This window comes from Chiroxiphia lanceolata, chromosome 4, assembly GCF_009829145.1.
Source record: "Chiroxiphia lanceolata isolate bChiLan1 chromosome 4, bChiLan1.pri, whole genome shotgun sequence".
NCBI classification, from domain to species: domain Eukaryota; kingdom Metazoa; phylum Chordata; class Aves; order Passeriformes; family Pipridae; genus Chiroxiphia; species Chiroxiphia lanceolata.
In genome coordinates, this window is record NC_045640.1 from 40,309,215 (window position 1) to 40,565,718 (window position 256,504).

The 256,504-nt window shown below is 35.4% G+C and overlaps 1 protein-coding gene across 1 annotated transcript; it reads left to right on the top strand.

Moving 5' to 3' along the window:
• The first annotated feature begins 30,626 nt into the window (after nt 1-30,626).
• On the top strand, nt 30,627-200,946 carry SPOCK3 (SPARC (osteonectin), cwcv and kazal like domains proteoglycan 3). Its single transcript, XM_032686576.1, is given in 15 exon segments — nt 30,627-30,677; nt 30,834-31,010; nt 97,671-97,679; nt 97,779-97,824; nt 112,680-112,794; nt 131,799-131,925; nt 149,565-149,679; nt 180,609-180,728; nt 190,210-190,431; nt 196,929-196,991; nt 198,126-198,263; nt 199,232-199,281; nt 199,283-199,311; nt 199,313-199,349; nt 199,351-200,946. Coding segments are annotated over 14 exon segments (1,302 nt in total). The 5' UTR covers nt 30,627-30,677; the 3' UTR covers nt 199,405-200,946.
• Nucleotides 200,947-256,504: the final 55,558 nt, after the last annotated feature.

A 256,504-nucleotide genomic window follows, 5' to 3' on the forward strand; every position in this document is an offset into this window, starting at 1 on the left:
AACATATTTGACCCATCCTATCCCTCCTACTTTTCAGATTTAGGTCAGAATATCAAAGCAAGTTCAAGATCTCTGTCTTCATCTTCAGGGAACTCCAAAGCATAAGTCTTCAGATATCTAAAAGATCTTAAGAAATTCCAGCATAAAGCCCGTTTTGGAAAACTGGCATGATGCACCTTCCTATTTAGGACTAAATCTCATTTCTGATGACAATAAAATTCTTAAGGTTGTGCTTGAGACCATGGACTAAACTGGAAATTTTAACAAATGGAAATCTCGCAAGCTTCTCCTATCTTTAAACTATGCGTTTGCTAGAATAAATACATAGCAATAGATAGAAAATAAAAAACCTCCCCAAACCAAATACTTTTAAAATCAAACTAGAAAACCTACTAAATCAAGACATTGATTGCCTGGGGTCCTGAGGAACTCTTAATAAACGAAAACATGTGGCTGATATTTAGTTATTTTACCTAAATCCATACCAAGGAAATATTAAAAGCAACCTCTGTAGAGGACTTCCGTAGAACTACCAAAATGTACTGCTGCTTGCTACTATTGCAGTCTACAATCAAAATTCAGGAGCAATATAGAATCCCTCATTTATTTTGAATTGAGTGCCAAAGCAAGAGGAATAAGCATGTATGACACACAGCTCCAGTCTCAGGCTTTAGGGAACCTAGGAGCCTTTATTTCTGGGGGAGTAGAGGTACATAAGGGAGTATACAGTGGAAGAACTACTGCTTTAACATTTAAATTTTCAAAATAATGGGAAAAAATAAAAAGAGAAAAGCTTTTCTGGTTTAGCTGTACAAATATTTTTTCATGGAATCTGCTAGTGTAATTTTTTTTCAGACATTAAGTGGACCAATAGTAAGTATGTGACGTGAATCAGGCTTCCTGTGGTGTGTGGTCCAACACAAGCTGCATACAAGCGGGGAGACTGTCTCAGTCTTTAAAAAAATATGTTTTAATGTTGACAAGCAAGCACAGCAAGAGACAGAAATGTAGTCTGTACAGAGCAAAGAGAGATTCTAAGACTGTAGATGTTAAAAAGTAGTTACAAGAACACTTAATCCAGACTCTTGATACAATTCCTGCTTGAAAGGTGGGATAGCCACATCCATTTAATTTACTGTCTTTTAGAGAACTAGATACGCAAATTATAATCAAAGATCTTACTGCAGTGAGACTGCTGTGTGTGAATATCTCTCTTTTCTCCTTTCCTGGAATGGAAGAACAGTGTCTTTCTTACTCTTCAGTTCGCTTCTGATTCACCTAGGAATCTCAAATTCCTTTCAGTTTTTCAGAGCATTCAATATTTAAAACTATTCTTATTGCTTCTATTGTTCTTGACTATTCAATCTTACTTGATAAAATTGGTCTTTGCTGCCCTATTTTCTTTTAGTTTCACCTTGGATGAATTTCAGTTATCTCCTATTCTTCTTGTACTCTCCTTGTGAATTTTGATCATGTTTTCTTGGAGTATTTTACATTCTTTAAAAGTTACTTATATTAAAAAATAGCTTTATTTTTGTTGCAGTACTTTCATTCTTGGGTGTTTATATTGAATTACAGTGTTTTATCAAAGTGTTCTCTAAAATCAAATTCATCTGCTTTACTTTTTCTCATTTGGCATATGAGTTCACGGGCAGCCTTTTTTCATGTTGCCTTGTGAGGAAACCAAAAGGATCAATCCCACTCCCTTATAAAGCCAATGGCAGAAATCAGTCCGATTTATCTAGGAGGAAGATCGAGGCTTCTTGTAAATGTCCCTAGAAATGTCTCCCATGTTTCAGAAAACAATACCTCTGCCCTTTTTCACAGGTCTCATAAAACCTTTCCTGCTGTTCTACAGATGTACAGCAGCATACGTTATTCATCTAACAGGCAAAATGAACACCTAGGTAACTTCCATGTATTTCTTACCATCTATAATTCTTTACCATTACAACTGACCTTCTTCCTGCACTGGTTTCCACTACACATTTGGTAAAATATGCATTCTGGTGGTTTTTGGTCCATATGAGGTTTGTCCTTCAGTCAACCTTCAATTTATTTTATTTAAGTTATCAGTGTTTTCTAAATATCTTCATGGAGGTAAAAAGGCAAACCTGCCTTTGCTGTTGGTGTAGCAGTTGCATATCAAGGCTTATACCTGTAAACTAGTAAATATCTGAACTACAGATCACTTCACTAAATAAAATCTCTGAGGTCTATTTTAAAAGGCTATGCTTCTACAATGATGATTGCAGTAAAGCCTGGAACTGCAATGAATTAAACAAATATAAATTGGTTTGTTTCTTTTCTGTCTTGTAACAAAAAGCTATTTCTGGGAAAAAGAAACTTAAAATTGCTTTATGACAACAACGTATATGAAGTTGGCTTCCATGTTCAGGAGTAGAAAAAAGACTAGAGGCAGAAGGCAAGATAATCAAGTAGTATTTTGAATTACTTTTCTACATGGCAGGTCTATGAGCCACTTAATACTGTGTGGGGATTAAAAAAACCACAAACCATTACGTAACAGAAACAAACCAATGAGCCAACTTAACACTTGAATCATAAATTGATTCAGAGATTTCTACAGAAATTACAGAAATTATATATGTGAGAATACCATTGTGCAGCATCTATCCTCCTCTAGCTTGCTTCGACTGATCAGCTACACAAGTGCAAAATGTTTCAAGTAGAAGCTTAGAAGCTCAATGGGTAGAAAAGTTGTGATCCTAGCAAAGTGCTAAACTTTTACTGATTTCAACAGAGCCAGGGTTTCACCTGAGGAGCCAGGTGCCATTCCTAATTGTCCTGGGTGCATTCATGGAGCTGAGAGTGGGGGAAGTTGATATGAACTGTACTAAGAAACTGCAATTAATGACACATAGTGATCACAAAAATCATTCAAGAAAATGGTTTATTCTATGGGAAAGAAATGCAGCAGTGAATGCATATTATATTTATATATACATATATATACAAACTGTCTATTGTAGTGACCATAGGGATACTATACTGATAAGTAAACTTAAATTCTGAGTTTAAAATTAACTGTTTACCCGGTGGCCTCAGAAATTTTATTCCTTGTTACCACTCTTATTGTTGGAGTAATAAGTTCATTTCTAAGGCATCAGGAAAGCAAGACATTTAGTATGAAGGTTCTCTGAAGGTCCAGGAACACCATTTCTCCAAGAAGGTAAGATCCACTTGCTAATGAACTGCTCAGTGTCATCCCTGCAAAGTTTTTGCTTCTTGACAAGCAGCAACAGCAGGAGGGTTCAGATCAGAAAACAGGATCCTTAGGTCATGAGTGATTTAAAAGGCTGACATATATGGTGTGCCACATAAATAAAACATCTATTAGTTGCCCAAGGTAGACAGGATGTGACCACAGTGCACAGTGCATGTCACAGCTATGTATGAACTGAAGAAACGAATATGACAGAATAATGATGGTGTCCTTGTGTACTCCAGACAAAACATAGCATGGACTCGGCTGTTGTGAGCTGAACAATATGGATGTGGGCTAGTCCTTACCATTTAACCATAACCAAAGCCTGAACCACACAAGACAATGTGTGAAGTCAAATATACCAGGCAAAGAATAGAATAGGACAACCATGGATCATATGTTGGTTTTGAACTGTCTTGCAAAACTAACATTGATATAAAATACTCTATCCTATAATGATACAGAATATATATAGATATAATGTCAATTATGGACCAAAACATCCATCTGGAGGATCCTTTTTTTGTTTAGGCTGTTTCCAGTTCAGACACATGGGAGTCTGGAAATCACTTTATCCTTTGCCTAGGTTTCTGGGTTTTATTGTTCACTGTTTCTGGCTTTTATTGTATTTCCTTTACAGCTGTGATTTGCGGCCATTTGCCTTTTTGCTGACATGTACTAAGTCAATATTTATAAAGTACTTTTTTCTATGCCTTCCTTTTACTAGAGACTTTCCTAATTGAAATGAGCTCCTTTTTCAGAAAGCAAAATACAATTTGGGTGCATATGCCAACAATAATTGTACTTGTCGAAAGAAATAGATAACATTATAACTGCCCAAAAATTTAATCACAAGAAATGTGATAATTCATACGGGAAATCATGTTTTACAATTTCTTTCTTTCCATGGGGTTTATAGTAGTTCAGGGAAAAAAATTACACTGTTTAGCCTAAGCATGCAGAATGGTATAGAAAGGCAATTTAATGCAAAGAGTTTAAAATGTATTGGTGTTTCCTGCCAACAGAAACATATCTGAGACTACAACAATAAAAATACCATATGAGAACTTGGAAAAAAGGGATTTTATATTTAACTGTTGTATAATATACTGTCTTTGATTTCATTTGGAATTTCAAGATTTTTCCGGCAGTTCTTCTGGGAGCAAGTATAATGTAGCATATAAAATAACTTCTCAGCTGTGAAGTGTGAGATTCAGTTCTCTCATTTGTGTAACATTGGGCTAATTTATTACATCAGTTTTCCATATTGGTAACCATATAAGTGAAGGTGGAATCTTTACCAGATCTTGTATACTAAAATCCACCACAATTTTAAATTCTGCTTTACTCAAATTACTTTTTAACAGTATCATCTCATTGCTCTAAAAAAAACCAACAACAACAACAAAAAGATCACAAACTCAACAAAACCAATCAACTCATAAAAATCAGCTAATCAATCAAAAAGTTACTAACACAGGATTTTTTCACTTTCACATTTTTTTTTCATTTTCATACTAACCAAGTTGTGCTCTTACTACGTTGCTTGGGGAAACTGATAACCTACATGAAGCTAGACCTTTAAAGACAGACTTCAGACATATGAGCCTGGCTGGAGGAAAGTGCAGAGAGCTTCTGTGCTTGGTTACCTTACAGAAAGCCTGACTAGAGTCCCAGCCATGGTTGGCACAATGGCTTAGCTCTGAGCCTTAACTGCATGCAAGCTCTTCCCAGGAAACATCTCTGCCATCCATCATATTCTGGTGGTATCTTGATACCTTCTATTTACTGAAGGCATCTTGATTAGTGACGGGGAGGGGCTGATTCACTTGAGATACATATAAAAACTTCAGAAAGAGTGTGTAAATGCACATTCATTACTCAGGTATGTATCCAGCCTTTGCAAGAATACAATCAGGATAAGGATTTATAGTCTGTTTTTATTACTTGTGTGTGTTGTGTGTGCGTGTTTTTGTTTTGGTTTGATTTTTGTCAGTTTTCTGCAAAGCAATACTCTCTTCGTACAATCTAAATTAAATATAGGGGAGAGTCAGTAAGTTATTTGTTGTACTGCTCCTCTCAGAAATACAAAGAAAATTAATAGGTTGTTTTTTTAATTAGGACAATGCATAATAGGGGTAGTACATGTAGCTTGGAACTGAGAAGAGACTCTGCTCACTCTACTTTATACATACTAATTTGCTCTGGAAAGGGGGGAACTTAGCAATTCAACAGTCACTTGAGGTTTTTATAACTGTGATGTTGTTCCCTTCCTAGAAATGGAGTTCTGCAGCAGAGTGAGGAAATGAGCAGCAACAGGAGGCTTTAAAGAAAACAGGCCACAGCAAAGAAAAGCAGGAAGCTTAAAATGAAGATGATAGATGCAGTTCAGAATAATGACTATACACTTTTCATCAAGTTGATAGAGATTTCTTTGCCCAGCAAGGAAACTAATCAACAGTGCAATGTAACAATTGTGACAGGAGATTCTTAGTACTCAATATCTCTTAATGTCTAAAGAAAAAAAATAACAGCTTGTAGGTTAAGTCTTGCCATACTCTGATATAAACTCTTAATTTTGTTCAACACTATAAAAACACAGAAGATGCAAAATGAGATTTTTTTTTTTATACTTTCATTTTTATTGTCGGATATAAAATTTGAGCAGTTATACAGGAACACAGTTCTATGAACTGATGTATTTAAATGTTAATATGACCATAATAACCCAGCATAGTTTATATTTCAAGGGAACCTTTTTAAGAACAGAGTAAGTTTCTGCTTCAGAAAGAAGTCCACCAGCAGTATACAGTGACTTAGAGCTGATATGATAATATATCTCTAAAGAATCTAGCAAATAATTCTGAACAAACCAGCTATTTATACTGTACTTTCACACAGCAAGACCTCTGGAGATGTAATCTAAGAGTTTTGAGCTCTGTTCAAGTACTAATCATCAGAAGAGCTTGCCAGCTTTGTAATTTTTATCTCTGTGCATTCCCATGGCATAGTAGTAAGGTGATTCATAAAACAAGTCAACTACAGCATTAGGATTATAAATATGCAAACTAGGAGAAAATATTTTAATAATTTTTTTTCTATATTTACATGTAGTAAGATTTACTATTGGATTTCATTCTTTCTTCGGTTGGTGACTCCTGCAGAAGTTGTAAGTGATGCCTTTGATGTTGTCACACTGTTGGCAGTGTTCATCTCCCATCATGTTGGGTATAGACACCAAAGGTGTAATAACAGCTTGTAAGAGAAAAGAAGTTGAGAAGAGTGTGTGTGTGTGTGTGTGTGCGCGCATGTGTGCGATTTCTGAAGGCATTATTCATGCCCTGAACCATGCCCTATGCTTTTTAAATGGTGACACTTATTTCTAGCCAGATGCTACAGGAAATAAAGAAGAAATCCACAAATGAAAGAATTTTGATTAGAAATTTCTCCCTCCGTATTGAGATTAGAGAAGGCTTGCCATCCCACCTGTTTCCCAGCTGGTTTGGGAGGGCAAATAGGAACTTCTAGAGCTTAAGGAGATATCAAAATTGATTTTTAAGCTATCTTGACAGTTTGAAAATACATTTAGCTGGATCACTAGGAGACTAAATAAATTTGAGACATCATCAGTAAGTCCATTAAAATTTCCCCATCTATTACATAAAGCAACAGGGAGCAAGAGCAGCTCATTTAGAACCACATCTTCCAAATTCAGCAATAAAAAGTGAAAGGCCATCTTTTTCCATTTCTAATGCCTGCTGGAAGTAGATAAGGGAGAGCTTCATGTGTTTTCCATCCATTTGTATTCCTTCCTCTTATTACCTCTTAGTTGCTTCAGGATATTGTGTTGCATTAAACAGTAGGTCTTTCCACTGTATAACCTTCAGAAGGGTTATACAGTGTTTTCCAGGCTCTTTTGTAGGTGGACCGGAATAAATGAGAAGGGGTCTTTCTCTGGAGAATAACATACTGCTAAATAAGAATAAATGTTGTAAGAACTGCTCCCCAAGGAACTGAAGTACATAAGAGGAGTGTAGTGTTTGACATGAACAATTGGCATGTGGAAGCTGGAAAAGTGAGAAGACTTGAAGGCAGTTGGTTTTGTGTATGAGGGTCAATGGACTTAACTTACTTGACAAATAAAAATACATTTTTTTTCACCTCCATGCAATCACGATTATTCAGCTCCTTCAGAGAAAGTGGGGAACAAAGTAAGGTGGGTATTTTAAGCATATAAGAGATATATATGTAAGGTCAGTAGTTGGTTGTGTGTGTATGCAGGAAGGTGAGGGAGACATTCGTGTTTCCCTTCAGCATTTAGGAGGTGGTGATTATAACTTAAAGAAACTTTGCAACCTGCATATCTCATAGATAACCTTTCATGTCTTTAAATTACAAATATTTAGAATAAAACAAGAGGTCCAAATATCCTTGAACAATTTAGAAATTCAGAACAGAATCTAATCAAATCTAGCATTAAGACTTTCATCTTTCCATGACTGCCCAATTAGCCCTAATAAAGATTTTGGTTGGTGCTTGGATAAGTATAGAAATATTTTAACATTCAACTGGAAGTGTGGAACTACCAGAAATTCACTTTTGTAACTTTGGCTCATCTTTCTTTCCAATGACTCTTACATATTATTCACATATGTGAATCTATTTATTTTTCCTTTTGATGCAGAAGGGGTGGTAAAAGTCTATCTGATTATTTCAAAGAGCTGTTTTTCTTAGTTCCCCTTATCTATATTAACAGTTACATCTTCAAAGAACTTGAAGAGGCATGTATTACCTGTTCATTCTGAACTCACCTTTGGACATGCTAGTTTTTTCAGTTTCCATTCATTACCACAGCCATAGTGTCATTTCTAAGAAATTCTTTAAAATTCATTGAAAACCCATAGGTTTATGGATTAATTTGTCTCTAAACAGTCTGGTGCAATTGCATTGCATTTTCTGCCTCATCTGCAATCCCTTTGCTGCAAAAGAGTCTTGCTAAAGGAAATACAAAAGATGAAATTACTCAAATATAAAGAAGTGTTGTGAATGATCTTTCAGATAATCTGTTGGTCTGGATTTAGTATCTCTGAAACCTCTCAAACTATTCTAATACAATATACTCTACTCTCTAAAGCGTATTTCTGTGCTTAAACTGTGCTGCTTTAGAACTTTTGTTGCCATAGAGTAGAAATCTTTTTCAGCATTACTACCCCCTGGTATGATGACAGTCTGAGAACAGCCTAAGCTAAAATTTAGAGTTATATTTTCAGAGTGAACTTCCTGTTCATATTTTTTTCCCCTCTAACAAACTTGTCTTTTCAGTAGTTGATGAGTATTTATTGGGAATCAGACACATCTCAGAAATGGCACCACTAGACTGGTGCCTTTAGCAATGAGTATGTACATATACACCATCCCCAGCACCACCCACTAGCCTGAAAATTTGGATGGGAACATATAAACTCTTTTATTTTAATATCTACCAATTATTATGGTCTGCGCACAAATTTCTTATGTTTTCCATTCAAACACAGAGTTTCAGAACAGTCAGGACTATAATTCTGACATTATTGTGATGGTGATCAGTGCTCAGGGCCAGTGCTCCAGGTGACATCATCATTGTAATATCTGTGAGACAGAAGGTATTTTGTGTAGGTTCATATACATCCTTCTTGTTCCTTTCAGTTTATTCTAGTTTCATAGAATAAAGGAAAAGGCTTCCTTCCATGTTATCAGTAGTGATAGTTAAGTCAGGCTTCAGGTTTCAAATTGGATTATTTTTCCTAATCATGGCATAATCTAATGGGTAAAATGTTCAATTTTTTTCCTTTTAAAGTATCTTTTAATTAAATATATGACATTTACTCAGGAATCATTCAGATACACATGATAACTTTAAAACTCTTTCTCTTTTCTCTGATTCCCTTGACACCTCCAGAAGCATCTGACAACAGTAAAACCTGCCGTATCTTGTCTCCAAATCATCTAAAAGTCCCTTATCTCTTTCTAACATGTACAATAGCAAGAAATTATTCTCTTGGAGTGGCAGACTAAATAGGATTGTCGGTGCCTTAGGCACACTCTCATCTGTGGAAAGGCTCAGTTAACACAAGTTTGTCACAGACACAGCAGAGAAGAGAAAAAGCCAATTTTGCCATGAAAAGAGGATGTAAAAACCAAACCACCAAGGAATCTGATCTAACACCAGACAAGGGAAATATCAGCACAGCACAGGAACAGTTCTGGTGTTTGAATGCTCTGTGCTGCTTTTGCTGATATATCAGATCTGCCTGTGATTCCTACAATCATGCTTGCTTCCAGACATGTTTAAAGTATTCAATTGTTAAATAAATGGGGAATATGATTTCTCCTAATTCTCTTTGCAAACAGCGAAGGACCTCCCCCCCCTCCTCAAAAAAAAGAAAAAGTGACAAAAAAATTGCACTAAAGAAAAAAACCTGGGAAACCAATTTTCCTTGTCAAAAGGTAGAACAAACTGAATTAAACCTAACAAGTGTTGTAATTTTTCACTTTCAACATTGGATCTTCAGTTTCAGTCCTGATTCACTATACGTAACATGAAATTCAGGACAATTTCATTTGTATACAGCTGTCTACTAAAGTTAGAGAAGGGATTTAGAGACTTTAGATAAAATCTATATGAATTTAATTTTAGAAATATCAGTGTCTTAAGAACTTTTAAAAATACAGAATGCATTAAATTTTCAGGTCTATCTACTTGGCTATGCTTGAGCTTATGAATAGTTATTTAGAAGCTTAATTTCACCATCTTGAATATAAATTTCTTTTTTTTTTTTTCTTTCTTGAAGTAACCTTCCCCTTCCCCCCCCCCTCCTCGCCCCCTGCCTCAGTGTAGCCTTCCACTGAAGATTTGTAAGAAAAAGATGTTTTACTGGCTGAAAAATGGATATTAACTGTGTATGGGTAAATGATGATTGTAGACCTTTATCATCTGTGCTGTGTGTTAGACACTTAGATCATGGGTTAAAAGAGGGATTTGCTTATTTTAGGCACTTAAAATGGAAAGGTAGGACCAGAATGGGGTGGAACAATAGATGTGATTTGTCTTTCAAGTAGATCAGTCTAAAGCATGTGTAGGCTCACTGATTCAGTTAGACAGTTCAATGTAGATTTACAGTAGTGTATGGAAATTAGGATCTGGAGTCAAATGTCTTTTACACTCTTGGGACGGTTTCTTATTTTTTAAGTGAAGGAAGAAAAGTCATGAGTAGAGCAAGATAGAATAAAAGAGAAGACATAAATAAAAGATAAAATCTTATTAAACACTCCATGTACTATTATCTTCTAATGCTCTGTTGTAAGAAAGGAACTAAAGGAAAGAATAATGAGCTGTAAAAAAGGGAGAAAGAAAATAAAGTCAGAACATAATGGCTTAAAAAGAGATGGTGCACATAGGCAGGTAACTGTCCATATTGGAAAGTGCTCAACAATATCTCTTTTCATTTACTATATTTTCAAACTTTGTGATCAACATCCCTGTATAGAACATCATTCCACAGCTATTTAATAAACAAAACCTTTAGGATCAAATTGTTAGCTTAAATTCTATTATGAATGTAGAAAGATGGGATTATTTACTCTGCAAATCATAGTTATTTCCCTAGCTGCCTTCTAGTTCCTGGAAGGAAAGTAAATTGCTTTGGATCTAGCCCGCCTCCATGTCTTGAGTGGACCAATTCAGAGTGATTTACTGATCTATCTGCTAGTTTGTTCTGTTTGGCTAAACATGATGTTTGCTTGCCTTGGTGAAGAATTCCAAATGCTTTCTTCATCAGATTTTCAGGGACTATAACCTACTCACCAGGTATTCCAAGAACTATCTCAAAATGAATTTTCCAGTTGTGCATCAGATAACAGTATTCATTGTTTGCCATGCACAGCCTCTTCTCTGAGAAATCCATTTTGAGTTGAGCTAATGGCCATTCAGCTGCATAAAGAAATACAGCATAGAGCAATGCTAGAATTGATTGGACCACGGGATACCATCACAACCTGCACAACAAAACAAAACGTTCAACAAGCAGCACGACTTAAAATCTGACCTATATTCACCACAACTTGGGGGAAAAAATCTGAGATCATATGTTCTTGCTAGAAGACAATATACTGAAGAGTTTTTTTTTAACTTTCTCCAAATATTTTGATTTTCTCCAAAGTGGTGCTATTTCTTTAAACAGCTGTCCCATTTTTCATTTTAAGAGTTCATTTGCACAAAAATATTTTCACTTCTCTCTCTGATTTGTTTTGCTGTAGGGAAGGCTTCTTCCTTTGGTGTTCTGCACATTCTGAACATTTTATTAGGTATTTCAAATACACAACACGCAATAAACTTTTTCAAGGACTGTATTGCAGAGATAAAAATATTGATTAAAATTCTGTTTATTTTGTTTTGAATTCTGAATAATGCATTTTCTGCTTACTTTGTGATTCTCTTGCAGTATTATAGATTCACTGCTGCTAACAAATCATACGGTAAGACTGACAAAGTACTTGCTTTCTCTTAGTAGTTCTTGTGACTGCTTGGAATCCATTCAGATGATCTTATGCTGGTGGCTGGGTTTTTTGTCATTCTAATTGGGTTTCTGTCATTTTAATGACTGAAATAAGTTTTAACTCTGAATTATGTCCTGCCTTGGTCCTTCATCATCTCTTTTGAGTTTATACAGGATCCTAGAATAAATCATAATCTGGCTTTCACAAGCTTTCATAAGTCCCTTTTGTTATGTATACATATGGAGTATATGAATACGTGCTGTTTAATAACATATATATCTTATGAAAAAGTACAGGTGAATTAAAGGCTAAATATATATTTCATTTTGGAACTGAGTCTATTAGTTTTAGAAATATCTTTTATAGGAATGCAAGGTCATAGCCAGAGACAATTGAAGTCAGTGGAAAAGATTGTCATTTAGGGACTAATATTTTTCTACAATTTTTAAGGGAAATTTTTTTTTTTTACATTAAAATGCTTTTACCAGACCATAGTCCAAAAGACATTGAAAATTAAATTTTGCTTTTAAAAGTGTACTTTTAAAAATTATAGGATTTACAAAGTATATGAAATGCAGGAGGTTGTTGGCAACTCTAATCCATTGTACAATTACTGAAAAACTGCAAGGCTTAAATAAAAGTATTGAATGCAATTTAAAGAATCAGCTGAATAGATCACGTGCCTTGGATGAACATCCATTAATGGGCAGTTGATCAGTTTACAAATGGTGCCCGCTAAAGTCACAATGAAAAGTCAAAACGTAAAAAGGAAAGAAGATGTGTATGCAGTGGATAGAGAAATGAAACTCATAACTTAGCTTCACTTGGTCTGTGTGTCAAGGAAGGGACACTGTGTTGCCCATTGCCAGCTCCTGCCTGTGTAAAACTTCAAATAAAAGGACAGAGAAGGAAGTGAAACACTATGGTTCATAAGAAAATATGGCATAAAAGAAAATAGAATGTTCTACTAAAAATAGGAGCCTTGTACCAGAGTTAATACACATTTGGAGATTAATATAGTCTTTATAAGTATTTTATAAGGGATTTTTAATCTTAAAACCTAGATTCTAAAGAAACTAAATAAAAGTGCAAATAAAATACATTATTCTGGTAGGTTGTACATGAATTTTCCATCAATATATCCCCACAAATTGGATAAATATTTGGTTCATTTTTCCAATATTAAATAATCTAATGAACTAATCTTTTTAGAAGAAAAAATCACAAAGAATATTGACTTGAAAACATCCTTTAGTAAAAATTATCTTAGTCAGTCAGAAATTAAATAGCTTTAGTAATAGGATTTAGATTTAAATTACTGCTACTCTCGCTTACCAATTGTCTTTCAAAATATCATAGTATATTAGTTCCACAGGACTTTAATATTGCCCTACATTTTAATAAAATGATATTACCTGCTTTCATATCTCCATCTTAATTACATATATGTGGAAAATTGCCACAAAGAGAAAAAATATCTTTTCAAACTAACTGATATTTCCAGCAAAAAGGTGGTTGTTACTGTGGAGATGAACTCTTGAGTTTTCCAGCTGCTATATTTCTAAAAGTAACTACTCACATAAACAACCCACTAGAAGCGGAACAACAAGAAAATCCCAGAGTATAACTGACCTAGCAGTGTTCATGAAGTGTTCGTTAATCATACCACAGGTTGGACGAATGGCAAAACCATATAATTACATTTTCCAGCTTTTATCAGATATTATGTTTACCAGTTTGTGAATAAGAACACATTTACATAGTTCTCAACTGTAAGTTATACTTCTTTTTTTAAGTTCTACCTGATGTGATAAACTTCTCTCTGAAACAGAGATGCAATTACTAGATTAAAACATATTAAGAGACATTATGACGTTATGAAAAATATGAAAAACATTAATTTGTATATTGTGAGATCTCACTGATTTTATGGTCAAAACAATTGGATTCGTTTAAGGTCTATTTTGACAGGGAAAAGCACACAGCATGGGTTTTAGTAACACTGCTATCTGGAAAACCTGAACCTCTCTTTAATAATATGCATATTTTGTATGTACATTATTGACTTCACAGTGAGTTACAAATTTGAAACATCTAAGCCTGTACTCTGACTATGGGACAAGTTTACATTGTTAATATAGATGTCATAACATGTTTTGAAATATACAATACTGACAATGAAGGAGGAAATTTGACTGAACTAGGAAATAGAAACAGTTAACCACATTTATATTAGCTTTAAGCCGTTTCCAAATGCTGTACAGAAAAATACCGATAATGAACATTGTCATTAAATTAAATAACAGTCATTGTAGAGTGTAATGCTATTTAAATTTCTCTCACCATTTGACTGAGTAAAATTTTTCCAGTTACACTGAATAAAAGAAGAATAAAATGTCTTATTTCTGCTGACAGCTTTCAGACTTCCCTTCTTCTATCTGTGTCTTTTAAAGAAGACAACTTATGAAGTCCTTGCCTTACAAATGACTCTGTTATCTCAAGAAATGATATGCATGGCACTGTCTATGAAAGGAAAGACCACTCCTTCTTAATTGGATGGTAGAACTGGAATTCTTTCATCTTAAAATCAGAGTTTTTCAGAGGAAGGAAAAAGTAATCGAACCAATAGCAAAGAATAGAGAGAATGACAAAAGATGAAATTATGAGTAATCATTAAAAATAAAATAGTGTAACCTTCCTAAGTTTGCAAAGTATCTTTTTTCCTCTTTTTACAGTCCTGGTATGTCACACCTTAGTTGAGGGAGGAAGAAACTACTGAAGGCCAAGTCTTTGGGTTCTGAAAATGATCTTACAGAGAGGGTAATGGAAAGAAGGCCAAACGATCTTGTGGTGGATGAGTACTTCTGAAGATTTACAGCTTTTTAGTTCTGCTAGGTCACATCTGGAACCCTCAGTTAAACCATAAGTCTTGATTAATGGAAAGTCTTGATGATCTGGTACTTTGGCACAAACATAGCTTAATATTTCTTCAAAAGTCTTAAATTCACCTACTTTTGCTTAAAGAAAGCTGTCTGAGAGAAGGTCTTACTGCTCACAAATGATTACGCCCTTCACAGTTTTGTTGTTGTTCATTTGCAATGAGTGTTCATAAAGCTAAATCAATGAAGACTGCATTAGGTGGGACTCTGAAGGGATTAAGGGAACAGAGAGAAGTATGTATAGCACAGCTTATCTGGGAGACAAAAAGCAGCTTAGTAGGGCTGATGTACTTTTTCCACTCTCCAGAAGTTGCTTGAGACCAATAGCTGAGGACAGAAGTTCAACAAGAGGCCAACATTTTGCTGTGCCTCAGTGGAAAAAACCCAGGTCCACTCAATCTGATTGCATTACAAGTGGCTTTCAACAAGGTAAGCTGAGTCTGCTATGGACTGTTTCCAGCAGCTGTATTGTGTTCTGGGAGGATGGGGCTTGTTATTTAAGTGCTTAATACTGCATCAAGAATATGCAGAAGCTAAATTTAGCACTGCCAATTTGAATTCTTGGGTTTGGCTTGTTTGATGTGTTTTACTGGCAAGAAACAAAAACATATAGGGTTAAAAATATGTACCTTAAAAATAATATTGTGTGTTTAGGATCAGAGTCTATTTTATAAACAATTTAATGGACCTTCTTGAAAATGTTATATACATCTCCAAAGGCAAAATTTAGAATACTTTCTGCAGCAAAAATAAATTGCAGACTTGTAGAATGTTTTGCATTTTGTGATTGCTTTGAAGAAAAAACTGTTCTGTGAGGACTATTCAAACTTTTTAGATGTCTTATTATAATCTTAGGGGCTCTGTGAAGCATGCTATTCAGTCAAAGAATGGGGTGGCGGAGGGAGGATGTTGCCTCTTTTGGACCTATACTAGTGTCCAATGGCACTTGGGAGTAGTGTGGACTGATAATAAAGCCACTGAATAGCTGGAAGAGGTATGACTTCAGTGTAAGGAAGCTGATGGACAGGTAGATTCTTTCTGTCATTAAGATACCCTTTTAAAAGTCACCTACTCTTCCAGCAGCCCAGAGGACAGAGTAAAGTGCTAATGCAAGGAGAAAGAATAGCAAGTGCTTGAGACTGCCATTTCACCTTTAAGCAAAATCTATGTTATACTAACTGTTTTTGTGATAAAAGTCTACATAGTTTAAAAAAAAGAACACAAAACACGTATGCAGTACAACAGAACATAGTACATATAAATTTGCTATTAATTCTGTCAAAACTTATGCCCTTCAGCCAGGGAAAGACAAACAGGAATATGGAAAGATCCCCAAGGTTCTAAAAATTCTCCTTTTACAGTCACATCTATACTAAAGAATTCTGCCAGTAAACAGGTAACAACAGGATGTGCTAATCTAGACATTATATTTGATTTCTCTTCTGTCAGCAGATTTCTATGCCTCCCGTACCTTCACCTAGCTCACTGTGGGGTAGAAACACTTCACCTGAAGAACTCAGGGCACTCCAATCCAAGAAGCCATAGTTCCTTTCTTGTTATGATCATATTCCATATCATCTAGGTCTTTCCCCACAACCACATGGTCTCCCACGGCTGCTCTTTGCCCTCACTTTTCTCTCTGTGCAGCTAAAAGTATTCCCATCTCCATTTTAGAATCAACAGGCATGGTTCCTACAGCATTTCAGTCACTAAACCACTATGTGTTAGCTTGAAAATGAGAAACTTGAAAATAATGAAAACACACAGGTTCTATCAGACACTTGGCAACTAGTTCTGCACCCTGTGAACTGATGCTTCTAAATTTCCAAAACCCAGCTTGGCTGTATTATGATACCGATACAATATAATTAACTGTGTATGTGCAAATCTTTCAAACAGGGAGGAGAGCTTCTTTGAAAGTATAAAGGAAACATGCAAATCTGTACTGATACATTTCAGCACATAAGTAGTTTACAGCAGGGATGATAGTTATGCAGATGGAGACATTGAATCTTACAGAAAGCTGTTTCTAAACAACGTAGAAAACAAGAGCTAACATATCCCAAGATACCAGAACCGTGTTGATGGATAACTTCAACATGTCATTCCCTAATGCTGTTTGTGTGTACAAAGTATTTTTGTGAGTACAAGTGAATCACTAGGAGATCTGGCTGATAGTAGTACTGTTTCTATGATCTATATCTGTTGTTCCCCAATTCTGAAACATGACACTGTTTTTGTTTTTTTTTTAAAAAGTTAAATGGAAAGAATAAATATAAAGTGGAAAACAGAAAGTTGAAAGCAAGCTACTTCTTCAACAGCTAGACAGAAGGCTTTCATTTAGTGTCCTTGGCTGAGGGAGACTGAAAAGAATGCCTTAGAGTGCCAGGCATTCAACATATATTGTGATGCAGCTCTCACAGAGTCAAAAATGGGTAATCAGTGTAATTGTTCACTATAGCCAGCTCAAGTACACAGTAAATGATTTATAAAGCCCATTTTAAATTAGCATTCTGATGCAGTATGTCATTAGACACGAGTTAAAACATTTGAACATACCTGAGCACATTAACAATATCAGTCAAAGCTTATAGAAAGTACTCTTACTTAAATTTTGTATTTTAAAAAATTGAGTGTGAGCTTTCTGCTTAACCTTATACTCTATCTGAACTCAACACAGTTTTCTAAGTGGCAGAGCTAGCAAGTCTGGCTGAATGGCTTTGCTGCTTTGAAATATATTTCCGAGGTAGCTCAAGTGTAAACATTTCCACAGATGTGAAGGTTTTGTGGGTATTTTTGCAGCATTTGTGTTTGCTGCCTGAAAATGACATACTATCCTGTTGCACTTCTCACTACATCTCTGGGCTTGGCTATTTTCTCCAGGAAGCATTTCTGGTGATCGTGCTTGCTTTGCTATGTCAGAATTATGACCTGAATATAAATTTTTCTTTTGTATTCCTGAAAGTGGACTTGTGATTAACAATGAATTTGTTTTGCTTAAATCTTTTCCACAAATATTATCTGTAGGAAATAGTAGTAAAAAATGTTCAGTCATTTTGCACGAAATTGCCAACATTAATAGTAGCACCTGATTATATGACCCACATATTTTCTCAATTAACAAGAGGCGGCCTTCCTCTTGCCAAATAATCTGGTTTACTGCACACACGTACATAGATCTATTAATTTGTGACAGGCTTACACTTTGAAAAATTGTTACATTTCTTTGGTATCCACGGAACAATTGCAGATGTTTTTCAAGCACCTTAAGAGGAAGACAAGCTACTCATGTCACACTACTTTAATTCCAGCTTCTATTGTCTTCTAAGGAAGCACAGATTTGCAAGGAAGACTATGGGACTTGGAGCTGGCATCATGCTCTGTGACAGCACTACTTTGCTTGCTGCTGTGCTGTAGCAGGAAAATGACACGCTGAGGGGAAACACAACTGATTCTGAAGACAGATCTACACAACTGACTCCTATTGACATTAAAATGTTAGTCACTGTAAGAATCTTAAGGGTGCATGGCTCTTACTGATGTTCTTGCATAGCTTCTCAAAGAGCAGCAGTCCTGAAAGGCATATGCAATCACATTGGGGTGCTAGAAAAACTTAGGATAACTGTAAATGCATAAGTTCTAGTATCTCCAAGTAAAGTTTCCAGGATCAAGGAATTTTACAGGTGTTAATAGTTACGGTGTAAGGGACAAACAGAAACACATCCATTGTCAAATAATGTCCAATTTATCTAAATAAATAATTAATAAGGGAAATAAAATATTTTATTTTTAAAATAAGGAATGAAAAAAATTATTGCTAGGACGATGTGCAAGTAGAAGAATTGTAATAACTCATCTCTAAAAGCCATCTTGACTGATGTTCAATAAAGTAAATGTGATTCCCAGTCATCACTAGGGGGTGCTCCTCTCCTAAGTACATTAGGAAAAGGTACAAACTGTACATTCCTATAAACGAGTTTTCTTGGTGAGATGTTAACATGCACATGGTCTATTTAAAGAGTTTCCTATGTTTCTAAAAGTAAATTTTAAAAGGTAAGAATATTTTGATAACTAACCTTTTGTCACGTTCCTTGAAGTTGTGAATCTTTGACTAAATTGAATGTTAAAATTAGTTTGAGAAATTAGTATTGAGAAACTGGGATGTTTTATGTATTCTCCTTAATTTGAGTCAGTTAACGAAGATTATTATTGAATATCTTATTCCTTCTTGGAATTCACAGATACTCTCATAAGACTATCATGTTCTTAATTTTCATTGTCAGTTTGTAATCATTAACATTAATTAATACTTCCCTATTTATTATCCATATACTTTCAAAGAAATTTATAATTTAATACTCTTTGACTTAAAGGAACAAAAGATAAAAGCTTTCCAAATGTTCAGAGTATGTAAATTAACTGTTATTATTCTTCTGACCTTTAACCCAAATGTGTTTTTAATTCCCTGTGAGTGCATTGGCACTGTATGAAGTACAAAACAACTTCATTTCCAGCTGCATAAAGCAGTTTGCAAGTGAGTATATCTGAATAGAAAATGAGAAATTAAAAAGAAGGGAAATAGCTGCCATTCAAAAAATAAAAAATATATAAAACAGGAGAGTAGTGGTACTATATAACATGACTTGTATTATAAATCAAACCTCATAGATTTAAGCATTTAGCTTTCAGTTTCATTTTACTGTAACCTTCTAAAAAACATTGCTCCAAAATATAATAAAGCATTAGAACAAGGGGCATTTTAATTAATATGTACCTATGCTTTTTCATAATTGGAAATCATGTTGAACAAGTTATGGAAAGGACTATTACATTTTGAATACAAAGTTTATTTTTAAAAGAAAAGCATTAATTGCATGCTTTATAGTTGCATGGCTTTTTATATTATCTGTGTACATGGCCTGGGATCAGGAATAATCAGATTCAGACATAATTTTAAGTCTAATGATTATACAGACTTCTGGCATACATAATGTGACTTGCTATATATCAAGCAATACAGTCTATTCATTTAATGTGCTATGTGAAAAAATATAATTTGCTTCTGTTGTTCTAATTCTATGCTTCACTTTAAGAACAATTTCTGAGAGAAGGTATCAAGAGGAAGGTTTTATATGCACAAGTTCTATGATACTGTCTAAAAATGTCTGTTTCATGTCTATCAAAATATTACCTATCACCATAGCTTCTGTTTTGGTCTGAGAACTATGGTCTATCAAAAAATCTTGGAGCTAATTTGCATACTACTGATATAGTTACAAGTTGATGTCAAATATCAGAAAGCTCCATGTCATTCACTCATCACTGGTTTTCAAGCTTCTCTTGGTGAATGATTCCCTCCCTCTTCCAGGGGTACTTTAGGTGAAAATGTAATTGCTTATTGTGAGTCTCTCTCAAAAAGAAATGATTAAGTCAGCCCAGCATTATGGCTCTGATATGTGGTCACCAATATAAAAAGTTACAAAGTGATGAATAATGTGGACATTCCTCTGCCTTGATTAAAAGGAGGTTTTCTGTCATATGGCTAAAACTGTTCCTGTTCTGTAACTCTGAATCTCTGAGAGAGATCCTGTTATTAGGAACAGGTGATTCTTTATTAGAGTTCTGATAAAAATGAGGCTGGATGCTATGTAGTGTTTTAGAAAAACTTGGACATTGATTTCTTAAAATTTATCTGAATTTTTATCCTTTAATGAATGTAATGTCTGTATGAACATAATGAATGTAATGAATGTAATGTTGATAGTTTGGGATTTGGATTCTCAAAGATGCTGGTAAATAGCAGCTCCTATGTTCTTGACTCTCCCTTTTGCTATTGAGTCTATCAATCAGAGATACATGAAAACTAAATTCCTATATGGAGTCCAGAACTGAATTTGTACCAAAAAAGTAAAAAATCCTGAAAGGATTCCATATTTTCATATTTAAAAATTGGACAGAAATGTGCAGAGCCTTTTCTGAGCTATATCCTAAAATTCTACCTTATTTTTTCAAGATTTATGACACATTTAACTTACTGTTAAAATCTAAGGAAAGTTTATATGATTACAGCACATTCATTAAAAAAAAAAAAAAAAGAATTTCAGAGACCTAGACTTCATTTTAAAGTTATTTGTAAAGAAATTGTACATAATTGTGTAGCCTCCTCTCCCTTTTAAATGAACCGGTAACAAAGTAAGATATACAGCATGTGTAATAATGCCTACAGGCCCCAAACAAATTAATATAATGGGCACAAAGGTATACTCTTGTCAAATTATGTATTTGATTAGAAATGGACCTGGCTTCAACAGAAAATGGGGTTTTGAAGAAGATAAATAAACCAGTAAAGTAAACTGATGTAATTCTGAAATGTCTTACACAAGGATAGAAACAGAGCAAAAGAATAGATGTGGTTTGTGATTTAACTGTGGAAGTGACCAAGTGTACAAGTTTCGAGCTGGCTTCCCGCCAAGTCCCCCCGAAACTCGACAACAAGGACCCACCTCCAAGAGAGGGAAAAAGGGAAAAAAAAAAAACAACCAAGCAGCCAAAGCTATAGCTCGATGGAAGGCCTAGAGTGAAACCACCACACCAAGATTCCTCTTCTGTTGTAATACAAATTCCTTTAATGCTTACACTTTGCTTCAAAATGTAACATGATAAGTAAGCAAAGCTTGACCTTCATAGCAAAATTCTTTTGAATATGCGCAGTCCCCCAGATTTACATCAAATTGGGTGGGAGTGTTGATCTGCTGGAGGGTTGGAAGGCTCTACAAAGGGATCTGGATAGGCTGGATCAATGAGCTGAGGCCAGTTTTGAGGCTCAACAAGGCCAAGTGAGGGGTTCTGCACCTGGGTTACAATAACACCAGTACTACTGGTTTGAGGAAGAGCAGCTGGAAAGCGGCTCAGTGGAAAATGACCTGTGAGTGCTGATTGACAGCCATCTGAACTTGAACCAGCAGTGTGCCTAGGTGGCCAAGAAGGCCAGTGGCATCCTGGGTTGTATCAGAGCATCAGATTGTATCAGCAGGACCAGGGCGGTGATCATCCTCCCTGTACTTGGCACTGGTGAGGCCTCACCTCCAATCCTGTGCTGTTTTGGGTCCCTTACAACAGGAAAGACAATGAGGTGCTGGAGCATGTCCAGAGCAGGGCAACGAAGCTGGGGAAAGGTCTGGAGTGCAAGTCCTATGAGGAGCTGCTGAGGGAGTTGGAGTTGGGGAGAAAAGGAGGATCTGGGCAGACCTTATCATTCTCTACAACTACCTGAAAGAACGGTGTGAGATGAGATGGGGGTCAGTCTCTTCTCCCAAATTACAAGGAAAAGTACAAGATGAAACAGCCTCAAGCTGCATCAGGAGAGGTTTAGATTGGATATTAGGAAAAACTTCTACAGTTTCCAACAAATGGTTAATAAGCACTGGAACAGGCTGCCCAGGAAAGGGGTTGAGTCACCATCGCTGAAGTTATTTAAAAGATGTGTAGATGTGGCACTTAGGGCCATGGTTTGGGGTGGGATTGGCAGTGCTCAGTTAATGGCTGGACGTGATCTTGAATGTCTTCTCTAACCTAAAAAATTCTATGATTCTATAGTAAAGAGTTATTTCAGGTGGATGATGCATGGTGGGTTCAATGAAACTCTAAAAATAACAGTACTGTCACTAACTAGTTATATAGGTTAATTAATCAGCCTAAAGCTAGTCAACAAAGTATTGCAAGTAAACCTGTCACCACTACAAAATACAGGATACTTGTGTGGGAAAGCCTTTGTCCAGCTGCTGACAGAAGAAAGGGGCAAGATGGTTCTATTTTGATCAGCTTAGCTTTTGCTTTCATGAAGACTTTAGTTCCTTTTTAAGGTGGAAATACTTCCATATTTCAGAAACATGAGATTACACCAAATTTGTAGCTACCTATCTTTGATCTCCAAAAACATATGCCTAGTTTCTATTTCTCATGGAAAACATTTTTATAAAAGACAGCTGTCTTCATAAATGACAACTTATTATGAACATTTTTACACATTATTAGAATTAATATAAAATCCTCTGTAACAGTCACAATCTCAATGAATACATTAGAAGTGTGTCATAATCTGTGCTCTATTCAGAAGATAAAGCTTGATAGGATAGCAGTGTCCAATATAGAATAACCAAATAAGTTATATTGTATCCAGTGCTTTGGATATCATGCATAAAACATTTTACAGGAAAGCATTCATTTCTCAATAAATGAGATACAAAAAAGCCTAAAATATGAACTAATATAAAGCAGAATGTTTCTATATTTTATAAATTGGATTAAAAATTGTTTTAAGTATTTGAGTAAACCTTGCAATTTTGATAAGTGTTTTGATAAAACAGAAAAAAACTAAACGCAGTTTTGCACAAAAAAAAAAAAAAAAGAAAAGCAGAGCCATGTAAAATGTTAAAAAAACATGAAAAATGTCTCAAGGTTAGAAATTTGTCATTAAATAATTTTCTTACTTGCTACATTATGTATAGGCTAGAGCTATTGTTAAGAGAGACATTCAAGAATTTCAAGAACCCTGTCTTCAAAATAAGATGTAAGAGCAGACAATGGCTTGTGGTCAGGGAGAGTAAATATTAGGAAGGAGATTAATTAGCATGCCAAAAGAACTCTACTAAGATGAGGAGGCTACAATGGGGCTGAAAATCTCCAGCTGTGCAGAACTCTCAGAAAGGAGGAAAAAAGTGGTAAATGAAGAATCAAAAAGGGACCCCTACCTGTTTAATCATCCACAATGATTAGAATAATTAATGTTTTTTCAAACTGGATGTTGCAGAGACTTTTCTTAAAAGTCAGGAAAAACAGGAGACAAAATGTTTCAGAGACAAAATGAAAAAAAAACCAAAATTCTGCTGACAAGTAATATGCTTTTTTTTCATGTTGTTTTCATTCTTATTTGAAATAATGAAAATATAACAGTTTTATTACATACTTCAACTTTTAGTTTTGTCTGCACTAGAAATACTTGGTCAGGTAAGTTAAACAAGTGGATTTGCAAAATTATTCTTATATCTTATTTCAGGCCTGAAAATCCATAATGAAATAAGGTCATCCAAACCAAATATACTTTTCACATCATACTATCACCCACACTACCTTTGTCTGAGCATAACTCAAATCGTATGTCTGTATTTCTGACCCATATATTTGAGCAAACAGGAAACTTTCAATGGGTAAAAATAGCAGAAGTACCTCATTCTCTTTGTTTATTCCTATTTCTCATTTTTGCCTGAGAATGAAAAACGTATGTGGAAGATCTTTAGTCACATACTTCAGAAAACATAAACTATAGGGGTTATGAATTAGAAAACTGCTGACCTACTCCTCAAACTTCTAGTATATCTAATTATAGAAAATTGTGAAGTAAACAGTTTTTCTCCCCTTGGGATCAGAAGGAACAAAATCACAGATCTGAACAAAACCATCATATAGCTTGTAATATATACACTACTAATGATATAGTTCATTAAAGCCAAAATTCTTAATTTCCAAAGCATATCTAGAATGATAAGTAACAACAGAATCAGGGACATATAGTGATATTTGAGTCCACTCTGCTGATACGGGAACCTGAACTCAAGAATGTTCCTATATTATTAATAAGAAAGAAATTTAGAGAATTCAAAGCTCACAACCTACCTGACTTCTGAACTGCTTCTATTGAGATTTTATGGTATGAGATGATTAAAAAGCTCACCGTCCAACACACAAAACTCAGCTAGATGCCCAAAGTTTTTTGGTGCTTAAATAAAGCCAAGTCTGAAATTCCAGCCACAGCTCTTGAAGATGAATACTTCTGTATAAGACACATATCAAACAGCTAGAGATGCTTAAATTAGGAAGGTGTTTTTTCAAGGAGATTGTGAATAACACATGAAGGTCTTAACAGGCATTGTTTCAAGTGGTCCATCTATCTTACAGTGCTATGACTGTTTTGTTCACAGAAAATCTACTGCATAAAATGTTTGCTTTGAAAGGTGTGTCTGGGACTAGGGCATAGAGAGATGTTCGCCTTTCTCTGGAAATTGTGCTGTGTGCCAGATGAAACTCCCATATAGGAAAAGATTCAGATTTTTTATGGAACTACTGAGAACAGGCAAATGAGAAGACTTTTCAATTTATAATGAATAAGCTTCCTCTAAAAGAACTGCCATGTAGACATAGAAGATTCTCCTTGGCATCAAGACACTGCTTATTGTGTTCTAAATTTTAATGTACAGTTAAAAATTGTTCACTGGACACGAAAAGAGTTTTTAATTTTTGAACATCAAGAAATACAAAATTTCATTGCTTGCTTTCCTAGAGACATAGACTTAACTTTGATAATGACAACTTAAAACATTCAGTAGTCAAAGTGAAAAATTAAGATTTCTTATCTAAACAAGGTATTTTTCTTGAATAGGCTTGGTCAAGTATGAGTTGCTGAGGTTGGTTGGGGAAATTTCTGCAGTTTGTATTATATAAAAAGACAGATCCTTCTGTGTTTAACATCTTTGGATGAAGAAACCCCATGAAATTCTCCTATTTTTGAAGGCCTGAGTTCCAGGATTGATCTACGTGAACACCTGTTGTATCTGCTGTGAATTTTGGGGCTATATAGAATGTCAGAAAGAGTAGATGAGATGTCAGGCAGAGATGTTGCACCATTAAGATGTTTTCTGTTTCAGTCGTAAGCTTCTGAGGAGGACTTTGCTTTGACCTGTCTTGAGATGATCTTCTGCCCCTGATGTTAGACAGGTCCATACATCAATGCCTTATTCTGAAGGCTGTCAATAAGAACAGATGGATGAGTGCTTAATGCTCACCATCTCAGCTCCCATGCTTTCTGGATCTTTGTGGTTTCCAGCTTTTTGACATTACTTGTGTTAGCAGAGACCCACAGGTGTTTAGCAAGCTAATCATATTCATGAAGAATGAGAAATATGGGCACTTTGGAGCATTTACCCTACAGGAAAAATATTAAGGATTAAATTGCAGCAACAGCGAAAGAATAGGGAAAGACAGAGAAAACCAAATATACTAAAACTTGAGGTCTGCAGTGGCCTGAGGTAGAAGATGAAAGTCAAAGAAGAGTGAGAGATGAATACTTCAAAGCAGTTCAAGACACAAGTAGCAAAAGTTAAGGGGAAGCTAAGATGCAGCTAACAAAAGACATCAAGGTTAATAAGAGATCATTGCAAACGCAGTATGTATTAGTGTAAAGAAGGTAAAAGAAAAGGAATTGTCCTACCGTGGAGGAAGAATGTACTAAGAAGAGAAATGGAAGAAGCAATACTTTTAAAACCTATGTACCAATCATTAATGGCATATAGGTGGTTAGCTCAGTTATCACAGCAATGACAAGAAAAAAGAAAGTGCTTAGATAAGACTTTGTCTGTAATGACTCTATTTTGTAAATTTTGTAAAAATTTGATTGTTGTAATCATCCTATGAACTCTGCCCCTGAATATTCACAGAATTGTTTGAAAGGATCTCAGAATTGTTAGCCATTGCTTTTGAGAAACTGTACAGAACAAGTGGCTACCAGATGACTGTAAAAAAAAAAAGCAAATGAAAATGTCTCTTTTAAAAAGGGGCCTTCAAAAAAGTGTGTTGAAAAAGGATCAGAAAATGAAACTCGTTTTGTTCTACTCTCAATTTCTAGAAAACACAGTGACAGGGAATTCAGCACACTATGTCTAAGTATCTGGAAGGTACCAAAAAGATGCAATTCCTATCAAGCCAAAATCCTTTGTGTTGATGAAGTAATTCTTCTGCTCTGTTCAGTGGTATTCTAGTGTTCTACACATTGACAGCAAAAAACCATGTAGCAAGATTTGAAAGATTCAATGGGATAATAAGAGATCTCAAAACCATGGTATAAGATTAAAAGACCAAGGTAATATGGTAATAAACAAATCACAGGAAGGAGATATAGAGTGGGATTACAAGTTTCCAATATAGAAAAAACTGCAGAATGGAGGAAGATAGTAATTTGTTCTTCATGCTTTTGGTGAATAGGATTCACCATAAATTACAAGCTTAAATTGCAGCAAGATTAGCTTTTTTCAGGTATTGGAAACCTCTTCTGAGGTTAGACTAGCTAAACTCGCTGACATAGATTAGTGTGGAATTTCTGCCACTGACAGACCCCACCAACGGTGACTCTGTGGTCTAAAAATAGATTTAGATCGACAAGTGCCAGCAGTGACAAGGTATATCTGGTTTTGCTTGTGGGCAATGGGATATCTAGATGTTCCTATGGGATTCCCTTCAACATAAATTTTTAAAACTATTTTAACTGCAAGGACTGTGTTATTATATTTGAATAAACTTAACTCCATGCTTTAATGCCTTAAGTGAACACATTCTTCATTTGCAGGAGGTGAGTAAAGCACTTTTGCAGACACAACGTTCAGGGAATAAATTTCTTTCTATTTCCTAGTAATTTCTCAGCATGTTTCTTCTGTTTCATCATTAACCTATACATACAAACTTTTCTTTCAATATATCTCTTGGTGCTTATTTTACATAATTCCAACACCTTTTCATATAACATACAGATGTGTACACAAAATACATATCTAAATGTATACTGCCTCTTTTTTCATCTCTCCATCCTTTTCCTTGTGCAACATCCATATTGCCTACACCAATCTTGTAACCTACAAGTATATTACCAGCTACATCATCTTCCTTGCTACCTCCCTGTAGGATCCATCAGCCAGTCAGAGGTAAAGCAATGTGAATATTTATGATTCTAAATTATTAAGTCCTAATATTTGAAATTTTTATATTACTAAAAACTAAAAAAAAAAAAAAAAAAAGATAATATTTTAAAATCAAGAAGAAAGACATTTTTATTAATAACAGCAGTGCTTCCTGACTGGACAGTGATGAAAAGAGCTATGAGGCAGTTTCTAAACTCTAAGTTTAAAATTATGTACCTGTTACCATTAGTATTATTCTCTTATCACTGTTGCACTAACTGATTCCCTGTCACATCTTAAAGATGCTACTGTAAGGCACATAAGGATGTAAGAATACAGATATATTTTCTGTGAGAAATGTATGTATTTAAAGTAAAGGAAAGAATATTTCTCAAGATATACATGTCTAATCTTTGAAGAGAAGTGAAATTATCAGGGAAAAAAAGAATACTTCTTAGTTTTGTATCTTCAAAATGCCATTTCAATCAAGTATCATTTTTTGTGTGCTTGAATAAATGGAATTACCAACTTGTGTAAAGTCCTTGATCAGAATGAGGCTCTTAAACCAATTATGTGGAGATCAGAGTGCTTAAAATTATAAGGAATACATTTAGAATTATTAAAGGCTTCAAATAGCTTGGTTCAGGCAAAATTACATATAATTGATCATTAGTATATGTTGTCAGTGGAAACTGCAGTCATAGGTGTTGAAGATCACTTTTTAGACAAATTGCAGTGAAACTTTTGTAAAACCCAAACCACAGCAGAGCATCCTTTTCTAAGGATTTTTACTGAATGCAAATCCTAGCCACTTCTATTCCTCTTCTAAGTATGGAAAGATGCATCATGAGTTAAAAGTACTAACTAATATTATCTGGATGAAAATGTCAAACACAGATGAAGCAAAACCAAAATAAATTACCTTGATTGCTGGGTAAGTGAAAACACAAATTCAGGATTGGGATTCTGTTAAAAAAGCTTAAATAAGTAATTCTTAAAAAAAGTAAATTATTAGCTTTATAGAGAAATTTCTTCTTTGCCAAAGGCCAATGCAATTTGCAAAAAATTAAGACTGACAAATACAAACTGGATTGTCAGAGAATGATTGTATAAAGGACTGACTCTATAACCCACTCTGAGAATAACATGACTGTTTTATTGATTCTTATTTAGCCTCTGTACAGTTCCTCTATCCCTTTGCTTTGTATTTTATGATTCTTTTATTACAGAATATAATATCATTCTGGATAGGTAGCATTTTCAGAGATAGGCACATAAATTCTAATCTGGCAATCATCCTCTGTATCTGTCAGACTGGTGACAGGATTTTCATTGATTTTAGTGATACAGGTTTAGAAAAAAAATGGCATGTATTATGTACTGTATGATGCAGATTAGTGGATTTAATTAATCCTTTACTACATGTGTGTAGTTACAGTTTACGACCAAAATCAAAACTTTCTGCAATCAGTCACAGTCTCATAATCACATCTCTTTTTGCATGAAGTGTCATTTTTCTGCTTATTGGATCTGAGAATCTCTTGATGGACTTTTCCTTAGTTCCTAGTCTGAAAGTAAATAACTTTTTTTACCACAGAAAACACTTTCAGCTACTACACTAGGAGTGTTCTCTTAACATACTTGGCAACCTCGTGGTGGGTTAGTTTTGGCTAACAGCCAAATGTTCACCCGTATGCTCACAGCTCTTTCCCTTGTAAGACAAGTATAGGAAGAACTGGAATGAGAAAGCTCATGGGTTAACATGAAAGCAGGAATACTGTTTACCAATTACTGTTGCTGACAAAACAAACTTGACTGGGAGGTTAATTTCTTGCCAATTAAAATAAAAGTGTAATGGCTAATTTGAGTAATGGGAAACAAGATGCACGTTAAAACAACTTTTCTCCCCCATTTCCCCAGGCTCAAGCTCATTCCACACTCTTCTTCCTGACCAGCACAGGGGGAATTGAGGGAGCGTACAGTCAGTATGTAACAGTTTCTGCTCACTGCTCACTCCTTCTCACACGTTTACTCTGCTCAGGCATGGCTTTTCCACGGGCTGCAGTCCTTCATGAAAACGTGCTCTGGTGTGGGCTTGCCACAGTTCCTTTGGGTCTCTCCATTTGCCCTGGCACGGGTCTTCCATGGTCTGCAGTGCTCTTGCCATGGAGAGCACCACCTCCTCTCTCTCTGACCTTGGTGTTCCCTGGTTTTTCTTACCTTTTCTGTTCCCACCTTCTCTCTCCACACAGCATTTCCTGCCCTTTCTAAGCTATGCTTTCACAGAGGCACCACTAGCGCTGCTGAAGGGCTTAGCTGTGGCCGGCAGTGTCTCCACTGTGGAGCCGGCAGGAATCAGCTGTTCCCAAGCCGGGGGAGCCCCACACCTCTTCCCACCCTTCAGTCCCTGTCCCGCTCCCTCTACCGAAACCTTGCAACGAGCAGCTAATACAAACCTAAAAAGCAGAGTGTTACTCAAGTCTAGGGAACAAAGCTAACGTTACAAAATTAGATGAATTAGGTCAACAGGATAGCAGATGGAACTCAAAATTAAATATGGAGTCAGCTATGCTGAAAAGGTAATTGAACTATTTATGCACCTTGCTCATTCCTAAATTAAATTTAATTCGGGAAAGCAACCAGATGCCAGTGAAGGCTTTCAGTTAACATATAGCTGCTGTTTAAAAGACAGAAGCCAGAAAGAGAGCAGAGTACACGACCCATACAAAATGGGTAACACGGGCAGGCGGCACCGCATGTACCCCCAGCAGCGCTCAGAGACGACCTGCGAGCTTGCGTCTCTACTTGCCCCGAAGGCGCGGGAAGTTCTGTCTTAACGTGACTGCGAGTTTTGAAAGATCATGTCCATCTAAGGATTGGCGCAGACCCAACTCGGGGTACGAGGTGCCAACGCAGCTGTACAGAAGTGCCGGCGGCTTCCACCCCCACCCGGAGATGGTCAGGAGGGGCCAGGAGGGGCGCAGCAAGGCTCGGACCCCGCCTCGGCTCCCGGCTGCCCGGAACGCTCCGCTCCGCTCCGGACGGGGCTCGGCGGGGGCGCGCCCGTCCCGGTGCGGCGGCGGCGCGCGGGGCAGGGGCGGGGCGAGGGGCGGGCGGCGCGCGCGGCGCGCGAGCAGGAGCGGGGCGGCCGAGCGGCCGCAGACGGTGGCGCGTGCGGGGAGGGAGCGGGAGAGCGCGCGGGGCCGCCTTTCCGGCCGCGGCGAGGAGCGCGGGTGCGGGGCGCGCAGCAAGGTGACGGGCCGGGCAGCCTCCCCTCCATCCACTCCCATCCCCTCCCCGCCCTCAGGTGGGCCAGGGGGCCTGCGGCGGGCGGCTGTCCGGGCAGCTCCCGGCTGGGGCTCGGCTCCCCAGTGGGTAACCCCCGTGCCCGTGTCTCCTCTCGCCCAGATGCTCTCGGCGGCAGCCTTGGTGTGCGTGTGTGCGGCAGCCTGGTGCAGCCCGGCGGCGGCGGCGGCGGCGGCCGGGGGCAGACCGGACAGCGGCAATTTTCTGGACGATAAACAATGGCTCACGACCATCTCCCAGTACGACAAGGAGGTCGGGCAGTGGAACAAATTCCGAGACGTAAGTTGAGCCCTTCCACCCTGCCAGCCGGCTGCCGCGCCCGGCCCGCTCCCGCTGGTTCCGTTCGGGGAGGGCATCTCTTGGGCAGCGGGGGCTGGGGTGCAGCCTCAACTTGCCCCGTTCTCCCCGAGTCTTAATTCTTATTTTAATTCCCGGCGGCGGCTCGGCAGGGAGGAGGGAGGTCCCGGCGGGCAGTTCCCGGTGCGCTGCCGCCGCTGAGCGTCGCGGACCGCGCGGTGTGCCCCGGGCCGTGCGGGGCGCGCAGCCCGCACCTCCGGGCCCATTGGGTCGGGCCGCGGGAGCACCTTTCCGCCCTGCGGGTCACCAGGTGGCGGAGGGGGAGCCGCGTTTGTCCTCTCTCCTCCCCGTTTCCCGCCCCGCTGCGGGAGCGGCGGGGGCTGCGGAGAGGGCTGCGGTGGGGGCGCCGGGCCGGGCCGGGGGCAGGGGCTCTCCCCGCCGCCACTCCGCCAGTGCCGCCCGGGGCAGAGTCCCCTTCTCTCTCTCCCCGGGCACCTGGAGCGGGCGCCGGGCGGCACTGCCGCGTCTCCGCGCTGCTGTCAAAGTATCGGCAGGGCGGGCGGGGGAGAAGGGACAGCGCTCACAGCCGGGGGTGTGCGGGGAGCGCGGCCCGTGTCCGAGAGGTGCGGGCGTCAGGCGGGGAGAGTGTACGCGGAGCGTCCGGAGCGCCTTCCTCGGAGCCCCTGAACACCAGCCCCAGCCTGACCCGAATCCCATCAGTTACGAAACCTGCCGCTCTAAGGTGGCTCTGTCCTCCAGCGTGCTTCGACTGTGCTTCTAGTCCGGTCTCTGTTTGCTGCAAGTTCAGTGAAAGACAGTCAATTTTCACAATTCTTTAAGTGGAAAAGATTTTCCTTTGATCATCCAGTATCCTGCATCCTTTGGTGTCGCTTTTAAAAATTTGAATTCCAACCTTGCAAAATAATTTTCAGTTTTATTTACTGTTTTGCCTACTGAATTTCTTTGATATGGAGTAAAACCTTGATTTGGTTTGCAGCTTAAAAGGCAACAGGTTTCTCCTTGTGCTGCAGCTTGCTCTTGACTGTGATTTGCAGTAGTGAACCGAAGTAAATCTCTCCAAGAAGTCTCTTATTTTCTGAGACCTGGAGTGACTTGTGATGCATTAATTTTCTAGTTTTATGTCTGTGTTGTATGTCGGATGCAAAGTTGGCTGTTTATGTTAAGCAACTAGGAAGGAAGAGCTTCTGTTAGCATTGTGGGAGAACTAATTTTCCTAATAGTTTTTATTAAACAGCATAATTTTAGTGTCAGATATTTTTGGTTCCCTTGAATATCTTAAAAGAACTTATGTTCATGTGAAAAATAGCTGTTTAGTGTGCTGTGAATTGGTACCTGTGATTTTGGAAAAAAACCCCAAACCAACATGCAGGGCTATATAAATGTTTTAGGATTAAAGGCTACTGCTAGAAAGCTCCAAACTAAGTGCATCAGTTATGTTTTATAGTCGGGCAAAGTCATTTATGTAAGGACTACCCTGCAAGGCTGAGGAAGCTAAGTGCTCTCTAATGCCTGTCTCCTGGGTGCCTGCTGACATGTACTGTAATATTGGATATTAGCCAGATAATTTATTCTGTGACAAGTAGGTGTCCTCAAGGGTTTTAAGAGTGACTGCTTTGAGGAAGTACTGCATACTGATTCTTCTGAGGTGATTTACAAATATGCTGGCTTATTTATTTTTACACTGTTTAAGTTTTATAAGGCTGGTACTTCAGTGATGAATATGCTTTTATTTTTTGTGCAGAATGTTTATGTCCTATTCACTGGTACTTGTTTATGTACCTATTCATTGGTACTTGATCTGGAATATTTATGGATGGTCCTGGTACTTCACTGTAATTTGTTGGTTTTGAGTTTGTGATTAGCAAATTAGTGATTCAAATGTAGTCTTCTGTTAAGGAACAGGACAACAGCATTTTAAACATATGTAGGGGTAACTGTCTTGAAGAGTTAAAATCAAAATAAAGGTGTGCAAGGCCTGTGTTTGTAATTTAATTCTCTGATCAGAGTAGGGTATTTTTTGCGGTCTTTAAATACCCTACAGATGTAAGGGTAAGATGGAATTCTGGTGTGAAAAGAAGTATTTAAAGGCTTAACTTAAGACTTAACTGACAGGACTGATTAATGTGAAAGATAATGACCCTGACTTCTGGCTCATTGGCTCAGTTTCTTAAGAGTTTTAGATCACAGTGAGAAAGAACACAGTTATTCAGAATGAGAGCCCTCACAGAACCGAATAAACCAGCATGTGATGTTTTATTTATAAAAACCCAAAAACCAAGCCAAACCTCAAACCTAGCTCTCTTAACAATCGTCTAAAATGTCAGTTTTGTCAATGTGTTATTAACGTGAGAATATTAGCTAAGATCTTTTCAGTACTTTTTATAGGCAGAACTGTAACTGACTCTTCAATTCTCTTTAAAGGTCTTGATCATTCTGAAAATCTGTTGAAAATAATGAAATGGGTCTAGGCAAGAACTGTGCCTTAACGTGTAACAGTGGGAATGTTAGAGACTACTTCCTCACATCTTTTTCCTGTGCAAAAATCGAGAATGATCTAATTTTTAAATATGAGACTTTCCATCTTAAAGATGGAGGGAGGAAAGTGTATTCTTGATATGTCAAATATCAACTCCCTGAAGATATATGTACAAGTCAAACATTTGGAGTTGTATATGTGCAAGCGTATGTTTACTTTTTGCCAGAAGTAGCTGGGGAGGAAGAGTTTTTAACCCAGTCTTAGTGCTGCTGTAGTCCAGTTGCTGAGTAGCTGCAGCTATTAACATCTGTCACTAAAATAAGTCTCAGGGTTGATGTGTTTATTAGGGTTTTCCAAGCTGCTTGGTTAGGCTGCTTCAGCAGCCAGTGGTGTCACAGTGTTGGGAGGTCCTGTCCCATGTGTATGTATCTTATGTTTATTTTTGACTTGGGAACTGAGGCTTTTCAGTAGATGCTGTTAAGGGAATCCTCTTCATTCATATTTTGTTATATTTATAATACTTTGTGCTAATGGTCTGATCTATTATGATTGCACTAAACATTTGGTAAAATTATATATATATATACATATATATATATATAAACTGCAGTTTGTCTGAAATACAGATTATTCTTTTAAAAAATGTGATCGGGTAATGGCATTGCCTTTATACTTTCCTACTTAGAACATCCTGAGTCTTATCTGGGAAACCTTCATTACTCATAATGCTGTAAATCTGTGGAGCAGAACAAAATATAGGAATAATTCTTTATTGTCTTTCTGACTTGTTTCCAAATAGCGGTGGTATTTTTAATCCTAGAGCAAAACACAATATCTTTGTCATTTATAATCACTTTGTCTATTTATGTGGTCATTACAGTCAGTCGGACAAAATTGCATACGACTGTCTGTTGTATGGCTATTTGAAAGTCTTTCAGACTTCTCAGAAATTTTAATTTTTATTTCTTCAAAATTCCATGGAGCAACATTCAATAGAATAATTCATTTTAGTAACTGGTATTTGTAAGCAGTGTCTCGTGCATTTGTGTTCATGAAAAAGGCTGTATTTTATATGGTAAATTTTACTTGCTGCTTTAAGAGTTATTTAGGATTTAACTTGCCTCTTAGTGGTTTGTACTTTTTCTTCTCAAAGAGATAATAATTTAAGTGATTCCTGTATTTGCAAATTTAAAATGATAAATAAACTCCTCATCTCAACTATGGCATAGTGTTTTTATGAAATAATATGATCGGTTGATCATTGTAATAATTTGCATTGTAGCAGTGTTTTAACTATCATCCTACCATGTTAATACACTTATCAAAGGTAAAGATGGTAGAAAAAGATTTAAGCAGCAGACCTTAAACCGATCATCTCTGAAGAGAAAGTTTACACTGATAATACTCCCTTTTAATCTACTTCGCTGTGAAGTGTTCTCACATTGACCATGAAATGCATTGCCTTCTACAACATATGACAAGTTTGGGCAGCTCATGTTGGCTCCTCAGATGAGTCTTTTGTAAATATGTAAAGAATAGGTTTTTTCAACATTAGCGAAAACCTCTGTGTTTAGAAAAGAGATGAATCAAATACTACGTCCAATTCAGTAATATCCAGCATTCATTATTCTTTTATCTGTTTTGGAGGTTTAAGGCTTCTCAAAAGTACCGCCCCTCAACTAAGCTCCCTGCCAACTGTACATTATTGTTGTGAGCAGAACATCTCTGCCCTGCTGTGGATCACGACTACATTTCTGTACAACTTAGAGAGCCAAAGGCGGTTTTAAAAAGGATTCATCACAAGTTCTTTGCACTTCGCTGTGTGATTACCTTGTAAATATTTGGAAGGTGTTCATGTTTCCATGTTTTCATTTCCAGAGTGGAAACATGAATATGTTATAAATTATATATATATATATATACACATATATATAAAATGTATAAAAGTTATGTAAATAACTTTATTTGAAGAGGAGAAGGACTTCAGCAAGAATAGAAGAGGGCAAGAAGCCCTCCTCATTTATGGAGAATCCTGAATGTACTTTAGAGGATATTGACAATTTTGGATTGGATAGTGCAGCACTCATCATCTTTCCTCACTCATGTTAACATTTCATTAAGTTAATGAAAATAAGTCTGGTAGGCTTATTTGTCCTGTACGTTTTGTGGTTCAGGGTAAGAAAAAAACCTATACCTTTTTCCTTTTTAGTGCCTACAACAGCTCTAGCAGCTCTTTTACTACATACATATGTTATGATTATGAAAACAGGGAAAAGTAGAATTTCAAGACATGAAAGATTAACTTCTTTATGTTGTCTTAGGCCTAAGTTAAAGCAAAAACTTGTAATAAATTAGTTACTTCTTCAAATAGGGTATTGAATCTTTTCTGTATGCCAGTGTGGTAGTTGAAACTTATTGGCACCTCTAATGTGGTATCAGTCATTTTTGTTCATGACTTATTTTGTGGAAAAAATTAGAAGCCTAGGAGATCTGACAGAAAGAATAAGTATTTTGTATCTACACCTGTAATTACTACCTTTGAAATGAGACTAATAAGGACTTGACCACTCTGATTTAAACTGTAAAATGTGAGAAAATGTTGGGAATTTGTATTAATTTTAATTAGGAAATTTAAGAAACTATTGAATTGTTCTTAACTTCTGAATTAATTGTGGCAAATTATAATGGGAAGAAATAATGGAAATCTTAAATTTTCTTATCTTCTGTATTGTAGACAAAGGCTTCTGATTTTTATATGTGCTTTTAATTCCTTCTGAAGTAGAGAGTCCTTTTTTCTTTCACATGATTACTTTCCCTATGGTCTGTTTTTGCTGCCTGTTTCTATTGACAAATTTTTTTTGTCTGAAAAGGCAGTCTACTAATCTCAAACTATTGTTAACATTGAACTCTTAATGTCTCTTGGAAGGCATTAACTTGGAAGCTCTTTATACAGCTAACGTTTAGAAGTTAAGTAAATGGTAATGTGCTTTTCCTTAGATTGCCCTCATAATCTAAAGTAAAGCTGATAACATTGTTTCATCTTATCTTTATCTCCTTTCTCCAAAGAATAATCTTTATTTTATTTGCTGTAGGTTATTTAGTGGGTATGGATACCCAGTCTTCTCTTGTCTTTCCATTAAATCTTATTGGAATTGACTCTAGCCATCTGTGCTTATTATAGTATGGTATAAATAGCTTTGTAATACACAAATAGATGGTAACAGTAACAGAAACTACATAGGCTGTCTTACTTTTACAATCAGAAACTAAAGATGTTTAAGAGATATATTGTAATGGGAGGCTGAAGGTAGAAAACAGTGGAACGTGGGCAGAATTGGAAATACCTTAGTTAGAATAAAAGTTTCCTTATGCTTGAATACCTGGGAGTTACTCTGAAGCTAGGTTCCAAAAAAATAACCAGCTGCTCAAAGATTTCCTTATTTCATTCAGTGTATCTTGGGGCAGGGGTGGGGGGATGTGCAGGGGCAGCATGGATACACCAGGAGTCATGACACAACAGGGACGTGGCACTCGCCAAGACTTGCAGACATACTAATCCAAGCTGTTATTTCTCTTTTCTGCAGCTAGTTACATCAAATGCTTCAATTACTATGAAGTAATAGAAATGGAAAAGATGGAAAAAAGAATTGATGGTGTTGGTTGAAAATATTCTATGTTTTTCCCATCAGTACATAAAAAGTACTTGTTAGTAAAATAGCTGCAGTTTTGCTTTGTGGTTATTTTTCTAATGTATTTTTAAATTTTTAAATGTATTTTGTAATTTTTAAAATTTGTGACATTGATTTTACAGTCATGTTTTTCCTATTGTCTGTTTTCATTTTGTCCTATCTGTCTTAACCTGACGTATTTCCATGTATTAGTAACCATAGATAAACAGCTTCTTTTTCTGCATCTGGTGTCATGTCTCACTAGGACTATGCTTAATACTAAAAATCTTGCTTGTTTGCTTTAGATATAAATTTTATGGAGGCAATGGTAGTAAATACTAACATACTGTATTAAAAGTTCTAGTAATTTTCATATTTCTTGAAATTTAATTTCTGAGGAAGAAAGGTTTGTGATTAGTAATATCAGTGTCCAGAGCTTCACTGGGCATTCTTACCTAATGTGAACAATCTTTAATTATTTGTTAGATTTTTTAAATGGTTTTTCACTTTTACTTTCCCATTTTACCTCATTTCACACTGGTAGACAATAGAGAAGATTACATAGGAACTAATGATTTACCGAAATAAGGTGGTGGAGTATAAGGTAGCAGCCTTAGACAGGACACAAGGAGAGCCAGTATGAAATTAGCCCATGACAAAGCTTTCACATTTCAATAAAGATGTAATTTCTGAGCTTTGTTATTATCTTTGCAAGTGGATGCTTTAACAGAACACAGTAAAAGAATGGATTAAAAAGATTTAAGTCATTCAAACTTTTTTGTATTTTACCACTTCAGGAAAGTATTATCTTAATATATTGTTAAAGACTATCCAGTGCTTGACACTGTGCTCAGAAAAGTCTTATGAACTAATTTTCTTATTTTCTCATGTGATATGATCATTGGCTTGAAAGAGACTGTCCGTTTGCAGTTTGTTCAGGATCTCCCTAAAAAATTCTGCAATTCATCAAATAATTCAATGTAGTACACTTATACTGGGACCTGCATAAAGCTGAAAACAAACTCTTTTGACTTTTTGAGCCTGCACTTGATGATGAAGTTCATTCCAGTTGTTAAATCTATGTAACATAGTAGTGAGAGGTACAGAATTTACTCGTCGTTACATACTACTGCATATGAAAAATGACTTGTGTTTTAACAGCTTTATTAAAACAGAGGGAAGTTATTAATATGAAGAGTGTGGAATATATATTTAATGATACATATATCTTTAAGGATTTGGTAGGGCTTATGTTGGTGACTGAAACACCACTTCAGGAGAAAACCCAAACAGTGATTCTTATAAGCAGAATCAGTTGATTGGCACATAAAGCAGCAATGTCAAGAATCCATTGTATGAAGTGCCCTACAAGCCTTTTGCAAGAGTAAGTTACCAATTTGGTCAGATTTAGGAAGCCCACATCAAACCGTGAGAACTCCCTGTATTCATAAAGTTTAGGGCCAGAGTAGACCATGGGATTTGATGATACACTTGCCTGTATATAGTGCCTTACTTTTATCCTGACAGAGTATATTACATCCAAAAATTCTAGTTTGGCAAAAGCATTTCAGGTTTATCGAGTCTTTACTCTGTTCTACTGGCATAGATTAAGATTTGATCTCTAAGGCCTGCAGTGTGAGGGAATTAATTAGCTGCAGTATTCCCAGATGATCTAGGTAGAAAATTTATGCTGTTTTGCAGAAGGAACGAGGAAGAATACTATTTAAGTTCATACTGATCTGTCTGGAAGTGTTTCCTTCTTTGGCTCAAATTTGACAATAACTAGGACGGGTGCTTGATTTTTCTTATACTAATTTGCTATTGAAAAGAAATTGTGTTGTACCATCTTCATAGCATTTTTTTGTGTGCGTTGTCAGTAATTGTGGCCAGTTACTTTTATGCTTAAAATCACAAATGATGTTGGGATACAAGCTGATTCAAATCCTAAGGAAGATGGAGAAATGGCTTCAGGATTTTCATTAAGTTAATCACCAAGATGGATATTTGTTGTCTTAATCTGGTGTTCAAGTCTTTAAGCATACTAAGGATTAGGTAGGGAGTCTTGTTTCCAACATCCAGGAATGAAAAGCGTGAATGTGAAGAGCTCATGCATTTCCAAGCCAGCAAAGGCTGTCAGATTGGTCAGTGTACTGCAAATGCTGCACAGTATTTCATATGTGAACTGGATTAAAGCACATGAAGTGTATATCTATTTTTCTAAATCTTAGTAAATAAAGAGTTACCTAAACTGTTAAGATGCTTAATTTTTCACCCATGTGCTTATTTTATCTTACAGTTGAATGTACCTAACTTTACTCAGGAATTCATAGTAGGCAGTTACAAAGTCCTGTTTTGATGAACTCTGGTCTTGCATGAATGGACAGAATTTCTTTACCCTATTAAGTAACAGACTTAATTATGTTAGGAGGCAGTTGGTTACACCTGTGTTATCCACTGATCTTCATGGGGTCCTCAAAAGAAAATATCCTCTTATGGGATGCAGGGATATATGATCAAAACTTCCTTGGAGTTGCTGTTACTAACATCTTAGACAAATTAAGTGTAACATGATGGTGAATCGTGGGATTTCACTCTGAGATCAGCAGATGTAGTCTCATAAAGATGGAGAGGGAGAGATATGCAGGAGTAGAATTAACTATGTAGTTTTGTACTGCAGATTGAACTATTAAAGGCACATAAAATCTCAAAACATTTCAATGTTCTTCGCTAGGACTGAAGGTCCTGTTTATAAACTGAACTCTACACAGCCTTATGGTTTGCACAAAAACTACCATGCCTTTCTGTCTTGGTGTACTTTTTACATATGCTGAATGTTTACAATTCCTCTCTTTTTTTCTTTTTCCCCCTTTGTTCCTGCATAAATATTATAGTTTTTTAGGGCATATGAAACTATCACTTTTTTCCCTCCAAATTTTCTAAGTTTGGATTGTAGTATAACCTTTGTAAGTTGAAAACATTTTTGAGTAACATAACTAGTCTGAAGAAAATAAGTGACATTTTTCCAGAAGGTTCTGAAGTACTAATGTTGGAGTGTATTTGATGTTCAGCACATGGCAAAGTTGAGCTGTTTGATTTTTTTTTTTTTAATTTAGTTTTTTTTATAATAATGAATGCATGTCGTGTGTGTGTGAGAGAGCACACACACACAAGCATATGATAACTGGTACCTTAAATCAGTAAAAATTTAAAGAGATTTTACTCAGTCTATCCCTCATTCTGAGGAGCAAAATACCTCACAGAATATTAGAAGTATTTTATAAGTCCAACCTTATCATGTCTGCAGGTTTACCTCGCTATTTGATATCCCACTGATTGCAGATAATTTTTGGGTATATAGTGAGAGTGACATGGGTTTAACAATGTTTGTGGTATGCAGAATAAAATAATAATTCTGAGCTTATATCTCAGATTTGTGAGGCAGTTGTCTGCAATAGTTTCAGTTCATTGACTGGAAGAATTACCTCTGTTTTTACATGCCTACAAGTATCATATAAGAACAAGACAAGTATTACTAGAAACGTCAAGAGATTTTCAAGAAAATGGGTGTTTGAACTCCCAATTCCTCCAAGAAAGGAAGGAGAAGGTATCAAAAATACTTTAATAAAATTTGTGAAGTTACTCTATGAAGAAAAACTGATGCAGGATTCTAACAGTGCTTATCTCGCTGTAGTTGGAAAGTAAGGGAATCTTGAATTTTTTACGAGTTGGACTATGACTTTCTAGCCCAGTTTGAGTGTAGTTAGACTATTCAACAGCATGAATATTAGGAAAGCTTTTCCCTAAAATATTGCAAATTTCTGTCCGATATTATTAATAGTAAAACGTTCATCTTGTTAAAAATATCTATATAATACTGCTTTTTCCACAGATATTTGTGCTTTTTATTCTAATGCAGATAAAGGTTAGTAATTTGCACATGCTTAATTTCCACATACACAGGTCCTACTCTTGCTTAATTTCATCAAAAAGCATTTTTTTAATTGAAAAAATGTATTAGTTGAAGCTAGAACTTCTATAGCTGTAAAATTATTATCTATACAACTGAGTTAAAAGATATCAATGTGCATCATTTATTTATATTTAAATAAAACAAATTTAAGCTTGTAAATAAAGTAGATGTATTTTCAGATTTGACAACTGAGTTTGTCAGTTGTTTAACTTTGGTAGCTTTAGCCAAACAGTTTGCTCATTAGACCAAAAAAACTGCCAAGAGTAATCAAGCATAGGGATGAAACAAAAGACATCATGCTTTATTATTTTATGCCTGATGTTTATCAAGAGAAGTGGTTGGTTGAAGGAAAATGAAGGAAAAAAAGAAAAGCATCTTCATACTGCTTAATTAATTATAATTTGAAAAACATCAGTGATGTGTAGTCAGCTAACCCTATAGTGTCTGACTTCTTACCGGAAGTCATTCAAATAATGTATTTCAAAGAAGTTTTGTTGGAAGTTAAACACTTCATCTTGAAGGTTTAGAGTTGCTTCTTTCCCCAGCTTTATTAAATCTTCATCCTGGAGACGTGCCCTCCCAATGCAGCTGTGTTCTCAGCAACATGGCCTCAATACTTGTGACTGCTGCTTGTTCTGGAACAGATGTATTGGTCACAAAATCTGACCAGTGGATGTTAAGGATTGTACGGAGGCAGCGTTGATGGAAGCGTTCTAGGAGACGCAGGTGGTGGCGGTAGATGACCCATGATTCAGATCCGTATAAGAGAGTAGACAACACAATGGCTCTGTAAACACTGATCTTCGTACTTTTCTTCAGTGTTTGTTTTGCCAAACTCTTTTATGAAGCTTTCTGAAAGCACTATATGCCTTTGCTAACCTGTTGTCTATATATATATATATATGTCTGTAACATATACCATAGTATAATTGTAACTAAGTTTTTGAAAGTCTGTAGTTTATTCTCTGTTCTTATTATGGTATATCCTGGTTTTTTTTGTTTTTGTGGTTTTTTTGTTTTTGTTTTTGTTTTTTTTTTTTGCTCAGATGAAGTTCTCTTACACCTGTCTCAACTTTATTTTCTTACAAACTTACTGGATCACTTGATGTTTCCACCATTTTTATTTTTCCTCATCTTTATTCAGAAATCTGTTAAATGTTCGTTATTTCCCTCCTCTGCCTAGTCAACAAAAAAGTTGGGTTGTATATGTTTAAATATTTTCTGTAGAATCAAAATATTTTACATCACCTTCCTTTTATGAGGTTCACTAGAAAATTAGAAATGAGGGTAGGGTGAGATGAAAGTCACAATTCTACTGCTGTTGCATCAACTGTAGGGATTTTCAGCATGTATTTTCTCCATAGGTGGAGTTCTTTGACATTGGTCACAGTGATAAATATCCCTGTCGATTCAAACTTTACAGCACGGTCAAGTCCCTGGTCATTCCCATAAACATCTTAATTGGTAGTGTTCTTTCTTGGAGGCTTTAGGCAAGAACGAGTGATTTTATGCCCTCTTTATACGAGTTTAAGTTATTTTTATGTATCTAGTATGAGGGAACTGGAAAAACTATAAACTCTGAAACTGAAGGTCAACAGCCCCAGCCATTGAACACCTTGGGGGGTAGTGTTAGTAAACATGTAAACTCCCTGTCCTCTTTGAACCTAGGTTAGTGGAAAACTGTACAGTACAGTTGCATTGTATCAGAAATAGAACTTCTTATCTAAAAAAATTGGGTATCAGTTCAGATCTTATCATCACTTAGATAATTTCGATTTTCTGTTTGCGATTTAAACTTTAAATGAAAGTTCAGAGTTGAAACATTTTGGTACTTTCTGACAATGGACTGTATGAATCTGGAAGTCTTCCTTCTTGCCTCCTGCAAGATTAAGTGTCTTAATGAAGGATTTGAGTGAATGGTGTGCTTGTTTAAGTATATGTAACAAGAATCTGTTTTATTTGAATGTGTATTCTATGGAATTTGACTGTGACTCTTAGGTAATGCTTTCTGCTTTTCGAAATATACAGGTACTTTTGTATTTTTTTTCTTTTTTTTCATTTAAGAGATATGATGTACTTAATTTCTATTATATACCATGGCAATTTGGTGGAGAAAACATCCTGTAAACTATATAGGTTGTTCACTGGGAAAAGGGTTTAAGAAATAATCCATTTATATGCGATTAAGAGGAAGTTAAGGGCTTCACTCCAACAGCATAAAATTATTTAAGGACCTGATACTGTTACTTAGCTGTGCATTGCTGTTCTGAGTGATTTTTGGCTTGAGCTGTTAGGAGCAGGTATTTGTAATGATTGCCTGGTATCTCTGCTGCCAAGTAAATTTCTAGGGCAGGGAAGAATCCTGAAATCTTCTTCAGACACTTACATGTTAGCTTTCTAAGAAAAGTTTAAGAAAATATGTGAAGGCTTATGGAACAACAGAATATTCTTAATGCATTTTGCTAAATACAAAATAGTACCCAGAGTTCTTCTCTCACTGATGTCTAGTTACCCTAGATAGGCAGCCTACTATATGTGCTTATTTGGAGGAGTGGAATTTATCTGATTCTTTATCTAGATTGGATTCCTAGTTAATTTCTAGGAGTCTTTATTTTACTACACTAAAAAAATAATTTACTTATTTCCTTATATCTCTCAGTAATGCAGTGAAAATAAGACTGACTGCCAAATCTTAGTTTTCACAATAATCATTAGTGTTTGAACATACAAGTTTATTGCATCCTTAAGTATGAATGATGAGATAATCTGGTATACTGATCTTTTAATGCAGCATTTAACTATAAAGATTCATTTTTAGTCCACTACCATTGACCAATATGATGGATATCAATCTTAGAGGGGTTCTGACACTGAATTTCTAAGGTGAACCAAACTGATAGTGTAGTCATCGTGTTTACTTGCTACTGGGATTGATTTCTGCACGTTGAATTTGAAATGCTGATGTTCTGTACTCTGTTCAGCAAAGAGTTTAGGCCTGTGCTTAATGTAAGCCTTAGGAGTAGGCTTCCTTTGAAATCACTTGCTGTGATTCCATTAAGTGAGATTATTAATTTGCGTTAAACTTGTCCTTATCTGGCCAGTTTCTTTTTTTTTGTTGTTCATTCCAATAGTATGGGGTTGTTTTTTTTAATAGATATAATTGTTGTTTGCTTTTGGTATAAGTAATACTTTATTGGTGGGTTTGCAATTTACTTCTCATAAAATATTTTCCCTATAAAGCTTTTTAATTAGATGGACTTGTTTAAGAATTCCTGTGAATCATTGTATATCTTACTGGAGGAAGTCATGCTACAGTGTTATTATGGACTTTGTTCCTTTGCTAAACCCTTTTCATACAACCTTGATTGCAAAACCTGAAATTGGAAGTAGGAATGAAGGTAATAGTGCATAGGCTAGCAGGGATGAAACTTAATTTTCCTGTTTGTAATTTTATGTTTTTGTTGCTTGTCCCTGAGTTTAGGTGGTATTCTCTCCTTACAGCTAAAGGTCCTTTTATTATGTATTTTATTAACTACTGAAAATGGGTTTTGGTGCCACTGTCATTTAAAGTAAGATATGTAAAGTTTTTTTTTATTCTGTATTGACTAAAATACAATTTTTAAGAATTTAGGTTAAAACTGTATTCCTTACTTTAACTACTGATTAGTAGACCTCTCTGTAACATGTAATGACTTACATAAATTAAGTTCAGGAAGACCTAAGTGGAGAATTAAATATTCTATTTAATTATTCTACGTTACTTTAAATTTCAAAAATTGAGGAATTTGGTTGGAGGATTCATATTTTGTTTGATAAAATCCTTAAATAGTAACCCACAATTCTCAGTATTTCTTAATTTTAGAACAGAAAGAAAACAAAAGCTGCTGGCATGGTGAAACAAGCTGCACCATTATGTTTTGGTGGAAGAAAAGGTGGGTGTATTGCTCCCCCTGTCCAATTATGCTATTGTGTTATGATGTGATCTATGTGATTTTTGATTCACTTTTCTAAGATCAGTTTCTTGTAACTAGCATTTAAAAGAAATATTTGCCTTTTTTCTTTTGACTTTTAACAGATGTGTCTCTATTGAAAAAAAAAATTTTTATTCATAAATGTTAGTTGCATGGGAAATCAGATGTTAAATTTAATTGAACCAACGCCAGTATTAAAAATTTTTTTTCTGATTCTGCAGTGACTTAAGTTTTTCTACTGTGTAAAACTGTCTTGATACAACAAGATTACTTTGACATTTCTGAAAGTAAAACTACTACTGTGGAAAGATTAATTGTAGCAGCAGTTACTTTGACAGTCTAGTTCACTTTTTGTACACTAAAAGGAAATACTATAAACTGTTGAACTATTTTGGTGACTGAAATTTTTTGGTTCTTTGTTTAGAAAATGTTATAATGGTTGGTTTTGTGGACCACTGAAACTTGAAAACTTCTTTTAAACTAAGTTTCTCATAACTGATGCAGTATAAATATCCAAGACATAAAAATTGTGAAGGGATCTGCTGTGCAGGAGCAAATAATACTGCTGCCAGTTAATGTCAGATCAGATGTGTACAAATGTAGATTAATTTCTGGATTGTTACTTGCAGGTATCACTATTGTGAGTAAACACTATTCCTTTCAAGATTTTAAACTTTATTTCAGGGGAATATACATCAGGAAATCCAAAATCTTTTTCAGTAGTTTGCATAGTTTATCTTACTTGGACACATTTGAAATTCTTATGTTAAATATAAAAACTGAAAGTAAGATTGTGTTCGAATTTAAGATGTCACTCAGTTTCTGCAACTTCAGCTGTGTATCACATCTTTTTAGCGTACTTTTCTGTGCCTGAAAATTTTATGATATTTCTTTTATGTCTGGATACACAAACACCACCCACCCCTGCGCATGACTTGCCTCTTTTAAAGTTAAACATTTCTGTAATACACAAATCAACTGTTGATTTTGAACCCTGGCTTGCAGGATATAGATTGTAGAAACTTGCCTTATTTGTAAACCTACTTGTTCTTCTACAAATGTGTTTTTGTTGTAGATCTTTCACAATAACTTACTGAAGAATAAGCAATAACTAATCAAAAAGAGCAGAAAGCAAGAGTTATGACCTCAATTTTTTGTATCCTAGGGGAGCACTTACTATATGAAGTGTAATATGACTATCATGAACTATGCACCGGGTTTATTTTAGCAGCCAGATCCTGGTTTTTTGTGCTTTCATTCAGCTAGAGCTGATACTCTGAACACAATATTCTGAGTTAGATTTGTATGTTTTTTGACTTCTCTGAGAAAGTTTTGTATTGGTAACAAATGGTTTCTGGTTCTGTACAACTGTTGATGGATTCAGCAGAAGATGAAAGTAGCTTTTAAGTTGAACATGTAGAAGCAATCAGTTTTTAGATGGAAAATAGCCTTATCCAGTGGGATTTCTGTATAGTTTTCTTATTAAAAAAAGAAAAAACAAATTTGGACTTTTTGATGTAAATCATTTTCATCAGATCTGATGATCTGCATTGAACTGTTTGAAACTGTAAACAGTCAGTTTGTCTTCATTAAGACTTTTTTTGGTAGGATATGAAGTGACATTTATTTGAGAAACTTGGTATGGAAAATTAGTTGCATGGTCATGAATTTGTAGTATTAAGTGTTACACACTACCATCTAGGGGAAAAAAATCACCAGAAGTACTGTTCATATGTGAAAGGTTCTCGTGGGTCGTGATGAATTCAAGGTAAAACTCTGATCCCACTATTGAAACCCCCCCCTGTAAAATACATGATGAAAACTCTTGAATGAAAAACCAGATGTGCGATATATTGCTATGTATGACATTTCCAATTCTCGCAATTGTTTAGCAGTCCTAAAATTTATTTGTAGTCTGTGCATTTCTTGGTTGTTTGTGTCAGTACCTCGCTGCCCCACATGCAGAGTGAAAGCCTGATGCTGTGGTGTGGTTTCACAATAGGCATCATATTCTTTGATGGATTTTGTTGATTGATTATGTATGGAGATATATGTAGTTCTTATGCTTGTATGTAAAACAAACAAACAAACCAACCCAAATGACTAAAAAACCAAAGAAGAAACAAATTGCTGCACATAATTAAATTTTCTTGTTATTAAGTTAGTATTCTATATCTTTAGCATATGTAGTCTATTTAAAGTACGCTTAATATTTGCTTTCCAGTTTTAAGGAGTAATTTCATATACTTTACATTTTCATGTAGTTTCCTGTTTGTTTTTATTGCTCTACTACCATGTTTTTCATATTGTTATGTCTTTTGATTACTTTTCTGTTGCTTTATTAGATAACTAATGGAACAAAGGAAGCTGAATGCTTCTCTAGGGGAAACAAGAAAAAATGTTGATAGATATACAACATAAGCACTAGAAGGAGATTCTCACTGATGTAAAAAATTATAGCAACAGTATAGTAGTTTCTTCATAGTGGAATTTTTAAAGCCAGCATTATGTTATAGATTTATTAAGGAGCAAAACAGCAGGGCAAAAATGTAGCTGTTTGCAGCAAGAGAAGTTTTTTTTAATGTGCATGTATGCACATGGTGGAATATTTTTTTTGGAGTAAAAGTCCTTTGACTGTAAAAAAAACCTAGATGAGGTCAAATGTTCATTTTACTTTTTCTTTAGTTCTAATTACAGAGCTAAGCTTGAGGAAAACATTTTAGATTTTCTTATTGAATACCTTGTGATAACATATATGGTGTGGCATAGATTACAGTTACAGGAAAATTAAAAGTTTTTTATTTGTTTGGTTTTGTTATTTTTTTCTTTCTAATGCAGATAAAATTATATTGTAAGTTTTCATTTGCTTTAAAAACTCTTGCAAAAATACTGACTTATTAAATTTTTCATGTGCACAATTAAACCTGTGGTCTCATATGTAAGTTTTTCATTTTAGTTGGGAGTGTTAGGAAGACTTTAAATCTGTTTGTGATAAAGGGACAGTATGTCATCCTTTCTGTATCAATTTCAGTGGCTGTAGAGAGAAGCTTGGAATTACTGTTCTCCCCAAATGAAAATGGAAGATCTTTTTTGTCGTCAGGGCATCAGTCACTCCTGGGGGTATTAATTTTTACTGACCTCTTTTTCTATCATGAAAACGATAGAAATGTGATGGAAATACATCTCTGAGATTTATATTGAAGAGTTACATAAACAGGTAATATTTTTCTGAAGTCATGAGTAATCTGCTGAATTGAGTCCTGATTACAAAATTGCTATCAACAACTGATACGTGTATATGAAGATTAATGTAGAATAAGTAGGGATAGAGAGCAAATGCTTTACCTGTTCTTTCTGATATCTCCCTGTGGAGACACTAAAGGTGCATCTACATGCCAGAATGTTCTCAAGAGATGTGTAACTAGTCAGGGTATGGAAGTAATAATAATAATACAGAAACAGGATAGCTTAAGTAATGTAGGATGTTAAGCAAGCAAACTTACCCTGTTTCTGAGCAATGCCTGCAAAAAGCAATATATGCTCGCAGTTTTAGTGATTTTGGTATTTGAATTTGGTGTGCAGGGATGATGTGGATATACCTATGTTGTACTATGAACAAAATATGTACGTAATGAAGTGCCTAAGTGCCTTTGTATGAACTAGCTTAACATAAGCCTCATTTTCGCTAACTCCAAGTGAAAAGTTAGTGCAGAACAGTTAGTTGGCTTGTTTGTACACAGCGGCTAGTTCATTGAGATTATTTTTGACAAACAGCCACTAAAAACATGTATGTGTTGTGGCTAGCAGGACTATTACTTTCTGAAACAAAAAAAAGTTCAGTGGCAATGTTGTAAAAGTAGATTGCTTGTGTACAAGTATTTTGAAGCAACTGAAATCACTGCTGTTATCAGAAGGGTCCCAAATATACTTAGCTTATTTGTTGTTAAACCTGGAACTTTAACAAGTAATTTTAATTCAAATGAAGAAGAAAAATAAATTTTTGTTTAAGAACATATTTGGCACATTTCAGAAATTTTGCTTTCTCTTTCAATAATACTTCAGAGCTGTCCAAATGCTTACGAGCATCAGAGAAAGACTGCATGGAGGTCAGTGGCTTTGTTTACTAATGTTATTCATAAATCAACTATACTGGTACAACATGTTTGATATTTCAGCTATGACTTAATTCAGGAACCCAAGGTTTAAAAGTGACTGTTTTTTTGATTTTAAGAGTACATGTTTTCTTTAATTCCTTTGGTTGTAGCAACTGTGGTAGGTATGAGAGGAGGAGAGAGTCTTAATCTGTGGGGGAAATTGTTTAGGTATTTTTTCAGCCATCGTTAACCTCACTTTTAAGTAAAAGAGGAAAAGCAAAGAGAAGGATTAAATTGAGAGAGGAAAATAAGAGTGTGCACACTAAAAATTCTATAATAGAAGGGAGAAATGGGTTTTTCCTTGTCTGTTTCTGATAGAGATTGGAGAGAGGAGAAAACTTCAAATTAACTGAGTGAAAGCACTGTGTGAGATGTTTATATCCTTTGCTGTGTATGCACATAATATTTAAGTAATTTGCCCATTGAGCTTCAAAGTGAGAGCAGCCTCTTCCTATTGATGTGTTGCTTCAGGATTCTCAAAGATAAAGCAGCCTCTGGGAAGTAGATATGTCTTCAATTACCTTTTGGAGGTATAATTTAATTTGCTTTAGGCTATTATATCTTCCCTTTTCCTGTAAGGACAGATTAGGAGCCCCACCCTAAAGTACTAAAATAAAAGATCAGTCATGGAAAAGCACGTGATTGAGATAGGATATTGTTATCACTGTTCCATGACAGCTTTATGATTATGAGAGTATTTAAAACAAGCTTAAGACTCTTCAAGTGTGTGTGTAATAGTCTTGACAGAATTGATATTAGGAATTACTAGTTAATATTACAGTAACCTTTTTACTTTGTTGACTGTGTTCCTGTACATTAGACTCTATTTTCTGTTTTTCATTGTGAGACTGTCTGAAAATGGATGAATCAGTAAGACATTTATGTTTTAAGCCTTTCAGCAATGATTAGTGTGACGGTTGGAGAGGGAGAAATTTTGCAGAAGTTTCTATCTCCTGGAAGGTCATCTCTTTTCCACATAATGTGGGTTATAATTAAAAGCAAGAGTTGTTTAAATGGGGCATGAGCTTAATGGATACTATACTTGTTTGAAAGGGCAAATCTGCTATGAGTACAAATCCTGGTTTCCAAGTGCCTGAATTTCCTTCTCAAGAGACCTTTCTCCATTTTTCCTCCTTGTATGAGCCTTTTAAAACTATATATAAGTTTCTTTTTGACTCCATCCTAATCATTAAGAATACAGTCCAGGCAGAGGTAAATTGCTAACGTTATCCTCAGAGGAATGAAAAACCTTCATGCTCTAGATGATGATGTTGGTTTTGCTGATTGGCTGTTACCATCTCTACCTTAAATAAGAATGCGTGGTGTGTACAAGGTCTGTGCTCTGTACTGGTACATCTCTAACCCCAGTATCGTGTCTGATCACATCAATTGTAGTTGCAAATAGTAATTATGTGACTTACATCCACTATACAAAGATACAAAATTTCCTAGGGAAAGACTGGACCAATATTTCTGTCTTTTCTGCTTTTGTACTTCTTTTCTGTTTCCCTTCCCATCTCTTACATGCTGAGTTTTTCTTGTCATTTACTTGATCACATATGGCAGCATCAGTTGGCAGAAATATGTCATGCGTGAATAATTCTTGGTAGGATGCTCAGGATCAGTTCCACTGGAGGTAGTTACTGCACTACAAGTGTTGTTTTTCTTCATAGTTATGAATGTTACCTCAAAGCTTCACTGCATTTCTTTGTACTAGAAGGGAAAAAGAGTCCTGTGGTAAGGCAAGAAGAAATTTTAATTGTTATTTCAGAAAAGTTTTGGTAGCAGAAATAGAAATGAACAAAAAAGCTAGTGTTTTCTGCAACCCATCATCTCTTCTTTTAAGTTCTAGAAAATCCACTTCCGTCATAATTTTTATTTTTACCATTGGGACACAGATTCTTAGAATCTGAGAAAATGGAAAGAATCAGGTCAAGAAAGGTTTTTGATCACAAGAATGCTATTTCTCAATGATGTCAAGATACTATGCAGTTCTTCATGGATATATACATGTATCACCCTAGCAGTGGGGAAAAAGTTGAGAAACCTACTTTTTACAGTTCACGTATCTTTATGTATTTGTTTTTCTGTTAAAATTGTAACTGGGCAAGAAATAAAATCAGGATATGATTTTCATGGCTTGTGTTGAACTAGGAAGGCTGTTCAATGCCAGGACACTTACCATAGTCCCTTAAACAACCAGAAATTTCTTTCCCCTTATTTTCCTTACCTGATTTCTGTCATTACATTTCAGCTGTTTCTCTTCTTCAGGTCTTCCAAATGATGAATATTATTTTCACCACCACCTGAGGCTAGATATGTAATTTGTCTTTCCTTAGGAGTAGAATGTAAATTAGATATTGCTGTATTATACGTGGAGATAATGAATCGTTTTGCCTAGAAAAATACCAGCATTAAAATTTTTTTTTAAACATTTTTGTTTCAGGGTAAAAAGAACAAATGTAAATGAACTATTTTTACTACCTTACAGAAAGAGGATTCTGATGGAGGTTGAATTAATTGCGATAAAAATATATTGTTTCTTTTTGTTTGGAGTTGCTTAATGTTACAGCCTAAAACTGCCATGTAGATTTAAAATGTGATAATACTGCATTGGGAAGAGAAAAAAAAGGTGGTAATGAACAGAATTTTAGTCCTCCCATTTCTTCAGAAATAGCCATATTTGGAAAAGTTCGGCTATCTTTGAGTCAATTTTGCTAAACAAAGAAAACTTACTCATTTTCCAGGTAAAGCACTACTCGGTTTGTGCGTTGGGTGATAATCAGAGTGACAATTGCTTGACCAAGTAACTACTGGGAAGTGAAGCTGAAGTATTCAGAAGGTGAAGCTGAGACCCATCTTGCCAACAGTAATAGTGTAGAGGCTTGACATAAGCATATTTTCTGCAGACTTAACTCTATAGTAAATGGAGACAGATGTCTGCTTTAAACAGTTTTTGTTGTGATTTTGTGTATGATGTATCACCCCTTCAAAGTGGTCACCTTTTTCTGTCAGGAAGGGTAGTTGTCCTAGGCGCTTTGTACTGTTTTTTAAATGCTAAAATCCGATACAGTTAGTCTGTATTAGACCAAAACCCAAATTACAGGTGTTTTGTACAAGTGAATGGAAAGACAATTCTTTGTTCTTCTGTAAATTCAATTTTTAAAGAACAAAGTGTTGAACCTGTATGTTAAAGAATTATTTTATTTATAGATTATATTATTTTTTCAGCATAGCATTATACTGCAAAAAAAAATTTAAAACCTTTATCCCTGACGTGTATAGTTATTATGTATCTATCTGACCTTTCTCTAAAACCTGTTATTAAAAACATTTACTGAAGCGTAAAAATTAGTTATTTTATTTCAGCATTCTTCTACTTCCAGCCACGTTCCTTAAGTATAATTAGACTTTCAGAGTTGCTACCTACAGGTACTTTTCGGGATTTTTATTTTTCTATTGTTTAATTTCAGTAAAATTGTTGATTAATAGATACCCTTTTATGAACAATTAGGACCCCTTTATGATCACACCTGTGTTAGAGAAGATGCATTATATACTTTTAATTAATTTTTTCTTTTTTTTTTTTTTTTCACGGAAGTGGCTGATTTTCAGGTTATCTTATTTAAGTGTGAAATATTGCAGTGTATCAGTCCTGCACCATACAGAAAATCAAGAGCATGACCTGAAGCTCTTGGAAATCTTTAGAGTACTTAAATGCACTGTGGGTTGGACCTTGAAGGCAGTGCAGATTAATGCACTCCGGATATGAATGTCTTGTAACAAACACACTCTTCCCCTGTCCCACTGATCTATTACAGTACTTTCTCTAAAGAAGGTGTAGGCTTATACATTGTCAAGAATTCTTCTTTTGCAGTACTGCTGCAGCCTGCAGAATGAATGTTGCTTTCTCCAGGGAGATCCAGAAAGAACATTCTTAGGTGTAGTATAGTTTGTTGAGGAAGTGTAGCTTTATAGCTTTGAATTGCTCTTTGTCACTCAGCTAACCAAATCCATTTATTTTCAGTAGTTTCAGGGAGAACCTTCAAAAGTTGCTGATCAGAATGATGAATTTAAGGGTCAGTAGTAAATTCTGTACTACAAGAGGAAATTTAAGCAGGTGAGGCCAGTGTTTAAAAAAGACCCAGCTTCATAAATGATGTGAAAAGAGCACAAATATGAGGTCAAATATGCATATATATCCATGCACAGGAAAAATATTTTCAACCAAAAGGAGAAAAATCTGAAAATGAGAAGTAAACAAAACAATTTTGTATATTCTAGATGTCATACTCTGGGTATCTAGTGATACATTATATAGTATTTATATAAAGTTCCTACTGTACCTGTAAAGAAAAACTATGAAACCTGTAAGCTTTGCACTACAACTTTTTGAGCCTGGAGTTAAAAAAAAAAAGAGAGAGAATTGCACAATGTATTAAATTACTTATGCAGAGATAAAAGTGTGGGACTTAACCCAAAATTGCCCAAAACATTGAAAAAAAAAAATGAGATGACTATCTTCAGCTTGTTTTCTGATATAAAAAAAACTTTCATTGTAAACATCTTTTTCTTGTCCTAGCCTTGGCTTGAGAGGCAATGAGAGTTCAAGGTACAAGTTTTCTGAATGTAGGGTCTTAAGTACAGACTTTGTTTTAGAAGGAGGGGATGGGATGAAAGCAGGGGCATTGGGCTAAGGATGGCTTTTGGTGGCTTATTAACACCTGAAACATCCTGACTAAAAGCATTCTTTCTCTTTCAGCCAAAATAGGAGTTTGCAAATAGTTCTTTCAGCAAACTTTCCATGATTGAATTTGTTTTTCTAACTAGTCAAAAAGTATTTTATTATGGACTATGAGAACTCTTGTCTGTAGCTTATAAAATTAAAGTGATTTTGGGCAGCAGGATATACTCAGGAAAATATTCTGGGTAGAAGAATTCAAAGTAAACTGTTGTATATGAATGGGCAATATAATATAATTTTAAAAACTCATTTGAGTGCATTAAATGGAAGCTTTATGTAGGGGAGTGAAGCGAGCAAAGAAATTTTGAGCAGCTGGGAGTAATTGCTGTTTTAAATACAGTATAGTGCTTTTAAAAATTCTTGTAAATTAAAATTGCTGTTCTGTATTGTGCAAAGGAATTAAGATATTAATATGATCATATTGATTTTGTATTTAAAAGTGAAGGATAACTGGTACTGTACACTGCAAGAAAATCTTAGAGTTTACTTTTTATTTCTTCACTGTTTCTTTCAGATAAGCTAGAAATGGAAAAGCACCTTTGGTCATAGGCTTGCTTAACTGGTGAAGAGAGCTTTTAAACTAAAGTTGCTGGGAAGGGAACCTCAGTCCTCCCACTCTGATACCAGAGCCAGCAAGAGATGCCCAGAGACTTTAGAGGGTATGCAGGGCTACCAGGGGAGGACCTCAAGGGCACCACAAAGGAATTCTAGCCAGTGAGTTGACTTCATGGGGGCCCAGCTTAAATGCCTATGTGCTAATGCGTGTAGCATGAGTAGACGACAAGAAGGGTCGTGCGCACACTGTCAGGGCTGTGATTTTGGCATGTTGTGGGATGGCTCCTGTGACTGGAGTGTTGAAATGGAAGGATACAGGCACTTTAGGAAGGACAACCAGGGGAGATGAGGAGGGGGTGTCATGGACCATGGACCATGTGGAGTGCATGGAGCTCCACTTGGGGATGGATGAGGAGCTGACTGAGAGCTTGTGGGTCAGCATTAAAGAGACAGGTAACATAATAATGAGGGCTTGCTACAGGCCACCTCACCAGGAAGACCAAGAGGGTGAGGCCTTTTATAGACAGATAGAAGCAGCTTCACATTCACAAACCCTTGTTCTGATGGGGAACTTCAGCCACTCTGGTATAGGCATAGGCATTCCAGGAGGTCAGTGGAATGTGTCGATAACTTCGATGATAGAGGAGTCAATGAGGAGAGGTGTTATGCTTGATCCTGTTCTCAGAAACAGGATGGATCTGATGGGGAATGTAAAGCTCAAGGGCAGCCTTGGCTGCAGTGACCATGACGTGGTGGGGTTCAAGATCCTTAGGACAGTGAGGATGCACAACAGTCTCACCTGAGTACCTAGCAAGATCATGGAGCAGATCCTCCTGAAAACTGTGCTAAGTCATGGAAAAGATGGAGGTTATTGTTGACAGCTAGCATGGCTTCAGTAATGGCAAATCGTACCTGACAAACTTGGTGTACTCTTGGGATGGGATTACAGTGTTGGTGGATAAGGGAAGAGCATGTGACACTGTCCTGCATGACATCATAGTCTCTAAACTGGAGAGACATGGATTTGATGGGTAGACCACTTAGTGGATAAGGAATTGGCTGGATACCTGCACTCATAGGGTTGTGGTCAACATCTTGATGTCCAAATGGACATGGAGTGGCATTCCTCAGGGGTTGGTATTGGGGCTGGTGCTGTTTAACATCATTGTTCTTGACATGGACAGGGGATTGAGTACGCCCTCAAAAAGTTTGCCAACGACATGAAGCTTTGCAGTGTGGTTGATGTGCTGGAGGGAAGGTATGCCATCCAGAGGGACACTGACAGGCTTGAGAACCTGTGTGAACCTCATGAAGTTCAACAAGACCAAGTGCAAGGTCCTACACCTGGGTTGGGGCAGTCCCAAGAACAAATCCAGGCTGGGCAAAACATGGATTCAGAGCAGCCCTGGGGAGAAGGACTTGAGTGTGTTGGTGGACGAGCTCAACATGAGCCATCGATGTGTGCTTGCAGTTGTATCCTGGGCTGCATCAAAAGTGTGGCCAGTAGGTCGGGGGAGGTGATTCTGCCCCTGTACTCCATTCTCATGAGACCCCACTTGGATTACTGCATCCAGGTCTGGGGTCCCCAGCATAAAAAGGATGTGGATGAGATGGAGCAAGTCCAGAGGAGGGCTGTGAAGATGATCAGAGAGCTGGAGCACCTCTCCTATGAAGACAGGCTGAGAGAGCTGGAGTTGTTCAGCCTGGGGAACAGAAGACTCTGACAGAGAAACCTTCCAGTAGCCAAAGGGGGCCTACAAGAAAACGAGAGAAGGACTTTTTACAAGGGCGTGTAGAGACAGGATAAGGGGGAATGACTTCAAACTGACAGAGGGTAGGTTTACATTAGGTGATAGGAAGAAATTCATTACTATGAGGGTGGTGAGGAACTGGAAAAGGTTGCTCAGAGCGTTTGTGGATGCCCCATGCCTGGAAGTGTACAAGGCCAGGCTGGACAGGGCTTTGAGTAACCTGGTCTAGTGGAAGTTTCCCTACCCATGGCAGGAGGGTTGGTACCAGATGATTAAGGTCTCTTCCAACCCAAAACATTCTGCAGTTCTATATCTTCTAATTCCTGAGTGTTACAGCAATCTTTTTAAATAGTCTTACTAGGATAGGAAGTGTTAACTATAGTTCCTGATGCCTTAGTCTATATGAGGTTCATTTAACATTGATACTCTTGCCAGTTTGCTTTTTGATGCTCTTGGAACTTTACTTTTTGTGAACAAGTGTAGGTTTAGTCCCGTCTTCCCATTTTCTCCAGTGAAACTAGAAAAAAAATATGTTTTTTGTATGGAGTATTTCTTTCAGAAATTGTTTAAAATCTCCAGTGCAGTTTCACAGCGGTGATTTAAAATAATTAAACTACAGTTATGCTTACAGAGAATGGTTAATTTTTATATTATATTTTGAAGTCCGTCACAAAGTCCTATAGCATGGATGGAAAAAAATGCCAATTTTCTCCTGAAAGGAGAGAAATGGAGAATTTCAGAAGGTAGTTTATTAAAAGAAGAAAAGTATTTTGATGCTAAAATTAGGGTGGCTGGTGAAGAAACCTTGGATCAGGACTAACAAAATGACTCCTCCATCTATTTCTTTCAGTAGCTTATATTGCTAGCAAGTATCTAGGTTGCAGTTTTGTTTGCATGTAATAAAAGATACATCTAGAAAAGGAAGACTTTGTATAGCTTTTATGTATATGAAAATCTGTTCTTCTGTAACAAAGAGACTGTCCATTTACTCCACGATGTACTCAAGTATCAAAACTACTTAAGATAAAGATGCAAAAGCCACAAAGGCATAATGCTGTCATTTCAAAATGATACAAAGGCAGCCAATAATATTACAGGCTTTATCAGCATTGCATTAGTTCTTTCTTCTGTAAAATCCTTTACTATACAAATCAAATTGTCAGGTATTTAACAAAAGTGATATAAGGGAAAAGATGCTACATAATCTCCAGTACAGTTAAAATGATTGTAACTAAGGAAGATAATTATTTCATCACTCCATACACAGTTCACCAATTCATCTATAAAATGTATTCAGAAAGACTTTATAATTTTGATGCTATGTATTGTAAGCAGTTTTAAATTAAGTAGTTGGCTCACATGCAATAATGTGTCTTACCATACATAAGTCACTGGAAATCTTGATGTGTGGGGTTTTTTTGTTTGTTTGTTTGTTTTTTAACTGTGTTGTACATAAAGGTGCCTTTCCTTGGCGGTATCATACAGAATACAAGAAGAAAATAGTTAGAATTTTTGCTTTAGCTGGTAGGCAGTCATTAGAGGGTAACAGATATTCTCATCTCGTTTTTGGTCTTTCCAAAACCTCAGGCAGCTGCCTCTCTGCATTTATTTAGTGTGTGAGGCAGAAATGGCAGCTTATTGAATGTTTGCAATCAGAATACTTTTGTTGGACATTGCAATAATGGGGCTGCAGGATTGCCTGGAATCTTCATTGGGATAAACCATTAATGTCAATGTTGTTGGCAAATCCTGTATTTTCAGCAACTCTTGGATTATTGAGTCCTTCTAAATTTTACTGGACATGAAACTCTTTGTGGAAAAGAAAGCCCCATTGAGAATCTACCAGGCTAATTGCTTTCAAAAAAGGATGACATTAGTCCTTTCTCATTGAGGAGAAGTATACAGTTGGTATATATATGCAGCTGTTGCATATATTTGTTTCTGACTATTGCAATTTGAGGAGAAGAAAATGGAAAGGAGTTGTGAGGTTTTTTTTAACTTGGTCTCCTGTTGCATACTGGTCCACTTGATGTATTGCTGTTCAGAATCACAGAGATATGATCACTTATTCTCAAATAATACTTACCAGACTAAGTGTCTGTCTAGAACTGGAAATTGTGAAATTTTTAACGTGATATTTCTATTCAGCACAGTCAGATCTGATCCTCTGCAGTATCTGAAAGGGCTTCTTATCTCATTTGACAACGTAGTAGCTACAGATTATTTCAGATTTGTTCTGTTCTACTCTGAGTTTCTTCATCAGACTCTACCAAGAAATGTTGTCAAAGATTCTACTGAATCAAATTCTCTACACTTGGAGGGGTATAGTGGTAACAATCTGCTTGTGGTAGTTGTCACCTATACAGGCAAATTCACAAGTGCATTTGAGAAACTCCAGTAATTTTCTCTAGAGTTCTCTGTTTTATCCTCTGATTTGCTAAATTCTAGTTTCATCCAAAACTGTCTGTCCTTTTGCCCTTTTCTCTTTCCAGGAGATTAAAAAAGTTACATTCTTTTAGGTTTTAAAATACTTTAAACCTAGCCAATGACTGGATCTGTACAGGTGGTTTGGTAGACAGTCAAAGGTATGTAGCCAGAAACTGTAGGAAGACTACGAAGTTAACAGCTGCATTTGTGTACTAAAAATATATGAGGGGTTAGAGGAAGAATTGTAAAGGTAATTGTAATATATCTACTGCCTTCTAATCATACTGATCCCGAAGTGATCTCCACCTGAACATAGCCAGGGTTGGGATTGGCCACCAGAGGGCAAACTAAACGTACATCCCTGTTCTATATGTTCTTGAAAATCAGCTACAGTTGTTCATGTCAGTATAATTTGTGTTTTGTTTTGTTTTGTTTTTTAAGGAAATAGTGTTTTTCACTGAAGAGGTCATATTGTCTTGGTTCATTGTGTGGGAACAATAACCTGAAAGACCAACTCTGAAACAGCAAGTGGCTGTTCAATAAGAGTGATATAAAATATGAACAAGTTAGTAATACCTCTTACTGCTGGATGAGTTTTGATGGCATGTATAAGCAGATGATCGTGATTGAGTCTTGCTTCTTTTGGTGATCTGAAAGAGCATTAATCAGTATGAGGCTATCAAAGAGGCTACGCTGTATACAATAAGAAGTCTTTAGTCCTGTAAGATAGGGATTAACTATTCTGCAGTCCATTTCCCTGATACTGCGAGTGCTGACATTCAAAGAGAAGTCCCCATATGTTTGAAATTAGGTACAGATTTTGTTGTTCTGTTATTCAGAGTAGTTCCAGGAGTTTCCTTTTGCACTTGCATACAACTTTGTTATTTACATTCCCTTCGAAGCAAACCACTTCACTAGACAAAATTCTAGGAAAGTTTTAGATGAAGAATATACTGAATTTGTTCTCAGTTTACATATGAAAGATGACACATCTCAATGATTGTATATTTTCACACCATAGAAATAGACACAGGATAGTAGAAATAGAGACAGGATAGATTTCTTTAAAGAATTATGTACAAAATTAAAATATAGTAAGAATAAATAAAAAATCCACTCTAAACCTTTCAACTGTTTCAGAAGCAGTCACTAAATTCAGTAGCTTAAATTGATATGATCTTCTGTCTTTGTGTACTGATGATATATCTTAATTTTAATGTGACTTTCTATTAAAAAGTATTTTTCCTATTTGACATTATGGTTGTCAAATCTAATAGTATATGTAATGAAATGCCTATCTTGTTGGAAAAGAATGTTGCAGTGACTCAATTTGATGTTTTCACGCCGCTTTTAGAATGTAGGTGAGTGCACTTTCTTCCCAGTATTTAGCAATACCAAGCTATGATGTGATATGTTCCTGTTTGAATTTTAGGCTTCTTGGCCTAATTTCATCAAAATTTCAATATGGCCCCTATTGAACCAGTGTGAAGCTAGGTGAGGTATTGCAGGATAGAAAGAAAGCCTTTGACAGGTTCTGTATTGAGTAACTTTCATTGGTAGGAATTTTGGATTTATGAACCCTCTGTGCAAGACAATAACATGGATAATGTGTCTATTATAAAATTTATCTGTCATTCTTTGTAAACATTTATAAGTATATTTCTTGCATTTGTTTTTTGGGATTCATGGGATCTTGTAGAAATTTTGAATTTGGTTCATTTAGAATTGCTCATTTTATAATTAGAGAACTTAACAGTTGGAAAATGATCCTGACAGAGTAAATTAAGTATTTGACAAGTGTTCAGTGGGTGTGTTTTGTAGACAGTATGTTGTAACAACCTTATGTCTGGTAGAGGGAGAATTTGAACCTCTACATCTGTATACACCTATCTACTAAAATGAATTATAGTAGAGGACTGTTTTCTTTAGTGGCAGTTTGACATATATTTTCCACATCTTGACCATATCTGTTACATTTCTCAAAGCTTTTCTTTTGAAAGAGTAAGTGGGTAAGATGAACATGTTATTGTGTGGAGGCATGTCCCTGAGTCATTGAAAAAATCCAAGAAAACAAAAAAAAGACTGCAAACTGTCTAAAACCAGAAAAGTGGCAAGCTTCACACATTTTTTCATAAATGAAATATGTACATTCTCCTACATAGAAAATTGATTCTAAGGATGTTTCAGACACAGGGTTTTTTCATTTCCTTTTTATCATGTAACTCGAGAATTGGACGCTATTCTGAAGCAATGCAGTTCAATGCTGAAAGAAGGAACCATCTCTCAGAAATATGTAGAAGAGAAGTCAGCAAGTACAGAAAAAAGTAATCTTAATGGCAGATATTTTTTATAAATTGTATGGTAGCTTATAAGGTGGAAATCAAAATATCCAGTGTTGTTGTTATTCAGGATTTAGTTATTGTGTTAGAAATATGGGTTGTTCACCTATTTTTATTCCACTTAACAGCTCTAGAGAAAGTGTGTGTGTTAAACTGCAAGTGAGAAAGTGTGACTAGGACTGTTCTTAAAGGAAAGAACCGTCTATAAGCAGAATGGCCTGTCTTTTATTGGTGGCTCCAGTTTTACAGCAGGTGGATTTGGAAGCTGGAAAGGTCAATGAAGGGAATTTTTCCTTGGAAATGTGAACTTTTCAAGAACAATTTCTACATAAGTACATTTCCCTACCGTTTACTTTCCTAAGACTCTTGTAAAATATTTGGTTGTGCTTCCTCCCTATGGTGGATCAAACAGCTTAAAGACTCATTTGATAACATTTATTGCTTTTTTTTCTTTTTTTTTTTTTAATTATCTCAAAACAAAATTTGGTTGGATTTGAAGGAGACTCACTTGAAGGGAAATGAGATTTAACCAACTTATATTCTTAGGTTCTTATTCTGTCTAATTTAAAAAAAAAACAACCAAACAACAGCAAAACAAAACAACACACCAAAAGAAGGAAACAAATCAAAAAACCCCAAAATGAAAAAAAAACAAACCAAAACCAAACTAATAAATGCTCCTAAGTAAATAAGAAATAGAAATCGTTTCAAGTTATTGATATGCAGTAACCCCTAATGGCTGCTATTTGTACAGCTTCTCTTCTTCTTTTGAATTAAAATACAGTTAGTATGAGAAGAGTCAAAAACTTGTCTGTTACTTTGACAAATTTGTATTATAACAATGTATATTTTGTTACTTTTATTCAAAGCAGATGAACACATGAAAATACACTGTATTCAATATATTTTTTTAAACTTTGAGCATCTTATTTTAATGCAAATTTTTGGCAGAGTTGTTTCAGAATTTCTTAGAAATTGCTTTTAAGATCCCCAGAGCTGTTGTGTAGGAGGCAGCCTTGCAGTATAGAAAAGAATTGATGACGTTACAATTGGAATAATAGTCTGCATTGATTTTCATAACTTCATAATAGTAACATGAGAGATAATTTTATAATGCCTTAATACAAATTTGATTATTTAAGCAAAAAAATATTAAGTATTATTATATTACAATTTCATTTTCTAAAACTAAAATGGTGGTTTTGGTGTATTGTGGTGTTACATAAGATTCTTTCCTGAAGAATATTGAAGCATGTTTTAGAATTAATTTCAAAATTGTATTTATGGCATTGCTACCAACTCCTGTCTTGCTTGAACTCCCATCTGAGTTAATAATAAACATTTCTTTTCCCTCAAACAGACTTGACCTACCTGGTCATGTTCTTCTTGAATGTATGTAGAGATATCTACCCCAAATGAGTCCTAGAGAGGAGAAATATTTTGAAAGGTAACTGCAAAAATAGGAACTTGATGTTTTTTATTAATATATTACTTATGTTTCATCCACAGAGTATACTGAGTAACTCTAAGGGAGGTGGTTCATAACATATCAACTGAATTATTGAGATAAATGAATTCCCTGTAAATGTTCTGTTCACACAGTAACAAAGGGTTTTCCAGATGCATCAGAAAAACTGACATAGGTGGCTTTCCTCTCTTTGCCTTTTCTGTTACAAATAAAAGTTCTTGCTGCCTCTGCATGAGGTAAGTGACAGTTCAAGGATGGAACACAGGAGAGAAAAACTGACTTTCCAGTAACTGTATTCTTTATGACTGCTTCAAAAGTACCCTGGATAATTTGTTGAAAACTTGAACCTTAATGACATAGAATGCATGGTTTCTCTCTGGGGTAGAGTTCTTTTTAAAACCTGATATTTTCAGCTAATCTTATTCTTCTATCATTATGAACATATGTTGTATATTTAACTATGTGATCTCACATTTTTTAAGGTAATTTTACTTGTTTGTTTAACAAACTGTCTTACTTTCAAGGTTTTTTTATTATTATTGTTTTACTAATGTGCACTTAGTGAGTTATAGACTGCACCTTAATTAAGTAATTATCAAGGGAAGAAGAGTCTGCATCCACTGTATAATTGTCTTTTGCTGGTAATTACACTCATTCAGCTTTTTGTGTCTCTTCTCTAGGGTCTTTTAAGTGGATTGTTCTAAAAATAAACCTCTTGATCTATTTGATATTGTAAATACTGTAGGGATTTAAGGCTTAGATGTTTTAAAGGAAAAATACCCAATGTCTTCATTGATAGACAAACTCGCATGTGTGCAAGGTTGCCTATTGCTTTCCACAATGCTGGCTATTAGCAGTCCTTTTTGTAGTTCTTCCATATTTGAATTAAATCTGGAGTTTTTCAGGAGTCACTTAGCAATGATCTCAGCTTCTAATAAAACATAATTGGACCTTATCTTTCTGCAGAATAGTGTCTGAAGTAACTATGCCAGTGTCTCGGGAATATTTTCTACAAATATAGCAGAGTCAAAAGAAGAAATAAGATCAATTTGTCCTTAAGTTATGCAGGAATAAGGCTGTTTGGAACCAAGGTGTTCAATCCATATATCAAACATTAGATATATACATAACATTTAGATTCTGATAGGATTCTGTGCAAATTTCTATATTTTACTTCTCTCCTTCGGTATTTCTCTCATAATCAAATAAGCTTTAAAGAGTAGGTAAAGTGTATGACTAGTGTGATACTGTTTTGAGGATAGCTATACTATTTGAATTGACCTGTACATCTTTCTCATAGGTTTACAGACTGCTTGCAGAAGCAAACCAGTGATGCACAGCTATAGAGATGTTAAGCTAGCTTTTGGCTTGCCTTTTGTGTTCTTTCTTGTTTGGCTATATTCTTTTTTTTTTTTTGGTGTAAAAATATGGAAAAGATAAAAATTGTACATGGTCAGGAACTTAATGATCATAAAAAGAAATAAATCTCATACGTAGTAATAAGTTTTTTGTATGAAATACATCTGAGAAAATGACACAAGTCGAGCTCAATTTCCATCGAGCCCAGTGGCCTATGTCTGATAGTTGCCAATAACAGGCAACTAAAAGAGCAGCTAAAAGAAGTGAAGCAGTTAAAGATCCTTCCTCAAATTGCTTTTCCAGCCTCTTAAAAAAATTATTTTCTGGAAATCCGAATTGCAATGGTATCTTTCTTATTTCTGTAGTGTGATATAGCTGCTTCCCTTTTTTTGTGTTTGGTTTTGCCTTTTATGACTGTAGTTGCAACCTTGAATGCAATTGACTATTTTTGGATGGGATAATAGTTTTATTTCATATTCCAGACCTTGTCCTATGCAGATATTTCAAAATTAGGAACAGCATTCCACTTAATTACATGAACCATATGTAATCTGTAGCTCCATGAGATTTAACCAGGAGCTGACTTGGTCTTCTGGTTAAAATAGATCTTAAGATACTTTTGAATAGAAGAGATTTCACCAGCTATGATTGCTTGATTTGGCTTCTACCTAAACAAGGAACAAAAAATATATTGGATATTTTTTACTTTTATTTTCAGAAGTTAATCAGCAAATGTTTCCATCCAGTAATGAAAGAAAAAAAATATTTAGGTTTATATTTTGGTCTTAAATTACTGTGAAGTTACTCCTGCTTTCCTTAGGTTTCCTATCTTTATCTTTTTTATTCCCCACCCCCCATCAGTTATTTTTGGGTTTCCTAGCACTTGATTTGTATGTGTCTGTCAGTGATCCCTTCTACTTTTGAAAAGTTAAGAAAAGATTAGTCTTCTTTTCCTCTTTTACCTAAGGGGTTTTTAACTATTATGAATGGCTGTGGGATCACTGCTATTTGGAGATCAGTGATGTTCTTAAGAAATCTCAGTTGTCACTTACATTGCTTGTTTGGGTTTTGTTGTGTACCAGTAAAACAATTCTAATGCTTCTGATCAGGCTACAATCAATTCTGCATTTCTTTTTTTTCCTTATCTCAGGTTAGCAGCTGCTTAAGTTTGTTAGGTGCAGTGTGTACAAGGTAGGAAGTTATCATCTACAATACTTAAAAATTCTGAGGTGTTTGAATTTTAACAGTGCTGTTCTTTCATCAGATTATCAGATAAGAAAAAGGATAAAATAGCAATTTACCAGAGAATTTGTTCACTGAATACCAAAGCTTTTCATATCCTACCTTCCTATCATTCGCATGTAATCTGTCCTCTAGTCTTTGGCCTTCACTGATGAATAATATGGTACATGTTTTCATGGTGACTTTGATAGTTATATTGAACTTAGCTCTCATTAGGTACTATTGTGGTACTTTAGTTGCCTCCTTGTTTTGTGTGGAAATTTCTCTTAAACAAAAAACTGGACTGTGGTAGTCATGGCTGAATTTACAGTTTGTGGGCTATATTTAGGCATTTTTTTATAAGGTAGGCTCTTCTGTACTTTCTCTTGACATCAAATTTAACTAGAGTGAACTGATGTATTGCTGCTACAAAGAACAGGAGAGACATGCAGCAATTCAGCTTAGAAAGACGAATGAGTATCTCCAGAAATACGTTCTGACATGAGTTGGTCCATTTTATTCAAAGGTAAATTGCACTGTTTCATCACAAGTATTTGAGATGGAATAATTTTATACAGTGGTCTATATTTTTAAGCAGCTACACATTGTTTGTTCTCTTCAGAGATCTCTGATCTTCAAAAATTAACATCAGGTAAAGTGAAATTTTCTGAGAATTTAGGCAACAGTCAGTAAAGGAGAAAAAATTCAAAATAACTTTAATGAGCTACGAAAGTAAGAGTTAAATGGCCTATTAAATTCACCACAGAAGAATCTAAAATAATGAGACCATTGACAAATATTATGAGCTCTCAGTGGCCATATAGTACAAAAGTAGGTTTTTAAAGTGTTATGGAAAAGTTGTGGATAGAAGTCTTAAGCTTTGTAATGGTGCCTTGTGTGTCCAATATTGGAACACACAGGCTTCAAACAGGAGACAAGAAATATTTTAACATTGTGCAGATCACCTGTAAAGTTGCAAAATTAGTATTGTACACTTTTACTCTTTAGTTTTTCTTCCTCAGTAAGAGAATTTATATAAATGAAGTGAAACTATGACACATAGTTTTCAGTAACTCTAGTGTAGTGTAGAGGATGAGTATGTGAAGTATATTTTTGGAATGTGGTGGTCAAGAATTTTTGATTTATACCTCACTGAGGTTTACTGCGGACTTAAGTGAAGCTGATATTATGGAACTTTCTCATAGATAAAAAAGTAGATATCATTTGGCAATTGGTGATGGCAAAACAGAATGTGTAGCCACATACTATAGCTTTGCCACTTTTCAGTAAGCGTGTGGATGCTTTTAGATTAATAATATTCTCATAAATTATATTTATATTGAAATCCATAAAGTTCCATTAATTGTAAGGAGTGAGGTAATCTTAAAGTTCGGTCATTGAAGTAAATGTCCTTGTATACTTTGATATCAAGTGGGGCAAATGTGTCATCTTTAATACTATGGAGTTTCTTTGAGGTCTTCAGAGCTTATGTGGGTCTCTTGTCAGTGCAGAATCTCTAAAGGAAACATAAAGTATTTTTTCATTACTTGAACTTTATACCCCTAAAAGTTCACTTAGAGCCAGTTTCTCTCTTTCTGATTGAATGTTGCAACTAGCTGCTGTATCTTTCAATTTCAAAGTTTCTGTGTGGTCATAAACTGAAGATCATTGTGTTTTCTCTCAACTGTAGGAGTAGGTATTCTTTACCTCTGACAAACCTGTGTGATTTATGGTATCTTCTGTCTTTCTCCCTCCCCACTTTTACCTCTCACTATATAGGAGACAAATGATAGTAGAACAAAGGTTTTTTTCATATGTGAATTGTCTTTTTCTTTATCTGAGCTCCATGAGTTTGTCTGTCATGAAGACTGTGTAGATAATAACCTATGTATAATATCACTGTAACATCAAAAAAAGATTTAAAACAGGAAGATTGAGTTAATGATCCCTTTTTGTTTAGGATGTATGCTACATTTGGGATTGCAGATATTTTAATTTAGATGCAGTCTGTAGTTTAAAGAAGTGTATGATTTAGGTTTAACAATACTGTTTGGAAGAAAATGCATACTGTACCTACCTGTGTAATAATTACCTATGTTTGAAATGGGCAGGCTGATGATGTATACTGATAGCAGTACATATATACTTTACTTTTTTTTTTACTTGCAACTTCCAGACATTGACTTGGTGAATGGAACAATACATGCCAGTAACTTTAAGCTTTAAGTGTCAATTTAGATAATGCCAAAAAATAAGCAAACAGTAATAGCTTAAACATTAGTGTGTTGCCAACAGTGTTTAAGTTGCAAATGTAAACATCATACTGCTATGATGAGAATGAACTCCATCCCAGCCAGACTTAGTATTCCATGCTGCCAGTTCCTATTTGCATGGCTTCTATCTTTGAGTACTTTTATTCTGTCTTGCCAGAGTTCTGCCACCTCCTTGCTTCTCATGTTTGTTTTCACTATTATCCTGCTATGAAGCCTGTAGTTTAAACTTTTAAAATTATTATTGTCCTTTCCCTAATGCAAAATGAGTACTTTGATTTGGCAAACAGACAAAACAAAGGATGACTCAGATATTTGAGAGTCCTAATGAGACAAACTATCAAAGAAACACTATGAAATATGTTATTTCTGTATGGAAACTTGCTGAATTCTTGAAATTGTTGAATTGAGAATGGTTGGCTTAACTCTTCAAGGGGTTTTGAAATTACATGTTGGGTAAGGTATGCATGAAGACTTTAGTAAGTTTTAATGGGTTTGGTTTTCTAAAAAATAATATATATCAGTATATAGCATGGGTACTGTCAGATGTTCATGCTCATTACTGCACATCAGGGAGGAGGAGGGGACTTTTGGTTTTTGGTGCACTTGGCAGATTCTTGCTTTAGGTAAACTTTGGTGTTACAGAAATTGTACTATGAAACTTCTGCTGTAATGAATAACATGTTGCAGAGCTGTGTGCCTGAACAGCTTCAGGAACTGATCTTTACCAAGTATTTATGTATTAAGGGTATTGTGCACCCTGGTTCTTTGCCAAGGATCCTTTTAAGATTGCAGTATTGAAGACTTTATCCTTTTTCATTGTTAGCTGTGTTTCTTGTGTCACTATTGATTAATTTGGTTTTTAGTTGCTGAAAACACTGGAGACCTCTAAGTCATTACATCACAGTGCTGTTGAAATTAAGTTTCAGTATTCTCTTGCGTTGACTCTCTCCTTTAATTTGGTTGTAACCTTGTGGGACAATTCCACTGAATAAGGGAGAGAGTGCTAAACAGTGGAAACACTCCTATGAATTAAGTTTCTAATTAGTTTTGTTGAGTAGTGTTTCTTCTGTAAGTAGTCCAGTTAGTATACATTCAAAATTCAGGTGATGAGTTGCACATTATCATTACTAACACGAGCCAGCTGACAATAAATAAGGTCAAATTGTATGTTAGCAACTGTTGGAAAATCATAGGAAACAAATTAGAAGATATTGTTAAGTTCCTATATAATTCTCTGGGGCTCATTGTCATTCCCCCTCTGCTCACCCCTAAAAATATATTAGAATTAGAAGAAATATTAAAAATAGCAAATATGTGATATACAGTATGAAAAAGAGCAGATTTTCATAAAAATTTACTTAAAATTTTAGGACTCTGCTATTGAGAAGGAATGATGATGAAGGGATGTTGCTTTGCTTGCTTTCTCTAAAGACCTCTATCTTTGTCTATGTGTCAGTCTGTATCTGTTCAATAACAGACCGTAGCTATCTGTTCTTGATTCCAGTTGGAGATGAAACTGGGGTAGTTGGTTTCATGGGACAGAGTTAGTTGCCTAAATACAATGGCATATATTTTAAAACCAGTGGAAGTATTTAAATGCACAGGAAATCTAATGGAATGAATACAAAATGGATTCACTTGAAATTTAAAATCAAAGAGAGTAGCATAGTTTTGACAAAGAAAATGGACAGGTCTGTGTACTGTAAGTAATGGAAACATTTGGGAGTTCTCAGTCTTATGGATGACCGTGCATTTTGACACAAGAAAAGAGGTACTTTTCATTGAATTTGCCCTCAGTTTCACAAGAAGAATCCTTAGAGTGACAAGGACACTGAAAAATTTATTTTCCATGGTATATGCCAGCCCTTGCAAACATACAAGCTGGGTGAATTTTCTATTTAATTCCAAAGCCATTACTAGTGATCAAAAAGAATTCTGAAAAACGGGTGGTGATATCATGACACATTTTTGAAATATATTGCTAAATCCATTATTTTATAATAACAGTAATGTTCTGGGGAAATATGATCTGTTTCCAGTGCATTAAAGCTAAAATTCATGGGTAGTTCATTATGTAATTTTCCTTGCTACTTGAAAATCAAGATGGCAATTAAAAAAAAACCAACAAAAAAACCAACAAACAAAACTAAGAAAAACAATACTTGTGATTTTTGCTTTACATTTTATTATCTTCACTTCCTCTCATTCTGGTTTTCCTATTTTTGTTTGAGTTAAAAAAAAAAGATCTACAGATCAGTAAGCACAACCATCACCTCCATTAATGAACTGGAATTTGTCATCCCTGTTCTCAGAAGTTCCAGTCTCCCATATTTATCATTGTACCTTCTATAAATAGAACTGTTGTGGTAGGTTTTATTAATTGAGAAAGGCTGGAATCATAAGTATGGAATATCACTGCTGCAACACTGAACTCACTGTTCTTTGGGGAACTGCTGAAAAAACCACCAGCTTGTGACTGATATGGATAAGGAGGACTCAGTTCAGACACTTTGCTTTATCTTTACCACTGAGATCTCTGTATCTTTCAGGAATTTCATAATATGGCACAAGTAGGGTTTGACATAAGTTAATTTTTTTCTTTTGCTAAGTGAGTTTTTACCATTTTGTTTTTCTGGTATTTATTTCTCTTAGTTTCTTACCATGATTATCTTTTTTTTTTTTTTTTTTTCTGGTAAGGGATGACTGCAGGAGTGGACATTGCATTTTGGAAAGGCAAGCAGTGATGGCTTTAAAATGTGGTCCTTGATATCCTGTTGCTATTACCGATTATACAAGATATTCAAGAAAGACCAAACCAGAATATCCTGGAGAAAAAGTCTTCTGGGTTACATTGTGCACTGTCAAAAACTGCTTCTGAACAATGTGCATTGAAGCTTAATGCAGACAGATGGAAGGACTGGTACTTGGCATAAATTATATAAGTTGCTTAAAGAATTAATTTCTTCCTGGTATACTTGTTTGAATTAGATGCAGTAACCAAATAAGTAATTGGCTTTGTCAGTCAAAGCATGCACATTTTGTCCTTGTACAAAATATTCAGAGGAAATTTCACCCAAGCCCTAAAATGCTTGAAACTTTCAGATTTACGGTAAGCTGAATTTGCAAAAGAGAAGTTGTCTGGCAGAGAGGAGCTGAGCACGTGAAGTGTAAGACTGCTTTGTTTGGGAGTCATTTCAGTGATACTGCTTTTAAAAGTACTTTTTTTTCCTTTTGACTTAGTGTTCCTTTTAATTTGAATGAACTTGGGCCATGTGTGGTATAGTTTCTCCTTTCTTTCTCAAATACTCGTGGAGGATTTTGTGGAAATAATAAGCAGCAAATCTTGTAATATTTTGTCATGTTGATTAATATCTGCATCATCATGTGTGTAGGAGAGCTCTTGCTCTTTTATTGACATAAAAGAAATATGTCAAGCCAGCCTCTTCATTCTGTTGAAACTGAACAAAAATTCCTTCTCCATGTATTTAGCAAGGATTTGATTGGCTAATATGACAGGAGCTGGGCGTGATATATAAAGGAATTTTACAGTGAGCTCTGCAGTAGTAGCACCCTAATCAATATTAGTTTGACTACTTTGAGTTCAAGGATTGATACTGCTGATTTTTTAAAAATCTACTGTAACTGAACATTTTCATCCAGAGATATGTCTAACTCTTCAAATGTTTTAGCTTTAGTTCTTTGCAGTGAATATGGGTAAGTGGTAACTTTCTTTGGAACATCTGTCCAAATATTGCTTTGCCAAGTATTTCTAATAATGTGACTTTTTTTTTAACTTCGTGATCTCCAATTTTCCATATATTGTTCCTGAAGTATGACAGGTAGAGCCACAGAGAATGTTCAAAGAAGCAAAGGTTCTTGATTTATAATTTTAAGGCTGGATAAAAAACAGTATTTAGTTACTCCAACCTTCTGTGTTATGTAGGCCTAGTAATTTCACTACTAAGCCCTGGAAAAAAACCCTCATTAATACTCTCAACCTGATTACAGATACCAGGCTGATCCTTAGTAAATGTAAGAAATTTTAAAATACTTAAACTTTCTACGTGATGCCTGTACTGGTCCTGTTGTTGATAGCAGTATGATACAGACTTGTACCTGCATACTCATATCTTGCATGTTTTAACTGGAAGGGATTTTCTGTGAACTGTGAGCCATGCTTGACTTTGAGGGCAAAGGACTTAAGAGTCGTTATACTTGTGTTTCAGTCATGTTCCAAAGTGCAGAATGGGTAGTGAGGGCACAGAACTACAGGAAGAAAAAGTAAGAACTTCTGGTGGAGGTAGTTTATACTTTAAGTCATGTGTACTGAAATGTAGTCTCTTGTTTCTGTGTTTATTTTTAAATATTCAAGTTTTCTAACTTGAAGGAAGTAGTAAATTCTGAGTGTAGCATAAAAAAAAGAGTTAATAGAAGTAAATGTTTTGCACAAAAGCAGCTATTAAATGTGTAAGGAAATAGAAGTTGTGCATCAGTACTGTAGCACTGTCATGTCTAATGGAACATGCACTTGGTTCTTATACCTAAAGAGAATGTTACACTTCGAATCCTGACCAGTTTCATTCAAAAATTTTTTTGAGGGAGGTCCCAAATGGGCTTTCTGTCCGTGAAACTCAGAGAAATGTTGCATAATGCCGGAGTGAGCATACCTGTATATTGGTTTAAATTCTTAAACCCGATGCTACTTTAAAATAGAAGTCCATTGATTAATCTGTAATGTTTTGCTGCAGAATAAACTGCAGTGACTAAAGTTTCAATAAAGTTTCATCCAAGCTGTCATAGTGAATTACGGAATTGAAAACCTAACTGAACATGACTTAGAGCAACCTGCTCTGGTTGACCCTGCTTTGAAGCATGAGTGAAATTAAAACAGTCTCCAGATGTTCAACTTGAACTTCTCTTTTCCTCATCCAGTAAAACGCAGATTCTCAGAGTTCCCTGAATTAACAAATGAAGCTACTGGTCATTATTTTCGAGTTTACATTTTACAGTAGACTGTTGATAAACCCTTAAATGTCTTCTGTGTTTAGGGTTTTGGTAGTTCTTGAGGTTTCTCTTTCTTTTTATTTTTTTCAAGGCATTTTGATTTGTCCTGGTTACGAGCATAGCATGCAGCTCTTGTTTTGTTAAAGTGAGGTTCTTTTGCAGTTCCAGTGACAGCACTGCAAGTGTGTGTTACATGTACACACACACACACATATAAAAATATTATACAACTCTTTAAAATTGTTTTTTATTCTCCTAAATTATTTTTGTTTGTAAAGAATAAGAAAATAGGTGTTCAGGTTCTTTTTATTGTCCTTCTTGTAGGCTTGAATATTGTGCTTCTTCATTGTCTGTATATTTCTTGTGATCATTCTGTTTCTGTGTTTAATAGAATCTTTCTTTTAGGTGGAAAATATGTAATGTATATGTTCTGTAACAATGCAATTCAAGTTGTGGCAACCACAGAGTAGTTTTCTAATATGTCTTGCTATCTGTGTAGCATCAATTTATACTTCCCGAAAAACAGCACGAAATGTAATCTATTTTGAATAAACTTCGCATTATTATATGGCTAGAAATACCTATTCGGTCGTAGAAGTGCACCCGTTTAAAGATATATTGAGTTTCAAGTACAAATGTGGTGTCTTTTTCTCAGGAGAGGTTATAAAATAGCTGATTAACCTTACAAAGTAGGATTTGCTCTTTATGCTTAAAATTTCTTGCTTATGATTTAATGCAAACAGTTGCTTATGATTCAATGCAAGCCTTAACTTGTTTAGTCTACTTAGTTTTTCAGGAATTTTTTTTTTTTTTAAATATAATGTTTACAAACTAAAATGCAGATTATTAAAAAAGAATAAAACATAACCTGATCTATGTAGAGGCACATATTCGTGCTAGCAGTGTTGCTCACACACACGTGTGTATCTGTGTACCTCATAACAAAACTGTCCAATCTGTTGTATTTTGCTGTGGAATTAAGTAAACAGTTTGAAAGAAAACCTTATTTGTGTAAATGCAATAAAGATGTGTGTGGAGGCTGAGCATGAGCCAGCAGTGTGTCCAGGTGGCCAAGAAGGCCAGTGGCATCCTGGCCTGTATCAGGAACACTGTGGCCAGCAGGACCAGGGAAATGATTCTTTCCCTGTACTGGGCACTGATTAGGCTGCACCCGGAGTACTGTGTCCAGTTCTGGGCCCCTCAGTTGAGGAAGGGTGTTGAGGTGCTGGAGCAGGTCCAGAGAAGGGCAGCAGAGCTGGTGAAGGGACTGGAACACAAGTCCTGTGAAGAGCAGTTGAGAGAGCTGGGGTTGTTTAGCCTGGAGAAAAGGAGGCTCAGCGGGGACTTCATCACTCTCTACAACTCCCTGAAAGGAGGTTGTAGCCAGGTGGGTGTCAGTCTCTTCTCCCAGGCAACCAGCAAGAGGGCACAGTCCTAAACTACACCAGGGGAGGTTTAGATTAGACATTAGGAAGAAGTTCTTCACAGGGAGAATGATTGGTCACTGGAATGAGCTGCCCAGGGAGGTGGCGGAGTCACCTGGCACTTAATGCCACGGTCTAGCTGACAATGTGGTATTGGGTCATAGGTTGGACTCAATGATCTCAGAGGTCTTTTCCAACCTAGTTGATTCTTTGACTTCAGTACATAATTCTGAAACAGGATTTAAGTGGTCTCAGTATACTTTTGGAAAATAACTGGCTTGATATCTTATAAGCAAGTAGGTAAGAAAGTAATGTCTTAAATTTGTGTGCACATAAATGCTAACCCATCAAACTGCTTAGTAAACTAGTAGTTTTCACTAGTAGTTTTTTAGGTACAGTCTCTACTTCCTAGTAAAAAAACAAAACAAAGCAATTCCATTATGAAATTGATACATTATTCAAAGAATGCACTGCTTATTTATAATGTAAGTACTACAGTGCTTTAGTGAAGATTTGTTTCTTGCTGTGGAATTCTTCTATATTCGAGGTTTTTGGATGAATTTGGAGAACTCTCTGAAAAGTACTTGTCCACATTCATATGTCTCTAAATATTCCAGAAGTAGTCTTAATTATATAGAATTTCTGTATAAGTAGGAAAGCTACAATGAGGCTAATGTTATGTGTAGTAGGAGGATGGGAACTGAGAAGCTCTTTTCCCCTCTGTGTTCTTCAAAATATGGAACTGAACGCTCTAGCTCTGAGATAATATATATTCCTTAATATCAGCCACAGCTGTTCAAATAGTAAATCTGCGTGCAGATATTCATACAAATTGAAGGGGCAGTATTGTTTCTTCCTCTTCGTTCACTGTAAGGCAAAGCAAGTAAGGTCCTGTCTTCCTCATTCGTCTGTGTTATCTGAAAAACTGGTGATGACTTAGGCTTGGGGTAAAATGCCAAAGGAATTTTAACAATATTGTAATCTCCTCAATGGGATATTATGGTTAAGTTCAAATATGTTGCTTGTCACTGTTAGGGATGCACAGAATTGGGATCTGGAAGGTGACGAGAGCTGAAGTTTGCAAATGTATACAGCCATTGATCCTGACTTGGCTGCAAGCAGTACTGGCAAACCAGAAGAGACATAGAAATACATGGTGTACTGAATAAATTTCACCATAAAAGGCAATCAAGACCTTTCCATATATTGAGTAGAAATCTGAAATAAAGCTGTGGTTAGCATCATAGAACAGTTCTCCTCTTAGTATTATCATACTTAAAAGTATAGTTTGTAGTATTATATGTAAAAATATATAGTTCTTATAATAAACAAAGGCATTAATATGTTTGAATTTATTTCATAGAATCATAGAATACTTTGGGTTGAAACAGTCCCTTTAAAGGTTCTCTAGTCCAGCCGCCCTGCTGTGAGTATGGACATCTTCAACTAGACCAGGTCGCTCAGAGTCCCATCCAACCTGACCTTTTCCAGAGATGAGGCATCTGCCACCCCTCTAGGCAGCCTGTTTCGGTGTCTCACCACCCTCATCGTAAAAAAATTCCTTCCTTATATCTGGTCTGAATCTGCCTTCTTTCAGTGAAAACCCATTAACCCTTGTCCTGTTGCTACAGATATATTTGTTGTGTTTCTGTTATTTCATAGGTAATTTTATTATTATCTAAGCAGGAGCGATCAGCATGATTGGGCATGATTCTGTGCCACCTTTTGTTGTTGGACATACTTTAAGCAGTGATTAGAGTGGATGACCTTCAGAGGTTGTTTACAACCTAGGTTTATTTAATGATTATAAGGAGAATTATTATCAAAGAAGAGACTTTACTATACTTAGGAAATATAAGGAACCTACTAAAACCTCGTTCACCAAACAGTTTGTGATAAGATTTTGTGTAATTTGTGAATGTAAATTGGAAGCTTTAGGTATTAGATCTGGTTCTGTTGAGGAAGTTTACAAGATGTTTCCTAACTTAGAATGTGCAATTATCCATTACTTCCTAGCTTATTTAATAAGGAGACTATAGGAAATATTTGAGGGAGAATGATAAAATAAATAGCTCATTTTCTTTTTAGATATAGCACAAATGATACATAATTACAGAAGTTAAATTGCAGAACATGTTTTAGAAAAATTATGCATATTTATGTGTAGTTTACCACACACATAGATATGTGCACTGGTTTACAAATTCAGAAACCATTGATAAGTGCCACTATCAAACTCGGAAGCTTGCTTTCCAGTCTAGTTGAAAAGAATATAGAGCAGAGGATAGAGAAATGTTTATGTCTTGCAGAAGTTTTTTCTGTTATGTCATGTCTTTCTGTCTCCCTTTATCTGTGTACACAGTGGTTTTGGTGTAGTAATTTCCCTCTCTCATGAGAGTAAAGATATCTCTGTGTGTTGGTCATAATAGGCAAGAGTAGACTAATTCTACCCGCTTTCTTATATCAATGGGTTTTTGTTAGGATTTCTCAGCAGGGCAGCTTAGAGGCATATTTTTCCTCTGAGCCTTTTAACTGTGTTATCACTGATTTTGATGAGGCAACTACTTTTATTTTTTTATTGTTTTTTTTTTTTTTTTAAATTTCACTACATAGTAACATGGGAGGGGGTGGGAGGAAAACACAGTCTCAGGCCCAGCATTTTTTTTGAGGGGGGCTGGTGCAGTATTATTCACTTTTGGATCTAGCAGTATTGTTGAAGCATCCCTCCTGACACATGAGACAGATGCTATGGTAGAGGAGTTGGGGCAAAATATATTATGTTCACAGACACCATAATTTTTCCATGGTATTTTAAGGTCTGTTGAGAAAACTGGAGACTAAATGCAGAGGCTTGGCATGAGGTGTCAGATCCCAATTGACCTTGTAGTCCAAAGCAGACAGGTTCTCTGAAGTATTTAATGGAGAAGATTGTTGTTTCAATGCAGTAGATTGAAGCAGTTGACCTGTGAAATATTTTCCTTTTTTTCGTCTATCACCATAGTGAACTACAGCTGATCTTTACAAAATATGACTGGATGAGGATGGGAACTCAATCTGGCTTTAAAGTATTACTGAGAAGAAATGAACTCAAATGTTAATGTACTCAAGTGCCCTTTCAGGCCGTTGTTTTTCTTTTCAGCAGAAGAAAGGCAGCACATATAGGTCATTAGAAATAATAAATGACAGTCTTCGGCTATGATTGCAATTCATATATATATAAAGTGTGTTATTATTGAACCTTTGCAGTAGACTGAAGAAGGGAGTTGGCATCTAGTCTGAAATGTTAACTCTGTAGTTCTTGTTAGTGTTGAATTCACTGCAAAGATTTGCAGATTTGATACGTTGGCTTTGGTTTCATTCTGTAACTAGCACATTGACAGTCATGACATGCTGCTACTGCTTGTTTGTCATCATAACTAAGACAACCTGACATAGAGAGCTTGTAGGTAAACACACAGTAAAGGATTTGATCCCCAGTCTTGATATGTAACTGGTTATTATTGCAAAACTTCCGTGACAGAAGGAGGAAATGATACGTGCAGTATTTCAGAGATTAGCTTTATGGGAGATCAGGATTGTCTAAATTACCCTTAGCTGCTGCATTGAACCATCATTCTCTACAAGTATAGCTGTTTAGGCTACAGAGTCCTTCTGGTTTTAGTTATGTTCTTTCAATCTGCTTGAGAGCTGCAAAACCTGTACTCTTTACATGATGACTTGGAATGAACTATTAATGTCAACGTTTCAAGGAATTGTCAGGCAAAGAGGACATACAGACTGACAAAGTCTTATTCTCCTTCTACTTATTTAATGTACCTCCTTTAGAATCAACATAGCATTAAATTAATATAATAGTTATCCATGATGTTTTCTTTGTAATCTTCAGTTTCCCTGTTTGGAAATGGAAGGTTACAGCTGATTTCTTCCCTGTGCCAAACTTTCCTTGGGTGGGAAATCTACTGGCAGACACTTACAATACCTTGGGGAACTTGATATGCCATATTTAATAAACCTTGTTTAGAAAAAAACTTCATTTCTGTAGTTGCACCACTGTAAAATAGAAACAAGAGAATGTGTTTAATTAGTGATGGAAGTATAATTTAATGCCAGTCGTCTTTTAATAAGACAGAATATGCTACTTGGTATTCTCTAATGAAGTAACCTCTGGATATAGATAATCTGTGTTAAATAAAAAGTAGTGGCAAATAGTACCGACTCTCTTTCTGCTATTAAAAGATCAGTAATTATTGTTTGTGTTAGAGTTTGGGATAGTATGAAAAATGCAACTAGATATAGGCTGAATGTGTTCAGCAACTAGTTATAATTAATTGTACTTTCAAAGTCTTTTTTCCTGCATATATCGTGTGACTTTTTTTTATCTTTGTTTTTTTTTTTTTTTTTTTCCTTATAGTCATTAAAATAATGGTGGAGCCTGGTCCCAAGGTGAGAAGAATATTTGGAAAAGCCTTAATTGGCTTGTGGATTTTGGGTCGAGTCTATGGGGAAATGTTCCTGAAATCTAGGCTTAGAAACCTGCTATAGTAAAATGAGAAATGAGTTGAGGTGATTTTCAACAGAATTTTTTTTTTTGACAGCATAAGGCTATGGAGGTTCTTACAGGAATGTAGACTGGGGTTTAGAGGCACTATAAAAAGAATGTTTAATTTGATTTTATATAATTTTATCTCACTTTAGGGTTTTAACAAATATAAGTCTCCATAAAGTACTGCAGAAAATTTCTGAACAGAAAAGACAACACTTTTTAGTGAGAAGGAGTAGACAGTTGTGTGTTTTTTCGTCCTCAGTGTAGAGTGCTGCTTCAGGGCTTAACTCAGAAACTAAGAGAGCAAAAGAAAAGTAGGAAGAGGCTGAAGTCCGCAAAGCGTCCCCTATTTGGGAAGATCCCAAAATAAATTGCACTGTATGCTGTATAAACGATTAACTTTTGGCAACATTAAAATTAATCTCATTCTGGGGCAGGATGTAGCAGATTTTAGTGCTCAGCAATATAATTCTATTTTAAGGCAAGTTGAAGGCTCTTACTGTTCTTGAAGCATAGGGAAATCTCAAGAATACAGAGTGTAATTTCCTAATTGAATACTAAGAAGGCTAATCTTCTCTTCTTGTGTGTGTGTGTGTGTGTGTGTGTGTGTGTGTGTGTGTGTGTGTAAAGAGTCGGTTCAGTTGTAACTATAGCTGCCAAGAATTTATCCAAAGTAAAACAGTCACATCATTATTAAGTAAAAATGCTTCTAGCAACATAGTTCTTTCTAATACACTGCGTCTCTAAGAGTTCAGCGTGGACTTTGTGTGTCATGTACTGAAGCATCAACAGGGTTTCCTGCAGCAAGTGAGATTATCCTTTGTCAATCATCCTGGCAAGGTCAGAATGTGCTAGGTTTGAGATTAAAGGCTGTAACCTGACATAAGACCTGAGGGACTGAGATAACAGAGTGCTCTTGTGGATGGGAAAGGAAGATGCTATGATGATGATACAATGATGGGGTGCAGTAAGGTTGTGAAAGTAGCATGTTAAATAATCATTTGTGTTGATTCTGGTATTTTATTGTAATAGTTCAAAGTTGTTAGAAGAAATTCGGTATTGGCAGTTTGCAGGTAAGAACCAAGCACTTTGATACACACAGCTTCTTAGTTTTCATGTGTATAAACTAATTCTTTAGTAGAGTCAATGAATGGGAGTTAGCGTTGAAGCATTTACCTTGTCTCACTTAAGTCACTGAAAATATTCCTGCTGTTGTCCTTGAGATTTGGAGAAACCCTGAAGACTGAAATAAGCAAAATGTAATTTTGAAAGAAAAAATGGTGAAAAATTTCAGGGAAAAATTCAGAAGATATAGACTAAGGTTGGAGAGTAGGTGATTAGTAAATGAAATTTGGAGACTATGATGGAGTCCATTAGTGCACATTGTGATGCTGCAGCAGGGATACCAGCCAATAGACTTTTCTCTTTCAGAAGATTCTCGTCTCATATTTAGGGTAGTTTTTCCTCCATCAGTTCCCAGCATAGGCAGTGAGATTTTCTTTAATCATCCTTGGCCTTTACTGACAGTTCTTACTAAGGAACTTTGTCCTGTTTTACATTTAGGATGTCTTTCATCAGAGGATCTATACCAGTGTTCTTCAAAGCATTTTGGAATAGGTTACTTCTTGATTCTTGTTTTGCTGTTCTTCAATGGATGCATTGTGAAGCATCTTACAGCACCCCAGGCCAAAGTTGATTGGAGATTTCTGTATAAACAGGACCTTCAGAAAACGTTATATATTATTTCAGAATAATGCAATCACTAATGATGTACAAGAAGTGGGTCAATTACTTTGAGTTAAATTTAAGTCACTTGTCAGAATAATTCCTTTAAAAAATTCAACACTTGATGATGTACATATTTGTTATCCTAAGTGAGTTTAGTAAAAGAATAATGCAGGTATTTCAAACTTTCATTTGTGCTTAAAATTTTGAGGATTCCTTTAGTGATCTGCCTTTGAATGCTTTTATTTGTTTTTTTCTTTAAGCTTCATCAGTAAAAGGTACTGCTTTAGGGTCTGACATATAATGTTCTCTTATGGAGCCCTGCATATTGAATTACTCTTTCTCTGAATAGCTGCTGTTATTAAAAATGGCAGTGAAGCCAGTCTTTGCTCTTAAAAAAATGACTAATGACTCTGCTGTCTTTAGAGCCAATGGAAGATAGCCATTTTGGAGAACAGTTCTTCAGTAATTTCCCTGAGGAAGACTGTTCTTATGCAGCAGATTTAACAGATAACATTTAGTGATTAAAAACAGTTGCCTGCAGTTTGAAAGACAGAAGAAAGCCACTGTGTCTCAACTATTTTGTGGCTTCTGTGGATACACAGTAGGTAGGATGTTTTGACTTTTACATGTTTCTGTGTAACATATCCTGATTTTCTATGTATTTGATGAAAGTTAATATTTAATGAAATAGTTTTAGCACATCTTAATACAGATATCAGAGTATCATAGGCAATATTTACTTCATGTGAGAATTTATGTTCTTTTTTCCCCAGATTTAGTTACAATATCCAAACAACCTTAACTGTCTATAACACAGGCGTGGTGGGTGGAGTTAGGAAAAAAAATTGTAATTTTTTAAAAATTAATTTACTTTTATTTGGGATTCATAAAATTCAGTGTCAGCAGGATTCAACTTAAACTTCTTGTCTTGTTTATAGACCTGCTATCACCATCATGCATTTTATTTGAAACTGTTTCAACTCTATGTTAACTCCATTTTAGCATAGCTTTTGTCAAGGGAAGAAGTAATTGGAATGTTCAGTATTGAGAACATTTTTATTATTTAATATTTGCAGATAGGATAATGAAATATGTCACAAGACAGATGTCTCTTAAGGGATGAGTAAGAAGCTCCTGAATTGCAGTCACGTTAGAACTGGTGTTTGAAAAATTGGAACATTAGAAAGCTTTTTGAGACAACAGCCTCTGTTGATTTATTTGAGAAATATTGTACTATTATATTAATCTCTGCTAATATACAGAACTTTCCTTGGAAAGAAAACATCTAATTAGGCAAAGTTCAGAATAGTTAAGTAATTAGTGATATTATGAATTTTAGACTTAAATTCCACTTTAAACGTAGGTTGAATGAGCAGAGAAATTAGTGGTTCTTGTTACAAAGACTGGTGCACTTTTGAAAAGCAAGTTATAGTTGTGAAGTACCTTAAGGAGATTAACTAAAGCCTAAAGTCTTCTTAAGCACGTGGTACATTTATCTTGCAAATAGTTTTCTAAGAAATAAACCTTGACTCGGTTTTGTTTAAACAGACTAAATATACCTCTGAAATTCCTTTTATCTGTAGAGTAACTGTTTCTTTTCTGTGAGACAGCTAATCTTTTCCAAATGTATCTGATAGTGAAACCCAATTCAAGTATGTATTGCATGCTGGAATATTCCTTTATTTTCCCAAGTCACATTATATATTACTATTACTCTACTAAAAAATAACATATCACCCTAAAATCTATATGCTTTTTTTTCTGTTGTGTTCTCCAGTTCACTAATTTTGTACTTTTCTAATGTTGGCAAGAAGTGTGGTAATTTTTTTGTATCCCACAAATCCAAAGGGATAACTGACTGACTTAGAAAATAGTTCTTTTCTTCTTGCCAATGTTATTTTCTCTTGTCCGTATATTTGTTTTATTATTGAGTTTAAACTGTGTGGCACCTTATTTACATTCCAAAATTGTAGATGCACAATTGTGATTGTACTTTCAGAGTACCCTCAAATCTACTGAAGAAACTGCTACTGGTTCTAAAAATTAAAACAATCCAAAAATCACGATACCTCAGCCAACATTTTGTCTATAGGGCATGTACAAATAAAAGTTAAAAACTAATGAATATAAAGCTATATAGACATTAAAATTACAGCACTGTAATAGTTGATACAAGTTACATCAGCTTTGCAAATACTTTATGTTAGGACATTACCTAGAGGACAGTAAAGTCAACAGTGATGTTTTACTACTTCTGAACTTTACGGTGCATATGTTGTCGTTCAGATAAAGTAAGTGTTTTGTATCCAACATTTGGAGGTGAGTTTTTTTCAGTAGCAGGGAATATTGGGAAGCTGAGCAAAGGGCAGCTTTGGAAAGCAGAGAAAAAATGGTCACTTAGGTGATGAGCACACTCGTAAGGAAAAGGATGATAACTGTATCCACTAAGTAATAACATCAAAACTGGAGTGGAACTGAACAACAATTAAATTTATAACTAAATTGTGTGTATAAACACACACACACACATATATATACATGTATAAAATAGTAAAGAAAAAAAGGCAAGTCTTGTGTCTCATATTTGAATACTAATTACCCTAGATTAAAATTAGGAAAAAGAGGTAATTTATTTTTGGAGTCATTAGGAACACCACTAAGCTTATGTAGGTCTGAAAAGTTCCCATTCTCTCCCGATTTCAGTCTGCTAATCTGCTACTTGACATTTTGTGCTGTGGAAGTAGTTCTTTGCCACGATTCCCTGTTGACCAGCTTGCTCCCATATAGTTTTGCTTTGAAGACTGACCCTCAATCCAGAGCTCCAGTTCACCCACCACTGCAAGTGACTCAGGCACTCCCAAGTAACAGAAGCTAGCACACACTGTCTAGCAGCTGAAAAGCTGTTTGTTCTCAAGGAATCATCAAAAGACTTCTTTTGCCCCTTGATTGTTAGATAGGCCATAACATGTATCATGCCTCTTACAACTACCCTGTAGTAAATTACTTTATATAGTCCAGATCTAAACAAAGCATCTAAGCTCCAGGCTTCTAGAAGCTAATCAGCCCCAAATTAAGTGATGTGAATAGTGATGTGATAGTAACCTGCACCTTCTCAGGAGATCTTGTGTAAGAAAAGAAAGTTTATAGTACGAATATATGTCTATATATGCACACAGACATTTAGTCTAGGGTTTTGGAATCCCACATGTACTATCTCAAAGCCTTCATTACCATTTTGATTTTTTCCCTTTTCCAAATGTTGTATATTTCTTAGAGATAATCAGCATATAAGCTTGTTATCAACCGATATAAGCTTGGAAAGACTTCTCTTGGATTTGCTGTAGGTTACTGGTGTGTGCAAAAGTGTAATCAACATCAAATACTGTTACTTGATTCCTGCAGGGGGAGTCAACTTTTTTTAATCCGACTGTAACTGCTGTACAGCTGTTATAGTCTGTAACTGCTGTTGCTTCAGTGGTACAGTTAAATAGGGCTTTAAATCAAGATAGCACCTCTTTTATATGGGTTAATCACTTATGGCTATGAAAGGATTCTGAATGAAAACATATTAGAGGTTTACACTACTTTTATTTTCTTGATGAAGTGGCGTAGTCTTGAGTTACAGGTGTATGTTATTTTAAAATACTTGTGCAAATTCTTAGCTTAGTATGTATAATTTAGAAATTACTAGAACATATAACTGTCTGAATAGTTAGGGTGCACAATGCTGAAGTCATGTAAAGGCTATACATTCAAAATATTGGAGAAATCTGATAGCATTTGCGTGTCCTGCATCCCAATTGCAACTCAGCCTCAAAGATGGGATATATTATGAGCAGTTGGGATATATATTTCACTTAAATTATACTATTCTACACTCTGCTATTGCACATCCATGATCAATTTTGCATTTCCAGTTCTGAAGTCTAGTCCCAGTGCAACTAGCTGTTACTTGTTAGCAAAAGACATCTCAGCCTCTGTCAATCATAGATAATTCTATACATGTACATCTCTCCTTTGAAAACCAGTTCTGAACAGCTCTCACTGTTTTTTTCCTTTAGTGATCACTAATTGGTCATGTTTGATTTGATTTTTATATTCTTTGCTATTGTTCTGTGTGTGTACTTTAAAGACATCTTGTGTTATCTTGTCCTTTTAGGATTCTTGTTATCTCCTGTTCTTCTTCAGTAGCCTTTAAGTCACAGTTTTCTAATAAAAGAACTACTGTTATTAACACAGCCTAGTTACATGTGTGGCCCCATTCTAGAATCAGTGATTATTCCACTCTACAAAAGTAATAATGTATTAGAAGACATATCTATATGGTGATTTATAGATGCTTAGGTATTTTACAGATGTGATCATGACTTTTTTTTAAATTATAGCAGTATCACTGATACTTATTAGAATTGCTCAGCAAATGGAAACTGTTACTTTTTTTCGGCTTTTATGGACTTCTGTTTTTAAAACATTTTTGGTCAGTAGGTTAGCTGTGTGATGCTTTCTCACTTTGTTATAAGCATATAAATGTACTTAGTGTTTCAGATGTATCTAAACAGTGCTAATCAGTTTCCTTAAGTGTGAAATACTGTTCTGAGATTTCACTGCTCAGTATTAGGGCCAGGCCTGTTTAGTATCTTTACTGATGATCTGGACAAAAGAATCCAGTGCAGCTCAGGAAGTTCTCAGATGACACTAAGCTGGGCAGGAGTGTTTATCTGCTGTAGGGTAGGGAGGCTCTGCAGAAGGATCTGAATCAATGGGATGAGGCCATTTGTATGAGTTTCAGCAAGGCCAAGTGCTGGGTCCTGCCCTTGGTTCACAACTGCAGGCAGTGCCACAGGCTTGGGGCAGAGTGGTTGGAAAGCTGCCCACCAGAAAGGGGCTTGGGGGGTGCTGGTTGACAGCTGGCTGAACATGAGCCAGCAGTGTGCCCAGGTGTCAGGAAGGCCAATGACATCCTGGTTTTTATCAGAAATAGTGTGGCCAGCAGGACCAGGGCAATGATTGTTCCCCTGTTCTTGGCACTGGTGAGGCTGCACCTCGAGTCCTGTGTTGAGTTTTGGGCCCCTCACTACAGGAAGGACGTTGAGGTGCTGGAGCACGTCCAGAGAAGGACAATGGATCTGGTTAAGGGTCTGGAGCACAAGTCTTATGAGGAGTGGCTGAGGGAGTTGGGGTTATTTAGTCTGGAGAAAATGAGACTGGTCTCTACAGCTACCATAAAAGAGGTTGTGGAAAGCTGGGGATTGGTCTCTTCTCCTGGCTAACTAGTGGCAATACAAGAAGAAATGACCACAAGCTGTGCCAAGGCAGGTTTAGATTTGACATAAGGAAGAATTTCTTCACTGAAAGAGTGGTTAAGCATTGGAATGGGCTGACCAGGGAAGTATGGTGGAGTTACCATCCCTGGAAGTGTTCAAGAAACGACTGGATGTGGCACTCAGTGCTGTGTTCTAGGTCGAAGGTTGGACTCTGTAGTCTTCGAGGTCTTTTCCAGCCTTAATGATTCTATGATTCTGTAAGAGTGTCTCAAATTTGGAAGAATAAAGGTGTCACAAAGTTTTTCTACTTTGTACTCAGAATACAAGATCTTACATCCCGAGATAAGTCTTACACATTTCTAGTGAAAGACAGTCCTTAAAAGGAACGATTAGTTTTTCTCTATAAACACAAATACATAAAGACATTTTTGAGACTTTAAACAGCAAACCTGCAAAGCTCTCTTACTTTTTAAGAGTTCAATTACTGCCAAGTATTAATTTTTTTGTAATTTCTTTCTTCAACTGCTGCATATTTTCTTTTGTTTGTCAACTTTCCTTACTCAAGCTAAGGCAGACAAAATATCCCAGTTGACAGTCTTCAAGACAGTACTTTCGGACACACAGAGCAAAGGTCTTCTGATCTTTGATATATATCTAATAATATGGTATATGGCCTTGGTGTGGGTGCTGCAACAGTAAAATAAATTTTAATTTTTCAACACTAAAACATTTCAGTCCATCTTTTAAATGATCCTCTGTGAACCTGTTTCTCTCTGGACTATAACTGTCAACCTTGTAAACTGGTTAAGATGCAGGTGACTAACAATTGCACATACTCAGTTCCAGCAAAATTGACTTTTTCTTTTGATTTCCCTTCAGTCTGGGCTCTAATAATTCATTAGAACTGAGGAGAAGGCCTTTTAATTCTGTTCTGTGCTTATCAGTATGTTTAACTCGTGACTTTTGTCCTTTGCATTGGAGAATGCTGTATCATTTTTCATTTACTGAAGTAGACTGAAGAACATTGTTTCTTGTCCCTGGGAATGCTTTTTTTCATATAATTAAATCCATATATTAAACCAACAGGAAACAGGTTCGGTTCCATTAAGGAAAATAGATTGTTCCTTGTCAATATATACTGACAAAACAGTTTTGATGGAGCTTTTACAATTTCATTCATACTTTTTAAAGATAGAAATAGCAGCGCCTTTGATCATGTAAAATAGCTAAAGTAAATCACTTGAAAAATGTTGCAGTTCAGATTCTTATTTTGTTCAAATATGAAATACAACCTAAATTTTTAGTACAGAGATTATCTTATAATCATTCTTACTCCCTTGTTAGATACTAGGCTGTAGTAATTTTACTGGAAATTAAGATATCACTTCTAAAATACACAGTTAAACTTTTATGTGCTGTAGATTAGTGTACATGCAGATACAGTAAAAAAAGGACTTCTATAAAGAGCAAAAAATTAGAGGTAGAAAATAATAATAATACTGGTCTGTGAATAAATTAGGGATTATGAGGTAGTGGTAAATAACCTATTTTGAAAAAGACGGTATGAACAGAGCTATGTATAATCAGTTCTGAATTGTGGAAGATATACATGCATCACTGGTATTTAATTAAAAACCTATGCTTAATATAGATAAATATTTGGTATATGATCTATTGCCTATAGAAATATATGTGTATATATTTATATATATACACACACGTATATATACATAAACCGAATTTTGCATTAATGAAAGGAAAGTACTTTTTCCATCCCATTGTTTCATGTGTTATCTGCTACTGACTTGTGGGTTTGTGCCAGACTGATGACACAATAGATTTTTTTGTGATACAGAGTGGCTGTACAAGGGAACCACAAAAGATACAGGAAATTGGTTTAAGCCTTTTCCAGCACATGCCAAGGAAACAAGCAGGATCTCTTCCCAGTTACAGATTTTGTAGCTAAATAACTTATGTTGAAAAATACAACAAAACTTGTTGACAGTATAAAAGGTAAACATCTTTTCTCAGTCTTGTGGTGAAGTTTTGAACACATCCATATATTAGTAGTATTTCTCATTTAAAGTATCTAATGGTTTAATATTAACTAGTAGTATTATCATCTCTTTTATATTTTCAGTGCCCAGTGGTTGGGAAAATTTACGTGTCTCCCTCAATTTCTATGAAAGACTGACCAAAGGCAGAGGTAGTAACCTACTCAAGGCATTTAATCCAGACATGTAATGTATTTTACACACTTTACTACTAGATTTGTAAATTTCTTACTACTTAATGGCAGGCTATGTTACTTCATAAGCTGCAAACTCTGCATTGTAAGTTAATGAACTTTTCCGTTAGAGGGCAAAGGTAGCAACAACATTCCAAGGGAAAGGAATTAAAATGGGTTTCCTTCTGCATTTTTTATCACAACTATTTAATTGGTCCTCTCAGTGTTCATACCTTTCTCTCTTTAAGAAACAGCAGCATTTGTAGACTGTGAAAGAAATGTTTTCAGTTCTGGACATCAGTAAAGCAGCACATGCATGACTTAGCATGGATTTCATGTTATGTCATCAGATTAGTGTCTTGTGGTTTCTGTGCTCTGTTAAAAGAAGAAAGAATATAAGTGATGATATAATTCAGTTTACCTTAAAGTATAAGGCCTTACTTCATGTAGGACTTGAACAAAGCTTACTGTCTACTTTAAGTATGTACTTTTCCAGAGAAACTAATGCTACGCAGTTCCCTTTTGCATCCATGTATCAAATTCTGGGATATTGAAATGGAATTCACTCATTTTGACACTTGAGTAAGGGTGTGACCTCTACCCCAGCATCTAAGGATATGCAGTAGTCTGCATATCCTTAGGTGCGACACAGAAAGGGGAAACACCAGCTTTTGCTTTCTAAGTTATATGCAAAGTTGTAAAACATTGCAAATAAAAAAATTTCAAACAGTACTTTCTTATTTTTAATTTGTCACCCGTAATGGAAGCACTGGGACCTGAGCAAACAGAGTGGCAGAAGTTAAAAATTTGAATTCTATCACTTACTTCATTTCCTGCTAGAATGACCAAGTAATTTTTACTAGTTGCTAGAAGACAAAATGATTTCCCCAAAAACTTGGAGAAGGTATTTGACAAGTTTTGTCAGAGTCATGGTCTGTAAGATACGTAGGGTAACATTTCTCAATAAGTGGTATTGGATAGTATTTTAGCCACTAAAATCCAACTATGCTGCATGAGTGTACCATATTTAGTGTCAGGTATCTGATGATCTGGTTGAAATGAGTTGTCTCATTAAGATTCACCATGCACTTCTTTTAAGTTGACTAGAGAGCTACCTTCTTAAATTTTTATTTAGGAAATTCCATGTGCATTTAATGGTGTTCTCTTATACATCCTAAAATGCTATTCTTGCTCAATATCAGTAAAACATGTCAGAAGATATATTTGTATTATTAATTGTTTGATTGTATGAAAATGATGAAATAAAATGGCAGTAAAAAGAAAATATATGTTAAAAATGTCCGTACTGTTTTTCTCAGGCAATTGTAGTGACTGTTTTTTCTAGTTTATTTTTCTTTCACTTGGCATTTTATATTCATGCAGTTTGCTGATTCCTGTGATATTTTTAAGCTTCTATATCACTGACCATCTCTGTAAGTTCCATGATTGCAATAAGACCACTAGAAGCAAGAGGGCATAAAAATACATTGACCTTGATGCTTTTTATTGATAGGTTAGGACATAACTGTTGAGAAATCCTGAATCCTGTCTTGAATCAAAGAGCAATTTGGTTACATTATGAGTAGCTTTAACAAAAATAACACCTTACTAGGGTGTATTTTTATAATGATGGAATTTCTGAAGTGGTACGAATTTCTGAAACTGATTTATATGTATAAAATTTCTTTCATATTATTTTAGCAATATGTATTTTTCTGTTTTTGCTGTCTTTACTCTCTCTGGATCTACTGAATTTACAGTATTTTTCCCCATCTGATACAAGCTACATAGACTTGGCTATAATAAAAACACATTAATTATCCAGCATTAGCATTCACTAAGAACATTGAATTAACATCTTTATCACTGGTTTAATTACAGATTCTGAAGTGCAGTTTATGTCTTCACAACTTCTAAGTTCAGGTATTGATTTTTTAGAAGTCCTGAACTTGCTTAAAAGGGATATTTTCCTCAGAAAAAAAACCTGTACACGTCATATAAAAATAGCTACTAATTATTTTCTTAAAGTCTGTGCAGTATTCCTAAGCTGAGACCAATAATTTTAACTGCTTCCTTCTATTAAGTTGCAAACATTTTTTAAACCCGTGGTTTTCCTTCCATCCCATTTTCTATTGCCACATCTGTTCTTATTTGCTTTGTAATGATAATTGTGCTGTAATTCCTCTCTCATAATATTTTGTATTCCTTAATTTCTTCCATTTTGGACTGTTTTCACACTAGGGTGTTCTCTGTCTCCATGGCAATGAGAAGTAGCCTAGAACATTGTTCTGAACCTTGGCATAAGAGACTTTTTTTTTTCCTTCTGCTTGGAGAAACATACTAAAATTCTATCTGTGTGAGTGCCACGATATGGCAAATCTCATGATTATCTTTTTAATGAATTTTCTCCAGACTGAAAAACAAACAAACAAAAAAAGTCAACAAAAGTATGGTATGTGTTTTGTAACCGATTCCAGTTTTTTATCCTTGAGATGCTAAAAAGACAAACATTTTCACCTTCTTGAATGAAAGTTGATGAGTAACACTTTTTTTTCCCCTCTTGCTGTTGTCAGATACAGGTATAAAATGTTGTCCAAAAACTACGTAAGGGCCAAAGCCTTTGCAAGTACCTTTCTTAGACACTTAGTAGACCCTTAAAACCTAAACTGTTACTGTCTTTGGACCCTCCGTGTGTACTTCACATCTTTCAGGACTTCTGTCTTGAACACAATACAACAATTTTTATTAGCTACATTATATTATTTATATCTGCATTATACAAAGAAAGGTGGAGGGGAGAAGAGGAAAAAAAAGACAAGTTATATGAGCTCTGGTCAGTCTGGCTGGTCAAGCACTGAGTATGTGCAAATTCTTGATGGATGTGCAGACTATTTCTTACCTTTTATTTTTTAAGGTGTTAACTGTTTATACCAGTTCCCAGAGATGCCCTTATACAGTTCATTGGTTTTTTTTTGTAGATACGAACCATAGCCTCACAATCATATTGTCACTCTCTTTCAACACACCTAGGTCAATTCCCTCCAGCCCCATGTTGTGATCTTCTCTCTCTGTATAGCCTGTTGCTGTTTTGCCACTCTTGGTTGCACTGTGCCATTATATGCAGAGGTCGCGGCTTAATTTTTACCCTTGTTGCCTAAGGCTTGTGCATTAGTGAAGGGGCACTTGAGGAAATGGAACAGCAACCCTTCTGAAGAGGGATGTGAAAGTCCCATGGATAGCCTTTTACCTCACGTGTTATCTATTTTCATTTTTTCTCTCAAACTGTGTTAGTCTACAGCTCCTATAGTCTAACAAACCTACTGTAAGGCCCTCCTCAGAAACTGAATCTTGACATCATAATAGGAGGAACATGACCAAAACTTTTCATTTCTGTTTGTAGTGAAAAGATGTTTCATTATTTCTTTAATTCATAATGAGAAGTAAGAGGTGCACTCTTAAAGAAACAATATTTTAAATTTTACTGGGATTTAGAAGCTTGTAGTGTTCATGCTTTGATATTAATTCTTATATTTTCAGTATTTTCTCAGTATTTCTGAATATACGCTTTAGTGAGCATTTGATATTTCTTGGCGGATGATTTTAATACTGAGCTATTCAAATGTACTGTTAGCAACAGTGCTAGTACCAAATAGACAGCATCTGCAGAAATCTTACTGAATGAGAGCTATGCAACGGAGAGAGAAGGCTGACAAGTGGTGGCTCCTAGCCCAGCCTCATCAATGGTACTAGAAATGTGAGGCAAAGAAAGGGAGTGGGATAAACATTAAATGTGTGGAGCTTGGTGCCAGAGTCACTGGAAGCAGCTATTGATTCTAATTGTGCTTTGCTGGCCCCAAGAATACAGGCCTTGGGGGTGGCACAGCCCAGGGGCTGGAGCAGCAGAGGAAGCTGACATCAGCCTCCCCAGAGGCTGGCACTCAACAACAAACTAGTGTCCTTTCACGTGTCACTCCAGCACCCCACTCATGGAGGCTGGGTGCCAAACAAGTAGGAAAAGAGTTTTGCTGCAAGGCTCAATCTTGCCTGCAGGTGTTTGGGTCTTTCTCTGCCAGAGGAGCAATGCCGATATTACCTCTGTGGTGGTTCATTATTTTGGTATTTTTCTCATATTGGTTCTTTGAGTTACTAAACTGATTGTTAAGATGGTAGTCAGCAATCTTGAATTCTTGATTCCCAGGAGTACTGATGTGAAGGACCACTGCCTCTGTCTGTATCTGAGGTGCTTTATGCACTGAACTCCTTTTGAGTTACATAACATAATGTAAAAACTATATAATTAGTTTTGGCTAAACTAATTATATTTCTGATGGTAGACTTAATCTGGGGGTATGGAGTAAATCTGGCAGCAGTCACCTTTTTGCTAGCCTGTAAATATCTTCTGGACTTTTTTTCTTCTAATTTCCTAAGTCTGTGTAATAAATGTGGTTGTGTTTTCTTGAAACCTTGATTCACTAAAGAAGGGTTCCTGCTCTGTGCAGTTCTCAAAGGTGGCTTCATGGGGAGCATAAGAGGTATTTCAGCTGGTGAGAAGAGGGCCATCCTGTTGAGAAGAAAGTATTGAGCCAAAAAATTTGCTAGACAAACAGTCCCTGCCTTCCTGAAACTAGTTATGCTCCTTTTTCTTCTGCAGATCTGTAGCTATGTGTCATCACATAAGGTATGTACATATTGTCCAGCAGATCAAGCCGCCTGTTGAATGAATCTGGGGCAATAAGTAAAAGATGTGCTAAGGAGCATGTGGTGCTGGGGAGTGTGGTATCTCCCTTGTTCTCATGTGGGCACTATCCTGCAGTTAACTGAGTAAACCAACACTCCACATTTCTACAGCAGAGTGCTCATATGGCTTATGATAGATCAGATGTCTATGCAGGTCATCAGAGATGACAAAAGGCATCTGATAAGCAAGTAGGTATCCACATGCTGCTGAATAACATCTGCATCTTGGATGCAGATTGCAGACTGGCTCAGATTTCAGGGTGAAGAATTTCCCACTACATCAGCATCACGTATTTTCCTGGTGCAACTTACACTTCCTGAGTTACGGTTTATGCTTTGGGGTAGTAATCTCATTAGATGTGGTTGTAGTATCTTAGTTATTCTGTGCATTCTGTCTGTGGCCCTCAGTTTATTTGAGGAAACTGCAGCGTTTAGGAGTGGCAGATTTCCCATATGATATCAGCTTTGTTGGTGTCTGATCCTTTTATTGCTGTAACAGTTCTCCATGTGACCAGCAATTTAAAGCTTTGTAGGGTAATGACAATGTTGCTGACATTGCACTGAAGGTCCTGGAGTAAAACATAACTGAAAAAAAATTTCTGCACGCTTTTGGTGCTTTCTTTTTCCAGAACTGGAAGAGGTTGGGACAGAGGTATTGGATGACAACCCTACCACAGCTCTTTCAGTGAGACTTAGGATACAGAAGTATGTTACAGAGTCACTGGGAAGGTTTGGGGCAGATGAGTCAAACCCCTACTATTGTACAGGTGCAAAGACATGAAGGGGAGATACTTGGTGAGCTCAAATTTGCTGCAGAAGTGAGCAGCAGAGAGCTACAGTGTGGGATAGTTTGCCTATTCAGTTGGCTTGTTGAAGTAGAGTCTGAAAATAGCATATCTACCAAATAGCAAAGACCTAGCCTAAAAGAGGTAAAGAGTTTTTCACATCAGATGAGAAGCAGATGTGTGTACTTGAGATGCAGATATAAGAATTGGAATAGAAAGCCCATTAAAAACTCCTTGAAATTAAAAAGAGCAAAATAGTCTCATAGCTAATGGCAGAGAGGAAAAAAAAAATCTTAATCTGAACTGTAGGTTTTAAGTTTTGCTAGGGAGCATGTGCAGCCTGACAGATTTTTGCTTTTGAAATTGTCAGATGTGATTTTATGTCCATCTACACACTGGAGTGTGTCGGTCTTCTTTGTTAAAAGCAACCCAAACCCCTATGTAGGAATAGGGAGGCCAGCAGTAAAATGTATTTTTTGTATTATGTAAGTTGTATAAAATGTGAGTGGAATTTTGTATGGGCAGACTTAAGTTTGAAGTTGAATAAAGTTCAGAAAATCTTGTCTCTTTTCTACTTTGATAACTGTTAGAAATATTGTTTCTTGAAGCAGTACTTGATATTGAATTGTTGCCTATTAGACTTTTTCTAAAATTGTTAGTTTGTAAGTCATATGGTTAACAATATCCCTGTTCTGTAGCAGTGAAACTGTACTTGGATGGAATATAATTACAAAATCAGAAAACTGCTTCAATTTTAGTGGATTCTCTCTTATAAATCAGCTTTGATTTTAAGATATAAGCTTTTAATGTATAGGCCATACTAGAGCTAAAATGCTGAATACAAAACAAGGGGTGAGTTTTCTGTATTCAGCTTTTCAGGTCAACCTTAGTCTGAAAATATTTGTGAGGAAGCTACCCTCCTTGCTCTTGGACACCTGCTGTTCTCTGAGTCAGTCATCATATCTACCGTGTATCATTATGTTCATTAGAATATAGATATCTCTTGGATAATAATTCAAGCATTATATGGCAGCATCTACAGAAAATGTTGCAGAGGAGAGATTAGTGAAATGATGCAACAAAGGCTTTACAGAAGAAAGAAAAGTGATAGGGTCATATTTTTCTATCTCTATTGAAAGATAGAAACTGCTGCATAACAAATTTTTTTTTAGTGAGCTTTTTTCTGTTTTACCATACTTGACTGTGTATTTTATAAAACTTATGTAGTAACTCATACTTAACTTATATAACTTATGTAGTAACACATTTAAGAATGTGAGAATTCATATAGAAGAATATTGAAGTCCAAAAAGAAGCAGTAAATTTTTCAGACAAAATACCTTTTTTCCTTTTTTTTTTTCCCCCTCAATCTTTTCTGATTAAACTGCTTTTTTTGGTCACGTAGCTACTTTTTTTGTTCTTTTTGTAGAGTTGTCAGATTTTCAGATGACATAGATGATTTTATTTTTTTTACAGTAAGACCTTTTCAGGAAAAAGAAAAAAACGTATTAGTCTCAAAGTGCATAAGTAATTGTAGCATGAACTTAAGTTCTTAAAAAACACTTCATCACTATGACCCTGAATGAGCGTAATGCTTAAACATGCATAATTTTAAGACGTGGATATTAAACTCATTGAAATCCATCATCTATGGCTGTTAGAAGTGCTTTGCGTCTTTCAGACAGAGACACACTTGAAAGAAATAGTGACATTTCACATAGTTTCAAGCAGAGTAGTAAGAATAAATTTTCTATTTAAAATGTATGAATATCTTTAGCTAGAAAGTGTTGAATAAATAGTATGGTTACTGTTACAAATTTGTGACTTTATTCTGTATGCTTTTGTAACTTGCCCTTTAACATGTTTGGGACAAAGGCAAGGAAGCTCCTGAAGAAGTTCAGAAGACAGACTCTCTCCTGAGAGCCTGAGGCATTGTTTTTTCAATTTATAGATTGTTAAAGGATACTTTACCTAGAGATGCTGTGATGCTACTCAGCCTTCACTGAGGTAGAACCGTGTATTTGTTCATTCTGTGTTTTATATTAAAATTATGAAAATGAGGCTTTGTAAATTATATTATGATCTCGATTGCATTCTGCAGAGGATATTGAACATTATTATAATCAAACTTGCTGACTAAAGATCAGGAAAGGTTTGAATGTAACAGGAAGCCATGTGATAGGATAAACAGCTTTAGGAATATTTGTAAAATTGTGGAACTACGATTTATTGAAGCAATTTCCTTATTTATTCTGAAAATCAATTCTAAACAACCCTTACTTAATCTGACAGTCAATTCTAAACAGTTCTGTTTGAAGAGGCACATAGAAATTTTGTTTGACATATTCAATAATGGATTTTATTTAAGTCACAGATGATTTGAAAAATTAATTCTTTAGAACAATCGGTATAGGTATATATGGTATGTTGGTATATATGTTTTGTATTTAAGATAGAAAATTCCATGCAAACCATAACCCATTGAAACTATAGTACAATTAAAAAGAACAAAAACACCCCTCCCACCCAACCTACAAAGACAGCAGAGAGGTAGACATAGTGGGGAGAAGAATAGAGAGCCTAGTAGTATTGTGTTGTGTAGAGATTCATAATGCTGCTTCATCTTGAATGCTCTGCACAATTCTAGTTATCAAGAAAATAGACTTGGAAGAGAGTCAGAGAATGGTAATGAGAAAGGTGTGAAGTTGCTTTGTGGACAGAAGTAAGTCAGCAAGACTTCTAGAAATGCCTGAGGGATATTATATTTGAGATCTGTGGAGTTGTCTGCAGGATAGAAATGAACAAGAATCGATTTACCTTCTGGTTGGTTTGAGGCCAACTTGAGAACATGTAATTTATACAACCCACACTTGTACATTCTTCCTTAAGCAAAATGCAGGCTGCTTTCCCTTAGAAGGGATTTTTGTCTCACTCAGAATGACTCCTCTTTTGTTGTAATAGCTTTATGTTCTAGTTATTCTAATATTTCACTATTTTCTGTGTGGGCTCGTTGTGAGTAAACATTGTTGATTTAGTAGAAATTGAAAGAGAATCTACCACTTTGATGTTTTTTCAGGAATTGTAAGTTTTACCACTATGGTGGTGTTCATGGAACAGCATTGTGTTACAGCTCGTTCAAGCGTGTTCACAACACCACTGCAGGAATAACATCTCTGTAGTTAGTATTAGGAGGAATAATGGAAAAACACTATCATAATGATAATTTCTACTTATTTCTTGTGTGATTAACAAAAATCGATAGGTCTGTGAAATTTTTTATTACTTTAAATTTTTTTTTTTTAATTACTTAAAAAATAATAAAAAAGGCAAATAACATACACTGATTCATAGATTGTTAATCTGTGTGCCATCAGAGTATGGAAGTATTGGTACAGAAATATGGTTAATTTTGCACTTCCAGATTCTACTAATTTCTTTGTTTCTCTTTCAAAGCACACATTTCCATAACAACATTTTCACTAAATAAAACCTCATCAGTGAAATATGGTTTAGGCTGCAAGCACTGTTTGTTTGGGTTCTTTGGGGTTTGTTTGTTTGTTTATTTGGTTGGTTTTTTTTCTTTTCATTTGAGGTAAAAATTTTTAACTATTAAAACTCAGCAAGTGTTTTGTATCTGCAAAGATGTGTTTGATGCTTGATTGTTTTTAAGTTATGATTGTGGCTTTGACAACTGCATGAGACTCACATTTTCCCAGTAGTTACAATTAAATTGAGATTTCTTTACACTGGTCTTTTAGCAAGGTGGATGGAACTGGTGGATTTGACAGTACACCCACTTCAGTTTGTGAAGCTTAATTTAGGCAGTCTTAAAATGTTTGGTTCAGTCTTTTAAATATTTTGTTCTACAGAACAGAGAGTTAGATTACCACATAATAATAAACAATTCCAGTCATTTTCCTGTGCCACGTATTATCTGAGATATGCAGATCAATTTATTGTTTTGGCTATGGATTTGTAATTTATTTCTGCAATTTATTTAATTCAAGTTTTTCTTTCTTGAAATTGTAGCCCAGTATAGCTGATGACATAATTAGGAAGATATTTTATGTTTGTAAGATGATTTGTAGAAAATACAGCTCATTAGACTTACCTAATGAAAGGTCTTACTGATGCAATTGAAAGCTACATAAAATATTTATTTTTCAAAAAATTCATGTATCATTCTTTAAGATAGCTGAATTTATTGATGGCAGCTTTGAAGCTTTACTTTTGAAACCTCAATGGTGAAAATGTAATTAAGTTTTTCAATATTTTAGAAGTTAAAGTACAGGAAAACTACTCTAACATTTTAAAAGCAGTGTTAGAAGCATTACCTATACAGGTACTATGAGAAATACATTTTCTATTTTAAATGCTAATGAGTAACATTCTTGAATGGCATTTTTATTTTATGAGTGCAAATGACCTCTGAATTATGCTGTTTTATTCTGTGTAAATTGTCCCATTATGATAACTGTAATCTTTTTCTCTCCTTTTTTTTTTTTATTTTTTTTTCCTGCTTGCCTTTTCTAGGAAGTAGAGGTTGGTATACATCTTCTGTCTTTCATGATACTATGAGTTTTTTGTGTATACATTGATTCCTTATGTTTTACTAAATTTGAGTTGTTTCTCCCTCTCCAGGATGATTATTTTCGTACATGGAGTCCGGGAAAACCATTTGATCAAGGTAAGACTCTGCTACTAGTTACTTAAATTTTATCCTATTCAAGTATTAGTAATTGTGCTCCTGTTCTAGAATACCTACAGAATTCTATCAGTTTGTATAATTTTCTCTGTCTTCAAGTGATTGATTTAAAGAGGACCAGAAATTCAGCTTAATCATCATTTTATATCTGTGATTTTTTCAAACTTTTATTGATATAGAGAAAGAGACAGGAGCATTATAAACCTCTAAAGTAGCTTAAAGTTCCCAAACATAAACGTGAGGTTTGTGAAGTTTTGTTTTATTTATATATTTAAGTAAAGAACTGATGCTTTTCATTAGGACATCTGAAAAGAAACAGGCATGCAATCTAATAGTTGTCTTTTGCAGTTAAAAAAATCACTAAGATTTCGAAAGTCTTTTTATATGTGGCACATAAAAGAAGATCTAGAAAACTAGTTTTGGGAATCTGTCATGTTCAAGTGATCTGTCTTGGGGCAAAATATAGCTGGAGCTTTGAGAATGCTATAGTACAACAGTTTTAGTCTAAAAATAATTTGAGTAAATGCAGTAAATTTTCCCATTACACATTCCCTCCCCAGGCATTTGAACTTAATGATTACTGTCAATATAATTCACTTCATGTATTTTGTTTCAAAGTGTAAGGCTGCCATTTTGAAACAACTGAGAATCTTGATGCTTTTTAATTGCTGAAAGAAATGCTTCAGGGACTTGGTCTTTTCTGATAGTACCGGTGGCACGAATGCAGTGAAGAAATAGCATAGGGACTTGTAAACAAGACACTGAGATAAAAATATGTTGCAAAAATAGTATTTATTCAATTTAAAGAACTTACCGAAATGGATACTGACTTATAAGGGAGATTTACAATGAATTTTATTTTATTACAACCGTATTTCTTAGAGGTTTCCACCAAGTTGTGTGACTTTGTTACTTTAATAGGAAGTACCTTTTGTCTTTTCCCTTTATTCTCCGGTTTTTGATAGAGGGGCATAGTCTGCAAGTATGTTTTTAGTATGACAACTTAGAAGTGACAAAATTTTTCATCTGAAAACATTGAATTGAATATTGCGTGAGTTTTGAAGTTTTGCTCATGCTTTTTTTTTCTTGATATGTTTTTGGGGTCTTTTGATTTTGGTGTTTTTTGAATGGTGTTTTTTGTTGTTGTGGTGGATTTTTGTTTGTTTGGGGTTTTTTTGTTAGTTTTTTACTTTGTTGTTTTTTGTTTCAATTGGCTGTGAGTTTTTTCAGAAGTTATACTGAAATGCCTTTTCCCCCAGATTTGCACTTTTACACACACTGGTGTGTTCTATTACTCTGAGTTTTTTGGGCATCCTAATACTAATGTTTGTTGAGTACTTTTCTGAATTTACAAACAATCTAACTAAGAAAACATTTTAAAGTTCTTCTACCTTGTTTGCAAAATGCATTGTGTATTGGACAGTGAATATTTTAAAATCACATCTACAGAGTTCAACTTTCTATTTTTATTTTCTTGTTAAATGAAAGTTTACATTGAAGAGTGAAATGCATTTGCTGAGTAGTTTTATCTACAATTTACTGTGCAATTTTATAACTGAAAACCAAATAATGCTAGTTTGTAACAGTTTTTAATAATAAAAAGTATACAGAGGTTTTATTATCAAAAAATGTTCCCAATACCTTAATTTGTCAGTCTGTCATTTAAAGACTATTAGGGTTTTTTTTTACCTGCCAGTGCACTGGTTTTCATTTTTTCTGCAAGAACTACTACAGTCTTTGTATTGAATTTAACCGTAATATAGAATTGAACCGTATGTCAAAAAATTTACTATTTCTTGAGAATTTCATGTTTTCTAGGCTCTGATTGTCATTAGATATTCTTTTTCAGTCATAGGTTTGCATTCAGTTGTTATTTATTTGAAACTCTGTAAATAACATTACTGACTAGATCTGGAAGATATCCTAAAATACAAAAGAAGGTTTCATAGTCATTATCTTGTTTTCCATGTTGGCAGAGTTGTCTTCCTCTTACTTTTGGGTATAAGAGGAAATATTTTTTTTTTTTTTTGAAACATAGAAAATATTCATGAGAATAAAATATAACTAACTATGGAAGTCCCGTGTACTTGTTCAGATATTCAGGTCTCTCTCATCCAATGGGAAAAGTTGATCAAGTGTAACATTTTGTGGGAAGACCCATTCATACTTTAAAACATCTCAGCCTTGCAAATGTCAGTTCCTTCCGTAGGAGTGAATGTAATGTTCATGATTTACTGAAGAAATCAAATCTTCTATGGTTCTTTCTCTTTGTAAAGGACATAGAGCAGTGACAATCTCAACACATTTTTTTTCCTCATATAATTAATGAGATAGGAGAAAGTGTCGACTATACAAACTAAGTTATAGGTGTACATTTTGATGGTGCCTGTAAATGTTGATCCAAAGCTGTACCATAAGCACTGCTGCAGCACCATTCCACTCCAGTTGTGTACTACTTCACTACTAAGTTCAAAACAAATAGTGTTTAACTGTTAATTAGCTTTTTCACCTCAATAACCATACACATAGACATACAGGTTTTTAATATGTATTTTTTTCTTTTACCAAAGTGAACTATTCAAAAGAATAAATAAGGACGTCACAAATGGCTGACTGTGGAGTCCTGTGATCTGTTGGGGCTCATTGCAAGCCAAGCAGTCTGTGTTAGAGAATCTTTATGAAGGTTTACCTTTCAGTCTTTTGTTACTGCCATTCTAGTTAGTGCAGCAGCTACTCTCTCAAGTGAGAGCATTCCATAAAAAACATTCTCCCAAATTAAAACATGAAACTCATAAGTGAAAGATAAACTTTTAAAATGTAGAGATAAGGTTACAATAAGAGACTGACATTGTCCCATGTCTGTTTTGTTCAAGTTTGTAATAATACTGCTGAAGATACAAGCAGGTATATACTTTGAGGACAGAAATAAAAAATATCCCTGATTTATCAGTGTTTTATTTCTTTCTGGTTTTTTGTCGATATTTGGTTTTTCAGAATCTTACCTATAAAGCTGCAAAAGTATGGGATAAGTAAGGAGTCTTTTTGCCATGAAAAGATCTGAGCTCCGGTTCTACTAGGCAGGATATTTTTTCCTGTTAACTATGAAAGCAGCGGATTATAGGAATTACTAGTGCTTTACAGAAATACTTTTTTTCCTTTGCTAATTTGAACTATAGCAACATTAGGTAACGAAATGACAAATATATATCTGAAAGTTTTAAAATCAGTATATGAACAACATATGAAGTCTTCAGACTCCAGCTGACTACACATAATAGAGGTGTCATGTCTGCATTTTCAAATTTTTAGTTGTAATTTAGAAAATACTCAGTCTTGTGGTTTAGGCTGTAGTGTAAGTACCTGGTACACAAATAACTCCTTGTTGATATCATTAGTAGTCAGACAAATGGGTTCTCATTATTTATGTTTATTACTTCGTTTATCCATATTCTGCTTGAAATGGGAACCTTTTTTAAATAATTTTTAGCCAACGCTCATAAGAATTTGCAGGTAGTATTTTTGAGGAACCATTGCATGCCACATAGGTGTATCTTTGAGGTCTACACGTATTTATTATTTTTCTAAGATTTCTTTTTCTCTTAAAACTTTTTCTAAGATTCTGCACTGATTTACTATAATGGATAATGTATTTTTATATATTTTTTTAATCTTTAATCAGAACCCAAACATTATGCTAATATTTTGTTGTAGTATTTGAAAAGACTGTGGTTCCAGGAACTGGTAGTTGTGCATATAATAATAAAATGTAGTTTTAAGCCTTCCAGTGCCTAAAGGGACCTACAAGAAAGCTGGAGAGGAGGGACTTTTTACAAGAACATGTGGTGATAGGACAAGGGGGAATGGCCTTAAGCAGAAGGAGAATGGGTATTTATATTAGGTATTAGGAAGAAATCTTTACTGTAAGGAGTGTGAGGCACTGGAAGAGGTTGCCCAGAGAGATTATAAACTCCCCATCCCCAGAAGTATTCAAGAGTAGGCTTGGTGGGGCTCTGAGTAACATGGTCTAGTGGAGGGTTCCCTGCCCATGGCAAGGGAATTAGAACTAAATGATATTTAAGGTCCCTTCCAACCGAAACCATTGTATGATTCTATGGACAGTGTTTCAATTCGCTCTTCTATACTTCAGCGTATTTTTAAAGGCTTTATGTTAATATGGGGAAGTGTGTCAGAATTGCTTACGTAGACAGATATGTGTAATTCCGTTTGTATTAATAAGAGTGGCTATATGGAAATATATGTCCAAGCATTCTAGGAGGTTAGCCCTTACCATGAAAATGTATAATGTTATTTACTCCTGGTATGCAAAATCTATTTTAAAAGATGGAAAAATACTATGATTTGCATTGCCATCTACCAACACCGTTCCTTAAAGCAACATTTGACATTTGTCCAACGTATACTTATTCTCATTGAACTCTTGTCTGTTTATATCCATATGATAGAAAAAATATTTAAATAAATGTTTTGACTGTATATATATATATATATATATATATACATATATATATGTATGTATATATATGTGTGTATATATATATACACCCTTAAATGTTTATATATTTCTATAAATGTCTCAAGGTAACTTCTTAATAAATAATTACGTGGAGCAGATATTATTGTTGGAATAAATCTGAATGTTCTATTATAGTTACTGCTGAAAGGCGGGTTTTGCTCTTCCAATGGTTTTAGAAATAAGCAAGTAGGATGTTTTGTGTTTTAGACTATTCCAAGCTGACTATTCTAGTAGCTTTAATTTATGTTTTATCAATACTTACTTAAATTAACTCCCCTATATACACAGTGTTTTCTAACACATTTTCTTCATATACCACTTCTACATCAGATGAAAATATATGGGATGCTTCTGGTACATTTTATTTTTAGGCTACAGATGGTAGCAGAGCTTGGAGGGTGTAGCTATTGAATAGAATTACATACACAAAGACACTAGTGTAATTTTTGAAAGTGGAGATGTCTTCCTTTGCTCAGTACTGTAGAGGAACAGTGGAGTATATTCATGTAATTGAAAAAATACAAAATGACATTTCCGTGGAGGATGAACAGCCTGAAGGTATAAAGGGTTTGTAGATGTATTTATGGCATTTCTTGTAGACCATTCCACAGAATTATTTTTGGCTTTCATAGTATCAGGTTATATTAGATGCCTGTTTACAGAAGAAAAACTGTAGATACCATTGTACAACAGAAATAGATTTTGAAGCAATTTCGCTTGTATTACTTTAATCTTTACCTTTTAGCTCTGTATGTTTCATCTACCTAGTTCTGTAATAATTTTGATAACTAAGGATATTCAATTGTATGCAAACACATCTTTGTAATTTGTGAATACATTTCTGTACTGTGAACTGAAACCATTTAGAGTCATATTCAGTAAAATAATTTGATTCACTCACTTCCAAGCCCCGGGAGGTTACAAGAGAGTTTAATGAAGATCCATTAGTTGAAGACTGTGAAAACAGTTGTATAGATTTAACTTTGCTGCATTTGATATGTGCACCCATGATCTAGTTTATGTAGCAGAACTATTGATGTTTTTAAACTAGAAGTATATATCCATCGCTTTCAAGATAAATTGCAGTACTTTGCAATTAGTATGTATCACATATCACAAGGCACTTTAAAATGTTGGCTGAGATAAAGAAATAGTGTCTTTGTAGGAGGACTCCATGAATTTTAGAAAGAACAGAACTGAAAAGCTGTTAAAATATTTCATGCTTATTTACTGTTGAGAATAAACTATATTTAATCTAGTTTCCAGTTTGAGGCATTTAGGTGTATTTAGAAATCCTGCTCACTAATGAAATATGCTAAATCCTGTGTTAAACAGATTACCACTGCTTTATGATCCTTTCAGATAGCCCTTGCCTAAAAAGATTTTTCTATAGATGTCTGAGGAACCCTTTAATGGTGCTTTTTTTTAATTATCTTATGCTGTGCTTCAGTGATTCTTTTATTATTTCTCTTTTATAGATCTATCTACTGTGGTAACACCTTCCATGAAAGAGCCTTGTCCTGTACGATTCACAGACTTGGCTCCTAACTCAGATTAAGTGGGTAGTACACATCTGCTTCTCTAGTTAGGGCTCTCAAATTGTTTCAGTATTTATTTCTATAGAATCATCAAATGGATTCTAAATTGGATAGCTATTTTGAAAAGAGGCTATAAGAAAGGATTTTTATTGAGGCCGAACCCAGCACATAATACGAGATTTTACTTGCCTTCAGTAGCAGTCTAAGCCCTTGCTCCAGCTCTCCTGACATGTTTGCTTTATGCCCTACTGTTACATCTGTAGAATCACCAAATCTTGAATTGTTATAAGATAAAGTAAAAAGTTTATTTTTTCTTTGTTTTTAACATGGCCAAATCCTGGATTCTGGTAGCCATTCAGACACACAAATAATTATGTCAGAAAAGTGGAAATGTGGCACAGGGTGACAGTGACTGGCTAGAGGTACAGCATCAGAGCTATGACCTGATGAAGTTTCTTAGTTTGCCACAGAGATTAAGTAGAAGGCTTGTAAAAATCTAATGGAGGTAGTTATTAAGAATATGAAATTTGATATCACATATTACTGTTTAGTGGTGAGGGAAAACGAAATAGCTTAATAAATCCCTTAAAAAACCCCCAAACAACAGAGACTGTAAAGAAGAAAAGAAAAAAGGCTATACATAGTTTTTCCTGAATAGAAGAATGATATTTTAAATGTTGAAAGTTGCTTTTTGACTAATTTTTATTTAAATTGCTCATATTTAAAAACCTGTTTATCTTCTGTAGAATTATAAATGTAAAGAATGTAAAGACCTATTCCATTTAAAATTCACTTTGCAATGTCAACTTTTTTTAATGTAACTTCTTTTCTGCAGTTACAGATCTTGGTAGCTATGAGTTGGGACACAGGTGAATACTCAGAAGTGACTGAAATTGTAGATTTATTACAAGCTAATGACTGAAGAACACCCGTAGTCCCGTCTGTATTTCCAGACTACAGGGTTCTCTATGGGTTCTCTCCATCTGGAGACCAGAAGTGTGTCACATAAACATGAATCTAATGATCCAAGAGAAACCCTGGAATAAACATTACGAAGTCAATTCTTAATGGAGTAGGTCTTCACATTCTTTACATTTGTATTTTTATAGAAGATAAATTCTTATGGTTTGAGTTTTCTTTTTCTTTTTTTTTTCCCTAATGGCTACTTAAATCCGCTTGGAACTTTTGCAGGTTTGGTATATTCGTGGTTGTTAGCTTGTAACAGTTAAGTATCTTTAAATACTTCAAAACTGAAGCATTTGAGGTTTGCCTTTAATTTCAATATAGTAAGCTCAAAGAAGCTTTCATAGATGGTTTGTCTGAGTTAAGATGCATAACTGACTTAAAAAATTAATGTACTCTATATATTGTGTGCAATATATGATTTCAAATTTTGTGTATTTTTTACAAAATGTATTTTATAATTCAATTTTATTACAAGTGCATTTCTTGATAATTTTCATTATTCTAGGCTTCTTCAAAATACAGATATATTTATATTTCTGATTTTTTAGATACTGACATGAATTGTCTACTGGATTCTGGTTTAATTGCTTAAAAAAATTTAAAAGCTGAAGATGATTACAGTAAAATGAAATTCTGATTAAAATACCCTTTTTAACATAAAAATACATAATGAAATACTGAAATTAAAATTCTCCAACAGACAAAAATAGAATTATACGATCATTAGGATTGGAGAAGTCTTCTAAAATCGTCAAGTACAACCATTAACTGCACACTGCCAAGCCCTCCACTAAACCGTGTCCCTGAGTGCCACATCTACACATTTTTTAAATACCTCCAGAGATGGTGGCTCAACCACTTCCCTGGGCAGCCTGTTCCAATGGTTGACAACCCTTTCAGGGAAGAATTTTTTCCTAATATCCAATCTAAAACTTCCCTGATGCAACTTGAGGCCATTTCCTTTTTGTCCTCTCAGTTTTTAGCTGGGAGAAAAGACCAACCACTCCCCTTGCTACAACCTCCTCTCAGGTAGTTGAAGGGAGTCATGAAGTCCCCTCTGAGCCTCCTCCATGCTAAAGACCACCAGCTCCCTCATCTGCTTCTCATAAGTGCTTCAAGACTTCACCAACTTTGTTGCCGTTCTGTGGACTCACTCCAGCACCTCAGTGTCCTTCCTATAGTGACGGGGTCCACAGCTGAACACAATATTCGAGGTGCAGCCTTACCAGTGCTGTATCCTATAGCATGTTGTTTGCAAGAATAATCATCTTGGTGTGTGAAATAATAGGTGAGAGAATTTTCAGGAAGATGCATTTCTGCTGTTTCAGGTTTGCATATGTTTCTTTCCCCTTGTTGCCCAGTTAGAGAATCCAGAAGTCAGTTCTGACACAGCCAGCATGTCTCTAAATTATGATTTTGTGTATTTAGGAAAGGATAATATAGTGCTTAACTGTTTGCTAGTGATATTGTGAATGTTCAAGTAGTCTTAAGACTACTTTGGGCTCACCAGTCTGAGCCCAAAATAACTGTGTTCTTTGGCAATTTAAATGAACAGGATCTTTTCTGAATTTTCACAGATAATGATAAGGAGGGCACTTGACATAGACTGTGTGGAGTTTCTCATTTACATTTCTTTCTGAGCTATGGGTAACCTATGCTCTTGTAAACTTTCAAGGAATACCCAAAAGAGAAAACACAAAATAATGGGAATGTTTTTGAAGCAGGGATCACAGATATTTGTGGGGGGAGAATTTCTTATCATTTAGTCACTTCACAAGTGGCTAGAAAAAGTGTGACTCAGTGAAGATGATTGTTTTAAAGGGAGTGGAGAAAGAATGAGTGAAGTACTTTGAAACTGTGAAAAAAAGAGATCAGCTTTAGTGGGTTTGTTCCAGAGGAAGAATAAAGACCAACAGATTTAGTTTTGGTTTTTGAGCATTTATTTTGACTTACATTGTCAGTACCCAGAATAGCAGGTACCATGTTATGAATCAGTATAAATGCATTTTTATGTCCTTTTTAAAAAAACTTAATTGGAGTGGTGAGGAAAAGTACAGTACTTTATTTTATATGTCAGGTGGTTAGAAGTCGGTGTTAGATGTTTCTTGGCTTATCAGAACTTTTGTCCACATAACTGCAACCATTACAGGGCAGCTGGACACTCAGTGCTAATGTACCAGAGCTTAGTAATATAAACACTAGGAAAAAGTGGTGCATCTGAACAGAAACCTGATAAGAAACTTTACACAATTGTCCCTGATTCATTGGTATGGAGATTTCTGAGCACTTGTGAGAGCAGGCATTTCTTGGGTAGAAGCAAGCTCCATACATACAGACACCTTAATTATTGCAGCACTTACTCACCAGTCAGAAACCAGACTAGACAGCCCATGATGTTCAGGGATTTGAATCTAAACTTCTGATTACTTCCTTGGCCACCTACAGAAAAACCTACTGTCTAGCCTTCTTACTGAAGTTGTAGATTCATGTGGCCACGTGGAACAAGTATTCAGGAAGATTCCTTTTGTGAACATCGAACTGTAGCTATCCATTCTGGTTTTTATGCTATGTAGTGAATCTTAAATGGCAGATACAGTCCCTGGGAAAAGAAACAAAAATATGAGATTCTTCTTTTTCAGAACATCCCCATCAGATTGCTGAGGTAGGCTCTTGTTAATGCTCTGATTTTTATTTATGAATTTCAGATTGTTAGCTGCACAATGATGAATTTTCTTGTTGAAATTAAAAGGTGTTTATTCTTAGTATGTATGTTACATAATAAGATAGGGATGTCTTGTTACATGTCCACAGCAGTGTGGATTCAAACCATCTGTGGCTGAGGAGAGTCTGTATGTATAGATGCAAATTTTGAATGCTGATCACTGTACAATTTAGGCAAAAAATAACCATTATCACTGTTAACTGTAATTAAACATTTATCTGGATTCCATGCTAGCTGACAATATCAACTGAGTGTTTAGGTGTTCTGCCTTGTTGTTCTCCCTACTATTACTAGAAGTTGTGGTGCTGGGATTGTTCTCATATCTTTAGACCCAACACACTTCTCAATGAGAAGTCCTTCTTTAGGAGGTGAGAAATCGTCATCTTTTGAAATGGAGAAGTAAAGACATTGATGATCTTTAGGTATCTTCAGGAATTGTGTGGCTTATCAAAGCAGGTAAATATGAGTAATTCCCTCCAAGGAGTCTACCTGGGGTTATAACATAGGCATTTGACCTAATTATTAATATTTTAGTTAAAACTTTCAGATAATTTAAATATTTTTCTCCCTCCATTGTCAAAAAATGAAAACTTTGTAGACAAAGGAGTCAGTCAGACTTGCATTTTAAATTACAGGAACTAAACTACTCATGGGATACACAAAGCATGGCTGAAGTTTCAATAAGTGCAAACACAATATCTAGCTGGTTCTTATTTTACCCATCAGAAATGAATCAAAACTCTGGAGGAAGGAAATAGAGTTTAAGTCTGAAAACTTTGTCCTTAACCTTTTTTCTCCCTTTCATTTTACTGGGAGTGGAAAATTAGGAACATGTCAGAGTGCACTTAGAAGATTGTGGAATAATGATAATTAACTGTGGTTTCTGCCACAGAACTCCTGTTAAGAGTATTCCTGTGTTATGTCTTGCTAATTTTTATTTCCTTTAGTATTCCCAATAAAAATTATGTTCTGGCTAATGTCTGTTTTCGGGAGCACTAGCTGTAAATTAACTTACAGAAGAGATGATGAGAAGCTTTTCTTAATTGCTTTTCCAAATTTGAATTATAAATGAATAGATCTATTAGTAATAATTGAATCAATTTTTTGGATATTAATTGCTTCCTTAGCATGTGAGATGAACAAATCCATATTCATCTATAAAAGTCCCTAATTACGTTTCGTAATTTTTCAGCAGAGCAACTTATTTGTCATTTACAGTATAAGTTCTTAGAGAAATAGTAGATGTTTAAATCATTTTATATTTTGGAAGTGCATTCTATTTGTTGGAATTTAATTAACATGATATTTCTTATTATTGTAGCCAGATATATGGACACATGTAAAGTAGGCATATAGGCAAATAACCTATTGCAAGATTAGTGTCCTGAATATTAAAAGCTACGTAAAGCTGAACATTATCAAGTTGTTAAAGCTAAGATCAGACCTGCGTCTTTAGAAGCTGTTTGTATGACATTCTAGGAATTCAGCTGATACATTAATAAAGACATGATTTCTGGCAAGCTTTAATAAAGACGTGATTTCTGACAAGCCTTACATAACTATATTGCTCATGTCTGGAGTCTCCTCACCATAGTAGAAACCTTCACCAATTTTCAGTAGCAAGGTAATTGAGCTGTACAGTCAACATTTTCACTTCAATTATGGGGGAAAAAAGGCCCTAACTTTCATAATTATGACAGTATTTTAGTAAATGTGAATTCGATAAAAAGATTGATGCCTATTTTGTGCTAAAGACAATAGCTCTGAGAAATACATCAATCCCACAGTGGGATTTGTCACATGTTATGTTTTTGGTGTAAACATTGCACTGTTTCAAAGATGCTTATTTTAGCAGAAATGGAAAGAAATATGCGGTGGTGTCAGTGCAAGTCTGTGTACTGTAAGTGAGCTGACGTAAAGCAGCCACATTTTGTCAAGGATGGCTAGGAGATGTAGTAAAGAAGTAAAGACTTAATGCCGTTTATTTCCTGATATAACTGAGTTACATGCTTAGAGGAAATCAATGGTACTTTTTCTGGAATAAATTTATTCATTTTCATCATAGTTTAAGATCAGACATATAGTCAGCTATGTCCCTGCATTGTAAGGGGAGTCCACTTCTTCCCCAGCATGAAGAACTTCAGACTATGATTTTGAAAAATGTTTTTCTTGTGGTTTAGCCTTTATTTCCCATGAAAATTGTCCATTGGTCAGTTCCAAGTATCAAGTAAAACTGACTTTAAAAAAAGGGCAAGTAATTTCCCTGCTTTTATAAATATCTAATTATTTTAGTCCTTTCAAAGCTGGGAAAATAGCTAATGCAATCCATAAGTTTGCCATTTTTTAAAAAAAAGGTTAAAAATAAAAACAGACGATCATGCAAAGTAGATTAGTAAAATGTACATACTATTTACTTTATAGCATGTGATACTCAAAGAAAAAAAAAGAGAAAGAAGTGCTTTTTACATCTTTTATCAACATTTCTTTCTATGTTTTTATCCTCTGTGTTGCTAAGTGTTAGTCCAGGAAGCCATTGACCCTTCAGTTAATTAACTTTTTTGCCTTCCAAAAATCTGCGTTTTTGTATCAGTGATTTATTTGGTCTCTCCCTTGCTGTTATAAGATGGTTTCACAACAAAAGTATTGGAAAAAGGGAGGCCACGTGACACAGATGAGGGAAAAGGACTTCTATAGGGAGTTCATGGCTGAGAGAACAAGTCCATCAGGTCAGAGAGTGATAATGTGAGTTAGTGTTAATGGTAAGACCGTGAGTGTTGAACATGCCTTTGAATATAAAGATGGTCTTGTGATTTGGGCACCTATGGCTCTGGTGGCTTACTCACCCTACTTTGCCATTCTTGCTATATAATGATTATATACCTCACCTGAGGTGATCAAGAGTTACATGCAGGACATGATAACTATTGAGTCAGCAAATACTAAAAGATTACATAGGTTCTGTAAGAACTGATTGTGTGTCCTGGTTTTCATTTGACCTTCATATTGTCCTAAAGGCAAAGTATGAAAGTACCATCGCTTGCTTGCAAAGTTGGGTTCTACCTGTAACATTTTGCCAAAATGTAACATCTTACCAAAACCATGTTTTATGGCTTGCTAAATTTTGATGGAATTGTCAAAACACACCTTTGTAGTCCTGAGAACTTGGGAAAAGAAATAACCTTTTCAATGGGAATGGTTTCATGATCTCCCCCATTCACCCTTTTTCCTGAAACCTGTTTTCTCCTTGATATTGAACTCAGCATCCAGATTTTTCTTACTTATGTTTTTTTTATTTCATTGACCTATTCACTTTTGCAAAACAGTTACCTGAAGATAGACCATATTCCAGTATTGCTACCCTACTGTCTCCAACCAGGGAACATTTGGGGAAGAGGTACTTGGACGAGTACCTTAAGTGATTATCTCTTCAGTTTTGCTAAGGGCTGGCATTACGTTCTGCCTGACTTTAAGCAGAGGAAGTATTTGATGTGGAATCTAAAGTAAATTGGAGAAGGATACTGAATATGCTCTCATTAATTTTGACTCCAACTCTGTTATCCTAGTTCAGTAATTTTTTTTGCTGTGCTTGCTTCCTATTTGTATAGAGTTGTTGTAATTGGATTTATTCTGGATTACTTGTGTTTTTATGGCTGACTTGCTGTAGAAGTAAAAAGAAGAATACATCTTTTCGTATGTCTTATGCTGTAATTAACAAAATACTACTTTTCTGTCTGCATTGAACTATTACTGTATTAATTATTCTATCACTTTTCTGCTCTGTTGATAATCTTGTGTATTTGTTTTGCTCAACTGAATATATTATTAAGAGGGAAATAAAACTGAAGAAGTCACTGCTCAGACTATATGTAATCATACTTAGCACTGCAACGTCATGAGTCAAAACTGCAGCTAATGATCAGCTTGGTTCTTGTTTTCTGGGTACTTGCACAGTTACTGGTCTTATGTTAGTATCCTCTGGCAGGTCAAATAAAGATGTGATTAGAAGCTTACTTTTGATAATGAAGAATAGAAGAAACAACATTTTTGTTCAGAAAATATAAATGCAAATAAATGCTCTCAGGCACATGGTGTGATTCTTAGGGTACAGTGATAAGAGTTTGAGTCAATGATCCTTGTGGGTCCCTTCCAACTCAGAATGTTCTGTGATTCTGTGATATTTTATAAGCAGATGTAAAAAATGGGAAATTTCTGAAATATAACTGAGTACTGGACAGTAACATGCTAAAGTGAAGAACACAGGGAAACAGAATTCTAATTGTTTATAGCTTTCTTCCTTGATAAAAAAAGGATTCTGATAGGGATAAAAAAATTAGTGTTGGAATATTTAGATCTACCTGAAAGACACCGTGGAGATGGGAGAAGGCAGAAGTTGATTGTTTCTAGTGAGAGCTTAAATTGGCAGATGCTTTTCTATGTTACAGTCATGTAGGCATGGCTACTCAAGAAAAATGCAAATTTAGTAATAAACAACAAACAAAATTATTACACTCTTTTAGTACAGCCAGAAATCACTATTTTTAGCTGGAATTGTACTTGAAAAATGAGTATGGAGGATTCTTAAAGGGCCAGCTACAAAAAGAACCCCCATAAAGCTCACAAAGCAGAAATAGAGACCTAGAAGCAAGTACAATTTATATATAAAGACAGAGTCATACAAATCACTTGCCTGCATATTTTATTTTTACTAAAATCTAATCTGAGTAATAATTTCTCAGTAAATTCAGTGCCATTGTTCACCACTTAATGCTGAGTATGAAGAACCCAGTTGTATCTTAGTAAACAGTTAAGGGAAAATGCTTTCAAGTTGGAAGTACCAGTGTTTGGGGATTACAGTCAGATAGTGGCAATTGTTAAAAGAATATAGCAGTGAGTAGTTTCTTACCAATACAACAACTGCATTTTTTCCCTGGTGACAGTCAGCTGCTTTCAGTGCAGCATGCTGTACAAGCAGCAGGCCAACCCCCTCCACAACCTTGGTAGGTTTTTTGTGTGGTGTTTCTTGTTTTAATTGCATGTTTCTAGATAATTGTTAACAAATTTCTAAAACTATTTTTAGCTTTAGATCCGGCTAAAGATCCATGTTTGAAGATGAAATGTAGTCGCCATAAAGTCTGTGTTGCACCGGATCAACAAACTGCTGTTTGCATTAGTCACCGAAGGCTTACGCACAGGTAAATACTTCAAAAGTTAATCCTGTAGACATTTTTTATAGTGTTCATGACTAACTTTTAAACCATAAATCCATTATAATTAGTTTAGTTACTTAAACACATATAAGAAGAGTAGAGGTGGATTTTAGGAGTAATTATCTATGCATAGTTTGATTATAATGTTTAATATTTGATTTTTTCAATAGGCTGGTAAACTAGAAGGGGTACATATTTAAATATTGCAAGCTTCTGGTACAAATACATCTAGGGAAATACCCACTGTGCCAGTAGCAAAATAAAGTGATTATGATAATGTCCTGCTGCTGTACTTTACTTTGACATCATCACTTCTTATACAAAGCTAGAGAACTCAGAACTGCCTCTTAAAGTGTCGGTGGCAGCCTGATACAGTGCAAGTTGTTTGAGGTTGGGGTTTTTTCCCCCCTTTTTTCTCTTCTTCTGTGCATTCCAATTTTATTTGCATACTGGCCTGGTTAAATATAAGGAGAAAATACATGATAAATTAATATGTTTTTGTAGCTTTATCTGGGGCGGAAATATGAATATGTAAGGCCTGAACCGTACATTTAGTTGTGTCATGATTTTTGTGTGCTGAGAAGATGGAGTCAAGTTGCACTTTGGCTTGAGATTATTAGGTTTTTTTGCACTTCCTTGTGGGAAATGAGACATAGTAGAATGGCTAAATTTCAATAACTTGGTTTAACTGTCTGCTACAGTGCTCAGTAGGGGCTGAAAAGATGTAAGGGAAATAAAAGACTTCCTTGTCTGTTGGAAGAGGATTATTTCAAGTACAGTTTCATCAATGATGTAAGAAATGTTGTTCTGAGTGTCTAGTTATGTTAAATACATCCATCTGGAGCTTTTCAAAAGAGCAAGATAGTACATAATCAAAGGAAAAGTTTAAACTGTTCTTAATCTGCAACTGAAGTTAATAACAAAAAACTTGACAGTATTTGCAGAGTTACACTGTTTATATTAAACAATCTCAGTGTAGAACTAGACATTTTAGTTTGATAAAATACTATATAAGTTGCAAGACATATCAGACAAAGCTAGGTAGTCTAATTTCAACTGCACTCAAAGTGTCAGGAATATGTCAGTGTTAACTGTCCAAGAAAACACAACAATTTGAAATTTCTAAGAGTCATTGAAAACAGTGGAAAAAAATGACATCTCCAAGTTAAGTATACATGCAATAGATGAGGACTGAAAACTTTTTTAGCTTAGATGAAGATATGTACTGTGGTTGCATTAAGAAACTTTTTGACATCAGTCTTCATCCCTGTATTATTCCTCCCACAGTTCTTGGTACTCTTTTAGAAAGGTAGTATTTTAAGAGGTAAAACTTGTCTGAATATAATACAGTAGATAATGTGAAGCTTTGGAATGGCACCAACTTGGTGATTGTAAAAAACACTATAAGTCTAGTCTTGTAAGCTAGTTGAAGCCAAGGCAGGGATTTCCCAAGCTTAGATCTTCCCGTTCCTCCAGATTATCACATACAAGGAGAAATAATTTGTTTTGTTCTTTTTTTCTAAAAAGGTTTTCTTCATGCAGTCTCTGACCTTACTGTATATGGTGGGATAAGAGTATGAATAACATATACATAAGCAGTCATGTCTGCTGGGTCTCGTTACCGCTATTAATTTCTTTAGCCCAACATGTTATTCCTTTGCTGGTATCTATAATTTGTTGATTTTCAACAGAGCCATCTGTTTTTCAGAGTTCCCAAAGGACTACTCCACTCTTTATAAGTCTTGGTAAAAATTCGATAAGAATGGTTATATTATCAACTGCCCAGTTATATCTACCTGTATCCATTTCTAACATGTCAGTTGTGCGCAATCTGTTGGGAATAAATATTTGCAAAATATAATCCCAGTAATTTTTCCTTTTTGCTTAGTTTGTGTGTGTACACACGTGGTATTCTTCAAAGATTGGATAATGTAAATAAGTAAGAAAAGGCATCTGGAGGTGTTTTCTGGAAAAACAGTTGAGACCTTTTTGATGGATTACTGGGAACTCTTCATAGAAAAGAACTTGCCTGTAGATTTCAATTTGGACATATTTGCTGTATAGATCCATAGATGTTCCAGAGATTATTCCCAAGACTCTTGTGCAGAAAAAGTATTTTTAAGCCTGTGAATTGATACAGTGTCAAAGACAATCCTCAAGAGGCAGACAGGGAAGAGTAGACTTTGCATACCTCCATGATAAATAAAAACTTTATGGGCACCTTTGAGCTACCCCAGAGAAAGAAGCATGAAGTACAGTTACAGCTGAATAGATTTTTCTGGGCTATCATCAAGTTGAAATGCTCAGATTTATAGTAAAATTATCTATTATTAGTAGCAGCATTCCCAAGCAGTCCTGTTATCTGATTCATAAACTTCTGTATATAAAGTCTGTTACCTTTTTTAGATAATTGCATGAACACAGAGGTTGCTAACGAGTGAACTCTGATAATTGTATCAAGTGGAGAAATCGATTTAGTTATTTCTTTTGTTGTTTGTAAGAAATCGACTTGCGGAAAAAAACAGGTGGGCATAGACATTGTTATTCAGTCCATGCTCCCAGGTGTTCTTATCTGTACAGTACAATCTCCAAACTATTGTAGCCCTATATGGATTGCTGAGGGCACTTCAGTACCACATAGTGAAGCATGGGTGGATGTCCCAGCCATCTGCAAGGCTGTTAGTGACATGATATGACAAGGTCCCAGTAGGATTAATTAATGTGAACAGCGCACTTTAGTGATGATTCTACTTGTGCTTTCAGAACTATTAACCTTTTTACTAACTTGAGGATCTCAGCACTGTGATCTTGCTGCAGTGTGCTTGCCTTTGAATGGTTTCAAAAGTAGCTACTACGCATCACTGCCCTTTTCATGGAGTTATGTGGCAGACAAGCCTATGGTTTTGCTGTTTCCTCAGTTTCCATGACAGCTGAGATCATGGTCTTCCCTCAGTTTAGTCTCAAGGCTCATTTCCTTTTCTGGTAGACTGCCAAGATGGCAAGTTCTCTTCTAGCACACTTCTGCGGTGCCACAGCATTCCCAGACAAAAGCTTCCTTTATGTACTGTCCTGGAAAGACTGAATAGTATTTGAAAAAAAGGTGAAATAAGTGTTGTAGATCATTGGTCATGAGAGTAGTTTGAAGTACCAGAGCTTTAGAAATTATGGGGGGCATGCTTAAAGGTGGAAGATTTTTGTTGGTAGCAGGTAGCATCTCTGCTGGCTCTAACTGTGGTGGAAGCTGTGTTCTGTGTGCTGCCCTCTTAGCACTCTTCTTTCATCCTATGAAAGAAAGAGGATGTACTTGAGGAGGGGAAAACATGCAGGATGTATATATAAATGTTATTTATCCGAGTACTTCCATGTGGATTGCTGTGGGAAGGGCAGTCTAGCTGCCTGCACTAGACTGTATCATAAACAGGTGTAAAATAGAACTTTTCTTTGCTTCTTTTAAATTTGGGAGTTTGTCATCAGCTTTTCCTTTGGCTAAATGGTGTTTTTCTATCCCTTTGTGCTTTCCAGTTTATTGGTTAAGTGATAGACTTTATGGGAGGAAAAAACCTCTAAAGACTCTGTACATGAAACAGTGAAATGCTTTGGAGTATACCTCATTCAAATCCTGATACAACTTGTAGAATATTAGAAAACTAATACTGGGATATGTTGATGTGAATGTTATGGTCACAGGCAGAATATTCATGATACTAAGAGAAATTGTCTACTTTTTGTATATGCAGTGCAACAGGTGGTAAAGATAAATCCTTAAATCTTCACGTACTTCCTGTTACCGTTTTGAGCAAGGAAAGAAGGGATATGTACTGACACCACATGTAGGAGCTCATTAGGGCCATGGAAGATGGTAGCCAAGCAGGCTTAGGAAAGTGGAAAAGTTAATTCAGCAGCAAGGTATCACAGATTTTCAGGTCCTGATGAATAGTGTGTTAACCTTCTCTTCGATTTGAAACAGACAATTATCATATTAATTGACACATACTGTAATTTTCAATAAGACTAATATTCTGTGAATCATAGGCTACCGTATGAAACAAAGTAGTGTATAGGTGAAGTTCTAATTAAGTTCTGAAAATGAAGTAGTTGTGAAACAGTTTTGAACCAAAGATCGTGCTCCAGGGAAAGCCAAGCATGTTTGATATATTAGAACCCAGTGACTAATATTACACTTACTGAACCTAGTGGAATCTGAGAAAACAGTCTCTTTTTCTTCTTCTGTAAGTACAAAAAAAGTACTGCATAAAATTGATTTGATACCTTAAATCAATCAATCCTTAGATGCATTAAATTATTCAAAGCATTAAAGGTGCGTGGACTTTTTCTAGGCACATGTAGATCTGTCTCTTTTAGGAATTCCCCACCAGAGATAATGTCCCCTGCCCCCACTGTGAAGGTCCTGCTGTGCTCTTATGACTTTTTGCAAAATGTGCAGATCAACAATACAGTTTCCTGCTACAGCAGAAATAGATTGCATTTGTGTCTGCCATGTTATATCCACAGCATGTTAAGATGGAGTAGGAATGTTTAAAGACTTGACAGCGCTTACTTGTGTAAGGACACTGAACTTCCTTTTTCTTCCCATTGGATTTTTTTACCTTCTCCAGTCATTTATTCTTAGGTTTCAGAGTAGGAAGCAATTGTAACACAATTCAGGCATTTTAGATCCAGTTTTTATTTCATGTATTAAGTATAGGAAATCTGTAGGGAATTACTTAGAAACAAGGGATCATTGCTTTTGTAGAACATCTCTTCATTTATGATTTACTTTCTTTCTCTTTGCAGATTATACCTTTTATGCCTTACAGTCATTTATAGTCCTTTCTCTATCTTGTTTTTGTACTGTTTTTTTTCCTTCTTTATGATAGCAGCTTATACCTATGTCATTTTAATAATGTAGGGAAGGTGTTCATAAGGAGAATATAATTTCCTTGTGTAGAAGTGCACATCTTTTTGGATGTTCTTTACGAGTAACTGATTCCCAGTAAAATATTAACAGCAACAGATTCTGATGATACTAGCAATTCTAAAATGCCCCACCCTATTTTATTAAGGTTAAGGTAGGAGAGAAAACTTAATCATGGTAAAAACATTTCAGTTACAAATGATGATCACCTGGAAAATGAGAAGAATTCACTAGTCATGAGTAGAGAGTAATAATAAGAAAGCATTTATTTAAGTTAAAAGTAAGAAACAAAAAATTGTAGTGGCTCTTCTATTAGAGCTCCACAACACAGGTTCCAGAGAAGTGTGCAGAATGGACCTCTATAAGTTGCACAACTGGGTAGAAGGTGAGCAGTATAGAGGGCCTAATGATACAGAGTTCACTCTCTAAGAATTAGTGACTTAATCTTAAGAGTTCTGTGAAATAAAGTTAAGTTTAGTGGCAATGGTCCCCTGCCCCAAGCCTGTGTGTAATAGGACCTGAATTTAGTGATTAATAAAAATTTTCTAGTATTTTTGCCTGTGGGCTCAGTCTTCAAGTTACCACAGTTTCACTATTAAAGTGTATTAAAGAGCGTCACTTTATTATAGGCTCACAGAAGCTGGTAGTGGTAAAGATGTTACATCAACTAATTTAATTTATTAAGGTAGAGGAGTTGGATAGCTTGATAGATTTTGTGCTAGCACTTTATCTTGTTACAGCTTCCTTTAGGGTTTTGAGTTAAGTGACATTTTAAAGTGCTGATATGGTTCAAATAATTGGTCGACTAGACCATTATCTTGCCTCGGACTCCTACCCTCTCACAGTTTCTCTGAAAAATGTGGAAAACCATTCTAAATGCATTTTTATATGAGATAGATTAACAGAAATTCTTCCCTAGATGTGTTCATCTTAGTATTATAACTTGAGGAAAACTTTCCATCTCAGCTTGGAAGTGATGAGTGTTGGGCTCTGAAGCATTAGATGGATTAGCCTGGATGGTGACAGAAGCTCAGAGTAACACTGATTCTACTGAAAAGCAAGCCAAAACCTGTTCTGTTTCCATGGATGTGGGTACTGCATGGCTAAGATTATGCTCCCAAGCATAACAAGTGACAAAGTCCAAAAATACAGACCTGTTTGAATAAAAATGCACATATGGACACATGCATACATACGTGCACATACATATGAATAAATATGTACACATGCCTATGTATTCCTTTTGTTCATATTGTATGGATACATGTATTCCAGATTTTCAAAATATCATACTTTGGACTATGAGGTACAATAAAAGAAAGAGGTTTTTCAATTTGTTACTGGTAAGTTTTTGATTAAAAAAAGGGAAAAAAAAAGCTGTAATTACAAATCTGTAGTTATATTAAATAGTGTGAGCAGTTTTGAAAGAGAGTCAGTTAGAACTGACATGGAAGATTCATTTGGTTAGAAAGAAAGGAAAAGAAGAAGAAGCAACAGTATAGCTTTGTAACTTTTCTGTATCTTTAGGTGCTGAAATGCTTTATTATGATTAAAAAAAACCAAACAGCCTTTCAAAAAACTGAAGCAAAAAAAAAGGACTTGCTTTGAGCAGATTTTGTGAAAGTTGCAAACGCCACTATTTAGGATGTCATCATTTCACATTATAATGCTGCTGAAGAAGGCCAGCTGGTGCAGTTAAGTCCCTTATTGGAAATTTTAGTCTGATTCATTACTGTGATTTGTAGTTGTACACAGAAACACTTAATCATTCTTATCCTCCAAGCTCTATTGAATCTACTGAAGGCTTTCTGGTTCTTTGCATAATTTGTGCTGCCAGTCTGCCAGCTTGGCAGTGTTTCAAGCTTGTTGCATTATCTGTGTTTGTTTGCACAGGAAGTGTTGCTGCACGTAGGCTGAATTTATAGTAATTCTTTTGTAAAAGGCTAATGAGCAACACTACTTCATGCACAATGCTGACATTATATAGCTTTGATTAGTCCAATTATTGTGTAACTATGCATTGTGATCATACTTACACTCTACAAAGTACTGAAAAGGAAATTTGCTTAGCTGTAGCTTAATTGAACTTGCTGAGAAAATAATTGGGACTCTTATGGACTTAAGAGAGGTGAAAGTTTGAATATTTTGGAGATTTTTATATGCTATGCAATTTAATTTAATAAAGTACGAAAACAAAGGTTCTTTTTTACTCTCTGTTTCATTTCATCGGAAAAGGAAAAAGGTGACTAACACTACGTATCGTACGTTTTGCATATGTTGTGAAGGTCTGTTCATTTCTTGGTGATCATGTGTTTCTTCCATTCATTTTAGTGGGGAGTTATGGATACACAGCTAGAGGAAAACAGGGTCCTCTAATGGAATTCATTCTCTCTCTCTATGGAACTTTTGCTAACACTAGTGAAAGATACATATGTAAATTGCATTGTATATTGCAGTACCAGTTTTGTCCATATCAGCCTTACAATTTATTAAGGTTGTAACTTAGACTCAAAAATTGCTGTCCTTAAGAAATTAAAAAAACCCAAAACCAAAACTGCCCCACCCAACATTTGTCTGTAGAAATATAAAATATGAACATTTTAATGTTTGGAGATTTTTTTCTTAGTATGTAATATGTTTTGTAATAGATCAAAGCAAACTTTAAATAAAGGAGACTTAAACAGAGCTTCTCTATCCCATTTGTTAGCAAAACACGTGTTTTCCACAATACTTTTCCAATTCAAAATCCATGATATGCCTTTTTTTAAGGCAAATATGGAGTCCTATGCTGGACTAATTCATATGGACGTCAGTTAATTTACCAAGTCCTGTACCTACTCATCTTCTACCTGTTCCAGTGCTTGTTCAGATTGTCAGTTTCCTGCACTGGATAATCAGTTGGCATGATGAATTTTCTGTCATCATGAGTGTCCTACTTTCAAATTCTACAATGAGATTATAAATTAGGATTGAGGGTTTTTTAAGGAAAATGGATACCTGCTGAAATATTTGGTTTTGTCTTGCTGACAGTGGCTGAAGGCACTTTCAGTTGTACCACCCACTAAAAAGCAGTGAGTTAGGACACTTTTGTCGTAAACTAGATGATAGGAAAGAATATGATGTTTTATCTAGGAAAGCATTGCTCTTAAAGTGTACAATTTTTATCTAATCCTGGGGGATGTTAATGTGCTGTTCTGTTAATAAAAAAATGTTATGTTAGCTTTTGTTGTCTTTTTGTTTTAAAATGGTCTTTTCCCTTACAGTATGCCTGTGAATATACTTAAAAAGATTGCCTTTTTGTTAAAAAATTAAGAATGATGCAGGCAGTGCTTATAAATGGTTTCTCTGTCCTTAACTGTAAAGTTGTGATTATAGTCCATAGCAATAAGAATCATTGTGTGCTACTATAAACATGGAAATAATACAAAATTATAAGAATAAAATCTTTGAATATTCCTTTAGCAGAAAAATTAGGCAAAGTCAATTCAGGAAGAGTTCAATGCCCCTTCTTAAAAATACCTGTCAAGCTTGTAATTTGTTTTTATAGTGCTTTAAAAACTAGCTGCCGGTATCAGTTTTCAGTGTACTTTATTAGAATAAATTATCAATTTCAAATTAGCTGATGCAAACATTTGTAATCAGTTAGTGCTTAATTTGGAATTTGTTGTTGGGTTGTGTGTTTACAGGGTTGGTTTTTTTTGTCTTTCAGTGTTACTGAAATACTCTTAACACTGGGTAATACAATATAATATATTATATAATATAATATAAATACAATAGAACTTCAGGATGCTTGTATGTGGAGGGTTCTTTTACAGGTTTTAAAATTTAAATCTGATTATAAATAGGTGATTTTATTCCTACTTGCATCAATTCTTACGTGTTTCATGTTATTTGAAGGTTTTGCTTCATAAGTTGTGTTTAGAGGCTCAGAATATACCTGTTGTATTTCTTATGTAGCAGTGGTGGGAAAACTGTAACGTGGGTGAAACTGAGTAGGAGTAGTGTTTAGGGAACAGAAGGCGTTGTACTAATTTCCATTTGTATAGAACAATACACTTAAGGTTTACAATGTTGAAAAATACACTAATTGTAGTAGCTGGACATGGTTGTCATCATGAAGTGAAATATTTACACATATTACTGCTTTACAGTAAAATGTATTACTGCTTTTGGAAATGAAATAGTGTACGTAGGATAGTAAAGGCATGTCAGGAGTCACTAAATGTTTGTCTTTGTTACATGGTCAATTATATAAGGGGGTTTGGTTTTATAAAATGCTTTATAGAATACTGTAGTCTACTAAAAGAGAACAGTAGTACTTTACTTAGAGGTATGGCTTTTTCCGCAGACTACTATATATTCTATCTGAGATCCTTTTTGCCTAAAAAAATGCATCTTTTTTTTATGTATTATGTCAAATGCTACATAAGAGAAGGTCACTCTAAACAAACCTACGTCCTGAGGACCTCACTGCCACCGTCCAAGCTTGCTCGGCCCCGGCAGATGAACCTTAGGATTAAAGGGTGGGCTCAGCTCAGCGCACACTGTGTCTCACCTAAAAAATCCACTGCGCAGGCTCGAAGGGTAAAGACCCTTCCCAAATCTTCGTTCGCGAAGACTGGCCATACATATTGGAACACTTACACCATACAAATACTTTTCCTAAAACTCTTACGCACAGTGGTAGTAACAATAATAATAATAAATTCTTAAAATAACAATATAGTTAAGGCTGGATTTAAAGCTTCCTAAATCTATGGCATCCACTTCCTTAATTCAGGCAGTATTTTTCCAGTGGTTTTGGGGGTGCTTTGGTTTTATTGTACATGGGCAGATTATCCACAAGATGCATGGCACTGTAGATTCTGTGTCCAGAATTCTCAGACAAATACTCTAATTCTGTGTAGACAAAACTTCTAGGTGAGGCAAAGAAGAGATTGTACCTGAGGAGACCTGCTGCAGTCACAATAACTGTGACTCCAGCATGTTCTGGTTCAATTCCTTTGAAGGAGACTTTTGTCAAATACAGACCTTCAGTGATATATTTGAACATCCACAGGTGGGTAAACTTTGGAGGTAAAATTTATATAAGCATTTTATAGTAGTAGAGTGTTGGTTTTTATAGGATTGCAGAAGTGCACAGAATTCAGGATATATCATAATTTTATAGATTGACTGTTACCTGAAGTTGCAGGTACAATAGCAATAGATGAATACCTACTTTGTAACACTTTTCTAATAGACACAGACTTGGCAACTCCTAGACTGTTCCACAAAGTAATAAAAAGCAGACAAACATAATAAACAAAAACCACCCCAAAGCAAACTAATAAAACCACACAGAAAAAGAAGTCTCAGTTTTCTCCTGTGTTAAGGACAGCTTTTCTCCTCTAACTAAAGGAGTAGAGCGATTAACAGACCACTGAACTGGTTCATAGCACCTATGGATCAAGCCATCTAAAATTATCATCTTGGGGCATATGTAGTAATCAACACTTAATTTTCACTTTAATTTAAAGTTATTTAATTCTTGATGTTTTCAATCATGATGGTGCATGAGGACATAATTTTTCTGTTCTGTTTTGCAATTATTATTCTTTCTCCGTTAGCTGTAGATTATTTTAATGCAGAGCCTAAAATAACAAGTGTTGTAAAATACAGCTTTTTGAATCTTAGAAATAATGCCTCTGGAAAAGATGTGTCACAGAGGAATATACCTAGGTGGGCTTTTTCTTGCAAGAGAGCTCCATGCGTGTGAAAATTTAAAATAATTGCCTTTATTGTAATTCAGGGATTACTTCATTTCATGATCAGCTGAAGATCTGGGCACCTAAATTTTTCTGAAAACACTTGCACATCTTGAAGAACACATTCCCCTTGCCTTTGTCTTCACCACTTGCCCATTCATTTCCAATTAATGTTTATTGTACCAAGATTTGCATACTTATGAAAGCTAATTTTGATCGTGAGATTCAACCCTAGTTATGTTCTAAGCTTTTGCTGTTGGGCTTTTTTTTTTAAAGATAGCCCCAGACATCATCTCCTCTTCAACCCCAAACTCATTGGTGCAAGGAAGAGGCAAATAATAGAAAAGATTATTTCAGAGGAGGTTTAAGCTGGGGAGTAGAGTGATAAACATATGACTACAGGAAAGTGATATCCTGATTTTTCATCTTTGGGGCATTCTACTAGGATCTCTAAAAGGTATGAAGTTACAGTCAAGATGATCTGGATGATCTTAGATATCATAAAACAAACCTGCATGTTAAGAATTAGGATGTGAGGGCTTGCTGTTCCCTTATTCATTTTTATAGCTACAGCTGGAGACCTCTGTACTCTCTACCTTTCTTATCCATGAAATTCCTTCATAGAGAACCAACAATAGCAACACTTCTAGCATGGCTTTAGCCCTTTTCCTTACAGATTTAATGTTTTTGGAAAACTGAATTTCTTTCATATTCTAGAAGTGTACTGGCATCTAGAAGTTATATGACATCATATAACCATTTACTTCAAAGTAGAAATGCTGGAGGTTTTTTACCTACACTACAATATTTTTGTCATGCTCTAATTCACCTCTCCTATCTTCAAATTGTAAAACAAGGTAATTTGTGTTAGAATCAATAATGTCTATATGTTCAAATAAGAACTCCTGTAATGACAAAAGAACATTTTCGTAGCAGTCAGTGTTTTGAGCCAATAAGAAAATTATCTGTTTTCTAGTGAAAACTGTTCTGTAGTTATGTTCAACATAAAGTAGTGAGTTGTGTAGGATTGGCCATCCCAGTAGTAGTATTAATCAAAATACTATCACTATTTGTCTATTAGGGTTGTAGAAGTGATTATTAATTATTTTATTATGTTTCATTTAATCTGTTTTTCACGTTTGAATTATTTTTCTTCACTTTTTTTTAATGAATCATAGGCATTAAGATGCTTTCTGATGACATAGGGCTATCATACACAGGTAACAAAAAGCATCATATTATGCAAAACAGATTCCGAATTAATAACTTTGACTTCTCTCTCAGTAATACAGAATCATTAAAAAATGAAAACAATACCTGACCTTGCAGTTTTGCAAATGCAAAACATGCTGAGACATAGGACCCACATTTAAGTGACATTATTCAAATCAGGTTATTGCACTTCACTTGTTAAGAAGGAATTTTGGATTCATGTTCAACAAAGTATATGAATGTAACACATGACACAATCCTCTGGTTATTAGATGAAATTCTTAAAATTATCTTTATTGACTGAAGAGAACTGGTTTCTGTCTAAAAAATAAAAACGTTTTCAACTTCATTAAATAATGTGTAAAAGAAAAAAATTGTTTTGATTTCGGTGTTGTCTGTATTGGAAAATGTTGAAAAATCTCTACTTTCTTTTGGAGCACAAATTAATTGATGTCTTTTTCCAATAAAACTAATGCATAAACTCTGCAAAGATGAGTACACACAGAAAATCTCTGTAATGTTCTGTCTTTGCAAAGTAGGTTTGAGAACTATTAAGTAATTCTTTGAGCTTTATAAAATAGTTCTGAAAAAATATAATAACTCTAAGAGAAATGATTAAAACATCACATTATGACAAGGTCAAGCACTTAGATTAGCATAAAAAGCACTTGTGAAAGACATTTGCATATCTTGGCAAGTGGTCAAAAGGTGAAGTCTAAGTTCATAGGTTAATATACGCTATTAAAAAATCTTCCTAAAATAATGCATTGTTGTTTTGCTAAAGTGAGATATGTGTACGCATAAATCTCAGTTTCTTTTTTAATATTACACATACATTATATCCACTAAAATATGTATTAAATTATTTGAGGCCTTCATTCTGGAATCACTTAAAATTTTGAGCATCCCATGTAATCATTCAAGCTGTTCAAACCTTCTCAACTTTATTGCTCTTGGTTTCTGCCGTGGAAGAGTTAACTATTGATTATTAGTGAGGGATGTAATGAACTTTTCAAGATTTTACAGAGTAAAATAATAATAGAGCCCCTTTTTTTTTTATAAATAGCACTTAAATAACCGTGTAAGGTAGAAGATCATTAGTTTCTTACTCTCTGTTCAGTCAGTAAAAATGTATATATGTACTGAAAGACGTCATGTGTACTTCATACTTCCATGAAGTGGAAGAAATCTTCTAAACAACTTGAATTAGGAAAAATAGTTGGTGAGTTGATAAACTTAAAAATTATTAAGTCAACATTGCCAAGGTAATTTTGTATGATCTATAGAATGTGAAAAAAATAACTAGCAAAGGAAACATCTTTATCATATAAATGACAATATATGTTTTTATGGTTTCAAAATAATTGAAAGACCTTTTTCTGTAACTTCTGTAACTTCACTGTTCTCCAATTCCTATGTTGGAGACCAGAATAACTATGTTAAAGAGTCAAATCAGACATCCCACGATAGTTGGGTGGATTCTTCTGCCATGTGTATCCACCCGCTTCATCCAAGCTTTTCTTCCATCGTAGGCTTAATTTGTGAAACTATAGTTACAATCTTTGCTCTCCGGAGTTCAAGCAGTTTTTATAGGTAACAAAGGCTCTGTAAGCAGGATACGTGCTACCTGAAAGTATAAAAGTAATTGTCACCAAATAGACACAATATTTAGCTAGGGCTAATTTGCTTTCAGACTGTATGTGAAGATGCTCTCCAGCTCTTGCAAGGTACTCAGTGGGTCCTTGCTTGCCTGACAGTTTAAGTACAACATGTGTAGACTTCCATGACTCATTGAAATGGGCTGATCCTTAGTATTGTTTAAACTTCTGACTTTGTGTTTGCTTTTATGATTTTACAACTTTTCATACATGTGACTTGTTTTCCCTCCACCTCGACTGACCTTATGTCAACAATCTTAGTTCTGTCTGCAGTTTTACCTTTCTTATATTCTATGGTTCCGCTGTACATAATTTCTGACAGCTCTTTCTCACAGTTTAGTAGTTTCCTCAGAAGTCTGTGCCAATGTTATTAATCCCTGCCATAATAAAACCTCAGTCCTTAGGAAGAAAGTTAGGCAGTTAGCTTTGAGTTAACTCTGTGAAATATATGCCAGTCATCCCTGTTCTCATGGTTTGAACTGCAGATACTTGTGGGGTGATGGAGTGTACTTTGGTCCTTCATTGATCAGCATGTCTGGGTTTCTTAGAGGCAGTGAGAATATGGTTTATGCTCAACTCTTACCTTTAGCAGACAAATCTAAAGTTTTGACAGCCTCTGTGGCTCAAGACTTCTAAGTAAAAGGATTTGTGGAGTAGGCAGGAATAAAAGGTGTAAAGTTCACAGAAGTCATACAGGAAATTACTTATATATCTGTGACTTTCTTATTAAAACAAACAACCCACACTGGATTGTGCTGTCCTCTGACCTGATTATCCACTAGGTAGTTCAGTATGTATTCTGAAGCCATAAAAATAAGGATGAAGGATGTCTCCAGTATCACTAGGTGAGACTATGCTAATTTCAAGGAATTCAACATTTAATACCAATATGCTATGGGAAGATGCGGTCTTGTTCGTTATCTTTGTTCATACAAACAGATTTGTTACTTCTGTTCAAAGTTGGGGTAAAAATGTTAGATACTAATTTATTTAATTGTCTCATTATCTAGATATTGTTTATGCTCGTACCTCATGTGTTTCTTTTGAAGTAATATTATGTATCTGCTAATTTAAACAGATCTTGTGCTAGAGCTATTACAGATATTGAGTCAACTTACATCTCTGTCTTTAGAAAAATCTGTATGCTTGGTTTTTGTGACAGAAAATGAGGTCTGTGATATACATGAATGCTTTCCACATCTCCAGTATTTGCTAAGCCAAATCTGCCAGCTCTGTGTATGTGATCATTTCTAGTTAAATGTATAGGAAATGCATGGAACTATGTCAGATCATTTCATAGTAACATAGTAGGCATATCTTTTGACATTTGAAAGAAATATCTCAGTAGTATATTGACAACTGTAGTTTTCTTCCAGGATGCTTCTACATGAAAAGGCAACTTTGAAGGAAATCCAGCCAACTCTAAAGAAAGCAAGTTAGATTTTATAATACAGGGTTTTGTTCTGATTATGTTAATCTGACACAACCTGACTGTGTCCTCCAAAGACCATGGCAAAACATAATCAGGCAGTCTCTCTAAATTGGAATAACTCTAAAATCTTCTAAAGATGCAAATGTAGTTATCAGAGAAGAGTATGAAGATTTCTTTCAAAGATCAGTTTTTAGTAACTCAGATTTTTGTCTACTACTCTGTATTTGAAGAAATGTGTTTGAAGATTATCAAATCTAGCTATGAAATACCGTTTTTCCAGTGAATTCGGCACTCATGCGTTTTATAGATATCATTAAATATGTCATGTTGCCAAAGAGTTGCTTGAAGCTAAATTATACTTGGGTTATATTAAGCATTCTCAAAGTATTTGCAGGCACAATCACTGTGTATACAGGAAGGTAAGTTTATGTATGCAAACAGGTACATAGGCTAAAGTAATTGGGCAGATTGGCTAATTATGTTTCTAGGCAGACATACACAGTTGGTATATGCAAATTAATGCAATCACAAGCATTGCTGATAAATGAAACCCATATATTTCATTTTACCCTTTAGATGTCAACAAGGTCACATAAGGTGGAGCTTGCATATTCAGTAATAGTTATTTTACAGATACCAAAACCCTTTTCAGAAAATTTAGAAAATTTATCAGTGGAAGAGGTTGACTTTCACGTGGCATCATATATTGATTGTGACAACGTACTAACAAAGTGTAAGAGCGTTTATAGTGTTTGCAGTAAAATTTCATTAGCTGCAAGTTGCAGTGATCTGGATTTTTTCTTGCATGTTGAATTATAATAAATGCAAGGAAGAAAGAAGTGTTTTATTAAAGTGAAGTAACCAACTTCTTTGTTTGCTAATTTTTTTTCTTGTCTAACATTTTAAAATGTAAAAATATATTGCTTTATCTGCATATCTCACATTAACGATAACCAATTATTCATACTGGGGTTAAGTATTGCACTTACTTCATGATATTTTGACATACATCAATGATCTTAATTCAACATGATTTATGTAATCACAATAGTTTCTCAGTTATTTCCATGTCAATAGTTTGTATGCTGGCTTATTGCCTAGCTATAAAAAAAATAACCACAACACCTGGTTACAGCGAAATAGTCAACAGAAACAAATCTTATGCAGTTAAATTATGGTGAAAGAAAATGTTTGAGTACATAAGTAAAATGCATTTTTCATGTATTTTATGAAATGCATGTATCTACCATAACTAGCATTAAAAATACTTTTAATTGACTTTTCATATTTTCCAATCATCTCAGTGACTGACAATCAAAAATAACTATTCAGCATCTTTGATAACACAGAATCTAGTTTTGGCATCATTGTACTAAAGCTTCTGAATAGATATCTATACAGACCATTTCCATGAGGAGGTATCTCTGGATTGATACCTTCAAAGTATCATTTTTTATAATTTGTTTATCATTGTACATTCCATTTCAAGTTTGGAAAAATACAAATATAGGTTTTTTACAAAAATATTGTTAGTTATATAGAAACCCAGTTTTTGATAACAGTGATCTGCTGAAGGTCTTAGGGGACTTCTGTGTAAAACAGGAAACATAATATTCTTCATCTTAAATGAGTACCTGGGACACTCTGCATTTAAAAGCCTTACGAAGCAGAGGTTAGTTGAAGGAAGGTAATCTATCTGATTACATCAGATATTTTCTGGTTTTTTCATACCTCTTCACTCGTCACAGACCTGTAATTTCTCTGTTCTGAGCTTATTCTAATTTCCATTCTCCTTGCGGTCCTTTGAGACACATCATTCTCTTTTCTTTCAGGTGATTTTACTTACCTCCATCCAAAAGGGCTTTTTGTTTACCTTTCTCTGCCTTTTCTTGTCTTTCTACATCGAGGGCATACACAAAAGTGCACGGATACTAAAGCACCACTAGTCCTTTCTTCGACATGTTTTAGGCATGAGAGACCACCATGTGTCTCTCAAATTCTGCTTCCAGTTTCTGTTTTTTGCTGATATCAGTGAGCTTCTCTCTGATGTCTGGAACTTTCGAAATGGATTTGTGCAGCATTTTAAAGTTACTCTATCTCTGATAAACAGAAATAGCATTATGTTAATAGTTGGAACACTGGTCCTGTCAGTAGCCTCAGGCTACTGGGGCATTTCTGGATAATTGTTAGCCATAAAAGTAACAAGAATTAAGAGAAAGATGCAGCCATCTATATAATCTAATGATGCTGGAACTAATGTGAGTGATTGGAAAACTCTCAGTCAAGTGAGAGGAACAGCAATAGTCAGATTATTACTATATATTATGCATAAGCAAAGATACAGTTCAACTTTGCTTTTTCTTAATATAATAAAAATAAGATGATTTTTCTTAGTCTTCAAATTATGCAACTCAGCAGAAAGAATTGCTCTTTTTTCTTAATTAGGTGGTATGTTTGAATTGTTTCCTTTTTTAATACTTCCTAGTGGACATAAAAACTTCCTATATTCATATTTTACCACTCATGCTACACATAACTGAAGCTATAACTGACTTTTTCACCAGTAACAGAGAGCTTCTGTGTACAGCTGTTTCAGGTTCCTGTTGACACTCTGAAATATCTGTGTAGTTCAAAATTTCACCACACAGCATAGTCTGAATTTAAACTTCCATAACTTCTGTGATTTTTTTTTCCTTCTAAAAGACCACATTTACAGCTGAAATTATGCACAGCATAAGAACATTAGCATAGCTTGAAAATGGGCTTTTGTTTTCTCTCATCACCACTTTACTGTTAGGTGTGTGCTTTTAGCCTTTTATGCTGCCCAATATAGAACCAGAGGATGAGAAGTTTGTTTTCTCACATTTTTTTTTATTACTCCAGACAAGTTCTTCTTAAACAGTGATTCATTACTAGCAAAATAGTTCTAGATTATCTGTAGGTTAAACCTGAAAGAGTTCTGCTCCATTAAAGAATATTTGATTTGAGTTTTTTATAGGTTTGAACATTTGTGTGTATCCTGATAAGTCATTGCTGTATTCTAAGTGTAATCAATTTTAGATTCCTCACTAAGATCCTAAGCAGAAAACACAGTATAAAAATTACGTGTTATTGTTTAATTTTTTTTGTTTATATGCAAGAAGTTAATGTGTAAAACATATTCTTTGGTCAGTCTGTGAACTGGGCAACTCTCATAAAACAGCTGTTTCAGGATACAGTGGCTGCTAAATACTTTCATAGTTGAAAAAAACAATTGTAAAAATTAATGAATAAAAAATAATTCAAAGCTACAGAGAAAAAGCATGTCTGTCTGAAGATGGCCATGTGCCACAAACTGAAGGCTAGCAAAGTATTCTGAAGAAGCATCAGTGACTTATTTTAGACTTCTAGTCGTACCCAGTATAGCTGGGTTAAAATGATCCATCTGGCTCTAAATATCTGTTTGTATCAGCATACACATATGTGCTTATGTAGATTGATTCTGTGCCCTAGTGGATTACCTTTTTTTTCCCCCCTTTGAACCTTTGAGTGTTGACTGAATTTTAGAAGTTGTAATCTGTGAAAGGCAGTGTTCAAAGTGAGGCAGACAGTACTCTGAAGGACCACCTATCTATAGTATTTTATTTATAATATTTATTAGAAATATTTATTATATAGTTTTCTGAAACTTAAATGTTGCCTCCTTAAACACCAGTATTGATACAACAGTTCTAGTCATACTATTTAATAACAAGAGTAAGTGCCACATAAGTCAGACATCGTTCACTCATCAATAAGTGTAACATTCACCGAACCACCATCTTAATCACCTTTTTCTACTAACTTAGAAAGTGAAATCACTACAATGAGTAATGTACAAAGGTGAGCAAGACAAAGACATCGGCAACTCTTCACTTAGAAGAAAAATTTGTGTTTTAAGTTACTTATGGCTTACTATTTGTAAAGGCTCATTGAAATACCCTAAAATATGTTCTATTTTTACTACTGCTTATCAGAATTACATACTTTTTGTTTACTTACAGTATGAAAGAGGCTGGTTTAGGCCATAAACAGTGGAGGGGTGGTCCCATTTCATCAAACTGCAAGCAGTGTCCAGTAGTTTATACCAATCCTGTTTGTGGATCAGATGGTCACACATACTCATCTCAGGTAAGAATTAAAGAAAGAACTAAATTAATCTTTCATTGTTCCAGTCCATTCCAGCTCCTGGAAAACAAAATACTGTATGATAACAGAAATCAATATTTATTTGTTTTGGCTAAAATATATATTGCAGACTGCAATCTACAACAGTTGTAGTATATGATATGATATAAAAGCAAAATAGTAGCAAATCCTAAGCAGCGTAAACTACTAATCCCTGGAGTAGCACAGTGTAAGAGTGCTCCACAATGTAACAGAGCTCCAGGTTAAGTCTGTCTGCAACAGACACCGTGGCAGGATTTTGAGGAAGCAAAAAAGTGTTGCGTGTCCCCAGTTGGGGGTAGGATAGGTATTTTCAGTCAGATTTTCCAGTTGACCATTAAGGGTATGCTTTACGTTCCAGGTACCTAGACAACCTAGATGTAACATACACAGAAAGAAAATGTAATAATTTAAATAATTTTTGTATATCTTTCCTTGCAACAGCATTTTTTGAGTTTTCAGATCATAATCAAATCTTACTGCTGTAGTCCTAAACCTTCCTTTCTTTTCTCTCATAATTATCTGGAGAGAGAATAATAAATTTAAAATGTTACTGTTAGTTTACCCAGACTTTTTTGGATGAAAGATTTTGTGCTGCTCATTCTGAAGTCCAGAAATCATAGGACTGCATTAGTACACTGCAGAGGTGAAACTTGTGAGATGGCAGGACTTCATAATGCTGAAAACAAATTAATTTGTTTAGTATCCTTTCTTAAAACTTTCAGTAGGAGAGTGTTCTGCCAGCATTAACAACTGAGTCCTCTCTAGCAGAAAAAAATTTGGACCTTTTTTCTCAGAAACAGCATGCAATTCAGTAATGTGAGAGGAGCTACTGTATTGTGTCTTACTGACACTGTAGCCTTACATTAACAAATTTTTTCATTACTAGATAATATCCAGTGCTTCAAGAGAACTATAATAATAGATTAAAGTGGTGAGATGGAAAAACTTCTGTGTTTGTTACTTATAAAGAAAAAAATTCCCTAAAGCTTTTTAAACAAAATACATTTAGGGTATTTCCTATTATTTAAAGATTTTGAGAGTTACTATTTGCTGTATAGAAGTTTTTGTTTGTTTTTTTTACTGTAATCACAAACTACATCTGAAGTTTACAAAACAGAATTATTTTCCAGGAGTGACTGGCTGTTGGATTGAACATCAAGTATCCTCTCAATGGATAGTTTCTTCTTGATAAAATAAAAACATCAGATATAACTAGTGCTTCCTAAACCATGGCAATTCTTATGCTTTTATCCTAAATCTTATGTTAGAAAATGTTTTTCTTACTACCTTGAATTTTTAATTATAGGGATTTGATCTAGAATCCTAATTTTCCTTTAAAGAAAACAATTACAGATTTCTAATACTTACACCAGGATATCTGAGGCCTTACACATGAATTTTAGACTCTTTGGCGTAGCAAAAAAATAATTCCTTTCAGTGACAATATGACTTTAATTTAGGAATCTTGAAAGTGTTCTTATTTTGATTCACAGTAATCTCCTGGTTATGTTTTCTTTTTTTTTTTTTTTGTATGAGCTAAAAGTATACTGTCATCTTACTACATGTTAGATGATGCTGTCATTTAGCATTTATTTTTCATTGCCAATGTGAAGGTTCAGTCAGTCTTTAGGTCTAAGCCTAGCCTGCACATAGATATAAAACAGATGATAGTCTCTACAATTTTGTAATTTAAGTAGATGAGGTAGATAAGTTGATATAGATGATACTGGATGAGCAACTTTTTATTTTTTAAATTCTGTATACTTGATCCATTACGATCTCTTTCTGTGTTCTTCCTAGTGTAATAAAAACATTACTTCCAGTTTTAACCTCATTGCTTATGTCCTATTTTATCATATAGGAATACTGTGTTATAAATAGTCCTATAGGTAGAAGTGATCCTTCTGGCTTCTCATGCTCTGGTCTGGAGTAGGTATACAGAAGTCTGTAAATATTGCTGAGATACACATATTTTTAACTCAGTTCATGTGCTAAAGGTGAGGCTGTGCTTATCCAATGGAATGATTGAGAAATCAGTGGATTAAATAGATACACTGTGCTTCCATCCCAGTGCATTGTCAATGCTGCAGTCAGTTCAGTGGTACATTATCTAACCTCTATGTCCCTTTATGCATATAATGCAGAAATAATGCAGCATCAGAGAGGTTTTGAAGGGTTTCCTTTTGTCTTCCACTTCCTCGTAATGGTAGATTTCAAATCTAAGTTTATGACAGCAAAATGCTAAAAAAATTAATTACCACAGAAGAGCTGTATTAGCTATAAATATTTATTTTTATTTCATGTCAATGATGTGAGGATTCTATGGTGCAGTTTCATCAAAATAGAGGTCCCCTTGCAATGTTATTTCAAGAGTAGTGGTTTTAAAAGTTGACATAAAGACAAATATTTGTGTTCCTTTACTCTAGGCAAAGTTTAGTTTCATTGTGTCATTAAGCTCCAGTAGGAGTTTATACACCAATTTTGTTGTGTTTAGAATGCATTCATCAATGACTCTGGAGAATTGTATAATACATTTTCTGAAAAAAAGTCATTAAATAGTAGTACTATTGTAGAACACAGCCAGTCAGTTGACAGCACTCAGATGGATGCTGTTTTGGGAGTATACCCTCGCTTTTCAGAATAAGCCCATGCAAATGCTTGTATTAAGTTATGTAACTAGAGATATTTCATACATGTGTTTTGTTTTGGAAAACAAACAAAAGGATTTTATAACAGGTGGACTGTCCAGAAAAAAAGTTTATCTTCTAAATTGAGCTTTTGCAGAGTTGGGTAAGGATGTTTTATTTTCCACTCATTTTAGCAGGCCAGGTTATGTTTACTGGGTTCTCAGCCCACAATTAGTCACATGCAGTCAGTGTAAAAGAAAAGCAGCAGATGTGAGATGTTCGTTATTACCATTACAAGAATGTTGAAATAAAAATATTACATGCTGAAATGTTGAGTAATCAAAGTGAACATTAATCATTGTCTGAGAAGAAATTCAGTATAAAGAGATCCTGCCAGGGTGGTGTTAAATTTTAACTTAATAGACTTTAAATAATACCGCGTGTGTTTTACGCTTGGTCTGTTTTTACCTTCTGCATTTCTCTAAACTTTGGCACTTGAAAGTGCATATGCATTTTTACACTTAGGAATTCTCAAACAGTGCTGTAGCATAGAGCTTTGGTACCCCTGTATACTTGACATTCTCCGTGAAAAAAAGCCCATACAGTTTTTGCAGCCTGTTTCTAGCTTCATCTTTCCTGGAATGAAAAGGGAGGTAAAACAGACATGGAGTGCACCTCAGGTGGGGTGTTTTGTTAAAGAACCCACCTGCTGCCATTCTTTTACCCAGGGATGCAACTCAGTGCTGTGCAGCACACATTGTAAAGCTGGTGTAACTGTGGATGAGATGATGATGCTCAGACTTGAATGCTTCTGTTGGAACGATTCTCCCATGTTGTACTATATTATTACTGGACCTTTTGAAAAATGGCCATGAGGAATAAAAATACGGTCATGCACATGGAATTGTCTTTTGAGTGTTTTTTGCATATTTTGGTTACAGCTCTGGTATTTGGTATAATAGCCTGAAGTTTTCTTTCTTAAGTTGAATGTGATTGACAGTTAGTCCTGCTATAACAAAATCTAAACTTAAATGAATCAGTGAACAGTGCTTTGAGTATTTTGAAAGGAAAACACCACAGAAATAAATTAATCTTTGGAATATGCTCATTGCACCATGATTTAATTTCAGAATGACTTTGACAGTTTAGTGTTAGCAACAATTCGCTCAAGATGATTTTGTATTGATTGTGAATTTTTTTATGGAGTACATTTTCTCCTACCTATGAAAACTTCATGTTATTGATGATATCCCTACATACGTAAATAGCAATAAAAATCATGTTTTGCAAAAGCAATGGGTCTAAACTAGCTTCTCAGACTAAGATAGAAAATGTATAGAAAAGTAGTCAGAAAAGAGGATAAAAATTCTTGAAAGGCTATACAGATAGACAGGTATGTGGATTTTGATTTTTTAATATTCAGATATTTTCTTCAGTCCCCCAAATTATGATTCATTTCTCATTGGAAGCATTGAAAGAGAGTCAGTGGATGAAATCACACTGTGTGAAGGGCTGAGATTAATACTAGTTGTTTACTCCATCCACATTTTGTTTATCATTCAGCATGAACCTAAATTGCTAGATTTTCATTCTTATGACATCCCATATTAAACATTTTACTTTTTAAAATTGTTGCTACCTTTATTAATTTCAGGTATTTTTAAGACTTTTACTTAATAATCTATATCTCTTAGCAGTGTGTTTGGTATAAGACAGCTGGTTTGGAGGAAGCATAAAATATATGTACTGAAGTTTTTAATATTTGATGTTATTTTAAAAGATTATGATTTTATAAAAGTTAAATTGATTTAAATATATTAATTAACATATTTTGAGTTTTCAGGTCAAATGCCTGAGCTATTGACAGATCTTTTCTGCTTCAGAAGAGATTGCTAGAAATGGAATTGACATTACAAAACAGATGTCTATTTTGTAATAGTGAATGGAAGTAGTTTTTACAAGCCTGATTCAATGTATGTCAGTCTTGCTTCTTAAATTGGGCTAATCCACTATGCCTTTCCATTTTTATCTGCTTTGTTACTAAGCAATCCACTGTAAATTTAACTGTCAGTTGAAATGTAGCCAAAAATAATAAGGTTAAATTGTTGCCTGCCATCTTTAGTAATAAAATAATGTAATCTCTCTGAAATAAATTATTTGACAGCATGCAGGTCTTTAGTTTTGCAGCTGGAAGAAGCAGCTTCTTCCAGGTACTCTGCCAGCATTGATTTGTTTTTCTAGTAAAAGTGGATTTTGTCAAAAAAGGCCTCTCAAAATTTAGATTTGTGTCTCTACCCCAAGCAACACCCAGCCAAAATCATCCTGTTCAAAGTGGAAAAATATAATCAAATGGAACAAAGTGTTTAGCTTCTAAAAAGATACTCTTGGACACTGTTGATGCAGGTCACATTTATACTTAGCAAGAAACTGAAATATGATAAAGTTTCATGTTTCAGACACCATAACAGAAATTTAGACCAGCAGAGCTATAAACTAGTCATGTTGGCACAGAGAAAAAGAAAAGCTTCAGTCCTAGTAATTTGGTAGATATCAATGAGGTAAAATACCTGTAACATTAAAGAATCATCTTCCAAGTCTTACTTCTTTTTTTAAATTTGTAATTTTAAAAAGCTCACAATGAAATGTTTTAACCACAAACCATTACTACGCAGATATTTCACTGAAAACAAATTCAGATGTACCTGATTGTTTGATTTTTTCAAGTTTTCAGTATTCCTAATGCTTTAATGAGAATTTACTTTGTTTTTATATACTTAAATTTCTCTGCTTAGAATACCTCTATAATTTTTGGATTTGTTTATAATTTATGGACATCAGTAATTTATGGATTTTTAAAATTATTATTGAAGGGGGGACGATGTTTGTGGAGTCTTCTGATATGCATGCTAATCTTATTTAATGAGCTTTAATGAGACATATTTAGCATTCAGTATTGTGATGCTAAATAAATACAGGAAAATACTGAAAAAATACAGTTCTTTATCCACAGAAAACTGTCTGGACAGTTTTCCACCAGTCAGTTTTCCACCAGACAGTTTTCCATCAGGCAATCCACACATTGTCTGATGAGATGCCTGATAACCATATTCACTTCTCACCCAAAACCATGTTACTTTAAAGTTTCTAAAACCACATAGGGAACTACACATCTAGAAGTTTCTGGGTTGTGCGAATTTTGCAATATTGGGTGTTGCCGTTAAGTTCCTGTTCACTTCAGGACTCTTTGAAGCATTAATGTACACCTGCCACCCTCATTCTTGGGGGAGGGGGGAAGAAAACAAAAAACTAACAACAACAAAAGCCCAGCCACAAAAAGACGAAAAACCCACAGTGAAACAAAGAAGAAACTGAAGAAAGTAATAGTTGATATTCAGATATGTTAAAAAAATTTAGACGACTCTCAGATTCCTTCAGGAAACCTGCCTTCTTTCCTTCTGCATCACTTGTCTTTCAGGGGTGTGATTCTGATCTATCCCAACTTCAGTCATTTCTAGTAAAGTGAAGAACTGTCCAATCTGTTTATTTTTAACATGTCTAATGATTTTAAGCTGTATCTTTTCTGCTAAATTTTCCAAGTTAAGATGTTGCTGCTTGCTCTTCTTGCTTGTTTTTCTGCATTATCCTTGAGATCCAAGTGAGATTAAGTATTTTTTAACAAACAGGTCTACTGTTGGATGAGATCTATAACTAAAATTCTCCAAAGAACAGATCTGGACATTGATGAGAACTGAGAGGCAGACAGGGATCTGAAAAATATGACTGAGTATCAGAGGTAGGTCCCCTGCATCACAGAACATGTTAACAAAAAAAAAAAGTAGGTAGCATCTTAGGTCATCATGGACTTAGTGGAAGAGAAAAATATGAGTTAGTGTAGCAAAATTTGTCACTCTAACTCTTCCTTCAGAACATGACATATGAAGACTTGGCTTTGTGTGATCCTGATGTTAAATCAGTATGTGTTTGGCACAGAACAAGAAAAGTATTTGCATCTTTTAGAAATGCAGTACTAACAGCACAAAGTGGAAAGATTTAGGCACAGTTCTGTGTACCTCTACACAAGATGTATCTCTTTAAGCTCAAAAAGAGATTTAACCTAGGGAAAAACAGCCATGCTTTGGAATAATAACTCCCACGTGTACAACACCATTTTTCTTCCCTTACAGGGTGAAACGTGGAATTTCATAAATATTTTTATCACTGATAGCACATGGAACCTTATATTTTGGACTGTTTAGTAAATTAAACCTAGTACTCTGAGTTCAAGTGGATTTTAGCATACATTTTTAGCTGGGAAAAAAACCAGTAGAAAACTGTACAGGTTACATGCTGAGAGTGCCTAGATGTTTCACCTAAATGTAACTAGCTACACAGAATTTCATTTTCCTTTTTTGCTTTCTTCCACTTCCCCCCCCAGTCGACAAAGTATAGTTTAAATGTCTGAAATTTGGATGGGATAACCAAGCATAGACTAGCTAGGTCTGTGCACATTACTTTTATTACTTTCATTATTTTTCCTGTAATTGAAGACTAATCAGCATGCCCTTTAGGTGCTATTTTAGCTCACATACAACTTTATAAATATTTCAACTTAGATATAATTGGATAAATTGAACTTGTTTAATTAGTATTGCAATCAGCCAGCATGGCTTAGGAAGTCATATCACATTAAAAATACAGTGATAATGCATGTTAATAAGGAATAAGCAGATTCTTTTTAAAAAAAATTCCACACTTTTACAAGCCATTTGTGTCTTATAAGGTTTTATACCTTTGCCATTATTTTATTTTACTATTGCCATTAGTCAGAAATTTGAGTGTCAGCTGAAAATCAGTGATCTTTATTAGCTGACTTTGACCAATATAGTCATCTATTTTTTAGGTGATCCTGTAGGACAGTTAAATGTTTTTATTCACACTTTAAATTTTTCTTGGAATGTCCTCAAATTTGAAGCAGGAACTTGAAAATGTAAAGTTAGTTTTATCTGAACAATATTACTTTTTCTATCTCTCAAGGCATTTTCTCCAAATTGCAAAACTGAATGCCAGCAATGAGGTACACCAAGGATCTCACATACATGCAGCGTTGAGTGACTGTAGCTCGGGCCTGATAAATATGATGGAGAAGTTTGAAACAGGGAGCCTGATGAGGTGCTGAGATTTGGACTATACAGGCAAGAGCTCTGAATATAAGCCAGGATTTATGGACTTAAGTATATGCATGTATATGTCAGAAAAAAAATTTTTTTGTATTAAGCATGTTTACAAGAAGCTGTCAGTACATTTTCAAACTGCATCAAGTATTTAAATTTTTAATAAGTCAAGATCAGAAGGAGTAATATGGTTATGTTTTTTGTATCTATTTTTACCCCTTTTGTTAGTAAGTTTTTTTAAAACACTCTAATTTTATTTTTTTATTTTGAATTTTTTTTCCTTTCAAGGAATATTAAAATAATAATTTGGATATGAGGTAATATAGTACATTTTTTACACAAAAAATACTAGAAGCTTTATTAGTAATAATTTACTGGAAACAATGTGTTTCAAGTACGGATATCACAGGATTTTGTCATTTTGCATTAATTAAGCTTTGCATTCTCATTTGATGGTATAAAGTATTAGTTAGCCTGTTTGCAAGATGGTGAGCTACATATTTACCAAACTGAGTAGATGTCTAAAAATTCAGATGGCTGATTTTTAAAAACAGATAAGTCCTTAGAAGGATTTGCTGAAGTTCCTAAGCATCACAGGTCTCTAAGAACCTTTAAGTAGGAAAGCGTAGATAAGTAGGTGCCTAATTTAAATAATCCCAGTAGGCATCAATCGGCATGTTTCTATGACTTAATATGATTTCCAGGGTGTCCGAAAAAGATTGAATATCTAGTTGACCTGATTTCAGGCTTTTCCTTTTATGCCATTGCACTGCAGAGTGCTGAAGAAAACAGGCTGTAGAGCTATAAGAGGTGAACAGGAAGAAAACTCTGCATGCAGGTTTTCATTTTGTCATGAAAATTGCTTTCTCTAGTTCACAGCTTTATAAACGATGTATCATCAGTTCTCTTTCAACCACTAAAGATTTTCTTTGCTCAGGGTCTTGTTTCAGTATACACATTTCCTTTTGTTCTCTGGTCAAAATGCTAGCTGCATGTCTTTATGGTTAATATTTTTAAACAGTTGTTTTCATTTGTTTGCTGAAAAGCTTTTTATCCAAACTCCTGTTGTTTAGGTAAGTAATACACATGCTTAGCAGGTTTCTGATAGACAAAAGAGGCATCTGTAGATCTGGATGGCACTTCATAGATAGATTTACACGTTAATTTTTCATTTCTAAAGCTAATTAGTTGAAAATGTGGTATCTTGGCATTGTGTATAGCTGAATTTAGCTTGAAATTCTTTACCTTCTTGTCTGCTTCTTCCATATTCTGTATCAGGTGATGGTCTGTGTTGAACTGGACCTGGAACATATCTGGTCAACACTCACTCTGCCCACCTCACTCCTATGTTTGGTGACAGAAATCACCAACCCCGTTAAAGACTGTAGTTTCTTTACAGATTTTCTTTAGGAAGCTCAAATCCGAGGCCATAATTTCACATAACAATTTGCACCAAATACAATAAAAGCAAATTTTGGGCAGCAGAATGTATGTAAACTTTGCTAAATAGTAATAAAGTGTGAAAATGGGAAGCGTGGTTAAGCAAAATAGCATGAAGTCAAAAGCACACGTTACTGAGTACTGGTAATCAGAGGTTATCTGTTCAGCTGTCAGAGACAGCAGGTTCTAACAACAGAGAGAAATCAGATCTGTATTGATACATGAATGCAGACCTCATGGAAAAGATTTCTGCCCATGAGATACACGATACTAGAAGAAATATATCTTCATGATACTTCAGCAAAGAGCTCTTTTCTCAGAGATCCTGTTGATTGCAGCATACAGAAGTCTTCTGACCATTAATTGTTAATCATCTAGAAAACAGACAGGAAAGGAAGAACTGTGGGCATTTTTTGGTAGGAACATGTCAGTATAAAAGGATATTCCAAATTCTCTCAGTAATTCTATTTGTAGCATATGAACTGATAATTATCAGGGGAATCTGAATTTAATTATTCATCTGTGTATTTTTTCTTAGAATTGGATAGCATGCCCTATTTAATTTTTAAATGCACAAAAACATCAGGGACTTCTACAGAGCTGTCATTGAGATAAGGTACAGTTAAAGGTAACAAATACCTTTCAAAGATGAGACACTTTACAGTTGCATAAGTATCAGGTTTTGATTGTCTAAAAAGTAATTTACTAAATGCTCAGTATTAAATGGGATGGTGTTCTAGAAACATTTTAAGTGTCAGCACCTCAGCAGATGAAAATTTCTAAAATACTTAAATTCACATTGAATTCACACTTTGTACAGTACTACAGTTATGTTTATATTGTAGAAAAGGTGTATTGATGTATCTGACCAAACTTCAGTCTCGCAGCCTCAAAGGTTTGAAGCACACAATGGACACACTATGAATAAATACCCTGGCAGTTAATTTCTGCTTACTTGTATGCTATACCAAATCTGCTTCCAGCTGCCCAGCATGTATACATGTATACAGTGGTAGAAAAGAGAAATTGGAGGGGAATGTCTGCAGATTGTACCTCAAGGCACTAATGCATAAGCTGCTGTTCCTTACTTGCCAGAGAAATCACATGTACCCTCATTACTGGCTTGAGTTAGATTGTTTAAAAGCCACTAGGTATTCCTGGCAAGACAGTCTTATTGTGGAAAAATGTTATCTTGCACTGAGATTGTAACATTCTCAAAAAGGAGCGGAATTAAATCAGTGAGAAAAAGGAAATTGATAAAATGATAGGAAATGCTGAAGTCAGTGTTGCACAAGCACTTTGTCTTCCTCTTTGGCTAGACTTATAATGTGATCTTAATTCTGTTGCTGTTCCTTCTGCAGGGCTCTTCACTCACATAACACACAGAATGGACATACCTCCCTTTTATCTAATCATTAAATCATTTTCTCTGCACCATTCAGTAAAGTCTTATGTCTTTTATTATGTGGTAGCCACACAGTTAAACTAAAATCCTCATCTACTTTGTCTTCATTCCTTGTACATTTTTGAAGTCTGCAAAGAGTAACTTTTTTTACAGCTGCCTCACACACAGTCCCTCTGTGTGATATGAGTGTCTTTCTACAGACAGATGTTTCTGCAGATGGAAACAGAAAAATTATTTGTGAGATGTGGATATCCAATTAAAAGATTTTTTTTCATGTTTCACATCGCATAACATTTATATATTCAATTAATTTTTGTTTTAGTTTATCTAAAAATATTTAACATGTTCCCAAATCATATCTGAGGTTTTCAAGAGCACATATACACTCAGTGCCAAACAGAATTTTGCTGAGGTAAGTTATCCAAGATCCATAGACCAGCATAGTCATTACTTTCCTTTTCTTTTCATACCATCTCCCTAGTTCATTCATTACACATCTTTAAATCTCTTCAGTAAATGACAAACATTTATGCAAGCAATAGTCTCTTCACACTGGTTCATTCCTGGAGCAGGTCTGTCCTGTACTTCCCAACTGAATAAGCTTGATGCCATCTGATCCACCCATTTTCTCAAAGCAAGATAAACTACACAGGTGTCATTCCTGACAGATTTATCTAATCCTGGTTGTAACGACAATGAATAGGATTCAATAAACTTCTCCAACAATTTATTTTAAGACATCACTACTCTTATTAGCAAGTCTGCCTAGTATCTTATCTGATACTTTTCTGCAGCAATTTAAGCCAATTATTTCTTGTAACATTCATCATGGTTATTCTTTTCAGGTGTCTTTCAGATGTCTTTTACCTGTTTGACAGCTGTTATATGAATCGTCTTTTCTTAAGACTCACTCCTTGAGCCTCTTTTTGGTGACTGTTTTCTAGGCCTCTCATTATTCCTGTTACTCTCTTTTTCAATTAATTCTTGTCTTGTTTGAAACCTTGTCACAGAGCTGTACAAGGTGTTCTGTTTTAAGTGCTGCCAGAGCTCTGTGAAATTACTCTACATGTTTTGTAGGTTACACTCATGCTTATATATCCTGGTATGATAATGTTTTAAAACACTGTTCACTTGTTCTTAATGATCAGTACATTCTTATTTTTCCTTTAGAATGGATGTCTAGCCAGTTGCTCCAGGTTGTATTTAAAATATGATTATTTTGTCTACCTTAGAGTAGAACGTAGCAGTTTTCTGTATTGAATTACATTATATTTTAACCTATTTCCATAATATGAGTGTTTTTATTATGTTCTTATCTTCTGAAGTTACTCCTCACCCATGTTTAATAGAATATCTATTAGTTCATCTTCCAACCGATTAGAATCATAGAATCATAGAATAACCCGAGTTGGAAGGGACCCACAAGGAACATTTGAGTCCAACTCCAGGCCCTGCACAGAACAACACTAAGAATCACACCATGTTCCTCAGAGTGTTGTCGAAACACTTCTTGAATTCTGGCAGGTTTGATACTGTGACTGCTTCCCTGGGGAGCCTGTTCCAGTCCCCAGCCACCCTCTGGGTGAAGAAAACACATTCCTAATATTCAACCTAAACTTCCCCTGAGACAGCTTCAGGGCATTCTCTCGGATCCTGTCACTGGTCACCAGAGAATGGAGATCAGTGCCTGATCTTGTGTCCTTCGTGAAGAAGTTGTAACTACAGTGTCTCCCCTCAGCCTCCTCCAGGCTGAACAGACCAAGTGACCTCAGCCACTTCTCATACAACTTCCCCTCAAGGCCCTTCATCATCTTTCTGTTTCTCGTTTGGATACTTTCTAGTAGCTTCGTATCAGTCATATATTTTGGTGCCCAAAACTGCACACAGTATTCAAGGTGAGGTCTCACCAGTGCAGAGCAGAGCAGGACAATCACCTTCTTTGACTGGCCGGCGATACTTGTGTGATGTCTCCCAGTATCTTTTACTATCAACGTATTTTTAAAAGCCCTTTTTACTGTACCTGACAGTACTGGCCAGCTTCAACTCTAAGTGAGCTTTGGCCACATGTGTTCTCTCCCTATAGTGGCAAGCAGCATCTTTTTAGTCCTCCCGTGTTACCTGACTTGCTTTCGCTGGGCACTTTCTTTTTTTACCTTATCTCCAGAAGATCCCTGCTCAGCCAGGCCAGCCTTCTTCCTTGCCTGCTTGACTTCCGACATTTGGGAATTTCCTGCTCCTGTGCCTTTAGGAGGTGGTATTTAAAAAGTGAGCATCACTGGTGGACCCCAGCACCTTCAAAAGCATTTTCCTAGGGGAAATTAAAAGACAGAATAGTTCCGTGGTTGTGACTTAGCCTTGCTGAAGTCCACTAAGTGCAGTCTTCCATTTTGAGACACTGAGTGCTACTCTTGGAGGATCACTTGCAACTAGTTTGATATTCATATTACAATAGATGCACACAAATAACCATAATGTGGCTTAATAGGTTGCAATGTAGAAGAGTGTGATGAGCCTTGGTAAAATCCAGCTACTTGCAATCTGATATTTCTCTGTTTTCTAGTAGTTCTTCCATAGAATGAAACTATATCTATTATGATTTGCCTGATAAAACCCCATAGCATGGTCCATCTTCTTTCTTCTATGTGCCCAGAAATCAAACTTACAAGCTGTTTTTTTTCTGTAATTTTTAAGATAATATTTCCCTCTCTTATTTCTTTCTTCATCTTTCATTCATTTAGTACATTTTATGTCCTTCAGAGTTTCTCAAAGGCTATGAAGTTGCTCAGCCAGTTCAAGTATGCAAGGCTGGAAATATAAAATTCAACTAATCTGAAAACTTCTAGACCATATAAGTATTCTCTAAATGTTCTTTTTCACTCAACATATAGATTTTACCTCTGTATAGGTGACACATATATGTATGTGCTGACATATTACTCCTTTCTGTAGAGGTTTCCTCAATATTTGAAGTCATCAAAAAGTTATATATATATATATATAACACAATGTATGATTGTTACCTGTAACTTGGTTTACAAATACAAGGGAAGTTAGGATATTTGGAACTTAATGTAATAAGTAAAGTGTATCCTGTGTTTGCATTCATGCCAGTCAAATGCACACAAAAACAGTAGGGTTTTTTCTTTGTATTTTCATTTTTTCATTATTTTTCCATGAAAAAGTAGGTGGGGTTTTTCATCTTGAGGCTCTTTAGGCTCTTTATATGTTCAATATGCAGAGATCTATTTGGCAGCCTTTGACAGCTACTTTGCAATGGAAGGTGGAAGAGCTTAATGAAATATATTACTGTCGTTTAATCTTTGAAACTCTATAATAATACTTCTAAGAGCAGAGCTCATGTATATCAAAATAACATGCACTGTAGTAGTTGTACCAGAAGGATAACTGTTCTCATCTTTGCTGTTGTAACAGTAAAGAAAGCTACATGAGTCATGTCTAAAGATGACATGTCTAAAGATACTCTTTGAAGTTTTTCCCACAGATTTTAATTGCTCATCTCTAGTTCACTAAACATCTACTTTGTGCAAATGATGAAGAATCTTGAGTCCATTTAAGACTGAACAGGTTTTCAAACAGGCAGAATATTAGTGAACAAATTGCATTTTTCTATGGGACACTTGACAGTACAGAAATGAGGAATTTTTCATCCTGAAATATATTGCCAAGAGACCCTGTGGTACATGTTTTTTTGTCTGTATTGAAGTGATTTATTTTCCTTAAGCGTTGTGCAGCATATTGCTCTGAAGTTAAAAATACTCTTCTGTCTTGAAACAAAACATGTGAAAATTCATACAGTAGAAGTGTCCTTAGAATCAAGCATACAAATGAGACATGGTGAAACTACAGCATAGAAAACTAATATGCTAAGAGGAAAAGGGAATCAAGATCAGAAGATAAAAAGCTAGATTTATTCAAAAGTAAAATGGAATTTTTTCATGCATATAAGGGATTGTGAAAAAAGTAGCACAAGCAGTTAACAGTTTATAAAACCAGTTTAAATAAGGAATATTACGAAATCTAACAGATGAGTGTCTTGAAAGTTTCATTACATATTTTCCCCACATAGAAAAGTCACTAATAAAGCCAAATAAATAAACATTATTTTATTGCTATACATAATGTAATATTTCATGTATTGTTTCGCTATTTAAACTATTTAGATATTTTCCCCACAAAACAAATTATTTCATCACTGTCTTCAACACTGCCTCTCCTTTTTTACCACTACTTCTTGTGTCCTCATAGTCTGTATGTCACAGATTTCTTTTTCTATGAAGTTTTTCAGGTATGTTGCTTGTTCTTCTACCAACCTGAGAGTAACATGGAAGAAAGTTTTTATTTAGCTGAGCTTTCTTAGCAGTATCCCAGTGCCCTATTTACTTGTGGAATGATAACAAGATGTTTGAGCCAGAGTTATGTTCCTAGTGTCATCAGCTGCTGATATGAAATTGTCAGAACAGCCTGGATTCATTTCTGACTTCTGCAAGCACCGTGATTTTCCTTTGTTTCTGGAAACAATGAATATATCTCTGCTGCCTGCTTGCCCATAAAATGAGTTCATTGAGTATAAAATTTTATCATATTTGTGAATGGGAGTACTGATTTGTAAGTGTTGTGTGCTGACCTTCCAATCAGTATTTCAGGTATCTGTGCCTGTGGCAGGTGTTGAGCATTAAGGTTTTTTTAACATTTAAAAAGATAACATTATTTGCAAATAGGACTGAGTAGACAACTTAAAAGGAAAACAAATCAAAAGGACTAAACTCACAACTCATTATGTTAGCTGGAGCAGCTATGATCTATTTACTACTTCAGCTACATTCGAGTGAATCAAAGTAGAAGCACTGGAGTCTGCAAAAATAATCTCTCAAAAGATTAAGTCAGAAATTAAAAAATTATTCCTTTTTTGGCACTCTTGGTACTCTGCTTCTCAGTAAAACAAATCTGGAATGGGTTTATATGTCAAGTTTTAAGTGGTAGTCTCACTAAGTGGAGTAATCAAAACCTAAAGCACAGCTATCTGTAGGTATGACTCCTTAAACTACTTAAGATTGAACAATAAAAATTCACAGATCTTAAAATGAAAAGATACCTCTTTTTAACAGAAGCATGTATTAAATTTGGGGTGTAATCCCTTCCACAAACTCCAAATATTGTTTTGAATATTAAAATGTGAATTAGGTACTGTTTGGAAAGAGGGCTAGTGGGCATCGTAGCTAATGGAAGCACTCTCCTGTATGGCCAGGATAATTGTGCAGAGATACAAAAGGTTGTTTCAAAATCATCACAGGCAGGTGTTTGCTTTACTGCCATTTTCTGGTCCTTTAGGAGATATTATGGCTATATAGCTTTCAAATGGAGCACTTCTGTTTGTTTTCTGTTGTTGTTGTTGTTTTCGTTTGGGGGGGGATTATGCTTGTTTGGTTTGATTTTGGGTTTTTTGGGGGGGATTGTTTGGTTTTTGTTTTCTTTTTTTAAATAAAAGGTTTTTTCAGTGTTCTTTTACTTTAACGGTGCCTTATTGGCAAAAAGTAAAGTATACTTCAGTTATTCAGATAATAATGATTTTATGAAAATACATAAAATGTGTGGTATCCTTTTCTATCTTCTTTTTGGTACTGGCAGTGCAAAAAGGTATTATATCAATACAGTGATGCAGCTCAGCTTATGCTGGGTAGAGAACTGCATGAGTGTGTGGTAGGACTGGAAGTCTGACTGCATGAAAGGTTGATGAAGTTCTGTAAATTCCCAGCACTTATATTTGCAAACTAGTGGAAACCTCAAGTGAAGCCTGTCAGGAAGCTTCTTGATTCTTACATGGCTAGAGTGCTCCCACCCCTTACATATTTTTAGGAGAAAGAGAAACTTTGATTCCATGGTTTGCTGGAAAACCTGATAATTTTATAATGGAATTGCATTAAACTGAAGTTAGATAAGTCAGAGAATAAAAGATACAAACTCTGGTGAGACTGTTCTTCTGAAGTGTTGTGATGCATAGAAAACACTTTTTACTTGTTACTTGAACTGGTTTTCTGACTCGTATATTTCTTTGTCATTTACCTGACTAATGAGACATGTTCCATCTTTTGTTCCAAGGATGAAGTGTTCTCTGTAACCATCTTTCTCTTTTTGTTTTTTAAAAAGCTCTTTGTACATGCTTTCCCCCCCCACTTTGTTTTTTGGTTTATGTTTTTCCTGATAATACATTGGCAAAATACCAGGGAAAGATCTCTATGTAAGGAACTGTTCTTTTGGAATAAAAGTTCAGCTTTTCAGAAGGAATGACAATGTGCAATGGTGTTAGTTTCTCTGTATGTGGTTTTTAACTACATTATATTTGTGTGCTTGATACAACAATTCCATTTCTTGGTTAGATGTGGTTAATTTTATATGGTTTCTGGATTGGAGCTCTAAGTATATAGATCAGAAGCAACAAAACTAATCTGTTTCCATACTGGAAAAGACAGTCACTATGCAGAATTACGTCAGACACAGCTTTCCATTTTATTCATTAATGCTTTTTACTAGGATACTGTCATCTTAAAGACAGAAATTAAGTGATAAATTCTTTAACAATTCACTGTTAATTGCTTCCTATCAATAATTATTATTATTGCTGTGTTTATTTGCTCATATAATACAAATAAAACCAATGCACTCTACTTCCATTTAGCATGGATATTAAAATCAGTCTCACACCACACATGCACTCATGCTTGAATCAAGTCTGAAACTGTAGCCAGATTAGGGACCAAAAACTTTGTACCTTTATTTAATCTAATTTTTGGTATGAAGGTAGCATATACTGCCAAAAACTTTTCCTAGCACCTGTGTCTGCAAAGATTTAAACACAATAAAAAAATTGCTTCAAAATTCTTAAAGTTATAATTTTCTGTTATATGTTTTATTAATGATAGTCATTCTCTCTCCTTACAGTGCAAATTAGAGTATCAAGCCTGTGTCTCAGGAAAACAAATCTCAGTGAAATGTGAAGGACGTTGCCCTTGCCCTTCTGAAAAATCCACAAATGCAGCCAGAAGTGATAGGAGAGGTGAGTGATGGTAATTCGTGTAATATTTTTAACAGCTGATTTCCAGAAGGAAGTAAGATTTTACTCACAGAAGATTACAGTTCCCAGAAACACTGATTATTCTTGAATAAAACCAGCTTTATTTTGGTCAAGGTCTTCTTTGCCAAGAGTTTTGAAATTGTACTTGTAGTAAAATACCACAGTGTTTTTCAAATGAGCTGTTGTAGTATGACATACTGCTGTTCTTATTTTGTTCTTTTATACTCCTTGAGGTGCTTATGGCTGTATTTAAGACAAAGAAAAATTCATTCCTTGCTTCTTCATGTTTTCAGTTGAATATTCAAGAAAACAAAGTGTGATAGAAAAAAATGGAAACTTAAAAATTCTTGTTACTGGTCATAGGAGCAAGTAGTTCCACTATAGAACTATTAGTAAAGGCTTCATTATATAAATAAGTCAGTTTGACAAGTGCTTGATAGGAATAAATCAGCTTCCTTTTGGACCATGAGAATAGGCTGCTAGAAAATGAAGTTGTTTTGTACTCCTCCTTAGCCATTGATGCAGCTGAAACAAACTGGTGGAAAAAAAGTGGTGGCTAAGCATATTTGTATTTCAGTGGCTCCCAGGTGATTTTGGAAGGTTGTTGTTAAACAAAGCGTGATACCACCTTCGGTGCTTCTGAATAAATAGCTGTCATAGCATGAGGTTTTAGGGCACCATGGACGTGAATTTGCCAAGAGAAGCATGACTGGAGATCTGCATTTGTTTCTTTCTTTAGACTGATCTCTGTTAAATGCAATTTTTTGTTCTTTCTGTATAGTAACACTTCTGATGAGTAAGCTAAAATCTTTATGCACAAATATAATTAAAATATAGCAGAATTAGTTTTTTAAGATTGGGGTTTTTTTCCTGTAGCAACCTTATACTGATAAAAGAAACCAGCATTACATTCCTGCATTATGTTAACGTTGGTATTTCACTATAGTTTGATGCGCTGTTCCAAATGTGTTGTGCAAGAGAGTCTTACTGTTTTCATTATAAACTGTAGCTACTGCCAAAACTATTATTTTCCTAGTTTAAAAAATAAATTAATATTCTTTTAACAATGAATAGAGATGACCACTATAAATATTAAGTTGTATGCAGGCATATAAATCAATTAAAAAACTGCTCTGAAACACTCATTTAGGTCACTTTTTTGGTCTTCAGCAATGTAATTGGTTGTGTAATTAAATATTAATTGAATATATGTAGTTAAATACTTCCTGTGCTGTAACCCCTCTGCAAAATTATAGTGTCTTGATGTTTTTAAGGCATTAATTTACAATTTCAAGTAGCACCTTTAAATAAGTAGATAAATCTGTCATTTGCTTGCATTGTCAGGCAGAATGAAAAGCACTGGAAGACACAGCATTGTATGGTTAAGGTGGCCCCTTTAATAAGGTATATAATGTAACCCCAATGTGGTTGCAGTATTCACTAGCAATAATTTCTGCATCTCCAGGATGAATATGGAAATAATTCCTTAACAGTGCGCTTTAAGTGAAATTAAGATAATGAGCTGAAAAGAATGTCTCCGTGAATAGCAGGCCTATGATTCTCCAGTGTTAGTCTTTTAATATGGTATCATTGCCCTCAGTTTTTACCAAAACAAGATTAGTGTTTTCTCTGCTGGAAGTTGTTTCAGCTGATGCAGTTATTTTTGTCCTTGGTGTGTCCGTTCAAGCACATTCTGGTTTTTGTACTCCTGTTCTAAAACACTGAAAAATATCTAGAGACAATTTTTTTTTTGCTTCAAAAAAATGGAATTGTTTTTAATTAGGATTGAACTCTTCTTGAAGATTTATGCTGCCAAGGGATCAAGATTGCTTGTGCCTAGTTATGTAAAAGAGAAGGAAAAAGGTTCCCATGTGTATGTAAAAGAGAAGGAAAAAGGTTCCCATGTGTATGGGAATTAACACTAATCCCGTCTTGACAGAATGTCAAGGCAAGCAAAATACAGGGCTTTTCCAAATGCTACATTTTATTGCAACACTGAAATTTGAATATAATTTTTTTACAAGGCCAAAGGCCAGGAGACTTGAGAAATACAAAAGTGAGCTGAGTATCATTACTGAAATTTCAACCATTTTTGTGACAATACAAAATTTCTTAAAACAGCAGTTCTTATAGCAGAAGTTATAAGAATACAAGTTTTGTCTTTAAGTAGAACTCCATAAAGCATTCTAACAGTTGGACTCTGTGATCTTGGAGATAATTTCCAACCTAAATTATTCTATGTTTCTGTGATTCTAAGCTGTATACACATGTCAGTTGCTTACAAAATTGACGAAGCCAAACAGACAAAGTAAGATTATTATTCCTGTTTCAGGGATAACTGAACTAAGGGTTTCTTAATATACATCCCTTATCTAAGGCAATTGTTCATCTTTTCAGATTAAAAAATTTACTGACTTTTTTGGTGTATCAGGAGAGCAAAGCATGTCTATGAACTTTTTCAGATAAGTCTTGGTGTGGAATCCCATACTCCTTTGGGAAGCAAAATTAAACCAGTACTCAGAAAAACAGATATTCCTTATAAAATGTGTGTGAACCTAATCATAAAATCATAGGATGCTCTAAGTGAATTCTAAAGTTTATCTAATCCATATCTCTGATGAATGCATGAAGCAGATGAAGGCACCCGGGTTTTTGTGAAAACTGTCTCATTTTAATGATACATTTAGAAATGTTGGATCTAATTGATGTTCAGGGGCCCTTAGATTGAATCCATACATGAAAGGGCTGAGAACTTCATCTGGAACTAGATGTGTAAGTTGTAGACAAAACAAAAGTAACAAGCAGAAAAAGACACAATAAAATAAAGATCTTTCTTTGTCATATCTTTGTTTTGAATTTAGTTTAGAGAAAGCAATGGGTATCATATAAACTATAAACTACAGTAAGCACTCCAATATTGTTTTAGTTCAAGATATTACAAGAAAAAAAAAGATGGACAACTGTCAGTTATTTTGTACTGTTATTTAATTGATATTTAATTCATAATTAATATAATGTATATTAATACATTTAATTATTGGTGTAGATCAAGAACTATGTTGCCTTTTTTTCTGCAAAAAGAAATAATGCAGTCTGTGGAATATGTGTCTTTGAAAAAAGGACAAAATTTTAACTGCATTTACTTCTTATGTCATTTAATGTGGTGTATATATAAGGCTTTATATGTATGTATTTTTACAGTATAATACCTTATATTTTCTAGCTGATTGAAAGAGCAGTTCTGAAAACTCTTAATTTCTGAAAAATCTTAACTCTTAACTTCTGAAAAATCTTAACTCTTAACTTCAAAGGTATCTAAGAAAAGCATTCATTGTAAGTTGTCTTAAATTTGCTCTACTCAAGAGTACATATATTGGGAAAGTTTAATTATTCTTTAATATAAAAAACTTGACAGAGTGCCTATGTTTTATTTCCCTGTTAAACTACACTAAAACTGTGATAATTGTGTGCTGTGACATGTCCAGGATCCTGCTCTTCCAAACAGACTATTTCAAAGTGTGCTACAGCATCCTCCTGGATTATCTCTTTGTATATCTTCATCATAGAAATAAGGTTGGGATTCTGCCCTGACACAGAGTCAAGGCAGCTGGGATATGTAGTCATACCCAAAAGCTCAGGATCAATTGAAGGTCCTGCAGTCTAAATGGCAAAAGCTATGGCATTATGGGTGAAATACTGAATATTCATCAGCTACTGAAATAGAATAATTTGCTCTCAATAATTTTTGAGTTAATTTCTAATAAATCCTGTGATAAGAGCGCACTTGATATTTTTACTAAAATAACAGAGATAGGCTTATATTCATGGAAGAAAAAAAGGGCTTCTCTTTATTTCATCATCTGAGGAGGACTATATAGGTAAGACTGGAAGCTTCTATAAACATCATACTCTTTGAATCTAAGCTTTTACCAGGTGGAATTGAAAAGGCAACTGAAATTGCATGCTGAAAGGATTTTCAGTTAGCATATATGAAAGACTTTAATCACAGAATATAGGTGCTCTCTCAGCTGTATCCTGTTTTGCACTGCATACTGCCGAATTGTTAATTGCTGTGGAGAGATGAGGATAAGTAACAGTAGGATTAAAGATGCTCTGGATTCTGTTTCATTCTGTGTGCATCAGTGCTTGAAAAGCAAATAGGGGGACAAATAGCAAAACAGGACTCTCCCAAATCCTCTCATTTAATTTGCATAACATCATCTTTTCAGTACATGACCTCCATCATTCCACCACAGGTATAGATGCCAAAAAGAGCTTTTGTTTTGTTTGCATTCAGAGAGTACACTGAATGGTTTCCAGACTTAAAAAATAAAGAGATTGAGGGCCAAAAATAATGTTTGTGTTAACTCTTTAATCTCTACTTTTTATTTTTACCTTTCAAAGACAGATAGTACTGTTTTGTAATTCCCTTTTTCTCTTTTGCCAGATGTACTACCGGACATCAATAGAATAAAATCTATATTCAAACCAACATATACTAGACCAATTAGACCTGATATTATCAGTGATCAGTTATGGGATAGTCAGAAGGAGCCATTTGTGTGAGACAATGAGCAAAATTCCCATCTAGAAGGTGAAGAGGTTCATGCTGTGTGATCAAGAATAAAATTTGACTTTCAAACCTCAAATAAGACAAAGATAGCCCACCAAACAAAATTAGTGTTATATTATAGTGCTGTTTGGGGTTTATTTACAAATATATTAGTATGTTTTAAAACATTTCCTAAAAGATCTAATTGTAACATTTAATTTTACACTTTCATGCTTGTTACAGAAAGTAAGTGACTAGCCTATAAAAAGATGTACAAAGAGAAGCGTGCTCATTTTCATCATGGGAAAACTGTTCTCAGTTGTTAACTTTCTCTGAAGAATATGTACAGTAAATGGAAGGAGGTGATCTCCATAGTCTGGGAGTAGCAGTAGCAACATTTTATATATGTGACAAATTTGCAGTAGGTAATTGTCAGCTTTCTTGTCTACTGTTCTTCTTAGCCATTGATTTATATTCAATAAAATATTTTATTATGTAATTACTGCTGCAGTTCTATAGAATGCAACATTAAAAGAAAATCTCTATGCATTTTTAGTTGCTTAATTTTCATTAGAAAATTTTACTGATTTTTCTCAAAATAATCTGTAGCGGAAGCCTGAAATACAAGAGCAAAACTATCAGTGGTATCAGTGGAAGCACTCAGATTAAGAATGTGTCTCATCTGTTCTGGCATATACTGTTTGAGATTGATATCATTTTGTGACAACAAAAATCTAGGCTAGTATGTCTGCTCTTGCCTTTACTACTGGCATCAACATGAATCTTGTCATTGATTTAAATGTAAATAGGCTTTAACATTGTGACTCAGTTTCCTTGTTAGAAGAAAAGACATCATCCATAGATAAGCTTTCTTACTTGACTATTTCTGAACAGTATTAATGCTTTGAAACCTTTTATGATTTTAAAGATACTACAAAACTAAAATGTATCACTGTATAGCCATTTTAGTTCTTCAGAAGCTATTGACTTAGCAGTAAATGCCCATTTTGCTTTTATTGCTTTTTGTACTAGAATACATAGTTTTCACTTGTGAATCTTAAAGCTGTTCATCTTAGACCTATATTTGTCCAGGCACACAAGGTAAAATATTGGTTTTCACTTTTTTTAATTCATTATGTACATTTACAGTAATGGTGAGCTGTAAGTATAGATTATATATAAATTGAAGCTATTTGAAGATAAAATGAAAATTGATGCACTGTTGATTTTTATACTTTGAAATTTGGTCAGCCTAATTCATTAGGGAGGGGTTTTTTTTCCCTCTGTTGTATTAAGGGTGAATGATGGACCACTTTTTACTTCATCTTCAATAAGAAGTACTGTTGTTTTATCAGATTTTAGTGCTTTGCTATATATTTTATAAATGCTAGGTTATTTCTGAGATAGCAGGCTAATAATCTTAGCAACAGTTCATTTGTATCTGTAAGTTATTTCTATACCTATGATAAAAAGGGAATATGCTAGCACAAAAATACTGTATTATTGCAATTGCAAGACATCTAAGATTCATTACTGTGTTTGTGTAATAACAGAAATGCAATGGAGCTAATTTGTTTTGTCCTTCAATGTTAAGATAAATTTTCTGCATGAATCTTGTTTATATTTTTGAACTTAATATCTTTTTTGCTTCAGTGATGCTGAGCCAAGTAAAATTGTCGTCGGTATCTTCTTTCATTAATCAAACTCCATTCTCAGACTTTCTAAAAAGAGACCACTCCATTATAATTAGTAGTAATCTACTGTAGTGTAATTAGTAACAATCTAATGTGGTGTAGAATGACAGAGAATGTGTTTGGGATGAGTGATCTGACCTGTATGCCCACAATCCCCGCTTCCCTCCTCATATAGCCTGAGCTTAACCAGAACCCACCCACATACCAGGCTTCCTTCCCCTGGAACCCTGGGAAAGATTGGAAAGGAGAGGTATAGGCCACTTGCTGTATATTGTCTGTGTGTGATGTGGAAGCAATGAAGGGCCAGTGGAAGGACTTTGAAGGACTGGGGAAATGGAGATGCAGCTGTATAACCTGTTGTTAGACTGTAGAAGTGGCTCCATTTGTCAGTTTTGCTTCAGATGCATGTTTCTCCTGTAATTTCAAACTTCTGCATGGAACAGTGTGTGTTCAGTTTGTTTTAAACACCTTTATAATTTGAAAAGGATAACTAGAATTGGTTAGTCTATTGGTTGATGATATTTTGGCTAAAAAATTTTTGCTTTTGCTTTCTGTTCATACAGGGATTAAAATATTTGGGAACGAACAATAGAAATACGTGTCTTGCTGAAAAGAAGTGATATGACAAATGCAAGTAGAGCAATGAAGCAGAGACATTCCAGTAAAAAGTATACTATTAATTCAAATCAGAGTGGAGCTGATAGTGTGAAAAAAAGAAACGGGTAGAATGTGCTTGAACAGTGATTTATAGTTTTGTAATTCTCTGCCATGAGCTCATAATTGCAAAACAAATTAAAATTCCATTGAACTTGACTATTAGAAGGAAGAAGTGAAGGATTAAGGGGAGATTGTCCATCCCATAATAATATAGTTTATATAAAAAAGGCTAGAGTGTATATGCTGTGTTTATGAAAAATAATCCACAAAACACTGCAGAACATATTCAAGAATACTTTGAAAAAGGACATTTTATTGTTGCCAGGATTAAGTGTAATCCTTAGAAAGGATTGTTAGCTGAGTGCTTGTTGTCGATATTGCAAAGAGCCATAACACTAAAGGGAAAACAGGAATATTACATACCTCTCACTGGAAACAACTCTTTGCTCACAGTTCCAAGTGCCTTTGCAACAGCAGTCTACCCTAAAATGACCTTGTCTTTGCTCTTTATTTCTTTATTTGAACTGCTTTGTTATTTCCAAGTCCTTCCACTTTTTGTGGCTGCTTTTGGAAGCCTTGGGTACTCAAGCTATGCCGCTTTGTCAAATCCAGGTATGTATATCACATCCACAAATTTACTTTTAAATGGAAAAGGCTGAGGTCTCAAGGCTGTGGAAATTGGTTCTAGCCTGCTGTGGTGAGCTGCCCTTCAAGAAGTTGCTTCTCACATTTCTTCTGTTAGCAGCAAACGAGCACATAACTGGAGATCTGGCCCTGTGTTCGAGTATTTGTGTAATGCAGTTTTGGACTTCTAAAGTAATGTTAGTGTCGCATCTGTGTGTGTGTATTTTTTATCACAGGATGTCGGGGGCAGGCATGTCCTGTGCTAGTTGTGGCTTACAAAACAATGTGTATGTTTGAGAAGGTGGGCACAGCTGGAATTCCTCAGTGACCTTGTCCATCCTATGCACAGGAAGCAATTTCAAGGTGAACTTTCCAGACTTCCTTTCAAGTAAAACTAGCTGGTTCACTACAAATAAGTGCATTACACATGTGGGATGGACACTTAGAATAATGTGTTGCCTGTTTTGTAATCCTTGATTTCTGTGGGGCTGTTCAGACACTCAGAGCCATTTAGACCCTCTGGTTCTTTTTAGGTAAAGACTCAGTATATGCAAGATGAGTAATTAGTTATTCAGAGTTGTTTTCTTACTACTACAAAGTAGTATATACCTTTAGTATATACTCTTCGTATACTTTTGACAGAGGAAAAGATTTCTCTATAGGAGGTTGCTTTAAAATGAATTATTATGAAAATTTTGATTACCTTGGTTGATTTCTCTGTTTCCTTTCCCCCTATGTTTTAGTAGGGGGAGAAAACCCAAAGAACTCACATGAAGAATATGTCCTTAGAGGCAAAAATGTTAACCTTCAGTGTATCAGCCTGTGGTTTTGTGCTGCTGCAGTTTTAAGAGAGTTATACAAGTTAACCTGTTGATGAAAGAAGATAATTAATGCTGATTCATTTTGTGTTTTATAATCATTAATTTTCACTTAGGTTTTTAAACAATTAATGAACAAAGTCAGTCCTAGGGTCCCTGAAACACTCAAATTATTTGGAAAGTTTAGTCTGTGTAGCACAACAAACTCTATTAATAAACTATTATAGGTATTCATGAGATCATGCTTTTTTAGGATATATTCATTATTTTCTTTTGCTCTCTGCCAACCGGCTTTCATGGATTATAAAGCTGGAAGCTTAAATATAGTCCAGACCATTAAAATGGTGTTACATTCGATTATAATGGCTATAATTGCCTTAATTATGTAAATGAAGGGGCCTTGCCAATCTTGCAATCCGTTAAAGGCTTTAGAAGTATGTCACAGTAGTTGTATTGAAATAAATAACCAAAGAGATGCAGATGATATGCTGAGTATCTGGATCAGCATTGTCTTTCTGTTAATGCAGTGTAAAATAAGCTAACAAGATGCTGCTATGTTTGCATCTTCATTACTGATGTAATGGTAATTTTTTTTTACTGATACTATTTTTATACCATCGATATGCAGTAATATTTAAAAGTCTTTCATTGCTGATCAATAGGAGATAACAATAAGAGAAAATACTCTTTTTTTTTTTTTTTTAAATCAGGTAATTATTTTTGACTAGTTTATTTGCCCCTCCTTACTTTTGGCGAGTAAAACATTTGGTGCTGATTTTGTAACCTGATTCTGACTTATTTTTTCCTGTAATTATATCAGAACTTATTGGAAGTTATTTGAGATCCTTAGGAAGCTCAGGAACGGACTGATGATGGTGCAGTAATGTCCTGAAGGAGTGTTGGATCTGTGAGATTCACTGAGTTGTCTTCAAGTAGGAGGTAAACCCAGTGGTATTTAAAGAACATGTGATACCCTTTTTGCAACCGATTCTCAGTAACATTAATTGAATCTTTAGTATTTCAGTTTCCTATTTACTTTACTACTTAACTGTGCTATCTGTGCTCCATCTTAAATAGTTGCAGTATCGCTTTTCTGAAGTGACTGTTCTAATAGCTGCTAGAATTTTGATATTTTGTTTAAAATATCAAAGTCCTTTAGAAGACAGGGATTAAAAAGTCTGGTTTTGGCAGCTATTGCTAATGTTTCTATAGTTGCTACACAAAAATTGACAGAAATAAAATGTGCTAATTACAGCATCAATATCCTGGTGATATGGTTGCCCTTTCTAATTTTTTTTTTTTTTAACAAGTGTGTTGGGTCTCATTTATTCTTTGAAGCTGACCTCTGTCATAGTAACTAATTTCTACCTCAGCTAACTTTAAGCAAATATTCCAATAATACATTATGCAAGGAAAAAATTTTACTTGGTATCAGCATGTCCCTACATGGTTACACCATGTCTTCTTTCTTTCAATAGTTAAAATATAATCAGTTAATTTCAATAGTTAAAATGTAATTACACATAAAAGTACAAGTTTTCTCTAAGAAAAACCTTTCTCACTTCTCTTGAGCATACAGACAGAACAATACTGATTTACTGTTTCACTTTTACTCTTTTTGTATAAATATTTGAACGCTCTTTCACAATTGAAAACCTTTATTCTCTTGGTTGGTGTAATGTTTTGAGGCACTACTGGAATGGTTTAATGTGCCGTGTGTATTCACTGATGCTCTGAAAATGTCTGTGTTTTAAAAGTATGATGACACCTAAGCCATATTCACATCCTACTCATTTCAAGCTGTGATAATTTCTAAAATTTTGAAATGATGATACAATGCTAAAAAGAGATTTTACAGTTTCATCCTCTCCAGGACAATCCTTACATACTTCGGACTGTCTTTGAAAATACATTTTCCTTTTCCTTAAAAAAAAAAAAAAAAATCCTTACTTTCTATGCAAAATTGTCGTTTTACAACTCTTGCTAGCTTTGAGTCTTCATGTAAGTTTCTATAGTTTTACTCAGAGTCCTGGTAAGGAAATTTAAGCAAATATGCGCCAGTGTCAGCAAGATCTAAATCTATTTCAGGTGATACATTTTTATATCTTGACTGTTTTTACTGCCAAGAAGGCAGATTTTATATTTGTAAATAAAAAGATTTTTTTTGTATTGTTGCTGAATCAGCATTATGAAAAAATATATTGATGAAATTATTAAATCCTACATGCCTTAAATTATAATAATTACCCAACAGTGTTGCATTTTATCTGCATCAAAAAATACAATATTTAATTTTATTTTTTCTTGATATCTTAATTTTATATCCCAGATGCAGACTACTTTACGTGTCAGAAATCTGCTAAATAAAACATTTAAGTCTTCATGGAAAATGAAAAACCCAACTTCTGCCCTGAAGGCACCATGATCCATGAAATTAGCTGTGGCATCTGTTTTAACTGTTGTTCCTGCTGATACTGCAAGATCAAGTGCTACAGCCACCTTGCATGCAGGCATCAGCAATTGTTCAGTTGTGTCAAATTGTAAGCTTTGGCTCATTAGCATGGTGGCACCTTTATAATAGAGTGAATGCTAAATGAAAAGCATTTGGCTTTAAAACATAACACCCCCTAAAATTAAATGGCTTTGAAAAACAAGTTTGTATTGTGATTTGCTAGTACTGAAATATGTTTTTGTAGGAAGAAAAAACCAAACAAATATCTGCTAAGAGTACAAGGTGAGTCATAAGAAATCCTGGATTGATAGATCTTTAATGATAATTCTTGTCAAAACTATTTGCATTATTTATGCTCTTTAAATAGAAGTTTATTATAAATTCCTGAGAATAGTAGTAGAGCATGAAACAAAAAGAGATTTGTAAAGCCAGCTTTGAAGGAAACTAAGTAACTTAAGATGGCTTTGTTCTGTTTGGTCTCTTCAGCAGAGTTGTCTTCTTTTCTGAGATTGGGTGTAGATGAAAGTTTTAAGCAGGTTTGTAACACAGTTTACTGTGTCTCATAGGAATCTGATTTTTTCGGTGTAGTTTTTCTTTTAATGTCAGTATTTGAAGTTGATTACCCTCTGTAGTATTTCTGTCTACACAGTTTAAGAGGATTAAAAGATACTTCCGAGATAGATGCCACTAATAAGCTGTTATTATTTAGTTCCCTTCTTTCTAAAGGTTTAGCTTCAGAAGAGGAATACCAAAAGAGTGTATAGTTTTAACAAAGCAAACAGAGTACTGCTACAACTCAGAAAAAACAAAGAAGATAGTATTACTCTTTCTGTGTTGTATTTCACCCTGTTTGAATCTGTCAAAGAGGAAAAAAAACACAGTTTATACAAGTATATCCAAGTCAGTTGGGATGTTTCTGACAGTTTAATTGGTCATCGGATCATAACTAGACTTTGTAGAAAATAGGATACATAAAATTAGGAAAGCAAGTTTAAAAGAAAATTACTGCAGATTGGACTAATTTAGGAAGCATTGTCCACCAGCTCTAAAGACTACTGGTAGGTAGTTTAAAAGTATTTTTTCTGAGTCAAAAGCTGAAAATAGACAACAGTATGAAGTGTGTCAAGGCTAAAGGATGCAGACAGTTGTCAGAGATGAGCATTTGTGACAATTTGGTACCTAGAAAAAGAAAGCTAAAGATCAATTCAGTTATTCACAAGATTATTGTGTACATGTGTTTATTTCTTGACATCTCTAGAATTTCATTCTTTAGAGTTAAAGTTACATTTTGTAATGCAAGCATTGATTTACCATGTCCAGATAGTCATGTAATTGTGAGTGAGAGCTCTCACTGTATGTAAGGGTTAGCAGCCTGGACCTGTTACAGCAAGCACCTTTGTAATGTTTGTGGGCAACATGAATCTTGTCATGTAAGATGCAGTGGTCACGTTTACCTGTAGTACCAGACTGTCTTGATATCCTTAACATACAGCATGTGGGGTTCTTAAAATTTCATTGATGTGAGCGATGTATGGGGCTGATTTCTTTAGCTTGTTGAAAAAGGTTCTCAGGCAGGCATTTAGCATGCAATATTGAGTAAATATAGTAGTTCAGCTTTCTAGCTGGAGTATATCCCCTTTCTGGAGAACACCCCAATTTTCTTGTGCAGAAGAACTATATATTACTACTTTCTTTGTCCTTCCTATAGGCCACTTTGTGCTATTTTGCACATACTATGTAACACTTCATTCTGCAAGTAATTAAGTCTAAGGTATTAGTCTTTGTAAATTAGGGTAGGATAGTTAGAGTGAATGATAAGCATTGTTACTCATTCATCTTAAGTTGTTTAATTTGCTATTTTAGTTTGTTGATATTATTTGAAGTTACTTTAGTCGTCCACATAAAGATTTGTAATAAGTGATACCCAGTGCCATAAACGTATTTCCTTTTTTTTTTTTTTTAATTTAAGCTATTTCTAAATTCCTCCAATGTGTTGGGAGATGTTTAAAATCAGTTGTGTTGTGTAACAACAGACTTTGATATGACCAGGATGTCAGGCTTCTGATTTGCTCCATTTCTCTTTTCAAAACCAGAAACAAGTACAGAAATAAGCTTGACGGCATGGTGTGCGGAGGTGGAAAACTTCATTTAGCGTAAAAGGAGACAGGAATACCTTTTTTCCTCAAAATAACCTGTGCAACTGACACAGAGAATCTGAACAAAGATCCAGTAAATGAAGAATTAAACTGTACCATCTCTTGAGTTGATCTTTGTTGAGATGTTTGAAATTATCAGTAAAATACTTTTGCTACCAAACTTTCACCAGGCTACACACCAGTATTACAGAATCACAGACTCACCTAATGGTTGAGATTGGAAGTGACCTCTGGAGGTCATCTTGTCCAACCGCCCTGCTCATGCACAGCCACCTAGAAACAGGTTGCTCAGAACCATGTCCAGACAACTTTTGAATATCTCGGAGGATGGAGCCTCTCTGAACAACCTGTGCAAGTGCTCAGTCACTCTCAAAATGAAAAAACGTTTCCTCATGTTCAACAAAAACCTCCTGTGTTTCATTTTGTGGCCACTGCTTCTTGCCCTGTCACTGGGAACCACTGAAAAAAGCCTGGTTCCATTTTTATGTCCTCCCTCCAGGTATTTATATACATTGATAAGATCCTCTTGAATTTTCTTCTCCAGGGAAAGCAGTCCAAATGCTTTCAGCATTTCATCATGTGAGATTTTGTTGATTCACAAAATGTAAAACAAAAATTGCACATTTTAATTTGCTAACGAAAGTTTTCTCACTATCATAATACAATCTCAGGACTGATTTTGTCATATTCAGTGACAATTAGTGAGACAATTTGGTTAACTGTGAAGACCTGTGAAAGAGAAAAAGCTTCAAAAAGTGGTCTGAGAACTATAGCATATATATCTATACTTAACAAACACTAAACTTAGTTCATTGTGCTTCTGTGTGCAAATGAGAATATTTCTTCTTTAGCCAACATACAGAGAAAGAAGTACAATCTGATCTGACATTTTTGAGGAACAAGTTGAGAAATGTGTAGCTTAGCATATAGCGTAAAATGTAGTCATGAAAATGTGATTTTTAACCCCAAATATATTTATCACAAAAAATACTTTGTAATTTCGAAGTGATGATGTAAATCCATAAATTTCCTACAAAACTTCACACAATTTACAGTGATTCTAGATTTATATGTTAGCTTATGTCAGAGTTCCTATTTAAGAGAAATGTCTTCAAAAAAATATTGTTTGCTTGCATGCACACACAATGCAAAAGTCTATAATGCTTCACATATATATATATGTATATATATATACACACGCTATATGTATGAGGCACCTAGAACACTGAAACTATTCTGTGAAATTGAGCACTGTGATTTATTTTGGAGGGTAACATAGTCATATACAAGATAGACAGAAAAGTACAATCAGTAGTAGTAGCCTAGAAACCGAACATATTTTCCAGAACATGAGCTCATAAAAAGTCTTGCAGATCATAAAGCCTGCAAAACAGCCTTTGCTTTCCATCTGCTTCAGGCCCAGTGATGTAACATTCAATTTAATCCAACATAAGCTTTTTAATAGGGTAATGATTTATTCTTGACATTTGGACAAAGGACGCAAGGAGCCTTGGAAGTAATTTTTAAATTCCTAGCTATATATATATTTATATCTAAAAGAAAGTTGAGGATAAGTATAAGGATAAAATTATACTGAATTTCATTACCACAGAGGTCATCGAATAATTGCACAATCTACTATTCCTTTTTTTCTGTTACTCTACCTCTAAGCAAGATTTCTTCAGACTGGAAGAATGTTTCTTTTGCAGTTTAGGACTTTCATAATGGAAATAGAAATGCATATATCCATTAAGAAGGCATTTGCGCATTTGCAAAGAGACTGATGGTGTTGGTGTACATTTGTTAAGCACTAAGCCAGTCCATGTGTGCAGATCACCTGTGCTGCATATACAGTGAGTTTGATGTATCCCAGAGGCTTGCAGTTTAATGACTTCAGAATTGTATACCCTTCTGGGAGAGCTGAACATGAAATGGTCTGATCAGAGCTTCTGATCTTGTTCTCATATAATCGGAAATTCTTTTTTACTTCCAGAGTTTTGGGGTAGATAAAAAACAGCATTCTAAAAAAACTGAAATATGGGAACTTTTTTCCTATATTGTTGTGCAGTTTGTTTCAGTGTACCACATGGACATGGATCATTATGTTATATAAAATAAAAGTGAATATAAAATCCTTATCAAGCATTATAAATGCTCATCAGTGTTATTCTGAACAATGAAAAATTCCTTTTGCAGTGGAAGCCAAACAGTAACTGTAAAAACAAAGTGTATCTGCCTATTGTGATCTTCATAGATGACCTATTTTTTTGCTATCAGTGTCTCAGTGTTAGACTGCATTATTTAATTTTTTTAAAATTTTGAATTTCTTAACCTGTGACATATCAAGCCATACAAAAAAGGGATATTTTCCCGAAGACTATTTCTTTTCTTCTTTCAATACTATAAGAGAAAAAGTTTATATGCGGACTCAAAAATTACACATAACAGTATTAATTTTCTTTGTAGTGATTGCATAAATGTCAATCAATTAATTTAGATTAAAATGTTCAGCATCTTACCTTTCTGTAAAAATGTTTTACATTTTAGTATTTTCAAAAAAAGAATAAATACTGTTTTGGTCCAGAAAAAAAAAAAATCAGTTAAACAGTATGAAAGATATGAAATGATGAAAGGTGTTCTGTTACGGAAACATGTGCTGACTGACAAATAACTTCTTTTCACGGAAAAATTTTCAAGACCAAAGTGATTAAATGGGACACCTGGATTATGTGCTGTACAAGTAAATATAAATAAGGTGTGGCTCATTAGCTCTTGACACTTCAAAATGTGGGGAAGTAAGGAAAGAAGCGGCCTAGAAAGGGAAAAGGGTAGAAAAAGAAAATGTGAATAGCAAGGAGATGATGATTCTATATTATGCCTTAAGCTTGGGAGTTTTGTGCAGAGTTTTGTGCAGAGTTTTGTGCCCACCAGGCAGGTGCTTGGCTGCCTTATATAGGTAGAAGAGAGAAGGCCATTATTTTTTTATGTTTACATTGAACTATATGTTTCTATCTTCTGCTGAATAGGTGACCTGGTTTTTGTTTTTTTTGGGGGAGTTTCTCTGTGTGTGTAGAAAATGAGAAACAAATCAAATCTAGATACCTTATGTACCTAGTTCTTTCAGAAAGATTTTGGAGAGTTTGTGTAAATTGCTCCCCTGTGGGACATTATCACTGCCTGTATCCTCAGGAAGTTTCTTGTAATTATCATCACTGCTCAGTGACTGAGTAATCAGAGGAGCTGTTACCTACATCTTCTTCACAGGTGATTGATGTCAGTGTCTTTTGAAAATGTCAGGGTTTCTGTTTCCTTGTTTATTAATTCCTTCTGAGATACTTACCTAACTCTCAGGCATTTTTGGACTTAAAGAAGTGACTAGATGTTTAGTACTCATTTATTTTGTTTTGGTAAGCTGTTTGTTTGCATCAGATATTTTACACAGCAGTTTCATGGTGGTAGCAGTGTTTTTGACTTCTATGGACCAGGTGTTGTACATTGGTATTATTTGGACGCAGCTCCCTCATGCTGACTAATACTGAAAGAAACAGTATTGCTAAGTAACACTGGACACAAGTTTAAATTGGGAGAGGACTGGCTGGAGAGCTGCCCTGCAAGAGAGGCATCTGAGGGTACTGGTGGGCAGCAGCTCAGTATGAGTCAGCAGCGTGTCCAGGCAGCCCAGGGGGCAAACCCCATCCTGGGGAGCATCAAGCATGGCACAACCAGCCAGTCAACAGAGGTGACTGTGCCACTGCATTCAGCCTTGGGGTGGCCTCCCCTGGAGTGCTGCGTGGGTCTGGGCCCCACAGTTCAAGAGAGATGTGAAGGTCCTTGGCTGCATCCAGAGGAAGACAACAAAGCTAGTGACAGGATGGAAGGAATTTGTGTAAAAAATAGACATAATTTCACATTATAAATATTTCTTACTGCTCTTACTAGGATGTCTTCAAAACCGTTATCAGCAGATATTTGGTTATTTCTTAAAATAGTTAAAATACTGGTTTTGTTTTGAAGTCTCAGCTACGGATGCATTATTTTCAGATTCTTGCTGATGTCACAGTCACTGTTCCGGACTGCTTGCAGAATCTGTGGAAGTGTAAACACAGTGATGCCATTATTATGGCCAATAGTTTTGAAGTCTCAGATGCAGTAGTGAAGAGGTTCACAGTTGATGACATTTGGCAGTTCTTTTCATCTGTAGGCAGTGGTGCTGATAATCAGCACATCCAGTTAGTTCAAATACCTTTCATGGCTTATGATTATTAACAAGTAAAACTATAACTGAATAGATTACTGTCTGACATCTCTAATTGCCCATACTCTTTTTGTCTTGACAGGTTCTTAATCACCTTATGGAGAAACAATATACATTCTAATTATACCGATTTTGTCTAAAATACAATACATAGTCTTGAATAGATTTTTTTCAAAAAATAATGTCATTTTTTTTAAAGAAAAAGGTTATATTTTTCTTTTCTTTTACGTGTTGTAAAACTTACAACATGTAATTATTCATTGTGAAAAATGTCAACAAAATTGTTTAAAAAACCATCACTGTGTTGATCAATGTGAGAATTCCCTTCCTCTTCGAAAAACCAAGTAGCTGGTCTAGACAGCACCAAAGTGGGCTGTCTAGTGACAGCACCAAAGTACTGGCTGTACTGAAATCAGCAAGAATATTATTACTGATTTCAATGTGATAAGTATTTTAGGATAGCTTTTTTTGTTTTGCGTACGCATGGTGCTGATTTGTGCCTACTATAAGCAGTTCCTTTCAAAAACTTCTGTGCTTGCAAAGTAGCCATGCAGATAGACTGCATGCAGGTAGACAGCAGTCTCATGCAAAAAAACTGCAGCTGGAAAAGAAGCATTTCCTGAAACCTGTCATGACTAGTATATTTCTTCTTATACTAGACACGACATGGTCTCCATAACTGGGCCACAAATTTGGGGGTGAAGGAATACAGTAGGGCACATAAGGGTATATTCCCACTTAAAATAATGTATCTCATTACTTTGCTCCTTGACTTTGTCCTTCGTTATCCACACTGTTAGTTCAGTGACAGATTCTCTGCTGAGGTAAAGTAGCTGTTCCCTTTTCAGACGTACTTCTGGGAGTAGTTTTCTCCATGGACTTCTTCCTGCAGACTGTATGAATAAAAAAGCAACAGATTTATAGTCCTTTAACTTGCAAATAAATGGTATTCTCTCAGACATTGTACCCTCCAATATTTTCACACATTCACATGCCTCACCAGTGCATGCTTCTTATATCCTTATTACTTATTTATAGAACAGCACTGAACAAGTTTCCTCTTCCTCTCCAGAAATAGTAATTGTAATTCAGTAGGATCACTGTTGGTAATACAGGATTTTTGGATTTAAAAGATGTATAAGGAATAACCACATTAAAAATTACCAAGGCTAAATAAATTTATATTGCCATGAATATTCATATACATCCCATAAAAATTCCCTGATCTACATAAGACCTTAATGAAAAATCCATTTAGTGTTCGGTGCAGAGACTAGCAAAACATAATTGCACTTTGCTAACATATTTCATAAATGCATTTGGAAACATTTTGGATGTTGGTACCCTAATCATATCTTTTTTAACTCATTTCTTTCTGCATTTCTCCTTCATCTTTTGATTAGTGAATTTGTGTGGAGACACAGCTGCAGATTTACAGATTACGTTTACTTAAGTAGTGTTCTCATTTCATTGAGGTGGTGATACAATGTAGTAGAGTTTGCATCCCACTGCATATGGTTCAGGTGCCAGGGAAATTGGGTCCTGCTGTTACATTGCTGTATAATGGATTAACTGTCATAAGTTTCTTCAGTGGTAGAGAAAGAGCTTGTCTACCTCTGTTGGCCTCGCTTTAGGGAAGACACAAATAGCTAGTTATATTGGAGTGATTCTACCTTCTCAGTCCTCACTGAAAGGTCTAAAGGCAATTGTGCTCTTCAATGAACAATTTAAGGTGATTAAGAGCGATTTTAGTGATTAAACATTCAAGAAGAAAACACAGGCAAATGGTTAGGATAAGTACGAAGTAGTTTAAAGCATCAGATCACAATCTAAATACAAAAAGCCTTGGATCTGTTAGACTTAATTGGGATCCGATAGGATGTACAATTCCTTTATGCAGAACAGAGTGTAGTTAATTTCTACAATCTAATTGTAAGATTGATGGGGAGATAGACAACAGGTTAGCAAAGGCATACAGTGCCTTCGGAAAGCTTCATAAAAGAGTTTGGCGAAATAAACACTTGAAGAAAAGTACAAAGATCAGTGTTTACAGAGCCATTGTGCTCTCTACTCTCTTATATGGATCTGAATCATGGGTCATCTACTGCCACCACCTACTTCCATCAACGCTGTCTCCATACAATCCTAAACATCCACTGGTCAGATTATGTGACCAATACATCTGTTGTAGAACAAGCAGCAATCACAAGTATTGAGCCCATGTTACTGAGAACGCAACTGCGCTGGGCAGGGCACATCTCAAGGATGAAGGACCACCTCCCTAAGATCTTGCTCTGTGGTGAACTTGCCACCTGCTGCCACAAGAGAGGAGCCCCGAAGAGAAGATACAAGGAGTCCCTGAAACAACATCTCAGCCTTGGCCATATTGATCAACATAACTGGTCTACTCTGGCCTCCAGTCGGGAGATCTGGAGACACACCATCTATAACGCTGCTGATGCCTTTGAGAAAGCACACAGGATCACTCTTGAGGAGAAAAGACAACGCAGAAAGAATTGTGCCTTGCAGGATATACCACCTAAGGAGTCTTTCTGTTATGCGTTCTGCAACCGGACGTGTCTATCTCGTATTGGCCTTTTTAGCCACCAACGCGCTTGCAACAAACGTGGGTAGAGCCCTTCCCAAATCTTTGTTCGTGAAGCCCAGCCATGATTATGATAATTTCTACTAATTGGTAATTCTTGAGCACAGTGTTCAATTCTGCTCTCCTTCCCTGCCAGAGAAAAAGTGCAAACCAGTAGACAGTCATTGTGAGGCACAATGATAATTTGCTCTCACAATAGAAAGAAGGGTCTATCAGTCCCTTCCAGGTTCTGTGTGCATAGTTGCCTGATATGGTAGACTTTCAAAGTCTCTTATCAGTACTGAACATTTCTGATTTCAGAAATATCTATTTTAAAAGACTGAAATAATATATACATATTTTTAAGTTTTCTTTGTAAAGAGCATTGTCCAGGAATCCTTTATCTTTGTCTGCTGTGATTCAAAGGTTTGTATGTCAAATGCAGTAAGTCTTTGCAGGACTCTGTCACTCATGACCTTGAAGGAAAGAATGTCCAGACTTTGTATCAGAGCCATGTAGTGCTTTCAGGAATCCTTAAAACTGAATTCAGAAAATGACAGCACTTTTGAGATATGGCTGTCTGGAAAGCTTTCACTGCTAAGACTGGAGTATCTCTTTGCTATCTTTTTTTTGCTATCTTCATTACTATGCAATGTACAGATTAATAACATAATTTTCATCCTCAGAAATTAATAGTTTGAAATAACAGAGCATGATGAGAAATAACCAACACTAAAGGTTAGCAGCACTTAGCAAAGGAAGACATATATGTATATTGACTATCCTCCAGAAAATAAATTACCAAATTCCGCAACAGGTCTGTGGTACTTCTGGCAGACTAAAGAATTAGTATTGTCTTACTTAATTGCAATGCTTTTGTAATTTCATATATTTTAAGTTGAAGGTAGTATCTTGACACAGAATTCTGTATGTTGTAGTTACTACTATTTTTCCTGCACTCAGAGATCATTGTTATATTTAAATGTGAAGTCTTAAAAACTGTTAGGACACAAAAAGATGAGATTTATTTTATGAAAATGTAATTTAATTGAAATAGTTTTGAATTTTATGAAACATTAATCATGAGTGGAATGTGAGTATGGAACATTAATTTGAAGCAGTAAGAATAAGCAGCTGCAGTTCGCTGATATGGTATCTGCAGCATTTGTATTAATTATCTCATAACATAGACTAAGTGAAGTAGAAAATTCATTATGTTTAGTTAAATAGTAAGGAAATCAGAATGCTTTTATTTGTTAATTTCAAGGTATCTTCCAAAAATCACTGACCCTAGAGGTAACAGATGGCTAATAAACATCAGCTTATAAAAATAGAAATATCCATATGAAAATTTTCTGTTTACAGCCTTTCAAAAAACAAACAAACAAACAAACAAACCCAAACCAAACTCTTCTAACTGTACATATGGGACTGTAAAAAGATGACTGAAATGACCCATCCTTTAGCTACAGGTTTGAAGGGATTTTTGTCTTTCTGTCAAGTGTATTGGGTTTTGCTACTACATTTCATTTTGCTATATGTTACTCGTCCCATTTGTATCAGATGATGCAGAGCTAGAAATGCTGCCCTATATTGCAGGAACTGTAAGGTCACTTGCATACAATTCTGAGACATTTAGAGTTAGCCAAATGGGTACTAGCCCTTATTCTGCAGCCATTAATTTTCAATTCAAGCAATATGAGTTCCTCAGGGCTAAATTTATAAACCTAGGCAGACTGGCAACCTTCCAGGGTACTTACTGATGCTGAGTAGGTATGCTTGTCATAATGTTCCAGTTTACTATAGTAGATACTGTCTTTAAAGGCAGCACTGAATTCTAATGGCAGTATTAGGGTTACTGTATTTTGAGAAGTACTTTCAAATGCAGGTGCTGGAATTGTAGTTAATCAGTGTATCTCAGGTGTTTAACATTTACTGTGCAGTCATACGGTAGTGCATGAATGGTAGGTAACACACTGAAAGGTATTGGACTGCATAAGCATCAGCTGTGCACTGCTCTAAATAATCCTGCTTACAGCTCACTCAGAATTGCTGCTATAACCAGGTTTCTGGATGTCTAGCAATCCTGGACAGATGGGTGCAATCTTCAAGTTACAGCATGAGGAAATGCTCTTGTACTTTTCGGAGAGAACAGTATAGAGTTACAACATAGGTGATAGTAGTATATTGTTCCTTTCTAAGCAGGGTAGTCTTTAATACAGTGAGGAACCTTAATGTGAATTTCATGATGGTCACAAGACATGAATGACTGGACACTGTCCTGAACAACCTGATGTAATTAGACCTACTTTTAGCAGAGAGTTAAGACTGAACAACTTCTGGAGTTCCCTTTCAGCATAAATTCTTCTGTGATTCTGTGGTCATATGCAGTGATTCCAATATGGAGAAAGTTTGAATGGTAAGAAGTCTTGCTTTAGCACACGCTGATTGCTGAGTTACCCATCTCACATGGAGTAATTTCTAGTTTACTCTAGGAGGTGGTTGATGTGTACCCTGTTCTTCAAGTTGTCCATATACTCTCTTTATATTTACTTCTTGGTTATTTTATTACATGCGTGAATCAGTTCTGCCTGATTAAATGTGATTGTATGTGCTGGGGATGACCTTCTGCAGTTCTGGTTGTAGGGCTGTGTTTCTCGAAACACAGGATAGAGTTGTGTGACAAGCACCACCACGTGAGGCACTGGTGGAGTACCACGCTGTGTCCTGGAAGTGTGCCTTCTGGCAGGGCAGGGTGCTTCACATCTCACACTGAAACAAAGCCTTAATCTTTCTCCTACAACTTAATCCCACTGGCTATATCATCAGTAAATCATGGTTTTCAGGCATACTGGCCATCAGTGGGTTCAGGAATGGAAGTGTAATATTATATTAGGTTATATGAAAACTTCAGGAATACTCTGGCAGCAGATCACAAAAGAAGAGAGATTGAAAGCTGAGTTCTACACTTAAGTTACTGCTGTGAACTAATAATTTCTTCGGGTTTGTATAACTTGCTTCCCAACTGTCAGATCTTCTGCTCTTAGAATAGAAGGTCTGCTGCTGAAAAAGTAGCTGAAAGTATTTCTTTGCGAAGTAAGCAGAAACACAGGTTCTGTCTGCAGCCTTGCCACCCCATATAGCATTGTGAATGATGCTACGTAGTGTGAGATGTGTTTATTGCTGCTTTTTTTTATTAAATCACTTTTTTGACCCTTCACTTAGCAAAAGCTACTCCTTGATACAACAGTACTTCAGTGTGCTTATTATGTCAATGTCCCTTTAACACTTACTAATCTACAGATAATTTTATATATCTGTCTCTGTTTACATGAAAAATAAACACTGTTAACTTACTTTCTGTAATGTCAGGAAGCTAAGACTGTTTAAATGTGTTAGGGAATTTGATCCATAATGCTAGTCCTGAAATATGTTCTGCATGTCTTTACAGCTTTCAGTAAAGCTATTTTTACGTCATTAATTAGCTTGAGTTGAAAGGCACTAAAATAACACAGACTGATACAGAATTTTCAAATGTTTTACTTTCAATCAGTAAATTATATTCAAATGCCAACACAAATCATAACATTTACTGTATGTGAAAACAGATTGAACAGTTGGTTCCATCTAACATTTAAATAATATTTATCATAAAGATATTTCTCGATTAAGTACCTATAAGTTTTCAGATGCCTTCATTTTTTTCATAGTCATAGATGTTGGTTTTAGAAGACAGTCTCATTGTTCGAAATGACAGGAGACCCCAGTAACCTTTGAGCTACTGACTTCATACTACCTTGTACTAATTCTCTTAGTGGCTACTAGAATTGATTGTAATAGGAGGATTGCCTTGCATTGTCATTATACAAAAACAGAAGTACTTCTAGGCAGATTCCTGACTGGATTCATGTGATTTAATATGCATTTTTTGATTACTGTCTAACCTTCTGCAACCTTTACTGTCTGTCTTTCGCCATTAAAAATTCATCTCCCAGTCTATCAGGTGAAATCATAGTCTGAATAGATCTGTATTATCTCATCTTGACCTATTTTAAATCAGTACAGACCAATTCGTGCAATAATTTCAGTACTATGTATCTTCACTGGGATGAAAAGTCCCTAAACATATTCTAGAATTTATCAACCCATTCATTAATATAATTTTTCGTCATATAACATAACCCTGAGCAAGCATGTTTCAATGGCAAATAGCATCCTAGTGAACGGATTGGTAGGTTGTTCATCTCTGCTACAGAATATGAAGTTTATTCACGTAAATCCACATGAGTTAAAGTGCAGTGCTGAGGCAGGTACTGTACTGAGGCGTGATACAGATTTAGAAACAAAGCCAAATGTATGCATTGTCAGTAAATATACCTGACAATTTTTGTGTCTTAAAGACTTCACTTAAGCGTAACTTAACATTCTGCAGCCCAGCTTCTCTGAAAAACAGTTGTGTTTGTGATAATGTGTGGATACTGTTCTCTGCTTCTTACGACTTCTGACGACTTTCTACTTTATATCCATTACAAAATGTTCTGAATGTTCTTGAAAAGTCGAACAAAACTTATTGGTAAGTTTCTGTGCGAGAGGAAATTAAATTGTTTATTTCACTATTTTATAGGCTATTTTGCTGCTTTCCTTTTTACATGTCAAAATGGGAACAAAAATCTGAAGTGTAATAAGTGCTTTTAGAAGAAAAAAATTGATATATTTGAAGTTATTCAACATTTGGAGTCCTATCTTTTGCATGTGGAAGTTGTTAGAAAGGATTTTTTAACTTTTTAATAACTCACGTTGTAAGACTTCAGTTTTTCTGTGTATATATGGCTGACTTGATACATGGAACTTTAAGTGGGATTCTTTCTCTACTCTTAGGCCCTCAGTTTATGCAGAATGTACAAATATTACCTTAGAAGTTTTGGCCACAGTATAGAAGTATGACTTTATTCTGAAACAAAAAGGAAGAGAAAATTCTGTAGTAACATCATTATTATTGTGATGATGATGATTATGTTAAGAAGTAATATGGAATCTGTGTACTATTTGCTATAGAACTGCTCAAATAACTGATAGTAAATAAAGTTAATATTTAAGCATCACCATTTTTTATTCTTTGAATTACCAAAAAAAAATCTGTTATTTTCCAGAAATTATGGTCATATATGTTCATGGGCAGTGATATATGTGGCAAAAAACAATGCACTTTTTAGCATTACTTCTGTATATGTGGCATTCTTTTTTTTGCTAGACTAAATGCATGAGCATTTAGTGTATACTCACATTTTGTGTGGGCAGAAGTATCTTTTGTTACCAAAAAATTGTCTGTCCAGAGTGACTTGGGTACAATGAAGTCATTGCTGACTATCGACTAACTGTGTATTTTTTCATAAATTAATTTAGTGACTAAAAACCTATGAACAAAAAGGAGCAGGTTTCTTATGGTCAGTGTTGCTTCTTAAATAAGACAGTAACATATTTATCACATCTATTCTCTTGATAACTATTAAATGATTTGAACTTTTTATATTTTGATTTATTGTCTATTCTTTCTTTTCTGATATTAAATTTAGATGCTTCCTACCTTTTAAAGTTTGAGCAGAGAATACTTTAATTTCCAAATAATTTTCAAATCATTTCAGACATGAATTTTAATACCTGCTATATAGTTCACTTAAACTGTAAGATGTTTTATAAAATAAATAACCTTATGCTAGGCTGATGCACAGTGTCACACCATTGTACTCTGATCAATCGACTGCTGTACAAGCTCAGTTCAAGGTATGGGTGAGAGAAGGAAGAGATGGGGGCAGCAGGCTGCAGTGGGAGCAGGATCTTAGCCCACATAGCTCATCTCACAGTTTCTGTGGAGAAGTCTCTGCTACTCCCTTGCAAGAGATAAGGTAGGGGACCAGAAGTAGTGCCAGTGACAGCTACTCTCATGAAACAGTAATTTATGTGTAGCTGAGACAGGGCTAGGAATGAGAAAAGAAAGCTGCTACGTCCTATCTCACACCTACTTCCTCCAGTGGCTGCGTGTTATCCAGCCCCTATGTTAGCCCCTTCCTTTTCCAGGACAAGAAGCACAGGAATTTAAGAGAACAAACAAAAAGCACAGGATTTTGTTAGGAAGGGAAAGTAAAGAAAAGAAGGGTTTATTCAAATAAAGTCTCAGAGAAGTGAATCCTCACAATGTCTCATCTAACCTTGCTTAACATTAAAACTGACAGGCCAGTCACCACCTCCCCGAAGTTCTTGTTCTACTTCCCAGACTTACTTTCCCCCAATTTTTTTCATTCATCACTGTAGATATTTTCTTCCTGGAAATAGATTTTTTTTTTAAATTGGACTTTTTGCAAGATAGTAAGACAAGAAAGCTCTGTAGCCGATTGATAGAGAAATATAAATATGTTAGGCCATATTTATTATTCAGTAGTCTATTTGAAGTTTACACTATGTATATAAGCTCTTAAAGCAAAATTTCCCCCTAGACTATACCTGAGTATGGTACTTGCCCTGTAAACTAGAAATTTTTTTGTTTTCATTGAGAATGACTGCTTGATGTGCCTCTTACACTTGTGGGATGGTGAGTAGCCTGATCATATTGATCCAGATAAAAAAACGTTGAAGATTGAATCCACGTTAAAACAAGCAGTATTCATAATGTATTAAGTTATGATAGCACCTATCCTTATGAATAAATTTGAACCATACCTATAAAGCACAATTGTACAAAAGGCTCTTAAAAATAACATTGATCTTGAGTTGTTCTAGAATTTGCTTTTATATATTCATGCAAACCATACAAAAACACCTTAATGGAAATTTGTAAAATATGCCTTCTAGCATATAATAATAGAGTTATATGCATTTTTGCAATTTGCTGTTCATGCTTATGACAGCTATATATCTGCTTCCAGATTATTTTCCTAATGTAATAACATGCAAAAAAAGTTAATAGAAAATTCCTGGGTTTATGTATTTATAACTTAACATGGAAGCAGGTTCATGCAAGTTGGACTGTTCTATGTACTGTGTTAATACTAGTTAAATTTATTTGGAATATCCTTGAAATACCAATCATAGTATATTTAGGAGTACAGTATTTGAAGCAGTAAATATATTAAATGTTTGCCCCGACCTGAAAAAATATGTAATTTTAGAGCTTTTAAAATTCATTTGAATATATACTTTTAATAAAGAAAATGTTATGCAAACTTAAAGTTGAGAAGTTGACTTTCAAGATGCCACATGAATTGCTGCTTATATAAAATACATTGTAAGCAACATTGCATGTAAAAGAAGTAGTTTATGTGATGGTTCATTTCTGTCAAGCTTTTACATACATGTCTGTGTTGTGATAGGTTCTACTACATGATGTAGCTTTAGGAACCCTCAAAAGAATTCGGTCTTTTCCTTCCAGAAAATTTCTCTGTCAAGTCACTAGTCTTCTGCTTCTCGCTATTACTAGATGAGACAAGTGGTGCAGCTTTCCTGCCACTGTCATGGCTTAAGCAGTCCAGGCACCTTTTACCTAATAACTGAGGAAGTGGGAGCTTTTGACCCAGAGCTGCTCAAATGCTCTTCTCAAACTATTGAAAAAGCTGTGCTACTTTGAGGATCTATTTGCTGCTTCTAATATGTTCTTGTATGCTTGTATGTTTTCTGCTTTGTCATTTTCCAGTATAAAATGTCATGTTCTTATTAGGTCTGATGTTATTTGATACATTCTGATTTACTTGTCAGAATAATACTGGCTTTTTGTTGCAGTAATCAGAATATAAAAACTGAGCTATCTTCATCTGATAGTTTTATGTTTCAGAAGTGCTTCAAACAATATAATGTAACAGAATATTTAGAGAGGACCATGTGTAAGTGTATCTGTGTTCTGTGTCATACTGTACATGACAGTGGCTAATACCATATGCTGAAACAGCAAACTCTAGTTTATTCTTATACCAAATATCCAAAGAATGTACTCTCTCCTCTTCTTAGTACTTTATTTTTATACCTTCATGAGTTTAGAAGATAATTAGCTTTGGTGTGTCTATTTCACTACTTCTCCAGAAAGGAGGAATTCATACATTCTCTCCATTTTGCAGCTGCCATATGCATCTTTCTGTTAATGTTATTCAAAAGTTTTTAATTGTAGCTGACACTTTCTCATGCTCTCCCTTATATTTTATGTATACACACACACACTCACATTTCTGAATATGTATGTATGTGTGTCTGTAAACAAGGAGTTTATACGCTGGCATCAGAGGTTAATCAGAGTAGCACTGCACACAGAGAGTTTAGAAGCAGATGGAGATAGTCAGGTCAGTCCACCACATTAGTGTAGCTGTGTTATTTCTGGGACCTGTGGTGATATTAAACAGTATTGTACAGGGTAGATAAATCAAAGTGGTTAGATGGCAGGTCAGGTACCCCTAATGATTGTGCTGTGCTCCATACCCTTGGATTCAATTCTAAAAGTCTTTCTCTTAAACTAAAGGAGGGTAATTAAAAGAGGGAACAGTATTACTCTATTTCACCTTGTAGTGGGTTGACCCTGGCTGGATGCCGGGCACCCACCAAAGCCACTTTATCACTGCCCTATACAAGTGGATGGGGGAGAGAAAATGCAATGAAAAGTTCATGGGTTGAGATAAGGACTAGGAGAGATCACTCATCAAATAACATCACAGGGAAAACAAAATCCGTTTAGGGACATTATTGAATTTATTAGTAACAAAATCAGAGCAGGATAATGAGAAGAAAAATAAATCTTAAAAACACCTTACCCTACGCTCTCTCCTTTCCGACCTCTGCCTCCTCCCCTGCAGTGGTACAGGGAGATGGGGAATGGGGGTTGCAGACAGTTCATCACAGGTCGTTTCTGCCTCTTTCCCCCGCTCGGCTGTGGGGTCCCTCCCACAGGATCGAGTCCTCCCCAAACTTCTCCAACATGATTCCATCCCACAGGCAACAGTTCTCCACAAACTGCTGCAATGTGGATCACTTTTTCACAGGGTACAGTCCTTCAGGCACAGCCTGCTCCAGTGTGAGTCCCCCCAGGATCACAAGTTCTGCCAGGAAAACTGCTCCAGCATGGGCTCCTCTCTGCATGGGTCTGCAGGTCCCTGCCAGGAACCTGGGCCAGCACAGGTTTCCTATGGGTTCACAGCCTACTTTCAGGCATCCACCTGCTCCGGCGTGGGGCTCCTCCATGGGCTGCAGGTGGATCTCTGCTCCTCCATGGTTCTTCATGGGCTGCAGGGGATAGCCTGCTTCACCATGGTCTGCACCATGGGCTGCAGGGGAATCCCATCTCTGTAACCTGGAGCATCTCCTCCCCCTCCTTCACTACTGACCTTGGTGTCTGCAGAGCTGTTCCTTTCACATGTTCCTTTCACTCCACTCTTCTCTGTCCGCAGTTACATCTGCATAGTAACTTTTTTTTAACTTCTTAAATACGTTATCATTCCTGATGGGCTCAGCCTTCGCCAGTGGCAGGTCCATTCTGGACCTGGCTTGCAGGGGGTCTGTTGGACATGGGGGAAGCCTGGAGCCCCCTGCTACCAAAACCTGGCCACACAAACCCTGTAATTACACACCTGTAATGGGAGAGGAAATTAAAGAGGAGTAAGGTGACACAAGTTAATAGCTGATTCTGATTCTTTGTGCTGACCTGTCAGCTGATTGCAAGGGTTGGTAAAGGAAGGTGTCTTTGTGGCAACATAGAAATCCCACAAGTTTGAATTCTGAGATGTAGTCTTGGTTCAGGAGACCATTTTTATCTGATTCTTGTCATACAACATTTTTTTGAGTACACATACCTCTTTATCGTGCATTTTTCTCAGTTCCCTATCAAATTATCAGAAAAAAATTGTTCCATTACACAAGAGAAAAGCACAAATACAAGTTTTATAAAAATATCAGTTCACAGTATATGCAAATGTATGTATAAATTGTGCCTAAGTCTTTCATGGATAGAATCAAAGTATCAAGAGAGACTTCAGCAACGACTAAATAATCAAATGCTTACATGCTTGCAGTTGTACAGACATTGATAGTTGTTGGCATAATGACGTTTCAGTCTTACTCTATAATACAAATAGGTGTTTCACACTGTTGTTCAATTTAATGAAGTGCTGAAGGCTGTGTCAACAAATATATTGGATTGCTATATAATGAAGGAAAAGTAAGCTGAACTGGAGATCTGTTTTCAAGAGTGTCACTGTGAATCTCTGCATACTTAGGTATGAACTCTTCAGATTGTACCTTAGTCAGTTACTGGTAGACCTGTAGAGTGATCCTGATTTGGGAGTGATAACTGCAGACAGTGACAGTGGAAGGTATTTTTTTACCTTGGGATGGAGATATCTAGTACTCTTTCCATTCTTTTCATCCATTCTGCTCTTGTCATTTTCCAGATACTATTACTTCTCTGTCTTCTCCTAGCTTTCTCAAGCACATGACAAAATGGAATTCTGGGAGAGGTATCTTCTATTAGCAAGCAGCTGTACAGTTGCCAGTTTGCAGTTAGGTGCTCACGAATTTGACTTGTGAAACTTCATTCAGTCAACTAATATTCCAGCACACTCTTTAAGCACTTTTGCTGTCAACCCTATTTCCCCTTTTTATGCTTCAGCATAGGGGGAAGCAAGTTGGGTGTTCCGCGTTATATGCCTAAATTACATCTCTGACCTGTGTTGGTAGGATTTTCATTAGTATTGCCTTAAGGAACATGGAAATTAAATGCCAAAAGACTGTCATAGGTGTCCCTGACATACAACCTCACCTACAGTAAGATGTGAAAATATCTGTGCTAGAACTGTTTATAGAAGTTTGCAGTAGTTTGCAAAGGAAGTTTTTAATTTCTAGGTGTATGTAGTTTCATAATTCCTTTATACATCAGGCATTTATTTCTGAGGACATTAGTTGGGTTTTGAAAGCATACCTAAGTAATGCAAATGAATTTTATTAATTAAGAAATCTGTGGAACATATATGTTTGAATTATTTGGTTTTCGTGGAGGTTTTTTTCCCTTTTTTTTTATTTTTAGCATACCTTGAAAAGTTCTATTTAGCACCTTAGAGAAAAATATTAAACAGCTCTGCATTTTGTTTTTCAGTGTGCAGTGACCTGGAATTCAGGGAAGTAGCAAACAGATTGAGAGACTGGTTTAAGGCACTTCATGAAAGTGGAATTCAGAATAAGAAGACTAGGATTGTTCAAAGGCCTGAAAGAACCAGTAAGAGATTTTTACTTGTCTTATTTAATGCTTTCTTTGATTCTTTTCTACTTTGATATTTCTGTTGCTACGACTTGCCTTATTCTCACATGGTTTAAATAGGCATGTGTACCAAATCATAACTTCGGGCTTTTCTAAAGTTAATTTCTTACTTATGGCTTAGTACTAACAGACAATGTTCACTTAAACTCCCAACATTATTTGGCAGGACAGCTACCATTCAATGCTTTTATTTGTGAATGCTATCAAATTGAAAGAAAAAATGAAGGAGTTCTAATTATGTGTGACCCATTGTTGCTATGTGATGCCACTGTTGGTACTGGTAAGAAAAAACACCAGAAAAAGGAGCTTGTAAATAAAAAGGAATTTTCAAGGATAAACTTGAAACTGGGAAAGACTCAGGACTACTAATGAAATGGAAACAGTAAGGGTCATAATTTGTTTTTAAACCCTCTCAAATACTTAAATAGTTTCTTCTGTTGTGAAAAGCAGTAAAACTTAAGATGTAATTATCAAAGAGCTTATTTAAAATAGCAGTTGAAGTGTGCATTAATAGTTTCAAGAGTGATGTCCTACTGTGAAGCAGAGTCAAATTAGATTTGTTAAGTCATAAAACTGTACCTTTGGTTAATATGAAGAGCAAACTATGAATTCTTCCAGTGTATGTTTCACAGAACTTGGCCACCACCAGCTTCTTACTTTACTTATTTTATTATTAACTCTTTTGAGTGTTTGAAATCTTTATTTTTATTATTTTTCTTTGCTTTTGCTTGATTGCAATTTGTGGCATTACTTTTTCTTTTTGCAAGAAATCCATTAATTTAATTCAACAGGAAATATCATTTTATTGTGTGATTTGTTCATCTAGTATGATGTAGTGCAAGCACAAAGTTCTTAAGCATGTGAGATTTTACCCTTAGACATCTTTTTTGGCCTTTTTTCCTTAAACACACAGATGGTATTAATAAGACCTTCAATCTATACTTGAGACAGTCGACTGTATTATGATGTGTATGTGGATATAATATACTAATTTATTTTACCACTGGTTTGTTTGCAAATTTTTACTTTATAATAGCAATCAAGGACTGTATTTGGACTTAAGATCTAAGATTTTAATATGTGTGACTAATAGTGCAGGAGTCTCATGAATTTTTGGATCTTGTCAGTTTTGGAAACCTTAAAGTCCTCTTCTTTCACAGTGTAAAGAATACGAATATATTTTAGGTGGTATCTGAAATTTAAGGCACAAGTTAGATTGGATCCTCTTCTATCATTTTTTCGAGAGGTAGAATCAAGAGTTGATTTGGATGGCTAAGAATAGTCTTTGCAGGGCTCTTTTTCATCAGCAGGTAAGGAGGTGCAGTCTGTGTGGAAAAATCTGTTTCCTGTGCACTGATGACTTTAAATTCCCTGTCAATATCATGATGTCAGAAATGTTCGACTTATGTTTGTATCATGGTACTAGAAATTGGAATGTTGTATGAAATATTAATTTATTACTATTTATTACTATCCTGGAAGTGTGATGATAGGGTTTGGCATGTTTATTTTATTTTTACTAAAACAAAGTAAATCAAATTCTAGAAAATGGTTACATATGAGACATTTAGTTTGTCCTATATTTTCTTCTTTTCTTTTTCTTTGCAAAATTAAAAACCCACAGTGCTTCACAAAAACATTTGAACTATATAATAACTGTTTAGAGATCAGTGTTTTAGCACTGTGAGCAGTTACTCAAACTGCATATAGCTAATTGGGAAAAAATATTGCTTTCAGATATGAAAGATTCCATTTGTGCAGTACTTACTTGATTTTATAGATAACCAATATTTACATGATTGTATTAGTTTGAGAGGCTACTGCAGAAAGGCAGTCCATCTATAGACAGAAAGCAATGGGATTAATAGATGAGCAGTAATAGTTTTTTCCTTTGCGGATTTTGGGATGCACAAATTATCTTAAAACTGGTTTCGTTAGTGCAACTATCTATTTTTTCTAGTATGTACATTTCTGTACTTCAAAATTTCTAATTTGAGGCAACACATCTTATAAGGAATTAATATTAATATCTCTGTGGTTTAGAAGGAAATGCTGTGTCACTATGTCCCTGTAAACGCATAAAGAAACAAGAAATAATGATAACCATTCAACACAGTAATGTCCTTTCTAATAATATGAGGCAATTCTTAAAATTGTTCTTGAAGACTTAAGTTCTCAAGTAATATCCCTCTAAGTCTCTCTCCAAAGTAGTAGGAGATCAGAGACATTAGGCATATTGAAACACAAATGTACCAGAGCTGTCCAGCCCCTGTTTTGAGGATATCAGAAAGCTACACCTACAAATAAATCTTGCAAAGAACTTACCATGTATAATGAATTTGTACTTAGCACATGAGGCTTAGTGGTCTGTACAGAGCAATAGCTATGACGAAAAAACCACCTGAACGCAACTTCCTCTTTCAGCGTCCTAATTATGCTAGCAAATCCCTGGAGTTGTTTGTTACCCTTGGGGAGTTAAAAATCTGTTTTGGCACCTTTTTCCCCAGGCTGTCCTTTATTCTTGTCATAAAGTTCCTTCCTCACTGAAAAACTACACTTAAAAAAGCAATTTGTGACATCCTTTCTGCTTGTCTGTTTGTGTTTAGGATTTCTTGTATTTCAGTCTCTCTGGTGGCACTTGGAACAGGATTTATTAGAAGACTTGGGCACAGTCCTTCTGACCAAGGCAGATGTGCTGCAAGTGTGTAGTGCCTTGCTGGTGTTTTTCAGAGTTGTTTCAGCTATTAAATAGTCCACATTGATCCATAAAATCATTCGTATTACTTCTAAGCAAACCAAACGACAGTGTTGTTCTACTGGAGCCATCAATATTTTGATAACAAGTTAAAAATGTAAGGTGCCTACATTGTTGTGTTTTTAAAAGAATAAGGTCATTTTGTTTTACTGACACGTTTTTTTTCCAAAGCTGAATCTTATTAGTAATTCAGACTAGAATATTTAAAAAAAAAAAAGAGGGTTTGTTTCCAAAATCCCTTTTGTGTCTATTTGCAGTCAAATGGAATATATCTAGAAGTATCATTAACATAAATGCTATATAAAAGCTTAAATCTTTTCCTCACACCATTTGAGGTCTAAATAGATGACACAAAGGGGAAAGAGATGCTTTACCCTCATACTGCAATAATAACCCCATTATTTTTCCCATATGGGTGGGAAAATATGGAGTTTAAAAATAAGTGACATTTTATATACCTATTTAAAGTCTATTAAAATCCTGTTCTATTTCTGTATTAATTTTGTGTGATAAAACACAATATTGATGGCTCCAGCAGAACAACACTGTCGTTTGGTTTGCTTAGAAGTAATATGAATGATTTTATGGATCAACGTGGACTATTTAATAGCTGAAACAACTCTGAAAAACACCAGCAAGGCACTACACAAAATTAATAAACACAAAATAAAACACAAAATTAATGTATCATATGCAAAGCACAAAAATTACCATAGTCCCACAAATATTTCTGCTAACAGGCAGTCTATTTCTGAAAAATACTTGTGCACCTTGTCATGTTAGAAGATGAAAGACCAGAGGCCAAAGGTAAAAGAGAATCTTATGCCTTGGAAATAATATGATTATTGGAGTCTAATACACTAATAATTTTGAAAATAACATAAAAATACAAGTAGTCTGAAAATAAAGTTACTTATAATTGGCTTGTCTAGAACTAGAATAGTGAGGTATTATTATTACACTAAAATTGACAAATCTCCATACAAACTTGCAGAAGGAAAAGTCAGTTTTGTAAAGAAAGGTAAATAAAATAAGCAACTTCATATTTTTGCTTGGAGGTTTTTATTTCCTTCTGACTATTCTAAATTCTTTATCAATGAAGAAACAAACTGACATTATGCAGTGATAAATTACAATTTGCTGATCTTCATTGCTGAAGCATATTCGGAAATTCTGAGGTACAGACAGAACTTCTAAGCAGAACAGTAAGGTTTTTCTTACTGTTGTCAGTACTCTTCCATATAGTCACTGTATAGTTATAAGAGCTAGAAAGAATTGTGTTTTTAAAGAGTGTTTTTGATGTCTTCAAGATGCTGACTGCCTGGGAATTTACCTAATTTCTGAGATTGTCTCAGAAAATGTCACATAAGCTGTACTGCAAAGTTGTACAGGCTGGCAACCTGAACTATAATTCTAGTTTACTAGAAAGAAAAGGTTCTTCTAATGAATTTCTGCATGTCTCAGGTTAGCTTATGCAAAGGCATCCTTAATGCAAGAGTCTGGAAGAAGAAATCCAGCATAGAAGTAATTCTGATCAAGGATTTTAATTAATTCGTCTCTACTTAAAATTCAGACTCTGAATGAACTAAATCAGTATTGTTGACTGAAGTTGGTTTTGACTCTTTGTTTTTTACAGAATTATTCTTATACACAATGAAGTATATGTAGATGTTTATTATAGCATTTCCTCCTCAGATATCGTCTACTTTTCTTTAACAATCACAGCTATTAATAAAATGATCAATTGGGTGTCCCAAATAATACATTTCATCTTAGCTCTCAAGATACTAGGAAACTGATAACCTCCAGCAATAGGATTCATCTTGCTTCCCCTTCCCTCTCCGCCTCCATAAAATTCTTTAAAACACTTTCTCAAAAAGGAGAGACTTCAGGATGCAAACTGTTACAGGTGTTTAAAGAACATTCCAGCTGTGCTTTATTTCTTCCTCTTGTACATTTTGTTGTGAAATGAGGGTCGGTTTTCCTAGGTTTATCATAATACCTTTGGTACCTTCCCCTTATACCATGTTCCCCAGGACCAGGAGTTGGTCTTCGATGATCCCTGTGGTCCCTTCCAGCTCAGGGATGGATGATTTTGTGTCTTGCCCTAACCCAGCTTTAGGCAGGTGACAGAGAGTATTAAAGCTGTCTCCTTCTTGGGCTAGGGTTGAGCCAGATGAGGCTCACCTAGATCAGTACTTTTGTAATCCGGTATGACAGAAGGCATTCACATCTACTTAGTCCTCTTTATTTTAAAGTCTGTCCTGCTCAGGTCCGTCTTGATTACATTAGGAAGGAAAACATTTTCCCAGCTTGTAGTCGGCCTGAGCTGTGTAATGCTGTTAACTGAAGATTTTCTGCAAGCCCAAATATTACAAGAATCCATTACCATTGAAAACCTTCTTGCTGTGCAGCTTGCACACTGAACAGATAAAATCCATGGTCTAGATGGCAGTCAGGACTCTGGCAGAGTGCACGTGTGTTTATTCACGTGTGATTTGTCAGTGATTTTTATTGTTTCAGAGAGTGTACTGGTACTGGAAAGAATCATGCACTTTTAGGTGTACTGGATAAACAATTTCTACATAATGCAATACGTGAGCCCTATGTATGTAAGTATACTGTTCTGATTTCCACATGATGTCAAAATCTGTCTTCCTCAATGTATACAAGTATTTATTGCTTATATCCTTAATAAGCAGGCAAACAATAGTTTTACCTTGGAAAGCAGATTATATTTACTGAGAGTTGAAATTCTCCCTAAGAAATAACCAGAAACAGGAGTGCTTCTGTTGGTACCTTTTGAACAAATGTTTTGGATGCCTAGTGTGTAAGCCATGGAGGAGGGGCTATATTTCTTAATAATTTTTCCCTTGGGATTGTTTTGGCCGAGGAAAAGAGCTTAAACTGGTACTTCACATTTTCTAGACAATGTTCAGAAATAGCTTCATAAAAGCTCATTTTATTATGGTATATGGAAATAGATTTTAAATAAGTAGTTAAAATTACAGGAAGAGAAATCTTCTTTCATAATTTAGTCACCTGAGCAGCAGTTTTTGCTCTCCTCAGTATAATGTCCTGGTACTTCATCATCAAGAATAAATTGCTATCATTCAACATACTGATTCATCCCCCTTAGTTTCCATTTAGTGTTTTCTTTCACAACTGTGAAAAATGTCTAAAAAACCAGCATTCTAGTTGGTGCTCAAAGTGATAATATATGTAATGTGTAATTTGGGCAATTACTTGCTAGTACTAGGCCACAGGTGATTTTTGATTCTTAGTTCTGTATCACCTGACCCCTTCATGTGCCAAACCAGATGTTAGCAGATGTTAAACTCTAGGTATGTACCTAAGTGCTTTTCTGTCTCTTTTTCACAAGTATAACATTTTCCAGAGTGACAGATGTATTATTTTATCAATACTGTAAAAATGGAAGAAAGTCATTGCCAAGAGAAAATACTTCTGATAATCTTAATTTTGGACAGTTCCTTAAAGATTCTTTTAAAATGAACCAAGAATTTTACTTTACCACAGTAATCTCTAAAAGACTTGATAATGTGCACATGGAACCGAGGGTGATGATCTTCTTGTGGTGTAGAAATTCTGGAAGAGGTGGACTATTCCATTTTATTTCAAACAAAGCTTCTATCTCTGTCAACACCTGCCTGGCTTACCTCTGAAATACTTGAGACATTTTTATTTATTTCACCAAAACTAGTATTTGACCTAGATTTCAGACATTTCTATACTGCAGTGACTGATGGTTGTGAAATAGTTTGGCTTGATAAAACAAGACAAATGAAAACTAAAAAGATATGTGATTTTTCACTATTTAAAACACTAAAATTGTGTATACCAGAGAAGAGGAAGTACAAAAAAGAAATAGTAAAAAAACCAACAAATATGCCTGGGCTATAAAGGAAAATACAAACTACTTCAGAGTTAAGCTCTGAAAAAAGAAACAAACTGCTTTCAAGGTAAAGCATGATCAGTTTTAGAAATTATTATATCAAACAGTTATTTAGTAGAAAGCTAGACCCCATGACCCACAGTGCTTTTTCTCCAGCATGTGATGCTATTTAATAGGTAGGTTATGACAGCTTTAATAAATGTAAGCTTTATTTTCCAGGCTTGGAAATAACCTAAAAAATTTCTTATATGAAATGTTATTGTTTAAACCAGGTTTATTAGTTCTGATGTACCAGTTATAATATATTCCTGTTTCTGGGAAGAGTATGTCGTGCATATCAGACTTCAGACTCTATATTTAAATATTTAAGTATAGTTACGTTGAACCTTAAGTGGATATATTGATATATTGAAAATATTGATATATTGATATATTGAAAATATTAAAACATAGTGACATTTTTCTGGTGCTATCCTGTTGATATCAGAGATCTGTAATAAAATCATCTGTCTTTTAGTGATATTACTGATTCCAATGCAAATTTTTTAATTTCAAGCTCTGTCTTTAACTATGACAAATGTAATAGAGAAAAGGCTGCTGGGACATTACTATTAGGCACACTTTTTAAAAAATCTAAAAGCTATATAGAAAGAAGTGAGAAAAAAAATGAGGAATAGGAACAGAGAATGAACTCAAGTCACAGGCTAATGCTAATTAAGGGAATCAAGAAAAAAATAGGGATAAAGTCTTATGCAGTTGTATAATATTGTTCCAACCTTAATTTAGTGATGCGTACAACCTTTGAAATGTTCAGCGTTCTTTCACTAGTAGTCAGATTAATTTATTTCTTTTTAGAGTATGATTTAAAACTGACTGAGAAGTAAAGTAAGCAGTTGTTTGGGTTTTTTCTGCATTTCCTTAGTTTAATTTATTAAATACAAAAGCTGTCTTCTAGTGTCCTAAAATACAAAGTACTTTATGATGTGAGCTTTGCCAGCTTGGACCACAAACACTAAAAACACTTTGTCCGAAACTTGAAGATGCTTCTTTCAGTACATTTATGCTCAAAATTTCATGTGCAGATATCTACAATTACTTACTTTGGCCCACAAGCTACACCTGAATACACCCTTAAAGTGGCTTTTATATATTCCCTTCCAGCTGGCATCTTGTTAATTAAAATCTGTCTCCTCATGGTTGCTGTTTTTCTGCCCCTTCTCTTACAGTTTGGTGAACTGGCCAGAGTGCTAAATTCAGAAAAATTTTGTGAGCACAAGAATAATTTCTCCCGTCATGCAGGTACACGAAAGGCAGGATAGGTGACAGTACGTTTCATGTCAACCTCTTTCTGAATCCAAGGTCGTGAGGAGGATCTCTAGCTAAAAGCAGGACTAGGAGAGAAAGTGTTAAGAGGCCTTCAGGAACAGAGCCTTATAGGTAAATAATGTCATACTGAATATTTAACCTTAAATAAAATGTTTTAAGATGGAGGAACCTTACAGAGTTTTTCTAATCAGAAACACCTGTTGAATAATTTTGGTATAATTTACAGATAAAGTTGAATAACACATCTGCTATAATATCCTTATTCATTCTGTTGGGTCCTGTATCTTGTTGCTTTTCATAATGTACAGAAAAGAAGTTTTGTCTTTACGTGTTAACAGGGGCTGGAGAGGAAGGAAGAGAGAGGTCATTGGTTGAACGCTTGGCTATGTTTTTAAATTGTGTTAAACTCATGAAAAATATTAAAAATATCAAATGGCTGTCTTTTTTTTTCTTTTTTTCTCTTCTTTCTCTCAAACAAAATTAATAATTAATGCAACAGGTCATAAGGGAAGAAGGAAAAGTGAGATCACCCTGATGAAAAGTCATAGTTAGTTCAGGATTTCTGGGGAAGGGGGGTTTATGTGGTGGTCCGACTTTAACAAGGAATTTTTGATGCTATCAGCTTTCTTCTTTTACTTTCTGGAATGGTTGTTCTGCCATAGTGTGGACATGTACATATGCAGATATATATGTAAAAGAAAATTTACTGATTTCTAAATACAGTTCCTGGGTTATCCAAGTTGACCTGTTTTAGCAGTATAGAAGTGCTTTACAGATTTCTCTAATGTTGTCAAAACAACAGCAAAGGTAGACAGGCTTGATTTTTAACAGCAGTAGAAATTGGGAATTCCCGTGTCCAATTATCTTTTCCATGGTCTCCTCAGAGATAGAAAGTACTCCAGGTAAACATAAAATACAACTTTCAAAGCATTGCTGAGGCTGACTATGATGTTACTTTTTCACAGATTTAAATGTGTATTAATGGAACAAAAAAAAAACCCCATGAACTCCAACAAGTTTTCTGGAATTTATTCTCTTCTTAGTTCTATAAACTTTGCAAACCATTTAAGTTTCAGTCTCCTGGTTTATAATATCAGCTAAATTCTTTAACAGAATTGTTTTCCAGGAAATCACAGTATATCATTTATTAGCATACATAGTGTGTATGCTATAGTTATGACATTTGACAAGAAAACTTGTATTTCTAAATGCTTTGAGACCAATGATGGGATTAATTTTTTTAGCAGGTTAATTTAATGACTTTTAAATTGAATCTGACATATAATTTATATATAGTATTTCAATAGCCTGCACTGTGTATGTACTGTATCTGTGTACCACCAGAGCTGTTCCCGTGATGCAGCATTCTTTTGGGATGGCTAAACTCAACAGCTACTCTATCTTTCTTAGTATATAATTTTTATTATTTTTGTTTTACCTCTTAGGATTTGATACCAGCATTCTGCCAATTTGCAAAGACTCCCTTGGCTGGATGTTTAATAGGCTTGATACGAACTATGACCTGTTGTTGGACCAGTCGGAACTTGGAAGCATTTACCTTGACAAGAATGAGCCATGCACCAGGGCGTTCTTCAATTCTTGTGACACATACAAAGACAGTTTGATATCTAACAATGAGTGGTGCTACTGCTTCCAAAGACAGCAAGGTAAAAGATGAGAACAAGCTGCATATGCATATGACTGACCTTTTTGTTGGGCTTCATCTTTTTTTTAACATATTAAGAAGATTACAGTAAACTACAAGCTCTTAAATGCTGTACAATGAATTTGTGTTAAGGTTTTTGACCTATGGTGAATACCTAAAATGAAATTAAAAAATCACAAATAAACAAACAAAAAACCCCAACCCAAGCTAAATGGAAACACTTGCTAAAAATTCAGGTATTCTAAATAAAGTGCAAAACAGCAACAAATGCTTTTACAGCTATATTGTTCCTTGTCCCAACATCCAGTACATATGTAGAGGAGAGAGATCAAAATAAAGAACAAAATTACTTAAATTATTTCTTTCACAGTCTACTTTACCTACATTATAAAATAAACTTTTTTTTATTGCTAATGTAGAGTATCTTAATGTTCTGTGGGCCTAATAAAATAGCTGAATGAACATTATGGATAAAGTTATTTCCAGTCATTTGGACCTAAAAACAGTAGATTTTTATTGCCTAGTTAAATATCTTGTTAATGTTCTGATGTGATTTGGTTATACAAATAAACATGACCTATAAGCATTATTTCCTGAGGAGTATAAAAAATTTTAGACGTAGGTGAGACATCACATAAATTATGTGATCAAACTAGTTATAATGTATCAAGGAATTTACTCATTAGATATTGTCTGAAATTGGTCAGAATTACCCCTTCATTTTTCTTACTAGCATGAGGGAGTTTTTTTAAAGGATAAATAACAACCAAGGTTTAAATTTCTTCTGCCAGTAGAGGAGATAAAACTGATTTGGTGGAAAGTTTGCAAAGGCAATTCAACCTTTTTGAAAATTTTAGTATCAGTTTTTAAATCTCACTTATGCCCTTAAAACTCTCATGATAAATTCCCATTAGCAATCAACATGATTCTGATTTCTGTGGAAATAAAGGTTTTTATCATGCCACATCTACCAGTTTTAAATCTGTATAAAAATAAAACTGTACTTCTATAGATAAATACTGAATAGCAGATTTCTTTTTCTTGGTAAATTTCTAGTTATAAAGTTAACATTTAAATTTTCAAAATGCCTTGTTTGTTTCGTAGTAGAACAATAATTTTGGCTTTTATCTTATAAGCATGTATGTACTGCTAACAAAATTAGCAAATTAAAAATAACCCATCCCAGAAGTAAGGTAGTTCTTAAAGAACATAACATGGTTTGTTCAGTTGTCTTTAAAATAAAAAAAACTACCACCACAATAATTTCAGCTTTATATATAAACAACCTTACACTTTGGAGAGCAGCATAATTCTTTTCAGTTGCCAGAGGAAGTATAGCGCATAATATGTGGCCTAGTATGGTCCAAGGTTTTTCTACCAATTTTATATCATCTATGTACTACATAACCAGGGCATTAAGAAAACCCTTCCATAGATTAGTTTCAGGTAGTTTTGCATTCTATAGCCTATAAACTCATCTTGTCTAAAATATTTGGTCAGCATACAGCTAGAACCTGAGGATGGTATTGTAAAGACTGCTCTATATGCTACAGAATGTTATTAATGGTATGCCAGCTGATCCGGTTTTCGGTGACACTGATTCTCCACATTGCAGAATCCAACATTATCGGGCTTTCCTTCCCTTTTTTACCAATTTCTTTGCTGTCTTGATAATGGTGTTGAGATAAGGCACTGATTTTAAACAGATTAGATAGCCTTTGATACTACAGTGTACGAGCATATAGTAAAAAAGATGTGTCCTCAACATTGTAAATGTCGTGAAATGTCAATTTCGGCAATCCTTGCATATTAGACATGCCCTTCATCCTTCCAAATTAGCACTGTCATCAAAATCTGTATTCTCCTTTTTAGGTGTAAGGAGAAAAAAAGAAGCTTATAATCTTATTTTTCATGTCTTATTATTAGCTCTTGCACAATGGTCTGAGTCCTAACTCCTGGTATTAGTAACCCACTGAATTCTTTATTCGTAGTTTGCAGTGTTGTGCTAAAACCTTGGAATATGTTCATGTTTGGTTATGTTTTACTTGATTGAACAGTCTAAATAAGGCCTTTAACTAAGCCTTTGCTATTAATAGCAAAGGGATGGCAAAGTAGAGAAATTCAGTGGCTTCTTTCTGATGTTTATTAAAAGAAGTTGATATTAACAGAATGCTTTGAGCCATGCAGAGCAACTCCCTGTATTCATTGAGCTTAGTAGCTGCTTTCTGGGCAGATCAACGGTTTTACAGTAGTGTTCTTGATTAACAGTGTTCAGAAGTATACAAACTATACAAAACTTAGTCAACAATATGTATCAAAACGGGATAGCAATTTCATTGTGCTTTTTGAAAGCACATAGTATTGCTTACATCATTATCTGAGAAGCCCTCATGGTCTTTGATCTTAGCTTCATGATGCAAGATGGTCGGGATCAGACAAGTACTTTCAACTCTTCTTCATTCTTTCTTTCTGCTTGAGATATGCCATGATGCATTACACTACACTAGATGCATTACTGCACATTGCTCACAACTTCTAGTCAATATAAGCATATTCCTATGAAGTCAGATCCTTCTTGGGGAGCAGATGATCTTCTTATAGTAGCTATCCCACCTTGACAAATGCTTAAATACTTACATACATTTCAGTGATGCTTATTGCATTTTCTCTTGTCTTATTCTGCTTTAAATGTAGTTTTGTATTTCTGAGATATATCTAAGAAACTACAATGCATTTCTGCAATACTTAAAATCGGCCACTTTTCCAGTGCTCTTTGAAAGTCTTCCTGTGCTTTGGTTGCTATTTGCCCTCAAGTTTCAACAATTCATGTAAGTGCTTCAGTGCCCATCTCCAGAATTTGTTTTCTTAGTTGTTTGATGCTAATTTGTCACTTTAGTGCTTGCCTAAATGCTGAGGCCTTTGCAATGTCAACCTTTTAATAGGTTGATTTTTTTTTCTGCCAGTAATTCATTATTATTGTAGCGTTACTTTTTTGTATCACTGAATCAGAGTAGAAGAGTACCCAATTCTACTGGGAATATTTGTGCTTAGCACCTAAGTATTTCCTTACTGCAGGTCTCTGCATGAATCTATTAGTCCAGCATTTTCTAGGCGGATTTTCTTACAGGCTCTCTGTCTGTCATGCCTAGAAGACATCATCATGACTAAAAACAGTCCATCTTACAGATGAATAATAATTATCATGATTCATATTTTTCAGTCTTCAAATTGCAAGGACTTCAAATATATTTATAGATGATTATAAAGGAAGGTGTATCAAGATAAATGATGATCATAAATGAGATTCCCTGAAAGAATTCTTGAAGTCTAGTGTTGATGCTTCTGATCCCTAAAGTAAAAGCCTTGGATGTCCAAGAACAATTACAATGCTTGACCACAAGCACAGGCAAGACATAACAAGGCAGGCTAATCTGCAGTGGACCATGTTCCAGAACCTAGGGGCTCTGCCAAATATTACCTACTTGATATATGGAAAATCACTGTTTTGTATTTGAGTAAGATGGAGAATCTTGGAAAGCTGGAGGCTCACTGTGCAGGTAACAACTCCTTCAGACGTGTCTGTAAAAAATGAAAGACATTCTTTATAAAATCTACCAGTTTTACTCCAGTTGCTCTGTTAATGTGCCATTTTGGTAAACCAAAGCTTAGTTGTGCTATCCTGGAAGCACCTCTTGACACGACTGGATATTGATGTCTCAAGGGCCAGTATTAATAACATGGGATACTCTGGTGTGCATGAGTACTTGTAGCACTAAAGAACTGTGGATGGCTGGTGTTACATGGTTCATGAATCACTCATAATAATGCAGTGATATTATCAGAAATACAATTCCTACCACATCTATGGAAGTAGATTAGGGATGAAGATAATTAGGTACATTATTTGTATTCAAGTTATCAGAAAGACTGATGTCAGAATAATTGCTATTTCAAAGGAAGCCACCACACTGATCTTTGTAAAGGAATTTTTTCTTCTTGGCTCAGGACTGCCAGAAGTTGTCCTGTGACTCTTCTTTTTTATTGAAATAAGTTCAGAAATCTTAAAGAAAGCTTTTCAAACTTAGGAACTAACTGGAAAATAAAGAGGGAAGCACTGTGATTTGGGAAGAGAAGAAAAAGAATATGCTATAGACCAAAGGAGATGGTTGAACCTCTAGCCTTCTCTTTGACAGTTTTTAGCAACAGAGTGATTTAGTATTGTTAAGAGTTTTTGCTGCTTTTATCCTGAGAAGCAAAGCTTAAATGTGAATCTTGAAGACCTAACTTCTGAGAAGAAAAAAGTTTTAGGTAAGTAACTTTCTCATGTTGCCATGTTACCTCTTGGTTAGTTGTATTCCTTTTTGTAATTATGTAACCAAAGATTTATAGCTGTAAATGAAAATTTTTTTTTTCTTTAGGCATAGTTGATAATTTTTACTTTTCCACATGTTAGTGCTCATGTGTTTAGATCTGTGTTTCCAATTTGGGATTTTTTTCCATAGAACAAAATAAGTGTATTTTTCCTGTTTGACTAGTTCTTCTCCTGCAGTATATTTCCCATCTCTTTGGGGGATAGGATAGACTAGACTAGACTAGACTAGATGGAAAAGATTCTGTAACATAATCCGACTGTTAACCTAACACTGCCAAATCCACCCCAGTCCTAGAGCCTTCTAGGCTATTGAAACTTGTGTATTAAATGACTGTCATTTATTAGATTAATGATTAATGGAAAATACCTTTTGTTTTAAGAAATAATTGATCCTCAGAATGTTGTAGAATTAAAAGTTTTAACTCTTTAAATATCAGGAAAGGCAGAAACCTTAGTTTTGAAAAGTAGTGAATATCTCTGGCAAATAGCGATCATGGTCATCATCAAAGCACTTCTTACAACAACAAAAAAAAAACAACTTTATGTAGCCTCAGCAAATACTCAAAGACTAAATTGTTAAAACCCAGTACCCACCCAGTGATGTGAAATCTCAGTGATTTTTCAAGAGCACACGCAGAAAATTGGTTGGTTGTCTGGAAGGACAACTCCTGAAAATTTGTTTTGGCACTGAGATTCCTGTGAACAGTACTTTGAAAGTGGAGCCTACTTTTAAAGTCTTCACTCTAAAAAGAATCATCATAGATTTAGTGTGAAAAACCTGGCCCACTGGAGGTGAGGCCACTGGAAATGTTTATAAGCTTCTTTAAATGTATTGGATATGTAAATGATATATAAAATGTAGAGCCAAGAGAAATTAACAACCTGCTGTCAGTAAGGGGTTATTATGGTCTTCTAGTTTTTATTTACTCTCTTAGAAAAGAGCTCATGAATAGTACCAAATGCCAGCCAAGAGGCTCTGTGTTTACCAGGAATATATTGATCCACAGTTCATCTAGGCATTTGTCACCAGAGTGCCCTGCAGGGACTGGGTTCTGTGTTCTTCATCAGTAAGCTAGGCCAGCCCCACTCATCTTTAAACTAACTCAGAAGGCTTTTTTCTGTTTGCATGGATAAAAAGGGCGCCTACATGGCAAAGATGTATTATAAATTGTCGGAGTCTGCCAAAATGTAAAACGTATTTAATATTCATGGAATATGAGATTTTGTCTGGGAACAGTATAAACTAAAGACATATGTGAGTAAAATCAGTAACACTAGTGCTGATTCAGAATGGGAAATGCTGTTGTGCTAATGGTCTAATGTAGTACACGATGTCAGTGTTCAGAGATTAATTAGTACTTTGTTGCCTTTGATTCTTTCATGTATTCAACAGTAAGGTATATACATTCATATCTTATTTTCTTCCCATTCATGGGACATACTGTGATTTCCTTTTATGGACAGTAGAAAATTAAATTTTTCAGAACTGGATTAGGCTATAACTGAAGAATGGAAAACTGAATTTTAATACCTATTCTACCTCTTAGAGCCATCCGTATTTTGGCCAACATTTTTAAGTTGGTTTGCTGAACATGGGGCTTTGTATCTTTAAGATCCAGTCTTAAAGTGTTGCCATAGAACCACAATCTTGCAGACTTCCAGTGAAGTAAAAAAATATTTATTTTCTTAGTGTAGTATGTGAAATACAAAACTTGGACATGACTTCTAACAAGGACAAAATGGAAGAAATTGAAAGAGCCATCCTTTTTCTAAGCAGTACATGAAGCAAGCTTCATAGTGTCATTCTGATTTTTGTGGACTGATCAAATAACATGTGATGGCCTTAACACTTTGGTCTAGCATTCCTTGATCCTCCAAACTAGTGACTAATGCTCACTTAGAGATGGGTTAACTGGGAGTGGTCCTCCGCACAAATCTATGGTGGTGTGCAGATTCATAATTCTGGAGCTGTAGCAAGATGCAGTAATTCTTTCATTTCAGATGTGTGTGTTTCTTAAGATCAGTAGTTAGAGTGACCTTAAAGTGTAGTAAACTGTGAAAACTTAGTCCTATGCTTTCTGTCCTAGATACAGTGTAATCTGTTTAACATTTTTATGTCGTTTTAGACCCACCTTGCCAGACAGAACTCAGCAACATTCAGAAGCAGCAAGGAGGAAAGAAGCTCCTAGGTGAGCCATAGATCATTTTTTGAAGGTTTTATTGCTTACATAAATAAGCCTAGTGAAACAGCAACATAAAATCAATATTAATTCAGCGAAGATAGACCGCAGTAAATTTCAGCTACAAAATTTATGAAATTTTTGAAAGCTATTAAACTTAGTTTTATTACCTTACCTACCAAAAGATCTTACATCTGTTTTATTACCCTGATAGAAGGTACATTTTCACAGTTATAGAGGGGACAGTCTAAGGCACTCCTAAATTAGTATCTCTGCTGATCCTTTAACTGTAATACTCTTTAGTATTGAAATCTTTGTTGTAAATCAGTTTATACTGTATCAATATTACTGAAGTGTAAAATCTTCCTTTTACCATTAACGACTGTATAAAAGCTGCCGTAAAAGGCTTTGCCCCAAAGCAGCCAAAACTGTATTTCTGCTAAGGATGATTTCTAGAAAGGACTATACACTTTCACATGAATGTCTTGTTTGTTGTGGTCTCTGGTCCAAATGAAAACCAGTGGATTATTAAGCCTTAGGCAGTCACTGCCTCACAAAATAAGTCCCTCTTTTACGTATAAATGCAAATTTAACAATCGATTTTTTTTACAGTTGGTGGTGGTGTGTTACAATGCATTTGTCTTCTGTGGTGAATAATTAAAATTACTGTGTAACTAAGTGGTTTGTAAAATAACATATTAAATACAATTAACTCCTTTTAGCAAATTGTTAGTCCAGGAAACTTGGCCCTTACTATTCAGACCTCTTTGTACTCTGCAGATGATAGAACTTCCCATTCAGGAGTGGTTTCTACATTTGAGCCTTTTCCCCAGAATACAGTGAATATCTTGACCAAGGCATTCAGGAAGAAAGGAATATGTATCACAGGATCAACAAAAAAATTTAAAGGAAGATTGCTCACTTTGTTTTCTTGAAATCAATCCAAGACTGCTATGTGTTATTTTCCCTCCCACATTTGATATACTGAGTCACTTCTGCTAACTGAATTTAGTAAAAGTAAACCAGTCAGTGTAGAGTCTGGAATGATGAAACAGCAAAAGGTAGTTGCTTTCCGCTATATTGTATGTTGGCCCAAGGGGCAGATTTTAATACACTTATTTACTACATATCTGTGTGTCACAGGGCAGTACATCCCCTTCTGTTGATGAAGATGGATATTACAACCAAGTCAGTGCCATGGAAGCATAGGGCAGTGCTGGTGTGTTGACAGATACGGTAATGAGGTAACAGGATCCAGAACAAATGGTGCAGCAGAATGTGGTAAGTTAAAAACCCTTTGTGGTATTTGATTTAGAGGTGTTATTCCCTTTGATTGCCAAGCAGGTTAAATTCTGCAGTAAGAACAGATGTGGGAACCCAACGACATGGATTTTCATGCAAAAAATATCAATGCATAATTTGTTATTGTTATTACTTCATTATTTTTTGGAACTTCTGTCACTGGGGTCAGCTATTAATAGACCCGTTATATATGCTTGGCATAGTGTCTATAAACCCAGGAAATGTTAATTTTCTAGAGCAGATTAGATAAGCTCCAGAATGTTCGATGGAATTCCTTTGGGTAATCGCATGCTAGTGAATTCAATTTGACTTTCTTTCATTTATATTTGAGGGAATTACCAAAAGTTTTTTAAAATCTTCCCTTATTTTTCCCTTCTGTACAGCACTGTGCAGCTTCTTCCAAGAATTCCCATGTCACCTTTATTTGCTGTTTATTTGATTAAAAGATAAAAAAAAGTATTTTTTTTTATAGTCATATATGACTCCTTTTCACTACTTCTGCAACAAAAGAACATAGCCTGAAGCAGAAAGTAAATTGAACACAGTATTTGAGATACAAGCTCAGGCCTGTTGTCCAACTGATCCAGGATCCTTTCTAAATAAATGGGCAGTTTGATAGATATGTAAGAACTGAATAGTAGTCGGTAGTCCTTATTGTCATCTGTAAGTTGGACTTAATTTTTTTCAGTTGTTCCTAGCATTATTTATAGTTCTACAAATCTGTAAAATTTGTCTCCGTTTGTTAACATTGAGAATTCATTAACTTTTGAAATTGATTACTTTTATTACAAAAAAATCTTCTTATTATTTGTATTTTATTTTTATGTCACATGTTGTAGTTGTCCTGGAAGTAAATATTCTGGTGTGCCTTTTGTATGCTAATGTAAAATATACTATAAATATGTGTGTATCTTGTGAGTCTTTTCGATAACTATCATACCTTTTAGCATGTGATTTAGAGACTTCAGGTGATTTTGCCTCTGGCGATTTCCGTGAAATGGGCAGATGAGGAAGATGATGAAGTGAACTAATGATGATGAAGATGAAATTGAAGATGATGATGAAGGACGAAGGAGATGATGATGTTGATGACGACGATGATCATGATGGATATATTTGATGATATTAGGGGGTCCTGTATTGTACCTTTCTAAGTTTCATGAGATGACATTTCATAAAATCCCTTTGCTCTCCGTGATCAAAAGGGTACTAACAAATATGTAGATTTGTATGATTATTTTCAAACATTGCAGCTGGAGTCATAGACTTTTTTGTTTAAGTAAGAATAATTATATTATGTGCTTTTGAGTTTTAAATGCCGTTGCGCTGAAGAAAACATATTGGAAATCTAACCTGAAGACAAAAATGTTACGTGCTACTGAAAATATAAATGGGCAAAACACGTATAAAGACAACCATTCTCTTTAAAAACTCTGATGAAAAGATTTTGCCCTTTCTTGGAACGTGCATGTCCTCTTCAGAACACATACCATACTCAACGTCAGTTCTGTCAGTGGTTTTAGGCCTTGAAGTCTTGCGGGTTGTCCATTTTATAAATCAGAAGTGTAATGGCAGTAGAAAAAACCTTGATGCCAAGTACATCTCACCAGCCTTTAATTAACCAAAGGTATGGAGAAAAAATTATCAGAGGGAAGACTAAAACAAAGTCCTCCTTTGAGTTTGCGTTGTAGTTACATTTTATTAGGGAATGGCTAGATTGCGGAAAGAATTTTTCAAAAAGCAGTAGCATGGACAAGCACCATTCTTGTAATTCTAAAATTTTCCTTGTCCTTATTTTTTTTTCTTTTCTTCATGTCAAGACAGTATAAGCTTTATCATTATTTACTCAACATTGTTTCACCCTTTGTTGTTTCTCTGTATTTCCCTCTAATCAGATTAGCATAAAAATTTATCATGGGGAAAAAAGATTGCCTTAAAATTGTATATACCTTTATACATGACTGTATTTCAGAGTATTGTCACTTGACCCAAGGTAGTTTTAATAAATGTATAATGACGTTTTTATTTTCTTAATTCAGGAAATAGTTTCGCTTTTATCTTAATTCATGTCATTTCTGTTACTATGCAGAAACTTAGAGAACGTAATGTAAAGGGTGCCTTGCAAAATAGAAATAGAGAGGTTTTAGCATGCATACCAGTATAGATATTAGGCAATAGGTAAGCACACCCAATTACCAATTAATACCATATAGGTACTGCTGCTGGAATGAAGAAGTGGATTATTTTAATTTTTCCTATTATTATGTAATTACCATGTGGACTAGATTATACTTATTGTGTAGAGTAGCACGTAAGATTTGACTGTAGAAAAATTACTTTAATCACTGTATTATGTTGGCATGTTAATTAATTGTGTAGACATTTCAGGACTCCATCATCTTAATTCATATCCTATCTGTTGGGTTTTGCCCACAATAAAATTGACATGACCTGTATAATGTGTTACTGCAGGTTGTAGTTTGACAAATGGATCACCGGTTTCCCACTGTTTATTAAAAGGAAAATCAGTTTCTTATTTGAATTAATTTCTACACATTAAATACTAAATCTAATGTTTATTCTGTGTAATATTGAAAAGTATAATGTATTTTCTTTTCTACTGTTTCTGTATAGTTTGCAAAATAAAGACTGTTGTAACCAACCCAGTATAACCCATTATTTTGACTTTTTGCGTAATCTGAAATTTTGAATCAGCAAGAATTCCATGTTTCAGATACATTTTATCTATTAAAATGTGTATTTATTTGATTAAAACCATTTATTAATGTTTTATTTCCATTAAGAATATTTGAGTAGGGCAAAACTCATAGCAAGCTTTCATTTTTCTGTAATTTTCTTGTTTTTTCTATGGCTTTGTTATGTACTTTTATGACATTGTCTTCATTACATAGTAAAGAGAGATATTTCTTTTCAAGCTCTGTCATAATTTGTGGGGCATAGTTGTATTATTTTCTTAAATAAAAATAGTTAAGAGTTTACGATTCTGATAGTGGGATTTTGTTAGAGAACAGTTTCTTAGCACTGAAATTAACTGATATAAAAATTGATTTTAAATAAAGAAGCTAAAGAAAAAGCGTTGTCATTATTGGCTGATACAGCAAGTACTGTTCTGGAGGGGTTTTTTATGTGATAAATGGTCATTAGATGACAAACTAAAAATGCATTACGTTAAAACTTGTGATATTAGGAGAATTAAAATGTGGAAAGAAAATTCATAATATCTTTAGTCTGATAGGATTGCAGTATGAAGACCTTTCTGAAAATAACTGTCATGCAGAAGAGCGTGAAAGAAGTTTATATTCTTTCTTCCCTGAAAATTCCCCACTGAATTGGAAGAAGAGGGAATGTGCATGCATTTCAGTCCCTGACGCATCAAGCTATCTATCATAAATTCACAAGTAAGTTAAGATAGCTAAATTTACTAAAGAACAGGGACAATGGAGTTTGGGATAATTTTGGTCATTTTTGTGGTCCAAAAACTAAAACAGCAACAACGAACACTTGATTATTGCTCATTCATGAGGAAAGCCAGAGAAGAGATTGACAGTGTAGTCTTCCTTTGAAAAGATCCTCTCTTTTTAAAAAAAAATAGGTAACTGTCTATTAATAATACTATGGCTTTGCTTATCTTTCATAATACCAGATGAAGTGGAAACCACTGAAGCATTAAAGAAATGCAGGAAATCAGGAGCGGGTAGAACAAATAAAGGCAAAGGCTGGTAACATAACTTACTAAATACCTAAACCATTCAGAGCTTTTCCTTTTTTCATTAAAGGCAAAACTTTGCACAGACATCTGTCCTCATGACGTGCAGTCATGCAGAAAGCAGTAGGGAGCCCTTGACTATTTTTATATTGTCGCAGTCATTGTTTGCTTTTTTTCTTGACCTTGTAGTTTCTGCACATGTATTTATAGATATGCAAGATAGTGGTGTAAATGTGGAGATTTTTCAGACACAGTGATTAATCCTTGTGCTCTTCTAAGGATGTGTGGAATTTAATTCTCAGTTTCATTGAAATAAGAATACCAACCTCAGTGCAATAAATTTTTTATAGTCTTGAGGGAATATTTTCAGGTCAAGCCACAGATATACTTAGTTTAAAAGCAAATGATTAGTGTCATATAGTTCTTATACAAAAAAAACTGGATTATTGTACAAGACTGAAAGAAGAGGGACAGACCATACAATAGTAGGAAGATTTTTACCTGTTTTGGTGCACATGGACAAAGAACTGGATTTCCTTTAGTATTATTTTAAAAAATCCAGTGCCCAGGTGGAATAACAAAATTTTTTCAGGAACTGGATTAATTTTGTGCTTCATAGGAAATTAAAAAATACCCATATTTACAGATTCTTCATTAGAGCAGTGTATATATTTCTAATTACTAAAGCTTTTGAAAATTGGATTTAAATAAAGCTGTGGCAGCACAAATTTATTTGAAATACAGTAATCCTTTTTACTGTTTTTCCACTAATCCAAATATATTAGTCGCAAATCATTGACAATTTCATTTCAGTTAGTGCAGTGGACATTAAGGTAGTTTGTCAACAACTTTGTCTGTGAAGAAAGAAATTGGAATTAACATGAGGAAGAAAATAATGTATTGGAAGAATCTTTGACTTAACCAGTTACCACTGGTGAGTAATTAAAATATCAAGTTTTAAAAAACTCAGCCCACTCCTGAAGGCAAGTACAATACTGGACATGCTAAATTAACAGAGACATAACCTTTGTTATGACTAGATTGCTGCTAGCACAGTGTCGCTGTACTCGCTGTAGAGGGTGGGTGCACTTTGCTAATTTGTTAATTCATCCACTTAAATGGCAGTAGAAATTGCTCTTTGAAGTCAAGGAACATAGCAAGAATGGGAAAAAAATTGCCTAGCCTAAAAGATGACATCTCTGCTTGAATTTTTTGTGGTGTTTCAGGTGCTAACTGAACCAAAGTCTGAAAAGAGACTTCTGCACTGTATCTGTCCTCTTGAAGGTGAGTTTTACAAGTGAAGTGTGTGTGTCTATTTTTAAAGAGAATCTCCATATTTTAATGTTAGTAATAATGCAAGACATTTTACATCTTTTCACCATCTTTCCATAAAACTCTGTAGAAAAATTTGATTAAAACCTCCAACAGGGATATGTACAAAACTCATCCTTGTGCCTGCAACAATTTTTAACCAAGATGATTGAAATTCATCACTTAAAATCAAGAGGGACAGGGAGATTGCCAGTTCTCCCCCTCTGCCAGTAACATTCACAGCTGCTTTCTGTACTCTTGGAGTATTCTGCAGTCTGCTGAATTTAAAAAAAAAAAGTATTAATACACATCCTTCCAGCTCTAGTCATCATATCATTATCCTGCTCATCAGGCAAACGCAGTTTTCAAAGATCCAGCAGTACCGAACACAAAGCACTGAAGATCTGCCCTGTAGGTCTTGCTATTGACATCAGATACCCATTTTTAGGAAGACTCAAATTTTTTTGCCTTTTCATAGTTTATTTACTTCACAGACTTTAACATAGTGACATGTGTTGGTGAGGTTGTCTGCTGGACTTTAGTTTCTGTGAAGAAGAGGAGGTTAGATATCTTTTGATGTAGATGTAATGCTTCTGATTAATTTCCATGTGCCTGTGGGACTTGGAGGGCACAAGAAGATTTATCAAGTTTGGGGTGTTAGAATAGAGTAGTGGTTATCAAAATTTTGTTTGAAAGCTAGCAAAGGTAACTCAGCTTTTCTTCTCTTTCAAAAAACATCCAGCAATAACAATCTACAGGGAGAGTCCAATTTTGCAGCCATAATGCCGTGATTCTTTTTCCTTATTTCTAAGGAACAGTGCAGTTTTTGAAAATGTACTGTAATTCAAAATTGATTGGGTTTTGAGCATTATGCAAAACTTCTTCAGGGCTTGTTCAGTTTTATTACACTTCCGTAATAAATTCCATTAATGCACATTAGTTCCATTGTGATGCATTGATATTAAGGAATTGAAACATACTTTAATTCAAAATCTGTTGGGTGAAGTTGTTTATTTGTTTGCTAATGTAAGCATTCATTATTAAAGGAAACAAAACTTTGAGATGATTTTATAGATGCCATCAGTATAAACCCAAGCCAAATCCCCCAAAGTAAAAAAATTACTGTAAACCATGTTTGATTCCTAGGAGGCCTACATTTTAAAATTGAGGTTGAAATGGATAAAACGTCTTAAGATTCTTATGGTCTAACACTGTGGCAGCTGCCTGAGAATACAGTTGTATTTCAGGGAAGTTTATATATTGATTTTGTGTTGGGAAGTTTTACATGTTCGTTTAGTGTGATGAGAGATTTGTGCAAACTGATGTCTCTGGACTGTGTTGTTGAGATTAAGTGTCTCCAAATGGATGTCGCAAGTTTCTAGGTTAGTGTAACTCAAATGAGAGTGTGCATAATTGAAATGACACCAGAACAGCACAAGATGTTAGTACCAGTCTGTGTTTCTTCTTGTGCAAGTGATCTTGTTTCCCTCAATTGCCCCATATGATTGGAAACATAGACTAGTTTCCAATGAAGGAAGTCAAATGTTGAGTAGGACTACTGCCTTCAGCAGTAAGAGCTCTAGGATCTGTCACTAGAAATCTTGCCAGAATATAGGAAGGAGGCTTCTTTGAAGACACAGCAGCTTAAAATGCATGGTGTAGATGAGACTGATAACTCTTAATAATTTTGTAAGGAAAGTCTACCACTAGTTTTAATTTATGCCTTGAAAATGTACCTGAATATAATCTTTTCTCACAGGAAGACAACTATTAATTAAAAATACTCAAAAAACAACCCAATGTAGTAATGCTGTAAGCAAGGCAAGCTAAAAGGAAAGAAAGGCAGAAAAAAAGTTAAGATGTGGCAACACAGGGTCTGCATCTATGTATTTCAGTAGCTGACTGATCCTATAATTGAATAAAAAAGTATAAGGATTCTAAATTCATTATTCATACTGCTCTTTCCACTCATAATTTCACCGCGCATGTTTTTATTAGGCTATATATAGCTATATTATAGCATATCATTCACATCAGAAATTACATGTGTGTGCTGAGTTCGGTTCCCATAGTGGCATCGAGGCGCAATGCATCTGTAGGAGTTGCACCATTGACCAGCCCAGAAGCTGAAGACATGTTACTGACACATTCAATAGTTCTTCAGAAGTAGCTTTATAGCAGATGTTTGTCCAGATGTAATCTAGTACATCCATTACAAATGCTTGCCTGACTCTGTCCAAGGAGTTGTCCAGTTGTTGTTTGTATAAATGGTAATTTAGATTCTGATGTAGGAGTGGAGTAATGCCACTAATAGTTGTATATCTTGTCCACTAAGATAGCTTGATTTTTATGTAGTAGCAATGGCATTACTGTTTTATCTCTCTGCACAGTAACTTTCATTTGAATCAGCAATACTGGCAGAAAAAGCACTGCCATCTAAGTATATTTCCTGTATCAGTTTTGTAAAGACAAAAAATTTCAGTGCTGACACAAGGTATGTCTTAAGGTCAAACAGGTAGTGAGTATTTACAATTCACTCCTATGATTCATAGATCTGACTTTCACTGCTAACTGCCTGGTTAACCGTTGTCTGACCATACTTAGATTTCAATTATGAGAAAGTGAGTGAAAGAAGCTCGCTTTTTTTTTACCCTTTCAAGTCTGTTACTATTAATAAGAGGTCAGTTTGTTTTAAATTCTCTCCCACTCCACTGCTTCTTGAACACCATTACATAACAATAGAGAGAAAGGGCCTAATAATCTTCAATAGCAGGAATAAAATAGCACAAAATTCCTGTTATTTGATGATGTACATGTGTAGGTCTCTTTCTACATGCAGACAGGAACCTTGCTGTACAGCCCCCATCTCCTTTGACACAACAGAGGGAATGTCATGAGCAGTGCAGGGTTTTAGAAGCCTCTTCTGCCAGGCACAGCTCATCTCTGTACTAGCTACCCTGCCCCTGTGCAGCTGATGTGGTTTTGCTGAGACCTGACCACAAAGGGTTCAGCTGTACCACAGACTGAGTTATTTGCTGAAGGGAAATTGCATGTGCCTGAGGGCTTTATGGTAGTGCTCTGCTGATGCCAAGTGTGATGGAAGAAAGGGAAAGATTTTTCTTTTTTTGCATAGCGAAGTTATACAAACTGGATAGTCCCACAACAGTGGCTTCTGTAAGCTCTGTACTTCATAAAAGACTTTTGCTCTTTGAGGTGTGTCAACTTTCCATTTCTCCTGGTTGGACTATAAGCCCAGAATAGCTAGCTGCTTTTCCCTGCCATTTTATCTGTCTCAAAAAGAAATAAATATTGTGCTCATGAGGTTCATTTCTAATTTTAATTCTTAACTTCACTTTTAAAGTGTTCTTGGTCTAGCTATTGTTAAAACAGTAAACTACCAACTTCACTTTTAAAGTGTTCTTGGTCTAGCTATTGTTAAAACAGTAAACTACCAAGGGGGAATTACGGAAAATAGTAATCTAGTGAGGGTGAGAAAGCCCCACACTGCTCTTCCTCCACCTTACTTTATCTAAAGGCTTTGTAAGTTTTGTGATCTTTATCTGTATCAGTCTGTAGCCAACATTTTATCCCATACATCTGGGATTATACCTGCTCAAACATCTGTGAGTTGCCAAAGCTACATTTTTCTCATGGGAAGAAATTCCATTCTCCCTCTTAAGACAGTGATTGCAATGCATAACTCTCAACATGTGATTTTTTTGTAAGTGTTTGTGTGTGTTAATATGCTGCAGGATCATTTCTTCCATTCCCTTGAGTTCTGTAGGACTAATTTCACATGCCACAAATGATCATCAACTCAGTATAAAAATACCAAAACATTGAACCAAAGGTACTGATATCCACTCTAGCTTTGCCTTTACCCTGTAGAAGACCATAATAACTGTGAGTTAGTAAAAGGCATTATGCCTAAGCAGTTCTATCTAGCAGACACTACCTGGCAAAAACTAAGAAGCGAAACAAATGTAAATGATTAATTGTTAGAAAATAGCTACTGTTTCTATTTGTCCAGTACAATAACGTGTTCTTCAGTGTATAGTCTATTTGTAGTGGTAATCTGAGCCCTTCTCTCTGAATCTTACTAGACCAGGTACTGTTTTTAGGCAAGGTACTATCATTTCTCCCCTAAAATAAATTCAGAAGGTCAACACATGGATTATACACACACAAAAAAAACCCTCCAACAGCTGTTAATTACAACTATAAGACTGACTTTTTTTTCCTCTTAATTCCTATTGTTGTGCTTCTAGACATTGCTCAGGTGTCTTGTTTCGAAAAGTGACTTCCAATCTTTTTTGAACTATGAAAGCATATAACAGATCCTGACTTTCCTTATTGAAGCTGTTGGAAAGAACCAAAACAGAACTTTTTTTACACATCCTTCCTGTCCTACAACTCATCCTTCAAGTGGCATCTTCTTAGCAGGCTCATGAAGCAATCAGCACATGCTCTGTAGAATTGGTCTTGACTACAAAGAAAGCAGGTATGACTTTCAATAGCTTCTTACTTTCAATATCTTCTTACTTTACTAAACTGTAATATTTTGTTCTCATTTTTAAATGTGAATTTAGTGGCAAGACTTTCATTATGAGGAGGCTGATCATTGTTATTCTACTCTCTTTGGCAATTATCTATTGAAAATCATCACAGCTAATAGCTAATCTGCTGAAAAAAATCAATTTTCCGTGCATCTGCATCTATTCTACACCTTCATTTTATCTATTTTACCACTAAATAATTCTGATCTTCTAAGAACTACTACAGCAGTGAGGAGGCTCCAAGGTTGCTTAACAGATCTCTTTCAGCAGAAGACCCTTCACATATGGTTCGTGCAGCAGCAGATGGCCAACTTCATACTCCCTGGGAATTAGCAGTTGACTCAGAAAAGTTCAAAGTACTATTTTTGCTCTTACACTACCTTTTCTTTGCTCTCACACTTGTTTTCTGGCTTATTCCTTGAAAGAAGACTTATCTAGTGGAAATTTGTCAAGTGCTTTGTAAAAGTCCAAATAATCAGACCATATGTCTTGCCATTGTTGACATTCATTGTAAATTCTTCAAAGGGAAACTCAGTGGTAGGCAAGAGCTCCTGGGGGGCTTACTGCCCTTTCCTTTTACTCGTTAAGTATAAGGATTGGGAAAACCACATCTGGATCCTAAGGGAAAAGAATACTGCATGACCTAGTGGCTGGAATTGATATTCTGTGTAACAGAATTACACAGAACCACAGAATGGGTAAGGTTGGAAGGGACCACAGTGGATCATCTGGTCCAACCTCTCTGTTCAAGCAAGGTCATCCTAAAGCACATGGCACGGGATTGCATCTGGACAGTTACGGAAAATATCTGGTGAGGGAGGTTCCACGGCCTCTCTGGGCAGTCTGTTCCAGTGCACGATCACCCACACAGTAAAGAAGCTTTTCCTCGTATTCAGGTGAAACTTCCTGTGCTTTTGTTTTCGCCCCCCCTTCCCTTCCCGAGGGCAAAATATATATGTACAAAACTGTATCTCTTACTTACTTCAGTTTAAAATTACATTTGCCACCATCTGCCAGATCCCATAATCAAAGTGGTGTTACGTCATAGTGACTGTGCTGGCAATGTTATAACTAACTTTATTTGTTGTTAGCCTTGCTAACACTAGGAAACACTGCAAATCTCAACTGGAAGCCTTCTCATACATTTCCCAGACCTAAATTCTTCTAATAGCTGCCAAACTTCGTTACTTCTCAGAGTCAAACCTCAGAATTTTCTCATGTGGCACTTGGCCATTTCACATTAAGTACATTTCCTCAGTGTGCACAGCGTGTACCTAGAGACAAGGCCAAATTCAGCTAGTGTCAAATCCTGTTTATGTCCCCACAGGGACCTTGCAGAGAAAGGAAGCAGATCCTTCTCTATAGTTTTTAAGAGTTAATTGGTTTTATTTAGCCCTTTTGGACTGCGTATTTTCTCTGGGGAGTCATTTATAAGACCAAATATGGGTGTAAATGCATGGAAGAGAAGAAACATTGGTATTGCCTTCAGATGTGCTCTTTTGTATGCATTTTTAGGAAGCTGTTTGATACATGACTCTTCCTATAATATAATTTTTAAATTTCCTTTAAACATGGTTTGTGGGTTTTTTTTCCCCAATCATGTGTCTTCCCTTTTCACATTTGCTTGTTAGCTTGGAGTGGAGTGACCAAAGGTGTTACACATGACTTAACACTGGTTTGTTCTTGGTATTTGTTCTTTAGCAATAGTCCTGATAATCAGTAATATTGATTGGCATGTAGGTATATAGAAATGTTTCTGAAGTGTCATTCCACAAAAGTGTCACTAAGTGTCTTCCTACACTTTGCAGATTTTGGTATTTTGATTATGCTACCTCTGGGACACCAAAATTTATCATCTTCATTTTTGAGGGTAAAATCTGAAACTTTTCAATGTAATTAAAAGATTTTAATTTTATTTGATATTGCAAGATTAGGACTAGAGTTATGATTAATGCTATTTGTGAAGGCAGTGTCTAATGAAAATTTTCAGGAGACGATGCTATTTCCATGGTTACTGCTTCAAAATGGGATTAATTCTATGGAGAGTTGATTCCAGAAAGGCTGTGGTAGTCACTACTCTCAGAGGAACACTAGATGACAGAACAAACAGAATGTTACCTGCCTGTGTTTGCTACACAGAAGATAAATTTGAACTTCTTTTCCTTAGAAAAGAGTGCTCATAAATTTTCTATTGCAGTACACAAACAGGAAGGCCTTATTTCTAAGCAAAGAATTAAATAAAAAGTAATAACTGCAATAATTAAAGGTTTTATTATGTAGCATGTGTTCCAGATTTTGGTAAAATTAAATAGTTACATAATTGCCCATTTTGCTTTTAAATTGTGCAAAATACCACATAAGTGTTAGCATATTAAATATTAAATATGTGCTGTGCAATAACGTAGATAAACCTATCAGTGTTCTATTTGTATTTGAGTTCTGCTCCTGATCATATAGACAACTAATCTTGTTAAAATCTTGACCATCAGCGAATGCCCTAAAGGTAAATTAAAAGCACAACAAAATTATTTTGGGAAGAAAATTAGGTTTAGGTTAGGTTCATTAGGAATTAAAAGCCCCACAATTTATTTTCTTTTTGAATTATTTTAAAGTGAGCTTCATAATTTGTCTGGTAAACATAGCTCTGAAATGAACCCTGAGGAGTGGGAAAATCTCCATCCTTGGAGACTTTCAAAAGCCAGCTGGACATGGTCCTGGGCAACTGTTCAAGATGGTCCTACTTGAACAGAAGGTTGGACAAGATGATGTCCAGAGATCCCTTCCAGCCTCAGTCACTCTGTGATTCTGTGAATGGAAATAAGAAAACCATTTTCTATCGCTATTCATCTGTTCTTCCTCATCTATTTCCTGTTAGAGAGTGCTAGAAAACAGCCTGTGTTATTTAGAACTCCCATTATTTAGGTACCACTTACTGAAATGGAGCCAAGATCTTTCTGAGCCATCCATGTGTTCTGTGATACAACTCAAAGTAACCAACTGTTTTTATATGTAAACCAGGACACATGTTCCTATTTGATGTGAATTTCTGCTGGCCTTTGGTAAATTCCGAGAATAATTTATATTTTTTTTAATTGGAGGGGCGGAGGGGTGGTGGTGGAGACAGGGGATGCAGGGGGAAAATGAGAATTACAGAAGGAAGTTTGAGAGAATTGATATGCAGAAGTTGATATGAATAAACTCACAAGACTTCCCTCTTCCAGTAGAAGAACTGTTCTGTATAACACATGCCATTTGTTTTTATTTAACTCAAGATACAGGCAAACTGTTGTACTTGTCAAGGATTACTACAGGCCATGCATCTCTACTGTCCAACAAACTTTATACTAAATCATGGTTGCCACTATTTTGATACTTCTTGTTGATCTGGCTTTTTCTTCTTTTAGAAAAAGAATTGTGGGGGTTTACCATTTTCATATTTGTGAAAGTTACCACAAAGTTTTCCATGTCATTATGTTTTATATCTATTCATCCTGTCTGCTAATGGCTTTAGTAAACAGTTTCTTTCTCCTGCTATTTGGTGTATTTCACTACCTATCTTACCTTAAAATAAATCTGGGATTAAAAGCTTCATTTTATTTCACCATTCAGGAACAGATGGCCATAGGTTCGTTGGACTACTTGCAAAAGTGATTTGGATTTCACCCAGAAATATTGAAGCAAATGTCACTAGGAAGCCCAATGACAGGAGAGAGCAATCCTCTCTCCATTTCTTTGACACCAGGACTCCTAGTAGCAGGTTTTTAGCCAGTAGAAATAAAAGCTCTAGAGAAATCTTTGAATGATTTTTTTTTTCTGCTGTCTGTCTTTATTAGTACCTTAAATATTTATTGTATGTTAGCTGTCTGGAAAGAAAGGTTATCATGGCTAAGGAGTAAAAAGAGTCAGGACTTCAGTAACTCCACAATCATAACAGAAAAAAAACATGTTTTCTAGTGACAGCAGAAAATGGGATGGACTGACAGCGTGCTGCAAGATCTCTGATAAAGTGAGTAGTTACAATATGATGTGGCAGCTAAATGATGAAAGAAGAAACTCTTGTATTATTTCCATGGAAAAGGATGATTGATGGGATGCCAGATTTTTTTACCTAGTCTCTGCAATTTTGTGATTCAGAAGCAAAATGCAGAAAACCTTCACACAGTTTGCAAGTAATTTCTCATAGTCTGGTAAATAGTATTTTTGGCTGAGAAAGAACAGAAAAATCTGTACTGAGGAAAAGTTAGTCTTGCTTTATTGCCTAAATGTTGCAGGATGTATTGAATAAATTCCTTGTAATCGAAGTGCTACAGGTCATGTTTGCTCTAAGGTCATGTTCCTTCAGCTTAGGTGTTTTTAATGCCAGTCTTGAAACCTCAGTCTTCGCTATAGTAGCTTTATGAGTTACCATTGGACTAGTAGGAGAGCAACTTTTTAAATTCTTCTACCATCTGGAAAAAAAAGCCCCTAGTGGGTCTAAGAAACTTTCACTTGCTTTGCAGTCAAAAAAAAAAAAAGACAAATTAATGACAAGACACAGAGGAACATTTTATCACAGCCTCACAGAGCTGATTTGCCTGTCAAATGTAAGAAAAAGAAGTCCAACTAATCCCCTAAACACATAATAGTAGCAAGTTCTCATATTTTACACCTGAATTGCTGTAAAAAAATATGTTAAGAGGCCTAAAAAAAGCTTAAAAAAAAAAAATCACTCTTTTCTCTGGTTATTTGGAATGCCCTGTAATGAAGTTACTGTCAAATGAGTCTGTAAGGTGTCTAGAAATATATATATATATATATATATATATTTATGTATATATTATATTTATGTAATATATATACAGGGAAGCCATGAATATCCATTACAGGACGATTTATAGTCATTCTTGCTGTGACAAGATGGTTGTGCTCTAAAATCAAATTACAAATGGGCCTTAACTTGTGTGATCTACGTTTGGTTTCACATATCACTTCTGGAGTCCATGGGCAGCATGTGTCCCTTCAGCTGTAGATCAACACTACAGTCATTCTCAGCTGTCGTCTCCTAACAAGGTTCTGTGGTCTTTTATCCCCCTTGCTCCTCTGCTGCAGGGTGATGGAGTTGCATTGAAAGGGAACTTTGATCCCATTCAGTTTTTTCGTTCCAGACTTACAACTTGTGCTTGTGAAAATATGCTATGGATGGCAAGGGAACAACAGATCTGTTCTTTGAGGACTGCACAGTGATGCAAGGACAGAAATAAAGGACAAGGGTGTAATGGCATTTTTGTTTGTCTGGTAAAAAGTTTCAGATAGATTGGTCTAATTATAGTTAAATACCAAATGCAAGTGGGAAGTCATTTAAATTCCCTAAACCAGATGGTCTAATTCATCTCTCATTTAAAGCACTTTGATTTGAAAATTTTGAAAGGGTCTAATTCTTGATTTTATCACATTTAATTCTAGAGAAAGGTGGGAGAGCAATGTATTGCCACTTAGGATTTTAGAGTCTGGGTGTATTAAATGAGAACTTTACCACAATGAACTGCCACCATCTTGCTGTTATAGCAGTAAACCAGACGTGCTTTCCTATTTGTTAGTTTCTAGCTCTAGATGAAAACCATTAGGAAAGCAAAATCTCCTTAGCCACTCACTTTCTAAAAATATTCAGATTTGCACTTTTCTTTCTCCCTGCAACCTGAAACAGGTGTGGATACTGCAGTGGGTGGTCCTTACCAGTTTTGTTTTCATTTTTTTAAAACAAACACAGAAGAAAGCCTGGTAAGTCCAACAATGCATAGCTGAACTCTTGAGACTGATTTACTGACTTTATCTAATGACTGTGGGAGGTCTGAAATGGATTATCTCTGAACATCTACCAGACATTCACTTGCTTGGGAGCTGGGCATTTTCCCCTTAGCATATTGACTGGCCTTTCCTGTCAATACTGTTTTGTATTGAATGAAGTTTGAAGCCCAAGGAGACTTAAGAGGTTAAATCTATTGTCTGAGGCTTGTTTTCCACAAATATTGTCATGTTTATCTGGAAAAGCACCATCAGGGTAAAAGGATTTTGTATTCTCTATAGTTATGAGGATTTTGAAAGGTTTACTGAGGCCAGCAGCAAAGAGATTGCTTGAAACGAGATTTCTGTGATCATTTATTTACAGTAGTTTAACATGAAACAATTAACAGTGTTGTGGTTTAGGAATGATATTCTCCAATTTAGTACTCCCACTAAAAAACCCCACGTGCTGCTCCCCTTCCCCCCTCCAGCTGGTGGTGCAAAAGGCAAAGATCATGGGTTGAGATAAGAACAATTTACTGTCTCATCTTGGCTACTGCAAAAAATTAACACTGCCCTGGCCAGAACCAGGACAAACAGGTAATAAGCCCCAAATAAAAAATTATCATTAGTTACCCTGACCTACTGTCTTTACAATCAGAGGTAATGTATTATTTGAAAGAGATTGTGTATTCAGATACACATGTTCTAAAGAAAAAAAAAAAAAACAATCTGAGTGTTTTATGCATTCTTATTCAGTTATTCATGTGCAAACTTTGGTACTGAATATTTACATGAACCTGAAGCCCTGGCTTCTCTGGTAGTTTTCAAAGTGGAGTTAATGTGCAGCTTTAAATTTTGTGCTATTTCAACAAATTTATAACGGTGTGGGGACAATTTTACTGGAAGTTTTTTCAAAATAATTACCTGAACTTGACATTTTTGGGCTTACCATGTAATGATTTCTCAATTTCTCAGTTGGTCTCAATAAAAAGTTTCTAAACTTTTTTCCTAGTGGAAAGTCAATACTCCACACTCAGATTTACTGTGGAGTTCAAGAAGAGTGCTGCTTTTTGCTTAACTTTCTCCTGTGACTGACTTGCTAGGTAGCTGCATTCATAACACTCTGCTGTCTCAGCTTGACAGGCTTAGCACTTTTTTTCTCTTCCTCTGAACTTCCTTAACTGCCATTCTAGCATATTTCAGGCTTAGATACTTATAAGTCATTTAAAGGCAGACTTATAATGATGTACTGGGAAAAGTAGTTCTCAGCAGAATTGTCAGAGCTGGTGGTCGGAATAATGTACGGATCCTTTTAGTAATGGGAATGATGGCATCTATCTGAAGGGAGTTGATGGGGATAAAAATGAATTTTGCAAAGCGAGTTCTCTTCTGGTATTCAAAACTGTTTCCCCTGAATCCATATTTTAAGTCATTGATTTGTTACTTATAGGAATCACTTACTATTGATGGCCTTGATCCTCAAGGGCTTTGCCTTGGCTGAAATTTTACTTTTTCCTGGAGCATATGTGAGTAGTACCTACATGGGAGGCCTTAAGGAAAAACCTGGATGAATATCATGAGTATGTCAAACTAAACCCTAGTGTTTTATGGTCTCTGCCATTAGAGGTTACTGTATTGCTGATGCAAATTCTGTAAAACTGTGTTGTAGAGAACTGAACCATCGAAGTAATTGCCAGGCTGCCATTAAGATTGTGCCCTATAATAGATGCCAACTGAGGGGCAAATTATGAAAACAGAACTTCTAGCAAAAATTTTTTCACCAGCTTGTAGTCTTAGTTGAGAAGCACAGGAAAACATTAAGACAGTGTCTATCTGTTTTGTCACTGTCATATTACCTTATAGGTTAAAATCTATCCATGACATAAAAGATGTGTGAACCCTTCAAGCCTGGTCTGTTATTTCTGTGGCTGGTGATTAAATTACAGGGTGCTCTTCTCAACAGACTCTTGCTAAACAGTGTTAGTGAGCCTCCTTGTAAACATGCCATAGGATGGGGACAAATATGCTTCTTCTAAAATACAATGGCAAAACCTGATAATAGTGACTCTTACTCTTGGGCCAAGTCAGAACAGTCCTACTTATGCTGAGCCTGTACACAACAGAGGGTTTCATCTGCTGCTTCTAGCTGGGTAGTGTTTTAATATGCTACAGGCTTTTGGGTTTATATAGGAAGAAGAGAGGTAGATTCTTGTCAAAGCCCAGGTGCATCTTTCAATTTTTTTGTTTTTGAGACAAGTCAGTAAAGTGCATGAATGATTTTTCACATGTAATTTTGAGTGTAATCAGGAAATAAAATCTATACTTGACTGAAAGACTCTGAATTTGGTAGCTATGGCAGCTGCAGATTTCCTAACGTTAAAGTACTTATTGCTATATGCATTCACCAAAAAAACGGAAGTTCTGCTTTTGTGCTCCAGGACAGTCCTTGTCTTTGGGCACAGGTCACTAACTGAGGGCAACCAGGATGTCCTCAAGAAGTATGCCTGGTCTGAACATAGATCCACTTCATCTCTTGTTTATATTATTCGATTGTCTGACAAAGTGCCTCAGAGTAGTTTCTGAAGTGTCTGTGTGCACAGGAAGTTTGTATTTTTTTCCCTAAACATAGGTGAACTATTTATAATAGTTACTGGACTGTGCTGGTATTCATTCCCCATCTGTCTTCCCAAGATGAGAGCTCAGCTGAAGGAAGGACATAAAAAAAGGGATTTTATGTGAGAGGGTGTCTGAAGAAGGAGCATGCTTTTTCTTTGGTTAATATTTTTTTATATTTGCTAGCACAAGCACACAAGCTGTAAAGAATCAACAGTAGTGACAGCAGAATAGGGTGTTTGTTGAGGTTATTGATGCTGAAGGTACATTCTTCTTCTGAAGTTCAATAACACTTCTTAAATAGGATCAGTTTGAAAAATCCTTCATTGCAGAAAATGATTTATCTGTGTGCAGGTTGAATTGCAACAGGTCAGAGTTTGCGTTTAACCCAGAATGAAAAAAAAATTATTGTATATTTGGGCTCATGCAAGTAAGTGGACATTTTGAAAATCAGAGATGTGCTCAAAAGTGAGAATTATTAGGGATTTCTGGAAAGCTCTCCCTTTTTTTGGCATATCAAAGACTTATCTTGTGGTCAGCAGCTGACATCTGTTTCTGTGTTCTGGTATATCATAAGTAGCTTTTCCTGCTTTCACCTAAAGATTAGAAGATAATGCTCTAGGGTCAAAGCTTATTCTAACTTAAACCACTGAAGTTAATGAGCAAAACTCTGCTCTGTCACATTAATACACCTGCTGGCCTGAAGTGTGTTTCAATGATGGAACTTATAAAACCACCAAATTTATTATTTTGTTAGGGTTTTTTCCTCTCAGCAGCATGGATGCAGCTTTACAAAAATCAGTGAAGATGATCCATGAGGTTATACAGGGTGTAAATTCAGCAGACAGTTTTTTCTCTGAAGTTGCCATGACACTTTTGAACTAACCTTCAGACAACTCACCTTCTTGTACCTTTTCTTTTTTATAATGTAGCAGGCATTAAAAAAAAAAATCCAAAGCAGTAACTCTGTTTCACATGGAAACAAAGACAGAGAGAAAGACATCTGTCTAGAAGTTACTAAATATTTCGTTTTCCTTGAACCCTGAGAGACAAAGTATACATTTCTAAAAGATTCTATGCAAAAAGAATTGTAGCAGGATCTATATGAGTTAATAATAAATTGTTTGCAGAAGTTCAAGAAAACAGACCTGTAAACTTCAGACAACTAGTAACGTCTTACTGAAAGAAAGGCATTTTGAACCAATATTTCAGAAGGATGTTGTAACCTGATTATAGGCAGGTCAGTCAAATACTGTTTTCTGTGGAGGGGAACGTCAGGAATTGTGTGACTGATAATGGATTATTGTTTGATATCAGCAGGCATTTTTTTACTGCATCTGAATAAGCAAAGGCAGGGTTGGTACAGAAAAATGAAGCGCATTTGCTTACTGCTCTTTTCATGCGTGTGTTAGGTATGAAAGTGTAAGGGTCCAGAATGCTAAGACGATCCCAGATATGGAGGTAGAAACTGGACTACTTTATTGAACACAGGAGTGCAATTTAAGGGTCTTGGAGGCTGGACATGTTAATGAGGAGGACGAGATGTTAATTAGTGGATGGCTTTATGTTAACTAGAGGATTACACAGGTTTCTGGTACAGTTACACAATTGATTAATATTTCCCTTAACCAAGATTACATGGGGGGAAGAAAACAAAGGGGTTTCAACATGGTTTGATAACTTAATCTCAAAGTCCCTCCTTATCCTGCTTCAGGAACCAGGTTAATCCACATGGTTGTACATCAACAGGTCTTGTGAGGAAGGTCCAGTCCTTCAGATGCAGGGATTTCTCTCAGCCTCTGTTGCCCAAGGTTTACTGCATAGACCCACCAAGCTCCTTTCTGCTGACAGCTGGGTTTCGGATCCTACATGAAAGCATTCATATGAAAGAGGGGAGACAAGAAAGAAGGGAGGAAAACAAAATCTCTGTGCTTAGAATCCTAGTTTATTATTCTTTTTAAAGGATCTATCCAATATGTGGATTTTCTAAAATATTTATTATTCACTGTATGGATTTCAAAATAATACACCCAATACACTAGTTATGGAAAGGTCTGACTACTAACAGTGTTACCTTCTGTGTGCTAGTAATGAAGAAACTACGTCAAGAAGCCTAAATCCAGAGAAACAAAGTAAACTAAAACCTGTGTCTGAATGTCAAGATGTTTTCTGAGTTTCAAATTTTTAACCTTTTGTATACAGGCATAAAAAGAAAGGGGACTCAGGAGGTTCACATCTCTTGGAATATTTAGTACTCAAAAAAAGGCAAGAAAAAGTTGTGCTTTCAATGCCTGAAATAAGAACAATCTGGTTATGGATTTGCTCATCCAAAGTAAATCCAACTGCCTTTACAGGGGAATTCATACCACTATCTCTGCTGCAACCCCTTGGGATTTATACTTTTCAAATATTTACAATGTCATATTGTGCATATTGAGAGTGTTGCCAAGTCCAAACTTGGTAATCTTGGTGCCTGTTTCTTTCCAGTTTTGTCCTTCTGACTCTTACCTAATTCGCTTCCACTTACTCAGTGTTTGTCTTGTATTTACGTGCCTGGAAATGAAGCATGGTGTTCACCCTCGTTTCTTTTGGTTAATGTGAGTGGGACTTTTGCATCTTCAGACTAAATTAAAAAAACTATCAGTTTTTTGTTCCACATTTGCGTTTAGTGTCCACATCTCTATAAGTTTCCTGCATATGAATAAGTTTCCTGCATATAAATCTATCAGGTAAAAGACCTCAGTGAAAATCTTTTATTACCAAGTCAGTCTGCTAATGTCAGTCTGTTTACTATGGAAAGGAAACTTCAAGATGTTGAAAGAGAAAAGAAAAAAGAAAACATAGTCTGTAGCTACTTAACACACTTCCTGTAGGACAGGTTGAATGGGGTTTCTTCTGTAAATAATTTCCATAATATTTTGTTTTAATAAGTCCATTAAGATGGCAAGGATGGTGATGTGTCCATAATTGACAACAGGGAAATAAATTGTCTTCTGATTAGTAGCTAGTGTATTGGTGACTCAAGCATGATGAAAAACTTACTACAGGACTACAGAAGTAGAAAATTCTTCTGTTTTCACCAATCCATATACTAAATTTTTGTAGTTTATTGCTAACGTAATTTCACTAACCTTAGATTACTTTATTTCCTCAGGAACGCTTATGGCTTTTGCAGACAGCCTTTGAAATTTGCCTTCCTTTTGCATTTCCACCAATCTTGGATGCCACACTGCCCAACCATTTCATAGTGTTGGAAAGTAGCCACAATGCTGATGGAGAATTGAGGCAGAGAAAAGAGAATATATAAGGTCGTAACATGTTCATAATAAAATGAAAGCAAACCATCTCTATTCATCCTCAGCTAAAGGTTATTCTACTTTCCCTAGGAAAATGTATCATGTCAAAATTTCTGTGACACTTAGGAGAGGTTCCCTGTGGTGTTTCTGACACCACATTTCTGGCAAAGCAGTGTGAGCTACAGCAACTACTCTGACACACAATATCTGTTTTCAGGTATGCCACTGTCCCCCTGTCTTTCCTCCAGCAGGTTAGACTATTAAAAATACAGTTTCCTTTTCTTTGCTTTCCTAAAATGGTGGAAGTGACAGTAATGCCCACTTCTCACTATACTTTCCATCTAAATGTTTCTTTACTGCAAACAATGTGCCTTTGTTTTTAAACAAGGAAGCCAGTTTCTTAGTTAAACATTTTTCTTCCTTGGTTAAGGAATGCAGTTTTAGTAAAACAAATACAGTTCTAGCTCAGAAACATTCAGTAAAATGCCCTGAAGAATGCGCCATTTTTATTTTTGAAATATCCTATTGTGAGAGACTGCCGTAATGTCTAAAGGATTCTTCTAATTTCTTGGCACAGTTTTAATTTTTCCTAGAAGAATTTTAGGGAAAAAGCAAAAACAGGTATCTGCACTCACGTGTATTTTTGTGTGCATATGGAAGATGAAATTCAGGTCTTACTGAAGACAAAAGGTGTTTTGTCACCTAGAGGAAAGACTCAGGACCTTAAAAACCTAGTATATCCTTAGGGGTCTTGTAATGTATCACACCAATCCATCATGACTGAATCCATGTTAGGATGCTTATCTGCATAAGCACATTAATATATTTTGAAGATCAAGTTGTAAATTGGTCAAGTTGTAAATTCTGTAGTGGAGTTAGAAATAATCTTTCTTGCTGATATCTGTTTTACCAGTTTGTGATCTGTATCTCTGCATGCTTTAGCTTTCCAAGTATTTGTAGAAATGCTCCTGCCAACTGTGTATGACAGTTTTTTTCCCTATTCTTGTCTTGGGGTTTTTGAGTGTTTAAAGCTGGTAAGCAAGAGAGGTGACTTTCAACCTATCGGGTGGTTGACCTTTCTGGCAAAGAAGTGGGGGGTTTATAACAGATTTTATTTGTATACTTTTGAACTGTGGTAACATAGCTCAAAATAATGTGTGATAGATATGCTGTACTGTAAAGGGTAAGGTTATGTTTCAGTGTATACCAGCAACATTGATAATCATGTTATCCTCTGTAAATTTGTATTTCTGTTGACATTTTGCCATTTGAAACTTCATTCATTTCTCTGTGATGTTTTGTATTTGTTTTATAAATGACATGTGCACAAAGCTATGCCGTGGTCTAGAAGAAAGGGGGAAAAAAAATCTAATATTAAGGCCTAAAGGCATCTGTTCAGTAACCTGTGTCTGAGAATAAGGCAACCATGCTACCATCTGTTATGTTTTCTGTTTGATGGCTATTGCCCTCGCTGTAGGTTATTGCAGGTCTCAAAGGGCTGTACTCACTTTGCCTCTGAGCCATTTTTCTAGAAAATAAAAAATATTTTGCATTGTCTCCTGTCACTGCACAAGCGGTATTGAAAAGATTGCTTCAATTACTAGATCGCTTATGTTATTTTTAAGCAGAATTGATTTTGTTTTCATGTAGTATAGATGAAAGCGAACACTCTAAAAGGTTTTTGAAGTGTGATTCTGTTGTGTTGAATGATTTTGCATAATGGAATGACATTGTTTACTATTTATTTCAGATATTTAGTCAGAAGAAAACTTTCTGAGAAACTCTCTGTCATCTGCATACAACAAAAGGAAGGCATTCTTTAGAGTTGAATGTTACAAAACAAAAAAAATAACATATATAGCAGGTTTGCTTTTTTCAGTCTCATTCCAGCCACTAATCTGTCATGATCTTTGTCAGAGTAAGTCAGATTTTCTGTGAAGAAAAAAGTCGCTCTCTCCTGTCACCATATTCATGACTCTGCTAAGTGTTAAAGGTGCAATGCACTGCTGTGATCCTTCTCAGATAGTAATTCCATTTCTTTGCCAAGACTAACAAACAGGAAAGTAAAACCTCCACCTTTTCACCTGCCAATACTTGCATTTAAACTGTATCTTTTCTCTGCAGCAGAATTTTCCTCACTTTTCGGGGTGAAAAAAAAAATGAAAGCATGACTTTGTGAGGATGAAACACTTTGTTTTTGAGGAAAGAAAGAGTCTGGAATTTTCAGAGCCCTTTTATGACCCTTAATTTGTGAAATGACAAATGAATGGCAAAAATGTCCTCCCCCACATTCCATTCCTTATTTACTTAATTTTTAAGATAACAAATTACAATCTCTCCAACATGAATGGCTTATTAAAGCTAGCAAATCTTTGGGGGTAAAAATATTCCTAGATTAAATAATAGACTTAAAGGGGCTGGGATATGGGTATTTATAGTCATTTATTAAAATTCCTTTTGGGAAGGTCTGTTGTATTGTGATCTGAATGCTTTGGAAGGTGCCATTGTAAATTCAGGACTTCAGCTCAGGACTTACAACTCAGTGCTGTTGAGAGAGGAGGAGGGGTGAGGAACAACAGACCTTTTCATCCAGACATGCTACAGTGGCAATGTCCTGAGCCAGCTGTGTTCACCACCAAATGAATTCCTATAGCAATCGCAGTAATTTGAAGCATAATATTATGAAAGCCTTCAGTGCATCATTTAACATATTTCTATATACATGTGACAGGACAAGGGGAAATGGCTTTAAACTGAAAGGCAGTAGGTTTAGATTGGATATTAGGAAGAAATTCTTTACTCTGAGGCTGGTGAGGCACTGAAACAGGTTGCCAAGAGAACTTGTAGATGCCCTATCCCTGGAAGTTGTCAAGTCCATGTTGGATGGGACTTTGAGCAATTTGCTCTGATGGAAGATGTCCCTGCCTATGACAGGGGTGTTAGAATTAGATGATCTTTAAGGTCCCTCCCAACCCAAACCATTCTGTGATTCTTTGGTACCATTTAACAGCTGTAAACAAAGATGACAATCGGCATCTTATCAGGAAGTGTTTGGCAAAGTAGCTTTAGGAATAAAATCAGCAAATACATTTTGAGTTGCAGTTTACCAACAAGTAATATAGGCCATCTCCCTGCAAATTTTACCTTATGATCTCCTACATGAAGAAATAAGTTGTAAATATGGTAAGATATTTCCTGTTTCTTTTGTATGTTTGAATGAAAGTGACTGTAGCAGTATCTGTCATTTCTTTAACCAAGATATGCAGCTCCTGTGAGGTGAGCAATAGATTAGTTTAACCAGTGTCTCATTTCAGATAGAACCCTTATCTCTCTCCATTTCATATGTTGTAAATGCTTTCCTGTAATTTAAAATGGTATTTCAGGTTTCAGCTGAGTGATTTATGTATCCAGAAGAGCGAAGGAGAAGACAAGCTTGTTTGGAGGGGAAAAAGACATGTGATCTTGCAACAAGGCCTAGAAAAGGGGAATGGAGGTGACAGCACCTGTTTGAGGTGGACCAGGCAACTATTGGTTATGTGTTTAGTCCCTGTGAACCTACTACAGGAGAAGTATGAAGTATTGAGTGTTTAATTAGATGTAGCATTGAGTTTGAGTGCATTGAGTTAGATAAGTCAGAGGCTTATCTCATCTGAGTCAAAATGAGACAAACCTGTGCTAATGTAGATTATTGAAAAAAAATAAGGAAGTCTAAATCACTTGAACATATGGACTCAGTTTCTGAGGTATTTCCGTGTATTTTCCCACAAACAATAATGATACATTTGGATTCCACATCCACCTTAACAAGTTGTTCAAGTGAATCTTAGTGTATCCAACTTTTCTTTATAGCATCTGTAAAATTTTACACTTTGGTGGGAAGATAAAAGGCAATAAATAGAGATAACTGTTTCTCCCTGTGGTGGTGCAGTATGCATATTTTGAACTTCAACCACTTTCAGCAACAAGAAAGATTACTGGGTAACCATTTCTCCTTCAGGCACACAGGGTGAGGACAGCAACAGTTCAGAAAATAGCAGCCTGTTCCATATCTGATTATCTTTTCTTTTTATCCTTCATGGCAATAGGGATTTGATTAATTATAAAAAGAACCTGAAATGGGAATGAGGACAGTTATTCTTTTCGTGACTTCATTAGTGCTGATAGGTAACTTAGGTGAAGTTTGTCCAGTACTAAGAAATGTGTCATTACATAAAACTGGCAATTTTTTCTAGATGTAATGAAAAACTTGGTGTAGAAGTGATAGAAAACACCCCTTAAATAACCCAGTCCATCTCCTCAGAGTGGGCACTTTGCAGAAAGCTATCATGAGAAAAGGAGGCAGAAGATACCTAAAGAAGCATATTGTGTTGCTCAGAGTAGTTTTATTCGTATTCCATAAACAAAGGTAAGGGAAACTGGCATAAAAATCCCTCCCCTCAATCACTTTGTCAATGCACAGGATTACAAAATGGAATTGAAAGTAAGAGTTGGTAGTGGGTAAAAGAGAGACAGCTGCTTTTAGACTACTAATGCAGGAATTTATTTTTTTTTACATTATCCAAATATCTTGTTATCTTGTTCTGTCTTGTTATCATGTGAGTAATCTAGACTCATGGGGCAGTCTTTGGAAAGATGGACAGAAATGCAGTGGTGGAGTGGTGCGGTAGTAAGTTTCTATTTTTAAAAAGGATTTTGCAGTCTTTTGGCCTGTTGGTCACTGAGACTATGGCTTAAAAGAAAAATGAAAGATGATATTTAAAAGAAAAGGGAAAGAGGAAGGGAAAGGAAAGGCGAAGGGTCTGTTGGTTCGGAGAGACTACTGATTAAATATTTAAAGCATTCTGTGGTCTCTGCTACTTTACTACTGCACAGCTCAGCTCCTATTCTATGAAAATCCTTCTTTGCTCACCTTCTCTCCTTTCAGTGTGACAGGAACAGAGACCACCTCCACAGTATATTTGGAAAAGTATTTATAAGGCTCCCTTTAGAATTATTGCCTACATTTGTTCATGGATGTGGTGACTTGGCAACTAGTTCATGCTGTCTAACTGTGTGCACAGCATGTCCCATTTTATATGTAAAAAATACAAATTTATAAATTCATGAGCCTCAAAAGGGAAATTTCTGCTAAATACTTCCATGCAAGATATAGAGCCCTTTATTATTATTTTTAAAAGACAGAAGAAGAAACAAAGCTTTTCTAAAAGCAATCCTTTCAAATTTGACTTTAAGAAACTAGACTAGAAAGCCCTTTTTCCTTCATTACAGACACCTTTTTCTTCTATGAAGAAAAGTCTATTTAAAAGCAACCTTTGAAAATCACTAAGAACTCTTAATCTGTTATGTGGTGTGTTCCAACTCCATGTAATTAATTCATTGTAATTACCCATCTGTTTAACCCTGAACTTATCTTTTGATACTTTCAGTCTTCTTTAGCCTTTTACCATTTGTTTCTTAGCATTTTCTTCTAAACCTGGACTGCTTGGGAATCACTTCTTGCCATTTTCCTCTCTTCATCTACTTCTGTGCATTCCTGGTTGTGTGGACACATCCAAGAAATAAGCTGCTGATCTGAGGAAATGACATGGCATTGAGACTGAAAAAGGCATTTGCAAGGTGTGAGAAAAAAGACCCTGAGTCATTATAATAGTATTAGGGGAGAGAGGGAAAGAGCTAGGTGCTTGTGCATTCTGCTCTTCCTCCAAGTTTATAAAGGAAGCCTTTCCAGTAAGTCACTGCTCCATCTGTTCTGTGTCACTGAGGAGAAGGAAACTTTCCTCTGATGAGGGAGACTTTACAAAACATGGACATTTGAAATGGGCTTTGGCAAGTTGTTCTCTTAACAGCTAAGAAAGACTGAAGAAGAGGTGATTATAGATACATGGATGTATAACAGTGCATTGACTCAGTCAACACTGCTGCATAGTGTGCCCTGGAGGGCACACTGCCAAGACTATGACACCACTAGAGCTGTTGCCACATTTATTAAACAAACCATCTGTCACTGTAAGATAAACCTGGGGATTTTTTTCCTGAGACAACACAGCTTCCAAAAATCAATAAGACCTGATTACTCAGTGTGACAAAGCCAACATAAATGCCCTTGGGGATAGCATCTTATTTGATATCTTTAAGTATCACATACAGGGTTTAAAACACAAAATGAAAAAAATATTACTGATCCTACCCACAGAAATTTTTGCTGAGTAAAAAGCTTTTCAAGCTATTGCAGGTAGGAAAATAAGATCTTTGTCAAAGGAAGTTTATTATCTGTCCCAACATTGTCAAAATTTCAGATCAACTAGGTTCAATCTCAGGAGCTGAAAATACTGAAGAACAGTATCTGATACACCAGCTGATGTGACCTATGCTGGATAATGTGTGTTGTCTTTACTGAAGAAAAATTACTTTTCTGTAAAGCTCTTCTAGGGCTCTCAGCAGGCTATTTCCCATTTTAGATATTTTAGAATGAAATCTAAAATATCCATTTACAGTGAGTAGAGCATTCAGTGATCTGGCCAAATAGTGATGAGTCAGTGACAGGAAAGGATAACAGTATGGTCCTTCAAAAACTACATAATTCCTTATGGATTCCCCACCTTAACATCATCTACTTTTTGATGCTAAGAAAACATTGAAAAATCAGTATCAGGTTCCCTCTGGAGTTCATAATAGCATGCACTTAATTTGAACCTGCTGAATATCCTGAGTGTTTAGAATTACTTTGTGACTGTATATGTTCTTGATTGCATGTGTTTCTGGTAATTGAGTTAGATCAAAAGCAGAAATGGGAGGTTTCCTGATGAGCCAGTAGCCTGCCCTTAGTGATATCTTCAGTGATTCACTATTGTAAACGTATCTGAACTGCTTTGCTGATGCATTCAGCTAACTGAACAGCACTGTTCCTGAAATATGTGTGGCAGGGTAGAAGACTTGGAGAATGACCTTCTTCAGATCAAAGGAAGCCTGCGGTAAGTTCTCATCTCTGACTCTACTAGAGGAATTGCTAAACTCTTCCAGAAGTTGCAATTAGCCCATGAAAAAACAGTCTTCTGGTATGTAGGACTATTTCCCTTGGAAACCGTGGAAACCATCACTAGGCAGAACATCTCTGATCAGCAAGAACTTCATCTCTGCTTAATTTTAATGACCAAATGTCATCCCTGATGTGGCTGAGAGTAAAAAGAAATATTTTTTTTAAATACTTACTGTTAAAAGTTTAGGAGAGAAAGGTGAAACAAGACAGTTTTCTTATGTAGGAAAAGTACTTACTAGTTTAGACAATCAGCAAAATTAGGCCTTGGGCATAACCTTTTGTTTGTACAACAAGACATTGTGAGAATTATCTCTTCTCTGTTGCTCGTATTCTGAAAATAATTTTTTTCTTCGCAGTAACTGTTTGCCAGTCATCTGAATTAAATAATTTCTACATCTTTCAGGCCCAAGAAAGATACCACCTTTCATATGTACATCTACAATCAGGTGCTGACATACATTTCTGTACAGCCAATTCATTCTGTACGTCTTCTTACTCCTAGCTCTGTCAGTGCTCTTGGTTACTCTGCCTTTCATCTCTTGCTTTTCCATCTTGAGAAAGCAAGGAGGCAGCCTCCTGTGTTGAGGTGCTACATTCTTATTTATAGTAGAAGGCTTGTCTTGGGCATAAATAGGCACTGTTTGTACACAATTCCTGGGATTCAGTTTATCCCATAAAATTCACTAGCTATCCAGCTTTTGAGTAAGATGATGTTCTTACTCACAGGTCAGAAAACATAGCATCACCTTCAGCCTGTTTTCTTGCGCTTGAAGCATGGCACAGCAATTGATGGTGCCCTTGTTATTATTAATCCTTTATATATATATATATATTTATATATATGGGGAGAGAGAGAGAGAGAGCTTAAGACAAAGAAAAAAAGAGAGGGCAAACTTATGAAATTAAATCTTTAATTAATGTAATGGGAGACAGTGAGATATTGCCTGAATCAGAGGCATAACCAAGGGATAACACAAAAATTTCCATTGAATCATATATAAATATAAAAATAAGATTTCACATTGGTGAATGTCTTCTTTGCAAAGTTAGGGAAAAGGTCTTTGCTGTACTGATTTAAGAGTTAGGAAATACCAGAGGTATTCTTTGGAAGCAATCTATAAAATATCATGTTGTTTGAACCATCCTTTTTCTTGCTTCCCACAAACTATATAGGTGCTCCATTCAGAAGTTTTCTGCAGTTTTTCCTGAGAGTGTCTCCGCAGATATATGGAAAGGTGAGTCTATGTAAGAAAAGTGACCTTTAGTTAGATTTTATGCCAGACATGTCATCATGTGTATCTGTACACGCTCTTATCTTTGCTTTATGTCCTGAGTATTTCTATCTTATGCCTTTAAATATTTATACTTTTGCCCAACAGATTTATTAGGTTTCAGGTGCAAACCTCATTCATTTTTGTATGTGAACATTTTTCAATTTTAGATTATTCTTTGCATCATGGCTTTGTCACCACTTGGAAGCTCCAGAGCTCTGAAATAATGGATTCATCAGCCAAAATGACATTGGCCTCTACACAAGTTTCTGTGCTTTCTCTTGCATGGTAAAGAACTTTACAAATAAATGTCAGGAAAACCTTGTTGTTCAGAGGAGAGATTTAAAAGGAAGTTGTAGCTGAGTGAAGGTAAAAGATTCCTTGTGTTCTAATATGAGGAAAAAATGAGCAAGTGGTAGAAAGAAGATGTTGAATTTGGGACATTGCTTCGAGGTGCTCTGCAGAGCTCCAAGAAATAATTTGGCTTCATTTGTTGCTGAGGATTCACCTTTCTTGACTAAAATGTTATTTAGAAACAGATGCTGATGCTTTTTTTTTTCCCAAAGAAGGAAGTTTCCGTGCAACTGTTGTCTCAAGAACTGAGCATGAATTTACATGTGCAAAATGACAGATGGTAAAGACTCAATGAAATATTACATGTATATACATATTGAACAAATACTTCATTAAAACAGTGCTACTGCTAGGATTCTGGTCTTGTTTTCTCTATTTTGCTACTCAGGATTTTTTAAGTACTTCCTCATCTCTCTTTTCCATATGTCTCCTTTTTGCAAGGGCTTAATAGTAATAAGCAAATTTTGTGGTTATCACTAGCGATATTCTTGTGTAGAATGTCTTTTAAAGTAATGCATCCTTGCACAGATGTTAAAATTTCTGACTGTGGGTACAAATTCTTCCTGCTCATGGAAATGCCAGTGGATCTGCAGTGATGGTACTGCTATCTGATACTTCTATCATCCATCGCACTTATTCTACAGAGGAGGGCAGGAAGAGGGGAAGATGTAGAAAGCTCACTAGTGACTTTTTGCAGAGATTCAAGTAGGTTTATGTTGGGTATTTGGGGATTTTGTGAACCCTTGCTTAAGCAAGGGAATTCTTTTCACTCTGTGGTCCAAACCACAGACAGACATGTTCCTTTGGGCTGGACTGCCCTTTGGCAGTCTTAAAGGGTAGGACTGAGAACCAGGTATATGTTACCCTTGTCAGGGCACACCACCAGCCCAGGCTTGCTTCTCGCTGTTATGATCAGGTTCTTTAAAATTATTAGAAAGATGCCTCTGCCTGAATTAAGGTGCAAACAAGACCATATGCCAAAGTCGGATTTTTATTTAAATGTCAGGTAGAGAGAGACAGAAAGAAACAGGAAAAACAGAGAGGAGAGGGGAGAGAAAGTGCCAGAGAGATGGCTTAAGTAGGAAAAATATCAGCACTGTGTGGATTCCAGCGGTGTCCTGTTGGTCCTCTTCTTCTGGTCTTCTCAGTGGTGAGAGTCCCAGTCTTCTTGGGTTCCTTTCAGTCTTGTCTGGATCCTTCTAGGACATTGCAGCTCCTTGTTAGGTGAGCGCAATTGAGTCCATCATGGCCCATTGTGGACCATCAGCAGAGATGAATACCTTGAGCCCTCAAGTGAATGTTCAGTACTTCCCCGGAGGGGAGTTATCACAGCTGAGTCATTTGTGGAAGGACAAAGAAATACTACCTACCTTGCAGGATTTGCCTCTTACCTTATCTTGTTCCACACCCATCTTACAGCCTGAGGTGTTCACATCCTCAGCACCTGGGCAGTTATTTTACACATTGTCAGCTTGCATGTTGATTGTCTGAGCCATCAGCATTCCAGTCAGTGACGCTTGCTTCTCCTGGGATAAATGGGCAATAGTACCACCTTTCTCTTATCGCATCTCAAGTGCCCCTCACAGTCCAAATTAGCAGGTGTATTCAGGGTGGGGTGGGCTTCGGAGAGCAGTTGCTTCATTGGACAATTTGCTACAGTGGACAAAAGTCTTTCAGTGATTTTAATAATGCTTAAGTCATTAACCATTTCAGTCGCTCACACTCACTGTGTACAACTCCTTGAATAAGGGGGAAAATAGAGAAAGTTTTAAACATTAATTCTGAAAAGAAATCAATTTGAGACTTTGTATATTTCTATTAAATCCTCACTGTAACTAGAAATGAAACAAAGTGCTAACAGTTGTGCTTACTGTTTCAACTCTATACCAATTCATTAATCTTCATGCAAACATTTACTTACTGAATGATTCAAACCGTCAAACATGAGCATTTTTTACCAGTCAATTGAGTAAAGATTTTGTTTGAACACTTTTGAGGTCCCAGCATAGGTGACATTTTCTTCACTACTGGCATGTATACCTAGTTCAGAAGAGGTCTGAAGCTAGAAAGCTCCTTATATACACACCACAATAACAGAACACTTCAAAGGAAGGCATGTGAAAGTTTTTTGCAGAATAATTTTCAGAATGGTTTAAAAGAAAAGATAACTTTGAAAAACTGGGAAAAAAATTCATCTTGACTTTAATAGTCATTCTGTAGAAGTTTTTTTTTTCTTTCTTTGAAAATCACCATCTTAGCAAATTCAAAGCTGTTACAAACAACTTGGGTGATTGCACAGCACTGGAAGACCTCTTAAAGGGGCATACGCTGTTAAAGCTGTGCCTGAAATGAACTTGAGGCAGAGGAAAACCAGCAGTTTTCATAACTTGATTTCTTGGAGTAGAAGAGGGAAGAAAGCCACTGAGGTACATGAGGGGAAAGATGGAAGGTTTGTTATTTTCAGATTTTCTGTTATTTTCCTACAGCTTTTATTTGATGTTCAGGCAGTAGCCTGGCAAATGGAGGCTCTGAATATTGCCAAAGTGACCAGCTTTCAGGTTCTTGTTCTCATCATAGAGAGGACGTGCACTTTAGCAATAATTTCAAATCTTCATGGCATCAAATTGTTTCAAGATGATTTTTCTCTGACCCATTTAATTTTGCCTGTAGGAAATGTCAGGTGTGCCTGCTAAAATAAGGCCACAATTCAGCAAACTTTATATACCACAAACCAAAGAAAAAATATCCCTGTGTTCTGTATTATTTCACCTTGTTTTGCAGGTTTGACACAGAGGCAAAATATTAATAACCTCAGTATTGATTAAACTGTTATGATTATCATTGTTATCTTTCAGTTCTTAGCTTTGCTAACTGATATTGAGCATTTCTTAATGCTAATACTGGCGAACTTTTAAGTTTACTGTGAAGGAAAATGAGAATCAATCATGGATCTTCTGTGTAGTGACAAAAGAAAATCCTTTCTGAAAACCAGAACTAGCAGAACTATGTGAGTATTGACTTGTCAAGTGCATTGCCACAATGCTTTCTTTGCTCTTCCTTTCACAAATCAGTTTTAAAATCCTACTAAGCTTTTAAACATTCAAAATTCTTCATGTACTGAGTAAGCGTAAGCAAACCAATGAAAGCAGCTGCATCTGACTGGAAGGCAGGAGACTGTGAGTGCATAAACTCTGCTGACTAAAGAAAGGGTATCTTGGTAATTAGAGGATTGATTTGGTGGTGACCCCTTTCAGCAATCACCCCTGTGCACCCATAGACTCTGGGTACAATTCCAAACATGGCAGACGTATGTTTATGGTTGTGACAGTAAAGAGTCAAGTTTGCAATGGCAGTCACAAATGATGCAGAGTTTTCTAAAGGACAAAATGTCAATCCTGATCCTGCTAGAGCCAATGAGACTCCACCCGAGAAGTATTTTTGGAAACCCCACCTGTACCTTGCTGTCAGTGTGAAATGCACATTTTGGAGTCTATTTTCTTGCCATAATAGACCTCTTGAGAGTACAGGAAGAAAATACTACCCACAAGAAAAGAAAGCCTAAAAAAGTCAGTCAGGAAATAATGGCAAGCTAAAAACCAACTCAGAAAACCCACTGCATAATGAGGAAAGAAGCAATGCAGTGGTGCTTTAAAATAAAAGTTGAATATTAAAAGAGAAGCAATGTTGCTGTGACCTTTACTGTATAGCTCTTTGAGGTATGTCACCACAGCCATTGCTTAGGTTTTGGCTGCAGCACACTCACTTTGATCTCAGTTAGTCAAGGCAAAGAAATACTTTCTTCCCCCTAATTGAACAGTTTCCTCCCACAGGCACCACATAAGACAGTAGATTTGCAGTCATATCAGTAGGAGAACTTTACTTAAAACAGCTAACAAAAGCTTTCAAGAAAGTGCCAGGCAGTTCAGTACCCAATTCTCCAGGCTGCAGAGGCTGCAAGGTACTGAAGCCAGGTGCGGGGATTCTGACTGATTAGGAAAGATCCCAGAAAGATACCGAAAGGTAAATGCCACCAAAAAAAAGCAAGTATCAGCAATGCTTAGCACAAATTTCTACACGAGTCCATTAATCACATCGAGTGACACTTCCATCATTAATGGCATTATAATGAGCAAAAGCTTAGTATTTAACTAACTTCAGCAATTGATTATGCTTGTGGAGAATTTTAATGTATTACTAATGCAATACAGATTGCTGGAAATAAATATGTACAGTAACCAAACAGGTTTCTATTTTTGGCAGCAACAAAGTTTTCAACTACAATAGTAGCAAAGTCAGACATCAGTATGTTCTCCAAGACACATTAAAACAAATATTTCACAGCCCTTACTTTGCTGTCACGAGATATACTGGGTGATGAATAAATAATGAATTAACATTATCCAGGTTTTGCTCCTTCAGTAACTTGAATGAAATCTACTGCTTTAAACAGTGATCTCCAGTTTTTCCACTCTTAATAGAATGCTGCAAGCAACATCACGTTGCTTTTCCAGTCAGCCCATGAGATGACATAGTTACAGAAAATGGGAAACATAAGCAACCTGAGACGGTCTTGTGGGCCAGGTACTACCTGTGAGTCAAAACTTGGGACTCACAGACCTACACCCTGGCAATTGTATTAATGTGGTTTTGAACTGCTGCTCTGAATTAATCTACATCTTTGATATCAACTTGAGTGGTCTCTCATTACTGAAAGTGTGAAAAAGGAGGAAATAGAGGAAGTCTACTTAACCCTTCTTTTCATTTATAAAGCTAATTAAAATACCTACATGTTTTTAATTAAAAGTGATTTTGCTGAAAATTCTGGAAAATAAATTGGTTAGGTAGTCTAGAAAATAGCTTGGTTTGTTTTTTACTATTTCACTTTTTTTTTGGTCAAGAATTAGTTATTGGCAAAGACCTAGTGCTGAATACATTATAGACAATACTATTTGAAGTCCATGTACAGGAGTAGTTGTGTAGCTTTCTTTGTCAGAGAGTATAATTTCAGTTTAATAAAACATCAATAACTATATCAAAAGAAGCTTCTTAGTCACCACATTTCAGGTAAGAGGTCTTAAATTTGTTTGTTTTGGTAAGCTGCACCATAACGTGGCAGTGTTTCCATCCCAGTATATATCAAAACCAGTGAATATTTAATGGAAATAGACAAGTTTATTGTGCATCATAGCTAAATGTGTTTGTAAAACTAGCCTCTTTATGCTTATTCCCAGTCCTTACCTTCTACTGCCATTAGTATACAGCAAAAACTAAAGCTGTCATTCTTCCCTTTGAACAAGTGCATAGTCACATATAATGGTGTTGACCATCAAATTATACTGCTATTAGATAGGATATAATATTTTCATGGCTCAATTCAGCCATGAACTATTACTGAAAACCTAAGATTGACTTAAATAAGATCCAGGAGGGAAGTGATGAGAGTAACTGTGACTCTCTTAAGATGGGAGAATGGTTACTAACTGGGCTCAGCTGCAGAGGTCTCACATCCCCATGGTCCTGCACCAGTCGGTCCCTGGGACCCATCCCCTCGGTCCCTAAGGGTAACCAAGTTGACATCTGCCCCAGTGAGATATGGTTATATTTACTCTCTCCCTATCGCTTGGATTCATCAACCAGTGATAGTACTAAATTTGGTGAAACAAATTTATGGGAACAGCTTTACTGAACTTGTTACCTAGACCCCGGCCTGCAGGTTTTAGTTGGGCACAGCTCAGCAGTTACTGAGGGCACACTGTCTGTTTATACTGTTTCACATTAATTGACTGATTTTACCAAATTTGACAAAATACTCCAGTCAATGTGATTAATGCTCGTATCGACAGCCACACAGACCATTAAAGCACATACTTCTGTATGGAATCTAATCGTGACATGTCATAAGCCATCAATCTGAGACAAAATGTTACCAATTTTGACCAAAGTTCACAGGCCACCTATACTTAACCTGGGAAAGCAGCATATATAAATTATATGTGTTTGATAAATAACTGAAGAATCAAATATTTGATAGCTAGCTGTTCTTGAATACTTTTAGACACCAGATTAGTTATTGTTGGGTCAGAAGCAACTTGTGAGCAGTGTGTTTGTGTGTGAGGGGGAAGGGATGGGTCAAATCTCACGGAGGTGGGGTGGCATCATGTCCCTCATGGCAGCCCTGGGAGCTCACATAGGGAAGCCCCAGATGAGCTGTCACTCACAAACAGCCCAGGAAAACTGTAACACACCACACCTCCTGCCCCTCACCCAGCCTCAGATTGGCAGGGACAGTGAGAACACTGCTCCTCACCCTGACCTGGAACCCCCAGAGTGGCTGTGGGTCAGAGATCCCGCCTGGAGGGGTTGGCCACAGGGACCAGAGCAGATAAAACCAAGGGCATGTGTGTCGTGGCCCTGCCACTTGGACTTGTGAAAGCTGATCTTCTACGAGGCTTTAGTGGTAGTTATATAATCTGTCTCTCCCTCTTTCTCCTTCTCTCTCCTTGCTTCTCTGCTTCTCTTTCTCTGCTCCTTTCTTGATGCTTAGAGTGGTTTGGAGCTGGAGGGATTGGACCTTGATTTGAGTGTTGTGGAATTGGTTGGATCCTGTCTTAAGTGTTGTGGATTTATAGTATATACTGAGTCAGTATTGTGGTGGAACATTTTGTCTAGCTTGTGTGGTGTCCTTTTGAACTTTGGCCAAATCCCCTTATCTACTCCCCTAAATTAATAAAGAAATTCCTTGGGAACAAGCCCATGGCTTATTCTCTTAATGCTATTTCTAGGTATTAAAGAACCCTATATCTTTATATTAGAGTAAAACTCATAGCCAATCCTGTGAGCTGGCATCTCCGGGGGCTGGAGTTTTACAAATACTCACAACACTCTTGTTGTGGAAAAACAAGTTAACCAACACATGTAAAAGATGACATCTTGTGAATAAAGCTACTTAAACCTCTTTCTTAAACATACCTCTTTTTAAGTAAAAGCATCTAATTAATGAATGGTTCCCAATACATTGTATTTTATGCCCCTAGTTAAATATCCTTTACACTTATACTTGCAGTGTTGCTATGATCCTAGTTATCTTACAAGTATTTTAGAAAATTGCTCAGTGTGACAAAAACACTTAAATTGTAATTCTCACATAATATCAAAACATTCTCATGAGCTTTAAAGTGTTTGTAATCCAAAAAATAAGGATGTTATACCTCATTAACAAACCAAATGTCTTCCTGTATTTGTTGTTTTGTTGTTGGGGGGGGGGGTGTTATATTTTGACTGCCCACAGTTTCCCAACAACAAGACATCTCTGGGTATGTATTTAGATACTGTATTATTTTATAATATTTAGGGCTAAGAGAAAACTATTACAGCAAGACTACATAATACAGTTGCCTATGACACTAGAGGACTAAATTAATGAGTTCCCTCAGTTAACTTGTATTTTGATGTTCTGTTCCTTGCTACAGCTTGACTAATATGAATCCTACATATGAAGACTGCATACGAAGCACTGTTTAGAACATATCATATCTTTCATCAAGGATACATGACTGGACTTCTTCAGGGGAAGAAATATACAGGGAGGAAGGTTCAATGGCTAGTTCTCACTCAAATTGAGCATAGGAACAGCTGGGATAAACACAGAAGATATGGAAATAAGATACATTATTGTCAAAAGGGATGAGATAGAGTTTTCTCTGCTCCTCTCTTAATTTGTCATGGAATTAGTACGTATGGAACGAAGAGCTATTTGGACAATCTTGAGGGCATGCAAACAGAGAAACTTTATCCAAATTAAATTTAAAAGAACTTTGATACAGGCAGGTCAGAAAATGTGAAGAATGAAATTCTTAAGAAAATGGTGCTGTCATAGATCCCAACAAACTCATGGAGAAAGCGTCAGATGTAAACCTTCATTAGAGGTAAGATATATGCAAGTTTAAAATGTTAGTTGCTTGAATGAAAAATCATTTGTTTATATCCATTGTACTTAATAAATATATTTTGCTGTAAATAGTGGGTATTTCAAAGTTTCTGAAAATCTGAATGGTTAAACTGAGTGCACAATTGCTTATGTTATAAAGTTTCTTCCACCTGAAGTCTGACAATAACTCCTCCAGCAGAATGGCCTTTGCTGTCAGCAGAAAGATTTCCTTCAATCCCCATACCTTTGTGAATGGTTGCTTTCAACATAAAAATATTTGGTTTATATTTTTTTCTGTTGTTTTTAGCATTAGAGCTTGGAGATAAGGTTATCTTCTGCTGCATCACAGAGCGTTGTTCTCCTACAGCTGAGATTCATTTCACTGAAGGTGGCATGAGGCATACGTGAAGTAGGGCAGAATGTAAAGGTTTGTACTCTGTCTTACCCTGATACAGATAAATGTAGGCCTTTGTGCCTTTAGTGTTGTTGAGCCAGAACATTTCTCAATTGTCAAAATCGCACAAAAAATCAAAATTCACAACTGGCGTAACACTATGTAAGACATACAAGCTAACATTTTCACAGCATGCCATCGATTTTAAAGTCTTTCCTTTCCCAGTAAGTCTTGCATTGGGTAGGCTTTCTTGAATGAGAAATCACCAGCAGTGTGGGATTATTTATGGGACTGGTGATACACTGTGTGCTATGGAAAGAAAAATATTATTCATATTAGTGTATAATTTTTAATAGTGTGTGTAATTTTAAACTCACAGAGTAGGGTCCAGAAAGCCTCCATCAGTTTTTCATATCTCAAGTTTTATAAGTGTGGTGGGGTCTCAAACTACGACAATAAGCTTCATATTTACTTGTTAAATGTAAACTTGCCCCTAGCTTTACGAAGAGGGAGGTGTGTTTACTGTTCAACTTGTTCTTAAAAGAAATACATTACGTTTATTCTGGCAGTTTGTATACCTGACTTGTCTGAATAATTCTTCACAAAGAAGAATGTATGGCAAGTTTGTAAGTGGAATATTTATTCAAGAATAAATATTTTCTTCAGTCCCTTAAGCAATTTCATAATGGAAACATGTAACTAAATTCTGCTTTTAAAAGCTTGGGTTGTAGAAAACTCAGGGAATGTTACAATGGAAATAGCGAAGTACTTTTTCATGTGCTAACATTTTACTTGAAGGGGAGACAAACTGCATTTATAGAGGCTGTCATAAGAAATGAGAAATATTACTGTGTGTAGTTTATCATAGGACATACTTTTCCAGTAGGAGATGTTTCAGGAGATGGAATTTCTACGAGGTACCCATACCTGAAATCTGGAAGCTTGAAATTCCCCTGTGTTGCAGGACTCAGAAAGGATGAATTTTATGGTAAGATAACAAGCTAAGAAATGTGTACCTATTTTCTCTATGCACTGTGAATTTCTCTATGAACTATGAATTTTCCTAAGTAAACATCAATATTCATCAACCGGTTTAAGTCTACTGTATCTACATGCAATAAAATATATTCTTGTCTATACAGGGCTGAAATTAACACTGCTTGTTTTCCCAGAAGATGGTCCACAGCATGTAATTTTTTTTTGTGCAACTTCTAATTGATATTCAAATATATGTGGAGATTGTTTATTTTGAAAGGAATGCAGAGTGGCATCCCTGGGTACACTGTAGCATGAGTCAGTGTGTCGGTAGGTTTTTCAATGGTCTAGTGGAGCAGTTTGTGACCAAGCAGTCCTGTGCTGAGTTGCAGGTGATTCCAACCTCTGTCTCTGCTTTTGCCATGTGTTTGCTTTTCTCTCCAAGGGTATATCCGTCAAAGGTGCTGACAAGCAGCACTAATCAATGTATATCAGAAAGGCCTTGGTTACAGTTCTAGTATGAAGCTTGGTGTAGCTGTGTCATGAGAGATGCTTGAGGTTAGCACTTAGAACTGAATGGATACATCCAGGGAGGAAGAATATGAGATTCTACACTAGCTGTCTGTCAGACCACTGAGATTTTCTTTTTTTTTTTTTTTTCTTTTTTTTTTCCCCAACTATGTGCCAGTGAATGGGAGTCAGTTTCAGGGTTTTTTTCCATTACTGTATTTTCTAGACTGCAGAAAAGTATATCAAGGTATTTGAATAGCAAATGATGTAGTGATAGAAACCCCTGATCATTCATTTCTCCTCAGCACAACAGGAAGCTAGCGAGGTGACATTTGGACTTAATGACTTATGCAGACTCCATAACACTGTGAAGTACTAACAACATCAAGTTGCATTTTTCTAGCTAAAAACTGTAATGACCAAAGACAGGTATAAATACTGCTTGAAATAAATTTTTTACATCTTCTTCCTAAAAACTACAATATTCTTTAAAGACAGTAATTTAAAAAAATTATCTACTTGTGCTTCTGTTGACTTTCATCCTTACAACTCACATCCCCTACATGATCTAAAAGTAGGGTTCTGTACTAGGAATTTATTACAGACCTACCTGTTTAGTCTTTTTAAAAAGAAAAATCTGAAGTTTGAAAAAGCTGCTATGGTTATTTTATTTGGTTTTTTTATGTGGTTTTATTTGTTTTCCAGCAAATAATGGGGGTTATAGCTGTTTGTTCATAGTATCAATGTTGTATATACTGTTTAAATTTTTGATTTATGCACTTTACATATTACTTCGTAAAAGGTAGATTTTATAATCAGACTTCTAATTTTTATTCTTTTTTTTAATAGGCTGTGCTTCATTTTCATGACTGTTGTGATAAGAAATATATAATTACATTTGGCTTGTCATTTTGGAACCTTTATCTCTTGATGTCCCTTTTCAAGATAAAGGAACAATTAGGGGCATGAATAATTGATGCATTTCTTCACATGATTTTTACTGCTTTAGAATAATATATATTTATTTCCATTTTCCATTAATTTTGGTTTTGATATCTCATGCTTGTAGCATAGCCTGTATGTATAAAAGCTCCATATAAATGGATGATCTGAGATTGTTCTCTATGAAGTTCTTTCATGGGTTGAAGAAAGTAGTTGCTCACAATATCACTGAAAACCAGTTATATTTTCCTATAAGATCCATCAGAGTTCAGAGTTTGCATATGAGGAAATAGAACCAAAACTAAAGCTGGGGAGCTTCTACTCCTTTTTCTACTCTGTCTGTGTGAGACGTTGGCTGTGGTGTCAGGACTCAAAGCATTTCTGCTCCTATGTAGTGCCATAAACAGCTCTGCCCTGGACAGAGTCCACAGCTGTGCATGCATATGTGCAAAATGATGACAACTCACTCTGGTTTGTCTTTAGCACAGTTGTCGTTTTACTTCATACTTCTGAACATACAGTTTAGTGGGTATGCTGTTATTTGGACAAAGGTTGGACTCGATGATCTTGGAGGTCTTTTCCATCCTTGATGATTCTATGATGCTTTTTTCATATGAGGGATTTTAATGACATTTTGCAGTGTTCAGGGCTGAGGTGAAAGAGATGACAGGCCCTTAGTATCTTCTTCTCTTGTTTATAAATCACATATTTTTACTCAAGTGCACTCCATAGCTACCACTGAACTGATGTTTTCCTTGGACCTTATCCTTAACCTCCCTAAAAAATGGAGTACTTACATGTTTTATGCAACATAAGCATATAATGGAATTTTCTTCACTCATAATAGTTTTCTGGACATGCTGTTGGGCAGTGTGAATATTCACAACTAGTTTCGAAAGGTGTTAAAATTTTCCTGGCAGAAAGAGAAAAGTACTGAAGTGGATGTGTTTTTTTACAGTATGGATTATTACTGATGTCTGTCTTGCGGCTGAAAAGATTGATTCTATTTGTGTGGAGAGTCTGTTTCATATACGGACAATTTTGAAAAATGTAGTGAAGCTGTGGCAAAATGGGTGAATGAAGATTGCTTCCATTGCATGGTGGAACCAACAGATGTGCTGTCTGATATCAAATAAAGCTAACAAATTTAATACTAGACCATTTATCCACTTATAACATGTTGGAATATGAGAGAATCAACTAGCCTCAGACTCAATATCTTTTCACTGCAACCATTCCTACATCATTAGTAGATCCCCTTAGATTTAGGATCTGATTAAGTAGGTGTTAAAGTAAATGGATATCCTTTCACTGAATTGAGCCAATACAAACACATGGACACAGGTAGAAAGAAAAGTAAAACTAATTGAAAAAGAATGCACATATCATTGTGAAACTTATGGTACACTTGATTAGACAAATTTACTTCCAACAAACCTTGGAAGTAAAACTAGGAGAACTTGTAGCTGTCAAGATGGAGCATGTTTGTGTTGACACTGGGATTGGAGGAAAGATATGGTTGTAGGTTCTTTACAGTCTGTAAACAAGTTTTGCACCTGTGATTTGCCCTTGAACTATGATGTTCAAGTAAAAACGTAACAAGAGCAGACAAAGAGGTTTTCTTTGCTTTCACAGTGTAGACACAGTGATTGCACAGTAACTATGCAAAAATATGAGTAATGTGTTTTAAAGAATTTATATTTTGGCATATTCTTTCTCTGTTTTTAAACTAAAGTGTTCTAAAAGAAAAAATGGATTTGAAATGAGAAAATGAGGGGGTTTTACAGTTTAAAATGTTAAACTGAACATTTCAAGTGTCTAGGGGTTCTAGAAAAATATTTGATAATACAACTGCACTTAAGCTGACCTTTTTTTTATAGAGATTTTCAGTACTGATAAGTCAGCATTTTCTAAGAGAAAATTATTCAGATTTTTAAAATCTTATTAAAAATATTCACTTAAAAATCTGAATTTGTTGTTTAAGTAAATCATGAACATGTCAGGTTTTACTCCTAAATTCTTCTTCCTGGGCTTCCTTTTTAATGGAAATATGACAATTATTCCTGTAAAATATTACCTCAGAAAAACACCCAATACTGTCACTGAGACAAGGTAAATTTGCACCTACTGAATTCAATGTAGCTGTGACTACAGTGCCACCAGTCTGTCATCTGGCCACTGTGTTGCAATTTTCACATGTATGTGTATATATGTGGTACTCAGATTTGGTATGAAGTGTGAAATGGATAGAGTATTCTGCGTAACAGTTGCAAGGGTTCCTAAAATTTGATTTCTGGACTGAATGTTGAGACTTCAGGCTTGGAGTTGAAGATTTTTACTATGGTTTAGACAAAAAGGACAATTGCTCTTGCAGACTTGTGCAAGCACCCTGGCAAAGACTTGTGACTTTGGTTCTGTTCTGGGCAGTTACACACCTCTCTTCTACACAGGTGCTTTTCTTGCAAAATTTGTGATAATATCTGACAAAGCAACAGGCAAACAGGAAGCATCTGATTGCATAAATCTATCTTAAAAAAGAAATGGGGCTAACAAGCAGATTCAGATCCTGAAATTGCTGGCTCTGGGATTTTTCTAATGAGGTTGATGGTATGTTGCTTCAATCTACAGGGTACCTTGAATTAATAGGTTGAGTGATGTTACATCTGACAGAATAATACATATGTAACAGAAGTTAAAAATTATGCTTTAATGTGACAAATATTGTCAGATAACGAGTTTTTCAACTCTGACATCTATATGGAGACAATTTCCCTCTCACTGAATTTCATGACTACTTCTAACTTAAGTGGTAAACCTTTAAAGTGATGCAAACAGATTTAGTAATACAACTTAGTAATACAGCTTCCACTTAACACTAATAGGACTTTTAAGGCTAATTTCCTGTGCATCAGCTGGAAAATATGCCACTTAATATAATCTAAACATGTATTTATAGCTTAATTATTCTCTACCATTAGATAAAGTGCACCATTACATAGTTCCGTAACTTATTTTAAAGATATCCTGTAGTATGCCCTTGTTGGAGTAAACACATTCAAAATGTTTTGATTTTGAGTCAATACAGTTGAAATAAATCTGACCATCATGTGTGTACAGAGTTTGTAAAAAATGCCCCAAACCTCAAAGTGCAGTGAAAACTTATCTGTGAATCTGGAGAATTTTGTTTTGGAAATTGTGACAACAAACAAAATGAGAAACACTTATGAGAAATTATCTGATTTTGAATCTACTAGAAACAGATCGTAATAAACAACTGTTATTTTCTTGGTGTAAGTAGCAGGAGAGAACAGACTTTGTATCTGAAACAACAGGACAACCCTGCTGCTTAGAAAATCTACCCAACTGATGAAAATAAAACGTCCTACTTTTAACAGTGTTCAAAGTGTCTGTCCTGAGTGATCATTGCACAGTGTTTGAATTCTGAAAAGTATGAAGTTTGACAGTTGCAGTAAAAAACAGGACAGTTAAAAAAAATATTTTCTTTTTTAGTTCTGTCTTCCCCAGGGTATGTTTGATCAACCAAAGTCAATTTGAGAAAAAACAGCGAACTTCCTTGAAGTGGCCTTCAAAATAAAAAAAAAAAAGGTAAAATGTTAACCCGCTGGGAGTATGTAAGACTGTAAAGTCCTGTAAATTACTTAGTGGAAAAGCAGTATGCAAGAACTCCCAGTTACTGCACAGTGGTCATAGTTCCTATAATATAGACTTTCAAAATTTGGTCATACCGGAGGAAAAAACTCTGAAGATTTCTGCAAGACTCAGGTTAAAAATGACCTTTCAAACAGCACATAGCGTGACTACTGGTGTTGAGGATACCAGGTAAATTTGGTATCTCTCTAGTACACATACATTAAAACAACCAGGGAAATGACAACAAAAATCACACATGATAAGACTGGCAGATCCACTACCATTCAGTGCATACAGTTCACACAGTTGATTAAATTACTTTATCTGTGCTTAAACATATTGTACTATAGCTACCTATTATGTTAACAAGAAAGGAGATTAATAAGATGAGCAATTGTTTCTGGTATTTTTAAGAAGCGTAATACTGCTGCAATGACATCAATGATCTTTACTGCTTGAAATAATTGCAGTGTATTAAAGGGAAAAAGGATCTAGTGTTTCTAATATCAGGTGCCAACGCTTAAGAGTGAGAGCCTAGTGTTCATCTTATATAAGTTTTCATGCCTTCATTTATGCTTGCTGAGAATCTGGCCTTTAAATTAAATGGTTTAATTTCAAATTTGATCAGAAATACCTTTTTAAATTTGAAATTAGTTACATACCTGAGACTAGATTATTAGTTATAGACACTTCAGTGGTCTAATAGGAGAGTGTGACTTACATCGTGTAAATAGACACAATATTAGATGCAGATACATTCTTAGCTAAAAAAATTAGCCTATTTTCTCGAGAGTAAATCTGAGGAAGAACCTTCTATGTTGTAAATCAGAAAGAGTTAAGGAACTTCTTTGTGGTTTAGCACACAAGTGGCAGAAGTTAACATGAGGAAGATCAATGTGACATACACATCCGTCTTTTCTGTGTTGTTGGAGGATCGGAATTAATGGCATTTACTATGATCAGTAGCTGTGGGCTAACACTAAGGATTACATAATCAGTTTAATGGATTTTTTTACAAAAACTTGCACTGTGACAAACATGTTTGTATTGGCACTATCACAGCAGTTTAGATCAACTCAAAGACCTCCTCACCTCTGTAGGTTGTCTCTGTGGTGAACTTGCACAAGCTGATGCATTAGGTGGGGTATTTTTCTTCACAGTCACAGACATTTTCAAATGCATTTTTTAGATTTCATTTTTAATGTGTTGATTAAAAAATTCCAAAAGGCAACTTTTTATTAATATTCCCTGTCCCTAAGGAAATGGATATCTCCTAGCCCTTATAAATCAGTTCCACATGGAAAAGGAGATTCTGTATAAGAATGACCTATACCTAAATGTTCAAGTATGGCACAGGCTCCTTGGTCCTCTTTATCTTATAGCATCCCTCATCAAGAAAGAGCATAAGGTTTTAGTATTTCTAACGCAAAAGTCTTTATTCATTATCACTTCTAATCTCTAACACAAAATGTCACTAGAACCTGATGCTATTTGCCTTGGTTCAGTTGACCTGTTTCAACCCCAATCCTGCATTTCAGTTTTCTGCATCATTACTTTAGCAGTAAAGATGTACACATATCATCACATCTCAGAAACTAATTTTGCAATGCAAAAACATGACCATGAGAGTTCTCAAAAACTGGGTGTTTGGTGTCCATAAGAAACCAACACGTAGAGTATTACAGGATGTATTCAAAAAACTTGCAGTCAGGAGTGAGTATCACTTCCCTTAAGAGTATTTGCAGATGCAAATTCAGATTTTAATTCAGTGCTCCTGGATCAAAAATATTTTCTCCTACTGCTCCTTAAGATCTGTGAACATTTAGGATGCTAAATATATAAGTTTAAAACAGCTTTTGAGTCTGATGACTGGCTATTTTCTAAGACACGTATTCCGATTAGGAAAAACATTGAGTTACAATATCTTCCTTCTTTTTTGTTCTAAATCTAATTGTATCTGAGGGAGACTGATTTGTGCAGCTGAATGTATCTATCTCAAACTTAATGAAAACACAGATGATGATATGATGAGGAAACAATATGCCATAAAAAGACACCAAAAGCGTTTCTACAAGGATAGAGGTAGAGGGGCTAAGAAGTCCTCCACAGTTAGCTCACCAACTGTAAAGGCAATTGTAAAATTTTACCTACATGTTTAAAATTTATCTCACATTAGTTTTCTCTAAAGTGGGGGGAAAAGTCTATTACAAATATGAATAATTGGAGTGCCATCTGCTTGAGGGACATCAACTTAGAATATAGCACAGTTATTATGAATTAAAACACTGTCAAAATTGTATGCCAACAAAAGAGGTAGAGACTTTTTTTTCTGGCAGAGCGCTGACTCTTGGTAATTTATCTTAATTTTCCTTTTATATAAGAGCTGTAAGCGTAAGCATACAAGATTAATGAAGGTTGATTCGACTGTCCTCTTTGCTTCCTGTGCCTTCCGTGGCATTATAAAGGTGGCAGATTGCTAATCAAGAATCCTTGACACTTTGTCCAAACTCAGGGGTGAGTTTCTCAGAAATTATAATTACCTGTAATTCCAGCCATGATCTCTTTGACTATGAGTCACAGTTAAACTATTCATCTTTTCCACACATCTACCTTACAAAATGAGACCACACTTATAAATAGCATTTCATTATTCAGAGAACTGTTTCCTCTTTCATAGTTTTATCTCTGACACTGTATCAGAAGATGTCATGAAACTAGAGATGGCAATAGTTCACAGTGACGCTATCTTATGTACTAAATAGGACACTAGTCTGTTTGCTCTATTTTTAAAATATATTTTCGTATGCTGTACTGAAGGATTATATTCAGCCCACTGTATACTATATACAGTGCACTGTATATTGTACTTAGAGCTGAAGGTTATAGATTGAGATCATATCCACTGAATGAGTTTTCTTCTGAGCCTTACAAGGATCTTATATTACTAGAAGATCATGTCTCTTAAATGCTAACTATTCTGAACCAATATAATGCTGCTGTTTTGTAAACTCTGATATGTAAACAACCCACTAACTGGTATATCTGAATCAATGTAAAAGCAAATATATAAATTGCTAATATTTCTTTCATGGACTTTGATCACTTCAATGGAAGAAGGGGCTAGTGGTTTGTCAAGCACAAGAATGCTGGCAACTGGTCAATACCTCATCTATGGGTGTACTGGGTCTGGCTGGCATGCAGTTAATTTTCCTTATAGCAGATTTAATTATCCTCTGCTTTGGATTTGTGACAGTGTTGATAATACCTCCATATTTTAGCTATTGCCAAACAGGGTCTCCATGGTAGTGGTGTTTTCTTTTCTTTTTTTTTTCCCACTGAAGGGATATTTTGTACTATACAGTGTTGTGCTCTGCAATAAAAGCTGAGGGAAAAAAAAGGAGGAAGTTGGATCTTCATGGTTATGGGGTTTTTCTTCCAAAGCAACCATGATGTATGCTGAAGCCATGCTTTTCAGGAGGCAGCTGAACATCTGCCTGCCTATGGGAAACAGTGAAAGAGTTCTTTCATTTGCTTTGCTTGTACATACAGCTTTGCTTCACCTAATAATGTGTCTTTATCTTAACCAACCTGTTCTGAGATTTGCTCTTCTGGTGCTCTACCTCATCTCTTTGTGGTAAGAGTGAGCAAGAGACTGGGTGGCAGCGTAGCTGCTCCTGGGGTCAACCCAGCACAATGGACAATAGTGTTTGTTGTTGCCTTTTGTCTTTTAAATGTGTTAAGGTAATAAATAGCCTAAATCTTGTATAGCCCGGGGTATTTTGGGACAGGGTCCTGAAAATTTGTATTTGGCCTTGGAAATACATTTCTTCTGACTAGATGGATAAATTGGATGGATTTGCTGCCCCAGAATGTCATTACTATTTAGTTTTTCTTCCTTTCTATGGTATTTGCATTTATTAGAGTCTTTCTCTATTGTTTTTCATTGTTTCTTGCATTTCTCTGGATTATAAGTCAGTTGTTGCTCTCATTTTTTCCGTGTTGTTCCCTGTGATAGTATAAAGAGGTATGTATCGAATGTCCCTTAAACTTCAGTGTTCCATTTTACTTTGTGCAACTTTATGTAAAAAAAACTTGTGCGTCAGTGCAGGACAACAAAGAAATTGTAAGAAATCTTAACGCTTGAAAATGTTACATGAAGAATACCTCTGTTCAATAGTACTGTACCTTTGGGCAGTCACATCTCTATTTTCTTTTCCCATCTGGTACACAGTCCTAAAAACTCTGTTTCTTAACAATTCAAGGGCTACAGTGACACATAGAATGCATTGTAATAACTACACTTCTGCATCAAGGTTTTGTTCTTTTATCACTGTAAAACAGTGTTGCATGAGTAGAAGACAGAAAACATGCAACTCAGTTACATTAAACCAAGCAAAACTTTATACACGTGTGCTATAAATTATCAATGTATTACATTTTCAGAAATATAGACTACAAAATAAAAACTGGTCTAGAAAATAATAAAAACTGCTACATTATCAATAAAACAATAAATATTGTTATGTAAGATTTAATTTTTATTGACTGTGTGCAATCAGTTGTGTGAATTAAGGACATTTACTTGTTTTCAGTAAGTGCTGTTTTGCAATCATCATAAATTAAGATACCGTTATTGTAAAAAATAGTTTTTCATGTTTTACAGAAACCCAAACTGTCATCTTCAAAGCTGTGTAATAGGGTTCTCCAAGACTACATTATGCCATGACTTAATTTATTTACTGCAAACCTTGAAGCACTGGGTGAAAAGGAAAATTATACAAATTTTTTCAGATGTCACCCAATTGTTTAAATTTGTTTAAACTTGAGAGGATTTTTACTGACTTTGAAAGTACCTAACAAATGCAGTCAACCTGATATAGAAAAGTAAAATTCATGCAGATTAGATACACATTTGAAAAACTTTTAGCTGTAACTAACAAGGGAAGGACACTTTCATCACTATGAGTAGTTCCATGAAAACTTTTGCTTTATGCATGAAAAATATATTCTCAGTCTATTTTTTCTTTTGACTTCATAAGAATTTCTGCTATTAAAACAGGAATCATCCCCACAAAAGTACACTGAGAAGCAGGGAAGCATTTATTTTCAATAGTAGTTTTTATTCCCTTGTCATCAGGTACAGTGTCCTAGACTCCTGCCAAAAATTGAGTAAAGATCAGGACAGGTAGGACACATTCAGAATCTAAGGACAAACAGACAAAGGTTACAGGAAATGGATAGTGGTAAAAAGAGATTAATATACACTGAGAAGATTTTTCTCTATAAATATAGAATGCAAATAGCTATAGATGGGGTGGGATAAAAAAAAGAAATTACATTGCCGTTTCTTTGTTTTAAAGGTCAATATCTCTATAGTGGCTAAAATGGTATTTCAGATTTTTGTTCACAAAAGGTAGTTTGCTATTACCTTAATTTCTCCTTGCTATCCTGTTCTTTTTTTACTACCTTACCTGCTGCCCTGGCACCTAACACACTGATTAAATGTGCTATGAAAAGAACTACTGTTTATATTTTGATTTGAGAAATAATTTTAACAGTAGGAGGAATAAAAAAAATAAAAATTAAAAAATGGATGGGTCAATAACAATTACAAAATGTTTATTACATTAAAAACTCATAATGCCCGGATGGAATAATTTCAGACTGTTTTTACCTGATCTCCTATCGTAATTTGTAATGACTTCAGGTCGGTTACTTTAATGCCATGCATTTACTTCTCCCTGCTGATCTCTGCTTGCACAGGTTTTTGTGACTCTTGTCTCACAATAGGAAAAACTTGCTTCACCTCACTCATGAAGCATATCCTACTAAATACATTTGATTCATGTTTGCTGCTATTACAAAACAAACATTAGCAATAGTAAATGGGGCCAGACAACTGCTCCAAAGAATTGTTTAAGATACAGTGATTTTGTAAGTACAGAGTTTGGGATGATTCTAATGACACTGAATTAGCCAATTCACTGAGCTTCCTTTCCTCTCCAGGCCTCTTTGTCTCTGACAATTTTTCACCTTTTTCCAAGACTTCTTGCTTTCACTACAGCAGACTTTGTTCTTCTGCCCTTTAGTCTGTGCACTGGGTTAGAAAGCGTACAGCAGCAGCCTGACTTCCTTCTTGCACAACACAAGTAGCAGTAGTTTATTTTTTTGTCTAATAACTGACTTTGGAGGACAATAGTTAAGGTTCAAGGTTAAACCTCAGGATTAGATTAATTTTTAAAAGCCAGATATATATCCATGCACTCTTATATTTATACTCACAAAATATTTGCTATAGACAGCTGTACATATGCAGGCATTCTATGTATTTAATTAAAATATTCAGTATAGAATTAAATAAAAAAACCTGTCCAGCCTATATAATCAATGTCCTGTAGTAATATAAGAATAAAGAAGAAATATCCCAATTCTGTATATTGAGTTATCATTAGGAATATTTTTTAGGGTGTGGATGAGACTCACATATTCTAGTCAGATTAAACCTTTTTTTTTTTTCCTGGTTATCCCTCATACACTGTGAATTTCTCTGCAAGATGCTCTTTCCATAAAGGTTTCAGCATAACTCATTCTCCAAGGAGTAACTAACTTTCACACCTATGTGCTGAATGTCTGTGAAAGAGACATCAGAAAAATGGTTATGATCGAACGGTGGGGAGAAAACACCTTCCCACAGAAGATTAAATACATGTTTGATGGCACATAGTGTGTTCTGACAACAGTCAAGTAATACCTGTCTAGAATTTGTACCTTGTAATACCATTTTTCTTTTAAGTGCTTGTGCAGCTGTTTTGGAGTGAGTTTAATGGTTGCAGCTGTGACTGCTGTCTTTAGTCTCCATTTCACATATGAAAACCATCTCTGCAAAGACATTGTTTCCTATATGCCTTTCATGGCTAGTCTTTTCTCAATTTCAGTTCATGTCATTTTGCTATAGATCCTGCATTATTTCACTGAATAACCCATGGGCATCAACCTTTCTCAGGACTGTTTTTTCTATGCTTTGCGAAGCCACGCAAATGGAGATCTTCCTCTGTTAATCTCAAATTTATCATGTAAAAATTAACTTCATTTGCTTAATCAATGCCCTTGATATTAAGATCTCATTTCTAGAGTTTCTTCCACATTGCAAAACATACTTCATGTAAGTCTCAATCTGTGTGTTAGCCTTGGTGAAAAAGAACAGCTGCTTCAATATATTTTGCTTCTTTCCCTTATATCAATCATGTTCCTGACTGACTTTGGTAAACCTCTACATTTAAGTACATCCGTGCTGAAATACCATAAGAGCACAGGTAACATTTTTGTACCACCTCATAGCACCATTTTTTTGTTTTGTTTTGTTGCTTTTTGTTGATTTATTATTATTTATTTTACTTTGTTTATCTTATTTTATTTTCAACTAAAAGAGTCTTTTGAATGAAAAATGAAGATTCCGGCATTAAATTTTAATTGAAGATATAGTCAAGTCTCTTAATATGAGGCATAAATTACTATTTTCCTTGTAAGCAAGTAACATTTACTAAGTTATACAATTGATCTGTTTTCAATTTATATCCTCCTTTTGCTCCTCTTTATTACTCTTTACAGCACATTTCATTAAGTATCTCTTCCTATTACTTCTTTGTGCTCTTCACACTGTTTAATCTTTACCTTTTTACTCTGCTTTCATAATTTTTCCTGCTCTTATATTTTTATTCAATCCTTCATTCTTCATTTCCTTTCACATATTTCTGCTTTGTTTTCTATTTTTTAATTTATTTAATTCCTCTTTTGTTCTCTCCGTCTCATTTTCTATATTACCATTGTCAACCAGTTTAAACACATCTTAGATTAATTTTCTATTGGTCATACATTATGTACCAGGAATACATTTCTGATTTCTCCAGCTGTTCTGTGAAATTCTTTGACATTTTGTATGTATGTGGGGGGGAGGCCAGTTCTCCAACATGAGTATTGATATTTCAGTGTTAGTTTAACATATTGATTTTGTCCAATCTTTTCCATGCGTGGATCCAGGTGAATGTTATTGCTACTGATTTATATTCAGATCTTCCACAATCACAAGTAGTAGATGCTTGATTAAGAGCATTGGCATCATCAACATGTATTCCCATACAGCAATCTACTTTCTGTAAGCTACTGAAAGCTACAAGGAAAGAGAAGGAAAGACAGTAATTCTTTCTTTTCCAGAAGCCCTTCAAAAGTAGGCATTATTACATAAACACCACAGGGATTTTTGGGGGATTTTTGATCTGTACCTAACTAAAAAAAGGAAAACAAAACACCAGACATGCTTCCCTCCCAAAACTCCACAAAAAATAGTGCTCCCTTTGTGTCTGAGCTTTGAAAAAGTTATTTTCTGACTGCAGATTTGCTGATCATTTTATCACTGAATATTAATGACTGCAAAGCTCTTCTGTGATAATTCACCTTTCAAAATTCATATGGATAGAACCCAGAGCAAATAGGGATGTAAGCTAATTTCTCATTTCTTCAGTTAAGTAAAAACATGCTTTGAGAAATTTACTGTATAATATTTACTTTTGTTTATCTTAGTCAATTACTTCTCAGTCACAACTGAAAAATACCCCCATCATTTGCATTTTCTGTATCAGAACCCATTGTTATAGTTTTTCAAGAGGCAAAGGCAATTTTTTAACTTATTCTTAAATTTTGAATTTGAGTTGCAACTAGATAGCTTATTTTTTTGCTGCCACTGTAAAAAGACTTTTTTTTATTAAGAAAATAATATCTTGTTTATAACTTTTTAAACGTAAGACACCTATAAATACGTGGTAAGTGCCACCAAAGGTCCTTGAGGAACATACAGGAAATTGAACTTACTATACTAGAGTGGCTTTATTCTTGTTTAGTTTTGTATGAGCTGCAGCTACTAGCTGTTCCTTTGCAATGAACTTCAGGTTTCTCTAAAGGTCAAGAATAATCTTGCTTTTAAATGGAAGCAAAGAAAATGACATTTCATTGACTGTAACTTAAAAATTTATTTATTTTTATTTTTTATAAAAAGTATTGACATACTATTCATGTAATGAGCATGTAAGGTTTCCTGTCCTTGTCTTGTTTTTAGCAGGGGTGTATGGTATTCCTTTTAATTTCTTTTTTCCACATAAAATCATAACTGTGCTGTGCTATATCAGGATGAAGGTACTTTAATTGTTTTTAGTTCAGTAACAAGCACAATTTGTGATGAATAGGGGAATGATCTGACACTGACCTAGCCTAGAGTCTAAATCTTCCGGTTATACAGTACTACAAGCAAAGTATTTTGAAAATAGGTAAGTCCATCTTCTATATGCAGTAGTTAATTTGTATTGAAATTAGTAATTTACCATTTAAAAAAAAAATAGAGAGGGATATACATCTTAAGATTGGCTTTAACTTCATAGTAGGCTGATCATGAATGTGAGGAACCCAGATTCATGGTTACCTGAACAGATAGGATGGATTTTTAATGTGCCTTGGAGGAGAACAGTTAAGATGTTGCAATTTTTGCATATTTTAACAAAGAAAAATGAGATTAGACATAAGAAAAAATACTTCACAACAAGAGTGGTTAAACACTAGGACAGCTTACCCAAAGAGATGCAGAATCTGCATCACTACAGGTTTTCAAAACCTGACTGCCTGAAGTCCTGAAAAATCTTTGAAGTTAGTCCTAATAAGTAGAAGCCTGGACTAGATGACCTTGAGAAGTCCCTTGCATTCTAAACTATTGAATCTTTCACTAACATTCAGAGTCCTCAGAGGGACTGTGGGAAATCCAAGTTTAACTTGATGTTCTTTCCAAGTGAGAGGAGAGATCTGAATCAGGGGATCCCATATCCCATTGAATGCCAAGTCCACAACATGCTTGAAGTCAATTTCTTTGTTTCTTGACCCTACATTACCAAAGTTATTATCAGTTGAATAGCTGGAACAGAAAGGTTGTTGGGAACATCTCTTAATTAGCTTCTTTCTGCACTTTATTCCTTTTCAGTCAGTTGTTTTTTGCAGATTCCTTCTTGAGATACTATCTTGAGATACTATTCTTGCACTATTAAGTCAGAGCACCTAAGTTGATGTGACAAGTGCTGCCATGAGTCCAACACCTGCTGAAAACCAGTAGTCGCATGAAATTCTTTGGGAGCATCTACTGGTTCATGTTTGGTACACCAGGTTCTCATTTCTCAGAAATTCTTCCCCCTTTTTATCTGTTTCCATTTGTAGCTCTGTGTCAGAGGATATAAAAAAAATAAGACTCATTATTAATTTTCCATCTGTGGTCCTGGTGAGTTTGTTCCACCATTACTTGGAAAGGATGAGAATTGGTGTCCGTTTGTACAATCAGAAAATTTATTTCATTCTGTGTGAATGAAGGTTGCTTGAAGAATCAGAGGTGGAATTCCAGCTTGGTTTTTGTTAATATGTAGGACTGCTGCTGTTACTTTCACTCTGAACATAATGGGGTGCAAAGTAGGTAGAGGTGACTGCGTCTTTCCAGATGGTGAAAACAGGCAAAATGACTGTCTTTACCTGGACTTGTAGATGTCTGGACCCAACCCTGCTCTACTCTGGAAGTGCCCCACACATTTACTATGTTTCCCTAGTTTCATCAGGGCTCATTAACATGAGCACAGGTCACCCAAACACTTTCTCACAGTTTCTGGGCCAGAGCTGACTTGCAGCTAATGAGTTCCACTGGTGTACACAGCCCACCTGTCTGCCTGTGAGCAGCCACATTGTCACTGTCCCCCAGCATGCAGGTACATGGGCTGCTAAAACACAGGCAGCAGGCTGCTCTTCCAAAAGGTAGGGGTGTCTTTTTTCCCAGAGCTGAAAGAGATGGTGTCAGTAACCAACTGTTGATCTTTTCTATAGAAGTAAATCATTCATTACCGATAGAATATGCCAGACACAGAGTAGATGATCGCAGTGATCAGGCACATCTGTCCACGCGTTGTATCAGTGCCACCCTTATTAGTACGGATACTAGTGTTATTTGGAGAACTATGGGGATGTGTGAGAAAATGTCAGTCTAGTCCAAAGGTGCAGAAATAATTCTAATAATGTATCATTCTTCTGCCTTGTGAGACTTCACTTTCCTCAAGCTGTTGGCTGAAGAGTCAGGAGGTGAGGAGAGGAAAAGATTGCCTGCTTTTTCCTATGTTGATTTATGTCTGTTCACTGCAAACAAGACATGATATATAATGGATGCGGTCTCTAATTAGACTGTTGTAAAATATGCAATTACTGCTACTCAGACCACTTTTATGTCTAAACACATAGATGATATCAGGATTGTCAGTGAAACTTTGTAAGGGAGTCAGTTGTTTTCCAAAATCTGCACTAATGTGTTTGTTTTTTTCATAATCAAGAATGCCTTCTTGAGTACATAGTAAGCTATGTACTTTCTATAAAAAATTTGCTCATTACAAAAAGCTGGACAATGCAGGTGATGATTTTGTTTCCTTTTTAGGCTTTTAAAAATAATTAATAATTTCAGAGTAACAATAAAAAGCACAAAATTTTCTCCTTCTTTCATATGTAAAACAGTTTAGGATTTGGGGTTTTTTTCAGCGTGAGACTTGCTGAATTACATGATATGCTAGGGATAACATTAAAATTGTATGAATAATTTGCTCATACTACATGCAACTGTGTATTTGACTTGCTTCTGATAAGCAATGAAAAAATATTTCCTGTGTCTGTGATCTGTTAGCAAACCGTGTATCTTTGTCTTGTGGAATTCAAGTGGCTTTGTGTTCCTGTTAGTCTTTGAGCTAAAGCTTCACCTTCAGCTATTACCTGGATTTTGTAGCTAAAACAAATGTTTTGCATTTAGGGAAGATGATGAAAAATATTTGGTGTAAGCCAAGAAGAAAATTGACTTGTTCTACACAAAACAACTAGGTAAATTAGCTTTTCCTCTGAACTCTTATTTCTTATCTGCTTTTTTCCTTTTTTTCTTCCCTTCCAAATCACCATATGGAAACCAGTGCAGAAAATGAGAGCAGAGCTAAAGATAGTGGCAGCTTTTGTGGATGGCCCTTGTACAGATATGAGGGAAGGAATAAAACTCAGGAGGACTTCTGGCTTTCTCTTCAACACACAGAACTAAGGCTTGCTCTGTTTATAGCTGTAACATGGTGCTGTCTCAGAGGCACTCAGCCTCTGCTGTAAAACCTGTAGTGCTCTGCTCCTGTAGCATCAAATGTAGTACTTCATGAATTTGACTATGTCACTTAATAAGAGAAGAGAGTACAAAAGCTAATACTGAATATCTAGGTTGTGTGATCCACAACAAGTATGGCCAGTATTTCATTAATCAGAGACCATGGTGTTTTGTCCTTTATGCACAGCTACTCTGAGCTAAGAGTGGGGACTAATAAATCCAACAGCACCCAAGTTAACCGCATGCCATCACTTGTGTCTCTGCATCATATTTTTCAACACTTTCATTTCATGGGGTTCGAGGTAACTAATTTGCCAGGAGTATGACTAACTTGGGCCTTCGGGTGTGATTTGCTAAGGTTCTGGACAATGCAGAAAGTGATTAACCTTTTTCTGTATGAGAAGTGGCCTGGAAACAGAGTAGTACCTTTGTTGCACCAGACCTGCCCTTAGAAGCCCAGACAACCTGAACTGGCAATGCACAGAGCCAGCTCTGAGTCTTCCTGTCCAGGGCATGATTAATCTACCTGGAATTGATTATAAATGGTTAATCCTCTTGGATAAAACACAGATGATGGGGACTGACTAAGCCCCTGCTGCATAAGAAAAATCATTATTCATTGACTCTAATAGCAGCTCATGTGATCTAAAATAGAATAGTCTGTTTTACCAGAAAAATAAACAACTGCAAAAAATAAAATGGAATTGGGTTTTTATCTCAACCAAGGATTACATCTAGAAGGATTTTAAAAAGTGGATTTTAAAAGATTAATTTAAAATAATCTCTACAGTTCGATGGGATTTTAAATTGTATTAATTTATTTTTAAAATGTATTTAAAGTCCTTTTAAAAAGTAATTTTCTTTCTTTTTCTGTTGCATAAAAATGTACCTTCCAATTTGTATCATACCGTTGTCATAATGTTAGTGGATAGGTATTTAATTTTAATTAATATTGATTTATAATTTTAATTAATATTGATTCATAATGCTCTGCCCTTAATTTCAGTCTTCTGTCTAAATATACTTGAATTATGAGACAACCATGAAAATATCAGATTTTCAGCCAAGCCTTGCTGTTTTCTGTCTGATGGAATTAGAAATCCATCCTCCAAAATACTACTTTGACATCACTTTTTACACAGACAGAACTCAAGAATAAATACTTAAAAATAAGTAAAACGCTGGGTATTGTTACTTGAGGAAAGGTAGTGAAAATGTTCTTATGATATTGCTTAGTGATTACCCTCCTTGTGATCAACGAATGTTACATTAATTCTGTACCCCCTGTATGGCAAGGAGGTCACCTCAGTTCCTTTCGTGCTTGCGTGATATTAGGAGAAATGAAAATCGTTTTCTGTGAAGGGTCAGAAATACAATTGGAAAGCAAGCTATTAGACAGAAAATTACATATAATTTTTCTGGATGAACTCATCCATGGTGAGAAGAATGAAAAAACAGCTTTCTTGAAACAGGGTTTTGTTCGCAAACTAAAGAAGTATGTGGATAATTCTTAATGAAAATATGTTTGGATGATCCAGAGTATCAAACCTGGCAGAATAATGAGATACCATATTTTACTCCCCTTACATTTTTTCCAGATGAGAAGAGTAACAATACTTACAAAAGTAATTTCTTAGTCAGTCCAGATGAGGTAGTGGCATCCTAGCCTGCCAGCTTTATTTTTTCACTGAAGAGCAAGAG